Below are 284,822 nucleotides of genomic sequence, written 5' to 3'. Positions count from 1 at the left end.
GTTACACGAGAGGCTGGAGCAGGCCTGAGTCTGGGGAGAGGATCTGGAGGGGACGCAGGTGTGGACAGAGGCTTTTCCTCGGCTCCCCTTTTGTATCACGCGCAGGTACTGTCTATCCACAGATGACATGTTGTCATGAAAAATACAAGATCAGATGGGGAGCTGCTAAAAACGCAGGTGCCTGTCGCCCCCACCCAAGAGTATGACGTAGTAGATCTGGCCCGGGGCCCCAGGAATCTTTGCAATGAGTGCCGCAGGCATTTCTGCAGCCTGCCAGGCTCAGGAACTGTTCATTCAGCAGATGGTTAAGAACACAGCCGTGCCAGGCCCTGGGCTGAGGGCTGACACCGCAGCTGTGAACAAGCCCTCGTGGGGCCCACCGTCGTGCCTGTGCACCAGCTCAGCCCCTCTCATGGCGTCCCTTCAAGGTCACCGTAGGGAGGACTTGGATTACAGGCATACCTCGCTTTATTGCCCTTCACAGATACTGCATTTTTTACAAGACCCTCCGCTAGCAAAAAGATTGAGTCACTGAAGCCTCAGATGATGATTAGCAACAATGTATATTTTAATTAAAGTATGTACATTGTTTTTTAGACTTAATGCTATTGCACACTTAATAGACTACAGCATAGTGTAAATATACTTTTATACACACTGGGAAACCAAAACATCCGTGTGACTCGCTTTATTGAGATATTTGTCCTATTGTGGTGGTCTGGAACCGAACCTGCAATATCCTCGAGATATGCCTGTGTTAGCTCCGTTTTGAAAATGGAGAAGCACAGGCACAGAGAGGTTCTTTGACCAGCAGAAGTCACACAGCCTGGAAACAGTAGCTTCTCCTGGAATCCCACCCCGCCACCAAGCTACCACTGCCCTCTGGGCCTCAGTTTCTCTTATCAAACCAAGGGTTTGGGCACAACCCCCTGAGGGCACTTCCAACTCGACGCTGCAAGTCTGTGCAAGTCCCGGAATCTCTGCCACTTTTCTGAGAGTAACAGTTGCTGAGAAGAGACAAATCCCCATTTAATGATTGCTTGCTGTGTGTACTGTCATTTAATATCCTCGAGATCCCTATCAGATAGATACAGTTATCCCCGGTGTACAGCTGGGGAAACTTAGTCCCAGAGGTAATCTGCCCAGGGGCACCAGCTGGTGGGCTGGGAAGCTGGGACCTGTCCAGCTCCCACGCCCAGTCTCTTAACCGTGAAGCAGTCGCGGCTCCGCAGTTGTCCAGCAGGTCGTGGTGTGTTCCTGCCAAGCACCCAGCCCCTGCTGGGCCTGGGAGCGGGGGACCCAGGGGAGGCATCCGCCCATCCAGCCTTCTGGAGGCTTGCAGTCTGGTGGGGCAGAGGTCAGGCCAGGGACTTTGGTGGGTCCACCTCCAGGCCTGGCATCTCTGCCTTGTAGCTGGGGCCCGGCGCCTAAAGCAGCTGCTCAGCTTTGCCTTGGGAGGACTCTTGGGCAATGTGTTTCTCCACCTGCTGCCTGAGGCGTGGGCCTACACGTGCAGCGCCAGCCCTGGTGAGTGAGGCCGCAGGCTGGGGCGGGAGGGGGGTGGGGATGGTGCCCATGCCCCATGGCGGCCTAGGCCCAGCCGGCTCTGCCAGGATGATGGGAGAGGGGTTCTGGGCATCTGACAGGGGACTTGTCCTGGTCCCAGTGCCCTGGCCCCATGGGAGTCTCTGGGGCCCGGCTGTTTCACCAACCGGTTCGGGCCCTGTGCCCTTGACACTGCGGTGGACTAGGTCCCCCCTTCTCCTGGCCTGGCTTGGCCTGGCCTGTCAGTGCTGCCCCCTACAGGTGGTGAGGGGCAGAGCCTGCAGCAGCAACAGCAACTGGGGCTGTGGGTCATTGCCGGCTTCCTGACCTTCCTGGCGTTGGAGAAGATGTTCCTAGACAGCAAGGAGAAGGAGGGGACCAGCCAGGTGGGCCCAAACCCCAGGGCCTGGAGGCCCAGGTTCTGAGTTGAGCCCTGAAAAGAAGGTCTCTGGGCCCTTTCCTGGGAGCTCTGGGAGGCTGGGCCAACTCGTTTGGGAGGCTCTGGAGAGTGACAGCATCACCTCCTGCTGTGGCTTGTTCTCATAGACTGATAGTGACAGCCATGTGGGAGGCAGAGGGTCTGCTGAGTTTGGGGGCACTCGGCTGACTGAGCAGCAGAAGAGTCTAGCTAGATACAAGGGGTGTTCCCCATCTCATTTCTCCATCTCCCGCTCCCCTTCTGTGTCTACCCTGGCCAAGTCAGGAGCATCTAATGTCACCTCTCCTTCTCCTGGCCCTAGGCCCCCAGCAAAGACCCCGCTGCTGCCGCCACGCTCAATGGAGGCCGCTGTCTGGCCCAGCCGGCTGCAGAGCCTGGCCTGAGCGCCGTGGTCCGGAGCATCAGAGTGAGTGGCCCACTCAGGGTCCCCTCCTCCTGTAGCCACCCCACCCCGAGTGGCTAGCCCAGCTCAGGCCTGCCTGCCCGGCTCAGCCCGGCTTTCTCTCCCCTCACCCAGGTCAGTGGCTATCTCAATCTGCTGGCCAACACCATAGACAACTTCACTCACGGGCTGGCTGTGGCTGCCAGCTTCCTTGTGAGCAAGAAGGTGAGTGGGGGTTGGGGCGGGAGGGGCCCAGGCAGTTCTGATTGATGGTGCCCGTGTTGACCAGTGGCTCTACCTCCAAAATAGGTCCCCAGTCTATCTACTTCTCGCTCCCTCCATCACCAACACCCTCACCTCAGCCTCAAGCACTCCCTGTGGCTCTTCTGGAGGCAGCCTTCTTTTGCCCCAAGCCCCTGGTCTGTTCTCCTTGCTGCAAACACTCCTCGTTGGAACATGTGTACAGTTTGCCATCTGTACACATGCCTCTGCCAGGATGCCAGGCTTAGCCCCTGGCTGCTTCTGGATGCTTCTTCCCCACTTCCCCCGCTGTACTCTGGCCCCAGTGGTCTAGCTGAGCTCTTTCCCCCATCATGGCCTCCACCTCACACTATTCATCTGCCTGGAATGTTCTTCCTCCCACTCTTTGAACCACTGGCTCCTCATCCTTCAGGCCTCAGCTTAAATGCACTTCCTCAAAGAGGCCTTTGCTGATCCCTCATCTAAATTAGGCCCCCGTTACTCATGCCCCATGGCACCCAGTTCATCCTTTCCCCCACAGCAGCTGTCACAGTGTGTAGTCACACAGTTCTTTGTGTGTTTATTCAATCCTTGCCTCTTCCCTCCAGACTGTTAGCTTCATGAAGGCAGGTTCTCTGTCTGTTTTATCCGCTGCTGTATTTCTAGTAGCCAAATGGTGTCCAGCCAGAGCACTCAGAGTAAATATTGGTAGAATGAGTGGACAGTGGGTGCCCTGGCCCTCGGCACAGACCCCAGACTCCCCTCCCTGCAGATCGGGCTCCTGACCACCATGGCCATCCTCCTGCACGAGATCCCCCATGAGGTTAGTGCCAGAGGGTTTCCATGGTCAGCAATGTGGGCATGGCGCTTGTTGGGGGGCTTTGGGATGGGACTGCCCGCCAGTGGCAGGTTCGGGAGCTGCACTTCAGAGGCCTGAGCCCAGCACCAGGCTGTAGCCACCTTCTCAGCTGTGCTCCAGCTTCCTCGGGACTGGGGTCCCAGCGAAGGGGATGTGGGCTGGGGGGCCCAGCGGCAAGGCTGGTGCAGGGGGATTGGTGTCCACACCTGAGCCGCTCAGGGGGTCCAGCCCCACTGGGGCCCAGAGTGATCAACTGGACCTCCCCTCAGGTGGGCGACTTTGCCATCCTGCTCCGGGCCGGCTTTGACCGATGGAGCGCAGCCAAGCTGCAGCTCTCGACGGCACTGGGGGGCCTGCTGGGTGCCTGCTTCGCCATCTGTACGCAGTCCCCCAAGGGAGTAGGTACGGGCGTGGTGGGTGGTGGAGGCAGTGGCGGTCCGCAGAGGGGCCCACAGCCAAAGGGCACAGCTGCCCTGCCCTGGTGTCCAGGCCGGGTTCTGCCTTGTCTGCCCTGCGGGGGGTGGGGTGCAGTCCACACGGCTCCCCTGGGCCCCCAGCCAGTCAGGACTTCTCCCCGCTATAGAGGAGACCGTGGCCTGGATCCTGCCCTTCACCTCTGGCGGTTTCCTCTACATCGCCCTGGTGAATGTGCTGCCTGACCTCCTAGAGGAAGACGACCCGTGGTGAGTGACCCCCCCCCCCCCCGGGCCTGCCACACACAGAACCCTTAGGGGCTCAAGGGGGAGGAGCATCCGGCTTCTGCCTCCTCCCCTCAGCCAGTGCCACCCGCTGAGCCCTGGCCCTCTCTCCCCACAGGCACTCCCTGCAGCAGGTGCTTCTGCTCTGCACGGGCATTGTGGTGATGGTGCTGTTCTCAGTCTTCATTGAGTAACCGTTCCTGATGCCCCACCCCCCGCACAGCAATAAGAGACTCGGATTCACTCTGTGACCGTGTGTGAGGCAGAGAGGGCGAATGCCCGTGAGAGCGAGCCTCCGACCAGAGGATGATGTGCGTGTGTGTGTATGTATGTGCATGTGTGACCAGAGGTGTGTGCGAGACCGACACTGTGATCCCTCGTGCGCTGGGCCCAGGACCTAATGCCCGCGCCTCCCGCAGCCATGCTGTGGTCCTCTCCTTGCCACTCTGTCATCTTGCACTTCCCGGAGTGAGCAGTGAGGAACAGCAGCACCGGTCCCAAGCAGAGGCTCTCCCCACTGGGACCCCAAGAGGAGTGAGAGCAGCTGAAGGAGCTCAGGGCTGCAGGAAGCCCCGAAGCTGTCTCCTGCTGGGGCCTCATGGGTCCCTGGCCTGAGGGAGTTAACCCCTCTGCTCACGCGCCCAGCCCTGGGCAGCCAGGGGCAGAGGCTGGGGCGTCTTCTCTCTGCCACGTTCATTGTGCTGGCCCTTCCTTCACCAGCTCTAAGGCCAAAGAAAGGAGAGGCAGGTGCTCATAGCCCCCAGCCCCACTCAGCACTGACAGTCCTGTCCCTCCCAGCGTGGAGCTGGGAGATGCTTCCTAAGACCTTTTCCTCACGGCTGCCTGCCCTGGGCCAGCTCCCGTTCCCCCAGTGAATGCTCCCTGGCAGAGCCAGCAGCTCTCGCCACCTCCAGCTGCCAAACAGCAGCCTGCAGGGCAGCACGCAGCCCCGGGCCAGAGAGGCCTCCCAGTCCAGCTCAGGGATGCTCACGCCAGCACAGGGTCCGGGCAGATGCTCTGGGGGTGGGAAGAGAGTCAGCCATGGCTGCCTCCCCTCCCCTTTTCCTGTCCCACTGCGGGTGGGGGTGCAGTGGGGGTGGCGCGGGCTCCACGTTGTCAGCGCTCAGGAATGTGCTCTGGGAGAATGCTGAAGCCATAATCCCCAGCTATTTCCCTTGGCTGACGCCCAGGTACTCAGCTGGCCCACTGCATGGCCAGACTCCAGCCCTGCTGCTCGGCCCTGGGAAGTGGCCATCAAGGGGGTCTGAATGGTTTTACAGCAGTTTTGCTGTGGTTCCGTTTGTATCTGTAAATACCTGTTCTATAGATGAGATGCAAATAAATATTATACACAAACCGGCTGGCTCTGTTCGGCACACCAGAGGCCAGGGTCCAGCAGGGCTTTCCTGGGCCCCGTGCCCCAGCCAGGCTGGCTGCTGTGCAGGCCCAGCTCCCGCTGGCCGCCCTGCAGTCTCCACAGGCACCCCCACCCCACCTCTCCCCAGCCCTTCTGCTTCGTGCTCGTCTCTGAACCGTTACCCTTGTGGTGCGTCTCAGAACAGGGTGCCGCATTTCACGTTTCCCTGGCGTGTTTTGTTTTTAGCTTTCTACCCCCGTCAAGCAAGCCTGGCACTATGCTGCTGTAGCCCATGTCACACCAAGGGCTGGGTCCTCATCTTATAGACCCACGAGCTTTGTCCCAGCCTGCCCCTGAGTAGTTTAACCAAGGAAGGGAGCTCCATCCCCAAAGTCATCTCCCAGTTTGGCCTCAATGAAATTAGTTTTCATTAACAAGAAAGAAAAGAAATACAGGATCCTTATTCTACACCCCACAGCCTCACCTCCTCTGAATGTGCTGGATGTAAAGACAGCATCAGGCACCGGGGGGCACTACTTCCCCGCAGTGCTATTAAGAAAAAGTCCTAAGTGCTATTAGGGAAGTGGAGTCCTAGTCTCTCCTCTCCAAGCCAACCAGGACAACTTTCAGTAGCCTCTTGGCTGAGAGCAGCATGTCTGCGCCACGTCAGAGTCTGGTACACAGGCTGTGAAGCCCAAATGGGCTGCATCCTCAGCTGAGATGCTTGGCTCTCAGTATCTTATCAGCAAAAAGGGATCCGCTTCACCTGTTTGTGACATACCCAGGACCTGGTGGGTCCAGGCCTGAAAGAACTAAGGAGGGAACCCAGGGCTGTCTCGCCAGCCCCCACCCTGACCTCAGCAGGCACTGGGGCTCCTAGGTGTGCCAAACCCCTGCTGGGTGGCAGACACACATGCAATCGTGGCACTCAGCCCTCTGAGGGAGGCAGTGGGACCCCATTTAGGGATGAGGAGCCAAGGTGGGGGTGAAAGTAGTGCCTACAGGTTCACTTGCCACGGCCAGGTGAATGCCCCAACTGGTTAGAAGAGGGACTAGGGAATGCAGGAGTGGGGGCAGCTGAGCCCAGGGCAGGGGACAGAACCAGCACACTTCAGAGGCTGTGCTGGGGCTCCTCGGGTAGGGGGTGGGAAGTCAATAGGAACACCAAGGAGAGCGCAATGGGGGTGCACCTTGGAAGGCCAGCCCGGAGGTGATGGACTAGAGGGGAGAGACTCAGAGATGGGACAGAGCTGAGCCCTCCCAACAGGCCTCCTTGAGGGAGGGGACTAGGGAAAAACAGGGTATAGGGGCTTTGGGACTGAGGAAAAAGGATGTAGGGGCTTTTGCCAGAGGGCAAGTGAGAGCTGAAAGAGAGTTCTGAAGGGCTGTTTCCTTGAAAGGCCATTCAGGGGTACAGCAGCACAGGGGAAAGCAGACAGGCTTTCTTCTCAGCCCTGGGTTTGAATCCCAGCGATGCCACCTAAGACTGTGCAATCTTGGCCCAGCTATTTAAATGCATCTATAAAGTGAGGCTCCCCTACTGGTGGTTATTGAGATGACGAGATAAAACTAGGCACAAGGCGCATAGTGCACACGGCCCAGAGTAAGCCCTCGATGAATGGTAAACCACACTAAGTGAACCACAACCAGGAAGGCTGGGAGACAGAAGGACCAGCGAGATCCTCACAGAAACTGTGACAGGATCTAGGGCCCGACAGGGAGTGGGGCTGACGGCAGAATGGGGGGTGGGGGAGAACACAGCATAGCCAAAGGTTAGGCCTGGAAGGGCTCTCAGAGTGGATCTTGCTCAACGTTCATTTTTCAGCCAGAGAAAATGGGCCAAAAGAGCTCACGGGGACATGTGGAGAAACAGGAGGTCAGGGGGCCAGGAAACAAGGGAGGAGTCCTAAGGAGCAAAGACCCAGGGCCTGGCTTTACGAGGAGGCAAGGCCGAGGGCCAGAGCACCGACATGCAGAAAGGAGAGAAAGGCTGACCTGTCCAGGCCCTTCACGCTAGAGCCGCAGCGCCACAACCTCTAATGCTCAGAGGTGGGGCAGGGAGGGGAGAGGGGCTGGAGGGACACGTGAGGGAGGCCAGAGGACCCCAGGCGACAGCTGCAGCACGCGCCCACCCCTCCCCGAGGGCCTCACCCTGACAACTGGTTCGAGGCCCACGGCTGTCCTGGGTTTCCAGGCAGCCGCACCTGGGGAAGGGGCCTCCTGCATATGCCCCACTCTTCCACCCAGAGCCCAGGGGTGAGACAGACAGGTGGCAGGGACCCGAAACCATCTTTATTATGAAGTTTAACCAGCCAGAGTCCAGGGAGCAGGCGTGGCGGGCGACCCCCTAGGCGTAGTACTGCAGGTTGGCTTTCTTCTTGGCCTGCACCTCCAGGATGCCCTCCATGTAGTCCTCGTGGGTGAGCTCCGTGGCGCCCCTGCGCAGTGCGATCATGCCCTGCACCAGGACAGGCAGGCTCGAGGGTGCCTCTCTGCACCCTGGCCCGGCTCCTGAGGCCTCAGCCTTCTCAGCCTCTTCCCCCCAGCAGTCTATACCAGACAACCACCCCTGTCCTGTCCAGGGAAGGGAGGCAAGAAGACACGAAGCACCCACCCACCTCACCCTGCCACTCACCGCCTCCACACACACGGCCTTGCACTGGGCCCCATTGAAGTCATCCGTACAGCGGGCCAGCTCCTCATAGTTCACATCAGGACTAGGGGAGGACGGACATCACAGGGCTCAGCTACTTATGGGGAGGGGGTGGGAGGAGCAGGTGTCCTCCCACAGTCCCCCATCAAGCAGCGAGGGCAACTCACCCTGTGACCATAGGTAAGTCCCCTCCCCACTGTGCCTCGTTCTCTTCTCGGTACAAGATGGGGAGAGGAAAGGACATAGGGCAGAGCAGGTTAGACCAGGTTAGTTCTAGTGTCTCCTGAGCTCCAGCCTTCTAGAAAGCTGCACCTGAGACTCCAGGGACTGATTCAGCCTGACGCAGGGGAGCAGGAGGTCGTGGACATAAAGATGGCCCTCTCCCCTCTCCTGAGCAGCGCAAGCCGTCCATCAGCACAGCACTGCTGCTGCCACGTCCTGTCTCATTTGCAAGCACTGTGCCTGATGTTGCCACAACCCCATGAGGTCAGTGCCATCAGCCCCACGGCCCAGATAAGAAAATTCAGGCTTAGAGAGGTTGCGCCACCTGCTGAAGGTCACACAGATCCGACCCCAGGTCCATCTGGCCTCCAGCTGGATTTCCCTGGGTCATGTTGGACTGTGCTGATCTGCTGAAGTGGGGGAGGCCAGGAAACTGGGGGCCTCTGGGCTGTGTGCCTTCCAATCATGGGGGAGGAGTGGGGGTGGATTCCAAGGAGGAGAGCACCCAGAATTAGAGCCTGGGCCCCAGCAAGATTCTATCTCAGGCACCTGGGGAGAAATGGAGGCTGGCGTTTGGAATAGTGTGTGTGAACGGGAGGTGAAGAGAGGTGGGCGGAGACCTGGGGAAGCCCAGCACAGAGAGAAGAGACGGAGACCGCTCTGCTGCTGCCCCTTCGGGTCTCAGTGCCTTGCTGTGTCCTCGCTCACCTGACGTTCATCTTTCGGGAGTGGATCTGCATGATTCTGGCCCGGGCCTCCTCGTTAGGCATCGGGAACTCGATCTTGCGGTCCAGGCGGCCTGAGCGGAGCAGGGCGGGGTCCAGGATGTCCACCCTGTTAGTGGCTGCAATTACCTGAGCAAGGGGAGAGGCAGCACCTTGAACTGAGGAGGACGGGTGCACAGACAGGCCAGTCACGGCCAAGACAGGCAGGGAGGCAGCCCACAGTCCAGGTGAAACAGCAACGGATGTTCTAGACAGACCCCAATTCTAATTCTAGCTGCAGGAACTAGGTGACCGAGAAGGTCCTGACCTCTAAGCCCCATGTCCAGCATCTATAAAGCAACGACAACACCCACCTTGACTTGGGTGTTGGGCTGGAACCCATCCAGCTGGTTCAGGAGCTCCAGCATCGTCCTCTGCACCTCCCGGTCCCCGGCCTTCTCACTGTCAAAGCTGCGGCAGACAGGAGGCCAGGACACTGATAAAGCCATGGCTCGGGCAGAGCCCTCCCCTCCTCCAACCACTGGAAGCCCAACCCAACCCAACCCGACCAGGGTGGGAAAAGTCTTGCTCAACTTGTGGCCCCCGGCCCAGAGACAGGCACAGAAAAGGTGTCAGAGACCAGACAGGCTCGTGGGATCAGGTGCCGGGCTGAGGATAAAACAACAAAACCAGCCACTGCCTGGGCTATGCCCCGATGAACATGCCATTACAACCTGAGCTAAAGCTTAGAACACAGGGATCCGGCCCAGACTCAGTGCATAAGGGGGAGCCCAGGCAGGCCTCCCTGAGGAGGTGTCCCTCAGGCTGAGATCTGCAGGCTGAAAACACATCAGCTGGGCAACCAACCAATGGAGAACAGGAGAAAACAAATAGCACATTCCGGAGAGGGAACAGCAGGTGCAAAATCTCTGCCACCACAGAGCCAGAGTGGGCCTGCAAACCGAGGGGACACTGTGGAGGGAATCCAGAGGGAGGGGGAGGCAGGGGCAGGGACGGGATGAGGCTGGAGGGGAGCAGAGGCAGCCACACAGAGGGCCTTGCAGGCCATGGCAAGCCCAGCATTTATCCCAAGGAGCAACGGGAAGGCCCAGGAAGGGTCTTAAGTAGGATCGGTTTGTGTGAGGGACTGTAGGTGCATGTGAGCGAAGTGACCAGGTTTCTGTTTTGAAAGGAACGTGCTGGCACCTGTGAGGAGAATGGATGGTCACGGAAAAAGAAGAGAAGCAGGGAGGCTAGTTTGAAGAGAATTTAAGAAGTAGAACCACAAGAGTAGAGCTGCCACTGTCCGGGGGGAGGAGGGGACAGGGTGGGAGAGTTGGAATTGAGAACAATGCCCTTGGTGGTACCAAGCACCCCCTTACCGCTTGGTGCCAATGGCATCCAGCTCATCAATGAAGATGATGGACGGAGCTTTCTCCTTGGCCAGGGCAAAGGCGTCCCGGACCAGCTTGGCACCATCCCCAATGAACATCTGCACCAGCTGGGGGCCAGCCAGCTTCAGGAAGGTGGCCTGGGGTGGGGGAACGGTAACAGTCAGGCCAAAGGCACCACCAGAGGCCTCCAGAGACCCTTTGAGCCCGTAGAGCTCAGCTCCCACCCACTTCCTCCTCGTCCCTCCCACAGCACTCACCTTGGTCTGTGCAGCACAGGCCCGAGCCAGCAGGGTCTTCCCTGTCCCCGGGGGCCCATACATCAGCACCCCCTTTGGAGGCTGGATCCCCAAGTTCTCAAACTTCTCCTTGTGGTTCATTGGCAGGACAATGGCCTCCACCAGCTGCCAGGAAGAAATCCTGGGTGAGGAGAGTGAAGCCCTGAGGGTTCCTACAGCCCAACTTTTTTAAAAATAATTTTATTTGACTTTCTAAGGTCTTTCCATCTTGCTTTTTTTTTTTTGCTGAGGAAGATCTGCCCTGACCTAACATCTGTTACCAATCCTTCTCTTTTTGCTTGAGAAAGATTTGCCCTGAGCTAACATCTGTGCAATCTTTCTCTATTTTGTACGTGGGTCACCGCATACTGCATGGCCACCAACAAGTGGTGTAGGTCTGCACCTGGGAACCAAACCCAGGCTGCTGAAGCAGAGCACACTGAACTTAACCACTAGGCCATAAGCCAACTTTTAATGGCTTCAACCCCTATCTCCAACCTTCCTACTCTAATTCAGGGACAGTGCCCTCTCCTTCCCCCACATAAAGAGGACACAGAACGCTCTCTCCCACCAAGACTAGCTATACGGTCTCTCCAGGAACAGCAAGATATGCTAGAAAGACACTGGGCGAAGAACCAGGAGCCTGAGTTCCAGTCCTGGCTCTGGCCCTAACCTTCTGTGACTCTGGGCGAGTCACTCAATCTCTCTGGATCTCAGTCTCCTAAACTGTTTCATGGCACCCTCCTTGCCGCCCTAGGATGCTATGAGGATAAGAGGCACACTGGGAGAAGAGCTCTGGTCAGTGAAGGAGAGAAACACAAAAGGCTGCCGAGGCTGCTGGTGGCTGCCGTGCCTCCCTCACCTCCTGAATCTGTTTGTCCAGGCCCCCGATGTCACTGTATTGCTCTGTGGGCCTCTCGTCCACCTCCATGGCCTTCACCCGCGAGTCGTACTCTGTGGGCAGGGTCTCCAGGATCAGATAGGAGTCTTTGTTCACACCCTGGGGACACAGCACGAAGCCTTCAGATTTGTCCCAGCTCAAGGCCTACCTAACTGGCTGGGTGACGGGTGTCTGTACAGTGAAAGGACAAATATAGGACTGGGCAACGCAAGAATCAAAGAGCAGGTCGACAGGATCAGACTCTCCGGGCTGCTCTGCCGAGATTCAGGGCCAACAGTGACCTGGGTGTGGGGCAGGGGCTCAGCTAGTCAGTGGGAGAAACCTCACTGGCAAAGCCCTGCCTGGGCCCAGGGACACCACTCACCACCAAGTCTCCTGGCTTCAGCTTTTCAGCATCCACCAAGCCAATCACAGGCAGGAAGTATGTCTGTGGGAAAGATTCCAGGTGCAGCCTCAGTTACTGCCCCCAGGAAGGCTCGCCAGTCCTGTCCCCTATCTACCCCTCACCCTCTTCAGCTCTTCTATCACCTGAGCCGCCTCACCTGGCGTGTAGAGGTTTTGATCACTGCACACTTGCCCTTCCTCTGGGAGTCCAGGTCAATATTGGCACCATCCTCCTCTTGGTCGTTGGGATCAACATCCAGAAGCTGGGAAGGGAAAAAGCTCAGGTCGAGAAGCCCTGCTCAGCCCCCTGAACTCCCCAGAGCCCAGCGCTTCCTGGGCCAAGACAGTCCCAACACTCGCAGGGGCCCTAGGAGAAGGTGAGCCCTAGCCATTCCTGCCTCACTCCTCTGACTAGCCCTCAGCCCAGCAAAGGTGCGGTTGACAAGCCAGGAGACTGATAAAATCTGTTTAGGTGTTGCTTCTCTGCACAGAAATCATCCACTCCTGAGGAAGAACAACCACTAGAAAAGGAGGCATCTGAGGCTTCTGCGGCCTTTTTCAGGCCCTGCATATCCCCCTGGAAATGCACACTAGAGAGGGAGCCCTAGGAGGTGTAGCTCTCACACGCAACTTGGGCCTCAAAGCTTCCACCCACTCTTTCCCCAATGGCCCCAGCGGAGGCTGCCTCCAAGCCCTGCCGACCCCACTCTTCCCCTCCACGTACACACACACCTCGATGACGTTGGAGACAAGGTACGGCAGGGTCTTGTTCACTTTGATTTTCTCACTGTTCTCTTTGATCTTGTCCTTCATGGCCTGGAGCTCGTGGGTGACCCGCAGCACTTCACTCTTCATGATCTGGGGGGAGGGCGAGTGGAAGTAACTACTCAGCCTGGGCTCAGCTTCTCCTGGGGCCAGTCAGGTCCAGGCTGCCCCGGGGGACCCTCCTGCGTGGGTTCACTCAGCTCTATGGCTCTCTGAAGGCTGAGCCTGACTGTGACCACGTCCAGCAGAGGTCAAGACAGGAGGCCAGTCTGGGAACCTCCTGGTGAAGCAGTTGTAGCAGAGGAAAAAGAGCGGGATTTTGAGTGAAGCAAATGTACCTTTTAGGTTCTGCCTCTTAAGGGCTGGGTACTCCCCCACAGTAAAAAAAAAAAAAAAAAAAACTCTCTGAGCCTCAGTTTCCCCATCTGTAAGATGGGGATTTCCTAAAAGAAGGATTCTCAAAAGGAATAGTTAAACATGGCATTGATGATTCCCCCTCTCAGACCGGGTCTCCCACCACCCTGTCCCTTTTCTGGTCCTTTTTAAGGCTGAGTTTTCTTTTCTCTTTTCCTGGTTCGAGGAGGAAACTGCAGTCCCCATGCCTCCCCTGGGGAGGTCGAGAACGACGTGAGAGGCCGCGGGGATCGCCAGGGCCTGCCCTGAGGGGGCTCCACTGCCCACCTTGATCTCACTGTCCAGCAACCGTGTGCGCTGGATAATCTCTTCTGTGGACATCTTGAGCACCTCCTCCCCGATGCCATCTTGCTGTTTAAAAAAAAAAAAAAAACTCAGGGCAGGCATCTCGCGTTCTCCGAGCCCACTCACAGCCTCGGCTGCCCCGCCGATAAAGCCAGAATGAAGGAGTCGGGACCCTTACCCACATCCCAAGCAGCCCCGTCCCCAGGACCAGGCCAGACTTTGACCCCCAGCCCCCTCCTCCCCTCCCGCCAAGGGCGTCTCCCCGCTGGTCCCGACCCTAGGACCCCCTACTCTCCCAGCTCGGACCTCAGCCTCATCCCACACGGTCGCCATCTTCTCCTGCCAAGTCACTGGGCTCTAGAGTTTCGACAGCAGATTCATTTCCTGGAGGAGAAGACCGAAGATAGAACTGGGCAGAAGCCGTGATAGGAGATTAATACTGTCTTTCTTAATGCCTGTTCCTGACTAATGGCAGACCTCTTTCTCCAAACCCTGACTCCTGACCGAATTAACTCCTGCCGCCTTGTCACAGCGAATCTGCTTCTCCGATTTCAAAGACGAAGCTCGGGCCACAGGCCCCGCCCCCGCGGCTCCTGAAACGTTCCCGCCCTCGTCCTGGGTATGCCGGGCGCCAGAGGTGGATGCGTTACAGGCCGGCGCGCGCAGCGGGGCGGGGCCTGGATGTAAAACCGGAAGGGGTGGGAGAAACAACGGGAGCCGCGAGGGCCCGTGGGAAATGTAGTGTTAATCTCGCGGGTAACTGAAAGGGCGCTTTGGAAGCAATGATTCAACCTCCGAATGTGGCCCCCCGTTAGGAATCATGGGATTCGCACAATGGCTCAGCCTCCCGTAAACCGTAAACTACATACGCCAGTCGTGTGCAAAGGGCCAAAAAAAGGGCATGACACCTCAGACTGCATTTTTATAATTAATATTTATTATAAGTACAAGCTGGCCACCCAGGGTTCCTGGAGAGAATCGTTAACCAGTTTTAAAGATAGAAATCTCTGCTGCCACTAACTTCACAGCAGGCACCCCAGAACTGCCCACGTGGGAAGAACTCAAGTGACAATCAGCCGATACAATTGAAAATATTATGACTCACGTCTGTGATGGTTTCTTTTCATCTCATTGAGAAGGGCAGATCACTTTGGATCATGTGAGACTCGTACCTGTGTCCTCTGCCCTGGAGCATCTCTGCTTATCACTCTGAGGTGACGCCCAGGGCCCCCCTAAAATGAACTTCATGTAAGCCACGTAGCTTATATTTTAAGTCAAACCATCACAGATACCCGCTAAACTTGGTGAAAATCTGTCCGGTGTTTTTTGTGGAATGCGGTTGAAGGCATTTCATTTGCAGCTGCTCGCTTAGGCTGACAAAGCACCCCCGTGGGTAGCAGCATTTACTCCATCCCCTCAACAGCCCTGCCCTGTGGACAGATTGAATTATCAGTCTCAGTGTTAGATAAGGATGGGGGATCAGAGAGGTTAAGTGACTTGCCCAAGGTTGTCCAGTAAGTCAGTGTCAGCACTTGGGCTACTGACCCCAAATTCACACTTATCAGAGTTGCCTGATAGAAGTCAAGAAGCCCAGATGAGGAAGGAGCTGTCCTGTCTGTGCTGGTCCCACCACACCCGGGACAGGTGGGTCCTGTTCTGGGACCTACATTTGGAGATCCCAACAAATAGGAATATGTTATAGAAAGTCTCCAGCCTGGGCCGGTGATGGGTGGTGGCAATCTCTCCCTGACCAAACCTTAGACAGGCTCCTCTGAGCCCTCTTTTCCACTAGCCCTGGTCATTGGGCCCTGTCCTCAGCCTGCCTAGCCTAGTTTTAGCAAAAATCCTGTTAAGTCAGTTTATCGAGACCCCCTCTCCCTTGATATCCGATCAAGTTCCTCATCCCCCACCTTTGATATATAAATCCTTGGCCTGCCTTTAGCAAGAATACTGTTAGGCTAGTTTAACAAGAATCTCCCTCCTCTGATGTCTCCTCTTAGTAATTTTTCATCTATTGACCCCCTTACTCTGCTCGTTGGCGATAAATCCCCAGCTGTCTTTGCTGTATTCGGAATTGAGTTCTGTTCTATACTGAATTCTTGTTCCTTTATTGCAATAGTACTGAATAAAATCCGTTTTTACTGCCTTGAACTAGTGTATGGCTCTATTTCTTTTTAATAGTGTTATGGAACCTGAAGTGAGTTTGCTCACCCATCACGCAGCAAGCCAATCTCTTACACTGGGTGTAGTGGAAGAAAGTAGGAATCGTATTGCAAAGCACTGAGCAAGGAGAACGGATAGCTAACGCTGTAATCCGGAACTCCCCGCAAAGCCATAAGCAAGGGTTTTTATTTAGGGTTTTAGGTAGGGGAAGGAGAGCATGTGGCCTTGGAGGCTGAAATTCTAACAGTCTTCCGCGTAGGCGCAACTGTCCTACGTGTTGCATGCGGTGGATTTTTAGTCTGTGACTCTAAAGTTTACACTCGGTCATTTTAGCTTCTCAACGCTCCTGCGAGATGCTTAGTCAGGCTGGGGGGGTGGGGGGGCGCTGTCAGTAAGTTCCTCTCTTATCAGCCATCCTCCTGCTGTTCTGCAAGGCAAGCTCAGAAACTTTGGTTATTTTGTTTCCCATGTTAACCTTGTGGGTACATGGCACAGTTTCACCCTAATCCAGGGAAATTTTAACTCCTTCATCCTCAGTTTCAATAGCAGATACTGACAAGAGTAGTCTGGTGCTCAGACTCAGTGAGCAGACCAGATGGGGGCTTCCTTTATGTCCAAGAGATGGCTAAGGAAAAGAGCCGGACTCAGCCTCAGCGCGTCCAGAAGTGGAAAGAACTAGGACTCTACTAGCAGGAATTTCAGGGGGACTTATTTCGGTCAATTCTTAAGTCCAAATTCCTTCTGAAATGGAAGAAGCTGCCCCAGGAGGCAGTGAGCTCCCTATCATAGGAAAAGGGAAGGCAAATGTGGGACCACCACCTGGTGAACGCTTATAGAGGAGACTCCTGAAAGGGATGGAGAAGGAGGATTGGCCCATGAGGCATTTCAAGGACTTCTCTAGCCTTAGAAAACAAATGACAGGCCAGAATGACAGAGATTGATTATCTCGGGAGTCTACTCCTATAAGGAGCAGGGATGTCTTAGGGGAGATAGGAGAACAGTTAATGAAGGTTCAGGCTGCTCAAGAAATCAAAGTACCAGGAGGTCAGTCCCAGCAGGGAGCTCAGAGCCTGGGGCAGAGTGTGTCCTCAGGGATTGGGACCTCTGGTCCATCCGGGCCTCTAGAGAGGAGAAGAGATGTAAGCCAGGCCCATAGCAGGGTGGGGCAGGGGGTCCTGGGAGCCAGGACCTTCATGTGTCAGTTCCGAAGCCCTCCCCGCCCCAAAAAGACCAGGTCAAGTCCTCTTGCTCTTTCCCATGGCTCCCGTGCTTGCCTCTCGGGACACTGACTAGACACATCTGCTGTGATGATCTGGTGGTCTGTCTCGCCCTTCCCTGGATTATAAACTCCATGAGCACATGTATTTGATTTGTTCACCACGAGTCCCCAAGGGCCTAGGAAAGTGCCTGGCCCACAAAAAGTATTTTCAAATGAAAAATTAATTAAATCCCAAATCACAGCTGGACAATTTCCTTGCTGAAGCCCCACCCTCTCATCCCTGAGCATTCCCTTAAGCCAGGCCCAGCAAGTCTCAGCCCCTGGAGGGGAGAGAAACAAAACACCAAAGGCTTTACTCTGGGTCCTTCCAGTTGCTCAGGTCAAAACCTTGGAGTTGATGAAAATAGTAAGTTGTTACATATTGAGGTATAGAGGAAGCCATGCTGGTTTAAATCTGATTTGGCCTAAAACTTGTTTTTCCCAGAGCAGCCTGACTTATGGCCTGCCAAACACGCATTGTACATCTGCTTCAAAGATTTTCCCAAAGAAAAGAATGCACTCTTTAATTTTTTTTTTTGAGGAAGATTGGCCCTAAGCTAACATCCATTGCCAATCTTCCTCTTTTTGCTGAGGAAGATTAGCCCTGAGCTAACATCTGTGCCCATCTTCCTCTATTTTGTATACGGATGCCGCCACAGCATGGCTTGAGGAGCAGTGTGTAATGTCGACCAGGGATCCAAACCAGCAAACCCCGGGCCGCTGAAGTGGAGCGCGCGAACTTAACCACTACACCACTGGGCCAGCCCCAGAATGCACTCTTTAAAGATAGGGATGAATGTCTTCCTTTCTCTGATGCCAATACCAGCACTTCTTTGAAGATAAGCTTTTCGTCCCAGAGAACCAAGGTTAAGTTGCTATGTATGTGCTAAACTGCAGCAAAACATCTCCTTGTGACTTTCGGGGGAAAAATTGTATTCCTGTCATGCTTGATGTACTTTCTTTGTTCTGAAACGGTGTATAACCATGCTGTAAACCATGCTTTCTTCCCTGGTGGAGGTTGCACTTCCAGGCTAGTCCTCAGCTGGGGTCAATAAATATCACCTTATCTTTCTTATCTATAGATTGATTATCGATTATTTGTGTCAACAGAGTCATCCTTGACTTCTCTCTCCATACACCACATCCAATCCACCAGAAAATCCCATTGATTCTACCTTAAACAAATATCTGGAATTCTGAATGATAAAATCTGAATCAAAATAATCCAGCGGAGGTGTGGAGCTGGGGGAGGAGGGTATAAATGAAACAAGATTGTCTATGTGCTGAGTATGGATCCTGTTAAGGCTGAGATGGAAATTCATCATACTAGTCTATTTTTTTTTTTTTTGTGAGGAAGATCAGCCCTGAGCTAACATCCATGCCAATCCTCCTCTTTTTGCTGAGGAAGACCAGCCCTGGGCTAACATCTGTGCCCATCTTCCTCCGCTTTATATGGGATGCTGCCACAGCATGGGCTGACAAGCAGTGCATCGGTGTGCGCCCGGGATCTGAACCCGGGCCGCCAGCAGCGGAGCGTGCGCACTTAACTGCTACGCCACGGGGCTGGCCCCATCTCTATTTTGTATATATTTGAAATTTTCCAAAATAATATATTTTTTTAATATATAAAAGGTGTACATTATATATATATTTTTACATGTATATAAAATATGTATCTCCAGAATATGACACTTCTCACCATCCTCAGGGTCTATCACCCTGGTTCAAGCCAGCATCCCGTCTCACCTAGTTGACTGCAGGAACCTCTTCTACTCTAACTCTTTTGTCGTGGTTAATTTTATGAGTCAGTTTGACTGGGCCGTGGGGTACCCAGACATTTGGTCAAACATTTTTCTGGGTGTTTTTCTGTGAGGGTATTTCTAGATGAGATTAACATTTAAATCAGTAGACTGAGTAAAACAGATTGCCCTCTCTAATATGGGTGGGCTTCATGCAATCAGTTGAAGGCCTGAATAGAACAAGAAGGCTGACCCTTCCCCGAGATAGAGGGAACTCCTCCTGCCTGACTGCCTTGAGCTGGGACATAGGTCTTTTCCTGACTTTGGACTTGAATTGAAATATAGGCTCTTCTTGGGTCTTGAGCCTGCCAGCTTTCAGACTAGAATTTACACCATCAGTTCTCCTGGTTCTCAGGCCTTCTGACTCAGACTAGAATTAAACCATCAGTATTCCTGGGTTTTGAGCTTGCCGACTCACCCTGCAGATCTCGGAACTTGCCCACCTACATAATTGCATGAGCCAATTCCCTATAATAAATCTCTTTACATTTATTATATATATATTTGTATATATATAATCTCCTATTGACTTTGTTCCTCGGGAGAACCCTGACTGATATGCTTCCTAAAGTCTGTTATTTTGAAAAATGTTAAATATATTAAAAAGTTGAAACATAGACAATGAATACCTGTATACCTTTCACTAGGATTCACCAACTAATTACATTTTGCCACAACTGCTTCGTGCGTGTGTTTTTCCGAACCATTTCAAAGTAAGTTGGGGGGCCAGCCTGGCGGCGCAAGCAGTTAAGTGCGCGCGCTCCACCGCGTGGCCCAGGGTTCGCCAGTTCGGATCCCAGGCACGCACTGATGCACTGCTTGGCAAGCCATGCTGTGGCAGCATCCCATATAAAGTGGAGGAAGATGGGCACGGATGTTAGCCCAGGGCCAGTCTTCCTCAGCAAAAAAAGAAGAGGATTGGCAGATGTTAGCACAGGGCTGATCTCCTCACAAAATAACAAAAAAAAGTAAGTTGTAGACATCATGATGCTTCACCTGTAAAAATTTCAGCCGGTGTCTGCTAAGAATAAAGCCATTCTCCTATGCAACTACGGTACATTTTAGTACAATATATTTCGCACCTAAGGAATTTAATATTGATACGATAATATCTAATATATAGTCCATATCAAAATTTCTTCAGTTATCCCCAAAACATCTCTTATAGCCTTTAAAAAAAAAAATCCAGTATCAAGTCAAGGATCACACATCGTGTTCAGTTGTCACGTCTCTTAGCCTCCTTTAATCTAGAACAATCCCCCAATCTTTTTTTGGTCTTTCATGACACTGACATTTTTGAAGCATCCAGGCCAGTTGTCTTGTGTAGTCTGTTCTCAACGAGCAACCAAAGGAATTCTTTTAAAACCTAGTCAGCGCACGCCACTCCTCTGCTCAAAACCCCACAGCAGCTGCCCATCTCACTCAGAATACAGTCCTTGCAACGTCCCACAGGGCCCTGTGTGTTTTCAATCGCCCACGGTTTCCTCCAGGACCTCAACTCCCTCTCCCTTCCTCCTTGCTCAGGGTTCCAAGCCTCCTTGCTGCTCTGTGGCCAGACCAGTCTCGGACACTGTTCCCTTCTCCTGGAATGCTCTTTCTAGGATACTTTCTTGGTTCATTCCCTCACCTCCTTCCAGTCTTTGCTCAAATGCCTCCTTCTTATGCCGCCTTTTAATGCTGCAGCCTGCCCTCCCTGCCCCTCCCTACCCCGGCCCTGGCTTCCTTACCCCCTCTACTCTTTTTTTTTAATTATATATATATATATATTTTTAAAGATTTTATTTATTTATTTTTTCCCCCCAAAGCCCCAGTAGATAGTTGTATGTCATAGCTGCACATCCTTCTAGTTGCTGTATGTGGGACGCGGCCTCAGCATGGCCGGAGAAGCGGTGCGTCGGTGCGCCCCCGGGGTCCGAACTGGGGTCGCCAGCACTGGAGCGCGCTCACTTAACCGCTAAGCCACGGGGCCGGCCCTTAATTATATATTTTTATTTTGAAAACAATCTCAAACCCAGAGAAAAGTTGCAAATACAATACAAGTAACTTTTTTCCTTGCACCATTTGAGAGCAAATTGCTGACCGGATACCACATCACCTCGAATGCTCAGGTGGGAATTTCCTACAATCCGGGTCATTTTCCTGCTTAACCACAAGACAACCTTCACAGGAGGAAGTTAACGTTGATGTGTTTCTACCATCTAGTCCTCAGGCCCCATTCAAGTTTCACCAATTGTCCCAATAACGTCCTTTACAGCAAAGGGATCCAGTCCAGAATCAAGATCAGACTCAAGCGTTGTATTTAGTTGCAGGCTTTAGTCTCTTCCAATCTGGAAACGTTTCTCAGTCTTTCCTTGGCTTCATGACCTTGACACTTTCCAAGACTACAGTTACTTTGTAGAATATTTCTGAATTCGTGTTTATCTGATGTTCCCTCATAATTCATCTTTGGCAGGAATAGCACAGAGGAGACGGTGAGGCTGTCACTGCATTGGTTCAGGCAGCACCTGATTTCATTGTGTCCCATTACTGGAGACGTCAGCCTTTCCCACTTGGTTAATCTGGTGTCTGTCAACCTTCACCACTGTGAAGGTCCTCTCTCTTCCCCTTTAAATTAACAAGTATTTTGTGGGGAAGTTCTTTGGAACTATGTAAATATCCCATTCTTCATCAAATTTTTAATTTATTCATTTATTTATTTACATCAGTATGGATTGTTGTATTATCCAATAAAATCATTGCTATGGACTGAATGTTTGTGTCCCCCAAAAAGTCACATGTTGAAGCCTAACCCCCAAGGTGATGGTATTTGGAGATGGGACCTTTAGGAGGTAATCAGGGTTAGTTTAGGTCACAAGGGTGGGGCCCTCATAATGGGATTAGTGGCCTTATAAGAAGAGGAAGAGATATCTCTCTGTCTCTCTCTGTGTGTCTCTCTCTCTCCTCCCAACCGCAAGCACAGAGAAAAGGACACGTGAGAACACTGTGAGAAGGTGGCCGTCTGCAACCCAAGGAGAGAGTCCTCACCGGATGCCAACACTGCTGGGATCTTGATCTTGCACTTCCAGCCTCCAAAACTGTGAGAAAATAAATTTCAGTTGTTTAAGCCACCCAGTCTATGGTATTGTGTTATGGCAGCCTGAGCTGATGAGGACAATCATTCTTTTATTTATTTATTTATTTTTTTGGTGAGGAAGATTAGCCCTGAGCTAACCTCTGTTGTCAATCCTCCTCTTTTTCCTGAGGAAGATTGGTCCTGGGCTAACACCTGTGCCCAACTTCCTCTTACTTTATACATGGGACGCCTGCCACAGCATGGCTTGATAAGTGGTGCGTAGGTCTGTGTCCGGGATCCAAACCTGCGAACCCTGGACTGCTGAAGCAGAGCGCGCAAACTTAACCACCACGCCACTGGGCTGGCCCTGAGGACAATTATTATTAATCATTATTAATGGGCCAGTGGGAGCCCGTTCAAGCTGGTTCCTGGTCCTTTAGAGTTATTCTCACCATTCTTTCAGCTTCCTTTGGTTTCTGACACATGATATTCCAGGCTCATCTTATACTCTCCCTGGTCCAGGCCTAGCACCAGCCATTTCTCCAAAGAGACTTGGTTCCTTTTAGTGGAACGTGGTACTTAGAAGCCAAGATCTAGGGCCAGCCCCGTGGCTTAGCGGTTAACTGCGTGCGCTCCACTGCTGGCGGCCCGGATTCGGATCCCGGGCGCGCACCGATGCACCGCTTCTCCGGCCATGCTGAGGCCGCGTCGCACATACAGCAGCTAGAAGGATGTGCAACTATGACACACAACTATCTACTGGGGCTTTGGGGGGAAAAATAAATAAATAAAAAAAATCTTAAAAAAAAAAAAAAAAGAAGCCAAGATCTAGGTGCTGGACGTGCTCATTGCTACTGGCATGTCACTCCCAGGCCAGTGCGCACGTGCACGCATGCACACACACACACACACATACGTTTGTAACTATATTTATTTCTCTATTTAGCTATATATTTTGAAATCCAGGAGTTCATACTGATCCCTACAATTCCAGTTCAATACCACAGGGTCCCTTCTGGTTTTCTCCCTTTTCTTATTTGTAACTCTCTTCTTCAATAGTGACCCAGTTCCCATTACCCTTCACCTCTTTACTTATTTGATCAATATCCTCTGTGTAACCAAGTTCTCATTGCACTCCCTTCCATGCACAGATCCTTCTCCACTCCATCTTTGTTCGAACGCCCCACGTGCATGCCCTGTTCACTCTACTCAAGCTCTGACACCTCACACCTCACCTTACCCAACTTGGATGCCTCCTTATTCTGCTTAGGCGCCAAAGACCCATGCCAGGCTGCCCTCCTTACCCGGCTTGGTCTCTGACATTCTGCACTGGGCCGCACCACACCCACCACCACCATGTGGATGCCCACCTTACTTTGCTCAGGCTCCAGATCCTGGTGCTACGCCTTCCTCCTCCGGGATGTCCTCAGCACCCTGCTCTGACTCTGACACACCGCACCAGGCTGCCCTATGCATAGACACCCTCCTCGCCCTGTTCAGGCCCCAGCTCCCAGACCACACATCTGCATGGACGTCCTCCTCGCCTTGCTTGGCTCCAATACCCAGCCCCAGGCCTTGCCCTTGAGTGACCTCCTTTCTCATCCTACTTGTTCTCTGACACTTCAGGATGAGGCACCCATATGTGTGGACACCTTTCTCTCTCCACGCAGCCTCTATCTCCCCCCACTAGGGCTTCCCCTGTGTGGACACCACCTCACCCTGCTTGGGTTCCAACACCCCACACCAGGCCACCCCTCCACATGGATGTCTATCTTGGTCTGTCCCACCTAATGGTTTTAGGACTGAAGAGAAGGGAAGGGAATAAAGATGAGGAAGAGGAACGCGGCTCTATTCTTTATTGTTCCAAAGCACTTGTCTCTTTTGTATTTGTCTGCTAGTTTTGCCATAGAAAATACCACAGACTGAGCCGCTTAAACAATAGAAATTTATTTCCTCACAGTTCTGGGGGTTGGGAAGTCCAAGATTAAGGTGCTGGAAAATTCCATTTCTGGTGAGACCTCTCTTCCTGGCTTGCAGATGGCTGCCTTCTTACTGTGTCCTCACACAATCTTTTCTCTGTGCAGCACAGAGAGAGAAAGCTCTCTGGTGTCTCTTCTTCTTATAGGGACACTAGTCCTAACGGATGAGGGCCTCACACTTATGACCTCATTTAACCTTAACTACCTCCCTAAAGACCCTGTCTCCTAACTCAGTCACATTGAGGCTCAGGGCTTCAATATATGAATTTTAGGGGACACAATTCAGGCCATAACATTTCTCGAAAAGACTTTCTATGTTGCTTGTTCATTATGTTCACTGTTTATCGCATCCTCCTCCCGCCCCTGCATGTCAGCATCCCCTCACCGGCAGAGATCTTTGTCTCTGGCTCACTGTGGTACCCCAAGAACCTGGAAGGCCAGCTAGAAGCACTCATACATATGTGCAGAGGGATGCGTGTGTCTGAGGAAGCTCACATGGGGTGCCTCACTCCCACTCTCCCTGACCCCCTCAGACCACGGGACGGAAAGTCAGAATTGCTGGGACGAGTACAAACGATTTATTTTTCTATAAAGAGCAAAGTACAAAGAGGCGGGGGAGGGCAGCTGGGCCTCGAGGGGCACAGTGGGGAGGCCCTGGCGGCTGCCCCAGGAGTAAACAGGCATCTGAGCCATGGCAGGTCAGGGGTCTCCAGGGTGACGGTGGAGAAGAGGCGAGGTGGAAGCTTCGGGGCGGCAGCCCAAGCCTGCTGATGGAGTCACACGAAGCCAGGCTTCAGGGACGAGCGGCGGCAGTTGGGGCAGCTCCGCGTCCCGTTGTTCTGCAAGCACCTTGGGAAGCAAAGGGCTCTATCCGCTCACCCAGCCCGTCCTTCCACCCCGGGACCGGGCTCTCTCTCCTCTCCTCCCCTCTGCAGGGGCTGGGAAGGCATCAAGGGAAGCGGATGGGCCCCTGCTTGCCCCTCGCACTCTGCCTAGGGGTGGGGGGACTTCCAGGGCAGAGCCTGGGCCGGGAGTCAGGAGGTCGGGATGGAGGCCAGTCTGACCCCGGGTGTCTGAATCCCATGACCTTTGAGAGGCTTCTCCGAATTCTCTTTGAGGAGAATAAGAAGAAAGGCCTCCTCCGTAGGGCCGCTGGGAGGATTCCATGAGTTAACACATGGGAAGCTCTTAGGATGCGCTTGGGATGCGGAAAGGACCGTGTAAGCGTCTGCTGTTAGCATGACCAGTGTGATCGGGCCTAGGGTACCAGAGAGGCCCCGTGTGCCCCCCGCCCGCCGCTGGGAGCCCTCACCGGAGGTGGAAGATGTGGGAGCAGGGCAGGGCCTGCAGCCGGCTGTTCCTCTCGCCTATGGACTCGCCGCACAGGCCGCAGTAGAGCTCGGTCTCCTCCACGCACTCGTGGAAGCGCACGACGTGGGCGCGCAGCTCCCGCTGCAGCCCCTTGCTGCGGTAGATGCTCTCGCTCAGGCAGTGCAGCTTGAGCTGGCTCAGCTGGGCCGGCGGGGACAGACCAAGTCAGTGTCCTGAGCAGCTATGCCGCTTCCCTCCTTTCCCCGCGGGGCCACTGGGCAGTCAGCACTCACGGGGTCCAGTGCTGGCAGTGTCCCTGCCTTGCTGATGGACCTAGGAAAAACGTCCTGCCCTCTCTGGGCCGTGGTTTCCGCTCATGCAGAATGAGGTGGGGGGGAGGTAAATGGTCCTCACCCCTAGAACCGGCTGGGGACCCCATGCGTTTGAAGAATTTAATTGACCAAATCTGCTGCATTGATTCCATAATAATTAATTTGCTTTCCTGTTTTTGTTAATTAAATACACACAATAGCTCAGCATTTCTGATCAGCCTGAGATACTTGGATAAACCCGAGTGGCTATAATCCAGCCACAGGCATATCTATTTGGCATTTTAGTTGGACTGTGCGCCTGATCCCAGAGAAATGCACATCTTCTAGAAGGCTTTGAGAAACACTGAACCTATGTCAGCATTTAAAGGTTTGGATATGATTATTAAATTTGGAGAGGCATACATCTTTGGAGTTAAGACAGACCAGTTACCAGCTGTGGGTCCTTGGGCACCTCTCTGAGCCTCGATTTCCTCATCTGTAAAATGGGGCTCCCTGGACCCACCTTGCAGGGAGACAGTGAAGGAGGAAGCGATACCTAGGAGAGCCCTGTGGTGCCCAGCTCTCAGCAAGTGGAGGCCACTGTTGGGAGTGTTAATACTACTGAGAAGCCTCTGAGGAATTCTGATATCTTTTGCGCTATGGATTTCTTGCCCTGCACTCCCAAGCGCTCTCTGGGTGGGAGAGAAACAGCTGGGGTCTAGGGATGGCAGAGGTGGCTCCTAGAGATCAGGAAGGGCTCAGGGCCTGAGTGGGCCCAGGGGGCCCTCACCCCAACCGAAGATCCCACCCTGGGCTCTTGACTCCAGATCCAGAAGACAGAATGCGGTCTGACCTTGTTCCCCACCTCCTCGGCCAGGTCCTGGGCTCTCTCGATGGCATCCAGAGCCTGGAAGGCGAGCACAGGCCAGGGCTGCAGGCAGAGCTATCTGATGAAGCCTTGGCTCACAGGAAAGGAAGGGGGGCGGGGCAGGACTAGAGAGGGTGACAGGGCTGGGCAGCGAAAGTAGCAGGAAGATTCTGGGGCGCAGTTGCAAGAGCTGTGTGGGCAAGTTACCTCCTGCCTCAGTTTACTCAGATAAAGAATGGGAAGACTATTCCTGTCTGGTGGGGTGTTGTGAAAGCATGGGAAGCAGTTAGAACATCCTGAGTTCAAACCCCAGCTCTGGTCCATTACTAGCTGTGTGACTGGGCAAGTCATGGGCCTTCTCTGAGCCTGGAAAATGACTTGGAACGTCCTGGCCTCATGGGAGAGGGCTGAGGCTGATGTTAGACAAAAGTGGTTTAGATAGATTGTTTGCTGACATACTGACCCCAAAGGCGAGCACTGGGGAGAGCTGGGGCTGTAGGCAAGGGCCCCACCTCACCTTGTCCAGCGCCTTCCTGGCCATCCAACACTTGGCCACGCCCAGCAGCACCTGCACCTGCCCCAGGCGGTTTCCGATCTCGGTCATGATGCTCATGGCGGAGTCGTACCTGGGGAAGGCTGTCTGCACAGCCAGGTGGGGGGTGGAGTCAGGCTGGGCGGGGCCTGCACACAGCCCCACCCCACCTCCCAGTGACCTCACCTCCAGGTCCCCACGGCTCCGGTGGATGTCAGCAAAGCAGAGCAGGCAGAGCGCCTGGAGTGGCCGGTCCCCATGCTGCAGTGCAATCTTCATAGACTCCTGCGAGGGAAACCGGTCACTCAGGCCCGCTCATCTGCCCCCACTACTGGGGCGCTCTCACCCACTGGGCCCCTCTGACAGGCAGCCCAGGGATCACCAACAGCCTCAGAGCCCAATACACTTATCATGGTGCTTGGGCCCCACGCGCTGAATCACTGAGGCCTCGCAGCCCCAGTGAAGTGGAAACTGAGGCTCAGAGAGCAGAAGTGACTCGATCAAGGTCACCTGGCTCGTGAGTGGCAAAGCTGGGATTTGAACCCAGGTCAGCAGAACTCCAAAGAGTGGCTTTCTTCCTACGTAAAGTGCCCCACAGAGGGTGAGGTGGGGGGGCATGCAGAGGGAAGCCCCCTCCACTGAGAATGGACTGGAAGGGAGTGAAGTTTGGGGCAGGGGGGAGGGGAGAACAAACGCATCCTTCAGAGGCTCAACTACAGAGAGGCTGGGCCGGGGCAAGCCTGGGGGCCCTCAGTGGGCTGATTTGGAAGGAGGAGGCCCTGCTGCCCTCGGTCCCAGACCCTGGCCACACCACCACCCTCCACCAGCCCCCTTCCCTGTGCCCCACCTCACAGCACTCCATGGCACTGCCCAGGTGGCCCAGCAGGCGATAGGCCACAGCCACGTGGTACTGGCTCATGGCCCGGTACTTGAGGCTCCAGCCTTTGCCGTAGTCACTGACGAGCTCTGCAGCCTTGCAGGGGAAGAACAGGGCTTTCTCATAGTCCTGCAGGGACACAGGGAGGGGGCGGGATGAGCGGGGGCGCTCTGAGTGGCAGAAGCTGCCCCTAAGTCGAGCACTCCAGGGCCTGGCTTCTCTGGCAGCCACAGGCCCATAGACCCCCTGCGTGTTCATTCATTCATTCTAGTATCCAGGGAAAGAGTGATCCAGGCAGACAGAACAGCCAGTGCAAAGGTGTGGGCTCCGTGGACACAGGGATTTTCATCTGGTTTGCTGAGTATCCCAAGAGCCTAGTACAGTGCTTGGCACTTAGTAGATGCACAATAAATATTGAACGAATGAACGAGAAGGCAAGAAAAGATAGTTGGCTTCTCTTCTCACTCAGTCCCAGTGGGGCCCCTCAGCTTCAGAGACACTCAGAGGGGGGATGTCAGAGCCCCCCACTCCCACTAGAGTTTGCCTCCTGGCCCCCAGCAGCAGCTGCTCACTGAAGGCTCCGTAACATTGCCAGCGCGGTCGGCTCAGAACATCAGGACAGACTCACTGCGGCAATGAAATCATTCTCTCATCCTCTCTCTCTCCTCAAACCTCCCAACGCCTTTTCTACCTACCCATTTTGAACTGATGACCTCGCCTTATACGCCATTGTGAAAACAGGAGAAAATCAGAGAGGGGCTCCCTTATCCGTCTCACCAGATGTATATTCCCTGTCCCCACTCTGTGTCCCTCCTGCTACTGTGGAGGAGGGCTCCCTGCTCCTACCAAATGTGAGCCTCTCCACGGGGGCTCTGAACCAATCCCCCACACCCAATTCCCCATCTCTTTCTATTGAGTCTTTCCCATCAGCATTTATCACCTCATTTAAAAAATGAAAACAGAAATCAAAATCAAACAACCTTCTTTTGACCTCATGTCCCCTTCAGCTATAGTCCCATTTCTCTGTTCTTTCTCATAGAAAACCTATTCAATCTTCCACTTCATATCTAACAAGCACCCTTGAGCTAATATGAGCAAAAGAGAACTCTCAATAACCCCAATAAAAACCAGTTCCTAACATACTTTGTTATTTACTTTTTAATTTGAAGCCATGTAAATGTTTTACAGGTTTACAAAATTAAATTAAAATTTAAAAATCTTAAAAATAGAAAATGGAAATAAGTGACCCTAACTGCATATCATTATATTAATATTATATTATAATTAATAATAATAATTTTATAGATAATAAACAGTTATATTATAATATATTAATGTTATATGTAATAACATTATAATATAATGCAGTGAAGTATTATAACACAATATAATATTATTGCATACTGTAAAATAATATTACAATATATTATATTGCATTATATTATATTCATATAACCACACAGAAAAAAATAATTATTTCAAATGACCTTAGAGCATATACTTGGACAGTTTATCCATAGTGGAATATATTATAAAGACAAAGAATGGCAAAAAAAATCTTAAACTTCCTTCAGACGTCTTTTTGAGAAATATTGGTATTGTCTTTTGAAAGTATTTTATGTATTTTGTAGGATAAAGTAAATATTGAATTATGTTGTTAGAAACCAAGATCTTCAGTCTAGGAGAAAAGAGAATCAAATTTAAAATAAATTAAGGAAAATCCTGAAACATTAGATTTGAATTGGAAATAGCAATATAAACTTGAGTTGTCCTGGCAACTGAAAGATGGAGAAGCAATGACAACCCAGTAGCAATGAGCAGCGTGAGAGCCTGCGTTTGGTCTTTAAATACCATTCCCCGCTAAAAAGAACCCAGAGAAACGGCTGATTCCAGATCGGGGGCAGGGAATACACAAAATGAGCCTGGGAGAGTTTATTGTGCCAGAAAACAAGAAACCTTTCAAAGACTAAATGAAGTCTTCTCAAAAGGACACAGGAGCAATATTGAAGGGAATTCCATTGGCTAAAGTTAAGATAATACGAGCATCAAAAAGAACAACGATTGCAATTAACTGAAAAATACTAAATATAAAAAAATCCATGATTTCATAATGATACTCCAAAGAGAGACAGCAAAACAAATAAGTGTGGCCATTGAAGGCAGTTATTACATCAACTCCTTATTCTAAAAAGGGGTAATTAAAGGAAAGGGGAAACATACTTATTCTGCCTTTCTTTTAGGACCTGTATTTCAGAACAACCAACTAGCCCTAAATGATGAGGGAAAGTTCTTCCTTAGAGAAAAACCCCAGCTAATAATTGTAGAAGGAATGCTAGAACTTGGAAATCACCATTTCATTAGAATTGAAATGAAAGAATTGATTCAGGCAACAAACATCAATGGATGCTGAAATCATTACAGAAAATCTTGTTGCAGAACTGAATAGTCACAAGGTGCCAAAGTGTCACCCCACAAGTTAACCTGCTGGTCATGAAAGGAAAAACACAAACCCTAAAACAGAGGGATCAGGTTGTCACTCCCTCAACCATCCAATATGATGTAATATGAAGAACACAGCATCGCTTAGACAGTATTCTTACCAAAAATGTGTGACCTCAATCTTACCAAGTCATTATTTAAGTTCCAGTTCATAGGAAGTAAAAGAGATAAAGGAACAAGTTACATGGTTCCTTGAGGAAGCAGTGAGACAATAAGATGGAACATTCTATAAGGCAAATAACCTGGCTTCTTCAATAAACTATGAAAAATAAAGAGGAGGGTAGGAATTTTCTATTGAGAGAGACTTAAGAGACATAATAACCACTGCAGTGTGTGACTCTTGTTTGTGTTCCAATTCAAACAAGCCGAGGGTAAACGCATATTTTCAGGATAAGTAGAGGAATTGAAGAGATAATTGCTCATATTGTGATTATGTAAGAAAGTGTCCTTATATAAGAAAATGTTCTTTTTTTTTTTTTTTCCAGCGATACATAGTAAACTACTTTGGGGTAAAACATCATGATGTCTATAATTTTATATCACAACACTCCAGTTAAAAATAAAGAAATCAAATATAGCAAAATATTAATAATGGTTAAATCTAAGTGGTGGGTATACTGAGATTTATTATATTATTCTCTCTACCTTCCTGATGGTTAATTTTCTGCATAATAATAAAAAAGGTTTTAAAACACCCCGTATCCCTCTTCAATCCTACCGCATCTCACTGAATGGCTTCCCTATACGTCTAGCTGCTGAAAACAAAATCCTCGGCGTCGTCCTGAATGACTCTCATTGCCTTGCACCCCACCTCTGATCCACCAGCATCGACACACTCATCTACTCCAAGATTTATTAAGCACCTACTAGTGCCAGGCATCAACATCCCCTACGGGCCAAGTGCAGCCTGGATGCCTAGGCGGAAGGAGAAGGGATGCTCCTGACCAGAAGCCTATGGTCACTGGCCCCATCAGTTCATTCAGAATCTGACTTCTCCCCTCCCCATACCTCTCGGACCCACCACCTCCTACCTCCTTCTCATGCACCTGCTGCAGCCATGCTGGCCTTCATCCTTCCTGGAACATGCCAAGTGTGCTCCCCCAAGAGCAAAGCTTTGTTTTAGCTGTTCCTTCTTTTTTGCTCTTTTGCCAGATTTCTGTATGGCTCACCCTCTCATCTCCGTCAAGTCATCAAACATCCTCTCTATGAGGCCTCCCACCCACCCTGTTTGAAATTACAACACCTCATCCTCAGCACTTCCCACCCCCTTTAACTGCTTTCCTTTCTCCTAAGCACTTTCTAGCATGCTCTGTCATTGACTTACTGATTGTGTTTATTTGTCGTTCTCCCTCACTAGAACTCAAGCTTCCTGAGGCCAGGGACTTTGCTGTCATTTTCACTGCTGGCACCCCAGGCCAACAGCGCCTGGGATATAGTAGATGCTCAATAAATATTTGATGAGTGAATGGTGACAACCATGCTATAAGGTGGGTCCTATTCTCCCTCATTTTACAGATAGACCTACCAAGGTTCAGACAGGACAGGTGACATGTCCTCACACAGATCACACAGCAAACCTGTGGCAGTGCAGGTTCATGGCCTGTCCTCACGCAGGAGCCTCCCACTCCCCCAGGAAGTCAGACAGATCAAGGTTTGAATTCTGGCTCTACCCTTCCTGGCTAAGTCTTTACCTTCCTGCGTAAGTCTTTTCCCTCTCGGACTCGTGTCCACCTCGTCCCTGCCTAAATGCGAGGACCAGACGAGGCAATGCAACGGGGAGCGTGGCTCACGAGAGGCTCTCAGGGAGCCGAGCCCTCCATCGCCCTCCCCCTGGGGCCCGGGCCCACCTTGACCTGGGCGTAGAAGCTGCCCAGGCTACAGCAGACGCGGCACTCGAGCATGGCATCGTCGTTGTTGTGGGCATAGCGCAGGGCCTTCTCGAAGCTCTCCAGGGCCTTCTGGAAGAGGCTGAGGCCCAGGAAGGCATTGCCCATGCTCAGGCTGACCTGGCCTCCGAGCTGGGCGCCTGCCCTGGTGCCAGGCAGGCCGAGGCAGGTCTTGCAGTAGGAGATGGTCTTGTGAAACTCGCACAGCTTCTCGTTGCTGCGCGCCAGGTTCAGGTAGCTCTCTAGGAGGAAGTTGGCATCCTCCAGCTCCCGCGCGGTGTCGATCTGTACCACAGCAAACTGCTCACCAGGGTGGTGGGCAGGTGGCTGTCAGCCTGGGTTCTGAGCTGCGAATCCGAGCCTCCACCCCTCCAAGCCTCAGACCCTGAGCTTCCACCCCCAGCCCCAGATTCATTCTCTTCTCCCCATCCCTAGACTAGAAGCTTCACCTCCGGAGCCTCCACTTCCCAAGCTCAGATCCATCGCTTTCACCTGTCCACCCCCAGCCTAGATCTGCAGTCTCCACCACCCATCCCCAGCCTCAAACCTGGAGCCGGCCGCCCCAGGCTCAGACTCAGAACCCCCAAAAGGAAGGCTGGAACCTAGACTCCGAGAGCCGGTCTTGAAATTCCTGAACCCTGAGGCTGAGAACCTCAGTCTCAGAGCCTCAGACACTGAAGTTCAAGGCCACAGGCCTTGAACCAGAAGCCAAGACCCAGCATCTAGGACCCATGGCCTCAGATGTGGATTCAGAGTCTCAGGCCACGGCCACCAGCCTGTGAGACACAGGGAAGCCTCAGGAGGCGGGAGGGGGGCCGGGAAGCATGGGAGAAATCCAGCCCTGGCCCCCCCTCCCATGCCCGCCGCTGGGCGCCCCCACCTTCAGCATCTCCTTGTAGCGGCCCATCTCCGAGTGGGCCGTGACCAGGCAGCCCAGCACGCGAAAGCGCCCCACGAGGTCTGAGCTCTTCTCCAGCACCTTCATCCACACCTGCAGCGCCTTCTCTGTCTGGTTAGACTGGTACAGCTGGAGCCCCTTCTCGATCTGCTGCTTTGCCTGGTCCTGCCCCATCCTCCCAGAGCCCCGCACCCCACGCGGAGAGACCCCCAGTGGCTCCGTGCCTCTAGGCACTCATGGCGGGGAACCCACAGTGCCAGCTGCCCGCCGAGCCCCCCGAAGGAAAGCAGCGCCGGGCAGGAGCCGAGCAGGGCCTGGATGGAGAGCGGGCGCCACCCTGGGAACAAAGCTGGTTCGGCCCCTGTCTGCAGCTGTCCCTGCCAGTTGGGGCCACGTGGCCGCTGAGGAATGTCAGCCACAAGGTCACGCGGGCCTCTGCCGTACAAATCCCCAAGCTGGGAGGTGGCTTCCCAGGGATGCAGGCACCCTGGCCCCTGGGCACCTCCTGGGGCATCTCTTGGGCACCTCTGACCTTGACCCCCCTGACAGGGCAGGCCATCCCCGCAGCCTGGCCAAGGAGCCACCTCCTGGGACAGGCTGAGAGCTGGGAGGAAGCAGAGAAGCGGCTGGGCACACAGGCATCAGGGAGCCTGGGGCAGGTGCCCAGCCCTGAGCCCTGCCTCTCCCCCATCACAACCTTCCCCCCAGACCCACCCCTCCCCCCAGGTTTTGTTCCTGTGATTCACCCGGCACCAAGCTCACTTATCCGTGCACATGTCCACACCATTCCCAACATCTCGTCCTAACTCATAGTACGACCCAAGACAAGTCACTCACCTCTGGGCCCCAGTTTCCCCATCTGTAAAATGAGGATGATAATAGGCTAATAAACCCTAACTCACAGGGTTCTTTTGAAGCAGCAGAGTGGGTAACAGCGTGGACACTGGAGCCAGGCTGCCAGGGTTCAAATCCTGACTCCACCACTTATTAGCTGTGTGGACAGTGTGATTTTGGGCAAGAGAGTAACGGTACCCACCTTACTGGATTGTTAGGAGAACTAAATGACTAGCTGACAAGGATTTAGGACAGTGCCTGGCACCCAGGAAACCCTGTGTTGATTAGGAAGAGGTTAGCCCGAGCTGTGTCCATCTGTTCCTCGGTGAACTGCGCACCAGGGACAGAAGTTGACTCTTGAAGGTTTAAAAAGTGTCCCAATTCTAATCTTAATCCCAGTTTGAAAGAGTCCCTAATAATGAGCTTTAATGCCAGACATCGTGGACAGGGGCAAAGTCTTATGTAGGGAGCAGACACTTGAAGTAGTGGGGATCCTGGGGTTGAGAGAGAGGCCTTAGGTAACAGGGCCCCTGCCAACCCCACCAGCTGGTCTCACCCCATATTTCTCCTCCCTCTCTGCAAACCAGGTTCCTTCTTGTCCCAGGGCAAAGGTCATCCTTTCAGAGTGGACAGTGGTTTTTAGTACATTCACAAATTTGTGCATTGATGACCACTAATTCCAGAACATTTTCATCACCCCAAAAGGAAGCCCCATACTCATTAGCAGTCACTCCCCATTCCTCCTGTGTTATGGGCTGAATTGTGTCTCCCCCACCCCATTCATATGTTGAAGTTTTAATCCCCAGAACCTCAGAATGTGACTCATTTGGAGAGACTGTCTTTAAAGACGAAAAATAAGATCATTAGAGTGGGCCCTAATCCAATATGACTAGTGTCTTAAGAGGAGATGAGGACACAGACACACAGAGGGAAGGCCATGTGAAGACTCAGGAAGAAGATGGCCATCGACAAGCCAAGGAAAGAGGCCTCAGAATGAAACCACCCCTTCCAACACTTTGATCTCTGACTTCTGGCCTCCAGAACTGTGAAAAAATGAATTTCTAGGGGCCTGCCCTGTGGTGTAGTGGTTAAGTGCGTGCGCTTTGCTGCTGGCAGCCCAGGTTCAGATCCCGGGCGCGCACCGAGGCACCACTTGTCAGGCCATGCTGTGGCGGCGTCACATATAAAGTGGAGGAAGATAGGCACGGATGTTAGCCCAGGGCCAGTCTTCCTCAGCAAAAAAAGAGGAGGATTGGCATGGATGTTAGCTCAGGGCTGATCTTCCTCAAAAAAAAAAATTAAAATAAATAAATAAATAAATAAATAAATTTCTATTGCTTAAGCCACCCAGTCTGTGGTACTTCGTTATGACAGCCTAAGCAAATTAACACACCCAGTAACCACAATCTACTTTCTATGAATTTGTCTATTCTGGACATTTTATATAAATGGAATCATATAATATGTGGCTTTTTGTCCCTGGCTTCTTCCGCTTACCACAACCTTTTCAAGGTTCATCCATATTATAGCGTGATTCCATACTTCATTCCTTTTTATGGCTGAATAGTATTCATTGTATGGAAACACCATTTCACTTATCCATTCACTAGTCGATGGACATTTGGGTTGTTTCACTTTTTGGCTATTATGAATAACAAGGCTATAAACATTCATGTACAAATTTTCATGTGGACGTGTTTTCATTCATCTTGGGAATGTACCTAGGAGTGGAATTGCTGGGTCATCTGGTAACTCTGCGTTCAACTTTTGAGCAACTGCCAACCTGTTTGTCCCAGGGCCTTTGCATGTCTTGATCCGTTTCCTCCTCCCTACCCCGACAGTCTGCCTAGTTGAGCTCTAGTTAGGGTGAATCAGCTTATTATAGTCAAAGAGAATTCTATTCCATTCTGATACAAGATTTATCGCTATAATTTTATATTCATTAATGAGGTTATTTGCTTAACGTCTGCTTCCTCCACTCAAATGTGTGGGCAGGGACTTTGTCTCATTCATCACTGATGCATCCCCAGAGCAAGGCTTGGCACACAGTGGCCACTCAATAAATATGTTGAATGAATGGGAAAAAAGGGAGGAATGAAAGTTTCATTGTGAAATTTAAAGCTACTGCTGGAGGCTTAGCAGCCCATCTGCCATGTCCTGCCCCTTCCTGGGGAAACTGAGCACAGGCGGAGATGACCTCCTGTTTACTGTGAGAAAAACAGGTCCAGAGAGGGGCAATCTGGGAGTAGGGGGCACATAGCCAGCTCAGGAGCCATGCCCCAGGGTCACGGCTCAGCAGAGGCAGAGGGGGTGAAGAAGGAAGCTCGTGGGACTAGACAAGGCCACCAGGACTCCCCAGGGAAAGTGCCCTTGAACCAGGACCACAGTAAGCTGGGAAAGTGAGGAAAGAGGGGGATGTTCAGTGGCCAGTCGGGAGCCACTGGCACAGGAGAGTTGGCTGGGATCCTCCCCTCATCTGGGAAGGTGGGTCCTGGGTTGAAGTTAATTTTCAGAGGAGAAGGGAGGTGAGCCCACAGGGAAAGTGCTGAAGAGCCAGCACGTTCTTTCCCACTCAACAGTCCAGACACGAGTTTGCCTCAAATCTTCAGCAGGAAAGAAAGGAGATGGGCAGCCTGCACCTGTGACCACAGCCTTCTGGGTACCTGGGAACTCATATGATCTTGAAACTTGAAAACGACAGGAGAAAGGCTTCCTCTGCCCCAGAGTCAGCTCTTTGCTGACTACTGCACACAGTTAGGTCAAGGTCATGCTCCTTTAGGGTAAGGGCTATGGTCTTTGTACCACTACTATCTGCACAGCCCCTGGTAAGGTGAGAAGAGACCAACCGAAGAATGATAACTAACAGCTCCTGAGTGAAGCATTTCCTCCAGTTTACAGATAAGAACACTGAAGCACAGAAAGGTAAAGCGACCTGCTCAAGACCACACTGCCACCAAGCAGTGTGACTCTAGGGGTCCCACTTTTTTTTTTTTGGTGACGAAGATTGTCTTTGAGCTAACATCTGTGCCCATCTTCGTCTATTTTGTAGGTGGGATGCTGCCACAGCACAGCCTGATGGGGGGTGTGTAGGTCCACGCCTCAGATCTGAACCCACAATCCCTGGGCAGCCAAAGTGGAGTGTGCAAACTTAAAACTTAACCACTATGGCACCGGGCCGGCCCCTAGGGGTCCCACTCTTAACTGCGATACTGAGAGGAGGAGAGGGAGAAAAGGGAAGGGGAACCGGACACCGTTTCAGGAATCATAGTGACCTTTACCTGACACCCAACAAGCTCACCGGGCACGTTATCCAAGACTCTGGCCTGGGTGGGCAGCAGAAATGGATACAAAGATGGCTAAGGAGAGGGTGAATAGAGTCAAGTCTCGCTCACCAACGCCCAGCAATGAAGGCAGACAAAAGGCCCCCCAGAGGTCGGGAGGACGAGCCACAAAATGAAATGGTCTTTTCTGGGCCACTTAACCTGGGTGGTGGGACAGCGGGGGCCCGGGGGCTTTCCCCAAATGCCTGTCGTGTCAGGTACCAGCTACGAGCCTCTTGTTTTAGATCCTTGTTTTATTTTTTTTTTTTTGTGAGGAAGATCAGCCCTGAGCTAACATCCATGCTAATCCTCCTCTTTTTGCTGAGGAAGACCAGCTCTGAGCTAACATCCATTGCCAATCCTCCTCCTTTTTATCCCCAAGGCCCCAGTAGATAGTTGTACGTCATAGCTGCACATCCTTCTAGCTGCTGTACGTGGGACACGGCCTCAGCATGGCCGGAGAAGCGGTGCGTCGGTGCGCACCCGGGATCCGAACCCAGCAGCGGAGCGCGTGCACTTAACCGCTAAGCCACGGGGCCGGCCCTAGATCCTTGTTTTATAATCAAACATAGAAAATGGAGGGGCCTGCTCGGTGGCTTAAGCGGTTAAGTGCGCGCCCTCCGCTGCGGCGGCCCGAGGTTCGCCGGCCCGGATCCCGGGCGTGCACCGATGCACCGCTTGTCAAGCCGTGCTGTGGCGGCGTCCCACATAAAGTGGAGGAAGATGGACATGGATGTTAGCCCAGGGCCAGTCTTCCTCAGCAAAAAAAGAGGAGGATTGGCATGGATGTTAGCTCAGGGCTGATCTTCCTCACAAAAAAGACAATGAACTTTGGACTCGAAGCAGGGGTCACAAACTGGTAGGCAAGGGCTACAGATTTCTGAGTTGGTTGGCTGCATTTGTTTTCTGGGAGCTTTCATATAGAAATCTGCATTTCCTGCTTCTCTTGGAGACCCGAAACTCAAGCAACCCTGGGCCTGTGATTCTGCATGTCAACCAGTCAAGTGGTCAGAGTCTGGCCCCAAGAGACCAAGAATGTCTCTCTTTTGCCCACAGCCCCTACTGCTTCCTATTCTCACCTTGACACTGAAGCCAAGTGTCACTTGTCATCCTAGGTTGGCCTCCTTTCACACGCTTATGTCACCTGCCAGGCCCCTGCAGGCACCTGCATTTGCAGCCCCCGCTCCAGAAGCACGACAAATGTAACCAAAGGGACAGTCCCAGGCCCTCTCTGCCCCCATTAGCAGGATCCTCAGGAAGCCTGTCCCTCTTGACAAATTCATTTTCTTCGTTGTAAATGGGGTATCACCTCTCTATGAAAACCAAACGAGACGATAAAATAAGAACTTGCTTTGAAAACAAGAGATTGACGTAACACCTCTAATAGACCTCCCAAACCTTCCTTGAATTGGCGCTTACTGTTTATAATAGTGAAAAAATTAGAAATAACCTGTGTCCAACAGGTCGAGAAACCATGAAATGCTATGTAGCCTCTAAAAATGAAAGTTGTAGATACTGGTGTATATACTCAGAGGGAAGGGTGCCCGTGACATAGTAACTGAAAAAATGTAAGCTACGGAACGTTCTGTACATTATGGCATGCCTTCATTTTTATTAACAAAAATTATATATGTACATACTTTTGTATATATCAAGACAAATTCTGGAAGCATCCTTACCCCATCTGTTGAACAGTTATCAATGGGCCGTGGGATGGGGAAATGCTCACTTGTAACTTTTATGTACTTAGGGTTGTTAGCAACTTGAATAAGCACTTGCCAGGGACAGCACTGGGCCAAGCATTTGAGACGATCTCTCATCTTCTCGACTCTACTGGGCGGGTGTTTTCATTTCCATTCAGCAGATGAGGAATCTGAGGCTGAGACACTTGCCCAAGGTCACACAGCTGGTATTGTAACCAGATTAAGAGACTCCTAAACACAAGCTTTTCCCACCACACTCTAAGTCCTCTTCTATAACTATATGAATGTTTGGCATTAAAAAAAAAACACCTCAAACTCTAAAATGACTTTTAAAATAGGTCATTGTGGGGGCCGGCCCCGTGGCTTAGCAGCTAAGCGCGCGCGCTCCACTACTGGCGGCCCGGGGTTCGGATCCTGGGCGCGCACCGACGCACTGCTTGTCCGGCCCTGCTGAGGCCGCGTCCCACACACAGCAACTAGAAGGATGTGCAACTATGACATACAACTATCTACTGGGGCTTTGGGGAGAAAAAGGGGAAAAAAAAAAAAAAAAAGGTCATTGTGTCATGTAAGCCTCAGGCTCTGGGCACACTCCACTTTAGGGATGACCGGGTCGGTGGCACTCTCAGGGCTGGAGGGCCACCAGGGAGGTTCCCCTCCCACAGGCGCCTTCCTGACTGCCAAAGGGGCTCTCGGCAGCAGAGGGCCCTGCCAAGCTGGGACCAACTTCCTCATGGGGCAGGGCCCCTGGGGAGCTGCCTAGGAAGTTGCATTAGCAGGATTCCTGTAAAGTGGCTCTAAGGGACTTGCCTGTCATTTCTGTGTCATGCCCACTGAGGGCCTACGGAGAATTCGGGTACTGGCTGGTAGCTTTGTTGTTAGTGCCGTTGAGTGGATTCCAACTCCTAGTGACCCTGTGTACAGCAGAGTGGAACCCTGCCGGTCTTTTTGTGCCATCTTCTCACCTTCCAGTGCTGTATCAGGCAATGCGTCACTGCTGTTCACAGGGTTTTCATGGCCAATTTTTTCAGAAATGGGTGGCCAGGTCCTTCTTCCTAGTCTGTCCTTGTCTGGAAGCTCCGCTGAAACCTGTCCACCACGCGTGACTCTACTGGTATTTGAAATCCTGGTGGCAGAGCTTTCAGCATCACAGCAACACGCAGCCACCACAGTATGATAACCGACAGATGGGTGGTGTGGCGTCCTAAACAGAAGTGAACCTGGGCTGCAGCGGTGAGGGCACCGAATCTTAGCCGCTAGACCACCAGGGCTGGCTAGAGCTGGTAGCTAGCAATCTATAAACCAGATGCGAAAATAAGTTATTCCCTTTCTTCTTGAGTGGATGGAAATTTCTAAATAAAACTAATGTGGTTGGGGGGGGAGCACATCAGGAAACTCTTGGACAAAGGCAACCGTCATCCTTTGGTATTTGTTCATTTATTCACTCACTAAATGTTTCCTGAGTACTTATTATCTGCCAGCCCCTGGGGCTCCAGTGAGGAACAAGACATACGTGGTCCCTGCCCTTCAGGAAGCTCCATTCTAGAGGTGGAATTTAAACCAGGACACCCAGGGTCCACCATAGATACTCCCAGAGGCATATGCTTTACAGGGACATTGGAGTCAGGTTGACCTGGGTTAAAATCCAACTCTCCTACCTATAGCCTCGTGACCGAGAGGCATTGCAGCCCTTCTGTGCTGCAGTCTCTAACCTGCTATGCTGCCAGCTGTGGAGTGGACTAGGACAGCAGCTACGACTCATAAATGGTAGTTATTTTGTTTTCTTAAAAGCAAAGTAACTGTCTAGAACAGTCCTGACCCTCATAACTGACCGTGACGACGGAAATGTTCTATGTCTTGCGCTGTCCAATGCGGTAGCCACTAGTCACATGTGACTTCATACTGAAACTGAGGAATGAAATTTTTAATAGCTACAGTGGCTAGTCAGTCATCGTACTGGACAGTGCGGGCAGGGCTAGGAGACTGTCAGATCCAGGTGAGGCAGACGATGCAGCAGGTAAACAAGAGGAGCCGGGAAAGGGGAGCGACAGGACGCTGCAGAAGCGTGGCTGGATTGCGAGATGAGCTCCGAAGGGCTAGGAGTGGCAGGAGCAGGTGGTGCAAGGCTAGAGCTGTGCGTGGTTTTCAAGTAGGGGGAGGAAAGGAGAACCTGGCCCAGGAGGTAGGCTAAATGAAAGGCAGAGACAAGAGGCACGTATTGTTCGACTACATTTATATGACATGTCCGGAATAGGCAAATCTACAGAGCAGAAAGATGAGCAGTTGCCAGGGGCTGGTAAGAGGGGTGACGGGTGAAGGGTAGTGACTGCTAAGGAGTATGGGGTTTCTTGAGGGGTGATGAGAATGTTCTAAAATTAGGTTGTGGTGATGGTTGCACAACGCTAAGAACCAATGACTTGTCTGTTTTAAGTGGGTGAATCGTACAGTATGTGAATTACATCTCAATCAAGCGGTTTAAAAACACCAAAACCTCAGGAGGCCTCAGGTCAGTGGGACCCCCACAGGGAGGGTGGGGATAGAGGCCGGGCCGAAGTCCTGTAGACTTGGCTACAGGGGTGTCTGGATGACCCTTCCCAGTTGAGATGTGTTCATTTCCCCTTCTAAGACTCTCAGATTAAAAAAAAAAAAAGCCCTCCCTACAGCTGGAGCCTTTATCAGTAGAGAAAGTCAATGCACGCAAAAGAAATTAATACCAGATGGTGAGGGTTCGAAAGGACTCCTGAGAGAAGGAAGTGCTTGAAAAACGCAGAAGGTGCGGGCCAAAGCCATCTATGATCCCTCCTGGAAGGGCAATGTCATGAGACATTATTTTGACATTCTCAGAGGTAAAGAGACAAACCTGGTCTTCCATTTCCTTCCCAATATTGGGCTTTTCTTCATCAGGGACTGAGATGCTCAGGTGAGCACAGCATGTAAGGTACCCGGGAGAGTCAGGGAAGCTGTGTGCTGACCCAGAAAGTCGGTGCAGAGGCTGCCTCTGCAGTAAGCCGGGAACCAGGAGTGTGGCAAAAATTAGGTGCTGAAGAATCTATTCAAAAATAAAAGGTGACTGCATGTGGGTTTTTTAAAAGAACACAAACAGTTTAATTAAGATACAGCTATATGATTATAAAGAGGCACAAGCCTACATTTCTTTAAAAGGTCAAAAACAGTACTTTGGGAATATTCCCTTTTTTATAAATTTTAAAGAGAAACAATAGCCTTTAAGTATGACGTTACATTGGAAGATGTTCAAGTTGTACTTAACATTCTATTTTTATATCAAGTTCTATCTCTGGAACACAGAGGAGTCCTAAGGCAAAGACCTAAAGAGAAGATCTACCATCTTGACCTTGAGCCATAGGAAATATGTACAAGATGGGCGAGAACTTCAGGTTCAACTACCCTCTAATTACAGAAGAAACAGGTCTGGGAACGGAGTCCCTAGAGGAAGCTTGGATCTCCATCCTGGCCCAATTTTCCAAAGTGTGAAATGCAGATCTCTCTGAGAAGGCACCCAATGGATATTTTATATATATTGATGGTTATGTAACTTAATGTGTATTTTAAAACATATCATTAGGATATCAAACTTGTAATTTCACAAATATTAATGGTCAGAATGAGGTGAAGTTGAAAAAGGTGCATTTCAAGTTGATTTAAAACATTAGGTGGTGATGGTTGTACAACATTGTGAATGTAGTAATGCCACTGAACTGTCCATTTAAAAATGATTAAAACAGAAAATTTCATTACATGTATTTAACCACAATGAAAAGAACTGAAATAAACACCAGGTAAATAGTTTAGGTGGTACCAGATCCAGGAAAGCACTGAGTGGCAGGAGTGACGTTTAGGAAGCATTCCAGTCCTCACAGGAAGGGGCACCTCGCAGGAGCATGCTGGCCAATTCTTTGGGAGCGCTGATTTAAGAGCGAACCCCTTACACAGAGACAGCAGCTCTCAGGAGGGCAAAGCTGCAGTGATTCACCACTGGAGGGAGCCACAAGAGTTGCAGGGCCCCCAACTCCTCTTCACGAGAGCCTGGAGGACAGCGTGCAATCCTGTGTGATGGGACTGCACAGGTTAGCTAATGCACATTTATTTGCCTTTCCTGAGTTATTTCTCCTCAGTAATGGTTAAGAGAAAGGGCTCGGGAGTCAGGCAGACCTGGTTTGATTCTCAGTGCGCAGCACTTTCTAGTAGGCAACTCAATTTCTTTTAAACTCAGATTGCTCATTTGCAAAATGGGATGGGGACAGTAGCTCCCTCTCAGAGATGTTATGAAGACTGGAACATAGAATGTGTTATCAAGTGTTTCCCACAGCACTTGGATTGTAATAAACTATCAATGAACATTAGCTAGTATAATTACTACATATTAATAAAAAGTTCTGATTTTTAATGAATACAATTGAGGAAGCAATATTCCCAAATTTATTTGTCTTCAGAACCCCTACTTCACAGAACATTTCATGGGCTAGTACTCAGTCCAACCCCACTGGGAAACGCTACTCTAGACACCCCACGTAGGGGGACTCTGATGAGAAGGTTGAGGCCAGGCCCACCCACAGGCCTGTGCTGGCTGCACCCTCTAGACAAGCACCTGCTTCACAAGGGCTGGCCTCCTAGAGGTGAGGGGATGGCAGTGGCAGCAAAGGAGCAGACAAGCTTATACTTCAGCCAGAGGGCCTAAGACTCCCGGCCCAGTGGCTGAACCTGCAGTTCACAGAGGTCTGAGGAGGGCCAGGTGTATGGCCTCACTCACTTGGAGAGTGATCTAGAACTATTGACTAGTAAGCCCAAGGAATCTTAGAGACACCCCTCTGTGACCCTGTTCTGAGGTCAGAATGAGGAGGCAAGGAGCTGAACCACTCTGGGCTGGTGCGTTAAAAGCCAAGAGAGGACGAGGCCCACACTCTGAGGCTCCGTGCCGGTCAGCTGCCTCCCCGGGCACAGGACCTCTGCAGCCTAGGGAAGGGACTTGCACTCTCAGGTCTGAGCAGATGTGGCAGTCGCTACTGAGAACAGAAGCAGCATAAAAATTAAAGCTGCCAAAAAAGTCTTCAGGTGCTTCCACAGCGGCAGGGATGTTGCAGAGGAAGAGAGGATGATGGCAAAGGCAGTTTTCTGGGAAAGATTACGTTCTTTCAGGAGCCTCTAGTGCACACCAACAGGCACATCCCAATGAAACCTTACCAGGGCGCCCACCCCTTCTTCAGGAATGCCACCAACCCCACCAGCCCCCAGGACCCACCGCCCACCCCCACAATCAATAACTCTGAAGACAACATCAGTTCTTCTCAAACAGTTTAATAGCAAATAAACAAAGGAAGGTACCACACTTGGCAGATACAAAATGACTTTTTGTCCGTGTGTCTGTGCAATTAAAACAGATTTAGGTTCCCCATTGGGACAAAAGGAAAAACACACAAAAAAAGGAAGGAGATTCCTTTTAAACACATACTCCCTTGCTCCAAACTTGTAACAATTTTTTTTTCTTTTTTAATCCACTACACAAACTCTGTGATCAGGTCAGAAGAGCGACAAGGGCTCTTCTTGCCCCTTTTTTTTTTTTTTAAACCATTAAAGTAAAATCCATAATTTTCTACATAGTACAACACAAGTTCACACAAAAAGACATTTTCTTTTGCAAATCAAAACAGGAAAGAAAGAAAAGCTCAAACAAGGTAAAGGAAAAGCATTTCTACGGCTGAATCACGACTTTGAGTTGATTGAATCCCGTTGTTGCTGCAGAACAGACTGTGCGTTTGGTCATAGTGGCAATTTTTTTCTCTTCACATTGTGAAATCACTTTACATTGTTTTCTAGTAGAAAAGGCAAAAAACTGTACAAAACCCCTAGTGTTAAATACAACGTTTGTACCAATAAAAAACTCACACAGGTTTGTCTCCAAAATGTAAAGTTTCTTTTTTTTTTCTTTTTAAATTATTCACAAAAAGCAGCTGGAAATCAGAAAGGCAGCTGCCGCTCCAGGGTCTCAAATCCATTAAAACCACCACAGAACAATTAAAACAATCAGAGAGAGAAAATGAAACAACGTCCAACGTTTGGCATTTGGTTTTATCCACAGGTTTTCCCAGAGCTCCTCTTGGAATTGAAAGCAAAATGTATTGGCAAACACGGATTCTGAACACACAGGAAGGAAGCCTCAGCGCCTTCTGCCAAGAGAGGTGGCTCTGTGCAGTCAGACTGTGGGGTGCACGGCAGTCTCGCTCAGGCTGGGGTTCCTGGCCTCTTTCCATCCAATCACCCCTTCCAGGAAATTAAGCAGCCTACCATACACTGGGCCTTCATGTGGCGGCCTTTCCTCCTAGGAAGAGTGGCCTCAAGCATAATACTAGGCAACCCGCTGGGTCTCAGAGCAGAAGTTCTGCTGGGAGCCCTTCCTTCATCACCCCTGGCATGGATGATGCTAACAGTGCTTCTACCTTCCCCACCCCCTCCCCCCAGTCTCTCGGCTACCCTCTCCACCCTTCCCTGGACAATCCTACTTCCCAGCTCTCCCACCCACCAGCAGCTTAGGTGTGGGTGGGGACTACCACAAACTCCTCCTCTGCAACCTCTTACCTCCACAGATCCATCCTGTGACCTCTCATCTCCTCTGGCCTCTCCCTCCACCATTCACATTCTTACTCAAGTCCCTAAGACCCTGAGGCTGGATGGTGCCGCACGAGAGGAGAGCAAGTTCCCCTCAGGGAACCAAGGAACTGGCTTGCCTGGCACCCAGGGACAGTAGCTATTTGGCTCTTCACCCAATTTAAAAAAACAAATCCCGCCCTCACCCCCACCCCACTAGCTAAGCAAGAGCAGAGCTGCGGTGAAGAGCCAGTGTGGGGTGGGTGGTGCCCAGGGCTGTAAACAGTGTGAAGACTGTAGTATTGTGCTTGTCACCTAGGAAAAGCGCTGGCGGGTGTATTGCCGCTTAGTGCACAGATGGCCTCCTCCGAGTGGTTAAGAGCACCCTCCTTCTTCTGGGCCGAGGGATGCTCACTACCCCTAACTTGCTAAGCCTCTTGCCCACCCACAGCCACCTTCTGGGTTCTATCTCTGTTCCTCGTGCCTCTCAGGGCCGGCTTCCTACCCACCTCTGAGCAGAGCAGCCAGCCTCCCGGAGGCCCCACTGAGGCCTGGAGGCCACATGAGGTGACAGTCTAAGTGCACAGGCAAACGCTCTAAGGGCAATAGAGGAGAAAGTTGCCACTTCAAAATAAAACAATACAATCTTGAAAAAAATAATCAACCCCACAACAATTTAAAACAGCTTCTTTGAAACCCTTTTAAATCGGTCAGTTTTTGCACAAACTATAGAAAACAGAGAGGTGAAGGTGGTATATACGAAGGTGTGAAGAAACAGCAGGAAACATGCAAAACTTGTTTTTTCTGGGCATAATCTTAGTAGGAAAGGAAAAAATTCAAAACAAAAACACAAAAACAATACAAAAACAAAAAAATCAAAGCATCACATTTTGCTGTGGAGACTGTAGGAACAAGCATGGAGAGGGGCCGAGGGGAAGGGGCCAGAGGAATCTGAAGGCTCCCTGCAGGGTCGCTACAGGGAAGAACCACAAAAGAAAAAGGAAAAGGGCTGGCTGGGGCCCAAACTGCAGCTTGCGGTCAAAAAAGAAAGGGGGTTCAGGTGTTTTCTGCAGTTGAGAACTCAGAAAAACAAAAGAAAGAACACATGCGGCCTGGCCTCCTCAAGCCCCACAAACTATATCAGCAAAATGTGCTCAGGAGCCTCAAAGGTTTCAGTGACATCTTTTATTTCATTGTTTACTTCAAAGTTGTCTTTAAAACTAAGCACACAGAGAAACAAAGCCTAGAAACGGACTGGCTGTGTGTTCACAGAAATACAAACACCACGCGGTATGTGCTAGTAGGGCTGCTCTGAAGACAATTACAAAGAATTGGAATCACAAAATCAAGTGGTTATCTTATGAAGTTCTAGAAAAATAGATTTTTTTTATATTCAAATGCAAGTTTAAATATTTCCCCTTCAGCAGTCGTTCTAGCAAAACCAATTTGGCAGCACAAAAGAAAAAAAAAGGAAAGAAAAAAGAAAAAACAAAGAAAGAAACAAACATAATAAAAATACACGTCAGCATCAAAAGTCAACACAAGGTCAAAGGTGAGAGTTCAAGCATCAGAGAAGCTGAAGAGACAGGGATTTGGACGATGTACTTGACGCCACATCAACATGCTTTAGGCACAACGATGAACAAACGGCAGGAATCTAGAAAAAAAAACAAACCAGAAAGAGGGAGACCCACTGAGTTACACAGAGCAATACATCCAAACGAAGAGAGAGAGAACAGGAACACTCACTGTGTACAGCCCTGAAATGAGCAGGCGGCGGGGCAGGGCTGGGTAATGACAGGGAACTTTCGCACATGCTAACAATGGACACAGGGAGAAGTCAAAAAGGACATGGAGGACACCAAGAAAACATCCAACGGCCAGAGACAGAGGAACCTAAGGCTTGGATTTCCCCTGAGGGCCAAACACCTCTGAGAAGAAGGTCTCCGGTGGAGCAGAGCCTTGGCCTCTCTCCCCACTCCCTGGTCAAGACCCAGGGAGAAAATAAAAGATGCTGGGGGGGGCGGGGGGGTTCTTTAGGGGAGAGGGCCAGGATTTCTCCTCAATCCTATGGGGATGGTCCTTTGTTCCCAGAAATCCAAGCTCTTAGCTTCCACAAAGGCCCAGGCCACTCATGTGGGACCCAGGAGACAGCGTCTGGCTGCATTCAAGGCAAATCAATCGCATGATGAAACCCAAGTAAGAAACAAAACTACAGCAGGAAACACATTTATGTAAGTGAAACCCCCACACAACAGAAAAGGATTGCTTAAGACTTGACTGCGAGTCTCCACTCTCCGAGCTGAACCCTTTCACACCGTGAGACTTGTCGGGGAGCAGCTTCTTCACAACACCATCTTTGGCCTGGGGAGAGAACTGTGCTCAAGGGCAGTGCTGCTGTGCTCACTCACCGGGCAGGGAGTAGAGAACAGAAAGAAGCGCCTGGTCTCACCAGCTGGCCACTGCGGCAGCCCAGGGCCCTGCTGCGGCACACGCTCCTTTTAGAAAGAGAAGCCACGAGCAGGGGTGAAACCTCGGGGGCTGGTATCAAAGGTGGGTTGACTGCACCTCTGCCTTTCATGTCAATCGGAAAGGGGTTTCATAAGGTCCCAGTGCCCAGGACAAACCCGTGGACAAATGACAGCGAAATGAGGGAGGTGGGAGAGAAAGGGGAGAAAGGAGTTCTGGGCTTGGAAAACCCCACGATGGCCAAGGAGGAAGACAGAACAGAAGGTTAGCAATCCCCACACCGGCAGCACCCTGGGGAGCACAGCTCTCTCCTCTGCCAATTCACAGCATTAACTCCTTCCCCCTCTGGCAGATTAGCTGGGCTGCAAACGGGCCACAGAAAGTCAGTAGTTTCAATCATACACAGCACCCTGTGTGTACAACAATCACATTCTGGATTCTACAAAATCCTGGCCTTTTCCAGAGATATAATTTAGGTAATAAATATTCTCCACCCCGGAGCTGTATAAAACTTCTATAAAAATAGAAACGACATTCTTGGTTCCAGCCGGTTGGGATTCAGAACAGCGCCTCCCCAACCTAGCATTTTTTTCTTTTTTTGTTTTCTTTTTTCTTTTTTATTTTTATTTTTTGCATTTATTTAAAAAATCCCATCATGACCCTGGAAGCCTTTGGAACAGTTTTATCCTTGAAACACAGGACACATTTCTCCCAGTGCGCGGAATTCAAGTTTATGTGGTTCAGCTTAAGAAGTATGTTTCATGTTTCTTAGAGGACAACAGACCCAAGTTATCACTATGAGAAGGGAACAGCTGTCCCAGCTTCAGTGGGATAATCCAACACCACCAACTACCTATACAACAGCAAGACGGTCAATCCCTGTCTGTGACCTAAATGGACAGCATGACAGGGAGAGAGCCCCCATTCAACTTAATAGCGAACCAACCCCTTTAATCTCATCTCTGCTGCTAGGGGTCAGGACTGATGTTTGTGAGGTTTAAGATCCCAGGGACCCAGTCCCTGGCCTTGGCTAAGAGTCATATCCTAACAGGGCTACATCTGCCCAGGTGCACATTCCCAAGAGCATGTCCCTTCTGGCTCTCCACCCCCACTGCATTTCTTGAAGCAGAGGCAGAGCCCAGAGACTGTGTGGGTCACAGGCAAGAGCTGGAGTGGGACCTGTGCAAGGCAGCAGGGAGCTCACTGTAAGCACGAGGACAAAAATGAACACAGTAATACTGAGGTAAATGAACACTGAATCCATGTGGATGCTGTAAACGTCCTGCTGTCTCCCCCGTCCCCAAGAGCAGAAGACGGGCTGGAGTGGTTAGAAGAGTGGCCTGCCTTGGTGGGAACACTACATCTGGGACACCTCAACCAAGGAGGCAAGCGTGGATTTCTCAATCCTTCTAAGTACTAAGTGCCGGCCACTGGCAAATGCAGCACTCTGGCTCAAAGGGACCTTCTGACTCAGGTACACCAAGGAGCAGGCTCCTCCTCCCCCAACTCGATGGCTTTTGATCACTCTGCTCAGGAGAGATGCCTCCTTCAGCTAGACACTATAAGCCCTTCTGAGATCTACCCTCATGAGAAAACTGTGGCTAGGGATGGAAGTGACACTCCTTCCTGTGGGCAACTACAAGGAAGGAAACCAAACAGTGCCTTCCCTAGAGGCCTTCTTTAAAGGGACCTGTTAGAAATGGGCCAGGGTCTGATCATCTGGTGTTGAAATAAAAGCAACCTCTTTGACCAGCTGCTTCTTCCTGAAAGCCACCAGGCAGGCAGGGCCAATCCAACACCAATGGCTGGCTAGGAAAGCTGGTAATGGGTGATGTCTCCCTGCTTTTTGCAAATATCAGGCTAATTTAACAGGTGCTTTGTTTCCAGAGCATTGTTAGCCCCTTCTTGGGAAAGAGGGGCAGAAATCCTGGACAAGAATCTGAAAAACAGGTGGTAAGAACTCAGTATTCCAGAGAAAGCAGCTATGGAGGAGTTTCAGCCTCCAGTCCCCAGGGCTGTTGGGTGTCAAGTCACTCTCACTCTCCTCCAAAGCCACCCCCACCCGTTCCACCCCCACAGCTCTTGGACGTCAGTTCTCATCTCGCCCACTCTCACACTTGGGGAGATTCTGGGGGTCAGTTTTTGGTTTCACTCAGTCCTCTCTCTTGGGGTAGTTTGGGGCAAGTTCTGATCTTTTTAAATGTTTCTCCATTCCCCCTCCTCCCCCAGGGTGGTTTGATGTTGGTCCTTCTCAACACACACTGGTTACAAACACAGCAAACTTTAAATAAAGAAAAAAACTCAGGATATGGCACCTAAACTCCAAAGTAAAACACTGGAAACCAAAGCACAAACTCGTCCTCTGTACGAAGCGAAACTCCCACAGAAGGCAGTAGCCGAGTCTTCAGGGCAAGCTGTGCCTGCGAGAGTGGCAGGGATCAGGGTCCAGGGCTGTCAACACACAGCCTTAGGGCTTCGAAACATTAAGGGTGCTCCTCCCTCACTTACCAGAAGACCCTCTCACTCCAGTCTCAGAGGGGAGCACGCTCAGTAGGGCTTGCTGTCATTCTTCGAACGTTTGAGCTGCACTTTAAGCCGCTTCATGCCAATCTGAAAGCCGTTCATGGACTGGATGGCAGCTTGAGCCGAAACAGGATTGTCATAACTTACAAAACCTGTGTGTCCAAGAGGAAACCCAGCTGAGGGACGCAATGAGGCAAGGAGATTCTCAGTCCTCCTTACGCAACAGCTACCTGATGGGCTTAGTCTCAGATCCCAATTTTTCTCAGCAGGGACAATAATTCTGGAAATTATGTCACATGAAATAAATGAGGTTCCTAACAGTACCACTTGCCATCTGCATGGTACTTTAAAGTTTTTGGCCAAGCCATCTTCCATACATTATTTTTACCCCTGGAGCGACAGTGTAGGTAGAAATCATCATTCCTACTACAGAAATGAAAACACTGAGGCTCAAAAAGAGGTCATGTAATCTGCCCAAGACTGAGGTAAAAAATAACCCACACTCAACTCCAGCTCCTTCTGCTATCAGCCCCTTCTCTTTCATTCCCCTTGGTAAAAGTACTTAAATCCCGACACCAGAAGAGAAGCCAACATACCAAAACACTTGCTCAGGTTTGTCTGCTTGTCTATAAAAACCTTGGCAGACACGACATTCCCAAAGGGCATAAACATCTGCAGCAGGTCCTGATCTCCAAACTCCTGGGGCAGGTGGTAGATGAACAGGTTGGCTCCTTCTGGACCTTTAAAATACGCAGTGATTGAAAAGGTGTCAGTGACAAGCACACTCGACAGCCCCCGCAACTGTCTCCATTTCCACCTGTGGTAAAACTGTCAGCACTCCAACAAACAGCTTCTCCAAACACAAATACAAAGCAGGGACGTGAAGGGAAATCACTGAAAAAGACTCCTTCCTTTATGTTTAGCCATGCTCCGTCTCATTGAGGGAAGTTAGAATTTAACCTTGTGGGAGCAGGGTGTGCTGGGACAATAAAATAGGCAGACTTGTGTGTGGAGCAATAAAACCAGAGACTAGAGGCTTGTAAAGGAACACAAAAAAGGAGGTACAAAGAGATTATAAACAAAATCGGTTTCAAAATTGTGTCTTCAAACTATAGGGACAGCAAAGAGATTGGCAGTTGCCAGAGGGAGGAGGTGGGGTCTGGGAATGACCACAAAGGGACATGAGGGAATATCTGAAAGTGATGGAAATGCTCCATATCTATGGTGGTGGGTACATACCGTATGTGTTCATCAAAGCTCACAGAGCTATATTTCAAAAAGGGTGAATTTCACCATATGCAAATTGTGTTTCAGTAAAAAGAAATTACATTTAAAAGATGTGCCTATGATTAACTCTGAGCTCAAAAATAGAATATGCTTTCCTCTTCCAACCACTTACACTCAACGATTTTCTAACCAAAGAATAGTTTTCTTACAATCGCAATCCAGCCATTCTCCAGCTACCTTGGGCTCCCTGCTGCTGTCAAAGACATTAGGGAACACTGCTGCCTCAGGGCCTTTGTACCCTATGCTCCTCTGGCCCATTACTTTTCTTCCTCTAGATATATGCATGGCTGGCTTCCTTACTTCCTTCAGGTCTCTGCTTAAACATCAACTTAGACCTTCTCTGACCATTCCATATAAAATGTTGTATCTCCAGCACTCCCTATCCCTCTTTCCAGGATCATTCTTCAGAGCATCATTTAGAACACCTCATGCTTTTACTTGTTTATTGTCTTTCTCCACAGTTCCATCGGTTCCCCCAGTACCACCTCCCAGGGTACATAAGCGTCTGATTCAGTGGAGGTGAGGATGTACTAGACCAGGACTCCTCGCTGCTATGGCAAGAGAGCATACTTGTCTTCTTCCTGCATTAGTGCTTAAACCCTGCCAGCTCCTGGTTATAAAAACCAGTCAAATATGAATACAGGTGTCAGCAGGACTTTCTATTCATACAAACCACCTTTAGGCCTCTGTCTGCCTAGCAAGCCTCTCCTGAATTTAATACCATTTATGTCAAAGCACATACTTCCCAATCCTTCAACCCAGGGGCCATAACTCTTTCTGTCCCAACACTCTTCAGTATGTCCTCAATTAGGAAAAGCACAGATCAGAAAGTGAGGAAGATGCCAAATGATATAGCTAAAAGGGACACCTAGACAGAAGACATCCCTTGACAGATTTATAATCCACAGAGAAGACTTCCTAACAAAAACAGATTGCCAAATAGTGTCAGACACAATAAGGTCAGTATGTTTCATCTAAAAACTGCAGCCCCATCCCAGGAGGGCGTACAGAGGTTCTGACCTGGGCAACACCCAGAACACATTCCAACAGCAGATCACACCTGACAGTTTCTCAGTCTACCCGTGACACTGCCAAAGAAAAGCGTTGGCCTGACCACCGAGACGGTTCTCTTGGCCTTTGCCCTGCCTCTCAGCCGGTCCTGACTCCAATCTCCCTTTGCACTCACCTTCCTTCTGGCTTCCTGCAGCACCAATACTTTGCTGGGTCAACAGATTCTGGTTGTACAGAGTGGGGAGCGCAGCGGCAGCATATTGCTGGATCCCCGAGTAGGCCTGCGTGAGGGCCTCCATGGTGCTCCCAGTGCCGTTGGAAAGGCCGCTGCTGCCCAGGCCACCATTTAAGGCAGCCATCCCTTGGTTGGGTGGAAGAGCAGGGTTAACAGACTGGAAAGATTCGACTGATTCCAAAGACGAACTTGAAAATTCTCCCTCTCATCTCCCTCTTAGCTCCTCCCTGAGGAGGAGTACCCATCTGGCTGGTCAGATTTCAGGACACTCACCAGGCCTTGCTGCTAACGGGGACATTAAAAAAATGCCACACCAGGTATAGCTCTCCCCATTACCTTCTTCCAACCCGTGCAAGTGGTGATACCACTTACACATGACTTGCCTCATTTCCTCTGCCTTTTCTGCCCCTTTCTCACACAGAGCTGGAACGTGGACTCCTATCACCAAAACAGCAGCTAACATTTACTGAGCACATCCCATGTGCCAGACACCATACTAAGTAATGTGCTCAGCACTTGACCTATGTTCTCATTTCACTTCTCAACAACGCTCAAAGGATTCTATTCCCACTTTACAGATGAGAAAACGACCTTAGAAAGGTGGGTGAAAGTTACAGCTAGTTAAAGGGCAGAGGTGGGATGTAACCCAGGTCTGACTCGAAATCCCATGATTATTTCTCATTTCACTGGCCTACCCCAATCATTCTAACAGTGCCCCTACCAGGGTTGTTTAAAATGTGCTACCTGCACAAAGAAGGGCCTGATGACATCCAGGGGCTGCCCCTCACCTGCCAAAGAGCTGACGTTGAGGCCTGCCGTTGCTCCAGCTAATGTCTGCAGGGCTCCGAGGGAGGCGATGGGGTTGACAGAGCTGCTGCTGCTGGAGCTTGGTGAGGACCCTGCTACCAGAAATCCACGAGTTAAACTCAAGCCAACACTTGCCTTCTCATGTCCACAGGAACCAAAGCACAAGAGTGACGCTACTCAAGTATTCTCTTTGTAAAGAGGTTTTCAGTTATTGATTTTTGATAACTGTCCCTGCAGGACATAGAGTCAAATGATGGTTACAACAAACTAAAAATTATGAGATTTCTCTTAAGTCAGAAGATGGCATTTGAAAATTTATTGTTTACAATCTGATCTCTTTGGATCTCCAGAATGACATACCCCTCTCTTGGGATTCTGCCCAAGGCACAAGGGCACACTGGCCCTATTACACGCTTACCTGAACTGGTGAGTACGCTGAGGGGGCTGCTGGATGTAGTGAGAGCATTGGTACCACTGGGTGTGTTCTGAGCTGCGCTAGCTGCAGCAGCTAGTGCAGCCAAATTCTGTAACTGCATTGCATTTAACCCTGCAACATCCAAAGCAAGAGATCAGCCAGCAGATAAGGGTGTCTCATCTCCACTCCAGCAATGACAGCGCACGCGGCAGAAGGCTGGTCCCAAAGAGGAACTGTTATAGATAAGCCTTAAAAACATTCCTATAGGGCTCCAAAGAGATTCAGACATCACTCAACTCATTAAGAAACTGGATACCGCTTCCTCAGAGAAGACATCTAATCCAATAGCATGCCACCCCACGTGAGCACTGATAAAGGGATGGGCAATCAGGAAACCAGGAAAGAGGGGTAAGTCTGTGGTCTATCATGGGGCCAGCTGTCCAAGAGAACAACAATGCCAAAACCTGCGGCACAGAACAGGGACTGCAACCGAGCCCCTCACTCATACGTTACAGGGCATTTTCTCCTTGCAATGAAGTGAACGAGCAGAAAACATAACAGAAGTCCAGAAGGCCACGGGAGGAACAACAGGGGAGAATACGACTAAGAACAGCAATGGGAGAAAGAATAAAGAAAAAAACCACCACTTGAATAGCAAGCAGATTAATCATCAGACAGAGAAGAGAAAAAACAGAGGGAAAGATTTCCAAGCGGAATAGAACCTAGGCAACACAGCTAAAAGGAAAGCAAGAAATTTGAAGAGCGCTGACAATGTGTTGCAAACCATTTACTAGATGATGGAAAGGCAGGCGGGTGGGTAAGGGGTAGAGTTCAGGAGAATAAAAAACTACAACACAGGGCCGGCCCTGTGGCTTAGCGGTTAAGCGCGCGCACTCCACTACTGGCGGCCTGGGTTCAGATCCCGGGCGCGCACCGACGCACCGCTTCTCCGGCCATGCTGAGGCGGCGCCCCACATACAGCAACTAGAAGGATGTGCAACTATGACATACAACTATCTACTGGGGCTTTGGGGGAAAAAAAGGAAGAGGATTGGCAATAGATGTTAGCTCAGAGCCGGTCTTCCTCAGCAAAAAGAGGAGGAGTAGCATGGATGTTAGCTCAGGGCTGATCTTCCTCACAAAACAAAACAAAACAAAACAAAACAAAAAAACTACAACACAGATACATTTACAATCCAGCAACTTTCCAAAAACATAGCAAACTCTAAGTCCCTGGGACAAAGTGAACTAGTATCAAAAGTTTTCAAATGGCAAAATGCAGTTCACCTACGACTACCCGTTTCTCAGATGCACTTGCCTAGCCTCATCCCACTGCGGAAGGGGCAGGGGCAGAGGCAGGCAGCTCTGAACTGCCCACCTCCCTACCCTCATAACTTTTCTGATGGCCACTGCCTCAGGTTTGTCTGTGGAGCCCCATTTTGTTATAAACTCAGGTATCTGTCAATTAAGTTTCCCAGGCATATTAACAGCCATGAAAGGTAATCACCTAGGAAATAACATGCATAAGACACAGAGGTAAACTAACTGCCAGGGTTCTAGCAGCTTCAGCGTAAGCCATTTGCATGGAAGCCACCTTAAGCTTTTCTTCACAGAGTCACTGGAAAAGTCACTTTATTGTGGAAATAAAGAGTTCCTGCAATTTTCTCCTTATCAAAATGGCCTCAGATAGTCCTCAGGTGCTAACAGTTCTTTTCCATCTTCTTCCTCAATAGAGACATAAAGGGGTGGGGAGCGGCAGACAACCCCAGAGCAATCTGGCACCAACAACTAATAGGGCCACCTTCTAGAGACAAGGCAGTTGAGCCTGGGATGTTCATCTTATGCCAGGCTTATGTAACGAATGGAAAAAAATTTTTTTCCTGCACAAATGGTACAAAACTCTCAGACTGTTGTCAGCTGGGTCTGTTGGCTTGGTTGCTGCTGCTCCTCCGCAGCAGTGAAACACTTACCTCCCATTGGGTGGAGGCTGCTCAGGGTGTTGAGGTTCCCAGAGGAGGCAGTCTGCTGAAGGAGCTGCAAATAAAGCTAGACATTACACCAAAAAACAGAACAAGAGTGAGAGTGAGGGCTGGTTCTGCATCTGGGATAACTCTACAGCACAGCAAAGCAAAGAGTGCAGAGGCCCCCAGAGAGAAGAAAGTTGAAGACAAGAACTCAAGCCAACACAACAGAAACATGAAGCTTGTGACAGCACAGGACAATACAACACAGCTAAAGCCCTAGCCCAGACGGCAGTTATGTTCACTGAGTACTGAGCCACGCTCAAGGCTGGGCAACAGAATGCAGGACAGCAGAAAACAGAAATAGAGCAGGGAACTAAGCTCAACCCAAGCAGCTATGCAGTCCACTGTGATGAGTGTCTGCATATGAATGACTGCCATTTCTAGTTCCTCTCTCCCAAGATCTCCTTAGTCAGGTCCACACACCTTATTCTGCAGATTGTTTCCAGCTGGATACTCAACTTCTACTTCACACAACTATTTTAAATATCAAATGTGACGATTTCAGGGTACTTCTTGGAGTCATCCTTTACTGGTCACAACTGACCCATGACTAGATCAGTCTCTCCCATGCTACACATCCAGCCCCATTCATCCCCTCCCCTCCACACTGGTCTTCACTGTTGCAGATGACCAAATGATTGACGGATCAGTCCATAACAGTTCAGTGTACATTCTTTTTCAATGACTGTCCCATAACAAATAAAACAAGAAGACCTGTCTGTGAGCTTATGACCTCTATGACTTTACTCTGTACCTTAAAACTGCAACCTTCATCTAACCAACCTGCCGAAAACCTTTGCTCCACTCAAAAACCCAATCACTGTTCTTTATGGACAACTGGTATTCTTATCACTGGATCCTTTATTCAACCTGTTGCCCATCCCCATAAATATCTGACTTGGTTCCTCTGTCCTCATGAATCCCTTTAGCCCATAAGGATTTCAGGAAGTCCACAAATCTCCAGAGACAGAATGAAAAAATGCACATACACACAACTTTTACCAGCTTCTCAAAGACGTCGACAACCCCACAAAGATTAAGAACCACTGCTCTAGTCCAAGAGAGATCAGGTTCAAGTCCATATACTTCAGAAAGAACTTCATAATTAATGATGATATACTACCGCTTACACAGTCCATTAGCACCCACATGCCTTCATTTTTCTTCTTTTAAATCTCTGGGCAATGTGTTCACTCCCAACTAGTGGACTCTGCATACTGTACTTGGCACTTTCATTTCCTCCCTAAATGAAAACAGCTCTTAGGGTGGGGGTCACATCTCAGTGAAACAAAGAGACCATAGCTCTCCACATACACCATCATGTGCTTGCTGGATGTGACAATGACAACAAAAAGGGGAGTCTTCTCTAAAAAGGGCTCCAAAACTCTCTAAGAAAAGCGAATGAATATCACGGAGATTATTTTCAAAGTATTATCATTTTGGTAGAAGACTAAAATCTCCCTGAATTTTCTGAACTTATAAGCAATGTTCTAGCACTAAGAAACAATTTAATCTGTTGAAATGCAACAATCATCTACATTTTTTGACTTGAGAGAAATACTAGCTGGGAAACTGGGATTTCTTCTAAGATTTTAGAAATTTGGAGACCAGGGGACATTCAAAGTAGCTAAAACTCAGTACTAGCGGACAGAAATCATTGCCTTTCTTCTATTTCTACAAAGAATAATATTTTAAAGGATGAGAAGTGAAAGATTATAATCATTCCCATGTGTATAATTCTCGACTATCCATACAAATCTAGTGGTTTCATCATTTATTTTCCTTTACTGGTAGCTTCACAGATGACCTGTTCTTGCTGATTTGCATATGAGTCAGTTTGAAGTGTCTTGTGCTGTCTGCAATTCTTTTACAGGGTAAAGCAGTGATAATCCCCTGTAATATATATTGCAGACGTAGTAAATCTAAAGAATGAATTGGAGCCTGCCCCTCTTTTGGACTATGTGACTCGAATTCAACGAGAGAGATCAAATTAAAGGAAATCTATTCACGATGTAGTGAACTCAACATACACCTGTAATATTAATTAATAATGTCCATGTTAATCTCTTGATCTCTCAGTCAGTGAAAAGAAACATTTACCATACTCTTCAGGGAAGACTCAACGAGGATTTTAATGATGTCTTCCGTATCTAGTAGAAAGAAATATGGAGAAAGATATTTGGTAGTTCAGATTCCCTCAGGAATTTTTTTCTTGGGGGCAGGGACACATGAGATGTTTCTAAATCTTTATATCAGGAAATCAGGATTTCGCTTTAATTGTAGCAGAAACCTCAATATATACATAACCAAAGCTGTGTGATGAAAGAGAGAGAGAGACAGACAGAGAGAGACTAACATGACTTAAAGAATATCGCATTGCTTGAATTTTTACCTAAAATTTCAATATGCTAAAAGTTGTAAATGTCATTGTGTCTGCTAGCTAGGGACAGTGAAGAAGAAACAGCTGGGAGCTTGCACAGTCTGCAGAAAGCAAACCACAAAGACTCACTGCTAAATACTGGGGTCCAAGAGTATTTAGACCGGCAAGGTTTCCCCACACAGATGCTGCGCTGATTTGCTGCATCTGCTGCTGGAGCTGCTGGGCCATTCTCTTCTGTTCTTTGTCCTTCTGTGTATCAGCAAATTTTACCACCATGGGGGATGAGCAGCCCTATGAAAACACCAAAATCAAACGGTCAAATTCTTCCTTCTGGGTGAAGGAAAAATCCTCCTTCATAGTGACAGGTAGAATGCATTCTAATTTCATTCACTGCGAAATGATTCTCTTCCTGACAGACAAGTGGCAAAAGACAATTTAAAAGGGCCACTACTTCCAATATGTTAATTTTAAAGAAAACATCCACTTTTAACTTGAAGATGTTTGGCCTGCTTAACTTCTAGGGCAATCAGATACTGAATATGCTGCTGGGCTTCGAGGGCCAACTGTCCTAGCTAGCACTCTTAGGCTAAGGAAGTCCCCCCTTTCATTCATCTGCTCCCTACCTCCATGGTCTGTGCTTGGTGCATTGCCTTGATAGCCGTCTGTGCCATGGCTCTTGTTGTAAAAGTCACAAATGCACAACCTGGTAAGAGAAGGGTCAATAACTCATTCACTCATTTGCTTATTTATTCATCTGACAGACACTTCCTGAGCACCTACTACGTGCCAAGGACTATGCTAGTGATACAGACACGGTTCCTGCCTTCAGGGGTTCACGATATAGGGGAAGAGACAGGTATGTTACAACAGGGTGATAAGGGCTTTAATGGAAAACCAGGGAAGCACAGACAGGAAAGAAAGTGTTTGAGGGATAAAGGAGGAATCATATCCTCCAGTTTCTCTTGAGAAGGAAGTGTTTCCATTTTGGTATCAACAACCTCTCCAAGCACAGAAGGAGAGAATTTTAATATATGACACTTAAGTGCAGAATGTAGACTCCTTAGGGAGGCTGGGAGAATATTAAAGGGATTAATCGGTAGGAGCTGAAACAGGACCTAGATATACAACACCAAGCCCAACCTCTCCATCACGACAGGGCCATGTTAGATAGGGATCACTGGTTTCCACTGGTCCAATTAAAAGAGACTCCCAATTTAAGACAAGTCTTCAAAGGGTAAAAATGTACCCACCTCGGCTTAGGCCATCAGGTCCCCGCAATATCCTGCATTCTTCAATCTGTCCAAATGAAGAGAACATGACTCGGATGTCATTTTCAGTGCACTTCTTGGAAATCATACCAATAAACAGCTTCCTGTCTTCCACTGCTAAGAGAATAAAACAGAGAAGGTTTGAACATTATTACTACAAGGGTTAGTGTAGCACAGATTCTGGGTTTGAATATTGGCTCTTGGCCTTTATACCATATTTTGTGGATTCTAAGACACATTTTTTTCATAATCCCGCACCTCCTCTTACAATCAGTGGAATCTTAAAATTATAATTGGAAGCATTTAGATGAAATATAGTAGCTGTGTGATATTGTGAAAGTTACTTAACCATTCTATGCCTGTTTCTTCATCTGATTAATCGGGATACCCAGGTTTACCTCAAAGGTAGCTTTAGCTAAGGCAAAGTACTTAGCATCCTGCCTATCACTCAGTAATGTGTGCTTTTACTAGTAATATTACTATACTAAAGAAGGAAGAGTTTTCACACTAATGTGACAAGAGAAACAGAACACATCTTTCAGTGAGTGTAACCGTCCACCTTCCACTTCTCATTATTCTCTTAGGACTAAGTTCTCCTTCCTAACTTGTTCATCTCTCCCCTCACTGCTGTCCATAAGAAATTATACTGTTAAAAGATATTCCACTTCATTTTAAAATGTTCTTGTAATGTTTCCCTAGAAACTATTTAACTCATTTATTTACCATACTTATTTTAAAGAAAAAAACAATTTAGGTGACAGATTACTTAGAGCACTGGACCACTACTTTATACCATACACAAAAATTAACTCAAAATTGGGGCAAGCCCCATGGCTTAGCGGTTAAGTGCATGCACTCAGCTACTGGAGGCCTGGGTTCGGATCCCAGGCGCGCACCGATGCACCGCTTGTCCAGCCATGCTGAGGCAGCCTCCCACATACAGCAACTAGAAGGATGTGCAACTATGACATACAACTATCTACTGGGGCTTTGGGGAGAAAAAAGGAAAAAAAAGGAGGAGGATTGGCAATAGATGTTAGCTCAGCGCCGGTCTTCCTCAGCAAAAAGAGGAGGATTGGCATCGATGTTAGCTCAGGGCTGATCTTCCTCACAAAAAAAAAAAAAAAAAAAAAAACTCAAAATGCATTAAAGACTTGAATGTAAAATCTGAAACCATAAAACTCCTGGAAGAAAACACAGGCGGTAAGCTCCATGACGTGGGTCTTGGTGATGATTTTTTGGATTTGACACCAAAAGCAAAGGCAACAAAAGCAAAAATAAACAAGTGGGACTACATCAAACTAAAAAGCTTCTGCACAGCAAAGGAAACCATCAACAAAATGAAAAGGCAACCTACTGAATGGAAGAAAATATCTGCAAATATAATATACCTGATAAGAGGTTAATATCCAAAATATATAAAGAACTCATACAACTCAATAGCAAAAAAAAGACAATTTGATTTAAAAATGGGCAGATGATCTGAATAAACATTTTTCCAAAGAAGACATACAGATGGCCAACAGGTACATGAAAAGATGCTCAACATCAGTAATCAGGGAAATGCAAATCAAAACCACAATAAGATATCACCTCACACTTGTTAGAATGGCTATCATCAAAAAGACAAGAAATAACAGGAAACGTCGGTGAGGATGTGAAGAAAAAGGAATCCTTGTGCACTGCTGGTAGTAATGTATGGCGCAGCCACTGTGGAAAACAATATGAAGGGTCCTCAAAAAATTAAAAACAGAACTACCATATGATCTAGCAATTCCACTTCTAGGTATCTATCTGAAGAAGATGAAAACACTAACTCGAAAAGATACATGCACTCCCATGTTCACTGCAGCATTATTTACAATAGCCAAGACACGGAAACAGTATAAGTGCCCATCGATGGATGAACGGATAAAGAAAATGCAGTAAATATATACAATGGAATATTATTCAGCCATAAAAAGAATGAGATCTAGCCATTTGTGACAACATGGATGGACTCTGAGGGCATTATTCTAAGTGAAATAAGTCAGACAGAGAAAGACAAATAACATATGATCTCCCTTATATGTGGAATCTTAAAAAAAAAAAAAAGAATCTGAGCTCATAGATACAGAGAACACACTGGTGGCTGCCAGAGGCAGAAGTAAGGAGTGGGCAAAACAGGTGAAGGGGATGAAAAGGTACAAAATTCCAGTTATAAAATAAATAAGTCATGGGGATGTAAGGTACAGCATGGTGACTACAGTTAGTAAGACTGTATTGCATATTTGCAAGTTGCTAATAAGAAAGGAGATCTTAAAAGTTCTCATCACAAGAAAAAAAACTTTTTCTAACTATGTATGGTGATGGATATCTAGACTTCTTGTGGTGAGCATTTTGCAATATATACAAATAGTGAATCATTATGTTGTACCTCGGGAACTAATATAATGTTATATGTCAACTACACCTCAATAAAAAAAAAAAAAAAGATTACTTAGAGCACAATACGATCCAGATGCCATGAAAACAGCAAACTAGGAAGAAACCTTATACATGGAGAGTTTTATATGCTTGCTTACCATTGTTCTTCTCACTGTCAGCAGGTTTCATCTGTATAGGATGATGCATCTAAAAAGGAAAACATGAATATTATCACTATACACATTGAAGGCACTCAGAAATATAAACAAAGGCTCTAAAGGAAATACCAAAACTAGAGCCTCAAGAGTTCTTTCTGAACTCATGTCTGCCTCATGATCTTCCCCCACAAAAATATCAAAACAGAATGTGTGTCAAGAAGTTGCAATTCTCTTGGCTGAGACAGAACTACTTTCAGCCTATCTTTTTTAAAATGTTTCCTTTATGCCTTCCTTTAGATCAACTCCTGTGGCAGTCATCCTTTTCTCCAAAACAGTTTTCAGCGTGTGCCTGAAATGTGTAAGTATGTCCCTATGTGTCAAAACCACCACAGTTCCACTTACTAGTAGGAGCTTTCTTACCCCTGGGAGGACCTTCATGTTGTGAAGAGCATTCTGGGCTTCTAATGCAGCTTTGCGGGTGTAAAATGTAACAAAACAGCACCCTGCAATAAACAAGATTTCATTAAATCAAACCAGTCCTTTGAAAGCAGATAATTCCTAGAGCACTCCCTCCTCCACGGACATATTGGAACTTAAAAGAGACGGCTGGGTTTATTAAAATTAGCCAAAAAAAAAAAGGAGAGAGAGAGAATCTAGCAGAAAAAAAATCCCACATTATTTTCTATGCATTTTCTTTATTGTTATAGTGTCATAGTTCTATTAAGATTCTTTTTTAGCTGTTCCTTTAACTTTTCTGGGAAACATGACTTCCCTTACAAAGGTCATAGTACCATGCCATTCAACCCAGCCTACCTGGAGCACCAGGTAGTGTGCTGGGCAAGAAGTCACAGCCACAAACAAGACAGACAGGGTCTTGCACTCTTGCAGCTTATAGTCTACCAGGAACTCTTTCTTTCTCAGAATAAACCACACCTTACACTGTAGCCAATTTCTGCCATATGTCTCAAAAATAATTATCATTTATTAAATTATAAAATGAATTAAGAGCAAGAACCTCTTAATATCTTTTTTTGGCCTCTTGGTTCTCATCAAATATAATTAAGCTTCTAACAGCACATGACACTGACTGAGAAGATCTGTAGATTTTGTGCTTGTATCTTTGCTGGGGATAGGAAGGGGGACATGAGTCTTGTAAATCTTAGGCCTACAGTCCCAGGAGATACAATACAGATTTCTTTCAAAATCACTCTGCAATTAAGATTTTAAATTACTGCATGTGATATTGCCAATATCTTCAGAAACTACAATACTTTATGTTTTTGGTTAACTATGCCACAAAGATAAAAATAATTCCTCTGCTTCTAGATCTTCTATTAACGTAGTTTCAAATATGACAATCATGCTTGCTCACATCTGCACCACAGAACAGCTTTCACCAAAAAGTACTCTGAAATCGGTCCTCTGGAAAAATAACAGTACATCTATGCCTGTGTGTGTGTAGGGGCAACGCTGATGTCTTATCTACCATCAGTCCTATAAAACTTCCACTCTGCAGGGTACTTCTCGAAGCAGCTCACCCTTTTTTCTCTCATTCATTTGCAGGCTACAACGAACAGGTTACCTACAAACAAGTCCGCCCAGTTGCTAAGCCATCCTGCAAGGCCTCTGTAACACTGACAGAATCCATGGGGACGTGGACAATCTTTCTCTTTCAGCTTACCCTAGTCAAAATGCTACAGAAAACCGTATGTGGTTCGTTTACTTCAACTTTACTTTTGTCACGCTATTACAAAGATCAAATGAGACACTCACATGAATCTGTCTCTTGCATACAGAGCTCTCACAAAGGAATGCCCAAGATCCAATTTACGAGTTATCCTCATGATGTCACCTTAACTTTTTAAGTCATTAAATGTGTTTGGGGGCCAGCCCCGTGGCTTGGCGGTTAAGTGTGCGCGCTCTGCTACCGGTGGCCTGGGTTCGGATCCCGGGCACGCACCGACGCACCGCTTCTCTGGCCATGCTGAGGCCGCGTCCCACATACAGCAACTGGAAGGATGTGCAACTATGACATACAACTATCTACTGGGGCTTTGGGGGCGGGGGGGGGAATGTGTTTGGGCTGGAAGATACAGCTACTGAAAATGAACAGATATTTTCTCCGCCATATAACCAGAGGAGCATTCTGGCAATGACAGACAGCATACATGTGACAGAAATTACATGTAAAACCGAAAGCCCTTACCTTTGCTCTGAGGAGGGTTTTGGCTCCTATCCCTTAGAACGTTGATTTCATAGACAGCACCATACTGTTCAAAGAGTTCCCTCAAGTCCTTCTCAGACCAGGTCCTTGGAACCTGGCCCACAAACATCTTGATAGCATCAAGATCCGGTTGGTCTGGGTGGTCCAGGGTGCCGTTCATTTTCTTTGAGCTACGTGAAATAAAATAAAACTTCTATTATGTATTCATATTGCTTTCCAGAGGGAGTTTTCTTTTCTTTAAAGACCTCAACTACTTCCTGAAAAAGTAGGGGAAAAAATTCTACTTCCTTTCACTACCTCATTCAATTTACCAGAGTTCCCTGGTCCTCCCTCGCCATGGCCACCCCTTCCATTAGATCCCAGATTAAAGTCACCATTCAGGACACCCTGGGCTTTAACTAAGGAACTGAGTGTCACTCATTCCTTATCTAGCATAAGACTTCTCACAAGAACTTAAGAGGTAAAGTTCCTAAAGCAAGTTTTAATAATTTTTAAGCATAGTTACTATTTTAAATGTCCACAAAATCACAAAGGACTATTGATTATGTAATTAAGATTCAGGACTCTCAACGTATACAATGATAGGTGATAAGTTTTCTTTCAGTAGATGTTAGAACAGAAGCACTTGATCCAAGGTCTAAGCTTAAAAACTCATTAGAATGTTAGCCTTTGAATGTTGCTGTCTCATGTGTAATCCTGGTGCTCTTGAGTAAGGCCCCGAGACTACAACAAAGCTTTGTCTCTTAAACTTTCACAAATTTCTGTTATATAAATATAAACAATAACGCCATCATTCTAGGGTTTTTTGTTTCTAAATTATCCAATTTACTGCTATTTCTCCAAGACTTGATGAGCTAATTCCCTTAGGAATTGCAATCATATCGTCCATGAATTCTTCCACTCCTATCACACCAAACTTGTAATGCTCCTACATCTTCATTCCTACCCCAGCCACTGCCAAGAACCTAGGGGAAGACTCGCACCAGAGGGATAAATGTTTCTACTCAGAATGAATCAAAGTCCTTCTTCTCTACCACTGTTCCAAGATCTTACTCTCAGCATTTATCTAAACCAATAACAACTTAAATCCCAAATAGCTAGCATGATTAACTTTTTAGTTAGTGTTTGCTTAATCCAGAAATCACGCCATCATACTCAAACTAGCCATGCTCTAATAGTCAATCCTAAATAAAATGATAGTTTTGTTTAAAGGAAAAACAAGTTTTTTCTACTATCTTTTGAATAGTAGATAGCAGTACTATCTTTTGAACATACTTGAAGATCCTTGACAATGCTGAATCTACGAAAGTAGTTCAACGTGTCTTTTAATTCTTAAATCTCTTGCAATTAAACACCCACAGGGGCTATTCTCATATCACTTTTGCTGAAAGTAGCACTAACTAAATAGCAAAAGCTATAAGACAAATGGCATATAGATCAACTCTCATTGCTATGGCTGTGAAGGTTCCTAAGCTCCTCCAGGTTAATTAGGCAGTTTCATCAGGACTCAGTACTAAATTTCTACTTTCATTAAAGTATTTACCACCTTTTAGCACAATCTGGCTGTACCTACCTCTCTCAACTAGACTGCGAGTTCCCTGAAGGCAGAAACTGTTTTATCTCCTATTCATTCTTATAGCCACACCTGGCAGTGCTTGGTTCTAAGTAAGTACGAAACTGTTTTATCTCCTATTCATTCTTATAGCCACACCTGGCAGTGCTTGGTTCTAAGTAAGTACTCAGATGTGGGATGGGAGGAATTTCTTGTTCTCAGCAATTCCCCCTATTTAATCAACTAACCCTGATAAAAATGAATGCTGTGCACAAAGAGTGCTCACAAATTAAAGAGTAGCTATTATCTCCTATGATTATTTGATTGCCACAGGATCAACCTGACTTTTTTCCTTTAAGTGTTTTGGAATGCACTGTTTTATTGGTTTTCCTTTATTAATTTAAAACCATGTGTGAGAAGTCGTTGCAAAAATATACTGCAGCTACTTTTAGAAGCCTAATCAGAACATAATCAGAATGTTCTAACAGAAATCATGCTACCATGATATAAAAAAACCCCTCTGACTAGTGAAACAACGGGTGTCACTCCTCACAACCTGTCCGCAACTTTAATTACTAGCTTTAATATCATCTTATTAAAATGTTGTTAATCTTTAATCATATTTCTATTCTAAGGAGGGTTAACACAGAACCCAAATGGTGCTCAGAATATGTTTTAATGATAAGGAAGCTGACAGGTATTTCTGAAGAGGAAAGGGTTTACTGATTTGTATTACAATAGAGGCAACTGCTCTCACTTTGTCCCTTCCTTCTGTATTTGTGTACCATTTCTAAACTTTCTACATCGCTGTTTAGTGGAAAAGCATAAACATGGTTAATATATGTGGATTACAGTTTATCCAAAAGTTCAGTGGAGACTCAGCATTCCAGACAAATGCCCTTCCTTCCTCTTTCCAAATCCTGCATTTCTTCATGTCCACTTACTCCATGAACCACCCTTTCCCTCTGTGTATACTAATTCAGAAGCCAGAAGAATACCCTAGAGCAGTGCTATTCAAAGTGCCCAAGGGGGCCGGCCCCGTGGCTCAGCGGTTAAGTGTGTGCGCTCCGCTGCCAGCGGCCCGGGGGCCCGGGTTCGGATCCCGGGTGCGCACCGAGGCACCACTCCCCCAGCCATGCTGAGGCCGCGTCCCACATACAGCAACTAGAAGGATGTGCAGCTAAGACAGACAACTACGTACTGGGGCTTTGGGGGAAAAATAAATAAATAAAATCTTTAAAAAAAAAACAAAAAAACAAAGTGCCCAAGGACCAGCAGCAATCTCCAAACTTAACCCTTTAGAAACTTTTCAAGCAACTGGACTGAATAATTTTATATATGCTCAATCTAATAATAATAAAAATATACACAATATGCAAGCTTACATCTTATTTTTTTGTTTTTCTATTAAATTGTTTTTATTGTATTTTACAAGTTGGGTGGTGGCGGGATTCACCAGTTTGAGAAGCACTTCTCGAGCATAGTCAATTATCAGGCCAGGCTCAAGATGCTGCGGACACGATGCAACTGGAGTTATGCACTGACTTATTCCTTCCTCCCATAAATATTGGGCACTGACTTATACAGGCTAGGCACTGTGTTAGATGCGGTAAACATTGGTGAATAAGGAAAACATGGGGTATTTCTTTGGAGCGCATGAAGACAGAATTAGAAATAAAGTGGCAATATCAGCTAGAGACAAAAGAGAGAGCAGCAACCAGATGTATATCCACGTATACATAATAAGCAATCACAAACTTTCTCATCAACTGTTACTGCATCTGAAGAGAAGGGCAACCACCCTCTTCCTCCATCCTCAACCTTCCACACATACTTCCAGTATGCACCCAGTCATTAGCTAAAAGTAACCACTGCAGGGGCCGGCCCGGTGGTAGTGGTTAAGTTCGCAGGCTCCGCTTTGGCGGCCCGGGGTTCGCAGGTTTGGATCCCAGGCTCGGACCTACGCACTGCTTGTCAAGTCATGCTGTGTCAGGCATCCCATATAAAGTAGAGGAGGATGGGCACGGATATCAGTCCAGGGCCAATCTTCCTCAGCAAAAAGAGGATTGGCAACAGATGTTAGCTCACAGCTAATCTTCCTCACCAAAAAAAAAAAAACAAGTAACCACTGCATAAAAGTCACCTGGGGACAAGTCTCCCAGTGTGATATCCCAAAGATTCCAAATCATCTAGGTATGGCATTTACTGTAAATATCACTAAATACATTCTAAAATTTGTGCCTTACCTCCCCATTGACAGAGAGCTCCTCAGAGTCAGTGATCATGAAATATATTTATTACATCCACTCCAGAACCAAGGAATTCAGCAGCCCCCTGGAGAAGTATCTATCCTGTCCCTGTCATTCCTAAGAGGCAAGACTGTGGAAATTCTTATCTTCTGTGGAAGTACTGACCTGGGAGTAGGATGGAGAGAGAAGAGCAGGGCCTGCAGCAGTGAGGGAAGAAGGGAAATGAGAAGGCCCCGAGTGTTTTAGAAGAGAAGCACGGCACCAACCCACTTCTTTTTATGTTTCTGCTTCTGGCAGCAACTGGCATCATTAAGAATGAGAAACTACGAGAAATCGAGACCAGAGGCTGCCTTGTCTATCTTGATTCCCAATGGAACATGCCATAGGAAAATGAAACAGAACCAATTTGGAAGAGAGATGGGAGGAAAAAGAAAGACCTTTATTTTCAAAGCACACATTTGTTCAAAATTCTTAAACCCTCTCTTCTCTTTCCTCTAGCTTTCTCTCTCAAAACTTCACTGCCCACGGCCCAGCTGAGAAGGCAGAGTTGATGTTCTGTCCCATTTCTTTCCCATCCCCAGACCCCAGCTGACAAGAACAGGGGGTGGATCTGTAGATCTTAACCCTACAAGCTGATCCACTGGCTGACCTCTTAGAAACCTGAGACCGTGACCTATGCTCAAAACAGGAAGTCAGGCCTGGCCAATCAAGTTCCTCTATAGCTTCAGGGCGCAAGACAACAGCCACTACCCACATGCGGCTATTTAAATTTAATTTTAAAAACCCAGTTCCAGGGCGGCCCCGGAGGCACAGTGCTCCACTTCACCAGCCCGAGGGTTTGCAGGTTCGGATCCTGGGCGTGCACCGAGGCATCACTTGTCAAGCCATGCTGTGGCGGCATCCCATATAAAGTAGGGGAAGATGGGCACAGATGTTAGCCCAGGGCCAATCTTCCTCAGCAAAAAAAGAAAAAAAACAAAGAAAAAAAAGGAGGACTGGCATCAGATGTTAGCTCAGGGCTGAGCTTCCTCACACACAAAAAAAAAGGAAAGAAAAAAAAAAATTCAGTTCCCCGGTTGCACTAGCCATACGTGACTAGTGGCTGCTGCATGGCACAGCAGAGATATAAAACATCTTTATCACAGCACTGCTCCACAGAATCTGGAACTAGTTAACAGAAACCAGCAGTTAGTGGTGAAGTCAAAAGTAGAAAAGTTGCAACAAGAGATAGCGTGAGTTAAGCTGACATGATGAAAGGGCAGTGGCAAGAGATAACAGGGGTCATGCTAAGATACAGATGAAGATTGAAAACATTATGCTAAGTGAAAGAAGCCAATCACAAAGGGATACATATTGTGTGATTCCATTTATAGGAAATGTCTGGAGTAGGCAAATCTATAGAGACAGGAAGTAGGTTAGTGGTTGCCTAGGAACAGAGACTGGGTGGGGGGTGGGGTGGATATGACCACTAAAGGGTACAAGGTTTCTTTTTGGGGTGATGAAATGTTCTGGAATTAGACAGTGGTGATAGTTGCACAACTCTGTAGATATAGTAAAAATCACTGAATTGTGCACTTTAAAAGGGTAAATTTTATGTTAAGTGAATTATATTTCAATTTGAGAGAGGGAGTCAGAAGACAGGCTGGAAAGGCAGCAAGGCAAAGCCATGCTGCAACCCAAGTTACAAGGCAGATGCAGAGTAGAAGCAGCAGCAGCAGCACACGCAGGAGAGCAGAACATGTGTCCTGTATCAGAAAGAGGGAGTTTCCAGGTCTCCCAGCTGTGGAATCCCTGATTACATTACAGTCCAGTCTGCATGTGATCTTACCAGGAAACTCTTTCATATATGCTAGCTTGAGTGGCTATCTATTCCTCGCAGCCAAACAGGCTGGCAAATACTACCTTCACATCTGTTCAAAGATCATTTCCAAAACCTTTCATTACTCATTTTTTTACTCTCTCCTTCTAACTACCTGTTGACCTCCATTTGTTCATTATACAAACAGAAAAATCTCAGATCCTTATCAATCCCTCCACCTCCCCAGCAGGCATAAATATCTGTTGCATCCCAACCTCCAGCTACCACCCACCCCTATCAGGTCCCTCTGGCTCACACACTGTGCTGTGGAAAAACCGGCACAGAAGAACATCAGGATAAAAACGATCCGGAAACACTGGCCTGAGTTACTTAACAGCTGTTCTTTTTTTTGTGTGAGGAAGATCAGCTCTGCACTAACATCTGCCAATCCTCCTGTTTTTTTTTTTGCTGAGGAAGACTGGCCCTTGGCTAACATCCATGCCCATCTTCCTCCACTTTATATGGGACGCCACCACAGCATGGCTTGCCAAGTGGTGTGTCGGTGCGCGCCCGGGATCCAAACTGGGGAACCCCGGGCCACCGCAGCGGAGTGCGCGCACTTAACTGCTTGTGCCACTGGGCCAGCCCCCACTTAACAGCTGTTCTTTGGGGAGAACAAAACAGGATGAGTCTATATTGGAAGAAAGTAATTTTCATTTGGATAAAGGGAGATCTTCCTTTAGTTGGGGTGTTAGGTACTAGAAAAAGCTATCAATAAAAGTTTTTAAGTCACCATTCAAAAATAGAACAGCTAGCAATCTGTGTGTGAAGGTTTTCAGCCTTCTTCCCTAAGGTCTGGAGAGATCTCATCTCAGTAATCATCTCTAATTATAAAAAAAACCTCACAGGGTTTATCATTCATTCAACTGTATTGCCCAAGCTCCTACTATTTGCCAGATACTACACACTACAGGGGCTATAAAAGTGGACTGAACCACCTCTGTCCTGGAGGCAATGTCACTGAACAAGTGGAAGGACACAACTATAACACCCTACAAATGCTTTAACAGAGGTATACAAGTTCTGTGAAAACGGTGGCTAATATGGTTTTACCTTATTTGGGAGAGGAGGGAGGTGTGTGCAGGGATTTAAGTCGAATGGACTAGACAGCTGGGAAAAGTGCTATATATATAGCATGGAGGAATGAAAGCCTATGGGGCGATGAGGAAATGTAAGGACTCGTGAGAGGAGAGTGAGGTAACATTAGAAAGGTAGCAAAAGGACTTGAGCGAGTTAGGGGAGAGAATAACAACATTTTAAAAGATTAGGGAAAAAAAGAGAGAAAATTTTAGAAAATCAATGAGAAAAAAGAGATAACTTGGAGAGACTCAGTGAAGGGCTTTCCACGTTGTACCGGCAGGCTTGGACTTTATTCCAAGATTCTTCAACAAGGAAGTGATCAGATTTGTCTTTTTTTTTTTTTTTTTTTTTGGTGAGGAAGATTGTCCCTGAGCTAACATCTGTGCCAATCTTCCTCTATTTTGCATGTGGGACACCGCCACAGCATGGCTTGATGAGCAGTGTTCAGATCTGCACCTGGGATCCAAACTCGTGAACCCCAGGCTGCTGAAGCAGAGTGCGCGAACTTAACCACAATGCCACTGGGGTGGCCCCCAGATTTGTCTTTTAAAAGACATCTAGCAATAATCTAGAGGATGAAATAAAGTGGGGAAATATGGAGATGAGGAGGCTTTAGCACAAACTAGCTCCTGAGATTAGGTCCCAGTCTCAGGCAATGTTGAGAAATTTGGGAGGCAGGACCCACGAGGACTTGGAAATCACAAGATAAAGGAGATAAGGAAAAGGAAGAAGCTACTGATCACTCTTGTGTTCTACTTCAGACAACGTGTGGAGTTGTTTTTGCGTGGGGAAGCCTCCAAATGGAGGCATTCGATGGGAAGATTTTAGAACAAAGTCACAGAGTTCAGGGGACATTTAGGGGATAGATCTAGAGATGTGAGAATCAGAGAAGCACATCAGTGCCCCCTTAAGCAATGGGAAAGCTAAGAGAAAAAGGCCTGAGATACAACTTTTGGAGAACGCGCATGTCCTGGGGTGCAAGCAAAGTAAGAGGAACCAGTGGAAGCTGAAGAGTGGCCGAGCGGAATCAAGGACAATTGTCACAAGTGAGAACAGGAACCAGGGCTCAGGTTCCCCGGCCCTTCCACAGCTCCTCCACCAATTCTTCTCTGTTGTAAAGAAATCTGGAAATAAGGTACATTGCTAGATCACATTCCCAGGCAATATCAGCTCAGAGAGGAAACCACTGATATCAAGCCTCTTGCTAAAGTTCTTTGACTGAAAAGGGCTGAGAATCCAAAAAAGAGGTAGCAAGCACACACCATTCTCAGGAACTTTCTTCTTCCCAATGTGGTGTTTTGCTGTATGGTGCCCTGGGAGTGGGCCCAAGGACTTGCAATAACAAGAAAAGTTGATGGGTAACTGCTCAATGACACCTGAGGCAGCCTGGTCTAGTAGGCAAAAATAAGAAGAGAATGTCATTAAACTTGCATTTTAGGCCCAAAGTTGACACCAACTGTCCTCAGGCAAACCAGTTATAGCATCTGTAAAACAAGGCCAATAGCCCATGCCCAATTAACTTCACAAAGCTTTTGTGAAGATGGATAACTAAAACAAATTCAAATGTACTTGGGAAAAAAATTATATAATAGTCTACTCTCTGATTAGCTCTACTCAGAATGACCTGTATTCAGTCCATTAGTTCTCAAACTTTAGTGTGCATGAAAAAACCACATGCAACATTGTTAAAATACAGATTCTTGGGCCCTATTCTAGCATAAGAATATCTGGGCATGGGTCCAGGGAACATGCATTTTTATGTTCCTGGTGACTTTCTTGCAGTGGTCCATGGTCCAGACTCCATAGGAATTTGAATTACTCCAAACTCTTAAAAGATGAGAAAACAGGCTGAGTAAAAATGCTGCGTCGAAAGGCTGAACACTAGGCAGTGGCAAAGCATAGAGAGAAAGTGTTACAATGAAAGATAATTTGAACCACAAAGTCCTAATTCTGCTAACTACATACATGGTACTTGGGAATATTTTCATTATGTATTAAGTCTTTAAGATGGCATTCATTGTGATTTCATCTGTTATGTACTCATAAAAAGACACATCTAAACTACTATTATTTTGGAGACTACAGAAAACGCATAGGATCTATTTCAAATGAGCAAGCCAACTAACTTTGAGGACCCCCCCCCCAAACTATTCCACAAAGAACTATTCAGAATCTGCTATTACCCACACCTGTTACACCTAATCCTAGGGTAGACTGATTTGCACATGGAGGCCTCAACTCAAAGACCTGCCCTATCGCCTGTTATCTAGGGAATATTCTATCATTTAATATTCTTAGCTTTGAATAACCTAAGGCTCATTTACTTGAGGTTCCAAGATACTTTGAAGCCTGGTTAAAGTAACTGCAATCAGGAGTTAGAAGCGTGTTCTTCTGTACAAAGCCCAGAATTCAGGGTCCCTGTAGCTATAACTCAGGCTAGCATTTTAGCTGTGTACAATGGCAGTGTCACTTCTTGAATAGTACTGCAAACTGATGGGGTATCTCATTCCCGTGTTCAAAATTTATTTGGGTAAACTTTCAAGCAAGATTGATCCAGTTTTGCTTTTTGGGGGAGGCGGGCATCTGATGGCCCCCAAATCATATATTGTTGCATTTTCAATTAGACTGGGAAAAAATCAAGGTCCAGAATTATAGTTTACATGTCAATACAGCATTCTGTATACACTACTAAATACACGCTTGCTACCAGTCTCCTCTGTGATATGAGCTAAGAATTTGATCATTAAAGATAAATAAATAACTTCCCCAAAGATTATCTGAAGTTGCATACCCAACACAAAGCAATAAAGCTACAGTTAAAATAAAATACCTTGGAATCTACCATATGGGAAAACACTACAGCTTGAAAGAATTAGAGCCAGAACACTTGAGCTGATGTTGCTGGTCATGTATCAAATGTACCCTTATGTACAGAACTTAGTTATAGCCTCGAGGAAATCAGCAATAATAAGACAGAACCAGACTACAATAGAAAATAACAGTGGTGTGGACTTCGGCTTCCTCACCCAATTTTCTTCTTCCCTCTTTTGAGGAAAGGGATCAGTTTCATCAAATAACAAAGACAACAACCCAGTTCCTCTGCTTATGATAAAAATTAGACAAAAATACTTACACGGGACTGGAATTCAAAGAGCAATGATCCACCATCATTTCTGGAAGGAAATCCAACTTAAACGCAGCCATCACCTCACTCTCCCCTTCAGAAGCCAATGATATTAACTTGCTGCACTTGTCTGATCCACAAATACACACAGCTTTAGCTTCCTGGGCTCCACAAAAAACACAAAGTGGAAACAGGAGCTCAGGCAAACCAGCAATAAGTGCCACAGAAACAGGCAGGACTGGGGAAGGGGAAGGGAGTACTGGATTAAAAGGGGGATGTGACCATGTGAAGGGAGGCTCAGCCCGGCACACAATGAAAGTGCTGATGCGCCAGGCTTGTTTTGTGTGATTTTCCCTGGCGAAGCAGTACTAAGTGCACTGTCAGACAAATAGAGTGTCAGATCCATGAAGATAGCAATGGCTGACAGAGCAGAAGAAACACAAACTTGTTTCACATCTTCCAAACTCCTCCCTGCAAATCAGTTTTTAAGGGACCCCAAAGACTGAAACTACCTGAAGCAAAAAAAGGCTCACCTCACGTGGTCTGAAAATGTTTTTGGAAAGAACTGGGTTGCTAGCCTTGGTTTGAACTTAGTTCCATGTGCCAAAGACAGCAATGAGCACAGTGTTTGGGTCCAAACTAACCTCAGAACAGTCGCATAACGAGGAGCGGTTCAGGCCATCAGAAGCAGGCCAGAGGCCAGCTGGCTGAGGAACTGGCCACCAGAAATGAACCGCTCACATACTACTACCTGCACTTGACCTACCTTGCTTTCCTGATGGTGTTGACAGCAACGTGTGCTACCTAATGAAGGACTTCAAAAATTGCTGCTTCAGTGACATTCATTAGGTGGCACAAGGCAAAGCTTCTTTACTAACTCCAAATCTTTTCTCGCCAGAAAACAAAAAAAATAAAAATAAAAATGGAATAGTAATATTCTGCCTCTTCACAGAGTACCAAGAAATAATGTCTTTTCAGTGTTTGACCTTTCTAAAGAAACAAAAAACAAAAGCCACCACAGTGGTAATAATGAGAAAGAACTGGGGCCCACCAGGGACAAACACTCAAACATGTAAGGAAGGACACAGGAATGTAGACCAAGTCTCTTCATTCTCTGCCCTCCTTTAAACTGTTGCTAAAACCAACATTACTGAATGCACACATGAAAAGTCTATTATGGGTGAGCAGTAGAGACGGATATACTTAGCAGTCAAGGCAGATGTGGTGCTCCTGTTCTCAATTTAGCTCCACATCCCTCCAAACAACAAATGGTGGCATTTCAATATTTAGGCAGTGACTCTAAAACTGTATCTCTGAAGGCTCCCAAATTTCATAGGCCTTCTTTCCATTTTTATCATTAGGGTTGCCTTACCTCAAAGATTTTGCTTCAATCAAGCTCAGTTCACAACACAGGGAACTTTGAAAAAAAGAAGTTATGTTCAGCCTGTAAAGAGGTAAACGAATGAACTCCGAAACGTAGCGAGTTACTTTTAAAAAAATAATGAAAGGCAGCACGTCATGGTATAGGCCTAAACCTTCTAGCCCGTGTAACGATGGCTGGCACCTGTCTGCATTTGACCAAGGAAGGTAGAAACTGTGTCTTCTGTCCCATATCCAGACATAATCATCCAAAATTTAGAACTATAACAGCAGGTAACTGCTTTTCTATTTTGTCAGAGACCCTAGCTCATTTCATCCACTACTTTAGAGACAGAAGTGGCAGGAGCTCTTTTCCATCCTATTAAAGGAGAAAGCAAAAAGAGGCTGCAACCAACAGGAGACTGTGCAACTGGTACACAGTACGCAGTTCACCAAGCCCTGACTGCCCGACAGGCAGAAGATGGTAACCCAAGCCGTGACTGGGTAAGTTACTGGTTAGGTTTGTCCTAGTTTCTCCTATGTACACTGGATCTGATCACATGCCTCTTCCTATAGAAAGTTACCTGGACCAAGGAGTAAATTTGTGAGGTCCATTAACAACCAAATTAAATTTTTAGTTCAAGGATTCCTTTATAAAAGAATCAACAAATTTGAAGGAATTCCATTGGTTACTGTTTTGCTTTTACTAGTCACTAAAAATACATTACATCTCTATTTTAATCACAATCACAACTATAACGAGAGTACTTAAATGTGGGAGACATTACTGAGTAGCCAGGCACTGCTCAGTGTATGAAAGGATGCGCACTCCTCACAGCAATTTTAACCAAGCCAAAGGTTGGGAAGCACTGATTTAGAGTAACGGTTTAAAATCCACTTTACAATTTATAGAGCAACACTGCTTTAAAAATCTACAAGATGGAGGCCGGACCAGTGGCGCAAGCAGTTAAGTGCGCGCGTTCCGCTGCGGCGGCCTGGGGTTCGCCGGTTCGGATCCCGGGCGCACACCGACGCACCGCTTTGCCAAGCTATGCTGTGGCGGCGTCACATATAAAGTGGAGGAAGATGGGCATGGATGTTAGCCCAGGGCCAGTCTTCCTCAGCAAAAACAAGAGGAGGATTGGCAGATGTTAGCTCAGGGCCAATCTTTCTCACACACACAAAAAAATCTACAAGATGGAAATGTTATTACATGAAGGAGGGCACTTCTCTTTAGGCAACTCACAGAGTCATCTCAGCATAATTAAATTTAACATGCTTGTGGGAAAAGAAAGCACAGAAATTAATCACAAGTCACTCAATTTTAGAAAAAGGTTACAAAGTTAAGTGATGATAAAAACAATTATGGGAATACAAAAATGCAGATGTTAAGGGGAGATTAAAAAGTAGAATTAAAAGTTATTCACAGAAAACTGCCCACAAATTGCTTTTAAATTTCTTAATCAGAAACACATTCCAGGCTTTTCCCACCAAGGATGTATTAGAAATAAGGAAATGGCAGAAAGGGTTGTAACTATGGGTCCGCTACAAAAGAAGGCCTTAACTTTCCCTCAGTCTCTTTTTACCACCTGTCCTCTCACTATGAATTTACACTCATGGTTTCCTCCTCTTCCCCTGGTTATCTCTGTCTCAGTTTTCTCTGCCTTGAATATTCTCTACTTCTTTTCTAAGGGCAACAATTCAAAACCTGATTATGTGAGGGTAGGGGCAATCAGCCTGCTGTAACATTAAGAACCCATATCATTAAAAGTGATCAGTAAATAAGGGAAACCCTCAAAATAGCACACTCTGCATTTAGAATGTCAGAATGGAATAAACCGTTTAAAAACTGGATTAGAAGAGAGAAATGCTAGAAATCATAGCATTGTTTTGTCTAAAGAGTGAAAGAGCCAAGAAAAGCACAGTTGAGCAAGAAAGCCCAGGTGGCACATACAAATATCAGGCTGTCTTACCCTGACTAATGTAGCCAGGGAGTGCAACGACAGGCGAAGGGACTTTACACTTCCACCTCAATAATCTAAATGTGTTTTAAAGGGCAAAAGCGTGAAGTCTGGTTATATGAGCATAGAGGATGTTAGAGCCTACTACTAAATTATAAAAGAGAACCTACGTCATTAAAAATCACCACTGACTAGTCTATATAAGGAAAAGTGCAAAAAATCTAGGGAAAAGTCATAACCTCAGACAGTTAAGTGGACTGGATATTTTCCACCAGAGCTTCTGTTAGTTAGATGACATAAGGGATGTAGAAAAGAATATCACTTGATACCACTTGAAAATAACCAAAGAACAACTTAAAATTTTAGCTTAACACCATATGGACTTGAATTTCACTTCAAAAATTGAGTACTTCTAATATACTTAGTGGGTGTCCTAGAGATCCCAATCCAGTACCTTGCATATGCAAAAATCTAGAAACCTAAATAGTATCTCACTTTGTGGGAGCTATTTTGCAAAAATGTGACAGTTAAGTATAATTTAAAACAAACCAAAAAAGCTTTTTGAGTTTCCAATAAGAGTCTAGACAATGAAAAAATTCTGAACTTGAGGATGGGGGAGTTTTCAAGTAAAGAAGGAATAGAAATATTGTAAAAAAGCTTTCTATTTCAAATCTAAAATCACTGTAACACAAAAAGCACTAAGTAGTAGTGACTGTTGTATGCAAGTTGGTTTGCCTGTAAGATTAGCATATAAGGTTAGTGAGAGGATATGACAAGGGTGAAGGGAGGAAAACCACCACCGTTTTTGAAATCTAGAAAGTTTTCCATTTCTTCCTCCTGTCCTTAATCACTACTATCTCCTCCCCAAATCAGTGTCAAGGATAAGGACCAGCAGAAAGACCCTCTTCTGTGCTTAGCACTGTCAGCCAAAGTAAAAGCTCAGAGCCTCCCTTGGAGTTTCTGGGACGAACCCTAACCCGATAAATTGTCTTGTCAAATTGTGACCACTCTTCAAATCAGGTCATATTTTTAGATCCCAAACTAGTTCTGGAACTTAAGAGTAATTCTTTATTTAAGCTCCAGTGCAGATTAACAAATCACTATGTTGAAAAAATTCTGGTTCCAGGAGGGTAATATTATCTGTGAGGAATCCACTAAGTTCTGTCCTCATCCTTGTTCTAGTTTACTTGGAGTCTGAGGCTGGGTAGCAGCTGTGTGTAGAGTACTGCTCCCAATTCTCTCTCTTTCCTTCCCAACCCCCCACCCCACTCTGCCCCCAGCTGTTAGAACTGGGCAGCAGCTAGTTCAAGAGGGAGATAAACCTGCCTTGGGAAATAGCTAAGGAGAAAGAGTTGATTAAAAGCAAGAAAATATTTCCAGCTTCCCAGGAACAGGAAATTATATCCCATAATGTAGGAAAAAAGCCATCACCTTTCTGAAGGCAATTTTTTCATATTTGCACAACAGGCCTCATGCAAGAAGGTTAAGAAGATGGCCAAGGAGCACACCCATCCAGCAGTTAGCCCATACCTGTAGCTTTACACCTCCCTCTCTGGGCTATGTCTTCACTCTAAAAAACCAAGGAAAGAAAAATAAGTGGGCTATGTCTACACTTCTCGTAATTCCAGATCCGTAGCTTCTTTCCAAAGAAAAGCCCCCTTTGTCACCATGGCTGAAGATACTAAAAACAAAACAAAAACCTCCCTCTCCCATTTTTAAACTACACAATATCTTAAAGATAAATTGCATTTAACATATCAGAGCTAATTTAAAAACATCAACTTAAAAGATGGGGAACTAAAGTACTAAAAGGCTTAAAAGAGGCTTGCCCCCAAACGTCACAATAGCAAAACAATGACTAGGATTTGTGAGGTTGAATTTCAGTACATCTAGGTCACCAAAACAATCATTTTTAGAATCTGCTTTTGGATGGGAAACTACAACCAAGTTAAAGCCTGTATAATTCTTTTAACAATTAAGCATTATGTTATTAATGGGGAGAGTCCATGCTATTTCCCCAAAGCAACTTTCCTGAATAGGTAGGTGCCAGGCATAAAACTCTTCAAATGCAACCCAGTTCCTGCCTGTGTAAATGCATCTCGGCAGCCCCAGGGCAGTGGTGAACCACTGAAACCAAAAGAAATCAGAAGATGGAGGAGCTAATTGAAGGTCAAAGCAGACAGAGAGACCACAAAACCAATATGTTTTATTTTTAAACATTATTGAACAATCTTGCAAGTAAAGATTGATTCTATAAAGCTGCCCAAATTCCTCCAAACTTCATCTACAACTCCTGCCAGCTGTACTTGTGTCTGGTCTTGGCTCTAGAAAGAGAACTGCTAAAAGTCACTGAGGACGAGGTCTACATTGGAAAGCGTAAGAAGAATTCTCAAAGACAAAGCCAGACCCAGAACTAACTATGAGACACTACACTCTAACTACCCCTCTAAAGACAAGATGTTTCTTGACCAGCATAAAATAGGTGCTTAAGTACTTAATTTGACTTTTCATATGGATCTAACTGGTTTCCAATTTTGCTAATGAAGTAGTGATGCTTCCAAAGGCAAAGTCTATTCTAACAACAAAAAACTTCTAAAAGCATTTTCTTGGACCTGCCTACATCATCAAAAGTTATTAAGAGGAAAGGAACTTACATATACCAAGTTCACAATACCTCATTCAATCCTGTATTATTATCACCATTTAAGGTGGGGACTACTTTAAGGATTTATGTGCTAAAAAATTTTATATTAGGTTTTAAAATATATCTTGGAACTTATATATGATCTTGACACGTTAAATATAAATGCTAAAATAATCTGCAGGAGGGATTCTAACCCCAGAGCCCATGGCCTGTGTTGCTTGAGAAATGTGACCATAATCTAGGAGGTACAAACTTTTATTAAGACAGTGTGTCTTCAGAAGGCTCTGGAGTAGTTGTCACCTTGGAGACAGAGAGCAAGTTAAATTTCTACTTGTTAGTTTTATTCTGGAAGATGTAAAGGGGAAAAAAAGGCAAAGAGTCATGTTTCCTTCCCAAAACGTTGCATGGAACATGCATGGAACAGTTGAGAAACGCTGCTGCTGTGAGACTAGACTCAGACTGCACACTAGTCGGGGAATCGCCAGGATACAGAGAGCAAAGGGAGGCCTGGGGTTGTTAAGAAAGGCCAACGTACGAAAGGGTGAGGGACACAAATCTAGGTCCTAGAGAACACAGAAGCCCTACAGGGGCTGAGGAACACTCTAATTGCCCAACCAAGAGAAAGAGAATAATGAAGTCTTAAAAAGAAAGAGAGAAAAACACACATAAGTACGATATTAATCACCCTACTCCTAAGTCACTCAAAAGACTTTTTAAAGGAAAACTCAAACACACAAAAAAAGGATCAACACTTTCTTCCTCCAAACAGGCCCTTGTCACTTGAAGCAGAACACTGGGAAACCTAATACACAAGAAGGTATTTTCTTTAAAAGCTTTATCTTCCCAGTTTTGCTTTTTCTATATTCTCTTGCCTCGTCTGTAAGGAAACAGAAATGCTCTGGGGAGAGAGGAAAGCCGAATGGAAACTAAAAGCTTTAGGTCTGAGTTTTTTACATCTTTCATTTTTGTGGGGAACCAAACAAAACACACAAGCTCTGTGAGGAAGCCTGAACTACATTTGTCCTATTCTTCCTCGGAGCTCCATAGAAGTCTGTTTCTATTAACATTATCTTCATCTTTCTCAACCACCATGCGGGGAGGTAGAAAAGTGGTTCCAAAGAGGGGTGAAAAGAGTCAAGGGAGAGGGCCGGCCCGGTGGCGCAAGCGGTTAAGTGCGCGCGCTCCGCTGCGGCGGCCCGGGGTTCGCTGGTTCGGATCCCGGGCGCGCACCGACGCACTGCTTGGTAAGCCATGCTGTGGCGGCGTCCCATATAAAGTGGAGGAAGATAGGCACAGATGTTAGCCCAGGGCCGTCTTCCTCAGCAAAAAAAAAAAGAGGAGGATTGGCGGATGTTAGCTCAGGGCTGATCTCCTCACAAAAAAAAAAAAAAAAAAAAAGAGTCAAGGGAGAAAAGGAGCACCAAAAAGGTGAGTGGGGTGGGGTGGGGTGGGGTGGGGTGGGGTGGGGTGGGGTGGGGGGGCAAGACGACAGAGGAGAGAAGGATGAAGGGCAAGCTAGCTCTGAGGGAAACAAGCAGTACTGTCTGCTTGTGATATGTTAAGATGTTCAAAATATGACCTCCTACGAAGTTTCAAAATTGTACTTGGAAAGTCAATGGTACAGGGGACTCCAGAAGGCAAAATGCCTATCCCACAATTCCCCCAAGGGGAGATAAATAACCAGGAAAAATTTTTTATGTTAGGTTTTGGAATATATATTTGGAACTTATGACATGCTTCAAGAATGCAAGAGCAAATGAACAGCATCACCTCTCAGGACTGACACAAAAGCTCTCAGATCTCCTACACGTCTTCCTTAGTGTAAGGCAAGGTAATGAATCTTTTTTATTTCTCAGAGTCTTCTGCTGGCCTATAGAGCCTGTATGTAGGATAAATGACAAAATATTGTCCTTCCCAGAGAGATGGCCACGAACTCACTCACCATCAGCAGCTCTCACAGAGTACGCGCTGAATCACAAACTCCAGATACAGGAACTCCTTGCAGGCACAGTAATGCTCAATGACTTATATAAGGCCTGAACCCATGACCTTGGCCTCATTAGCAAGACTCACTCTTACTAACAATTGTTAGTAAGTGCCCTCAATACTCTGAAAAACTTTTTAGATATAAAGCAGGGTGCTAATGAAGAATTGAACTACTACCCCAGATTAGAGGTTTTCAAACTTTTTATTTATTTTTTTGTGAGGAAGATCAGCCCTGAGCTAACATCCATGCTAATCCTTCTCTTTTTGCTGAGGAAGACCGGCTCTGAGCTAAGATCTATTGCTAATCCTCCTTTTTTTCCCCCAAAGCCCCAGCAGATAGTTGTATGTCATAGTTGCACATCCTTCTAGTTGCTGTATGTGGGACGCAGCCTCAGCATGGCCGGAGAAGCGGTGCGTCGGTGCGCGCCCGGGATCCAAACCCGGGCCGCCAGTAGCGGAGCGCGCGCACTTAACCACTTAACCGCTAAGCCACGGGGCCGGCCCTCAAACGTTTTTAAAAGCAGAAGTGTTTTTACCCAAACATAATAGTGCAGCTGTTCGGGTTGAAGATAGAGGAAGGCAAGGCAGGCCCCACCGGTTTGTCTCTCCTGACTCTCAAGGTAACCCTAGGTCTCCTAGGAAATACGAAAACAGGCCTGGATAATTCAAAACAAAGGATAACACCGATTTTATAACGAGCTTTGAGATGAATAGTTTTTTTTAAACAGCAGATTTTTCTATCTTTAGAATCTAATACATTACCACAAATCAAGGAATTTAAGATGCCACCAATGATAATAAATGTGTGCATACTCGAATTGATGGAATATGTTATTTAAAATTTGTAAACCTTATCACCTGAAAGTAGGGAGAAATGTCCAGACATTTACAAAGTGCCAATAACAATAAGAGCTAACATTTTTTGAGCATTTACTATAGGCCATGCAGTGTTTGGGTACTTTATATTTAATTCTCATACCTATCCTACCTCCATTTACAGATGAGAAAAGACACCAAGAACCGAAGTAACTTTCAAGATCATGAATCCAGGCAATGAAGGAGTTGGAGTATAAAGCCAGGCAGTTCGACCTTTGGGTGAAAGGCTGACTCAGGTTATAAACTGTCTACAACAAAGATCATGCACACAAATCACAGAAAAGAATGTTTAAATGCTGAGGGCCATACAGTTGAGTCTGACCATTTTTCTAAGGCAAATCTTTTAAGTGGGTAAATGTCCAAAGTCTCAACCATCACAAGAGATATTGATTAAGGGTAATGAAAACCTACTGCTGTTACTCAGTAGATGTGTGACTTGTGAGCAAGTTAATTAACATCTCTAAGTGTTGGTTTCCTCACCAGTAAAAGAGAACTTAACTACAGATCTCAAAAGGAACCAAATGGATGCCCAGAATACAATCAAGCAACTGTACAAATTTCTAACTGGAAGAGGAAAGGGACATATAACAGAAATGACTTGGGAAAGTTGTGCTCTTTTAAAAAAAATATCTGTTACCTTTTACACTGCTTGCAACACCTTCACTTCTTTCTTTTTCCTCCTATTCTACGGCTGGCTCAGTAAGAAAGCTGGGCTTAGTGCTTTGGAAAACTGCATGTCCTCCCACCCCCAAAACCTAGAAAACCAAGTAACCAGACAAAAGGATCACCTGGGAAGATTTCCTGGCTAGTCCAGCTCATGTGGATGCAAAACTCCACCAGGGATCAGTGCTAAAATCCAGTCAAGTTTGCCTGGAGTAGCCAATCTACCCATTTTCCTTGGGAACCTGTAAGAGCGGAATAGCAGTTGCCACCAGATTCTAATTTAGGATCCTGGGCACACACATCGCAACTAACAGTGGGCAGAATCCACCTCAAAAGGCTAGTGTATTCAATGAAATAAAACGTGTAAAAGCGCTCAGCAACAAACAGGGGACCCATGACTGAACGATCGTAGAAACTAACCACTAACTGTTTTGCTCATCTGTAAAAGGGAGTGATTGGGTGGATTAAACAGATACACTGAAGCACACAGTAATTTCCCTTCTAGTCCCATCATTCCCAGAGCATCTCCGTCCACTGTAACAAGTTGCTCTATGTTGAACAGTCCAGGTCCTGTATGACACAAGGCTTAGTTCTGACTTGTCTTAGTCTGCAGGGATAAAACATCACTTTCTCTGTGGGGTGTACAAAAATCTTTTTTTTCCTCTGTGACATTTGCTGTGGCTACTATTTCCATGATACAGGCTTAGGTTTGGGGTTTCTGACTCCTTACTGACTGAGTCATCTATGTGTGTCCTCTCCCTGACCCTGGCAGAGACGTTTATAAACAGTTCTCAGTCTCATCTCCTCCACTGGCCAGTATGCTCATCCTTTCTTCAGTGGCAATAATTCTTTCACAGCTTTCTTAAAAAACTGTGGTAAAAACACATACATAAAATTTACCATTTTTAAGTGTACAGCTCAGTATGTTAACATTGTTGTGCAATATGGCAACATTTTTTAAAACTTTCCTTTTTCATTAGGATTCTGAATCTGGGACCCTCAGATCTCTTCAAAGGCCATCGATGGGCTTTGGGCAAAGGGGAGTAGGTCTATGAACCCTCTGATATTTTTTGCTCAACTGTGTCAAGATGGACCCGTGAAGTTTCCTGAAGAGAGACACTCCACAGATTTCACCAGATTCTCTAAGGGGCTCACAACCAGTCAGAATGGTCCCCTTTGACTCTCTCCGCTGCAAGGTAACAAAACAGTACATTAAACAAAGGCCAAATCTGATGCCATCTGTGTGATCTTGAGTGGGTCACTTTTTTCCAGGTCTGTTTCCTCATTTATAAAACTAGAAGATAGGACTAGATTAATCCAGACTATCACTAAACCATCTAAAAAAGCATCATTCTATTTTCTCCAAACTGATTTTAAACAGTTATCCAAAGTCTAGTTAGTTGCTACCACATATGAGACACACCTGGGAGAAACTATGTGTAAACCCCACTTCTAAATTTTTGTTAATGAAATATATTTCAAATGCCACCATTTTGTGAATAAGTAACGAGTCCCTCCTTCTCTTTTCTAATTATATCCCCAGGACACCTGGAATAAAGATAACACATATCAGACTGTCAAGTGACGCACTGAATTCCCTAGTTTACTCAAATTTATAAAATTTCCATTAACATTTTCTTAAACTGAGACATACCTACACATAAATATTTGCAATTTTTAGTAAAAAAATGTCTTTTTTTCCCTTTAAATGGTGGATATTTGGGTTAACGCAACATTGTGAGCAGCCTCTTCTTTTTTAACAGAAGTATATTTATTCATTTTTTTTTTAAGATTTTATTTATTTCCCCCCCAAAGCCCCAGTAGATAGTTCTATGTCATAGCCGCACATCCTCCTAGTTGCTGTATGTGGGACGCGGCCTCAGCATGGCCAGAGGAGCGGTGCATTGGTGCGTGCCCGGGATCCGAACCAGGGCCGCCAGCAGCGGAGCGCGCGCACCTAACCGCCAAGCCACGGGGCTGGTGCCAGAAGTAGTGTTTATTAAATATTTATTCCCCTTTAATTTTTCTACTTTCTCAATTAAAAAATTTTATTTATTCATTTTTACATAAAAACCACATTTTGGTTTTTTTTCTATGTATATTAAGATGCATTGGGACCGCCTGGTGGCACCAGTGGTTAAGTGCACGCGCTCCGCTTCGGTGGCCCAGGGTTCGCAGGTTCGGATCCCGGGCGCACACTGACGCACTGCTTGTCAAGCCATGCTATGGTGGCGTCTCATATAAAGTAGAGGAAGATGGACACGGATGTTAGCTCAGGGCTGATCTTCCTCACACACACACACACAAAAAAGATGCATACACACTCAAATACACAATTATAATTAAATATTGTACTCTATATACTATCACATAACCTATTTTTTCACTTAACAATTATAAACATTTTCTTGTGAGCAGCCCATGTTTAAGAATCAGAGTCAGAACTGGCCTAAAGTCCGACTTTGCCAATAGCATCCTTACCTATATGTCACAACCAATAAATATAACACCTATTTCACAAAGTCAATGTCATTACTAGATCCTCTGAAATTGCTACAAAAAAATGGTAAAGTTGACTGGGAGTGGGTGAGTTGGGCTCTTTGTTCTTCCTTTCTCTGATCCGCCATCTCATCTCCTATTTAGTTATATCGTCTTTCTACATGACTATATAGGCACCTAAACAAAAGGTCATCTCACCTGAGAGGCATCCATTTTGGAGGTACTCAGGTGAGGCAGATGGGGAATGCAAAATATCTTTTTAAAAATCTCTTTTCCTACTTCTTCCCAAAATGCCTATACTCTCAAAGCAATACTCAAATCCCCATTAAGTACTCCCTCTCCTCCCCATACAGCTCTATATTGACGGGGGGGGGGGTGGGGGGGGTGGGGGGGGGGTGGTGTGTGTGTGTGTGTGTGTGTGTGTGTGTGTAGGAATCTCATTCTGTCTTTAGCTCCTCCTGTTTCCTTGGCAGCACTGTCAGTACTGGGCAACAAATTGCTGGATACAGCAGTAGCAATTTACATATGGTAGCTAAGCTAATGTGCAGCTTTCTCTGGGCAGAAATGTTAACTCTTCTATTTATCTTTCTAGTTTGAACCCAATGTTCCAGGCATATCAGTGTTAAATATTTGCCTAGTGGCTTCCACCTTCAAAGACACAGGGAATCATGCACAGAAGTCAGAGGCAGCAAAGGTTCCCCATCGTGTGGAAGAAGTGGGGCCTCTAAAGACACAGAAGCGGCCTAGTTCCAGGGACTGAGACACCGGACAAAACACCTAAATCCAAACATGAGAGCTCAGTGATTCTCCTTTCTCATAATATGCATCTATCACTTGCTCAGATTTGGCATGTTCTAGGACCACCAGTTCCGCCTCGGCTTCACTGCCCTGCCATAAGGCCAAATCCGGCGCATCTAGTGAGTCACTCCTGCTCCTCTCTCCAACTGCATTTTGATTTCAGCCCACTTGTGCAGCTCATCAGGGCTGCACCATATGTTAGCACCATGTAGGCAGAATGTGACTAATTTTTTTCTGAAACACTGTCAGAGTTACTTTTAAAATTACCTTATAATCTTGATGTCTCTGAAGAGTCGTCATTTCCATAATACATAACCTTCTGGAAATGACTTTATACTTATTTTTCTGAGTGCTCAAAGGAGATTCTTCAGCATTTTCACTCCCATTTTTCAGATGACAGAACTAAAGTGAAGAGAATCAATTAGACGACCCAGGTTCCACAACCAGCCAGTGAGACTTGTACTTTCTGGAGTCACAGCACTTATCTGGTAAAATAAGTCAGTTTGTAAAAGGCCTTTCTGGGGAGAAAACTCAAAATATTACTTTGCTTTTCTTTTCTGAGGTGATTATTAAACTTTAGATATAACAACTATTTGTAATTTACAGGCTAATTCCGATACTAAATGGTCTCATGATATCCATCTGATAGCTTTAAGAGACAAGGACTGAAGGAGCCATGGACCACAAATGTTTTTCTAATTGGTAAAGATCATAAATGGGTGAAACTAACATTTTGAGAGTAAAAGAAAGATATATCTGACTTGCAGATTCAGCTACCATCACCAAATTCCCTAAAAAAAAAAAAAGAAAAAAAAGGAGGGGCTACTCCTGCCTACTCTAGACAACTTGCCTCTTCTCCAGTAATTATGGTTGCTAGGTTTGATAATTAAGCTTATCTCAAGACAGTTTCTTAAATCTTCCATTTCAGGTCATATGTTCACTCTAATAACTGTTTGGGGTGGTAGTCTAACTGCCATTGCATTACGATTTTTCTGTCCACTAATAATATTCTTCAGTGGATAATATCACTTGCAAAACATAAAAGGATCTTAAGTATCCTATCAATATTGAAAACCTCACATGCCCTTTGAATCCAGCAATTCCAGTTCTAGAAATACAGCCTTCAAACAAAGTATGCAAGAACATAAGAACATTGTTTATAATAGCAAAAACTGGAACACATATGCCCATCAGTTGGGTGCTGGTTAAATAAATTACAGTATAGCAATACAATAGAACCCTCTGTAGCTATTAAAGAGAGTAAGGCAGTTCCAATGCACTACTAAGGACTGGATCAGGAGGATATATTTATATAAGAAAGGAATTACACATGGTTGTATATAAACAGAATATCTCTGGTAGGATAAAGAAAAAACTGCTAACAAGGCTGCAGAGGTGGAATGCTGGCTGAATTGTTTATATATGGATATGTTACCTATTCTACAGAAATTTTTTTAAAGAAAACTCTTGAAACTATGAGGGACAAAATAAAGAAAAATCCCAACTTGTGCTCTGTTCCAAAAGAGGCACTTTGTTTTTGTATTTTTTCCTGCTTTGCCTGAAACTTCGGTATGGAAACAGCCATTGTCCAGGTGAACCACATGTGAGCTGGGTAATTCTATTACACTGTTAGAAATTATCAAAGCAACTCAACTGATGTTTTTCATGCACCCTGGACTGCAAACCTTATGGCTGGCCTATTTACAAAGTTCAGAGCTATTTTCAATCACTCAGCTGTATATCTGTGTGTACATTTTCTTCAATCAACCTTTCCTGCCAAGCAGAGTGCAACATTAGCTGGATTCCAGTAAGGAAGGCAAGGGACAGGGTGAGATAATATGTCAAAACAAGTTCTATAAATACAGCTTTTGGCCTAGTATCTCAAAAAGGAATCAAAACAGCTTCAAGCTTAAATAGAAAAATCCTACAGTCCTGCAATATCTTACTTGAAGGCTCTAGAGAACAGAAGAGGCCAGGGATCTGGAATCTTATTTCTCACACCACATCTTGTCTCCCTCTCCCTAATCTGAGGGGAGGTTAAGATAGAATTGCAGGTGTCATTCCAAGTCAGCATCTCCCTACTTCTTCCCTTATCTTACCCCACACTACCAACATATCAATATCCTTTCACCGAGCTCACTCCACCTCTTACACAGACATGCCCAGTACACACAACATACAATAGCCCTTCCACAGCACCTAGCATCTAACTTCTATCTCCAAAACCCTTGACCAAGCAGCCAAGAACCCTGCCTGTACCATCTGTCCCAACCTCACCCCAAACACATGGGCACTCAAGCAGGATGCTTCCATATGGTCTTGTCTCAGGAGGTTTATCCTGTTTTGTTGAAAAGCAGGAAACTTTATTCAATATCTCTCTGTTCTTAATGTCATCATCCTACAAAACTAGAAACATCTTTCTGTGGAGATGCTTCCTGAGATAGTTAGGTTATATGCCAGAAAGTACAAAAATTACACCTTTGCTCAGTCAATCAGGGAGTATGTTCGGCATAGCTTGATTCATCCCAAAGGATGCACAGTCCTAGGGCAAATTCTAAATATCTCTTTAATATTGTCACTTTTTTAAAAAGTGACTTCAATTATCATGCTTTCATCACTCTTGAATTGTGCTCCTAAAAGTGCTTCTCACATTTAAATGATCTCCGTCACCTCCTTCAAATCACTCCTAAAAAAAAAATCCCACTGTTTCACAAAATTAAACTTGTCAGGGCTTTGATTTCATTTTCACAAAAACAAGCTCTTTATAAAATGGCAGTTCTATCAATCAAAAATGCATGCAGAGAACATCTACTATGCACCTAGAACTAGAGAGGGTACAAAAAAGGCCCAATCCTTATCCTTAATGAGTTTATAGTCTTGTTCAGAAGACATGACTTATGCTAGAAACAAAAAACACAGGACTGTATATATCCAAAGGAAAGCATATATGGCCAGGGAAAATCTGCCATCAATTTGAGAGAGACTAAAACATCTCAGGAGAGCTGATTCTTATTTCCCTGTCTAAATCAAATTTTTGTGCTATTCAATCACATTTAGACTAAGACAGAATAACATTTTTGCTACCTTCCACTGAAATCACTCAGCCTACCAATAATTCTCCCATCACCATTTCTTTTGAGCAGATCTCCCTGTTATCCTGTTACACTCACAAAGATCAGAGTTAATGGAATAGGCGAAACTTGCTCATCTTCCCTTCCCATGCTCCCCCCGTGAAGGCATCTCCTGAAGATGTGTAGTACAGGGACCAAGAGGTAAAGAAGCCAAAATTAATTCTGCTTTCAATATATTCAGTAAACAGTCAGGCACCAGCAGAGATAAACTAGTAATGTGGGGGATGCTCCACGGACTTGCTATTGCCTTGCATCTCTTTATCATCAATAAATGAATTAGTTGACAGTGACCTGCAAAACCAGTCAAACAGTCATTTTCATAAGAAAATTCTAAATTGAAACTTGGTTAAATTCAGACTGATTCACGATTCAGTAATCCCAAATAATACTTCGCATGTGTTAATAAAATTAATAGACAAATACTTACTGTAAGCATACAATATACCCTGCACTCACTCTGGAGTCACATCACCTCCTAATCCCAGTTTTGCCTGCTTACTAGCCAGGTAACTTTGTGCAAATGGTTTAACTTCTTTATACCTGTTTCCTCATCTGGAAAATGGTTACAGTAACAAGTACCTACCTTACAGGATGTTTGTGAGAATTAAAGGATTTATATACATAAAGCATTTATAACAGTGCCTGGCACACAGAAAGTGCTCAATAAACATTTACTATCATTGTTATTCCAGGCACTAAGGCTGGTGCCTATGGTGGGAGAGGATGAGTCCCAAAAAGTTTTATTCTTTGAGAAGATGATTATCTCTCTTCAAAATGGAGTACCTAAGATTATTCAGAAATACCTCCTATTAGAAGGAGGGGAAGAGGAGTAGATAAGAAAGCAATGACTGGCTGACAGATCTTCAATCTCCAACTGTGCCTGTTAGTGTCCAGTGTAAGTGTAACCTTCATTATGAAATACTGAATCACTTGTTCTCAGAGCACTTATTTATTTATAAACATTTATTTATTACTCTCATCATACCAAAAAGGTTTTGGGGAAGCTTTCGAACCGCATACAATGAAAAAATATAAACTAATAAAGTGAGACCAAGGAAATTATAAATTTTTTAAAAAGATGAAGAACAAAGGGAAAGCTGGAACAGAGATGTGTTAGCCAGTGTCCTTTCCTGAGGTTGAGCTGTAAAATCAAAGAGCTGCCACCAATTTTAGTCTCCAATGACAGCCCCTACAGAGGATGTATAGTGATTCACAGTATAAATGGGAAAACACTAGTAGGATGGTAAAACGAGATGGGCACTAAGAGTTACCAAGAAGGAGAAGGTGAAGCCAATTTAATGCCACACTCAACAGAATTTCAGAAAGTCATTAAGTACGCAGGACCCATCCTAGGACTGAGCACCAGGTCCTAGGCCCTAAACAAACACATACACCGAAGCCAACAACGGACAAGTTGCAGAACAGATTTCTAAGTGATTCAGAGCCAGAATACATCGGCAAATGGTCACATGGAACTCTGCAACCATACCACACAGCCACGCAGGCATACCAGGCACCACACATACCAGGCAACAAGAAGTCGCCTCAGGGAAGATGTTTCTCCAGCATTTAAAGTCCTTTTCTCTCCTCATATCGGCCACAGTTACAAATGTGCAGAGAACTGTCTCATCCCTACTCAGCTGACAAGTTCTATTCCCAACTCTGCATGCTTATGACTCATGGGGGGGATGGGGGAGGGGGAGTAAAAGGAAAGTGTAAAACAAAGAAACAAACTTGAACTTAGACTTAAGTTCATCAAGAGTGAGGAATTCATTTCTAATTAGAACATCTTATAACAAACCAAGGAAGTATTCTTTAAAAATATAGTAACAAACCCAATACTCTTTGGAAATAACCTGAAATCTGTCTACATGTCATGTCCCCTACTATTCCTTAAATAGACATGACACCAAGAAACATTACAAGCCCTCTGTAATGCCAAACTCTACAAAGCACTCTGAATCAGCGCAAACAGAGCACAGGTGGCTGCCAAGTCCAAAGCAACAGGGCATTTCCCAGCCAAGGGCCAAGGCAAGAGGCTTAGCCCCTACTGCACTGTCTTCCAAAAAGATGTATACGAAATCATTCAAAGGGGAAGAGGCGCCTCAGGCTTTCTACTCAAATCTTTTATCAGGAAATTTGTGTGCCAGGAAAGGAATCCATTTCCACCCCTAAAGACTGATCTTTGTGACCAGTAAAAACTAAAGGGAAAAAAACACTACTACTTTAATGACGTAAGTTTCTAAAAGAACCTAAAAACCATTTCTGACACTACATTTGCCAGTGTGGCAACCTCTCCTTAAAACATATTTTGTTAAATAATACAAATATTGCCTCCTCACCCCATGTCCAAGATTCTGAAATATTCTCTACAATTTATAATTGACAAAACAAAACAAAAAAGACAAACAGGTCACCTCTTTAACTTGAAAACCTCAGTCCTCCACAGAAACGTATACAGACAGACAGATGGACGCACGTAAGAACACAAACGGTGGGCCCTGGCTGAGCCCGGAGCAGGCCTGAGCCAATCTGGGTGCACAGGGCAGCCACACGGCCTCACTAGTGGGCTGCTGCTGCTGCTCTACAAATATAGACAGCCGAAAAGTGGAACAGCAGCTTCAGCAGAACACATTCTGCTTCGTGCTCAGAGAGGGAGGAGCAGGGACCTAAACAGCTTTACCCATACATGGCTGCTGAAAGGGGGCCATTAGTGAAAGCCCAATTATCTCACACACATGCATCCTGTTCACAGGCTCCAGACAAAAAACAGAAACACATAGGCTGGTACTTGAAGAAAGGTTTGAGAGATTCTATTTCAGTCAAGGAACTTCCCAATAATTTCAGTCACTTACACCAAGAATCCCTCAGCCATGGGGAACAGAAAAGACACTGTGAAAACTTTACTAGGTCTGATTCTTACCAGATCAGCAGCAGCCGTGAGGCTTAATTTATCATTTAACCTCCAGAATTTAACACGCAAAAAAGATTATTCTCCATTTGTGTGAACAACCCTAACCTTCACTGCCCTTTGCTGTTTTCAGAATAAAGGTCTCATTCCAACTCTCAGACTATGTTTTGAGGTCTCTTTTTCCAGTTGGTACAAGTTAAAATAAATTGATATAATTTTTAAGATATATTTCCCATAGGGAAACTAAAGAAAAAATAAACAAGTGGGACTTTATCAGATTAAAGAGCTTTTATAAGACAAATGAAACCAGAATCAAGATGAACAGACAACCAACCAGCTGGGAGAGAATATTTGCAAAACATACATCTGACAAGGGATTGATCTCCATAATATATAAAGAACTCACACAATTGAACAACAAAAAAACAAACAACCCGATCAAAAAATGGGCAGAGGAAATGAACAGACACTTCTCCAAGGAAGATATACAGATGGCCAATAGGCACATGAAAAGATGCTCAACATCACTAATCATCAGGGAAATGCAAATCAAAACAACACTAAGATACCATCTCACGCCTGTTAGAATGGCTATAATCACCAAGACAAAAAACAACAAATGTTGGAGAGGATGTGGAGAAACAGGAACCCTCATACACAGCTGGTGGGAATGCAAATTGGTGCAGCCTCTATGGAAAACGGTATGGAGATTCCTCAAAGAATTAAAAATAGAGATGCCCTATGATCCAGCCATCCCACTACTGGGAATCTATCCAACGCACCTGAAATCAACAATCCAAAGAGGCTTATGCACCCCTATGTTCATTGCAGCATTATTCACCATAGCCAAGAAGTGGAAGCAACCTAAGTGTCCCTCGACAGACGATTGGATTAAGAAAATGTGGTGTATATATACAATGGAATACTACTCAGCCATAAAAAAAGACAAAATCGTCCCATTTGCAACAACATGGATGGGCCTGGAGCGTATTATGTTAAGTGAAATAAGCCAGAAAGAGAAAGACAAACACTGTATGATCTCACTCATATGTGGAATATAAACCAACACATGGACAGAGAAAACTGGACTGTGGTTACCAGGGGCAGTGGGGGTGGGGGGTGGGGGTGGGGGTGGGCTCAAGGGGTGAAGGGAGTCATATATATGGTGATGGACAAACAAAAATGTACAACCCAAAATTTCACAATGTTAGAAACCATTAAAACATCAATAAAAAAAAAAAAAAAAAGATATATTTCCCAGGATGCTTGCTGGCTTATATAAATATATCAGAAGCCAAATAATTGTGTTCCAAAAATTACTCTGCTTAGAACAATTCACTCAGATTCAGCTCAATGCGCAGAATATGAAAAGTTTAATTTCTGGCCAGGGTGAACTCTCCAAAGATAAGAAATGCACAGCTAATTGGCTCAAATGATTCTGTATTTTATTTATTTTTTGGTGAGGGAGATTGTCCCTGAGCTAACATCTGTGCCAATCTTTCTACATTTTGTATATGGGATGCTACCACAGCATGGCTTGATGAGCAGTGTATAGGTCCGTGGCCAGGATCCAAACCCACAAACCCGGGGTCACTGAAGCAAAGTGCATGAACTTAACCACTACGCCACTGGGCCAGCCCGATTCCGTACTTTAGCTTTTTTTGTGTGTGTGTGAGGGAGATCAGCCCTGAGCTAACATCCATGCTAATCCTCCTCTTTTTGCTGAGGAAGACCGACTCTGAGCCAACATCTATTGCCAATCCTCCTCCTTTTTTTCTTTCCCCAAAGCCCCAGTACATAGTTGTATGTCATAGTTGCACATCTTTCTAGTTGCTGTATGTGGGATGCGGCCTCAACATGGCCCGACAAGCGGTGCGTCACTGTGCGCCCGGGATCCGAACCCGGGCCGCCAGTAGCGGAGCGCGCACTTAACCGCTAAGCCACGGGGGCGGCCCTGTACTTTAGCTCTTAATGAATTCAACGAATACTTACTGTGCACTGTCAATATACTTATTCAGTACTGTAGGGACTGTAGCATAAACATAAGCCATACTATCACTGACCTCTAATACTTCCAGTCCAGTTCTCAGATCTAAGATTGACACATGAGATAATAAAGGCTGATAGTATATGACCAGTGCTGAAGTATGAGGCACAAACTACAAACGCTATGCAAAGTAAGAGAAAGAGACTGAGGACGGACAGACCTAGACCTTCCACGGGTCCCACCTACCAGCACTCTTACTAAGTGCACCTGCAATTTTCTTAAATGTGAGGATATAGGATCTGGACTAGATGATTTCTGAGGTCGCTCCACTTCTGAAATTTTTTTTTGAGTCCATAATTTAAAAATGTAAAGTAATTTAAACCTAAAATGTTTCACTGTAGTATGAGATTAATACCACACTGCTTATGGAAGCAAAGTTACAGGTTTTGCTCACTTTAGAGAAAATATATTCCAAAAAAAGATAAAAATTAATTCAGACCATAACTCAGCATCCACTCTAACATCTCTCACATAATACTTTCAGGAAAATATTGTTCCATCTCAGAAATCTCTGCCTAGCCTTTTGAGCAAATTTTACACCACCATGAAAACAAGAAAAAAAAAAAAAAAAACCCTGCTACAGGGAAACAAAATGGTGGGACTAGAAATGCTGATGCTGATGTACTGAGATCCTTGATTATAAAACATTGCTAAGTCATCCAGTCACGAAGAGGAACTCCAGAGAAAAGAGCATTGCCCAGCTCCATGCCATCACTGAACAGTCTGGTGTACATATGTACGCAACCCCAAACTTATGGGGCATAAATATACTAGATAGCCTCCCAGCAACACACTTTCCCTAAAACTTAAAATGCTTCAAATTCCTAAATATAATTGGTCTACCATAATTATGTACTTTAACATATTTTATCAGCAAATTAACCATTTGAAATTTTCTCTTTGCCTCTTACAGGCAATGCAGTAATGATGAGCAAAGGATGCTAAATGATAGCAAACTTGATCTCTCAATCCTACTACCTAGATCTCCTAGTGCAAGGGAGAGCCTTGTCCACACCGTATGATATAGAGTCATGTCACTTAACAACAGGGATGCATTCTGAGAAATGTGTCGTTAGGCGATTTTGTCATGAGAACACAGCACGTACCCACACAAACCTAGGTGGTATGGCCTACACCTAGGATATACGGTATATATATGTATATTGTGGGACCACTGAGGTACATGTGATCCATCACTGACTAAAACGTCATTATGCAGTGCATGACTATACTGAAAAAGAAAAGAACACAGCAGGATTCCAGCAGAAGAGGCACTTTCATGTCCCACAAAACAGACATGCAAGTGTTCAACATTTTATTAAAAATCTCTTAACTGTGTACAGTGTCTTATATATTTTCTGAGCAGCCTTGTTATAGAAACTTTGATTTCCCAAAGAGTAGCTTATTATGGATTAATATGCTACTTTTTGGGTAAGATCACAGATTTAATTACCTATTATGTACTTTATTAAGACTACTTATGTGAAGACAACTAAGTAAAAATAAAGAAGATAATGCAAAAGACCATAATTGTATACACCAAGGGTGATTACTTCAAGTATAACCTCAAAATCAAAATGGCTATAAACACCTATAGTATGGCCTTTGGAAAGTCATTTCTTTCCCATTTCCCATTCCCCCAAGAGAAAAATGGTACTGGACCAGATCAGGAGTCCATATGTAGGGTCCACAGACCTAGAGAATTCATGGATATTTCATGGATTCCCTAAACTCCCTTATGTTGTGTGCAAAATTTTACATATACATGTAAAATATATTTATGTAGTTATTTGTTTCTATTTATAGGGAAATGGGTCCATAGCTTTTTACCACATTTTCAAAGGGGAGTCCATGATCCAAAAAGGTTTAAGAGCTCAAGACTAAACAATATATAGTTTGATCCATCTCTAACATCCTGTCATCTCCTCTTGTACTTCCTGATCCAAAAAGAAGGCAACCTTCATGACTAAATCCAGTCAAGAATAAACAAGTCACCCTGGCCAAGAAATTATTCAAAATAATGTATTCCAATTCAAACTGAACCTGAATTGTTTTTAGATGACAGACTAACATCACAACACTTTTTTTAAAAAAAGTTTTCAAGCAAATTTTACTACAGCTCATCTCAGAGGGCTTCTATAAGAACAGAATTCCTTAGGTGTGCTTGGGGATATCCCACCGGACAGCTCCTCTCTTACCAGGTGCACTTTTTAAAAAAGGTAAAGCTCCCAGTGTCCTACTTCTAATTCTATCCTGTAGCAAAGAAAGTAATAGGAGACAAGTACAGAGGGGAAAAAAACCAGAGCACGGAAGACTGGAATGAAGGAGGCTGCTAATAGGCAAAGAAGTTACCCATCCTGTTAGCAAGAGGTGATATAGGAGAATGGCCACTGCCTAATATTTCAATTTGTAAAAAGTATATTAGATAAAAGAAAAAACTAGCCTACCTCTAAGACAATAAAAGAAAAAAAACGTGCCTGTTACTGAACCATTTAAGCCTAAAATTTTAGGTTCTCATGGCAACCTAAGTCATCACACTGCACATACTGTATATAAAGCGCATATTTAGAGGCTTAACTAGTAAACTGAAAATGTGACATATGTGCAAAGTGGGCGACAACATTATTCTGGGAGCTTTAACTTTAAAATCTTCCAACTTTGATTTTGCAGCCCCAAAGATGATATAATAGTCAACTTTGCAGAAGGTGCAAGCTCAAGGAAGAGGTACAAAGAACATAAATAGAAGCAAAGAGATGAAAGACAAGAAGATTCAGGCTATCAGAAGTTGTTTCTGAACATGGCTCTCCCCCACTGTGAATCAACCTGTAAAGGGAGGCTTAAAAAACAAGATTGCTAGTGAGGACATACATCAAGACAGCATTTGGGACACTCTTTAATGTGGGTCCAGTCAAAAGAGGACATGGTCATAGAGCAGACCATTTGGTAAACGTGACAGTGACCGCAAGGCAGCCAGGAGAGGTTGGTGTTCTCTCTCTCTCTTTTCTAGAATTTCACAGGATATGGCTGTTTAGAATTAAGAAGCAATATCAGAGCCAAAAGGATGGCTGTGGGGCATGCGAGTTGGGAGAGAGGGACCAGACTTCTGGGCGGGAGTGGGGAGCAGTCTTTTACGTCATGTTTCACTAGTGAACCAAATAAAGATGTAACATCCTGGGGGCCGGCCCTGCAGCCTAGTGGTTGGGTTCAGCATGCTCCACTTCAGTGGCCTGGGTTTGGCTCCCAGGCGCAGACATACGCCACTCGTCAGCGGCCATGCTGTGGTGGCGACCCACGTACAAAACAGAGGAAGACTGGTGCAGATGCTGGCTCAGGGTGAACCTTCCTCAAGCAAAAAGAGGAAGATCGGCAATAAATGTTAGCTCAGGGCTAATCTTCCTCAGCAAAAAAAAAAAAAAAAAAAGATGCAACATCCAGTTTTCCCATCAACTAAATGACCCGTGGGAGGGATACCTCCACCTGTCTGCCCATAGAAACTCCGTTATGATCCATGCATTTCTTCTGAAAGACTTGAAGATGCTATGAATGCCACCTACCTTAAAACCACATTTCCATGCCGCTTCTGTTAGGGTTAAATTACTCCTACTTTTCAATAAAAAAACTGGTAAACAGTTTAGGTAAGGTGCACAAGCAATATCAGGGCAGTTAAACAGATATGCCTACTTTCCTAATTCTCTCAAAGGTAAGAACTTCTAGAATAAGACACTGAATTTACGTTACCGATTAATAGTTAAAAATCATACTATCATATGAAAGGGAGACGTTACAAAAATAAATTACTTCATTATTGTTACAAGACTGGGCCTCAATAAGCAAGAAAAGTACAGGAAAAGAGCACAGCATTTGGAGTGTGGACTAGTAGCCCAGCCCTGTCCTACCACCTAAAAGCCAGATGCACCAAAGAAGTTACTTTCCTCAGTGAGCTTCCTAACCTCAAGTTTCCTTGTCTACAAAATGGTAAAGGAGCAACCATCTCTCTCTCCCTCCCCACCTCTGTCTGTCTCCGTCTGTCTGTCCCACTGTCAATGTGAAGTCTAATTTCTAGTTTCTTTCATTACCATATAATTTGGCATACTTTCTTATCAAGGAAAACTTTGTACAATGAACTTCCGTGAAAAAATTCACTGGTCAGGGGCCGGCCCAGTGGTGCAGTGGTTAAGTGAACGAGCTCTGCTCCGGCAGCCCAAGGGTTCGCAGGTTCAGATCCGGGCACGCACCAACGCACCGCTTGTCAAGCTATGCTATGGCGGGCCGGCCCCGTGGCTTGGCGGTTAAGTGTGCGCACTCCGCTACTGGCAGCCCGGGTTCGGATCCCAGGTGCGCACTGATGCACCGCTTCTCTGGCCATGCTGAGGCCGCGTCCCACATACAGCAACTAGAAGGATGTGCAGCTATGCCATACAACTATCTACTGGGGCTTTGGGTGGAAAAATAAATAAAAATGAAATTATAAAAAAAATAAATAAATAAAGTAAAAGCTTTAATTAAAAAAAAAAAAAAGCTATGTTATGGCAGCATCCCATATAAAGTAGAGGGAGAGGAGCACGGATGTTAGCCCAGGGCCAATCTTTCTCAGCAAAAAAGAGGAGGACTGGCATCGGATGTTAGCTCAGGGCTGATCTTCCTCACACAGAAAAAAAAAATTCAGGGGGCCAGCCCAGTGGCACAAGCAGTTAAGTGCATGTGCTCCCCTGTGGCGGCCCAGGATTCGCCGGTTAGCATCCCGGGCGTGCACCAATGCACCACCTGTCAAGCCATGCTGTGGCGGCATCCCATATAAAGTAGAGGAAGATGGGCATGGATGTTAGCCCAGGGCCAGTCTTCCTCAGCAAAAAGAGGAGGATTGGCAGATGTTAGCTCAGGGCCGATCTTCCTCACAAAAAAAAAAAATTCACTGGTCAAATTAAGAAACAGAATAATAACTAAATAACAAATACATTTTAGAGTAAATGAGGGAAAAGGGCACTGTGGATGAAACTAGCATTACAGATTTCCTTTAGAGCCAGGCTACACCTGCTAATGACTACAATATTTGATTACCTTAATTACCTTGGCTGCACAACAAGAAGTGCTGGTGATCATGAAATTCCAGAGTATTAAAAACTCAGCCACATTTTCATTATAGAATTCTCTACTGTGAAGTCAAGACAGCAAAAGACTGCCAACAGCATTTTCACTTTAATTTTCTGGTAAGACAAAAAGGAAAATTAATATTGGAGCCAAATTCTCCATTTTTAGGTCTGGTAAATTCTTCGAGGAAAAAATAACTGTGTTTATAAGAAACTGAAAACATTTCTATATATCTTATTAGAAAATACGCATTTGTGCTTTGCTTAAAAGGTATAAAAAAATTCCCAAACTAATAATCTTAAATATTTACTATCACTACCTTTCAAACAGTGTGGAAAGGGGAAAAGTGGAATAAAAGTGAAGGACTTACTGACAACGGCATTAAAGGACTGGCAGAGTGAGCAGCAGGACATCCCAACAATGGACCTAAAATCCTTTTTTTGGTATATGTAATTAATAATTACCAAAATAATGTTGGTTTTGAACCCAAAATCCACTTTTGTGTAAATGAACCTACTCTAAACATTCACACATGCACCATGAACAATACAAAACAACTTGCCTATTTGGCTTTTAAACTATTTTGAGGTCTCTTTTGATACTCTTCACCTCACAATCATCTCATCTATTAAGCACATTTTAAAGTACTTTATTCTGAATACAGCATTTATCCTTTCTTTCCTCCCACCTTTTAAAGGAGTAGCTTGTTCCAAATATGGCATTATCTTTTCAAAGTTCTAGGGTTTAGGTACGACATAATTCTTTTAACAAATTACTGTCTTGTCATGACTGACAAGCATGACTTAAATGGAGATAAACAGACTAATGAAAAACTGGGATCTGATTTTCCATTGCTCTTTTGTAAGGGGAGAAAAACAAAGCATATGGCTTTAAAATGGGAAATCCATGTAAAACTCTCCTCTCCTGGAACTCAGGCAGTAGGGCTTTTGCGAACTAGATAGGTAACCCCCACCTGAAGGAGGAAGGAAGAGGCAGAGGCCACCTGCCCACACTGCTGTAGAAGCGATTCCTTTGCTGGGTAGAAAGTTTCCCTGTATGACCTCTAAGGTCCTTTCCTACCCTTAGAAACTGAGACTTCATTTATGAAAAGCAGAGGTATGGTAAATGGAACGCATGAGTGGAGACAGCAGAAGAGTGTGCTGGAAAATCAGAAGCCTGGGCTGGAATCCTGCTTCTACTTCCATGTGAACTTAAGTAAGGCATTTCACTTTCCTCATTTGCAAAATCAAAGGATTAGAGAAGAAAAATCTCTGAGATTCTAACATTCTGAGCCTATGTCTTCCTCCTATGCCCGCCACGGCCACCCACCACCTTCCCACTGCTGCACCTTACCATAATTAGGCAGCTTTTTAAAGCATCTAATTAACGGAACACAGAAATTAAAACCTTTAACTTTCTATTTCTGGCTTTTTGCAAATGTGCAACAGTATTTTATCAAGGAGTAGTTAATGCCACACAGTTCTTGATATACTGGCTTTTCTTTGAACCCCAGTGACAGTTACACAGTGACAAGTTGTAAGCAAGGAGGTTGTTACCATAGGGACCCACTAGGATTTCTAGGGGTGGATCCACCAGCCCGTTTTTTTTTTGGTCAAAGCATTTTCTGGCTCTGGCAATTCAGAAAGCCTGATCTAATTTTTCTTCAGCAAACTGCCTTCAAGAAATATTACCATGTAGTATACAATTCCGAAGAAATATTAAAACTGTTTTAGTGACTCTCTCTTGCAAAAGAAGACTTAAACATATTCAAGTCTTAATCTTTTCCCTCCCTATTAATGAAAACAATTAAATAAATATAAACTCAATGAAGTTTCAATGACCTATGTATGCTGCCATTTCTTTCTGGATCACCATATTGCATAAATTATATTGTTTAGTATTTTTCCTATCAAGACTTCAAAGTTCTCCAAAGCAAGTTTTCTACTCAAGAAATTTCAGCTTCCCTACAAGGTTATGTTAGAAATATATCAGACACACAAAACAGAATTATAATAAATAAAATTTATTATAAAATAAATCAAACTGGACCAGAACGGAGAACTGGAAGTTTAAATCCCAAGTCTGCCTCCAAAATTACTGTGTGTGGAAAAGCGGATATAATTCAGGGAGATGACTGCCACTCCCAGCTAAATGTGTGCTGCCACTCAGCTCCCCTGGGACCCATTCTGTTAGAAGATACCTTAAGAAAACAGGTCATTTACAAGTCTGATCTGTGGATCTAGTGTTCAGAGAAGTGGAGCAGTCAGAATTCAAAAGAATACATTTTTTTAAGTCTTGTATGCTTCCTGGAACAGAGTGGAGTCTTTCTCTAGGTCTCAACACAGAGCAAAGTTAAACTAGATAGGGGCCAGCCCCGTGGCATAGTGGTTAAGTGCTCGAGCTCTGCTTGCTGGCGGCCCGGGTTCGGATCCGGGCGCGCACCCACGCACCACTTGTCAGGCCATGCTGTGGAGGCGTCCCATATAAAGTGGAGGAAGATGGGCACGGATGTTAGCTCAGGGCCAGTCTTCCTCAGCAAAAAGAGGAGGATTGGCATGGATGTTAACTCAGGGCTGATCTTCCTCACCAAAAAAAAAAAAAAAAAACCTAGATGAATGAACATTAATAAAAATAGCACTTGATTTCATAATAATAATCTAGAACTTCAGCTATCCTAGGCTTGATCCACAATAACTTGAGAGCTAGAAGGTACCTAGAACAAAGCTCAAGAAGTGACCCTCTGCTCATAAAAATCTTTCCTTGATTTCAAACTAATAATTAATTATTGAAAATACAAATACCACTAAGATAAAATGTGTTGAAACCAAATTCATAACCATATTATAAAAGTAAAACAGAGGCACCAGCCCTGTGGACTAGTGGTTAAGTTTGCAGCACTCCATTTTGGCAGCCTGGGTTCAGTTCCTGGGCACGGATCTACACTACTCAGTGGCGGCCATACTGTGGCAGTGACCCACATACAAAATAGAGCAAGACTGGCACAGATGTTACTTGAGGGCGAATCTTCCTCAAACAAAAAGAGGAAGATTGGCAAAAGACATTAGCTCAGGGCGAATCTTTCTCAGCAAAAAAAAAAAAAAAAGAAAAACAGAAATCGCAAATTTACAGGCCTAAAAAAAAAAAAAATGGATTTAAGGAGATAGAATATAATCAGCTAAAGGTAAGCAACAGGCATCAAGATATTCCATAGAAATACTGTATGTGGTTTTGATATATTGACTCACCTAAGCTTTTCTTTTTTTTGTGAGGAAGATCAGCCCTGTGCTAACATCTGCCAATCCTTTTTTTTTTTTTTTTTTGGCTAAGGAAGACTGGCCCTGGGCTAACATCTGTGCCCATCTTCCTCCACTTTATATGGGACACCACCACAGCATGGCCCGCCAAGCGGTGCATTGGTGCGCGCCCCGGATCCCAACCGGTGAACCCCAGGCCGCCACAGCGGAGCGCGCACACTTAACCGCCTGCGCCACCGGGCCAGGCCCCCACCTAAGCTTTTCTGTAGCAGGTCCAAAAGGGTTATTTTTAAATAGTTTCCCAATCCCATCGCCACAATCGATAACCCAAATTACTTCAGTAAAGAAGTTGGCAAGATTTTTTTTTTTTGCACTTGTAAATGTATCCAGAGGCTATTACACAGAAAAAGCATATGATAAAAACAATAAATATATAATAAACATGGTGTCTTTCCATGATTATTTCCCATAAACTCGAAAGCGGAAATGCGAAGGACAAGCCCAGAGCACAGTTCTGCCACATCAGTTTAATATCAGATGGTCTAAAGACAAAAAGCAGAGACGAAGGCCACAGGACACGAGAGGAGACAAACTCCTGTGTGCTTTATTCATTTTTACTACTGGTTTACAATTTCCTTATTTTATTTTTAAATGCATGTCTTAGCCCAGAAAAGCAAGAGAACACAGACTGCCAGCAGTATCAGATTCTCCTTTTCTTATTCTCTGGAGCTATGGAAAACAGAGCTAGAATCAGGATTGTCTAGGAGCCTTCTGATTTTGTCCAGGCAATATACATTATGAGGTTTCAACATCACAGAGCTACCCAAAAGCTTTTATAGTACAAATCTTAGTCAACTTAATGTCTTTTAATGGAAAGCTGCTTACATTTTTTTCAGAAAACTCCTTGGAGCTTTAAAGTACTGATTATCTTCAAAAGACAATGATTTGAACAAACAAGAAATTCACAGAATTTCTGTTCTAAAAGGTTTTTCTCCTATTACTAGTCCTTAGTACTGAACTGTCTCAAAACATAAAATTAAAGTGCCATTCGACCAGATATTGAGTATTCAACAAATATTTATCGAGTATCTACTTTGCGCAAGGCCCCATATGAGGAAGCACTACGGACTGCAAGACTTCGTCTACGCACAGCATTCAGTTCACGAAGGCGTGACACTGCTTACGTACATATTCGTAACAATTTGGCCTCCAATATCAAATAATGTCTTCCAGCTTTCTCTACCCTGCAATTCTATTCCTTTCTAGTTGTATACAAATCCACGTTTCAAAGCTGGCTCTTCTCTCTTTTTAATTCCTGCTCATTAATAATACAGGAAATTTTACATTTCTCTGGAATAAAGTCTTTCAACTTAACAGAAACCAAATGATCACAGGAAGAAAAAAATCAAATTAGAAGCATTAAACTGTCTTTCTCAGAGCTTCCCTCTCCCCCTCATTAACATTTCTCAGAGAGAAAAACACCACTGTGATGCTCCTATTACAGATCATTCATGGAATTACTAACTGAGCCGAGACCAGACAGACTTCATCAACTGGGCACACAGCCACTCACCATTACCCTTTGTTCAAAGTCTCAACTGCTGTTCAACCCACATTATTGTGCTCCACTCAAGTCCATCAACTTTTTTTTAAAACAATCAGTGTTACTTAACAAATGTGTTAAGAGGAAACAATCAGTGTGTTACTTAACAAATGGGTTACTTAACTAGAAATGACCTAATCCATATGCCTCACAAAAAATTCTTTAAAAATGATAGCTCACTTAAGTTTCCTATCTGAAATAGCAGTATTATTATCAGTCTTACATCTCTAAAAGAACTAGTTATAAGCAAATAATCATTAAAAACTTGTAAAAAACAAAACAAAACCTCAATCTTGATCTGGCAAAGCACGAGAGAAAAGCACTCTACACACCAACAGCAACAATATAGGTGAATGTCTACACTACAGACAAAGGAGCCAAGACCCCAGGCAGCCTAAGGGTCTGGAAGCTATTGAGGGAAAAAGGGCAATCTTTCACAGAGCCATGATCCTAGGCTGACTATTCTAAAATTCAAATGAATTTAAGCAATGTTAGGCAGAGCTCTGTACTAAGTGTCTTATTCAAAGCTCTTCTGGTTGTAATTAAGAGAAACTAGCTTAAGCAAAAACTGGAATTTATTGAAAGGATACTCGACTATCTCAAGGAACCCCAAGGCAGAAAGTACAACAGGGCCACACCTGGAAAGCCTTTATGCACCCAGGCTGCTATTCTGCATGTGGATGTCTGCCTCTCTCTCTAGAGCTGCATTTCTCATCTATGCTTCTTTCTGGATGAATCGACTTAATTCTCCCTCCCTGCAGACTGGCCTTCACTGCTTCCACATGTATGAGCCTGAACTTGGCTGCACCCCAGCACCTGAGTTTATATGTTTCAAGTTCTCTGAATTCAGATAATCTGTTTGTTCCCATGAATCTCAGTTCCAATGTCAAATTCCTCAGAGAAATTGATTTGCCCAGCTTGGGTTAGGTGTCCAATCCTGGTCGAATAAGCTGTTACAGGCAGGGCTAAATCACAGAATATAATTAGGGTAGGGACTGTGTCTTACTCCTCAAAAGATATGTACTACATTAAGCAATAAGGCAGTCTCCACCCTCAAAAAGCTTAAAATCTTGCTGAAATGAAAAAATATATATCATTAATAAAATACTAAATAATATCCTCTGATACATATTGAAATGGACAGGAAAAGCTTCACGATGAAGGTTAGCTGTGCACTACACGACAGACAAACAGAAACTGAACCATGAGCAGGGAAGGGCTGAAGAACACACAATGCGATGCCTACTCACCCTGCTCCAGCCATCTAAGAAATAGAGACCTAAGGAATAAATAGTCTTTTACCACATAGCTTCCAATGAAATATCCTTGTTGAAAGCCTGCTATAAGGTTTAAAATGACTATATGACCCCAAAGCAGTACTGCTTCAATGTACAGTAATAACCAGCTGGCTGATGAATGTCAGTTATACATTTTCAAGTCATTTGTCACCACCCTGACTTCCTTTCACTCCCTGGACCGCCTAAGACTCTTGCTCAGACAGCAGCATTCAGAATCAGGCAGGCACCCAACAGGATGGCACAGGTGTTTCTCACTGGTAATGTCCCACCCAACCTGGAAAGGTAAGTCAGCAGCAACATGCAGACAGAATTCATGCAGGAGGGAAAGAAACACTAGCCAAGTTATGTCATGGTAGTGTGGAGGGAGGGGATTGGAGCAGAAAAGAGAACTGTTTACAACACCCAAAAGCTACAGCACAAAGAAACTGGGAAGAGCCTACAGTAAATTATCTGTACAGAACAGAAACTAGCAAAAACTTAACAGATGTCCAAATAATACTGGGTTAAAAAAGACAGTCTACTCACAACAGACTATTAGTTACTCCACATTATCACCAAAATATCACACATTCCCACAATCTCTGCAAGATTTTGCTTCAGTCTCACAGGAAACAAAAAGGTAAAAGAACAATGAGAAAGTGGTGACAGATTCTAATTTAGCGATTCTTCTGCTGAAGAGTAGCAATGTTATGTAAATGAAAACTACTGACCTTTCAAAATTAAAAGTATAACACTATAAAATTAAACAGCTTTGGAACCAAAAGACTTCATTTTGCATAAACCCCAAACTAAAGAATTTCCCAACTCAAAAATAAGTTTCAATGGAGTTGCAACATGGGGAAAAAGTGATATTCAACTCCATCTTGTCCACGCCGAACACTGCTGTAAAAGAGCCGGCAGTCCCTGCAGGTCAGCAAGTCAGTGAACAGTTCTTTCTACAGCCACACTCCACACCTGCAAACACATCCCAAAAGACATATTAAAATCAACTGAGATCCGTCAGATCGCGCTGCAGCCTCTAACCTGGAACTCACCATTCCTCTGTATACTTGGTGCCAGTATACTCGCTGCCATATTTTCTAAGTGGAGGAAGAGAAAAATCAAAGTGTTAACAATCCAAAAGCTGTTCTGAAAGTGAGTCCATTTCTTGTAAAGCGAGGAAAAGGTCAGCTAATTGAGGGTCACATCAGAACTTCACAAAGCTCTAAGAGTTAAAAGGCTTTAAATCATTTAAGATGATGAAATATCTTATACTCATAGTCTCCTCTAACTAAGCTTTCTCATCCCTTGAGGAAAAAAGCCTAATTTTAATGTAACTTTCCATATTTATGAAATTCATGTTCTCTGTATAAAAATTTACAAACAATGGTAAGTATAAAAAAAAACACACACCCACGGGGGCTGGCCCCATGGCTTAGTGGTTAAGTGTGTGCGCTCCGCTAGTGGCAGCCCGGGTTCAGATCCCGGGTGCACACCAACGCACGGCTTGGCTGGCCATGCTGAGGTGGCATCCCACATACAGCAACTAGAAGGATGTGCAACTATGACATACAACTATCTACTGGGGCTTTGGGGAGAAAAAGGGGAAAAAAAAGGAGGAGGAGTGGCAATAGATGTTAGCTCAGGGCCGGTCTTCCCCAGCAAAAAGAGGAGGATTAGCATGGATGTTAGCTCAGGGCTGATCTTCCTCACACACACAAAAAAAAACCACCCATATCCCAATGCCCAGAGAAAATTCTAGTATTTATCCTTCTACCTGTGAGATAACGTTTTTAGGAGAATTAAAGATTTCCTTAGCAGAAAGAATATGTTAAGTCAATGTGGAGTTTATGATGGATGTAAAACATTCTTAAAAATTTTTACAGGTCTGGAACTCAAAGAAGTATAAAATAAACAAATATATGCCCATGGCCTCTATAGCATAGCAGAGATTAAAAAATAACTAAAGAACAGTTCTCATTAATCCTCTAAGGAAACCCCTACTTTAAGGAGATTCTGACAGTCAATTTCATGACAAAGGCAAAGTTACAATTACAAAGATCTCATCAAGAAAACTGTCTTTAGCAAATTACAAAGCTCAGATAAGGATTCTTGATACAAAATAGTTTATTAAGCAAATAGCTAAAACTAATTAACCCATTCATCTACATTACAACTCTAAATATTAGAGTCCTCCTTCCCTCCTAGTCTAAAACTAGTAACCTAATTAGGAAGAGACCCAGGTGTCCCTATTACAAATCCAATAATATACTAATCTGCATTTTTCAGTTTTCTATGAACACAGAAGACTCCCATCAACAGACTCTCATGTGACATATAGGCAGTGAAGATGAACCTAGGAAACCACATTATTCCACAGGGAACAATGAGCTCAAAGGTTCTATGGGGAAAGATGCCCTGCGTAGCAAAACATTTCAGATGCACAAATTGGACTTTAGGACACCATCTCATCCCTTATACTACAACAAAGGAAAATGCCAAACAAAATATACCCCAAAGGGGAAACGAAAGGAACACTGACTTAGTAGCTACTGCCTATGTATGGCACTGCTAGGCATTTCAACAGTGTCATTTTATCTGGTTGAAATGCATTACTAACCGACGAGGTAAGCAGTATGCCCATTTTTACAGATGGAAAAAGGAAACAGCATTATCAACACTGTACCAGGCACTGTTCAGTGCCTACCATAAGTTATCTCAATTAATTCTCAAATTACCATTCCAAGTTGGTACCTCCATTTTAAAGACCAGAAAACAAACCCAGAAATGTTTAGGTCACACAGGGATGGGACCAATTTTTAAGCGCATTAGCCAGAGCTGTCACACCTATTCCTCCCAGGCTACGCTTATAAACCCCATTCAAGTCACATCATTCTTTCAAACCACAAGTTTCCATTTTAAGGACTCAAAAATCAAGGAATCAACTCTCAATTATAGGAAGACTAATTCTCCAGGTTTTGTTAAAAAATTTCTTGTTTCTATTTTACTTGCCCTTTGACAATTTCATCATGCCATAGCACCTCTAGGAAGGAGTGTGCAGATAAATACAGGATTATATTAATAGCAACCAACTTTGGGATTTGTTAGAAGTTCCACTCAGAAAGGCTACATAGAAACATAGTTAATTCCCTGTTCAAATTATATTTCTGAAATACTTAAACTTCCATGATACATTCTAACTATTATAAAAAATAACCAAGAATCAAGGAATAGTTTTGAACAAAAGAATGGTTCATGTTATTTGAAAAAAAGGTATATATATCCTCCCTAACACTAAAATAAAGTCCCATGTGTTAAGTATTATGAGGGCTGTAATACCTCTTTGGGACAATAGGGTTGACTGAATAAAACTTCCAGTTCATCCCATGCCCCAAGGATTAATATCAAATGCCCTGTATTACTGGAGAACAGGAAAACGGAGTGGGAGACTAGGTCCAAAAAGCAAGAAGAGGAAAAGTAGACAATCAAGCAGATCAAAATCAATTATGAACCTCCAAAAAATAAGCAGAAGTCCATCTTAAGAAGAAAGCATTTCATGCATGAGTATATTCTGAAGCTTTGTTCATACTGAAACAAGCTGGGAGACCTATGATTACCTTCAAAATGCCCTTACTCTGCAAGTATTACTTATTCTAACTAGGCCATTAAATGCCAGGTTTATAAACTTATCTCTATACAATATGGAATACCTGGAGATCAGTCCACCCCTCTAACAAAAACCACTCATATATTATAGTTAGTTGTAATGCAAAGGCAGAAATTTGCCTGTTATTGTTCTCTTCATGTGACACTTTTTCTGCACACAACCCATGTTATGAAAATGCTGTACATTCAAAGATTGGAAATTATGATTAGATTAGAAATTAGAAATGATGCTGTTAACTGTGATTTGGGTTATTGTTATATACTTTTATGCACACTGATATGTTTGAATTTTCAAGAGATTGGAGCTTGTCAGTGGACATTCCTCTGTGACTGGCAATCCACACGAAGAGCATGAATTCTAATCAATTCAACAGCCTTTATGGAGCTCCAAAAGATGGCAAGATATCAAGATGAAAAACACATACCTGACCTCAAAAAGCAGAGGAATTCAGCCACAAAAAGGAATGAAATCCTGATATATAGCACAACGTGGATGAACCTTGAAACATCACGCTAAGGGCTGGCCCCGTGGCATAGCAGTTAAGTGCACACGCTCCGCTACTGGTGGCCCGGGTTCAGATCCCGGGTGGGCACCGGCGCACCGCTTGTCAGGCCATGCTGTGGCGGGTCCCATATAAAGTAAAGGAAGATGGGTACAGATGTTAGCCCAGGGCTAGTCTTCCTCAGCAAAAGAAAAGAAAAAAAAAAAAAAGAGGAGGATTGGCAAGATGTTAGCTCAGGGCTGATCTTCCTCACAAAAAAAAAAAAAAAAGAAAGAAACATCACACTAAGAGAAAGAAGCCAGACACAAAAGGACAAATACTGCATGATTCCAGTTACATGAAATATCTAGAATAGGCAAATTCACAGAGACAGAAAGTAGACTGGAGGTTACCAGTGGCAAGGAGGAGGGGGAATGGGGAGTTATTCCTTAATGGTTACAGAGTTTCTGTTTCCAGCAAAGAAAACATTATGGAAACAGATAGTGGTGATGATTGCAGGACACTGTGAATGTACTTAATGCCAATGAATTATACTCTTAAAAATGGTTAAAATGACCTAAACCTAAAACTATAAAACTCCTAGAAGAAAACACAGGGGAAAAGCTTCATGGCATTGGACTTGGCAGTGATTTCTTGGATAAGACACCAAAACCACAAGCAAGAAAAGCACCAACAGACAAATGGGACTACATCAAACTTAAAAACTTTTGTGCATCAAAGAACACAATCAACGGAGTGAAAAGGCATGGGAGAAAGTATCTGCAAATCATATATCTGACAAAGGGTTAATATTCAGAATATATAAAGAACTAAAACAACAAAAAAATCAAATAACCCGATTAAAAAATGGGCAAAGGACTCAAACAGACATTTCTGCAAAGATAATATACAAATGGCCAACAAGCATATGAAAAGATGTTCAACATCATTAATCAGAGAAATACATACCAAAACTACAATAAGGTATCACCTCACACCCATTAGGATGGCTACTATTTAAATGGAAAACAAAATAAAATAAAATAACAAATGTTGGTGAGGATGTGGATACTGGAGCTCGTGAGCACTGTTGGTGGGACTGTAAACTGGTGCAACCACTATGGAAAACAGTACGGAGGTTCCTCAAAAAATTAAAACTAGATGGGGGCTGGCCCAGTGGTGTAGCAGTTAAGTTCTCGCTCTGCTTCGGCAGCCCGAGGTTCATAAGTTTGGATCCTGGGGACGCACCACTTGTCAAGCCATGCTGTGGCAGGCATCCCATACAAAGTAGAGGAAGATGGGCACGGATGTTAGCCCAGGGCCAATCTTCCTCAGCAAAAAGAGGAGGATGGGCAACAGATGTTAGCTCAGGGCTAATCTTCCTTACACCAAAAAAAAAATTTAAAACTACAACTACTATATGATCCAGCAATCCCACTTCTGGATATTGTCCAAAAGAATTGAAAGAAGGTTCTCGAAGAGAGATCTGCACACCCATGTTCACAGCAGTACTAATCACAACGGCCAAAAGGTGGAAACAACTCATGTCCATCAAAAGATGAATGGATAAACAAAATGTGGTATCTACATACAACAGAATATTATTCAGCCTTTAAAAAGAAGGAAATTCTGTCACATGCTACAACATGGATGAACCTTAAAGATATTATGGTAAGTGAAATAAGCCAGTCACGAAAAGCCAAATACTGTATGACTCCACTCATATGAGCTATCTAAAAGTAGCCAAATTCATAGAAACAGAAAGCAGAATGGTAGTTACCAGAGGCTAGGATGGGGGAGATAAGGGGAGTTGTTTAATGTATAAAGTTTCAGATCTGCAAGATGAAAAAGTTCTGGAGATCTGTTTCCCAACAATGAGAATGTACTTAATGCCACAGAACTGCACATTCAAAACCAGTTAAGACAGTAAATTTTATGTTATGCGTTTTTTATCATATTAAAAAAAAAGGTGCAAACATAAAAAATTGGTTAAAATGGCAAATTTTGTTATATATATTTTACAATTTTTTTAAATTAATAATGTAACATACCAAAAACCACTGAATAGTATAGTATGTGAATTACATCACAATGAAGCTGTTAAAGGAAAAAAAGCAGAGGAAACAGCTTAACCAAATCCTATCCTTCACTGGTTTAAAGAAAACAGAGCAATCTGTTGGAAGTACCCAAAGCCTTGAGCAGACAGGAGACTCTGCCTCTATTTCCTCCAACTTCTTCACCCTGGCTTTCAGGTGACAGCTCTTCCTCTCTCCCTTTCCAAGGCACACCACCTTCTAACCTCCCACTTCCTCATTAGGTCCAGCCTCACAGGAAAATTCAGTTAAAGGAGCTGCAGTGGCAGTCACAGGAAGGGGCATGGAATTCAGGACTCACGCTCTCCATTTAGCAGCAGAGTCCAAATCTTTATTAAAAAAAAAAACACACACAGTAGATATACAATAAATGTTAGGTCTCTGCCCTTCCTTTCCTCCTCTTCTTCCAGCCCCACATATGTTTAACAGAGCGACTTCTCTGCTCCTTTGGGGGGATATCCACTGGTCTACCTCACATGAGCTGGAGTTATTAAATACACAGCACCATTTAAAACGTGGTTGTTAAACCGTGCCTACCACGTATTATTAAATCTTAAAAACACACCACAAAACTGTGACTAAGATAAGCCTATTTTGGCAAAATAAACATTTCTATAGCATATAAAAAGGATGCTAAAATAAAGACCAAAGATTAACTGATCACCTCTGAGTGGTGGGACTAAGGGCAAGTTTCTTCCCTTCTGGCTTATCTGTATGCTTTACACTGAATCTGTAACTGTAATAAGAAAAGTAAGTGGAAATCTTTAGAAAAATAAACATCCTTCTGGCTCAAAATTTCACTGCCTCTTATACCACAGGCACTTTCACAAGTTACTGCACTGAAGCTGAATTAGCACCATGTGAGACAGACACTATTTCCTCCATTTTGCAGGTAAGAATAAACCGAGGTTCAGAACAGTTGAGTGACTTGGCTACAGTTGCACAGCTAGTAACTGACAGAGCAAGGATTACAATCCAGGACTTCTAACTTCAAGCCCAGGGCCCTTTCCATTCCCTCACATCTTAAATGGCAATTTGCATTATAACTTATGATATTGTTTAAAAAAAAATGTCTGTTTTGATACTGTTTTAAGAGCACTTGCTACCTAACCTTGGGCAAGTAAGTCACTTAACCTCTGGGGGCCTCAGTTTTCTCATCTGAAAAGGGGTTGGAAAAGACATTCTATCTCTAACAGCCCCTCCTGCTAATGGGTGTTAAGTCTAGATACTATCTTAGGAGAAGCAAGCCCTATGGGCAAGAACGACCGCTTGGAGAGAAGTTGAGACCTATGCTCCAGCCCAAGAGCCATTCTTAATGGAAACAGGTGGTGGATAGTCAAGAGGAAAGAACCACTGGGGGAACCATAAACTTCCTGGTTAAAGCAACAGCTGAAAGCTCCAGCTTTGCTTTACTAACAGCAATGCTTCAGTCTTGGCTAACCATAATCAGAAACCACATAGTGTAAGTAAAGCTAGGAGAATACAAAAACCGGCAGGGGGAGGGGCGAACTGTAGCAAGAGTTCATGCATGCCCTGGTAACTCCATGATTTTCCAAGTGGACACATTAATGTTAAACAGCAAGAACCCTAGGTCACTCTAAGGGGAGACGCCTTGTTCCTCACAATACTCAAGGAGAAACAAACTTGTATAGCACGCTGCGAGATTCACACTTGCGGAAAAGAGCCAACCCAATACTTGAGGAAAACGGGAAAGAATGCAATGAAAGCCTCTCCAATCCACAGAGAATCAGAGACAGCGAAAAAGACCTTCAAAAGGTGAAGTTCCTGTAAAGGATTCATTGGGTATCTGTAACCTCTTTATGCTGCAGACATTATAAGGCACTCCCGCTAGTTAAAACGGTTAGACAGCCTTTCTTCTCGAGGGTAATAAAAAAGTACAGCATTAACTCCGCTGATGAGAAAAAGATTCCATTTTGCTGAAACAGGCTCCGACCAAAATCTCGCCACCTTCCCCTCAACTACGGGGATGAGCCTAAAACCAACGAGAAGCTCCTTAAAGCCATGCAATAATCTTGGAGAATTAAAACAACACCCTGTCCCAAGGACCACGACCAAGAAACCATCGGCTTTAAATCCGAAGCCAGGTCCCCGGCGAAGAAAGCTCTTCAATGTGCTCTCCGCGCTCTCGGTGCGAGTTTGCAGCCCAGCCACTAGGCCACGACTGGGTGAGCACCTGATGTGGGGGGAGGGCGAGCCAAGGCCCGAGCGGATCTGGGGCGAGGGACGGGGGGCTCCCGAGGCTCTTGCCGGGAAGCGCTGCCCTCCAGAGGCTGGGCTCCCGGGGCCCCCCAGGAGTAGGCACTGAGAACACGTGGGGCGACAGGAGGTGGGAAGGGGTGTCCAGGACAGGCAGCCTGGGTCTGGCACGGAGGCCGGAAAAAAGAGAACGGAGCTACCCCAGCGCAGGGCACGAAGCCCTCCGGGCCCGCGGGGCGAAGGCAAAGAGCGCGGGGCGAGGGGACAAGGCCACGAGGAGGGCGGGTCTCCCCGGGCGCGGGGGCACGCGGGGGGCGAGCGCGGCGGGACCCGGAGAGAGCGGAGGACCTCGACACGCGGGAGAAGACCGCAGACCTACCCCGGGGCGCGGGGAACGGGGAGCGTCCGCGCCCGGGGGACCCTGTGACCCGCGGCGGCCCGGACCGGACCCGCCCCGCGGCGCCTCCCTCCTGCCTCCTTTCCCTCCCTCGCTCCCTCCCGCCCTCCCACCCGCGGCCCGTTATCCCGCGGCCGCCGCACTCACCAGCGGCTGCACCTGAGCCCGCCGCTGCCTCAGCTGCTGCCTGCGCCTCCGCAGCCGCCGCCGCCGCCTCGCTGCTGAGGCCGAGTCCCGGGGGAGCCTCCGCGTCCCGCCGCCGCTGCCGCTGCCGCTGCCGCCAGAGCAGAACACCCCAAAATGGCGGCACTTCCGGCACCTACCACCGGCGGGGAGGGCCGAGGAGGAGGGGGAGGTGGCGAGGGGGAACGTACCACCGCGGAGCCGCCCGCAGCGCCGATCCGAGCGGAGCGCGGCGCAGGGGCGGGCCGAGCGCCCGGCGCTGCAGCGCCCCCTCGGGCTGGGGAGTGGAGAAGCAGCCGCGCCGAAGCCCCCGGGGCCGCGGGCGGAACCCTCCGCCCATGGAGCGGCGGGGGCGCATCTCTTTGTCTCGGAGCTCCACTGGAGGGAAGGGTGGGAAGACCCAGTCTGAGAATCTGAAGTTCTTGGCTCTGCGAACCGCACCCACGGGAGTTCTGGATGACCTCGTGGGCAAGGACCTCGGCTTGGCACTGAATATGCGCATAATAAAATATTTGATGAATGAATGAATGAATGGAATGGTGCTTGGCTTGCACTGGGCACATGACACACCCTCCTTTCTGCCCCAGCAGACAAGCAACAGGATCCAGGCCTTCTTCCTTCTTTTCCGAGAGGCGGAATGTGAGAGTATTGCAAGCTTTCAGAGTTAGGGGAGTGCTTTCTAGTAGGATGAGCCGCTTTGTGAACGCACAATTTGCAAAAATCTCTGCAGTGCTTGGAAGCTCATAAGGGTTCTATTAAGAACTGCTTGCCCAGTCCTGCTTCTCCCAGAAAAAAATTTTTAAACAACCCAGGTTACGTCCTGGAGACCTCCTTCAGAGTGACTGAAGAATCCCGGGATCTAGGTGGAATGCACAGTACAATAGTTTGTTTGTTTTTTAAATAGGCCAACGTCGTTTATTCTGCAGGTTCTACACCTTGTGGGACAGTAAAATGCAGATAGAGAAAGAAAACTTAGTTCTGGTACCTTTTGGCCCCAGCAACATGCAAATAACTCATGGGTTTGCAAATGATTTCCCTGTAACATCATCTGGCTTCCCAGAGCAAATAATTCTTATACCCACAAATACTGATTATACCCTACCTTACCACAAAAAAATAAGTGGACTCCCAAGCAGAAGCCTCAAGGGTTTTCCCCTGTGTTGGAAGCACTTCTTTCCCCCTTGGGGGAAAAAAGAAAACTAACCACAGACTTTCTGGTACCATATAGACTGGAACAATCAGCCCCTAAATTGTACACTATCGTATTCCATAATTGTACTGTGTAGTTTATCATTTTATACACATTTATAATGTTGATATGTGATCTTGTTCTTGTTAATAGTTCTATGTGTAATTTACTGAAAACATCCTATTTTAACAGACCATTATAGCTTATAGAATGTTGTCACGTACATTACCATAATTTTGTATTTGTCTCCCAGCTGCCATAGATTGTGGAAACCTTTTAAGCAGAGAATCTGTCTGGTTCTTTTGTGTGCCATGGAATCATCCAGATATCCATGTGGCTGGCTTCTTCATCTCCTTCAGGTCTTGACCCAAATGTCAGCTTCTCTGTTGGGTCTTTCCTGACCACCCAATTTAGAATTACACACACATACACCCATGCTTCCAATCCCCCTTTCCTGCTTTGTTTTTATCCAAAGCACCTATCACCATCTAACATAGTATGTTTTCTATTTCATATTTTACTTATTTTATTTATAGTCTTCTCCACCAGAAGGTAAACTCTATGGGGATAGGGATTTTGTCCGTTTTATATCCTCAGGGCCTAGAATAATGCCTGACCCATAGGAGGTGCTCAATAAATATAGTGTTTTTAATTTGACTTCCATGTATTGTGAAATGATTATCACAATAAGTTTGATTAACATCATCTTATATAGATAGAAGAAAAAAAAAAAAGAAAGAAAAAAGTGTTTTTTTCTTGTGATGAGACCTCTTAGGATCTACTTTCTTACCAACTTTCAAGTATACCACACAGCAGTCATCATGTTGTACATTATGTCCTAGTACTTATTTATTTTATAACTGGAATTTTGTACCTTTTCACCACCTTCATCCAATTCCCCCTCCCCCATCAATAAATATTGTTGAATTAATGATTAGGCATATCTAGGTGCTGGGAATGAAAAAGAGAATGAATTGTTTGGCCTTCAGAAGCTTCCTGGTCCTTTAGCTTCCTGAATGTGAGCAGGGACCATGCCTGTCTGGTTATTCTCTTGTCTCTCCAGTGCTTTTCATAGTGTCTGGTGCAACAGATATTTCTTGAAGGGCAACCAGAAACTTTCCCCTATTTTATCTGCCCCTTGAGTTAGGGCTCCCATTGGCAGTGAGGAACTGCCACTCCTTGCAGGGTACTATTATCCCTTGCTCCTAGTGATTGAGGAAGACCACAGCCCAATAGCCCAAAGTGGAAGGAAGAACAATTACATAAGAGCAGGAATGAGCTCCTATGACTTCAAAGGGCTTCACTGCATACACAAAATACTAAACAGTCCAAATACGAAAAAGCCTGATGTGAGATGTAAACAAACACGAGAAGCTTCCTGTTTCAATTTTTGCCTTCCAAATTGATGAAGATTTGTTTTTAAAAAGAGCCAATGTTCAATAGATGTTAGCTCAGAGCCGGTCTTCCTCAGCAAAAAGAGGAGGATTAGCACAGATGTTAGCTCAGGGCTGATCTCCCTCACAAAACAAAAAAACAAACAAACAACAAAAAAAGAGCCAATGTTAGCAAGGATGCAGGGAAACCAGCCTTCAAGTGCTGGTGGGATAGTCTGTCTGGAGGAATTTGAAATTTAACATACCTTTCTAGGAACTTATCCTAAGGAAATAATCATGTATAAGTGCAGAGATGTACTGATGTATATGGATCATAACATTGTTGAAATAGCATAAAATTTGATACAAAAGGAGACAGATAAAAGAAAAGTGTGGTAGAGCCAGCCCTGATGGTATAGCGGTTAAAGTTTGGCAATCTCACTGCTTCGGCTGCCCAGGTTCGGTTCCGGGGCACAGAAGCACACCACCATCTGTCAGTTGCCATGCTGTGGCAGCAGCTCACATAGAAGAACTAGAAGGACTTACAACTAGGATACACAACCATGCAGTGGGGCTTTGGGGAGGGAAAAAAAACAGGAAGATTGGCAACAGATGTTAGCTTAGTGCTACTCTTTCCCTGAAAAAAAAAATATGGTATACCCATAGCCTAGAATATTATATATAATTTCAAATAATGATATAGAATAATATTTATTTGTGGGAAAATGTTCATGATACATGCTTAGTGAATAAAGCAGATAGCAAATTAATAGACACAATATGATCCCACCTTTGTTAGACAGTGTGTTTGTTGAGAGAGAAAAAAACAGAAATGTTTATTAAAATATTGACAATGCTCTGTATCCTCACCACCACTTGGTATTATCAGTCCTTTTAATTGTATTCATTCTGGTAGGAGTGTAGTGGTATTTTATTTTGGTTTAACTTTTTGTTTCCCTAATAGCTAATGAAGTTGAGAAACTTGATATCTATAATGCTTATTGACCATTTGGATATTTTATAAGTTGCCTGCTCAAGCCTTTCTTTCTCTCTTTTTTTTTTCTTTTTTTTTTTTTGGTTTGTAGGAGTTTTTTTAATATATTTTTGAAGACAGGTTCCTTGTCAGATATATATATTATATATACATCTTCTCCCAGTCTGTGGCTTGCCTTTTACCTTCTTAATAGTTTCTTTTGATGAACAAAAGTTTTTAATTTTAACAAGGTCTGATTTATTGGTCCTCATTTTATGGTTGGTGATTTTTGAGGTCTATGTAAGAAATATTTGTTTACCCAGGTCATGAAAATTTTCTCCTTTATTGTTTTAATCTTTCACGTTTAGATCTATGATCCATCTCCAATTTTGTGTATGGTGTGAGAGAGGGGTCAAGTTTTTTTCCTCTTTCTTTTTTTTTTTTTTTTTTTTTTTTTTTTTTGTGAGGAGATCAGCCCTGAGCTAACATCTGCCAATCCTCCTCTTTTTTTGCTGAGGAAGATGGCCCTGGGCTAACATCTGTGCCCATCTTCCTCCACTCCACATGGGACGCCGCCACAGCATGGCCTACCAAGCAGTGCGTCGGTGCGCGCCCGGGATCCGAACCAGCGAACCCCGGGCCGCCGCAGCGGAGCGCGCGCACTTAACCGCTTGCGCCACCGGGCCGGCCCCTCCTCTTTCTTTAATGTGGACATCCAGTTGATCCATCACCATTTAAAAAGACCGTCTTTTCTTTTTTTTTTTTTTTTTTTAATTTTATTTATTTATTTTTTTCCCCAAAGTCCCAGTAGATAGTTGTATATCATAGCTGCACATCCTTCTAGTTGCTGTATGTGGGACGCGGCCTCAGCATGGCCGGAGAAGCGGTGCGTCGGTGCGTGCCCAGGATCTGAACCCGGGCCACCAGTAGCGGAGCACGCGCACTTAACGCTAAGCCACAGGGACAGCCCAAGACCGTCTTTTCTATACTGAGATTTGCAGTGAAGGCTTTCTTTTTCTGAACTCTCATATATTGTTGGTAGGTATGAAAATTGATACAACCACTTAGGAAGACTTTGTATCCACTAAAGCCAAACAGCTAAATGGACTTATCCCCTATGATGCCACAATTCTATTCCAGATAGAAATGAGTAACTTATTTCCACCAAAAGAATGGTTTGTACCGCCTTTATTAATAATAGCCTAGGGCCAGCCCGGTGGCTTAGCGGTTAAGTGCGTGCGCTCCACTGCTGGCGGCCCGGGGTTCAGATCCCCGGGCGCGCACCGACACACCGCTTCTCCGGCCATGCTGAGGCCGCGTCCCACATACAGCAACTAGAAGGATGTGCAGCTATGACATACAACTATCTACTGGGGCTTTGGGGGGAAAAAATAGCCTAAACTGGAAATGGTAGATAAATTATGGGATATACTTATAATGGACTATTTATATAGCAATGAAAGGGAACAAATTGCTACCACATATAACATGGATGAATTGCACAGACACAATATTGAGCTAGAAAAAAAATCATATATTGTATGGGCCTATTTAATCGAAGTTTAATAATGGGCAAAAATAATAACAAAAGTGAGAATCAAGGTTACTTTTGTGAGGGAGAGGGAACTGACTATTGACCAGGGGAAGAATGAGGGAGCTTTTGGGAGTATTAGAATGTTTTATATCTTAGTATGGGTGCTAGTCACAGGAGTGTATACATATGTAAAATTTATCAAGCCATACACTTAGAATTTGTGCACTTTCTACGGCCAGGAAGAATAACAACAAACAACCCATTAGACAAATGAGCAAAGGAAATGAATATGAAATTCATGAAGAATATGAATGTCCAATAAACATAAGATGTTCAATCTCAACTCACAAATAATTAAAGATATTCAAATTAAAACACAGTGGGTGATTTTTTTACTGTCAGGTTGGGAAATAAATTAGTTAAATATTAAAAGTTGATAAAGTTGTGAGAAACAGGCACTCTCAATGAATACAGATATAGCCATATGGGAGGGAAATTCAACAATAGTCATTAAAATTAAAAATATTGGGCTGGCCTCGTGGCTTAGAGGTTAAGTGCGTGCGCTCCACTGCTGGCGGCCTGGGTTCGGATCCCAGGCGCGCACAGATGCACCGCTTCTCCGGCCATGCTGAGACCGCGTCCCACATACAGCAACTAGAAGGATGTGCAGCTATGACATACAACTGTCTACTAGGGCTTTGGGGGAAAAAAGTAAATAAATAAATTATAAATAAATAAATAAAAATATTCACATCTTTTATATAAAAATCTAGAAAATGATAATTAATCTATAGTGAATTGGTGGTTGCCAGGGGTGGTGGGGTGTGGGCAGGAGAGTTACAAAGGGGCAGGAGAAAACTTTTGGGGGTGATGGATAAGTTCCATTATCTTCATTGTGGTGATGCTTTCACAAGTATATACATATGTCAAAATGTATTAAAGTGTGTACTTTAAATATGCGTGTTTAGTGTATGTCAATTATACTCAACAAAGCTATAAAAAAAATCTCCATGACCCTCTTAAAAAGATGCTCATATCCTTTAACATAGCCATTGTATTTCTAGAAATGTTTCCTTCAGAAACACAAGTGGGTGAAGCACGTACAAGGGCATTTTCTGCAGCATTCTTTGATTCAGCAACTAGTCTTTATGGAATGCCAACTATTTCAGACACTGGGCTAGACAATGGGGTTACAGGCATGAACAAGATAGACAGGGTCTCTGCCCTTATGAAATGGACTATATTTGTTATTGGTAAAAAAAAAAAGAAAAAAAAATAGAAGCTACCCCGTTGGGTTCCCTATCCATCAATAGGGACATGGTTAAAGAAATGATGGTACAATTAATTGTTGGCATATCAAAAGCTATTAGAAAAAAATATACATAGGGGCCGGCCCAATGGCATAGGGGTTAAGTTCGAGTGCTCTGCTTCGGCAGCCCAGGGTTGGCAGGTTCAGATCCCGGGCGCGGATCCAAGCACTGCTCATCAAGCCATGCTGTGGTGGCATCCCATATGCAAAATAGAGGAAGATGGGCACAGATGTTAGCTCAGGGCTAATCTCCCTCAACAAAAAGAGGAAGATTGGCAACAGGTGTTAGCTCAGGGCCGACCTTCCTCTCACACACACACAAAAAAGAAAAAAATATACATATATATATATACTGACTGACAAGAAAAAATGTTCAAAATCCATGGTTAAGTGTCAAAAAGCAAGTTACAAAATTCTCACTGTTGTTTTTAAGAAAAAGACAAATATATACATACATACATATACATATATATATATAATGTTAATTCTTCCTTGTTAACTAAGAAAAGAGATGTAGCCCTTGTAGGAGGGAAATACGGGGAGATTTGGGCCTGGGAAGGGATGACGAATGATAAAAAAGTTCTGGCGGTATTTGAGTCCCCAGTTCCCCTGGTGTCTGTTGCCATTTGCCCACTCGCCATTTCTGAGGTTTGGTATATAAGTCAATAGATCATCCCTTTGCCCAGGCTAATTAAGAGTTGGGCTTCACAACCTAAGTGTTCATCAGTGGATGAATGGGTAAACAAAATGTGGTATATACATACAATGGAATATTATTCAGCCTTAAAAAGGAAGTAAGTTCTGGGCCCTGCCTCGCGGCCTGGTGGTTAAGTTCGGTGTAAGACCCAGGTTTGGTTTCTGGGTGTGGACCTACACCGCTCATCAGCGGCCATGCTGTGGTGGTGACCCACATACAAAAATAGAGGAAGATTGACACAGATGTTAGCTCAGGACGAATCTTTCTCAAGCAAAAAGAGGAAGATTGGCAACAGGTGTTAGCTCAGGGAGACCCTTCTTCAGCAAAAAAAAAAAAAAAAGGAAGGAAGTTCTGACCCCTGCTACAACATCAATGAAACTTGAGGACTTTATGCTAAATGAAGTAGGTCACAAAAAGACAAACGCTGCCACTTATATGAGGTATCTAGAGTAGTCAAGGTCATAGAGATGGAAAGTGGAATGGTGGTTGTGAGCCTCTTCAGGGAGGGGAGGATGGGAAGTTGTCATTTAATGGGTACAGAGTTTCAGTTTAAAAAATGAAGAAAGTTCTGGGGACGGATGATGATGATGGTTTAACAATTATGTGAATGTACTTAATGCCAATGAACTAACTGTACATTTAAAAATGGTTAAAGTGGCATATTTTATAGTATGTATATTTTACTATACTAAAAAAAAGTTGGGCTTCAGGTTGCAACTGACTAATGCACACATATTAGTTAGGATAGGTTAAAACTACTGTAACAATTAGACCTAAAATAATTAGCTGAAATAAAATGGAAGTTGATTCCTCTCTGCCTTAACAGACTAGAGTAGATGTTGCTATGAAGAGAGGTAGCTTCTACTCTAAGTAATTGTTTAGTGACCCAGATTAATGCGGACTCTGCCATCTATAGCCGATTCCTGCTCAGATGATTCCAGCTATCGCCATCACCATTCCAGCCCACAGAAGAGAAAAAGAGGATGGAGGAGATTCATGGAGGATTTATGAACCGGGCCCTCTGGTCCTCTGATGCTTTCACACATCACTTCTGCTCACATTCCAATGGAGATAACTGAGTCATATGTCACCTCTAACTACAAGGAACACTGAGCATATGGCTGCTCAGATAGTATAGAAGAAGTGGATAAAGAATTTTGATGGACGGTTAACAGTCTCTAAAAAGAAAAAAAATCCCTGGGAGAATATGCACCTAACACTAACAGTGATTATCTCCTGAGGTAAGATTACAGGAGACCTTCACTTTTTACACTATATAATTTTGAAGTGCTTGCATTTTTTATAACAAGCATATGTTACTATTATAATTAGAAACTACAAAGCAAAACCAGAGGCAGGGGGAATAACAATAAAAGATTTGACTGCATAGAAGGTGAAACCACTTACTGATACATTCTTAATTGATAAAAACAGAAACCAACTGAAATTTTCATCACAGGCGAACAGGTAAATAAATGAGGATATAATCATATAATGGATTATTACACAGCAGCAAAAATTAATGAACAATATCTACACACAACAGTGTAGTTGAATCTTTAATGAAAAAGTCATAAAAGACTATTTTCTGTATTTACCATTTTTATTAAGTATACATTTATGTGGGAGAAACCATATTGTTTTTTAATTTTTATTATGAAAATATTTTTTAAAAAGTAGGCAGATGGGAATAATGAATCCCCATAGAACATCACTCAGATTCAGCAATGATTAACATTTTACCGTATTTGTCTAATTTGTCTTTTTTTCTTGGTACAGTATTTTGATGCAAATTCCACACGTCATTTATGTCTGCATACTTTAATAAGCATAAGTAAATTTATGGACATTTTCCTACCTAGCAACAAAGCAGTGACCACACTAACAAAATTAACAATTCAGTATTATTTCAGTCCATAATCAAATGTCTCCAATTGTTTCAAAAAATGACTTTTAATAGCTGATTCAGGGCCGGCCCCATGGCTTAGCGGTTAAGTGCGCGTGCTCCACTACTGGTGGCCCGGGTTCAGATCCCGGGCATGCACCAAGGCACCGCTTGTCCGGCCGTGCTGAGGCCGCATCCCACATACAGCAACTAGAAGGATGTGCAGCTATGACATACAACTATCTACTGGGGCTTTGGGGGAAAAATAAATAATAAATAAAATTATAAAAAAAAAATAGCTGATTCATTTGAATCAGGATCCAAACGGTTCACATGTTACTTCGGGTTGTTATGCCTCTAGGATTCCTAATCTGAGGCAGCTCCTCTCCCATTCTATTTTTGTACATGCTTTTGACTTATTGCATAAACTGAGTCAGTTGTTTCTGTAGAATGTCCCATATTCTGGATTTGTCTGTTGCTCTCCCGTGATGACATTTAACTTACCCCTCTATTGCCTATGTTTCCTGGAAATGAAAGTTGGCTCTTGAGGCCTGGTTAAATTCAGGTTTGATTTTCTTGAGGTTGGTGCTATGAGCATCACGCTGCAGCACAGCTGGAGGCCTATAATGTCAGGTTGTCCTGCTTTTAGTGATTCAGAGATTAATCAGCGTTTCTGGTGGCCTCAGCCTGATCTTCCCTTGGTAAAGTTTCCTATCAGTGTTTCATTGAATGCTTTTATCCATTAATGACCATTGACTGGATCAATTATTTCACTAAGGATTGCAAAATGCTGAGTTTCTAATTCTATCATTTGTTCCACATTTATTAGCTGGAATGCAAAATACTGAGTTTCTAATTTTATTATTCCTTCCACACTTATTAATAGGAAGGCTGCTGTAAAGAAGAACTTTCCCTCACCAACTGGGGATATTTGGTTACCCCAAAATACAGTTCACATAGAAAAGGCAAGAGAGGGTGGGAATCTTCATTGATACTGTGCACTGATGTGTCCAAGTGCTGGAATATTATCTGGAATATACAGCCCACCCAATAAATATTTTTGAATTGAATTGATATCCATATATTGGAATACAATGTAACTCTTTGAAAAGGATAAAGTAAATGTACACCTATCTATATTGACATGGCATAATACTTATATTGTTGAGAGAACAAAGCAAATTGCAGAACAGTAAATATAGAATAAGTGCATTTTTATAAAATATATATATTTTAAATGTATCAAAAATAGGATGGATTAATGGGTGACTATGTGATAAGACAAAAAATAAAATGTTAATTATAGAATTTAGATGGTGGCTATATGGGTTTTTCCTGTTCAATTTATTCAGTTTTTTATTATGAAAATGTTCATCACGAAATGTTGGGAAAATATGTGTGTAAAAATCTGTATTTCTAGGGGCTGGCCCCATGGCGTAGTGGTTAAAGTTCAGCACACTCTGCTTCGGTGGCCCAGGTTCATGGCTTCGGACCCCGAACCCTACACCTACTCATCAGCCACGCTGTGGCGGTGACCCACATACTAAATAGGGGAAGATTGGTACAGATGTTAGCTCAGGGTGAATCTTCCTCAGCAAAAAAAAAGAAAAAAGAAAAAATCTATTTCTGAAGAGTGGGTTTGAGGGTAAGGATGGAACTTTTCAGGTTATATACTTTATATAAAGCAAAAATTGTAAATGATCCTTTGACATAGTAATTTCATTTTTAGGAACCTATCCTAATACAGTAATTCTAAACATAGAAAATAGAATTTTTTTTTTTTTTTTTTGGTGAGGAAGATCAGCCCTGAGCTAACATCTGTGCTAATCCTCCTCTTTTTGCTGAGGAAGACTGGTTCTGAGCTAACATCTATTGCCAATCCTCCTCCTTTTTTTTTTCCCCAAAGCCCCAGTAGATAGTTGTATGTCATAGTTGCACAACCTTCTAGTTGCTGTATGTGGGACACGGCCTCAGCATGGCCAGAGAAGCAGTGAGTCGGTGCGTGCTCGGGATCCGAACCCGGGCCGCCAGTAGCGGAGCACACGCACTTAACCGCTAAGGCACGGGGCCGGCCCAGAACACAGAATTAAATATAGAAAAAACTTTTCATGCTGGAAATATTTTATAATAACAAAAATTTGAAAATATCTTGAATTTTCCTGTCTAATAACAGGAAAATGATCACATTATAGTGTAGTAAATAGGTTCATTATAAATGATAAAGACAATGTAAAAATACGGAAAGTGCTTATAGCACAACATTTAGGAAAAAAAATCGTGATACAAAATTTTATTGACATAATTACAATGGTTTTTTAAAATGGTACACACAGACCACATAGTGTTACCATATGACGCAACAATTCCACTCTTCGGCAGACAGCCAAGAGAAATGAAAACTTGTGTCCACACAAAAACTTGTATATGAATGTTCACAGCAGCATTATTCAAAATAACCAAAAAGTGGAAACAACTCAGATGTCTATCAATTGATAAATGGAGAAACAAAATGTGGTATATCCCTACAATGGAATATTATTTGGCAATAAAAAGAAATACGGTACTGATACCATGCTACATGGATGAATCTTGAAAACATTATGCTAAGCAAAAGAAGCCAGTCACAAAGGACCACATATTGTATGACTCCATTTATCTGAAATGTCCAGAATAGGCAAATCTATAGAGATGGAAAGTAAATTAGTGGTTGTCAAGGGCTGGGGGTTGGAGGGAAATAGCGCGTGATTACTAATGAATATGGGTTTTTTTTAGGGGGGAATGATGAAAATGTTCTAAAATTGTTTGTAGTGATGGTTGCACAACTCTGAATACACTAAAAACCATTGAGCTATACACTTTAAATGGGTGAATTCTAGGGTAGGTGAATTATATCTCAATAAAGCTGTTATAAAAAATTTTTAAATGGTACACATAGAAAATTGGAGGAAAAAATAAATATGTTTGAGGTGGTAGGGTTATGGGTGATTAAAGTAAATTCTACTTTCCTGTATTTTCCAGTCGTTATGAGTATGTATTACTTTTACAAGGAGAAAATAAACCTTTTTTAAAAGCACCAGATGCATGTTTCAGAGAACTATTTAAATGTAAATAACCAGCATTACATCCATTCCTCTTACCTCTTTGTAGGTTGTGGGTTTTATATCTAAGCTTATCATATTTTTAATGATTTATTAATATATTTTCATAATATATTATAGATATATTTATTTGTCATAATAAGTATATATACTGCGGTTCGGTCAGGAGGAGGGAGCCATGAATTCAGGCGGATGGGGGTGTAGGAAGGGCCATATCAACCCAGGTCCCCTGTTTGCCCAGGATCAGGCCCAGGATCAGAGGGGCAAGGTGGCCCCTCTGCTTAAAAGCCCAAAGCCCCTTCCACTCTCCCCTCAGGCCCCTACCAGAGTCTCTTCCTGGTCTCGTCTCCCCTTCGATGGGGTCACATCCTCACCTGGGGTCACAGCCACCTCCCTCTGGTCGGGGGTTGGGGGAAGTGTCACAGGCCCACTGGCCATGGGCCAGGGCCCCGCCTCCCTCGGCCGGGGTCACAGTTCCACACGCAGGGGTCAGAGCCCCCCCTCACCTGGGGTCACTGGCCACAGGCAGGGGTCACAGTTTCACATGCGGCAGAGTCACAGGCCTCTGGCCCAAGACGCGCCCTCCCTCGGCGGGGACTCCGTTTCCCGCGCAGGAATCCCTGGTCCCTCCCCCGCGGTCGGCGGCCCCTCCTCCTGAGCCATGGTCCCCGCCCCGGGGGCCCCAGGCTGTCCCGCGGAGTCCCGGGCGGCCGGGCCCCAGGTCCCGGCGTCTACGCGGGAGGCCGCGGACGACTCGCCGCCTCTCTGGGTCTCCTCGCGGCCGGGGACCGCGAGCCCCGGGGCGGGCGGGTCGGCGCTGCGCTACGTCGAGCGGGGCAGGATGGCGGCGTTCCTGGAGGCCGGCCTGGCGCGGGTGCTCTTCTACCCGACGCTGCTGTACACCGTGTTCCGCGGGAAGGCGCCGGGCCGCGCGCACCGCGACTGGTACCACCGCATCGACCCCACCGTGCTGCTGGGCGCGCTGCCGCTGCGGAGCATGACGCGCCGGGTGAGCCGCGCCGGGAGGCCGGCCTGGGAGCGGGCGAGCGCCGCCCCGGCCCCGCGGCCCTGTCTGAGCCCCCTCTTTGCCTCGGCAGCTGGTGCAGGACGAGAACGTGCGCGGGGTGATCACCATGAACGAGGAGTACGAGACGAGGTTCCTGTGCAACTCCGCCAAGGTGAGAGGCCGGGGTCGGGGCGGGGGGGCAGCTGGGGAGGGAGCGCAGCAGGTGACCGTGACCCAGAGACAGGTGTACCAGGCTTTTCTGCCTCCTCAAAAGGAGGGTCTGGTCCTCTAAGCTTAAATGGCTGCGGCTGGAGGTAGAAACTAATTGTGAAATAGAAACTGATGTGAGAGGCATTTACAAGTAGAGTTGACAAAGTCTGACTACTCCTTTGTGCACAAATGTACTCTTAATTTCGGTAACTCAAATCAGTAACCAAAATTGAAAGGCAGCTTTTCTATGGCTTGCTGATTTCATTCATTCAGCACTTACTGAGCACTAAGTGTGGATCAGGCCCTGCCACAGGCATTCAAGATGAAGGCCTACAAACTGTGAGAAGAAAAGATAACCCCCCATCCCCCCCACCAGATTAAATTTATCATAAAACAACCCGTTGAAAAACTGCATAGGGTTCATTTGGCTCTGATTTGAGGGAATTATTATTCATATGTTAGAGATATAGTGGAACTCTAAAGCACTGTCATCCAAAGTTCAGGCCTAAAACATAATTTTCATTAAATGTGAATGCTTGTTTGTGGAACTCACCACAATGGTTATTAGACATTGCCAGATCTTTATAGTGTCTGACATCTGTTAGCACTACACAATTATCTTTCTTGTTTACTGTATTGATATAGCCTGATGAAGATGCTGTTGTTTCATCCAGTAGATTTTTGGAAATCTTAAAAATATTTGTGACTCACATTTAAAATATATTGAGGGCCAGCCCCGTGGCTTAGCGGTTAAGTGCACGCGCTCCGCTGCTGGCGGCCCGGGTTCGGATCCTGGGCGAGCACCGACGCACCGCTTCTCCGGCCATGCTGGGGCTGCGTCCCACATACAGCAACTAGAAGGATGTGCAGCTATGACATACAACTATCTACTGGAGCTTTGGGGGGGAAAATAAATAAATTAAAAATTAAAAATAAAATAAAATAGAATAAAATATATTGATTAGGGGGGCTGGCCCCGCGGCTTAGCGGTTAAGTGCGCATGCTCTGCTACTGGTGGCCCGGTTCGGATCCCAGGCGTGCACCGAGGCACCGCTTCTCCCGCCATGCTGAGGCCGCGTCCCACATACAGCAACTAGAAGGATGTGCAACTATGACATACAACTATCTCCTGGGGCTTTGGGGAGAAGAAGGGGAAAAAAGGAGGAGGGTTGGCAACAGATGTTAGCTCAGGGCCCATCTTCCTCAGCAAAAAGAGGAGGATTGGCACGGATGTTAGCTCAGGGCTGATCTTCCTCACACACACACACACACAAATATATATATATATAGATTAGTGATGGCATACATTTTTAAGGAATGGATAATAGTTCCTTGGATTTCCCAAAGTACTTTGCCACAAGGCAAAGTTATTAGCCAGGAGTTATTAGAGTTATTAGCCAAAATGGTAAATGTTCCTTAGTGTGGTCCGTTCTGCGGAGCAAGAGGAGTCACAAAAAGTGCTTGGTCTCTGAATGTGAGGCTTTGACATTTGTACCATGTGACTATATTATCCCACTAGCGGAGAGAAAAGAAGTCTCCAAGGCAGTGGTTCTCACATTTTAATATGCCTACGAATGATCTGGCAGTCTTGTTCAAATAGCAGATTCCTAGGTACAACCCCCAGCGATTCTGAGTCAGAAACTTTAGGGTGGGCCTAGGAATCTGAATATTGATCAGGCTCCCCTGGTGTTTCTCGTGTAATTGATGCATAAGCCACATGTTGCAAAACTGCTGTTTTTTGTTAATTTCATGAGGAGTATAAAATATTGACCTTCATTCAGAGTCATAAAATCTCTGGTTCCAGCTAAAGAGATTAATAAGAGTAGCTGGAACCCATATGATGTCTTAAAGCAAAAAAAAAAATTGCCCATTTACCAGAGGCCTTATTTCTCTTATTTCTTCTTCTTCTTAAGTGATAGTATTGCACTAACAAAGGTAGGTGTGTTGTTTTAATTTTAAAAATAACTCTATTTTCTACCACATGTCCTCTCAAAAAAAAGTGGTAAAAAAGAGGAGACCTGTGGACAGAGAAATAGAAAGCTCTTGCAAAATACCGTAGCCCAATCCTGCAGCTGAATCACTGCACAGGTGCCAAGATTATGCAAAAACAGTTACACAACCTTTGTAGATGAATTTTATACAGGTAATATTTTGCAGCTAAAGATTCAAGTACCCAAAGGGTACTTTAAGAACACTTTAAATCTTGGACATAATTCTAACTCAGCAGCACAACTGTTTGGTGAAAGACCAACCATGTAGGTCAGCCATTTTAAAGACATTTCTGTAAGAAGTTTCTTGTTTAGAAAACAGTAAACTGTATATTCACATTGTAGTAAACCCTGAAGCTTCCTTGTTGCTTTGCTTCGTCTTGGGAGCCCATCTTCATACCACTCACATTAGGCTTTTTTCATTCTCTTTGTTTTGCTGGTGGACCTGGTTCCAGGAGTGGAAGAAAGTAGGAGTCGAGCAGCTGCGGCTCAGCACAGTAGACATGACTGGAATCCCAACCTTGGCTAACCTCCAGAAAGGAGTCCAGTTTGCTCTCAAGTACCAGTCGCTGGGCCAGTGTGTCTACGTGCATTGTAAGGCTGGCCGCTCCAGAAGTGCCACTATGGTGGCAGCGTATCTGATTCAGGTAGGAAAGGTCTTTCCGGTCCCATTTATAGCAGATTTCCAGAACTTCAGTAGCATGGTCTACTGGCCAGCCTTGCTGGAAGGAGCCATGTCCCCAATTTCAGGCTGTTGGGAGGTGGAAAGCACCTGAGCTTTGCAGATAAGCTGACCCCTGGCTTTGCCACCTACCAGTTGTGTGACCTCAGGCAAAAGTGGCTTCCCCTCTCTGATGTTCAGTTTCCTCAAGCTAAATGTGTTATGAAGCTTGAATAAGAAAGTCTGGCAAGCACTGACCTACAGCAGGCACTCACAAAAATGGAGTTGCAAAGGATGTTAACACCAGGAAAAGGCTAGAAACACTTGTTATAAATAGCATGTCAGGAAATCTAGTATTGTAAATAGTGCTGATCACTTACAGCCCTCGAGTACTCAGATTTCTTCACGTATTTCAGAGTAAAGTTCTGGACACTGGCTTCTAGAAACCGAAGATCCAATGGAATTTTGCTTGTTAATTTGTTATGATTGGCAGATGGGATGCTTTTAGAAATCTTTAGAAGCAAACACTGTCTAGTTGGTCGTTCTGTTATATGCTGCAGCTTGACTCATTTTTGTTACCTGTCTGGCCCCTTCAGAGCATTTACTAAGTCATGTGGATAGTTTAAGGAAAAAGGAAATGTCAAGATAGCCAGCCTGGCCTTGTTTGTGTTACTGTGGACTGCTGGGCATATGATTTAACAATACTAAAGCTTTGGTCATTAGGACTCTGTTTGCTGGAAACAGGGTCTCAGGAGGATATTTTGGGCCAAGTGAGAATTGAACCAGCAGGCTAGAAATCTATATTTTCCTGGCTCTCTTGAGTTCTAAACCAATAACTATCCTTAGGACACAAAGATAACCCTCCTAGTTAAATTTAAAAAGTGCTCTGTTTTTCTAGCCATGGTAGCAAGTTGCATAAAAACATCTACTGTACAACTAACTCTTTCCAGGAAACTTGTACCCAATGGTTCCTCTCAGAGAGGACATCTAGTAGGCCTAGGCAGGCTTGAATCTAGGATCTCAGCCTCACATGTTCAACTTGCTTTTTTCACGATTTGGCAAAGCAAGAATTAGGTAGAAAGACTGCCTTGTGCCCCAGTCTGTTGCATGATCCTGTGCAACTGGTTGACTGAGGGGTTCAAGTGCTCTCCCATTTATAATATATGAGGCAAGGCTTTTAACTCCCCAAAATGTAGGTTTTTAAAAAATGAAATTGTGGGAGCCCTTTAGCACTTGTCATTAGGTCAAGAACCCCTTAACACCCGCCCCTTTCTTTCTCTGCTTTCCCACCCCTGTTCTTCAGGTGCACAACTGGAGCCCAGAGGAGGCTGTAGGGGCCATCGCCAAGATCCGGTCACACATCTACATCAGACCTGGCCAATTTGAGGTTCTCAAAGAGTTCCACAAGGAGATTACTGCAGGGGCAGCCAAGGATGAGACTTGTCACACATCCGAGACATGAAGTACGTGGATACGTGGATTAGAAAGAACTCAGGACAACCCTGCTTGCTACAGAATGAAAAAGTTTAACAGGACCAAAGGGACTTGAGCCCAGACTTGACATAACAGAAATGTGTTAAGTAATGGATAATTTTACTTCCTTTGTCTTGTTTCACTTGCCTGAAATAACACTGTTGTATGGCTAGAAAGATTCAGTGTGGCTTCTATTCACGGAGTATGGGGATATGGGAGAGGGATGAGGGTATTTTCTTGAATAGGGTCAAAGAAATTATTGTGCATCTAACGTTGTGCCTGGTGATATTTAGCACCATAACTCAGAGACATTTAACACGAGGCAAAGAGGGGAGAAATACTCAGCTCGGGCTCTTCGCCACTGTTAGAATCCCAATTCACTGGCCCTGTCGGGCTCTCCTCACTTTTGGAGCAGTGATCCTGTACGTAGAAAAGGAAGTATGGGATTCAATCAAGATTGTGACTGATGTAGAAACGTGTGGGTATGTAATTAGTTTCCCTTAGGAAGTCACCCCTTCAGAATTCAAAACAGACACACACATCCTTTCAAAAACTTTTATTTGTATGAACAGTTCCTAGCTCTTGACTTAGCTTAGAGCTTTTACAAGAGTAGAGAGCTTATATATTTGAGTTTGAAAAAAGTTTCTGCTATTAATCAGAAATAATCCTCTCTGCTTCTTTCTGGCTTACTCCTTGGAATAAGCCAAAAATAAAACCAAAGTATGCATTTCCTGACAGGTAGATGAGAAAACAATAGACGGAACGTCCTGAATTCTAGAGTTGACTTGCTGGTGAAGGACACCTTCAGCTTAGTCCATTCTCCCAACCACTCTAACACCTAGTTCTTTGTGGAAAAATTACCAACTAGCTACTTTGCAGGCTACAGAAAAACAGGAAGACGGGGCATCTTTCCTTCTGTCCTGGGATCAAGGTGCTTCTATTTAACAGTGATCAGGTAAGGAGGGGAGGCTGTGCCTAAGATCTGAGAGGAGGCTTGCTCTAAGCAATCTGTAGTGAGGCACAGGATTACCAGGGGAGAGCAGGGAACAGGCTGGCCTACTCTGAGTTCAAGCAGCCAGCTGAGTCTAGAAAGCCCCAAACGGAACACCCTATGGGTTCAGGGAAGGGCTAAGGTGCTGCCTTGCTAACATGTGCCAAGAAATAACATAGTACTGAGTTAGGACCTTGGGGACTTCCAGTTTGGATGGGTAAGGTGCTGGAAAAGGGGAGGACAAAAGTCAGCTGCTCTTCCCCCCTAGAGCCTTAGGCCAACACAAACTGCAAATTGGTAAGCAGCACTTTAATGCCTCTGGTGACAGTTACAGCTGAAGTGGCAGGGTCAAGCTTGTAGGTGTTGGCATCCCCCTTTTTATATCGGTCCCGAAAAACATAGATGCTCCCGTTACAGCTGGCGATCTTCCAGAGGGATGGGGCAGAGCTCCAAGCCTCAGGAAGGCAAAGCCGGGTAAAGCTGTCTAGCAGGGGATTGTAGCACACCAGGGAGTCCCCTTCAGCCACGATGAACACCAGATCCTTGTGCACAGCTGCGTGCATGCAGCCTGCGAAGGGCAGCACATAGGGCTTCACGTGGCACTTGTCCGTCTCTGTGTCAAAGCACTGGATGAGTCGGGAAGGTTTGGTAAAGAAGTCCAGGTCATTCTCCTCCCCCCCTAGTAAATAGATGATCCCGTTGAGGTTGGCACCAGCGGCCCCTGACACAGCCACCTCTAGCTGGGTTGTCTCTGTCCAAACGTTATCACCTACCCGGTAATAGATAACTGCATTGGAGAGGGTATCCTGCAGTGTCTTGCCACCCAGTGAATAGATGGCATCTTTCCCGGGCACAGACACCAGGGTGTGCTGCAGCCGGTCCCGGGGCAAAGGCGCACACCACTCCCAGTCCACGGTGGCATTGTTGCACTTCCACATGCGCCGTGCGATGGACCCTCCCACCACATACAAGTCTCCACCATGCTTGCAGGCTGCAGTGATCTGGTGGCACAAACTGTTTTGGCCACTTACACTGATGGAGTCATCTTCCGCACAGTGCAAGGACACAGCCAACGAGTGGGTACGAGATGACCCTTTCCCGATCAGGTAAATGTGCACATTCTCCCCAATTTCCTATTGGCAAAATTAAAATTATAAATGATATCTAGCAGTTCTAAGCTAAGGCTCAGCTGAGACACATATCCTTAAGGTCCTGGACCATACATTTGTATCCTGTGCTAACTTACTCCCCTTAGTTACTACATGTCATCCTGCCTCTCCTCCAACCACTTTCTTTCAGGCATTTTGTGCTGGGGCAGAGAATCTGTTGCACTCATCCTTCTAGCTTTGTTAAAACTGTCATGAGCTGGTGCTTCAGACAGAGGGTGTTGAGGATCGTTAATGCAACGATGAAAGCAGTTCTGTCAAGGAGCTTTGGAGCTCAGAGGCTGGCGGCTTCTGGGCTCACGCACACATTCTCCTCCCCAGCTCTTATCAACTTCAAGCCAGAGACGAATTACTTACCGGCCATCAAAGAGGCCAGGCCAATTGACGGCTGGAATGCATGGATATTATCATGTCCCAACCATAAAGAAATCTGCCTTACCTTCAAGCTAGTCCTGAGTGACTCTGCAAAAGCCTCTCTTTCCTCTTTATTAAAATTGATCCAGGCTTCTATTGCCTCTGTTGGGTTCTGGGAACATGGAACTCCATCTGTGAGAGCCAGAGGAAAGGCACGGTCAATGGTAATCCGACAATCCGAAAGAGAAATTTACAGCCAAGGGCTTTAAAGCCATGAACCACTTTGTTCGACTACCACCATGTATGTATATGTATGTGTATGAGAAATTAACCTAAAATTGCCGTGTTTCTTTTAGTCAAAATGGATGCCTTATTATGCTCCCATTTGCCATGGGAGCAATCTACTAGGCTACAGAGCTCACACCTACAGTATGATTATACCTCCCTTGCAGGGTCAGGATTTTACCTAAAGTTGGCCCATCACTTAACAAGTTTTTTAGATATCCTGACTCATCATCAATTGACTTAGCTAACTAGTCCCACAGGTACATGCAAATTGCAGGACTGAGAACACTTATGCATATAAATACAAATAGCTCCTCACTGCCTCTTGTGGGTTAAGTGCTGTTGCTTTTATTTTCCTGGCTTCTTCCTCTGCGAGGCACTGTGTCTCTGAGAGCAGCTACACTAAATGTCAACTCAATCTCTCTCAGAAAGTTTCTAAATTCCTACCAGGAATAATGGAAACTTACACCAGGAAGCCTGAAGGTTCCTTTCTCCTGAACTAGAACATCCACTGAACATCACACCCCTCCCTCAACTTACCTGAGATGATATCAGTGAGGAGATGGTGGGGCAAGTGGAGAAATTCCTCTGTGCTCTGCAGCTGGGCCAGGTGGGCCTTGGCACAGTGCTTGGCAGCAGTGTAGAGCTCAGGATCACTGTGCCGATCTGCCAGCCACATCACCTGAAGACAGTTCCCCACCTGCACTGTGCGCGCCAAAAACCGAGAACATTCCTCAAAGAGAGATGTCAGCTGATACATGTCTGACACCTCATAAATTTCCTGCAGCTCATCAGCTCGGAGTTTCACAGTCCCGTGGTAGATATAATCAACCAGGAGCTGGAAAACAGACTCGCTGACATCCTGCAGCACAATCATCCGGTTGTGGGCCTCCTTCAGGTTGGAACTGAACATGGACCGGAAGAAGCAGCTCTGAGCTGAGAGGACCAGCCGGTGGAGCTGAAACTCCCGGCCTTCCACTGAAATGGTGACATCAGCAAAGAGCTCTTCCTCCAGACACAGTTTCATGATGCCCTGAGCCACACGGCCTGAGTGTGACCGATCTTTGAAAGTGTAGTTCACAAAGTAGTTCTCATCCATAGACGCTCCAGGCTCCTCTGGTGACTCCATGGTGGCCAGCTTCTCTCTCTGCCAGCTGTCTGCAAAGCAACACCACCCTGCGTAACTTGGGGAATCCACAGCCACAGCTGATGAAGCCAACTGTCCAATTCAGGGAGGGAGAAGGGAAGAGAGCAAAGTGCGTCCAGACTGGCCTTAGTCCTGGCTCTGCCAAGAACATCTCTGATGCTCTCCTTCAACCAAAGCTGTGTTCATTCTCCTGCAGTGGCACCCCATCCCTAATGAAATCAACAAAATGTCCTACTCTGGACGTTTCCCTGAGAAAACACGGAATGTTCCTCTCCATGACGTAACAAAAGATTGGTATTTAGGTCAACACATGAAAGCAAGGGGCTGGAAGCAGCCTGTTATCTTAAAAGGCTGGCAAAAAGCCTTACTAAGCAAACAACTACTGGGCATAAAACTAGTGAGGCTCGGGGCAGTAGAACCAGACCAAAAAGACCCCTATGTCCTTGTGTCCAGCCCCTCCCGCCCCCCACGCAGTACGGACTTTCCAGTGGGATGATTGGCCTGGGACATGGGTCAGCCCACACGCTCGTTTCTGAGCTTCTCCCCCACTCGCCCTCATCACTCCCCAAGGCTCCGTCCCAGAACTCGAGACAGGCCGCCGCCCCCAGCCCGGGGGCCGAGGAGGGCTATCGCCCAGAGCAGAGTCCCCGCTCCACCAGGAGTCGCCTGGGAAACGGTCGCCAGGGAAACCGTTCTCCTCCACTCCCCCAACCCGCCCTGCCCGGCGGCCCTCGTCAAAGCTTAGCTCAGGGAGAGGGGGAGGGGTGTGGAATGTGTAACCCAGAACCCTCGCCCCTTCCCCTCTTCTCACCCGTCCGCTTCTTTAGGATCCTCGCCTTCTCTCCAGGCTCTGTCACACCAAGCTAGGGCCACGCTCACCTCACGGTTTCCCCACCTGCCCGCTTCGCTTTCTCACCTGCGTTCCCTCCTTTCATTCCGAAGCCCGGAATCCGGAACCTTTGCTTCCGACCCCACGTCCGCCCGGAAGAGGATCGGATGCACACTTCCGCTTCCGGTCCGTGCCCTTGGGGCTCCGTGTCCTGTGACTCTTGCCGCGGGTTCCTGGTCTGCGTCTGGAGAACATGGCGGCGGCGGCGGTGGCTAGGGGCTGGTGGCGGGGGCTCGTCGGGGCCGTGGCGCTGGCCAGGGGTGAGCAGGGGGCAGTCGACTGAGGCCTGGGGCAGGAGCAGCGGCGCGCCCAGCGCAGGGAGACCCTCAGGCCTCACCCTCGCTCTTGTGCCTTTTCTCTCCCGGTGCAGCGGCCAGGCGACCCTCGGTGCTGTTGCTGCCAGTGAGGACGGACAGCGCTGCGGCCGACACGCGCCGTGAGTATGTGCGGGCCGGGCCCCTCTCGGGACTACAGACGGGGGCCCCTTTGTTCCCTCCGTCCGATGTTTGTCCTTGCTCTGGGATGCCCTTCCCTGCATCCTCCTGGCAAATCTCCGCTTGCCCTTGGAGACCTGACTGCAGTGATTCTCCCTCTGCAGGCGGAATCGGGCCTTCCCTGGGCCCTTACGCCCTTTCGCTTTTCTGTTATGACCCAGATTGCCCCTGGTCCATTTCCATGATTCCCTTTTCTTTTGATTCAACTGTCAGCTCTTTGAGAGCAGGAAACATAACCTTTGGGCTTCAGAGCACTGTTACAATAGTAGCTCAGGTTAATTGAGTGCTTATTGTGTGCCAGGCAACTTGCTGAGCGTTTTAGTGAATGATCTTATTTAGTCCTCACAACAGTCTTATGAGGTAGATAGTGTTATGCTTTTTGTGGTTCTTAAAAATAAAACAGCCAGTTATTTTACCAGCAAAATGGGTTTATTTGGGAATGGCAGAGGAATTTCAGTTCGGAATGTGCAGTCCATGGCTGAACCATAGGCAAGTCACGTTGGGCAACAAAGGAGAGAAACTTTATAGGGAAAAAGGAGGGAATTGGGAGGGGCTGCTTTAAAGCAAAGTCCATTGGAGGAAAGCTGACAGTTCAGGGTGGTGATGGTTTCTCATTGGCTGAGCTTGTTGCTGGGCAAGGAGAAAGTCTTCCTTCTGCTGGAGTAGTAAAGTAAGCTTCCTGTCAGAGATGCAAAGAGCCTCTCTTCCGGTTGGGGTCTGCAGACAGCAGAGAGTGGTAGCTCATGAGAGCTTCCCCTACGGGGCTTGCTGACTCCATTTTAAATGAGGTTTCTTTCATTAATTTTCACATCTTCATACTATATGTCAGGAAACAGTCCAGAGAAGTAACTTAGTCACATTATTAGTAAGTGACAGATCAGGCCTGCCTGCTGTCAAAAGCGGAGAACACTTAACCATTACTCTGCAGTCTATGATGTGTGGGTGCCCAGTGATTTAGGGTCACATGAATGAGTGTATGGAGATATGTTACGGTTAACATGAGTTGACTGGGAATCAGGAGACCTGGCATTTCTCCCCTTTCTGGGCCTCAGTTCCCTCATCTATGCGAAAAAAAAAAAAATGTTTCAACTACATAATGTTTGGGGGCTCTTCAACCCTGAAGTTCTTAGCTTGAGAACTTGCTATGAGCTAGATGGTAAGGAGATACAGAGAAGCAAAAGTTCTGGTTCCCCGCTTACAGAGCTCCTAGTCTGGTAAGAGAGCTGAGACGTATGCTGTGTTAGCAGAAACACAGGCATTGTGAAGGAAGAACCATGGGGTAGTTTTGAGAAGAGGCAAACACCCCAGCTGCAGTAATAAGAAGAGTCTTTTTGTATTGTGTAGGTGGCATTTTCCCTAAGTTTTCATCACTTCCTATTCCCTGAAAGAGGAATCCTCTGGCCTCACCTTTCTCAAGGTTCTCAGGGAGCCCTGCTGGGAGACAACACCCCTTATAAGCTGAAGAGACTGGCTGCAGGGCTGGGTGCTGTCTTCTCTGTTCTTTTGTTAAATGTGCCTTCTCCTTCCAGCCACTGTCAGACCACGGAATGATGTGGCCCACAAGCAGCTCTCAGCTTTTGGAGAGTATGTGGCTGAAATCCTGCCCAAATATGTCCAACAAGTTCAGGTAATATTCACTACTGTTGTTTGGTCCGGGAAAGAACCATGTTCTCAGGGCTTGGGGAGTGGGCAGCCTGGTAGCAAAGAAACCACAGACTCCTCCATCCCAACTTGGGCTTCTTTCTCTGCCTGAAACCAGGAGAATCCAGCTGAACGTAGCTGCTCCCTCGGGAGCTTTCTGCTCTCTTTTCTCTCCCATTCCCTGTCTGCAGGTGTCCTGCTTCAATGAGTTAGAGATCTGTATCCATCCTGAGGGGGTCATCCCAGTGCTCACTTTCCTCAGGGATCACACCAACGCACAATTCAAATCCTTGGCTGACTTGACGGCAGTGGACATCCCCACCCGGCAGAACCGTTTTGAGGTCAGTCACAAGATTTGAGAAGGTTTGGAGAGTAAAGGAGAGGGGACAGAACAGTTTTAGGGTGACAGCTACCAGTGGGAACCATAGCCTCCTTAGTTTCAGTTAGTTTCAGTTAGGGTCAAATAATACAACACAGCAGTTAAACCAGGGCCTCAGAATCAGGCAGACCTTGAGTTAGAACCCTGGCTCTGCCACTAACAGGCTGTGTGACTTCAAACATTTTGTTTAATTTTTCTGAGTTTTAGTTTTCTTTTTTTATAATTTTATTTATTTATTTTTCCCCCAAAGCCCCAGTAGACAGTTGTATGTCATAGTTGCACATCCTTCTAGTTGCTCTATGTGGGACGCGGCCTCAGCATGGCCGGAGAAATGGTGCGTCGGTGTGCGCCCGGGATCCGAACCTGGGCCGCCACCAGTGGAGCACACGCACTTAACCGTTAAGCCATGGGGCCAGCTGTGAGTTTTAGTTTTCTTATGTGCAAAGTAAGTATGCAGTTGTCCGTACCTCATAGGGTGGTTGTGGAGGAGTAAATGAGGTAGTACAGGTAGATTGCTAGCACACAATACATTTAGCTATTGATATTTACTGATCATCTATTGTTGGCCAGATCCTGGCATCAAGAGAGAAGTAACACCCAATACCTGCCCTCCCGGAGTCTCCCACACTCTAGTAAGAGAGAAGGACATGTGAACAGCTTATTGTAATAAAACATAACACAGGGGATGATAGAGAGATGCTGTCAGAGCACAGGAGGGGCACTTAGCCCCGTCTGGGATGCTCCTTTGAAGGGAGAAAAAACATTTGTGCTGAATCTTAATGAAAACCAGGAGACCAGGAATTAGCCCAGTTAGGATCAGGGCAAGGGGAGGGGAGGGTCAGGAGACATCCCAGACAAAGGGAGTAGCATGAACAAAGACGAGCATGTGACATGCTGGGCTACCATGTGGCTTAGGCCTTTGGAAGTAGTTGTTAAGTGTAGGAGGATCTTAAGGTTTTGAGCTTCAGGATAGAAGGCAGGTTCACAGGGTGGAACCCTAACCTACCCTATATCCTCATCATTGATGCTCACCCTCAGGGACTCCCACCCCAGACCCCTCAGCCTGTGGCCATCCTGGTCCTCCAGCTCCCTGTGTTCTCCCTAGATTGTTTACAACCTGCTCTCCCTGCGCTTCAACTCCCGGATCCGTGTGAAGACCTACACAGATGAGCTGACGCCCGTCGAGTCCGTTGTCTCTGTGCACAAGGCAGCCAACTGGTATGAGAGGGAGGTGAGTTACTGGACATGGTGGGCCAGAGTTGGGGAACTGTTTGAAACTACTGGATGCAGTGCAGCCCCTCAACCTAGTGTTGGCTGTGATGGACTGGTTGCCTGAGGGCCTCCTTTTTCTAGATCTGGGACATGTTTGGAGTCTTCTTTGCTAATCACCCTGACCTAAGAAGGATCCTGACAGACTATGGCTTCGAGGGACACCCTTTCCGGAAAGACTTCCCCCTGTCTGGCTATGTGGAGGTAGGAGCCTTGGAACTGGGGCAGCAGCCACAGGGAGGGACTGGCAGGGAACCTAGGGGATCCTGGGTGTGGCAGGAAATATGGTCTGTGGATGGTGGTGGTTTAGGAGCGTTCGCTCTGATTCAAATCTTAGCTCCACTTGTGTAATCTAGGGCAAGTTACTTGGTTTCTCTCTGACACAGTTTTCTCATCTGCAAAGTGGGAACAATAATAGTACTTAGCTTATAGATTTGTGGTGAGCTAAATGATGTGAGTGTAAAGCCTGGTGTATTGTAAATGTTCAGTTGATGTTAACCATTATTGTAATGGTCATTTTAATGACCAAGGTAGCCTTGAGGACACACTTAGTCTGTCCCCAAGGTCTGAAAGTGGAGTGTCATTTTATCCTGCCCTAGATCTTGGAGAAGGCAGCTGACAGGGAAGACACTAAATGTTGAGCCCTTGAAAATGGCCAGAGGCAGAAGCGGTAACATGACTAGAAGGGCCTTATAAAAATTTCAGTGCTTTCCTTTACCACCCGTGTGCTGCAGGTTATTAGCCGGAAGATGGTCTATCGTATACATACACACCTGATTTTGTAGCAAAGTAACTTTTTGGAAATGTTGAGATAGTGGCAATCCAGCGCTTCTCTTCAGTGCCCAAGAGCTCCTGTTTTCTTAGTGTTGAGCATGGTCCCATTGCCAGCACCTGTTTATCTTCACCTTATCCAGCTGATCCTCCAATAACAAGAAAAGCCATGCTAAAGCCCCTGCCTTGCATCTCAATGGTGATAATGCCAAGGCCACAGGACCTGAACTTGAGTGCTTGCCAGTTTAGATTTACTCTTTTCAGCCACTGACTTGCTCCCTAATCCTGGCAGATGCTTACCATTACCTTATAAGAGCGTGTGGATGAGTGAGCAAAGTCAGTTCTGCTAGAAAAGGGGCTCAGAGCTCATGACGTGGGGATGGTGGGCAGGGGAGCTTAACTAGTAGTGGCAGGGCATGAGGTGGAGGCCATTTTGGACTGTGGTTGGGATGTGACCTGATGGGTAACACAGATGTGGATAGAGACTTACTGACAGTGGCTGGGACAGGAGTCAAGGTCAGAGAAGTAAAGGGGAAGTTACCCAGGGCTTTGGGAAAGTGGGCTCCTCAGTGGCCGTAACAAGGCCTTGCTCAGTGCTCAAGCCTGCCTTTTCTTCTGCAGCTACGCTATGATGATGAGGTGAAGCGTGTGGTGGCCGAGCCGGTGGAGCTGGCCCAAGAGTTCCGCAAGTTTGACCTCAACAGCCCATGGGAAGCTTTCCCTGCCTATCGCCAGCCCCCTGAGAGTCTCAAGCTTGAAGCCGGAGACAAGAAACCTGAAACCAAGTAGCTCCAGGGAAGGCATGTGGATCCTAGACAGCGCCTTATCTATAATTGATTGTCCATGTAAATAAAATCCTACTTAGACTCACCACTTCCTGTGTGCTTATCACGGGGAGAAGTGAAGCTGACTCAGGAGAGAGATGCAGGCAGGGGTTTTTCCCCCCGCTCCCTTAGACTTTGCCAAACGGGGAGTCTTATTTTAATGGGACTAAACGGTGCAGTTGCAGACATGGTGACCTGCAGGCCTGGATGTACTTCTGAAAGAGGGATTCTGGAGCTGAAATTCAAAGTTCTTATGGTCCACAGGGCTCAGGATGGGTGTGGCATGGTCTCTCCTGAGAACTGGAGGGGTCTCAACTGCTGGAGAAAGCCCTTCCTCACAGCAGACTGTCTGGTGGCAACTGATGGAACCAGGGAAACCCCCACCCACCCTCATCGCATCCAAACATCCACAGGGTTCCATGAGGCAACAGGAAGGGCCACAGCTCATTTCTGAGTCTTGACCCCTGCATCCTGCTCCCTGCGACCTGACAGCCCATCATGCTTGGGCTAAGGGAATCTTCCTGGACTCTGACCTGAGCTGAGAATGTTGTCAGCAAGCAAAGGTCCCAGGGCAGGGGCAAAAGACACTCAGGAGCTGCAGACCTGTCTGTTTTCCAGGGGACAGGACTCCTTACCCCTGCCTGTCTGGGGTCTGTTCAGCTGCTGGTCGAGTGCCTGAGGTGGAAGTGCTCGCCTCTGCCTGTCTGTTGGGCCGCCCAGCCAGCCCGCCCACCATTTGGAGGGCTGGCTGATGCTCTTGGCTGCTGAGGGGCTCCCTGGAGGCTGGGCTGGGCTGGGTGTCAGGGGCTGGGCTCAGCTGCAGGATGTTTTAGGGGTGAGGACAGATAGTAAGGTAGCATTACTGCCTGGGCTCTTTCCTACCTCTTGGGAGGGCCAAGCTACAGCTATTTGCTACCGAACACCTTTTTTTAATTAACTAAACATCCCTCCCATCTGGGCAGGAACAGGCTGATGGCCTGACAAGCAGGGAGCCAGACTCCTACTGCCAACAACCAAAGATTCCACATTTCTATGGGATGGAAAGAGCCCCTGGAAGCCAGAGCGAGCCCCTCCCTGTTTAGCAGTGAAGACTGACACCAAAAGCAGGGAACGCCGGAGAGCAGCCTGCAGTGGAAAGTTGGAGCTGTGGTGTGTGGCAGGCGGATACGGCAGCAGAGAGAGAGTAAGCCTCTTACTCTCCCTCTGAGCAGCTAGGGAGACTAAGACTCAGGACGTGGTGCGGCATGGCTGGGACAATGCAGCTCCTGGCTTGGCTAATGGTAGCCATTTGCCTCCTCCCAGGGGTGACTACAACCCGGCACTATGCAGGTACTGGGGCTTCAGGGTGGGGTGGATGGGAGCCAAGGAAAGCTCCCAGTTGATAGCAACTATAGTTGGTTCTATCTGAGCCTAGCAGGGCCTAGGTAGGAACTGTGGGTATGGTAGGTACCAGGCTCACCTGTGCCACGGGGGTGGGGGTGGGGGGGTGGAGTGTAATAGTGGGGGTCCCACCTCCACAACCAGACAGGTCCAAGTGAAGCAAAGGGAGACGGCCCTAGGTGCCCTCAACGCTGGCCCTAGACAGAGCTGGGCCCTGGGCTTATTTCAGATGATGTGCAAAGCAGGACCTCTTGACCTGTCCCGGGCTTGGGACAGTCATTCCAAGGGCTGTGCAGCACCCCAGGCTGTGGGATGAAGGAGCTGCAGCAGACATCCTGCCTTGCCTGGCCTCCCTGCCTTGCACATGATCACTACTGAGAAGCAAGGAAGGAGTAGGTTCCTCCCAAAGGGTCCTCAACCTTTTGAGAAGGGTCACTGGCACTGTTTTAGGTCACACTGTCCCCAGATATAGGGAGGGGAAGTGGGAAGTGAAGTGTCTTGTGACCCGTTGGCCTGGAGCTCTTCGCCAAGGGAACTGTAGAAGTTCAAGGAGGAGTCCTGGACATTTGCCGAGGTGGCATCTTGGGTTTGGGATGATGATTTTGGGATCACAAGACCTATGCCTGGTCGGGTGAATGTCAATGTGCATGTGTGTGTAGGGGGAGGGGGCATGGGATGGCATTCCTGCTCTTTTTGTAGATAGAAGATCTCTAGGCACCCCTACCAGGCAGTTGAGGGACACTTCTGGGAGGCTGGGGTGTTCAGGGTGGAGCTTGGCAGGGGCCTGACTCCTCTCTGCTGCCCCAGGGCAGCCCATGAACAGCGCCAGCGTGGGAGGTGGCCTGCAGGAGCCAGAGGTCCCGGAAGTGATGTTTGAGGTCTTTCCTCCAGCCTGGGACATGGGGGTGGGAGTGTCCAGAGGTCCGTAAGCTCAGGGTTGGGAAGGGGGACGTCTCAAGCTGGGCCTGCTGGGGGAGGGGGGCAACCCAGCATGGGTCCTACTGCCTGCTTACGCCCCCTGGCCCACTCTTGCTCCCTGCCCGGCCCCTTAGGCCCCAGCCCACCCCTTACATGGCTCCCCTTGCAGCTGCTCTGGGCTGGGCTGGAGCTGGATGTCATGGGGCAGCTGTACATCCAGGACGAGGAACTGGCATCCACACGTCCAGGCCGCCGGCTCAGGCTCCTCCTTCAGCGCCACGTGCCCAGTGACTTGGAGGGTGCCAAGCAGCAGCTGCAGCAGTTCCAGAACCTGCGGAAGGGGCCTCCTCTTAGCCCTTGGGACTTTGAACATCTGCTCCTCACAGGCCTTTCCTGTGTCTACCGGCTCCACAAGGCTAGCGAGGCTGAGGAGAGGGGTCGCTGGGCTGAGGTTTTCGCCCTCCTGGCACAGGAAACACTCTGGGACCTGTGCAAGGGCTTCTGCCCCCAGGGCCAGCCCCCTTCTCTGGGGCCCTGGGCCTCGATCCTTGCTTGACTCCTTCCCCTGACCCTCCCCTTTCACATCCCACCCCAAGCCAGACCCATCCTGGGCAGAGGCTTCCAGCTGGCCCCTGGTTCATCCCACTGTGCTCAGGTCTCTGGGCTTGGCTTGTACCCTGGACCCCAGCTTACCCCTCCCCCATCTTCTTCCCTGGGCCCTGACAGGCTAAGAGGACAGGCTCTGGGTCCCAGGCAGCAGTGTGAGCGCGCGTGCGCGCAGGCTGTGTGTGTGTGTGTGTGGGTGGGTGTGTTGCGGTCAGGGTTGAGATTCGGAGATGCTGAAAGGGAAGCTGCCGTGTGTATGCTGGGGTCGGGGTTGAGAAGTGTGTTTAAGAGATGCCGAAAGGGAAGCTTCCCCCAAGTAAAGCCAGGTCAGACCCTCAAACTACCCCCCTGGCAGTCCATGAGTGATCCTGTGGCATCTACAGGACCTTGTAAATGCAGAGCACCCAGTCCTAATTTAGATACCCCTTTTAAGCCCAACCACTGCTCTGCGGTCCCTGAGCCTCCAAGTTCCCCATATGGACTAGGAAAATAGACTGGACGTCAGTTCAGTCTGTTGGAGGAGTGGAAGGAAGAAGATGGAGGAGATGTTTTTTGGTCCATCTCCACAGGCTCAGAGGAACATCTCAGAGGAGGGAGTGAGGCTGGGAGGGGACTGAGAGAGACAAGCTGAGGCTGGCTGGTGCAGCCCTGCTCCTGTGTAGCTGTCCCATAAAATGTTCTCTTCTGGCCTCCTGGAGCCTGTGTCCTTCTATGTCAGAGTAAGTTGTCTAACACCTGCCGTGAGCAAATCACCCTCCCTAACCTGGGAGGGCGGAAGTCCGACAACCAGGTATCAACAGCTCATCCCACTGGCATTTCCTGCTGGAAGAGGAATGTGCTGTTTCCTTGAACCCCAGGCCCCCAGAGAGGTAGGAGGGTGTTGCCCCTTGTCAGGAAAAGGAATCAGCTGGGCCCTAAGAGTGACGTCATAGGCCAATGAGGAGGAGTTAGAAGGGACTGACTAGAAAAGGACACGAAGGGGAGGCCCACAACGGGTTAGGTGAGTAGGGTACAAATTCCCACCTCCTGGCCCTCCCAGGGCCTGATGGAACCTGCCCTCTGCCCCCCGACCCCCACCCCCCGCCCCCAGACAAAAGTGTCGCAGACAAGACAGAGCGCAGGCCCACTTTATTGGCAGAGTCCAGTCGCGCTGGGCGGGCCGTCATGGCCATGCTCGCGCCGGCCAGACGTTCGGGCGGCGGCCCTGGCTGGACAGGCACGCCCCGGGCTCCTCCCCGGCCGGGGCTCAGAGCTCCGGGGGCCCGAGGCCCGGCGCGCCGGCGGGGGCGAGGTCGGGGTAGACCAGGAAGCCGGAGAAGGTGATGTACTTGCCGTGGTTGCTGTAGGCGCCGTAGCCGTCGTGGTCCTGGCTGAGCAGCCAGACGGCGTCGCCGCGCTGCAGCGCCAGCATCACGCTCTGGCTCTGCATCTCGCGGCGCCGCGACGCGCCGTCGTCGTAAATCATGGCCTGCACCTCGTCGCGGTTCTTCATCAGCTTCACCGACAGCGTCTTGCGCGGCAGCTTGCCCAGCGTGAAGGAGAAGAAGTAAGCGCCCGGCAGGCGGCAGCGGAACACGCCGGCCGCCGCGTCGAAGTCGCCGCCGATGTTGACGAGCTCCGTGTCGAAGGCCAGCGGCCGGTGCCGCGGCCCGGAGCCCGCGTCCGAGCCCACCAGGCTGCGCGTGCGCGCCGCCGAGAAGGCCGAGCGCGGCTCGCGGGGCGCGGGCGGCCCTCGCGCAGGCGCGTCGGCGTCGGCGTACACCAGGTAGCCGCTGAAGGTGGCGCCGGGTGCGCCGAGCGCGTACTGCGGGGCGCCGTGCAGCCGCAGCCACACCGTGTCGCCGTAGTCGAGCTGCAGCATGGCGCTCTGGCTGGCGGCGCGCCGCGCGCCGGGCCGCCGCTGCTCGTCGAAGGCCAGCGCCTGCACCTCGTCGCGGTTGCGCACAAGCATCACCGACAGGCTCTTGTGCGGGGCCTTGCCCGCCGTGAAGGAGAAGAAGTAGGCGCCGGGCACGCGGCAGCGGAACTGGCCGGTGGCCGCGTCGAAGTCGCCCCCGATGTTCACGTACACCTTGTCGAAGGTCACCGCCATCTCCGACGCGCCCTCCAGGGGGGTGGTGCGTGCGGCCGAGAAGGCTGAGCGCAGCTCCGCTGAGCCGGGGGCCGGGCCCAGCGCCCAGCAGGCGGCCGGGCCCAGCAGCCCCAGCAGCCCCAGCAGGAGCGGCAACATGGCGCCTGGGAGGGGAGGCAGAAGGGGAAGGAGAGGAGGGTTGGGCAGGGGCCGCCCGCAGATGCCCGGAGCCCCTGGACTGGGAGACGGGTCCTCTTCACAGCCCTGCCCTTGAGCCACAACTAGGACTTCGTTTCCTACACACTTGGACCAGCTCGGTGGTTCTCAACCTTCAGCGGGCCACAGTGTCACCTGGAGGGCTTGTTAAAACACGCCTTGTTGGGTCCCACCCCCAGAGTTTCCATTCACTAGGTCTAGGATGAGGCCTGAGAATTTGGATTTCTAACAAATTCCCGGGTAATGCAGATGCTGCTGGTCCAGGGACACATTTTGGGAACCCTGGCCCATGGGCCCATGACTCTCCTTTTTTTTTGTAAGCACCGCACTCCTTTCTTAAGGGAAAGCTCGCACACATAGGCCACAGACACAAGCAGAAATGTTCCGGTTGAAGGGGCCTGTGGCCCTGTCTGCTGGGTTTACCCATCCCCTCCCCCTTGGCACTCAGGGGCCCTGGGAACACAGCGGGTGGTCAGGGGGGTCTCTGAGTTTCCTTCAGCCTCCCGTTTGCTGCATTTTCCTGTGGCTCTTCTATGGTCCTTGGCCTGCCCCTCACTCAGGCACTGGGTCTCTGTACTGATGGCCTCCATCATGGCCACTGTTTCAGCCTTCATCTGGGCAGGAAAGGAAATAGCTGCTCCCTGACCCCTTTCCTGGCCTCTGACCCCCTCAAGGGTCAACTCCCACCCTGAACCTCTGGACTCCCCAGGGGCCCTTCTTGCACTAAAGAGGCCAGAACAGTTGGGCTTGGAGGTAGCTCCCCCTCAGAAATCAGAGGAAGAGATAGTGACTCCCTCCCCTGGGCTTGGGGGCTGGTCATTGAGGGGGAAGAGAGAACCAGGGGCTGCTGGGGATAGAGAGAGGGAGCAGCAATTCCAGCAGGGACCATGAGGTCAGCAGCTTTGTTCCTCAGTAGCGGTGAAGTGGAGAGGACAGACAGCTCCACCTGACTCTACCACTTACATGCTCTGAAACCTTAGACAAGTTCCTAACTTCTCTGGGCGTGGCTTCCTCTGTGTAAATGGGGAGCAGACCTGCCTCACAACTTACTGTGAGGATGCTCTGAGATAGCAGGTGTGAACACGGTTTATGAATGGCAGTGCTGCCCAGGAGTGCAGATGCTTCTGCTCTTGGCCTTGAGAAAAACGATCTGATCAGGTCCTTAACTTAAGGGATTAGGGACTCAGTAACTCCTACCCTGGGAGCTTGGCTGCGTAACTCAAAGGAGTCACTCTACGATGGTGGGATTCCATCCTGCTTCCTAGTAGGGCATAGGCTTTAGGGCTTGAATACCCAAAGGCTCTGAAGTGGAGACAAAGCAGAAAAGAAAATGAGCTGGCAACAGCCTAGGATGTGTGCTTCTACAGGAAATATCCCGGGAGGGTGTGTAGCTTTGTGTCTTAGAGACACTGGGGTCTGCTGGGAAGGGTTGCCAGGTGCAGCTGTGCACATGTGCCCCCCCACAACAAGGACATTCACCTGGGGGAGGTGGGTGCTGGAATCTAGCCCAATTTCTACTTGCCCAGCTGTGTGGAGCTGCTGCACCTGGGGAAAAGTGTGGCTTTTTCTAATTCTCTTCCTCAAGACCCTAAGTCCCTAGCCCAGCTGAACACTCTCTCCTTCCAGAGCAGGTGACTTGTCTAATTCTTACAAAGGTGTCGCATGGGCTAGCTGACATCCTGGTGAGGGCAGAGAGGAGGAAGGGGGCTTGTCTGCAGTGGAGCAGATTATACCTCGTGAGTATTCAGTGCATTCCTTTTATAGAACTCTTTGTTCACATCTGGTCTCACAGCAAACCTGAGAGACAGGTGGGCCCTCTCCCATTTTATAGATGAGAAAGCCAAGGCCCAACAAGGGGAAGCATTTGGGTCCGAGGTCACCCATGGAGCACTGAGGCAAGCCTTGAACTGAGGTCTTTTGGCTCCAAATTCAGTGTGCCTTCCTCACCACCACCTTTTCCTCCTAGTCACAGATATTTCCAGCCAACCTGTCCCCTGCCTCAGTTTCCCTTTTTGCAAAAATAGGAGGAGAGACAAGTGGAATGAGTCTTAGGATCCTGGGTGAAGGAGAAAGAAGGCAAAGCCAAACAAAAACTCGAGCGTTTTGCCTTCTGAGAGTATGGGAACGTCTCACTCACTCTCACCAGGCTGCCTTCCTAGCAGGTCCTGCCCCCTGCAATCTCCCTGCCCTGCTGGTGCACCCTGCCAGTGCCAGAGGGTCCTCCTGTGTGTCCAGTACCCAGCCTCCGTTTCACCCACCCCTGCCCATTTCCCAGATCCCCCTAAACCCCCTTCCCTGAGCAGGGCAGAGGTGGGAGGGTGTCAGGTGGGCATCAGAGTTCCAGGGAAGGAAATGGCTGTTCATAGCTCTGTCCAGGTGGGGCTCAAAATAGTCATCTTCAAAGAGAAAAAACTGGGACAGAGATTGCTGGGCAGACCCAGAGCCCCGGAACCAACGGGGACGGTGCAGCGACGTCAGGCTACGGGCATCTCAGAGACCCCGTCCCCGCCAAACCCCCTCCCCAGTTACCCCCTCCCTCAAGCCCTGCCAGAACCCCCCCTCCCCACCTACCTTGAAAGGCCCTCATGCTCCCAAGAAGATAAGTCCCCCTTTCACAGAAGAAGCCAATTAACCCTTTCTCATGAAAAACAGAATCCGTTAAAAAGGGGTACCCCAGACCCTCTCTCCCCAGACCTTCGTTCATCCATCCCCCCTTCGGAGTAAAAGCCCTTGAGCCTCTTTCATGAAAAAATGCTCCCAGGTCCTCCTTTCAGAAAAAAAGGAGCCGAAGCCCCCGCGCCATCCCCGGCCCCCGCTTCCAACAAAGGAGAAGCCTTGGCTCCCCGCGTCCCCGAGCTGCCCTCACCTGGCTGCGGGCGGCGGTCGGTCGGGTTCGCTCCGAGCCCGCGCTCCGGCTCCGCGCTCGGGCTCCGGGGGGTGCCGGGCTGCGCACTGACCGCCCGCGCTGCGGCGGCCGGGCCTGGCGGGGGCGGCGGGGGCTCGGGCCGCTCCTCCGGGACCGAGGCGGCGGCGCGGCGCTGGGACCCCGGGGTGGGCGCGGGGCAGGGAGGCGCGAGGCAAGAGGACAGCTCGAGAGCGAGCGAGCTGACCGGCAGGAGGAGAGGCGGGGGAGAGGCGGCGAGGGGGAGAGGAGGAGGAGAGGGAGAGCGCGCCGAGGAGGGGGAGCCGAGCCGCAGGGCCTCGGGGCACCGCACCGAGGAGGCCCCTGCGCAGGCTGCGCCCAGCACTGCGCCCTTCCTCATCCGTGACCTCCCTAGAGCTTCGTCCCCAGGGTCTAGAGAGCAGGCATCATTAATCCAAGTTAGCAGATGGGGAAACTGAGGCCTGAGGCAGAGGCCAAGCTGGGGGTGGCCCAGGGCACTCTACAGACCAGCCTCCTCCCTGGTGTGAGGAGAGGGGACTGGAGCAGGACACAGAGGCTGGACTAGCCTCTGGGCTGCAAGGACAGTGGAAGGTGAGATTGGGGCTGGGACAGATGTCCAGGCTGAGTGGCATTGGGGGAGGGGGCTGAGGAAAGAGAAGGATAAATGGGTCAATGTTGCCAGTAAAGAAAGGGCTTAAAGTGGTCTAATTTTGCTTCCTCATCTCCAGATCTGAACATGCCTATAGTTGGTTAGGAAGGAAGCAGGAAGCCAAAGGCCCCAGACATGAGAGGGTCAGCCTGGGCCCCCTGGGGCGGGGGTGAGGAAGGAGGGGAGTCCTCGGGGCAGAATGGAGTTTGGGCTAGACAGGCTGCTTCTGCAGTGCCTGTAAGAAGGGAGAGGGTTGAGAAGGGCAATGGGAGGGCTGGAAGGGCCTGTTTGCAGAGGGACACCGACACGGGGCAGCAGGATCCAGGAGGACATCAGGGCTGGGAACTGCTGTCTTCCCGCCTCAGTACTCACCAGAGGCCCTTCCCATGGCCTCCACTCTGGGCTTTGACCCACCGAAGGGAGCTCGGACTCCTTTCTTCAGGGCTGCTGTTCTCATGACAGCTGTGGAGGTGGCAACCTGCCTCGCATTCAGGAGATGAGCGGATGGCTTTTGAAGAGCCCCACTCTCAGCTGCCAGGACTGGTGCCCTCCGCCTGCCCCTGGTTGACTCTGGAGGCCTGGCCTCTTGTCCTGCTTCTGCCACAGACCCTCCGTGTGGTCCCTGAGAAGCCTGGTGCCCTGTGAATCCCCTTGCCCTCTGGAGCTTTCCTTCTGGAACTCTCAAAATTTACGTGACCCTAGTTAATCTTTTTTTTTTTTGGTGAGGAAGATCAGCCCTGAGCTAACATCTGCCAATCCTCCTCTTTTTTTTGCTGAGGAAGACTGGCCCTGGGCTAACATCCGTGCCCATCTTCCTCCACTTTATATGGGACGCCGCCACAGCATGGCTTGACAAGCGGTGCGACGGTGTGCGCCCGGGATGGGGCCGGCGAACCCCGGGCCACCGCAGCGGAACGCGCACACTTAACCGCTTGTGCCACGAGGCCGGCCCAACCCCTAGTTAATCTAATACGAGTTAGTCTTCCTGAAGGTGTGCGTAATGACGAAGGGCTCATTAAGTTTTCTTCAGGGTGTCAGGTGAGTGAAGACACGAATGAATGAATATGTGCCTTAATGGAAAGGAATGAATGGAGGCATTGCAGGCTGGGCACGTGGTGTTTGCAGGCATAGGGTGGAGTGCCTGTCCTAGCCCTGTCAGATCACGACAGTCTCCTTCACCAGCCTGAAAAGGCCTATGGGGAGGACATGGGGCAGGGTGAGGGTGGGATGAGACACACAGGGATGTGGCAGGAAGGCTGGGGAAGGCAGGAAGCTGACCTGTGGCAGCCACAATCCTTCTTAGGGCAGTGGTCCTATTCTGGACCAGGAGGGCAGGGCTGCCATCTTGACGGTGCCTTCTGAAGGTGTGATTCCCATGGTGGGAGCGGAGGGAAGAAAGCAGGCCTCTCCAGGCAGGACAATTAAATCCCAGTGGGGGCCTGGCTCAGGCTAAAGGCCATTTGACACTTTCTCTCGGTCCACCAAAGGTTTCACCAGAGAAGTCAGAGTCTGGGGTGGAGACAGGCGGCTGAGGCAGATGACAGTAGGCTTTGCTTCAGGGGATCGGGACAGGGTGGAGGCCACTGGGAAAGGGATATGGAGAGAGAGGATGCCACGAGCTGGTGGGTGTCTAGGGCAGGCTGGGGTGGGAGTGAAGGGTGGGCCAGAATGGAAGTTAGGAGGGGATGGCACGGGGTTCAGAGGAAAGAGCCCTAGGCTAGGGTGTCCTTCTTGCCTGCTCCTACCTTGTGCAGCTACCACAACACAACAATAATTGTAACAGCAAGTTACTGAGTGCGGTAGATGCTCTCGAAGCCCCACCCACACCCCCAGGCCTGCCTACAGCCGGTTCCTGCACTTGCTTCCTGTGTCTCCCCCGAGACATTCTCAGCTGTGGAAGGGAGTGTGGGCAGGCTGGAAGTGCTAGGGAGGTAACACCCCCAGAGCAACCCTCAACCAAGGAGGGTCCAGAGTGTGTGGATAAATACTCTAGGTTTTGGTCCCGGGACAATTCCCAATTCCCAGGCATGTTCCAGTCTCAGAGAGACTCCGGCAGAATGAAACCTAAGCTGTCCAAGGGGAAAAGCTGCTCAGCTCTGGATGCTTTATTTGCTTTCCTCCCTCCTTGTCTCACTTCCTCACCCCCTCCCTCTGCTTCTTGGGATCACCTCCTAAATAAACTACTTGCACCCAAATCTTTGACCCAAACTAAGACAATGAACAATAACTGTGTCTCAAACTGTGTTAAGTGCTTTTTCACATCCATTACCTTATTTCATTTTCTTAACATCTCCTGAAGTAGGTATCATTAACCTCCGCCCCTCTTTTGTTTGAGGAAGATTGGCCCTGAGCTAACATCTGTGCAATCTTCCTCTATTTTATGCGTGGGTCGCTGCCACAGCATGGCCACCAGTGAGTGGTGTAGGCCCGCGCCCAGGAACCAAACCTGGGCCGCTGAAGCGGTGTGCATCGAACTTAACCACTAGGCCACGGGGCTGGTCCCTCATTAACCCAATTTCACAAATGAGGAAGAAAGAGTTAATGCGGGGGCAGGACTCAAACCCAGTCTCTCTAGCTCCAAAACCTGGTCCTTAGCCACTATGCTCTGCAGCCCCCCTAATTCTCGGATCCTCTCTAGGCCATTCTTTCATCTGTAAAATGAGGGATGAGCTCTTGAGTTTGAAGGGAGGCAATGTACCCAGTTTCTCCTGCAGCTAGGCACTGTTAATGAGATGCAAGCAGAAATTATTGGGAGAGAAAGTGCTTTAAAGGGACTGATGCATCAGAGAGACCCATTCTTTTTGCCCTCCCTCTTCTCTTCCCTCTTCCTGGAATGTATACATGAAGGCTGGAGCCCCAGTTGCCACTTTGGTCCAGGAGACAATGAAGTGTTCTAAGACATAGTGTTAGGTAGGTGCTCAGGAGGAAGATGAGATGAATAAGACCTAGAGACCTGCCCTAAAGGAGCTAATAATTTAGTGAGAGTGGCTGGGTGTGGACATAAAGAACCACATTAAGTGGAAAGAGATCAACACCAGGAGAGAGCTGCAAAGTGCTATGAGAGCTCAGAGAGGGAGAAATTCCACCTGCGGGGGATCAGGGAAGGTGTCACAGAGGAGGCTACTTCTAAATAATGGTGAGGATTTGACATAGTGAGATGGAGGAGTGCGGGGGTGGGATCCAGTTAAAGGTAAGACTATGAACAAAGGTGTGGAAGTGGCATAGACGGGGTTTGGGGAAGGAAATGCACATGGCTCGGTTCATGAGGGAAGGGCTTGTGAAAGGAAGTTATGGCGGGTAAAGTGTGTGAGGCTTAGGCTGAGCTATGGAGCTCGGTTTATCCTGCGGCAGAGGGGAGAGTGCTCAGAGCTGTATTTTAAGAAGATTACTTTGGCTGCAGAGTGAAAGATGGGAGACAGAAGAGTGGAGAGGCAGGGAGATCTGTGAGAAAATACTCCGTGTCCAGATGAGTCTGAACTACTACGCAGGGCTAGTAAGAAAGGAAAAGAAAGGGAAGAGACAGACAGGAGAGAGACCGAGAAGAGACAGAGATTGACAGAGAGTGTGCGCACAAACTCACAATTTAATTAGCTTCCTGGTTCGCCGGTGGATTACAGGGGAATTAGCAGAGCTCAGAGTCTGGGGACCTTGCTGGGAGTTGAGGGGAAGTTAATGAGAAAGACAACAACAGGCCCCAGGGAGAAATGAAAGAGGAGGAATCATTAGCCAAGTGGAGATGCCTGCAGGAGAAACAGATGTCAGGGCGCTGAGTCTCTGCCTTCCTCGGAGAGTTCAGCTCTCCAGGGGAGGAGACGTTGAGAGCTCCTGGGCTGCGCTCCTGGCACCATCACCCCAGGTTACAATTCCTCTGAGCACTCACTAAATGACCCAGGAGGGGAGACCTGGGGGTGGCTGTGAGGACCAGTTCCTAACTCTCCCTTGGCCCTTTTCCCAGAGGGGACCTGAACCCCCATACCCCTTCTGCAAATGGAGAGGTTGAGGCCAGGGATGGGGAGATGACCTGCTGATGATCAGATGTGGCAAACTACATTTTCCAAAGACAGCTGTGACAGGATCTCCCATCCCACATGCTCTTCCTACACTGGGATCTTGCCACTCCCCTCTAAGAGGAGGACTTAGGTTGGGTCATAAAAGATGATACTGCTTATGCCTTCCTCTAGCTCTTGAAACTCACACTTGGCACACAGCCATCATGATGGGAGAAAGCTCAGGCCACATGGAAAGGCCACGTGTAGATGTGGTGGCCAACAGCCCCAGTCAGGACCAGCCACCTAATTTGCAAGGTCCAGTGCAAAATGAAAAATGTGGAATTAAGAATTTAAATGGTGACGGGGCCAGCCCCATGGCTTAGTTCTTGGGTGCGTGCGCTCTGCTACTGGCAGCCCGGGTTCGGATTCCGGGCGCGCACCGACGCACCGCTTCTCCGGCCATGCTGAGGCGGCGTCCCACATACAGCAACTAGAAGGATGTGCAACTATGACATACAACTATCTACTGGGGCTTTGGGGAGAAAAAGGGAAAAAAAAGGAGGAGGATTGGCAATAGGTGTTAGCTCAGGGCTGTTCTTCCTCAGCAAAAAGAGGAGGATTGGCATGGATGTTAGCTCAGGGCTGATCCTCCTCACCAAAAAAAAAAAAAAGAATTTAAATGGTGACAACAGAGCATTAAACCAAGCATGGGGCCCTTTTAAGTGTGGGGCTTTGTGCGGCTGCTCAGGTTGCATGCCCATGAAGCTGGCCCTGACCCCAGCTGAGGTTCTAGCATTAACTGCTCGCAGTATGAGTGAGGAGGCTGTCACAATGACTCTGGGCCCAGCCACTGTCTGACTGCAACTGTACGAGGTCCCCTGAACGAGGACCACCTAGCTGAACCCAGCGCACCTTCAGACCCACAAGGGATAGAAATGATTGCTGTTTCAAACCAGTAACTTTTGGGTTACTGCTGCAATAGATAGTGGGAACACTGGGGGAACCAGAGCTGGTCAAAAGTGGAGTGAAGATACAGGACAGTCGCCAAGTTTCTCCCCAAACCCAGGCTCATTCCCGGAGCTATTGGTGCAAGTTCTCCTTGGTCACGTTGGCAGAGGAAATTAGAGGCAAAACAACGCCACACTGTCAGGAGAACCAAATCCTATGTCTGACCACAGAATGCTGTATGTCAACACCATGATTGCCACATCCTTGGGCGCAAACATCAGCTTTTCAATTGGAGGAGGCTGGGAAAAGACCCACTCTTCCGTGAGCTGAAACAGTGGTGGCAGCGGCCCTGGCAGGAGACAGTGGTGAGGTCTCCGTGGCCTGCAGGAGTCTCAGGGAGTGACAGTCCCTGGAAAAGAGGAAGAGAGAGAAGAAAGGAGGGATGTGTCCTGCCTACGTGGGTAAGGGAGAGAATCTTGTGGCCCCTCTGGCATTTTGATCCTTGATTCTGACAATGAAGAGTGTCCTTTGATGACTGGCATTGCATTCTGATTCTGAACGGTATGTGTGTGTGGGGAGTTGAATCACTTGGCTTGTGTTTCCCCCAGTGCAGTGCCAGCCAGCCGGCAGGTCAGGAGAGTCCTGAGTGACTGGGGGAGAGAGCGTGGGATGTAAACGTAATCCACAACCCAGCTGAGTGACTGCTGGAGGATGAGGGACGGGGACAGGGCATGAACGGCATTTAGCAATTTACCAGTGCCACCTCAGTTTTCTAAAGAGGAGCCATAATAAAAATGGTAAAGTGCAAAGGGAACACTGGGAAAAGAAATTAATTCTAAGTGGAAGGATCCAGCAAAGATTAATGAACGAAATGACACCTAAACGAAGTTGTAAAGGCTGCACTAGACTTTGACAGGTAACAGTAGATGGGAAGAACATTCTGGGAGAAAGAAGCAGGGAGCAGGGCATGGAGGTACCCCTCTAGGAGGCAATACAGAGTCACAGTGAAGAGCAGTGATGGACATCAGACTGCTGTGGTTTGAATCCCAGCTCCATCGCTAATGGTGTGACCTTGGTTTCCCCATCTGTAAAATGGGAATAATGAAAGTATCTATGCCTCATTGGCTTGTCACAAACACTGAAAGACATACGCGATGTAAAGTACGCAGCACAGAGCCTGGCATGTGGTAACCACTCAGTGTGTGCTGGCTACTGCTATTGCTTGGGGAGTTTGGAAAATGAATAATCATCTTGGTATGGCTGAAGTATGAAATCCAGGGATGTTTCCAGGAGACAGGTCCAGAAATCATGAAGGATTTCAAGTGCCAAGCTAAGCTGTCTAGACTTTATTCTGGAAGCCGATGGATCTCAATCCTGTCTCACCTAACTTCTTTCATAACAAGTATTTTGTACTGCCTCCTTTCCTATACTGAAATGAAATTCATAGAGAATGGAATTTACTGACACATAATTTCAAAAAATCAATATAATGCTCCAAGTCTGATATAAGAAATAAAAGGCAAATAATTTTAATAAAATAATCTGCTTTTCAATATGTAAATACTTGGGCATTGCTACGCTAGAAGAAATAACCAAATAGAGAAGTTGGATGTTTATACTTCTATGCAGAATCACCACAAATACAACAGCCGATACGAGGGCACGCTACTCGGAGCCCCAATACCACTAGGAGCATCGACGTTTAAAATAGTGAATGACTCTTGGTGAAGTTCCAAACACAACAAACACAATCTTTCGTCAATTTACAGGGAAGTTACATTCCTGGAAAGTTCAGTGTACATTAAAACCATGCAAAAAATAGTTTGCTTTGTATGTAAAAACAGAGCTGAGTTCTGATTTTTTCACCTACACAAATGTGAGGAGTGGGAGCTAATGTTTCACTTAATCGACTGTCCTAAAGATTACAGGGTATCTAGCATCTCTGGCCCCTGTCCCCTAAATGCCAGTCGTGTCCCTCAATCATTGTGACAACCAAAACCACTCTCCTATATTTCCCAACCACCCCCACCTCCTGTTTGGGGCAATATGGAATTAGGAAGAGACACACTCTCTTCTGGCTTTCACGTAATATTATGAGAGATGATACATGGAGCTACTGCCACCATCTTGCAACCATGTGGGGGAAAAGTGTGAGGACAAAATCCACTACACTGGGGATGGCAGAATGGACAGATGGCAAGGATCAGGGTCCTTGATGTTACTACTGAGCCACTGGATTAACCCACCCTGGGTTTACCCTACCTATGGACCTCTTGTTATGGGTGATAATAAATCCACTTGTTGGTTGAGCCATTTTGAGTTGAGTCCTTTGTTTCTTGCAGTTAAAACCACTAATTTTTATAAGTTATTTCCCCGTTTGGGTCTTGGTTTCTTCATCTGTATCTTGAGAGGATTTCACGGTCTAGGGCCTGTGAGTCTATGGAGGGAAAATATGGAGGACCTGGGGACTAGAACGAGAGCAGGGAGTGGAGGAGCTGGAGGAGGCAAAAGGTGACTCCCCCTCTTGCACTGGGCATCTGGGGGGATGGGGAAGGAGGAGTGGCTTCGGTCTGGGTAAGATGATGACTAGGTCCACGGCGGGCATCTAGATCACATTAGATTTTGGGAATGGAAAATTTGACTTACATAGTATCATCTCCATTGGGTAAAAAATATAATTACATAGGAAAAGATTGGATAAACACCAAAATATTTAGTTATTTATAGTCAGTTCATTGATGATATTTATTTTCTCTGTATAATTTTTTCTGCTTCCCAAACTTTCTACAACAAATATTTATTGCCTTCCTTTGAAAACAATTTAAAATACCAATGAAAACTATAATTTTTTTCAAATGTATCAAAAGAAGTAGATCAATGGAACAGAATATAAAATCCAGTATTAGAACCAAATACATACTGGAATTAGAACATTATAGAAGTGGGATTTTAATTGAGAGGAGAAAAGATACATGATTTAATAAATTGTATGGGAACAAGTAGGTAGCCATCTGGAAAATAATTAAGTTGGATCCATATGTCATGCCTTATACCAAAACAAATTCCAAATGGATCACATATTTAAATGTAAAAATGAAACCAAAAAAGTACTGAAAGAAATCACGTGATAATTTTAAAAAAATTTCAGAGTGAGGAAGCACTTCAAAGTATGACATAAAATCCGGAAATCATACAAAAACTGATGAATACATTTTACTACAGCTTAAAAGGAAAACATATTTACATGGCAAAATTGTCAGAAACAAAATCAAAAGACAAACTACAAACTGGAAAACATATTTGTAACTCATATCACAAAGAGCATATTTCTTTAATATATAAAGAGCTCTAAGAAAAAGACAACTCAGTAGAAAAATGGGTAAAGGATATAAACAGTTAATAAAAAAGAAAATACAAATAACTATTAGAATAAGAAAATTACAGTAAGATGCCATTATTTTTTTACCCCTCAGGTTGTCAAAGATCAATAGATTTAGAATACACTCTATTGGTGAGGAGGTGGAAAAACAGACACCCATACATTGTTAGCGGGAGGGTCAATTAGCACGGTTGGGCAATTGGACAACATCTTCCAAACTAAAAAACATGTGAGCCCTTTAACTCAGTGATTCCACTTCTTGCAAAGCTGTTCTTCACTACATGCCCACGTTTGAAATGACATATTATTCACTGCAGCATTGTTTGTAATAGCAAAATGACAAGTTATCCATTGCAGCATTGTTTTTAATAGCAGAATATTGGAAACAATCTACACGTCCAGCAACAGAGGACCCATTAAATACATTCTGATACATATATACAACAGAATACTATGCACCCTTTACAGTAAAAGAATGAGGAATCATTTCATAGACTGATTTAAAATAATCTCTAGGATACTATGCACCCTTTACAAAAGAATGAGGAATCATTTCATATGCTGACTTAAAATAATCTCTAAGATTTACTGTTAAGTGAAAAAAACAAGGTGTACAGTAAGCTACCATTTATGTAAAAAAACAACAAAGTATGCATTTGCTTTTATGCGCCTAGAATACCTCTGAGAGGATCTACTAGAAACCGTTAACAGGAGGCGGTTTCCTCCTGGGAAGAGGAATTGTTATGGGAAAGAGACATACTTTCCACTGGTTCACCCTTTTGTATGTAAAATAAAAAGGGGCGGGGAGAACCGCTATCTTTCTCAGCAGCTGCTCCATCCCTACTGGCTTCTATTCAAGCTGAGGTCTGCTGAAGGCCCTCAGCCTCTTTCACGCACACACCACTGTCAAGCCAAACTTCTTTCGTCCTGTGCTTGTGCAGCTGATTAAAAAAAAAAAAAATCTAAATGCGGGTCCTTCCACGTCTTTTAAATTCATCCTGTTGCTTTCAGCCCACTGTTTCAAGGTGGTTTAGAATTTTGATTCTGACATCCAAAATTAGCTTTTCCTCCCAACAGTGGTACCATCAGCAAACATGGTGAGTGTGGCGAGCCCTGATAACTAATGAGCTGCCCACATGCAGTCTAGAAGCATGGAACTCAAGATGACTCCCCAGATTTGCACCAATTGAATAACCAACTGGGGGCAAGCGGTACAGTGGTTAAATGGGCTATAAATCCACCCACCTGGGCAATTTCTGGGATCACAGTTTTCCTAGTTGTCTCCTCAATCAGGAGACATTGGATGTCTAACTGGAAACAAGGTACACTATGCCAAGGAATTTTCCTAGAGGCCTTCCAAATAAATAAATTAGATTATTGTTAGTAGTATTATTATTTACCGCTTCTTGTTCTTAGTGAAGTACCAATTCTTTTTCTAGGTGTTCTCAAACCCACAGTTTAATATATATTCTAGAATAAATTTGGGGGCCATTCACTTCAAATGTACCCACCTAGAGTTTCCAGAATCTACCCTTTCCTCTTTTCTGCATGGCAGAACACCTGCAGCCATTGGCATTGTGGTGCCTTCCCTTTTCTCCACGGCTTTCTCATCTACACTGGCAAGGGTTCCAGGATCTTATCCGCAAAGGTTTTGCAACTCATTTTATTTATTTATTTATTTATTTTAATTTTATTTTTTTTCCCCCAAAGCCCCAGTAGATAGTTGTATGTCATAGCTGCACATCCTTCTAGTTGCTGTATGTGGGACGCAGCCTCAGCATGGCCGGAGAAGCAGTGCCTTGGTGCGCGCCTGGGATCCGAACCTGGGCCGCCAGCAGCGGAGCGCGCACTTAACCGCTAAGCCACAGGGCCGGCCCTTGCAACTCATTTTAAATGGCTAGGTGCTCAGGTCTTCTCTTACCATCATCTCTTCTATCTGGGGTTTCAATTTCCTCTAAACCATGTTTTGCTTTACTCATCTCAGTTTAGAAATGCTTTTCCTCCGGGGAGAATAAAAACAATCGGGGTTGAGTATTCCACTTTCTGACAGCTGCTAACCTGACACCTTAATCTCCAAGGGGAACCCTATCCTCTCTATTCCTCCTGCTCTGAACGTAACCAGTGATGTCTTTTCTCATCTGCACCTTTCCCAAGTCTTAATTTATTAAGGACTTCACCCTTCCTTCCATCTCTTATACCTGCCTTTTAATCTGCGAGCCTATCAAAGAGCTCTCTCTAGAGCCACACTGGTTTCTTCAGCTGTCTGCCTTTTTTCTGCACAGGGATTTGCTGAAGATGGACTGTCCTAATTTTCTATTTTAGAGCTTCCTATTCCTCCTGTGCCACATTCCCATTAAAGTCTCTAAACGTGAGATCAGAACCATTCTCTAATTTTTTCAGATTATTTTTCTAGGACTATTTATTTATTCATTCACCCATTCATTCCAGGCCCAACATACCCTTCCTTCTTGATTCCCCTTTCTCCTGTGGTTCCTGTGACACTGACAGCACCAGACAATGCTTTCCTATGGTTGGAATTAAGTTTGGGGGAGCAGCTCCCTGTAGCTTTTTCATCCCACCGAGAGAGCAAACTGTCGCTGAACTGATGCAGGTGAAGAATTTCTCAGCTGCTCAGCTGGTACCTGTGCAGGACTCTGGTTGCCAGAGCAGGAGCCGTCTCCCAGCCCGGTGCCCTCCTGCCCTCAGAGCACAGCTGGGCAGCAGGAAGTGTACTTCCACAGGGACATGGCTTCCAAGCGCTCATTTATCAGTCTCACCCAAAGCCTCCTCGTGTCTGGCTCCTCCCAGATCGGCAGTGCGCTGCGGTGTAAGGCATGCAGGATGTGGAATCACACACGTGCAGGTCTCAATTCTAGCACCGCCTCTTACTAGCAAGTTGTTTAAATCTCTCAGCTTCAATTTTTCTCACTTGAAAAATGGGGATATTATCTGGTTGATGGGGTGGCTGAGATAATATATGTACATACCTGTGCAGAGGTTTCAATACACATCAACCCCCATCTCATCTCAGGGTCATGGATTTTCAGAGGCTGTATGTTCTTAGTGAACTGTGTTGCTTTCTTCCTCTTTCTATTCAAGCTGTTTCTTTTGGACAAGTTGCAGTAAATGTCTTTGTCCGGGAAACCTTTCTTTGATGAGCCACGCCCCTCCAGCCCAATGTATATGGTTCCAGTGGGGCTGACCCCACATCCCGACCCTTCAGGCTGGGCCTGTGACTCAGGCCTGGCCAGCAGAGTGTAGAGTACTCCAGACACACGGAATGGCTTACAGATGGATGTCTGCTTCAAGCCAGAGTCATCCAGGGGATTTTTGCTGGAGCTTCCCTAAGAGATATTGGCTCATTCTCAGGATTTTACAAGCTCTAAGAAGCCTAAGTGAGTGGAGCTGCCATTTGGCATCTTGTTGCCACATGGAGTGAGCGTGACTGAGAGGGAAACCAGGCAGACGCTGGCGGACCCAAGGGATGAGGAGAACGGGAGTCCTGATGCCTTTGTCTGAATCACTGATTAACCACTGGCCATTGCTGTTACTTGAACCCAAATTCCGTTTCTTAACTAAGCCAGTTTGTTGGGCTTCTGATTATGCAACCATAATATAAAATGTTGACCCTTTCATTGTTATCAAATTATGCATTCTCTCTCATCAAGTTGCATGTTTAATTCCTAGTTTAAATCTGTTCCTCTATTTTTTTTTTTTCTGGTGAGGAAAATTAGCCCTGAGCTAACGTCTGTTGCCATTCTTCCTCTTTTTGCTTGAGGAAGATCGGCCCTGGCCTAACATCCGTGCCCATCTTCCTCTATTTTGTATGTTGGACGCCTGCCACAGCATGGCTTGATAAGTGGTGCGTAGGTCCATGCCTGGGATCCGAACCTGCAAACCCCAGGCCACCGAAGTGGAGTGTGCAAACTTAACCATTACGCCACCAGGCCAGACCCATGTCCCCCAATTTTTATGCAGAAAAATAGTAGGACTCAATACATGTGCATGACATATTATTACAAATGCCCCAGACTTGTAGACCCAGGTCTGAATCCTGGCTTTGTAATTTACCAGTCTTGGGCAAATCAGTTAACCCTTCTGAGCTTCGCTTTTCTATCGGTAAAATGGGGGTAATATTTTGCTTATACAGCTATTTTATAGGTTGGAGCTAATGGATAATATGGGCAGGACATGTGGTAGGCCACCAATAAATACCTTATTAAGAGGCAGTAAGTACATTCACGTTATCTCAGTAGGTTTTACTCTGTACCACTGTCTATAGATGCTGAATCCATTTATATTTCCCATACTTCTTTCCAGATCACATCTCTTAGCCACCACGGTTTCCAGGTTTATTGTGGCCTCTCCTTGGAGAGGGCAGAACTCACAGGCTTTGGGAAAAGATGGAAGATGAGGAGGTAGACAGGAATTTCAAAGCTCAAATGGAGGAGAGATGGAGTTAGCCTTGTTTAAAGCATTTGCGACTGCAGAACTTTACACCCACTTTCTATTTATCAATATCCTTGTCTCTCAGCTTGGCTCCTCCTGTACAAGGCTTCGGTGGAAGATAACAGACACAGAGCAGCTGCTAGCGAGGTACAAATGTGCAGAGCAGAGGAGGCTGGAGGAGGAGAATTGGAACTGTATGACTTGGGCTCAGGGTGTAAGGATTTAAGGATGCTAAGACAAGAAATCTTCAACTTGGGTCAGAAAGAAGTATTTTATCCTTTGCTGGAAGCCTGTGTAAGCACAAAAAAGCTGTAGCCATCCTCCACAGCCTGGTCATATCATAGAGCTCCAGGTTTATCGGCTGCCTACTGTCCTGAGCTGGTGGCAGTAGACAAGATAGAAGGCTGCAGTGATAGCTGAGCAGAGATGATGCACCAAGGAGGTGGGGATGGGGGGTGGTGGTGGTGACAAATCCAAGAGGCATTTCTGAGAATCTAGCAATGACTTCTTGGAAGTAGAGGGAGGGGTAGAGAGGACTCAAAGTCATCTCCCGGCTTTTTAGCTTGGGAAACAGGGTGATAATGAAGTGTTTAATAAAGCTGGGAACACAAGTACCACCGCGGGCTTCGGGAGAGGGGCTGAGATGTAATTCAATTTGAGGATCCTGAAGGACATCCACTCATTCCACAAACATTTATTCAGTACTGTGTGTTAGTACTGTTCTGGGTGCTCATTATAAGGCAAAAATATAGCTTTGAAGAAAGGTTAGGACCGTCAGAGATGCAATTCCACTCGCCCACAGCTCTTCAGTCTTTACTAACTTCATGACTTTGCCCATTTTATCTCTACTTGTAAAGAATCCCCTCCTCTTCTAATTCTTAAATGATAACAGCTACCACACACCAAATATTTACTGTGTCAGATACTGTACTAAACTGAATACTCTAAAGAGAGGAGTATTAGTCCCATTTTAGAGAGGAGGAGCCTGAGGCTTAATACAACCAAATAACTTGTCCAAGGTCATGTAGCTGCTAAGTGAGAGAGCTGGAAATTGCTCTCATTCTGCCATCCTGCCTCCCAGAATCCTCACTATCCTTAAAAAACCAACTCAGGGGGGCCAGCCTGGTGGCGTAGTGGGTAAGTTTACGCGCTCCACTTCAGCGGCCTGGGATTCACGGGGTCAGATCCCAGATGCGGACCTATGCAGCACTCATCGAGCCATGCTGTGGCAGGCGTCCCACATATAAAGTGGAGGAAGATGGGCATGGATGTTAGCCCAGGGCCAGTCTCCCTCAGCAAAAAAAGAGGCTTGGCAACAGACGTTAGCTCAGGGCTAATCTTCCTCACCAAAACCAAAACCAAACCAAAAAACAACCCAACTGAAATGCCACTCCTTCATTAAGTCTTCCCCTAGATCCCCCAACTGGATGTGAGCTTTCCCTCTTGTGGATCCCATGGTGCTTAGTTTCAACTCCTCCAGGCATCTACTGCCAGTCCTCACAGCGAGGGCTTTGGAGATTCAGTGAGCACCCTCTTTCCGTGGACCAGGCTTTGCTGTTTTACATGGGGCTCCATCTGATCCTCCCAACACTCCTAGTCTTTATGTTCTTGTCATATGGCTTCCCTCCTTCAGAGCACCATAAACGTCACGAAGGACAGGGAGAGATTGATCACAGGCCTTTGCGTCCTCTGCTGGCCCAGCACAGGACTAGCACGGGCTGTATTTATAAACTCCAGATGAGGGCCCCTCATGGGAAGAAAGGCATGAGATGCTGAATTCCAGGGGGAAGTGAGCAGCCTGAAGTGGGGTGCAGCTCTGCTGGTTCTGTTTTCACCCTCCTTTTTCGCTTCCAGCCAGGACATCCCCAGCAGTTTTTCTGCCGCCAGGAGGGCAGGGCCCCAGACAGGACAGAAAGCAAGTAGGCACAATTCTGCTTCTTGTCCTGATCTAGCCTCTGGCTCCTCACGCTACTCCACGTGGAAACAAACTGCAATACCTAACAGGTTTTCCATGGAAATGCGGCATCACCAGAGAACAGTCCGTTCTTCTGGCTGCCTTAGTGAGGCAGAGGTGGGTGCTAGAACACTTCCTCTCTCTCACTGCGTCATCTTGGAGACTTTGGGAGGGGGCAAGGTTTGTCTCATTCCTTGCTCTCCCTCTCAGGAACCTGGTGAGTCCTGAGGAGCAGCCCAGGTCACATCTCTGCTTCTCTCCCTTTCCCTCATCACTCTCTATCCAAAGTACTGTTCTCCAACCATATTTTGGTGTGTGGTACTGATCTGAAACTACTTGAAAACATTCTTTTTCAGGATTGCAGTAAGTTAGTTCAAAAACAATTGTGGTTTTAACACAAAATCTGTCTAATTGATCCCAGACAGGAGATTTGGGGCCTGGATTACAGAGAAATCCATTTATGAGACCAACGCAAAGTGGGTTTTTTGAGATTTCGTCTCATGGCCAGGGAATGATGGCAAACTAGTACAGTGTGTGTGGGAAACTTAACTCTGCACTGCTAGGGGGCCTCCCCCAGACATGTCTTTAGGCAGCAGACGAGGAAGCAGATTCACATGGACAAAGTTGGTTGGAAGGAAAACACTCTCAGTTGCTTTAGAAAGTCAATCCCTGTAACCATCAAAGATATTCTCCTGAAAAGAAGCTATCTTGTGGGTTGGCTGGAAAAGAACCTTTCATTTGCAACTTTTCCTCTAAGACAAAGATCAGAGCGCAAGGATCTGACTCTCTGAAGTCTGAAGAGACAGTAAGATGAGGGATCAATAGAGGGGGAAAAAATAAAATGAGACCTCACACATGACACCCTTAAGAAGCCTAAAAATCTCTGCAATGGAGATAAAATATGTATCTTTGCCTATATTTAAAAAACAAAAAACCCAAAAGATATAAATTAGTATAGCACTTAGGCAGGCAGCCTGAATGAAGCCATCCAATATGCAAGGATGCTCTAGAAGAATCCATCACAGGAGGTGACACATAAATCACTTTCAAGAAATGATGTCCTTCAAATGTAGTACGAGTCCAAATAGACTGGACTGATGGTACTCTCAGGAATAAATCCTTATCGTACAATAACTTAGCTTTCCATCTGCATAAACCATCATAATAGTCTAGAAAAGTAACAGGGATCGCTTCTGTTTTCAGTTGCTTCACCTATTTATCATTCTGCAGAGGCAAGAACTATGTCTTTCCTGATTTAAGACCATTTGACTCGACTCTGTGGGAGGCCTGTTCTTTGGTTCACTGCTTTGATTAAAATGCAGGGCCTTTTTCCTCAGATGGATGAATTACTTATCATTTGGTTCACTGGCTACTTTTTTCTCAGCATTTCACTGCCTCCATGAAGCAGTAAACATGCCTGGGAATTCGAAACACAGGTTTGAATCCAGCTCTGAAACTTACTAGCTATATAATTATGAATGAGTTGCTTAATCTGAGTCTCAATTTCTTTATTTCTAGAGCGGGATACCTACTCTACCAAAGATTATGAGAATTACAACTTACACAACGGGCTTGGCAGTCATTACTCCCGTCTGTTCCCTCTTCTTGCTCCCTGACCTGCCTCAGTCCTTGAAACCAACCAACTTCGTGTATGGCTCCTTGACCAGCTGGTTTTTCTATAAAGCCCAGTGAGGCTGATGCTTTAGTGGATGTATTTCATAATTTTATTTATTTACTTTTTCCCCCTCAAAGCCCCAGTAGATAGTTGCATGTCGTAGTTGCACATCCTTCTAGTTGCTGTATGCGGGACGCGGCCTCAGCATGGCCGGAGAAGCAGTGCATCGGTGTGCGCCCGGGATCCGAACCTGGGCCGCCAGCAGTGGAGCGCGCGCACTTAACCGCTAAACCATGGGGCCAGCCCTAGTGGATGTATTTTAAAGGGATAAATATAATTTTTTTCATAGATTTTCAAATCAGAGAGAAGTAATGCCACTGCTGTGTAAACCTTGAACTTGGTGCTGGATGTAGGTTAGTTTGTATTATAGTTACGAGCTTTTGGGGAGGGGGAGTTTGAAGGCAAAGACCTCATCCAGTTGGAAGGACTATGAGTGACTTCCTATATGGTAAGAACTGACTCTTACCATACAGAAAAATTTCAATGGGGAGAGGACAAGGACATTTCTAGAGTAGGAAATTACAGCAAAGCCATGGTGTATTTAGGTAACAGTAAGAAGACGGGATATAGACGGCTTACATTTCAAGTTTCTTTCATCCTAAGGTTGCTTTTATACCCTGGTATTTTTACAACCACCCCAAAAGCTCCAGGAAACCCCAAATTCTTTTCTTCAATCAAGGCTTCAATGACCATCACACTCCCTCGCGGGCATATCTCCTGGCATCTTAGCACAGCACTGTCAAGGCAAAGCGCTTGCCCATTTTCACAGGTGCAGCTTACTAGATAACCCTTATCTAAGTTTATATTATTTACACATATAATGAGTCAGTTTCATTATTTCCTACATGTGTATCTTAAGAGTACCCACCTGCATTGACTAGCCCCTGAATAAACTACAGACTTTTGATTATGGCAGTAGTTTATAAAATTTTATGGAGGACCACAGGTATAGAACATTACTGGACCTGTCGTTCGGATGCACTTTGACTGACTGACTGGACTAGTACTTTGAACAATCCCTGGCTTTGGTGACATTTTTCAGCAGCCCAACTTGCATAGGCAAAACTGAAGCTTTGGCACCCTCTGGTGGTAGACTGGTTCTCACAGTCAGCCAAGCTTCTCCAGTAGGAATAAGCAGGCATGTTTGAGCACAGAAGCCACAGGATAATAAACATGGCACATTTTCCTAGATCATCTTTACTTGAAGATCTTTTTTGGTGGGGGAAGGCGGATAATGCAAAACATTTTCATATTAAAACAAATGCAGATAATATTTAATAGGATATAAAATTTACATTACTTTTTGAGACAAAGAGACATCAAAGACATTTCCAGGTAAGCTACTCAGGAGCTTCAGGCTGTATTCCTAAACCCTGGGGAGGGGCGGAGACCCCTGCAGCGCACTCTCATATTATAGGTGCTGCTGCTTTGATGGCGAAGTCTGAGAAGCAGCAAATTAAGTGCTTACTGATTTGGCAACATCCCAGTGGATAATTTAAATAAGTGAAACCATACACTTTCTCACTTTAGAGCATTTTAACCTGCTTTTAAAAGCCCTGAGTAAATAGGAGCTTTCTGCTTGAGCTGAATTTTATTTCCTCCTAAAGTAAATGTTGTTAACATGCCTAACAGAGTATGACATGCGAGGTGGTCGATATCCTAAGAATGCTGTGCACTTATGTCCACATCACTGGCTATAAAGTTACAAATACACTTCCCAAGGGTATCATTAGGAAGGAAAAACAAACTACTCACCTTCTGCAACAACAAAAACGAAACGAAACAAAAAAACTGAAGAACAAAAGATTATATACAATTGGAATTGCATAATGATGTAATTTAGGGACTGGCAAGGACCTAGCTCTCAGAGAAGGGGGCTACTGCTGCACTATTTGCTTTTCATATTTTATAACAAGACTTTCTTATTAAAAAAAAAGCCATTATACTTTCTTTCCAAATCTTGCTTATTCTCTACAGTTCTCTTTATTTTTGTTGTTGGCGACAATTTATTAATTTGCAGTAATAGACTGAAGGTGTGGATGCCTTCTGTAGAGATTTTCTAGGGTAATTTAGCAATGTATTGCTCTTTTTTGAAGTATGAGAAACAAGGTCAATCAAAGGTGCTTAGAAGCATACAATGTGAGGCAGATTCCAGTGGATGCTGCTGAGATTTTAGCGTCTACTAAAGAAAAGGTAATTCATAACCTCCTATATAGTTTGCCTTATTAATTTTCTTAAGTTTTATAGAATTATTTCTCTTTCTTCTTGGGACTGTACCCTTCATTTTACAAAGACTTAAACTGAGACTCAAATCACGTGACAACCTGCCTGTACCTTTAGGAACATGCAACTTTTTTTTTTCCGTTTAAGAAAAATAAAGAGTCCAGAGCAAACATGTCCCGTTTTAGAATAACCAAAGGGGAACATCAGTGGTAAATTATGTTGTGATGGGAAAAAAGAACAAATAAGGCAGACACCAAACACTTCCATTTTCCCAAGATTAAATGATTATTAAAAAAGCGCACCACACTGTATAGAAATCAACATTCTCTCCCATAATTCTGTGCATCTGGGACTACAGAAATGTCACTGTCCCTGCCCCACATCTTCAAATTAACATTCTCAGGTCACAACAATAAGTCTTCCCAAAGGGGACCTTCCGGAAAAACAAGCTATTTCCTCGGCTCATATTTCCCTGGAAAAAAATAAAATAAATACAAATAAAGTCTAGCGTGAAGACAAGGTCGGCCAGTCCAAATCAGCAGAGAGATCCAAGTGGGCATGTTTCAAGGAGACAAGACTAAAATGACCAGGACAAAACTGGGACCATCACTACAGAGTGTTGATCTGTACTCTCTACCTCAGGCTAAGCTCTTACAGACCTGACTACAATTTTGCCCATGGATAAGGCAAGAATTTCTTCTTTAGACAGAACGCCCAGTTTGGATTCTGGCTCTGCCACTTGCTAGCTGGGTTATCAAATGAGTCAATATACATAAAGTGCTGAGAACAGTCCTAACATTCCATAAGTGCTACCTTTTATATTCATTTTTTAGTGGAATGGTCAGGTCTCTAGGGAGTACTTACAAAAATCTTAACAATTAAAGTAATAATCTTGGGAGCCTAACTGAGTAGACTCTGAAGTTAGAAGCCGGCACACAAATCCCGCTCTCCCAGTACATGCTGTGTGACCCTGGGTTCCGTAGTTGGCGTTATTTAATTGTTCCAAGTCCCAGGGTCTTCATGTGAAGTGGGACAATGAAGAATGGTACCTATCTTCATCTGGTTATTTGGAGGATTACATGAGCCGATACATGGAAAGCTCTTAGCAAGATCCCTGATATACAGTAAGTGCCCAATCAAGATTTGCTATTGTCTAAGCACTTATAGGACCACCTGGTCCCTAGCTAAGGTGTCTGATACCCTAATGCATTTTCTATCTGCTTTCTTCCTATAGAAGGGGGTTAGTCAGAAAGTAGGGAAAGAAGGGCCATCTTTCCTTTTAAATGAGGACCACAATGGGAGATGTCCAATAGCGTGTAAAACTCAGAATGAAACCCAGGATGTTGTTAAGTCTGTACCAAAATCATTTAAGTGTTCTAGCCTGGATCTGCAGAGGGGCTTGCTGGGCAAAAGCAACCAGAGCACTCAGGCCTTTTCATTTGGAGTAGAGGCTGCGGAAGCCTGAGCTCTGTGCACAAAGGCCTTTCTCATATAGATCACTAGGGCCATAATACAACGCAACAAAGAGCTTCTTCATACACTTTCTTCTACAACCCTTTAAAAAGTGCTTCCCACTCAAAAACAGCTTTACACTGATGGCCATTTTAAGTGATCTTGTGTCAAATTCAGCACACAGCCCATCCATTATTTTGGTTCCTAGTAAAGCTTTGCCTATATCGATCAAGAATTTTTGGTTGCAGATGATATACCTCAGAGCAATAACAAACAATAAATTGGAGTCTGGACAAAATCATCCACTAAACAAGACTCTAGTAGTAAGAGACCAGCTCTATCAACATCATTGTGACAAATAACGTCATCAATAAACAACTTCTTTCTTAGTTTTCTCTATACTATACTGTAGGAAAACACCTGAATACATAAGGAGATTCTGAGGAGTTATTGAAAAAAAAAATCTGAAATCAAGGCCATCATTTTAACAACAAGGATAACTGTGCATCTGGATCCTACATGTAATGTGAATGTGATCACTCACATGGCTTCTAGATCACATCTCAGGATTCTTCTTCATTACCCCTCTTGATGGTTTCTAAGCAGCACACTTCACTACTATGGCAGAGTGACATATGGAACATTGTAAAGGATACATTGATTAGTAGCTAAAGAGTAAGCTACAAGAGTTAACCTGGGATTCCAGAGACATTATTTAAGAAAACAAAGAAAAACAAAACAAAATAAAATATGGGGGTGGGGGGAGACAGAGAGGGAGGGAGAGAAAGAAAGAGGGGGAGAGTGAGACAGAGAGGAAGACAGAATGAGAGAAAAGTACCTCTTTTTGTAGCATGCACCAGCAATCTATCCAAGAAGTATATATTGGGGAGTAAGGAGGGGATCCACCAGCAAGCCTGAAACAGGAAACAAGGTTACCTAATTCAAGTTACTATTTACCAAACATTCCCTCAGCAGTTCAGTACATCTTTGTCAAATAGTCTCCTAACTAGAAGGTTCCCTGAGAGGCAATTTTAGTTCTAATAAAACAAATTATATTGGAGCAGGGAAAGATCAAACATCCAAAAAAGGATTTCCCTCCCTTATATTTAGGTTTTGAGCCAAAAACAAACAGAAACTTCAATCAGTTACGTATTTTCTAAAACATCTAGGTTTTTAATTTGTGGACAAATAAAATTCTAGAACATAGCAATTATATGATTAAAGAGCAGGGAAAGGGGATTTAAAAACTAAGTGGTGTTCAAAAGAACCTAATTATAACAACGGATATCAACAGTAACGACTATATGCCCTTACTCAGATATAACCCATAATCACTTCCTCTCTAAAAAGCTGTAAGGAGTAATAATAACACATTTAACTCATCCTTCAGGTATGCTGTAGGCTAAACCGTGGCAGCTGCACTACAAAACACAAAACGAACAGAATGTAACATGATATGGAATATGATAACCGATTAAAACTCCACACAGCTATCTACTCAGTATCTTGTTTGAAAACAATTACATGCCTAATGGCACATTGTGTCAGGTACTGTATTGGAACAGAACTTTGAATTAAATTAACAGGCAAAACTTCCGTCCAACTTGGTAAGGTCACTTGGCATCTACAAGTTGGAAATGGATGGTATCCACCATACCACCCACCATTCCCAACCAATACAGTGAAAGGTTAAGAAATTTTCCATGGACCAAATTTCCTACATCTCTTTCTTTAAAACTCATTTTCTCCAAGAAGCCCCCAGGAAAAACAGGCATAGGTTGTCAGTCAATACCTGACAAACCTCTTATAACTTCCATAAAAAAAGGATAAAGATTTAAAATAGAATAATTTCATAAATATCCTGCCCTTTTGAGGATAGGATCTATACTAGTGGCAAGTGCACATTATTTATAAGTACTTCAGAACTATTAATTATACCCTTCTCTATTTCAAAAACGAATATTAGGTACATAAATTGATGCTGCTGGTGCATTAGGGCATATAGAGAAAAAAATTAGGAAATCTAGTAATAATATCAACTGTATTTTAATTCTTCAAATTTCAGGACTGCTCTGCTTGTCAGGCATACAGGCAGCCAACTATGAGGATAAGAAATGCAAGGCACTTACCCACAGTTGTTGACAGCCATAAGATTAGAGACAAGCACAAAGGGATAGGTCAACATACTGGCAAAAAACTGTAAAATGGTAAAAAGACAGCTAAGTTATTAGGTCATTTCTAGTCTTCTTTATTCTCTTCTTTACTCTCTCTCAAAGGCCTACTACCATTGTGGTCAAATATTCCAACATTGGTTTTGCTTTCTCAGTATCCCAGGAAAGACTCAATTTCTTTTCTTCTTTTTTTTTTTTTTTCCTGGTGAGGAAGATCAGCCCTGAGCTAACATCCGATGCCAATCCTCCTCCTTTTTGCTGAAGAAGATCGGCCCTGGGCTAACATCCGTGCCCATTTTCCTCTACTTTATATGGGACACCGCCACAGCACGGCTTGACAAGCAGTGCGTCAGTGTGCGCCTGGGATCTGAACCTGCGAACCCTGGGCAACCACAGCAGAGCGCACCCACTTAACCACTGTGCCACTGGGCAGGCCCCTAAATCTCATATTTTTGAGCCTGGAGGTGCTTCCTCTTCTGAACATACCACTACGTCTAACATTTTAACAAAACGCCAGAAGACTTCTTTTATTCCATGATTGAGTCCTCATTGAAATAAAACTGAACTGCCTTATTTAAGAGAAAAAGTAAATACAACTAAATGCAATGAAGCATTTCAAAACACTCCTGAAGAAAATAAGAAAACACGAGCATCCTTCCAAAGACAATGGAAACTACTTTAGAAGTCAACTACTGGAAGACTCCATAATGACAAAGAGGTGAAGTTCTCCAGCACAGGATCAGCAGGATGCAGCCAGAAGCAAGCCTGAGAATCAAGGCAGAGCTGTGAGGAGAAATGCCACATGCTCCCCTCTGAAAGCTGAACCGCACCAAACCATGTGGGCCTGTTATGACTGTTACTGTGGTGCAGGAACTCCGGGTTATTCTGACCTCCGACAAACATTAACAAATTGGAGACACCTTCCTGCGACACATCTGGTTGCTTTAAAGCAATGATGACACAGGCCAAATTTAAAACAAAACACCATTATTCCTACAAGGTTAAGAGGATTTTAAAAAACTCATTCCTGGGCCAGCCCCGTGGCTTAGCGGTTAAGTGCGAGCACTCCACTGCTGGCGGCCCGGGTGCGCACCGATGCACTGCTTCTCCGGCCATGCTGAGGCCGCGTCCCACATACAGCAACTAGAAGGATGTGCAACTGTGACATACAACTATCTACTGGGGCTTTGGGGAAAAAAAGGAGGAGGATTGGCAATAGGTGTTAGCTCAGAGCCGGTCTTCCTCAGCAAAAATAGGAGGATTAGCATGGATGTTAGCTCAGGGCTGATCTTCCTCACAAAAATAAATAAATAAATAAATAAATAAAAATTAAAAACTCACTCCTGTGACCGCTTGGGAATAACTCTTCATTTCACTCATGGTGGAAACCTAAAACAGGAAGAAAACCTTTATTAGAATGAGTAAGAAAATTAAGCTAATATTAACAGCTAACTGTCCCCAAGCATATCAATATATTCTATCTCTAAATTATTAGTTTCTTTGACAGCCTGAAAATTAATTTTGAGGATGAAAACATAAAATACTGATTACAAGCACAAAAAGGCAGTGGTCAAAACGATCAGCTTGATTCAACATTAACAGACAAATTCATATTAGACGAAGATGACTTAGGAATAAATGTAATAGCCTCAAGATTTCAAAAACAAAAGAAAATGAGATTGGTATCCTTTACCCACGTCCTAGAAATACAGTCCCTGGAAATCACACATACCATATATCTGAGGGACAAGTCACTACCTCTATATACACTAGATGTGCCAGATGCTTTGGAGAAGATCAGCCTCTATACTCAAGAAGCTTACAACAGGGATTCAGTCCTGCCCCCTGGTGTGTTCTGTTCTCCACCATGCTATGGAGCTGCCCATGTACAAAGAGGCCCACGACTGCTGAGGCAGGGAAAACATTACTTCTAGGAAAGGCTGATTCTCAAAACCTCCCAGGCTGAGGTTTCTAGAAAGCCCAATACAGGAGTCCCCTTAACACTTCGGACAGACGAAACCCCCTGAATGTACCATAAAACCGTCCTGCATCATGGTGTCCTCTCAAGTTGGGTGTCAACAGAGAAGAGATCTCCCGGCAGCACAGAGACAGGGCTAGACCTCTTGGGCTTGCTCTGCCATAGCCTAGGGACTTTAAAGGTGCATCTCTCTACGGTACACAGTATAGGTCACCCCATCAGCCTTTGAAAACGTGACTAGTTAATGTTTAACTATATAACGACGAGTCTGGCACATAACAAAGTGCCATCTTCCTTTAAAGCTGACCTAGCTGCTGGGTGAATACAATAAAGTCAGCGCCAGCACATCCCATCAAGGTCACAACCTACCCCACTGTCCAGTGCATAGGTATTGACGAGGTAGGCCAGTGAGTTACACAGCCACAAAGAAATGATGTCCCCTAGGAGGCGAGGAATAAGACCCCTGCATGAAGAAACAATAAAAATAAGAAGAACCAAGAAATGTGATCAGTAAAAAGATAATCCACTCAATACAAACACTTCTCAAAGAATTAGAGATTTCAACACATTCCAGAGAACTGAAAAGATATGGAATACCAGAATCTAGCCCTTGTAACTAGTTCATTCTAGTTAATATAACTGTACTTGAAACTACTCTCTAATGACTTTCATTTGCATTTTTGAAATGCAGGTCAGCTATACCCCTCCAAGCTACAACCAATGGCTCACCTTAATATTAAGAACTATAAGCAGGGAGGCCAAAACTTTGCCTATTTCAGAGAAGACACTTAAATGTGGTTTTTGCTTAACTATTTGATATTCAAATTTGGGAGGGCAAAAGATGAGAAAAATTACAAAATGAGAATGGCCCAAACATAGATATAGGTGAGAGACATCAAAAACATGTTTGCAGGGCCTGGGTGACGTAGGTGAGGCAGCATGGACTAGGGGACCAACATTACCCCACCAACTGAAGACCAAGGTTCAAATGCCACTTCCATCACATATCACCTACATGGCTGGCAGCAAATGAACTTCCCGGAGCATCAATTTTTTAAAAATCTCTAAAATGAGAATAATAATAGCTATCCTGCTTATCTCCCAGAGTATTTATGGTACTCAAATAAAATCAATTACGTGGAAACACTCTGAAATTAATAAGGAGCATTTAGTTAATAATGCAGTTTTTGTTGTTAATAGAAGAATGAGGGTAGTAATCTAAGTTCTTCCCAAGTAAATTTAAGGGAACGAATACAGCCTTGCAAAAACGTATTCTCTCAGGGGCCGGCACTGGGGCTTAGTGGTTGAGTGCATGAGCTCCGCTGCTGGCGGCCCGGGTTCGGATCCCGGGCGCGCACCGACGCACCGCTTCTCCGGCCATGTTGAGGTCGCGTCCCACATACAGCAACTAGAAGGATGTGCAGCTGTGACATACAACTATCTACTGGGGCTTTGGGGGAAAATAAAATAAATAAATAAAATTATAAAAAAAAAAAAAAAAACGTATTCTCTCAGGATAAGGAAGATATATGTTGGGTGATTTTTCCACTTTCAAAAATTAATTTTCCTCATTTTATCAACTGTATATAATTGGGAACTTACTATAAGGATAGAAACTTAGAATGAATTTATTTGTTAAAAAACAAACAAAACCCTCATTTCAAACGTTTTAGATGTCTAGAAGCAAAAGCGTGACTCTTTACAAGAGAATTTAAGTCAGAGGGGCCTACAGAGAGCTTAACAAGAAGTAAACACAGCGAATCATTTTCCCCAGGGATTAAAGAAAGAGTCACGCCCTTCTTTTCATTAAAGCTTTCCACTCACACAAAAATCACACACACAAATCAACAATTTACTTACGCAAAAAATCCTAGGATGCCCTCTTCCCGGTAGATGGTTACTATGGAGTCATAAAGTCCACTAGGTACAGAAGCAAGAAAGGTAAAATATATTAAGATTATTCTGGAGCTACTAAAAAAATGTTTAATTATCACTTGACAAGGTCAAATTTACACCCTCCCCACCCCTTTTCTACCACCCTCATTCTGCAAAGACAGTTGAATCTGGAGATAGAAGTGGAGATATCACTATCTAAGGGTGTGGTCACATGGAGGCAGGGTGAATTTGGGCTTCAGTGTCCCTGCAACTTACTCTGAGATCCTGGCTAAGCTCCTAAACCTGCCCGGGCCATTTGCTTCTATTTCACTGGTTTTTGTACAGATCAAATGATGTGAGATATATGAATTTGTTCTGTAAATTCTAAGGCATCATTAAAATGTCAAGAACTAATTTCCTAATACTTTGGCTTCAACAGATATCCCTGAATATTTGAAAACAAGAAGACTTACCAATACTTGGATTCTCTGCCAATGAATTGTACCATCGACCTCAGAGTGATTACTGCAGAACACAGAGAAAAGATTTTTAAAACTATGTCGAGATAAATTTTGATAGCCCTGAAAAAAAAAGTTTTTCCACCTAAAGACACTTTGCTATCTGGATAAACTGGATAAAAGCCAAAACAAGCAAGCAAACAAAAACATGCACCAAGGCACTTTAGTGAACTCCCATGTCAACCTATCTAAGCCGTCAGGAGAGATCATGTTATAAAAGAGAGATAAGAAATCAGACTTCAGTTATCAACTGCAAACGTACCATGGAAGGGATGTGTGATGAGGGTAGCAGCAGACCGAGCCATCATCTCTCGAGTTGTCTAGAAACAATCAACACACACTTCTGAAATCTAAATAAACGACACTCAAATATCCTGGCTGGATATTGTAGATTAAGAAAGTGATTGACACAGCTCTCCTCTCCTGGAGTCGGGAAGAGTAGCTTGAATACACTGTCATTCCATCATACCTTTCACTTAAGGATTTCAAGGCTCTGTTATAGTTACTTCTCAGAATCTCTCTGCAAAGCAGACTTCTGTTATCTTCTCAATTTTACAGATAAGAAAAACAAAAGCAAAGAAACAAGGAGGGTCACCAGCAAACAGTAACCAAGCGGGAATAAAACTTTGAGGCCTTGTATTTAGATTATTAAGTTGCTCTCTCATTGTGTGTGATTTCAGAGTCTCTGATATCTATGCTAGACAAATGTCAGGCTCTATTTAATCTGTGCCTACATCTCAGGGAGAACAGAACATCTCTGATTTGTTTTTCAACCACAACTCTATAATTCTACAGTATCTTACAGCTGCTATATTTATCCTAGTTTATCTTTCTTGTCCAGGACTCTGTAAGAGTTAGTAAAAAGGGGCCAGCACGGTGTTGTAGTGGTTAAGTATCCATGCTTTGCTTCAGTGGCCTGTGGTTTGCAGGTTCAGATATTGGGCGCGGACCTACACACCACTCATCAAGCCATGCTGTGGCAGTCTCCCATATATAAAATAGAGGAAGACAGACACAGATATTAGCTCAGGGCCAATCTTCCTCAGCAAAAAGAGGAAGATTGGCAATGGACATTAGCTCATGGCCAATCTCCCTCATCAAAAAAAAAAGAGGTAGTAAAGAAAATTAAATTACAATACTTGGAGGGAGATTGTAAATGTAGCAGGTCTGTCATTCATTTTTGCATTTGAACATTATCTTCAGTCACTTAGTTAAGACATCCCTCACCCCTACTCCAATGGTAGTTCTGAGAAGATCTTGTGGGACAGGATGGCTAGGTAAGGTTAAGAAAACACAAATGCATATTAATACATGTATATTTACTTTTTTTTTTTTTTAAGATTTTATTTATTTATTTTTTCCCCCCAAAGCCCCAGTAGATAGTTGTATGTCATAGCTGCACATCCTTCTAGTTGCTGTATGTGGGACTCGGCCTCAGGATGGACGGAGAAGTGGTGCCTCGGTGCGCGCCCGGGATCCGAACCCGGGCCACCAGCATCGGAGCGCGCGCACTTAACCACCAAGCCACGGGGCCGGCCCTATTTACTTTTAAATAAACTCACTTCATGAAAATTTAAAAAAGCAAAGTTGATTCATCTGACATCCACATCTACAGTAAGGTTTGTTTTGGAATATATATGTTAGAAGGCAACATGCACTGGAAAACTGTGATCTCACCAAAGACAATTAGACAATGTACAGACTAAGAAATAAAAGAGGAGTTCTGAAAGCCATAAATATTAAGTCAGGCAAGAAATAAACTCCAATGGCAGAAGATAGGAGGGGGAAGTGGGTGATCAGGAACATTCCAAAGTCACAATAATGTTGTGAAAGCATTTCTGGATATTTAATAGCCAACACACAAAGGGCCTGGCCACTGTTCTAACACTTTTGCGCTAGAGGTTTTCAACTCTATTAGAAGACTTTCAGTAGAAACCACTTCAATTTTAAAGATGAAATGAGTCGGCAAAATTAGTTTCCTTGAAATGCACCTATTCCAAACAGCAAGCAATGCTTTTTTCCTCCCTTTTTTGTATTATACATGTAATAAAGCCCAAATTAAATTGAAGGTTTAATTTCATTTGGAACAGACACTGAACATACAGGCCTGATTCCCCAACTGCATACACTCTGATTTAGGGAAATAGCGTAGGACATAATTCATCTCTTACCTCCTTGATAACTCGGTCAAAGGAAGATGATGCTTCTTTCTGTACATTTCCAGGTCCTGACTCCTGGAAATCAAAGCGAAAGAAGACAGGTATCTTGATGGTTTTAAACAGAACTGTTCAAACTGGTTGCCACCCTGTATGCAACACACACTGAGATGAAAGGGAAACAGACTGCTTGTCCCTGCTCCTCAAGAGGACCGAAGAGCAATAACAACTCGCAAGGGAAAGGGCCCGTGCATACAAATCGGCTCCAACATACCTCAACTTTGTCACACTCCTGGTAATGCTAAAAAGGAAGAGAAAAGAAAAGAAAGGATGATTAGGGCTATCATAGTGTCATTGAGAGAGGACGTAAAATGAAAACACTACTGGTAGAAAGTAAAATAGTTGCTTTTTTTTTTTTTTTTGCTGCAAATCTTCAAGTAACTTCTATGTCTAATTAACTGGAAATACGTCTCTAAGATGATCTTGTTGCTGAGTTTAACATATTGCTCAGCTGGAGGAACAAGCAAATGCACATGAAAACTCTTATCTGAAAGAAGAAAAAGGAAAACAAAACAAAAATCCAAGAACATTATTTGCTGAACATATACATTTAACAGAAAATAAGTTGGTAAAAATATAGCCAAGGACTAAGGCTATGGCAAAAGCCGGACCAATACCAAATTAGGGCAAGACTCTGTCTTCACTGTACAAAAGAACAGAGAATTGGTGCTGAGTCTGAATAGCTGAAATCGCCTCACTTTTCCTTTTGTATCTGACTGTTTCTAAAACAAGCAAGAGAGAGGATTTTTTTCTCTTCTAGAGAAGAGAACATGAATGCCGCCAGAGCTCAGAAGAGGAAATATATTTGTGGGATATTTCAGAAACAGAAGATGGGCTGGGTGAAATAAAAGAAACAGACAACTGAGCTCCTAGTCACACCAGATTAAAAAAACAGATAATATTTTCTTTTGTAAAAGAATTATGTTTCAAAAAAATTCAAAAAATCAGAGGCAAGAGAACAAACATCAAGATTAAGCAAAATGATGTTTTTTGGTCAAATTCCAGGTCTCTGGCTAGAATTAATTCTAACAGTTTCAGGCATCTTTAAAAATTCTCAGTCATTTCTAGACTTTGCTTTTTATTCCATTGGTAAAATTTTCTACCTGCCTCTTCTAAATTATTCTGAACAGATTTCCATTTAATTCTTGTTCAGATATATAGAACTCTTTCTTATAAAGGTTAACAGTTTCATCCACCCTGAATTTGTCTTTCTTGACTGTATAAGCTGATTTTGATACTAAGTATAGTACCAATCCTCTGTTATAGTTCATTGGCTACATGTGAAACACACAGTTAGGGTGTCTGGTTACCTCAAACTTGTCTTACTTTTTCTTTACATAAAGGGACTTGGTCTTAAGCGGTAATTTCACTTTTGCTCTAAGTCTAAACATAAAGCTGTTTGACTAGATGACAAGTGCCTTCATATATGTAAATCTCACTTAGGAAACAGCAACACTTTCTCTGAGCCCAGAGTAGCGTGTGGCTGGAAACGAAAGAGTAGAATCAATCCACCAAAAACATCAGCCCATTAAGCCTCCATCACTGACCACGGACCACGCAAAGCGGTGCTTCTAAATTCAGTCCCCAGGCGTGACAACAAGAGTAAGTGTAACGGCCCAGGTTCGGATCCTGGGCACGCACCGACGCACCGCTTCTCTGGCCATGTTGAGGCCGCGTCCCACATACAGCAACTAGAAGGATGTGCAGCTATGACATACAACTATCCACTGGGGCTTTGGGGGAAAAAATAAATAAATAAATAAATAAAAAAGAGTAAGTGTAAAGAACAACAAAATGACCGAAGGGTGAAACAGCTTCCAGGCGACAAACTGTCTGGAAAACCTCTCCAGTTCAAATCAACGAAGGCTGAAGAGAATTTAAAACCAATTAGATCATGAAATTGTTTAACAAAATCATGATTTGCTCATCAGATGATAAAACTTTAGAATTAGGGGCAACGTTGAAGGCTAAAAAAGTACATGGAGGGTTGTTCCAAATACTATTTAAATAAGCACACCTGATATATTACACAGGTTGAAAATATTATATGGATTTGGTTAGCATACCCTGGTACATTTTTTGAGTTACAGCACTAACATACCCTTGATGCCAGTAGGAGACAGAATAATGAACTAGAAAACCCGTGAGTTTCATATTCTCAACCATACTCATGCTGAACAACCTTCTCATGGACTGTTCCAAATGGTACAGAATTTGCATTCATAACACCTTTATAAGTATAGCAAAGGGCAATGCTGTGTGACCTACATTGTAATTGGTGCAACAGAGAAATAAGTACAATCAAAATTATAAGCTTTACTATATGAAGTTCAAAGAAGCTGGCAAAACAAAAAGATCACTAAGAACGAAATGTAATGATGTTTGGTTTTTTTTTTTTTAGAGTGAAATAAATGCTTAGAAACTTTATTTTTACTACTGAACTACAGACCACATTAAGACCAGCTCTTTCTTATTTATTTATTTTTTTTTTGTGAAGAAGATCAGCCCTGAGCTAACATCCATGCTAATCCTCCTCTTTTTGCTGAGGAAGACAGGCTCTAAGCTAACATCTATTGCCAATCCTCCTCCCTTTTTTTTTTTCCCCCCAAAGCCCCAGTAGATAGTTGTATGTCATAGTTGCACGTCCTTCTAGTTGCTGTATGTGGGACACGGCCTCAGCATGGCCGGAGAAGCGGTGCGTCGGTGCGCGCCCGGGATCCAAACCCAGGCTGCCAGTAGCAGAGCGCGTGCACTTAACCGCCAAGCCACGGGGCCGGCCCCTGTAACGATGTTTTTAAAAACATTTTACGAAACATCTCAAACGCACAGAAAAATTAAGAAAATAATTCACCTATGTATCTAACAACAAGGTTAAATAAATGTTAACACTTTGCCCTTTTGCTTAAGATCTCTTGCCTTCTTAGAATAAAATTCCACACATACAGCTAAAGTTCCACCCCTCATCTCTTCCCCTCTTCCCAAAAGTAACCATTACCCTGCAGGTCATGTATACTCTGGTGAGGTTTTTTTAAAAAAACACTTTTAAATTTATACAATATAACACATGTACAGAACCAGTACACAAAATACAAATGTACAATGTAATAAATGATTAAAAGGCAAACAGCCATGATCCAGGTCAAAGAAAATCATTTCCATTACCCCAGAACCCCACGCATGGTCCCCTTTTCTCTCCCCACAAATAACCACTGTCCCGACTTTTATGTTTATCTTGTTAAGTTTTTTAAAAAAATAAGTTTGTAACAGAAAAGATTTTACTAGAAATAACACTAGAAACAAGAGGAAAATAACTAAAGAAATATGTATGTTTTAACTAGCTTCCTTCCTCCTTCAAAGAAATGAAATGAGCAACAGGAGATCAAATAAGTGTATTTAACTTCTGCTCAGAACAACTGGCTCAGAGGAAGAAGGTTGTGTAGATCAAAATCGATTACTTCATTTTATACAAATTCCCCTTGCTTCCCAGGAAAGCATTAAGAATGGGTATTTCAAGTTAATGTTTTTCAAGAGGAAGAAAGGCCATGGTTATAAATATATCTTCGAAATTGCTCTTCATCAGTAGAACAAACTGCGCGTAAAAGGTAATCTAAATCTATGGGAAGATTGATTGATTTTCTTCTCACCTGTAAAACTTTACCATGGACCACAGTTCCAAGGACTCCGGAACACAGTCTCGGAGTTAAGCCTGTGAACAACCCACGCTTCCCATCGATGCTCGCGATGTGCTGGGCTACGAACACAAGTCAGAGATTTAAATTCCAGTTGAAAGAAATGGTTACACAGAATTTCAAGGAAACACGCTTTCTACATAACTTCTTTCGGTAACTCCTGCCTATCACAGTCTTCAATGTCGTCTACTTCCAAATAAATCAAAGACAACTTACCATAACTAAAGAGACCAGGAAGCTGACATACTTGCCGCCCAAAAATATTTCGTCCTATTGTTGGAGGAAGAGGCTCATATCCCACCTTTAAAAACAAGAGAATATATCAATACTAAGCAATATTCCCATGATTGCCTTGGTTGCAAGGTCTTGAATAAAGAACAAATTAGGGTTATAATTTTTAACACAAGTTAAAATGTGGTGTTTGGGGCCGGCCCTGTGGCTTAGCAGTTAAGTGCGTGCGCTCTGCTACCAGAGGCCCGGGTTCGGATCCCAGGCGCACACCGACGCACTGCTTCTCCAGCCATGCTGAGGCCGCGTCCCACATGCAGCAACTAGAAGGATGTGCAACTATGACATACAACTATCCACTGGGGCTTTGGGGGGAGAAAAAAAAGGAGGAGGAGGATTGGCAATAGATATTAGCTCAGGGCCAGTCTTCCTCAGCAGAAAGAGGAGGATTGGCATGGATGTTAGCTCAGGGCTGATCTTCCTCACAAAAAAAATAAAATAAAATAAAAATAAAAATATAAAATGTGGTGTTTGTTTTCCAAGGCAACGACGAAGTATCATCCTTGTCAGTTTTTTATTCTGTCAATTGATAAGACTGGTTTCAATAAACTCCAAGTTTCCGTTTGGTTTGAATTCTACAAAGTATACCACATAGTTGAGATAGACTAATAGCTAACTGAAAATAAAATAAGGGAACTTTTGTGTTAGGAAAGCTACCATTTACTGAGGAGGTTCAAAAATATTTTCTAAAGAAAATCTAGTGCATTTTTTATATTTGGACAAAATGTGAAGACTCAGCCAGCACCAACTTCATGTTTGGTTAGCAAGACAAAACACTCAAAGGGACAAATGCAGATACAGCTGGATAATTCACTTGAGAAATAATTACAAGTGAAGTCCATGTTAAATGAGAAGACAGTCATTAACAATCTAATGAAGGCCATTTTACAGTTAACGATCATCATTTTATTTCTACAATATATTTAGGATTTTTAGTGCTAAAGGGATACTTGAGAGAATGAATGCTGTAAGACGTGGTTTTGACTCTCTCTTGCTCTGATTATTAACCTGCTCAATGAAATAACTCCTGACTGAGCTCCGTGCATGTGAAGTGTTAGCATGCAAATATTTTTAAAACTGAGTATTTGGGAATTTCACCAAAACCCCTGAGACACTTGGCAACATAAGATGTTGTATAATCAGGATTAAGGATATCCAAGTTTTTGAGGCAAGAGCTCTGAATGACACTAGGAGAGCCTGCCTCCTGGAGAAGTACTGAGTAATGGGCTCATTTACTGCAAAATGCTGCCATCTCGGACACTATCTAGCTACTCATGTGCCAGTTCTGTTTTAGACATCATAGTACGTTTCAATCAAAGTCTGTGTTCTTGGTTCAAATAACTCATTTTATAAGAAGGCTTTTACACGTAGAATCTGAATCTACACCAGTCAACTCAGCAACACATAATTTGGATTAGCATCAACTCAAGAATAAGACACGGGGCCCTCCCTAGTGTCTTGCATATGTTTGACAGAAAGTTAGATGGTGAGGACAGGGATTCTAAAAACTGCTCCCTTCCTTGGCCACAAGGCATGATGCAATTATGTCAACTCTCAACAAAGGTTTAAAAAATGAATGACCTGTCCATCACGGGGAAATTTAGCAAGGCAACAGAAAATACTATCTAATAGTCTATCATCTGCTAAAACCCGGCCTACTCGCCTGTGAATATAAAATACCACTTAAGAATTATGTCACAGTAGAAGAGAAACTAACATATATGCTTCCACTCGCTAAAACTCTTTCAGCTGAACTGGTTCCCAGCTCAGACAGATGTGATTTTCACTGTCAGGAGCTGCTGCTGGAGAGCGCTCAGTGGATCCCCAGAAATCTGACTCAGCGACCACTTCATTATCACTTCTGAATGAGCTCCTTGTGTTTATCTGGGTATCTAGCGCTAAAATCTCGGAACAGAACAGCAGCTGTAACAGTAGCAAAAAAGAGAAGAAAAAAAAAAGCTAATAAAATGTTGGCTCCCCTCTAATTTCAAATTTGTCTTCACCAGATTTCATGTCTTGCGTTTGCGGCGGGGGAAGAGAGATGAACGCTAATTTCAGGGGCGGGTGGGGAAGCCCTCGGTGGCGACCGGCCAGGATCTACCTCAGGGAAGAAAAAACAAAGTTCAGAGGAGCCACCGGGCAGGGCAGGGCAGGGCGGCAGCTGGCTAGGGAAAGGAGCGGGCCTCGCCGCCCGGAGAGGAGGCGAGAGCTCGGGAAGGGCCGGGGGCGGTGGAAGCCGTCCCTGCGGGGGAGGACGGGGCAGCAGAGGAGCAGCATCTCGGGAGACCGAAGGCCCGGGAAGGCTGGAGCCGATCCCCAGGCGCCCCGGGCAGCGGCGAGCGAACAGGGCGCCGGGCGGGGAAGCGAACGGCGACGACTCATACCTGGATGAGCACCTTCACGTACATGAGCGGCTGGGACAGGATGGTGAGACCGGAGCCCAGGAGCACCTGACTGGCCGCGTCCGCCATGATGGCACCCGCGGACGGACAGACAGATGGAAGCACCAAGCCACAGAGCCGGTCCGGGATCACGTGCCAAGGCCGCCGGCTCACTGGCCCGCCCGCGGCGCGCGCGCACGCACGCACCGGCGCGCGCCTCCCCGCCCCGTCCCCGCCCACCGCCCCGCCCCGAGAAACGGCAGGCGCTCGCGAGCCGGCGCAGGGGGCGGGGCGGGGCTTACGGGCCAGGGGCGCATGCGCTTTGTAGGGATCGCGCCCTGCCTCAGGCACGGCGGTTTCTCCTGCGCTTGCGCAGCTCGGAAGCGCCCGGAAGGAGAATGGGCGTGACAATGGGGGGTGTGACCGTGACCGCAAAGGCAAGGTCAGAGGAAGAAAAAGAATTGAAAAAGGTTCTTCGTTACGCTTTGCCTCTGCACTTGCCCTTTGGGCATCAGCAATAAAGGTGCAAAGGGTATTCAGCGTCAGAACCATAAGCAATCTAATGGCTAATAAAAACTAGGGAAGTCTGATATCAAATAGTGCATCAGCGGGTTACTATTCATGCATTCATTCATTTAATTAATGTTAGCTTCTCAGAAATGCCTTCTCTGACCTCTGTCTAAATTTACCTCCCCCTATTTCCTACCACATCGTCCTGTAACACTTAGTGTTGTCTGAAATTTATTTATCTTTTTATCTCCTCCGCTAGAATGTGATCCCCGTGAGTTCAGGAACCAGGACAGCCTTCGTTCGCTGTGTATTCAGTGCCTGGCACATACTAGATGCTCAATAATATTTATTGCGTGAATGAACAATTACAGCAGTGCCCACCAGGCTGCAGGCTATTAGAGGCAAAAAGACAAAGGCATCGTCCTTGCCCCTCAGCCCCCAGCTTACGTGTTCTATATCAAACAACACTTAGTGTGGCAGGACGTGGCGCAGAGACTGAAGTACAGAGAGAAGACTTGCATTTGGATCGTGGCTCTCCAAATGATTCAGAAGTCATTTTATTTTCTATTTTCAGCTTTTGTGTCTAAATCTAAGTGTAACACTACTACCTACCTCTCAGGGTTATTATTGTGCATAGAATAAGATTTTTTTTAACTGTGTATTGAAATACAAATGTTCATTTTAATTAATATTGTCCTGCACTCAGTGCTAGGTGATATCGGGAGGTAGTTTACAGAGCTGGAAGGAGTGTGGACTTTGAAGTCCAGTGGACCTGGTCCAAATTCCAGCTCTATCAGTTATTAACTGGGTGACTTTGGGCTGATCCCAGGACTGCTTTGAACCTTAGACAAATGAGTATAGTCGTGTCTACTTCACACGGTGGTTGTGAAGATTGAATGAAATAATATGCCTACCCAGCTTGGCACACAAAAATATAATATCGAATTGTAGCTTTTAGAGTTGTAAGAAACTTACAAGTTGATTCTGTTTTTTTTGGTGAGGAGGATCGGCCCTGAGCTAACATCTGCCAATCCTCCTCTTTTTGCTGAGGAAGACCGGCCCTGGGCTAACATCCATGCCCATCTTCCTCCACTTTATATGGGACGCCGCCACAGCATGGCTTGCCAAGCAGTGCGTCGGTGCGCGCCTGGGATCCGAACCAGCGAACCCTGGGCTGCTGCAGCGGAGCGCACGCACTTAAAGGCTTGTGCCACCAGGCCAGCCCCTACAAGTTGATTCTAACTAAAGCCAGAAATATTTTAGACAGCAATACAATTGAAGTCTAACAGCAGTGTCTAACCAGACAATGTCTGGTGTCTAACCATAGAGACCATTTAGCAAGGGGACTCTTTACTCATGGATTTGTGCATTGGTGGTGCCAACAATGTCCACTGCCTCTGCCCCACTGATGCCTATGGGCGCTGAGAGGTACAGAGCCTCTTGCAGGGGTGGGTGGTTGGGGGATGAGGGTTGCTCCACTGTATCCTCCAATGGTGCAGGGTAAAAGCTGCTCATGAAGTTTTGGAGAATAATCCGCAGAGAGGGAACTGAAGTCAGTAGCAGAGATAAGAGAAGTGCAAAAGGTCTAGGGCTGCTATATACAGCTGCCCAAGGTGTATACTGCACAACTCCAAAGGGTGCCGTTTACAAAGACTATGATCTGAATGAATGGTGTTCCCTGATATACTTTAATGTGGTGACCATAAGATGGGTTGTATTTGGTGACCCATATTCAAGTGGTGAGAGGAATAAGAAAAATCAAAAGGGGCAGAACTAATTGGGAAGGGAAACAACTAGAACAGCATAGTGTCGCTGAAGTCAAGAGAAAGGTTTGGAAAAGGAAGGATAGTAATGTCAAAAGCTGCCAAGAGGCCAATAATAATAATGAAGCCCAGAGGAAGATGAGTGGATTTGCCAGTTACAAGACTCCTGGGCTGGGAGGCAGTCTGACCCGTGAGAGAGATCAAAGGTCCTGTAACTTTTTTCCCATTTTCCAATTCTAATTCTACCACTTGCTAGTTGACAATGACCTTGGGCAAATCGTTCAACCTCTTTGTGCTGAAGTTGGGGTGAATAAACCTTCCTTCACTGGCTCATTGTGAGAAATCTCAAAAGCCACGTGGCATTCCCTCTCCCCCCTCCTCACTTTGTTTTTCTCCCTAGCCTTTATCGCCTTCCAAAGTATCATACAATTAATTTTTTTAAATTTCTCTCCACTCCCCCAACATACTAGAATGTGAGGTCCAAGACAACAGAGACTTTGTCTCTTTTTGTTCACTGCTGTGTTCTCAGTGCCTAGAACGGTGCCAGGCACATAGTAGGTACTCAATAAGTATTTTTTGAAATAATGATTCCAGTGGAAACCTGGAATTTACTAGGGAGTGGATGAGTGTCACTTTTCCTTCCAGGTCTAGGCTGCTCATTGTTCCTCTGAGTTCCTTCATATTCCTCAGTTAACTATAGATGAGATTATATCTCTCACAGTACTCCCTCATATATATTCTTTTTTAAACTGCCTTGGTCTCAACTGAAATACTCATCTGTTGTCTTAATTAGGACTTTCTGTGTGCAAGTGACATAAAATCCCACCCAAACTGGTTTGGGGTGGGGGTTAGGGGAGGAAGGGAATTTATTGACTCATGTAATTGGATAGGCTTCAGGCATGGCTGCATCCAGGATTTTAAAGGACATTACTTAGACTGGGCCTCTCTTTGTCTCTCAGTTCTGCTTTCTTCTTTATTGATTTTATTCTCAGATACGATCACCCCTCAGGGACGTCTCCTGCACCTCCCACCTTATATTGTCACAGTCCCAAGACCAGACAAAGGAGCTACTCTCAACCCAAAAGGCCCAACAAACATCCTGGGGTCTGGATTGGTTTGCATACATGCTCCTGAACTACTCACTGTGATTAGAGGGATGGGATATGCAGCTTGGCTGAGGCAGAGGCCACATGCCCTCCCTTGGAGCTCGATGGAGCTTGCATTCTAGTGGGGGGCCCACCAAAGTACATGATTGAAAGTGGCACAATTTCCCCCAAAGGAAAGTTGGGGTGCTGATATCAAAAGAAAGGCAAATGACCACTGGGCAGGCAAAAATAGTATTGTATTTCTTACTACGATGGTGCTATGAGAGTTAACTTAGGCCTGGACATTGGTAGGTTTTCAACAAGTGTTGCTCTTTGCTCCTGTAATCAGTCAACACAGTTATTGAACCTACTTTAATACCACCACGTCATATCTTTAGAACAGGTTATGAGCCAACCCTGATGGCCTATGAGTTAAAGTTCTGTGCGCTCTGCTTCAGTGGCCTGGGTTCAGTTCCTGGTCGCGGAACCACACCATCTGTCTGTCAGTAGCCATGCCGTGGTAGTGGCTCACACTGAAGAACTAGAAGGACTTACAACTAGGATATACAACCATGTACTGGGGCTTTGGGGAGAAAAAAGAAAAAGAAAAAGAGGAAGATTGGCAACAGATGTTAGCTCAGGGCGAATCCTTCCCTGCAAAAAAAAAAACAAAGAACAAGTTACAATTTCCAGTGCTGCTTCACATACGTGATTATCTCATTTGATTGTCTTCACAACCTTTTGAAGAGAGATGGCAAGGGATCGACTCTGTTTTCAAAGATGGGAAGACAACTTCAGAGAGGTTAGCCACTCTACCAAGTCACACGGCTAGTAGGTTGTGGTCTTACAACTAGAAATACAACTCCCAACACAGTGTTGGGAACTGAATTTCATATCACATGAGTCCTGAAGAAGGTACAATCCAGTTAGAGACAGAAAGCTAAGATCGATGAAACTGTTGAGGACTGACTTTATCATAAATGCATAAGGAAAGCAAAGAATGGAGAAATCTGTGAGAGCAGATTTAGATCTGAGCAGGCTTCTTAAAGGAAATAGAAACTGAACTAAGGTTTGAAGCAGAGCAAATTCATTCATTCATTCCTTCACTCTCTCATTAAACGAATAGTTTTTGAGAGCCTTCATCTGTTGCTGAATCCTGGCTGGGGAAAACCGGAGGGGCAGTGCTCGAGGAGGCCAGGAGCATGATTTCTGTGTAGGAAATCATGGAAATCTGTGTAGCAGGGAGGGTTGGAATCGAGGTAGGATAGGTGAGGGAGGAAGGTCCTGGAAGTTTTGATTGTGAGGCCATAGGAAGCCCTATAGCTTTTTATTTTTTTTATTTTTATTATTTTTTGTGTGTGTGAGGAAGATCGGCCCTGAGCTAACATCTGCCAATCCTCCTCTTTTTGCTGAGGAAGACCGGCCCTGGGCTAACATCTATGCCCATCCTCCTCCACTTTATAGGGGATGCCGCCACTGCATGGTTTGACAAGCAGTGCGTCGGTGCACGCCCGGGATCCGAACCAGCGAACCCGGGGCCGCCACAGCGGAACGCGCGCACTTGACCGCTTGCACCACCGGGCCGGCCCCCCTATAGCTTTTTAAACAGGGAACAGACAGTAGAAATGGGAAGGCCACTTGGCTGTGAGTCAGAAACCCAGAAGTGCTGCTCTTATTTGCTTTATGACCTTGGGTTCATGACCCTCTCCAGGTTTGAGTTTCCCCATCTGATAGACGAGAGAGGCTAAGGAGCTCAAGTGTGCCATGCAGGTGAAGATCCCTGTGTCTCCGTGGCTTCAGCAGAAGACAAGTCCTGGGCTTGTGACAGGGATGAACTGGACAGCCAAGATGCCATCTTGCTTCCTTCCTGCCACCACCCTCATCTACGTGCCTGCTTTCCAGCCCTCCTCCTCCCTCCCCAGACAGGAGCCATCCTCTCCCTCAGCTTTGATCTTGCACTCTCTCCTTCTCTCTGTCCCTTACTCTCTTTTCTTTGGGCTTCAGGACTCTCCAGGCCTTGACATTGTACTTTCTGCCTCAGGTAACACAAATCCTGATTCGGACTGGCCTAAGTAATACAGCACATCTTTATTTTGCATTACAGGAAGACCTGAGTTCATACAGTCTTCTGAATTGGATGAATCTGTAACTCAAGGGTGTTATCAAAGACTTGGATTTTCCCATCTCTCTGCCCTTCATCTTTAGGCTGGTAACAAGATGGCTGTTGCAGCTCTGGGCTTCACATCCACCAATAACACAGTCAGAGAAAGAAGAGAGAGGGGCTCTTTTTCTATCGCTCTCTTTTTGGAGAAAGAAAACTTTTCCCAGATGCCTCCCCCAGCAGACTTCTCATGAATCATTGGATGGAAGTGGGCCACCTGCCACCCCTTGACCCAATGGTTGGCCTAGACCTGTGGTTCTCAACAGGGGATGATTTTGCCCCCCGGGGGACATTTGGCATAGCAGGGAGACATTTGGCCCCCTGGAGGCATTCATAGTACAGCTGATGAGAAATCCTGGCCTAGTCTAAGGTGTGTTATTCCTTTAAATTCTCTTAGATTTGATTTGATAATATTTTATTTGGGATTTTTGAATTGATACTCGCAAGTGAAACTGGTCTATAATTTTCTTTTCACGTGCTGGCCCTGTCATTTGGTATGAATGTTGTACAATATTGATTTTTTTTAAAAAAAGAAGCTATTATTCCTTTTTTAATCCTCTAGAACAACTTGAATAGCATTGCAATGATCTCTCAAAGTTTTGGTAGAATAACTGTGAAACTGTCTGGGTTTGGTGCTCTTTTGGCTTTTTTGACACTAGTCCCTATTTCTTTTAAAGCAATTTGTTTCAATTGTCCATCTCTTTTGATAACTTATGTTGTCTAGAAAATTATTTATTTCATCCAGATTTTCAAATTCAATTACACAGAGCTAAGCAAACTAGCCTCTTATGATTCTTTTTTATATATGCTGAATCTGTGGTTATTTCCCATTAATCATAGCTTATTTCGTGCATTTATTTCTTCTTTTTTTCCCTTGATTAGATCAGCCACCATTTTAATTCTTCCATTGCTTTTTTTCCCCCAAATGATCAGTATACTGTTGGACAATTTCAGTGAGAGCAAATGAAAGCTCTTGAAGCTGGCAGATAACAAAAGTTTTAATGTGGAAGATAGAAAAACTAGAAAGAAGAGAGTTAGGCAGATCAACCTGACAAGATGGGAGCCCATACTCCCAGCTCAGAAAGACAGAGACCACATAGCAGCAGAGAGTAAGTGGCACTTAGAAATCCTCTCGCAGCAAAGAGAGAAAATGCTTCTGCAGCCCATCTACTACTTGGGCTTATTATACTTGAGAGATTACAAAGGTGGCCAAGCTTGCCTGTTATATAAAAGATTTTCTTGTTTTTTTTTTTTTTTTTTGTGAGGAAGACCCGCTCTGAGCTAACATCTATTGCCAATCCTCCTCCTTTTTTTCCCCCCCAAAACCCCAGTAGATAGTTGTATGTCATAGTTGCACATCCTTCTAGTTGCTGTATGTAGGACGCGGCCTCAGCATGGCCAGAGAAGTGGTGCGTTGGTGCGTGCCCGGGATCCGAACCCGGGCTGCCAGTAGCGGAGTGTGCGCACTTAACCGCTAAGCCACGGGGCTGGCCCCAGATTTTCTTGTTTAAGAATAGGCATTTTGTAGAGGAAGATGGAACACTTCCTAAATCATTCTACGAGGCCAACATCACTCTGATACCAAAGCCAGACAAAGACAATACAAAGAAAGAAAATGACAGGCCAATGTCGCTGATGAACATAGATGCAAAAATCCTCAACAAAATATTGGCAAACCGAATACAGCAATACATTAAAAAGATCATACACCATGATCAAGTGGGATTTATACCAGGGACGCAGGGATGGTTCAACATCCGCAAATCAATCAACGTGATACATCACATCAACAAAACAAAGAATAAAAACCACATGGTCATCTCAATAGACACAGAGAAGGCATTTGACAAGATACAACATCCATTTATGATAAAAATTCTCAACAAAATGGGAATAGAAGGAAAGTACCTCAACATAATAAACGCTATTTATGACAAACTCACAGCCAACATCATACTCAACGCAGAAAGACTGAAAGCCATTCCTCTGAGAAAAGAAATGAGACAGGGCTGCCCACTCTCACCACTCCTGTTCAACATAGTACTGGAGGTTTTGGCCAGAGCAATTAGGCAAGAAAAAGGAATAAAAGAAATCCAAATAGGTAACGAAGAAGTGAAACTCTCACTATTTGCAGATGACATGATTTTATATATAGAAAACCCTAAAGAATCTGTTGGAAAACTATTAGAAATAATCAACAACTACAGCAAAGTTGCAGGGTATAAAATCAATCTACAAAAATCAGTTGCATTTCTCTATGCTAATAATGAACTAACAGAAAGAGAGCTCAAAAAGATAATACTATTTACAATTGCATCAAGAAGAATAAAATACCTAGGAATAAATCTTACCAAGGAGGTGAATGACCTATACAATGAGAACTACAAGACATTATTGAAAGAAATCGATGATGACATAAAGAAATGGAAAGATATCCCATGCACGTGGATTGGAAGAATAAACAGAGGTAAAATGTCTATATTACCTAAAGCAATCTACAGATTCAATGCAATCCCAATCAGAATCCCAATGACATTCTTCACAGAAATAGAAAAAAGAATACTGGGGCCGGCCCTGTGGCTTAGCGGTTAAGTGTGCGAGCTCCGCTACTGGCGGCCCAGGTTTGGATCCCGGGCGTGCACTGACGCACCACTTCTCCGGCCATGCTGAGGCCATGTCCCACGTGCAGCAACTAGAAGGATGTGCAGCTATGACATACAACTATCTACTGGGGCTTTGGGGGAAAATAAATAAATAAATAAATCTTTAAAAAAAAAAAAAGAAAAAAGAATACTAAAATTCACAAGGGGAAACAAAAACCCCGAATAGCTAAAGCAATCCTAAGAAAAAAGAACAAAGCAGGAGGCATCACAATCCCTGACTTCAAAACATACTACAAAGCAATAGTAATCACAACAGCATGGTATTGGTATAAAAACAGACACACAGATCTATGGAACAGAATTGAAAACCCAGAAATAAAACTACACGTATACGGACAGCTAATTTTTGACAAAGGTACTAAGAACATACAATGGAGAAAGGAAAGTCTCTTCAATAAATGGTGTTGGGAAAACTGGACAGCCACATGCAAAAGAATGAAAGTGGACCATCTGCTATCGCCATTCACAAAAATTAACTCAAAATGGATCAAAGACCTAAAGGTGAGACCTGAAACTATAAAACTCATAGAAGAAAATATAGGCAACACACTATTTGACGTTGGTCATAAAGGAATCTTTTCAGATGACATGCCTACCCAGACTAGGGAAACTAAAGAAAAAATAAACAAGTGGGACTTTATCAGATTAAAGAGCTTCTACAAGACAAACGAAACCAGAATCAAGATGAACAGACAACCCACCAGCTGGGAGAGAATATTTGCAAAACATACATCTGACAAGGGATTGATCTCCATAATATATAAAGAACTCACACAACTGAACAACAAAAAAACAAACAACCCGATCAAAAAATGGGCAGAGGAAATGAACAGACACTTCTCCAAGGAAGATATACAGATGGCCAATAGGCACATGAAAAGATGTTCAACATCACTAATCATCAGGGAAATGCAAATCAAAACAACACTAAGATATCACCTCACACCAGTTAGAATGGCTATAATCACCAAGACAAAAAACAACAAGTGTTGGAGAGGATGTGGAGAAACAGGAACCCTCATACATAGCTGGTGGAAATGCAAACTGGTGCAGCCTCTATGGAAAACCATATGGAGATTCCTCAAAGAATTAAAAATAGAGATGCCCTACGATCCAGCTATCCCACTACTGGGAATCTATCCAACGAACCTGAAATCAACAATCCAAAGAGGCTGGGGCCAGCCCTGTGGCTTAGAGGTTAAGTGTGCGCTCTCCGATGCTGGCGGCCTGGGTTCAGATCCCGGGCGCGCACCAACACACCGCTTCTCCAGCCATGCTGAGGCCGCGTCCCACATACAGCAACTAGAAGGATGTGCAGCTATGACATACAACTATCCACTGGAGCTTTGGGGGGAAAATGAATAAATAAATAAAATCTTTAAAAAAAAAAAAAAAACAATCCAAAGAGGCTTATGCACCCCTATGTTCATTGCAACATTATTCACCATAGCCAAGAAGTGGAAGCAACCTAAGTGTCCCTCGACTGACGATTGGATTAAGAAAATGTGGTATATATATACAATGGAATACTACTCGCCATAAAAAAAGACAAAATTGTCCCATTTGCAACAACATGGATGGGCCTGGAGGGTATTATGTTAAGTAAAATAAGCCAGAAAGAGAAAGACAAACACTGTATGATCTCACTCATATGTGGAATATAAACCAACACATGGACGGAGAAAACTGTATTGTGGTTACCAGGGGCAATGGGGGTGGGGGGGTGGGCACAAGGGGTGAAGGGAGTCATATATATGGTGATGGACAAACAAAAATGTACAACCCAAAATTTCACAATGTTAAAAACTATTAAAACATCAATAAAAAAAAAAAAGAATATACATCTTGGGGCCAGCCTGGTGGCATATCGGTTAAGTGCGCATGCTCTGCTGCGGCGGCCCGGGGTTTGCAGGTTCAGATCCTGGGTGTGCACTGAGGCACCAGTTGTCAAGCCATGCTGTGGTGGCGTCCCATATAAAGTAGAGGAAGATGGGCACGATGTTAGCCCAGGGCCAATCTTCCTCAGCAAAAAGAGGAGGATTGGTGACAGATGTTACCTCAGGACTAATCTTCCTCACACACACACAAATATATGCGTTTTGTCCTTTACTCCCTTGCCCATCCTTGGCCACTGGCCCAGTAGAGGCTCATGAAATTGAAGAAATGCCTTGGACTCCCTGCCAGGTTACGAAGAACTCATTACAGTTCAACTAGCTCTCAGATGTATTGACTCCTTTCTGTTTGTCTCCTACTTAATCATTTTCTATTTCCATCTCTATTTCTAACTCCGTCTGCTTTCCTTGACCTTATTTGGTTGTGTTGTTTCTAACTTCTTAAGTTAGATGCTATATTCATTTTCTGTTGCTGCCACAACAAATTGCCATGAACCTGGTGGCTTCAAACAACACAAACTTATTATCTCACAGTTCTGCGGGTCAGAAGTCCAATAGGCTTGGGGCCGGCCCGGTGGCACAAGTGGTTAAGTGCGCGCGCTCCACGGCGGCGGCCCGGGGTTCGCAGGTCCCGATCCCGGGCGCACACCGACGCACTGCTTGTCGAGCCATGCTGTGGCGGAGTCCCATATAAAGTGGAGGAAGATGGGCACGGATGTTAGCCCAGGGCCGGTCTTCCTCAGCAAAAAGAGGAGGATTGGCATCAGATGTTAGCTCAGGGCTGATCTTCCTCACAAAAAAAAAAAAATGTCCAGTAGGCTTGGCTGATTTCTCAGCTCTGGGTTCCACAAGGCTGACATCAAGGTGTTGGCCCACTGGGGTTCTTATCTGGAGGCTCTGGGGGAGAGTCTGCTTCCAGCCTCATTGAGGTTGTTGGCGGAATTCAGGTTCAGCCCCGTGTGGTTATAGGACTGAGGTTCCTGTTTCCTTGCTGGCAGTTGGCCAGGATTCTCAGCTTCTAGAGGCTGCTAACATTCCCTGACTCAGGGCCCCTTCCTCCATCTTCAAAGCCAGCAATGATGGGTCAAGTCTTTCTCATGCTTCAAATATCTCTTCCTCCTCTTCTCCTAATCTCTTTTGCTTCTTCTTCCACCTCATCTCTCTGATGAACTCACCTTCCTCTTCTGCTTTTAAGATTTTATGTGATGACACGGGGCCTACCTGGATAATCCAGAATAATCTGCCTATTTTAAAGTCAGCTGATTAGTAACCTTAATTCCATCTGCAAAATCCTCTCATAGCAGTACCTCGATTAGTGTTTGATTGAATAACTAGAAGACGGGAATTTTGGGGAGACCTTTAGAATTCTGCCTACTACAGATGCTTACTTCATCCATTGTTACCCGTTCTTGTTCATTACTCTAAGTATTTAAGTAGGAATTTCCATCTGAGCACTGCTTTAACTCATAGATTCTCATGTGTTCTTCAATAGTTAGCAATTTGTGTTTTGATTTCCTCTTTGACCAAAGATATGTTTGAGAGAGTTTTTTGATTTCTCAGTGGCAGTTTTCGTTTTTACTTCCCAGATAATATTATTCCTTACTAGTTTTGTGTTCAGAGAAGGTTGTCTTTTCTCTTTTGACTTTTTTGGAATTTTACTTATAAATTTATTTACTTGCTTTGTGGCTTAATATATGAGTGATTTTTGTGAGTGTTCCATGATCATTTGCAAAGGACGTGCATTTTCTATTTCAGGTTTTAGTGGTGTGTGTGTGTGTGTGTGTGTGTGTGTGTTTTAACTTAGCTTTTATTCACTTGATCAAAGAAAGGTGAAATAAAATCGTCAATGTTAGTGTATATCTCTCTAATTCTCCTTGCAGTTCTAGTAATTTCCTCTTTATGACTGTAGATACAATGTTACTTGGTTTACAGACTTTGTAACTATTAGAGCTTCATTGTATATTACACCCTTTCAGATAGTTTGTCTTGTTAAATGCTTTTGGCTTGAATTCTGTCTTATCTGATACTTAGATTATGGCCCCTTATTTCTCTCTGTTTGCATTTGCTTGGTGCTCCTCTGCCCTTTCTTTCATTTTAAGTCTTTCTTAGTTACTTTGTTTTAGATGTGTCTCTTGTTTATGCCATATAAGCGATATGTTTTGTTTTGTGATTCAATCTGAAACTCTATTTTCTTTTAATAGATGAGTTTAGCCAATTTATATTTCTTTCTTTCTTTCTTTTTTTTTCTGTGAGGAAGATCAGCCCTGAGCTAAAATCCATGCCAATCCTCCTCTTTTTGCTGAGGAAGACCAGCCCTGAGCTAACATCTATTGCCAATCCTCCTCCTTTTTTTCCCCCCTTTTTCTCCCCAAAGTCCCAGTAGATAGTTGTATGTCATAGTTGCATATCCTTCTAGTTGCTGTATGTGGGATGCCACCTCAGCACAGCCCGACAAGGGGTGTGTCGGTGCACTCCAGGGATCCGAACCCGGGCCACCAGTAGCGGAGCACGGGCACTTAACCGCTAAGCCATGGGGCCGGCCCCTTATATTTCTTGATATGAAAAATATGTTTGGTCATGGTTCTGTTACTATACTTTACAAAATTTTTTAATAATATTTTTAAGTGCTTAAAATTTTTAAAATAACTTTTTGTTGATAGCTTAAAAATAAAATTTTACTATATGATCTATTTGCTTTGTGAGTGTGCGTGGGTGTATTTGAAAGGTTTCTATTTTATTTTATTTATTTTTATAATTTTATTTATTTATTTATTTATTTTTTATCCCCCAAAGCCCCAGTAGATAGTTGTATGTCATAGCTGCACATCCTTCTAGTTGCTGTATGTGGGACGTGGCCTCAGCACGGCCGGAGAAGCAGTGCCTCCGTGCACGCCCGGATCCGAATCCGGGCCGCCAGCAGCGGAGCGCACGCACTTAACCACTAAGCCACGGGCTGGCCAGAAAGGTTTCTATTTTAGATACAGTGGCTCTTTTTGTAAACACAACTTTATATACTATACCTTCTTCTGTCTTTATTAGACATTATCTATTGATTCTCTACTCTGAGCAGTGTTGAAATAAATTTACATTCACTTCTTTCCCGCTCCCATCTCCATTATCTTCCCACCTTCCAGGTTCGACATAACTGTATTATTGTATTCCATAGTGTTTACACGTAGTGTCCGTAGTGTTGTATTCCATAGTTTTACATTTATATCTTTAAATATACTTATACTTCTATTACTTGATTTATCAGCTTTTCATTTATTTTTATGAAATCAACATGGTCATACTGCTTTTCACTTTTACGCCTTCTCTCTCAACTATTATAAGTATAATTTATGTGTTGCTAGGTTTATAATATTTTCCTTCCACTATACAATAAGAAGTAAAATAAAATAATAAACTTTAAAAAGTCCCAGGCCTCGAATAAAATAAAATGGCTTTAATATTCTCTATGAGTCCTTTCAGTGTGGTTGTCTCTATTCATCTCTTCGTTGACTAAAGCTCATCTTCTAGTAGCTTTTTCAAAAAGGATCATGGAAAATATATTCCTTCAATATATGCATATTAAAATTTTTTATATTTTTCCTGGAAGACTTAATTTAGCCTTGAATTTCAATAACTTTACTAAGGCATGACTTAGTGCAGTTTTAGTTTTGTTTTTGTTGTTAACTTTTCTAAGACAAGTGTGATCTTTCAATATGCAGATGTAAGATTCTTTTTCTTTTTTTTTTTAAGATTTTATTTATTTATTTTCCCACCAAAGCCCCAGTAGATAGTTGTATGTCATAGCTGCACATCCTTCTAGTTGCTGTAGGTGGGACGTGGCCTCAGCACGGCCGGAGAAGCGGTGCCTCAGTGCACGTCCGGGATCCGAACCCGGGCTGCCAGCAGCAGAGCGCACTCACTTAACCACTAAGCCACAGGGCCAGCCCAAGATTATTTTTCTTACGTCGGGAAGATTGATTGAGTTATAGCTTCTCTTTAAAATTTAATATTACATTTTTAATAGATATTATATTTACATAATTCAAAAATAAAAACAAACACGAAAGATGAAGACTGAAAGATGAAGAAAGCAGGTTATAAAACAGTATATACATTATGATCTCATTTTAGCAAAAAAAATATTTTTTTGAAGAGAAAAAGATCTGGAAAGATTAAAAACTGAAATGTTAACTATGATCATCTCTGCGTGATGCGAATATTGTGTTTTTATTTCTTTATTTTTGCTTAACCAGTTCTCTAATTGTCTGTAATAGACCTATATTGTTTTTACAATAATAAAAGCTAAAAAAAATCAAACCATTTTACTAGTTTCTTATTTATTCTCTCAGTGTTTCTTTGTGTAAACACAAGCAAATGCAAACATATTCATATTCCATTCTTTCTTACACAAAATGTAGCATTTTATCATATGCACTGTTTTTCATCTTACTTTTTTAGTTGAAAACATATTCTGTAGAATATGCTAGACCATAAAATGAGTCTCAATAAATTTAAAAGGATTGAAATCATACAATGTGTAGTTTCCAAAATGGAATTAAATTAAAAATAAGAAACAAGAAGATATTTAGAAAATACCCAAATATTTGGAAATTAAATAATACACTTTTAAATAACCCATGGATCAAAGAAGAAATGACAAAGGAAATTAGAAAATACCTTCAGCTGAATGAAAACAAAAACACAATATATCAAAATTTATGGGATGCAGCTAATGCAGTATGTAAAGGGAAATTTATAGCTTCAAATATTTATATTAGAGAGGAAGAAAGAATTAAAATCAATAAGCTTTCACCTCAGGAATCTAGAAAAAGAAGAGTAAATCAAATCCAAAGAAAGTAGGAGGAAGGAAATAAAGATCAGAGTGAAAACTGATCAAACAGTAAACAGAAACAAGAGAGAAAAATCAGTGGAAACAAAAGTTGGTTCTTTGAAAAAGACCAACACAAATCTTTAGCTATCCAGACCATCAAAAAAAGAAAGAAGGGACAAATTACCAAAATTAGGAACGTAATAGGAGACATTAGCACAGACCCTGCAGAAATAAAAAAAGGTTATGAGGGAATATTATGAACAATTTTATGCCAACAAGTTAGATAATTTAGATGAAATGGACAGATTCCTATAAAGACACACATTATCAAAACTGATTCCAGTAGAAATAGAAAAACTGATTAGATGATAACAAGTAAGTAAACTGAATTAGTAATTAAAAATCTTTCCACAAAGAAAAACCCTGGCCCAAATAGTTTTACTTACAAGTTCTATCAAATATTTAGGGAAAAAATAATACCAATCCTTCAAAATTCTTTCCGAAATTCATGGAAAGGAATACTTCTCAACTCATTCTATGAAGCTTATATTACCTTGATATCAAAGCCAATGGATTCTGGCCAATGAGGCATGAGGGGAACTCCTCTCCAGGGCATGTGGGAAGGCTTTCCTGGCGTTGAAACAGACACGGAATCACCAGTGACGTCATGTGGACAGCAAGCACTCCTGGTATAATGTGATGAGAAGGGCACTTCACCTCTATGTATTCTTTCCAAACACCTATAACCCCAGTCAAACCATGAGGAAAAACATCAGACAAACTCAATTTGAGGAACTACCTAATCGGTACTCCTCAAAACCGTCAAGGTCATGAAAAATAAGGAAAGACTGAGAAACGGTCACAGACGAGAGGAAACTAAAGGGACATGACAAGGAAACGCACATTCTGGATTGGATCCTGGGAGAGAAAAAGGACATTAAAGGAAAAACTGCTGAAATCCAAATGAAGTCTGGAGTTGAGTTCATAGCAATGTAGCAATATATTCTTAGTTTTGATGAACGTACCACATATCATGTAAGCTGATAACGTTACGGGGAAACGGAAACTTGAGTGAGGGATATGAGGGAACTCTATCTTTGCAACTTTTCTGTAAATCAAAAATTATTCAAAATATTTAAAATATACTATTCAAAACCAAAATTAAAACATTATTTAAAAAAAGAGAGAGAGAGACACACAGGGACAGCTGTTCTCTTTCACTGGGCATTGTCAGATCTGGTGGTTTGCCTGGATTGGCTACAGCCATGCAGCCAAGTTGGACCAAGTTGGCACCGAAGGTGGCAGAGCCAGAGGACAGTGAGGCCTGGATCTCGGATGCTGCCAATGAGCTGCTGAATAAATCAACCAGACCTGGAGCTGTTCTTCCTCTGGACTTCCTGTTTATGTCAAGCAATAATTGCATTTTGTTTGAGTTTCTTTTTTTCCTCCTGTAGATTGTAGTTGAAATCATTCTAGTTAGGAAAGGCAGACAAATAAAGGGATTAGGGCACTCAAGTGTGTCAAATGCTGAGTTGGAAAGCTGTAGGAGGTGAAGGAAGGATGGGGGAGTTCTGCCTGGGAAACAGCATCAAGACCAGTTTGCCTAATAGGCTACTATTTGAGCTGAGTCTTTTTTTTTAATTGAGATATAATTGACCCATAACTGAGCTGAGTCTTGAAAGATGGCAGGTGTTTGCAAAGCAATGGGAGGGGCACGGAGGGAGCAGGGAGAGGCAGTTAATGTTCCAGATTCATAGGGAACAGGGGGAATTCAGAGTTGGAGGCTCAGGAGGCAGCAGGGCCATATCAGAGATGGGCTGTCCTGCAGAAGAGAGGCGCCCTGCAAGAGGACCAGCATCAGCAGATTTGCCTTGTAATGAGCTCAGCTCGGCCGCTCTATCAAAGAAAGATCAGGATCCACAAGACTGGAGGCTGGGAGACCAGATTTAGCAGTTTAGGAGAACAACAATAACCTGAATTAAGGGGGTGGAGAGAAGTTTGTGGATTTACTTAAGAGGCAAAGTCAATAGGATGTGGGCTCTGGATGTGGAGGTGCAGGGCAGGGGGACTCTAGTGATGCTGGGGTTATAAGCATGGTAGTGATGATGGAGGTACTGTTTATTGAGAGAGAGACTACAGAGAGAGGCTTTGGTTTAAGGAAAAGATAACAGAATAATTCCATTTGGGCATGTTGCCTTTGAGGAACAGAAGGGAACTGAGTGGAGATGGAGGGGAGACAGCTGGATCCATAGTCTGGGATGTAGGAGAGGCCTGACCCAGTGTCATCATGGTGTACAGGCGCCAAGGGTGGGCACAGCTCATGCAGGTAGGGTGCGTAGCGGGAGAAGCTCCAGATCCCGGGGACACATTCAGGGAGCTAAGTGGTGTCTCAGAAGACGAGAGGCCACATTGCATTGTGAGATGAATATCCTAGAACAGTGCTGTCCAATAGAAATATAATGCCAGGGCCGGCCCCGTGGCTTAGTGGTTAAGTGCGCGCGCTCTGCTACTGGCGGCCTGGGTTCGGATCCCGGGCGCGCACTGACGCACCGCTTGTCCAGCCACGCTGAGGCCGCGTCCCACATACAGCAACTAGAAAGATGTGCAGCTATGACATACAACTATCTACTGGGGCTTTGGGAGGGAAGAAAAAAAAGAAATATAATGCCAGCCACGTATATAATTTCAAAATTTTTAGTAGCTATATTAAAAGGTAAAAAGAAACAGGCAAAATTAATAAAATATTTTATTTCACCTGAAACATCCAAAATACTATTTCAACATATAATCAATGTAAAAATATTAATGAGATCTTTTACAGTCTTTTTTTGTACTGTCTTTGAAATCTGGCATGTATCTACACCTACAGCACATCTCAATTTGGACCAACTCCATTTCAAGTGCTCCATGGGCACCTGTGGTTTGTGGCTGCTGAATTGGAATGTCCTAGATTGAGGCAGACCGAGGTTCAAATCCTCTCAGAGCCCAAGTTTTCTCATCTGTGAAATAGGGGCATAATAGCTATCTCCCATGTAAGGTAAAGCTCTTGACACATAGTGGGGCTACAGTAAATGGTGGCTATTATTAAGGGAGGGGAGAACTTATAGAAGGTAGCAAATGGAGACAGTAAAGAATGGAAACTTTACGGGGACATGGATGAAGGTTCTGTGTTTTCTTCAAAGATGGGAGAGGCTTGGCCTGTTTTTAAGCTACAGAGAAGTTGCTGGTAGAGAGGGAGAATTACAGAAGAGGGAATAAAACAACACAGAAAGTTTGAGAAGAAGTGGGGAGATGGAATTGAAGCATAGGTGAAGAGATCAGCCTTAAACTCAAAGCTGGGCATTTTTTTCTCTAAGAACGAAGGAAAGGAAGTCAGAGTGGGCAAGAGTCACGCCCACTGACCATTCCTGAGTGCTTTCTGTGTGTAGGCCACTCGACCAGGTGCCTTATGTGCGTTCTCTCATCCAATCCTCCCAACAACCCTGAAAGGTGGGTCCTGCTAGTGTTCCCATTTTACAGATGAGGAAACTAAGTCTTTGGGAGGGTAACTTGCCTAAGTTCACAAAACTAGTAGAACCAGCATTCAAACCCATTCTGTTGCCAGAGTTCTGTTCTTCTTTTCGGTAGAATGTTCCTTATTTGGGCTTTGTCTGATTTTTCTTCATAATTAGATTCAGGGTATGCATTTCCAACCAGAATCCCACATAAGCGGTGTGTCCTCAGGCAGCACAGCAGAAGGCACATGATGTCTTTCTGCCCCTAGTGGTCACTCAGTCAAGGTGTTGCCCAATTTCTCCATCATCTAGTTTCTATTTTTTCCCTTTCAACTAATAAGCAATCTGAGTGGACACACTTTAAAACCATGCAAATATCCTGCTCCTCATCGTATTTCCTCCTAAATTTAGCCTCATTGTTGATTCTTGCCTGATCCATTTTACTACGACGGTCACAAAATAATGACCCCCTCTCCAGCGCTCCCTCCACATTCACCATCTGATTCTCGTTCTACTTCAGCAAAAGCCCTCCTTTCTCTCCTCTCTTTCTCATCAAAACAAACTCACTGATTCCTAACTTTTCAATGGGTTATAATTTATTAATGTCCTGAATCATTTTGGTGCCTAATATCCCAGATTTGGCTGGTGGCAGCCCCTTCAAGCTGGCTCCTTTGTCCTGTGACATGCCTCCTACTTTTGTGTGTGTGTGTGTGAGGAAGACCATCCCTGAGCTAACATCTGTTGCCAATCCTCCTCTTTTTTGCTGAGGGAGACTGGCCCTGAGCTAACATCCGTGCCCATCTTCCTCCACTTTATATGGGACGCCGTCACAGCATGGCTTGACTAGTCGTATTTCAGTGAGTGCCCGGGATCTGAACCTGTGAACCCAGGGCCGCCGCAGCAGAGCGCGAGCACTTAACCGCTGTGCCACCGGGCCGGCCCCACCCTGATTACATTTGATGGAGAATAGTATTAGAAAACAAGATCTCAGTGTAAAATATGCTTATTGCTAATGGCGTGTATTTGATTTTAGGCCCTTTTAGTAGATAGAGCTGAATATACATACATATTTTTATATACACATATGAATATACACATTTACACATATTTTAGAAGTCATGAGTTCATACTAATATTTCTAATTCCAATCCATTTCCATAGGGTTTTTCCCTGTTTCTCTCCATTAAATATTTGTATGCTTCTTCTTCCAGAGTGAGAACCCTGGCTCTTAACATCAACACATTTATTCATTTGCCCGATCATATAATACATTTCAAATAGTTTCAGAATCACTTTGCCAATATTGGTACATAAACAAACCTACCAAAGAGAGCCCAGAACTCGTCTGCAGTTTCCTCCCTACTCCCACCCCACCAGAGCCTCCTTCTTAACCATGACCTCCTACCAAAGTTGTTTGCTGGGAGGAAGATGATAGCAGGGAGGGAGCAGGGGACTTGAGGAAATGGAGAAGGTGTGAATAGCCACAGAGGAGGAAAGGTGAGGGAATTCGGTTTCAGAAGCAGAGGATAAGTGTCCCAGACTGGAGGAGATACATGAGCAGCGGCCCCAGTCCACTAAATGGCATGTTTTCCTGTAGCCATCTTGGTAGCGTGGGTGTAGGAGGAGAGAAGACAGATGGTTAGGGTGGCTGGACGGATCCAAAGTTGGGGAACTACCAGGTGGATGTGGCAGAAGGACAGAGGGTGAGGACTCTGGGGCGTTGGCAAGAAAGCGGTTGACGTAATGCACCCTGGAGTCTGGACTGAATGGAGGAGGAAGTGAAGGCAAGAAGGAGAAAGGGGAGTGTGATTGGAGCTTTGAGCTGGGCTGAGAAAGGGTTGTGAAGTGATTTCTGGTCACTGAATCCAACAGTCTAGGACCAGCCAGTTCGGGGGGTAGGGGGAGAGATGGCTTGCACCAAATTGGGTTGGGGGAAAGACGGGAGGGGCTGTACTTTGAGCAATCAGAATCTTTGTTTCCCTTAGGACCAGAGACAGAGCGAGAGAAGACCTAGCTGGCCTAGGCTGAAGAGGGAAGCTACTTCAGACACATTATTGCAACGTATGATCAATAGCTGCGAAAGTGTTCAGATAAATGTAATTTCGTAAAAATCAAGTGACCTTAGAAATCACTTCACCTGGACAGGCACTTCACTTCTACGATCAGGAAATGAAGGTCCAGAGCCGTTAAGCAATTGTACCCCTGGCCCCCCGCCCGCGTGGGATTCAAAGGCGCTTTTTGTTTTGTGAGGAAGATCAGCCCTGAGCTAACATCCATGCCAATCCTCCTCCTTTTCCTGAGGAATACTGGCCTTGAGCTAAAATCCATGCTCATCTTCCTCCACTTTATGTGGGACGCCTGCCACAGCACGGCCTGACAAGCGGTGCGTCAGTGCACGCCCGAGATCCGAACCCGGGCTGCCAGCAGCAGAGTGCGCGCACTTAACCGCTATGCCACGGGGCCGGTCCCCAAAGGCATTTTAAATTTAAGTTGGTGGCTCTCTTTAACCTCCTAGAACGTTCTAAAGCTAGCGGAATGTCTTACTGACTGGTTTGTTTGGGTGCACTAGGCTTGGTTCTCCGCCTGGGTTTTAAGCACAGAGGTGGGAATGGAATCTCACATCATTGCGTTCTCCATAGTTCCCCAGTCAGTCACTGCTGAAGGATGAATTTGTGGGAATAGCCAGATCTTAGGGTAGGAGTGTCAGCAGGGAGTCAGAATTTTCGAGAAGCATTACTTCTTTCTATATTCTTAGGGCTCTTCCTTTCTTTTGACCCTTATTAAGCAAGCATTGCTCTGGACATTTGGCGAATACTTCGTCACTAGAGCTTTGTCTGTAAACATACTAATTAAAACAATTCCTTGGGGCCAGCCCAGTGGCGTAGTGGTTAAGTTCACACGCTCCACGTTGGTGGTCTGGGGTTTGTGGGTTCGGATCCTGGGCACCGACCTACACACCACTCATCAAGCCATGTTGTGGCGGCATCCCACATACAAAATAGAGGAAGACTGGCACAGATGTTAGCTCAGGGCCAATCTTCCTCAAGAAAAACAAAACAAAAATGCACCTTTCTGAACCAAATTTCAGCTTGTTTCTCATAGACCACATGACTCAGTCGCACAGAGTCAAGGTGGAACCCACTTAAAGGAGAAAATAAATTCCGAGCTTCTTTTTAGTTGATCAGGCAGCATCAAGGTGAGGCAAAGGGGATAAAGATGTTGGACCTCAGCAAGCATGAACAGAGATGAGACTATCCTCCCCAGGAATATTCCACTAAGAAATGGACAGAAATGTCCCTGGTGGAATGTAGTTCAACGAAACCTAGCCATGCCGTACTGTGGTCTCTGTAGTTTAAAGGACAGAGGAGGCTTTGTAGCTTCAAAGGCATCCTGTGCAGAAGATGCCAGGTCTCTGTGCTCTGGACACATCTCTGCTATTCTAGGTAATTAAACCAGAACTAGTCGGAGAACAGCCTGGAAAATCAGAAGTTAGCAGTTCTATTTCTGCAGAGCGGAGCCTTTTGTGTGGCATTTTTGCCAATAGCTGGGATCAAATTAGGTGACAACGTAACTAAACCAGTGATCAATGGTAGTTTCAGAGTGGCCAGGTACCAACAGACCTCCAAAATTCTTGCACTATTTTAATGACAAATGGAAAAAACACTTAGAATTTCTGTTTTCAAGGAGCCTCTATGTCTATAGTATAGAGTTCCTATATTTAATGTTCCATCAAAAACTTCTGAGTAATGCGTGCTGTCATCACCTTACCTGTTTAGACTAGTTTCTACCACTTTCAAGAGGTGTTGTCACCTCTCCAAAAACAGAAAGGGGTATGCTGCCACCAGAGGGTAATAGGACCTTAGTTATGACCATGTGGTCCAAAAAGTAAGGCTTCTTAAGAAAACGTGTTCACCTCAAATCCATTTTGAATCTCAAAAACTTACTTCTATTAGTGACTATAAATTAAGTTTATAAAGAAAACAAAGTATAATGTACATTCATTATTTTTTCCCCTATATCTTAACCCTTGTTGACAACGGTTGAATATAAAGTTGATCTTGTCCTCTGACCCAATTAAAATGCTATTTCTTTCTGTTTTTTTTTCTTGTGAGGAAGATCAGCCCTGAGCTAACATCCACGCCAATCCTCCTCTTTTTACTGAGGAAGACCGGCCCTGAACTAACATCTATTGCCAATCCTCCTCCTTTTTCTCCCCAAAGCCCCAGTAGATAGTTGTATGTCATAGTTGCACATCCTTCTAGTTGCTGTATGTGGGACGAGGTCTCAGCATGGCCGGACAAGCAGTGAGTCGGTGCACGCCCGGGATCCGAACCCAGGCCGCCAGCAGCGGAGCCCGCGCACTTAACCACTAAGCCACGGGGCTGGCCCCTAAAATGCTATTTCTTGACTTTTCCTTGATTCCATTCTCACAGTTCACTCTTAGTGATCAAGATGCTTCGGGCTGTTTCTCCTGCGGCGTGAGATTTACCATGTTCATACAGTCAGAATTAATCACCTTAGCTTGTCATTTGAAAGTTTCTAGCCAGAGTCACCACTCAGCCTCCTTCCAAAAGCAGAATGAGAAATGACAGGCACATTGGCTTCTAGATGCTGCAGCATTGAATTCCCTGTGGGGCCTTCTTCCTAATCCGAGCAGGAAAACTTGCCTCTCTTTTCTAAAGACAACAAATAGCTACTCCTTTACAGGACTGACTCTGAGCTGGGCAGGGCTCGGCACTCATTGGTCACGGCCTCTTGGAGGCTGTGCCTCGATCGCATGGGATTCTCTCCTTTTTGCCCCTTTAGTGTCTTAGCATCCAAACCACATCTCTCAGGAAGCTTTCTGCTCTCAAAAAGCACTTTAAAAAAATCTGATCATGGGGGCCAGCCCGGTGGCGTAGTGGTTAAGCACACATGCTCTGCTTCGGCGGCCCAGGGTTCGCAGGTTCAGATCCCGGGAGCGCACCGATGCACCGTTTATCAAGCCATGCTGTGGCGGTGTCCCATATAAAGTAGAGGAAGATGGTCACGGATGTTAGCCCAGGGCCAGTCTTCCTCAGCAAAAAGAGGAGGATTGGCAACAGATGTTAGCTCAGGGCCGATCTTCCTCACACACACACACACACACGCACACACACACACAAAATCTCATCATGTATTCTGATTTTTGATCTCCAAAATATCATCATACTGGGGTGCTTTTTATAAATTTCTTGAAAGTTATCTGGAGCAAAAACAAGTTATTTCTGAACAAACTTTCAAACAAGGTTTGCCCTCAGCAGTCTGTAACTGTTTTGGACTTGTCCTTTAAAGAGATCCTTTTAGGGACAAAAAGTGGGTTTGGGCTAGGTACTTTCTAGATACTTAAAAGGCTGACTAATAGTTTTAGGGTGTGAGTAGGGTGTGGAGTAGGAGAAGGCCATTTGCAAACTCCTAGGTAAAGAGCACGGGCAGATATTGTTCCTTTTATTTTTTTATTTTATTTATTTTTTTGTGAGGAAGATCAGCCCTGAACTAACATGTTGCCAATCTTCCTCTTTTTGCTGAGGAAGATTGGCCCTGGGCTAACATCCGTGCCCATCTTCCTCTACTTTATATGTGGGATGCCGCCACAGCATGGCTTGATGAGCAGTACATAGGTCTGTGCCTGGGATCCGAACCTGCGAACCCTGGGCCGCCAAAGCGGAGAGCGTGAACTTAACCACTGTGCCACGGGGCTGGCCCCAACATCATTCCTTTTAAAAAGACTCACCCACTGTGTGTGTGGGGGAGAGCAGTATACGGGAACTTTGTACTATCTCCTCAATTTCTCTGTAAATCTAAAACTGTTCTCAAAATAATGTCTGTTAATTAAAAAAACCACAGACACTGGGATTGTAATAAAATTTGTGTTGTCATGTGGTTCTCATCACTAGACACTCAGGTAGTGGTAGTAGCTGAAAGAGTTTAAAAGTGATAATGAAAACATACTAGGAAACTTTCAACCCAGTGTGACAAGAAGAGGGTAAAGTCAAAACAGGAGGCCTGGCATGAACTGGAGTCACCCTTCTTTAACATGACTCTAGCATGTCGACACGACAGGCGGTAGCTGGCAGATCATGCTTGGGGCTTGTGAGGGATATAAAATATAAAACGTGTTCACATAAGATTATGCAGTTAGCCAATCAGAGAAAACAACTGGTTAGAGAGGAAAAATTTTAATCAATGGGTTAAAAACCTTACATAACTGTGTTGAACATATGCCCCATTAAATGCCGAGTAATACATGAATTGTTTCTCTATGTGGGAACACCTCTCTCTGAGCTAACCTGACAGATCACAGTCTGACTGACCGCTCATCGCTACAAAGCTTTGACACAAGACTTTCTTTTTTTTTTTTTTTTTTTTTTACATTTTTATTGATATTTTAATGGTTTCTAACATTGTGAGATTTTGGGTTGTACATTTTTGTTTGTCCTTCACCCCATATATGACTCCCTTCACCCCTTGTGCCCACCCCCCACCCCCACTTCCCGGGTAACCACAGTCCAGTTTTCTCTGACACAAGACTTTCTTAACGGAGCACACTCCCAGAATGTTTTAAAACAGAGTTTGATCTCTTAAAATTGATTTGCATATAATTTTAGAGAGAATATCTATTGGTTAAAATGAGGTATATCTGTGCTGTAGTTTCACGAGCACATCAATTTCTGATAAAGGAAGTTTTTCTCTACATCATAATAAAATTTTATTCTATGAAAAAATAATTGAATTCATGAGGTACGCCTCTAGAGGGCATGCACACGGTGTAAGCACACAGTGTCAGGACACAACAGAGTATACCACAAAGGAACACAGTTCCCAATCACACAACTCCCCTCGGTACAAACATGTCAAAACACACCAGGAAGCGCCTGTGTGGCGCGGCCCATGCGCCTTAGGGGTATGTGTACACGTGCAAAGACGGGTATGCCGCCATGGTGGCGCGGCCTCTCTTTGCAGCAGGATATCTGTTCCTGGACCAGGTGGGCTTCATATCCAGAGCTGGCTCTTGGCTGGGGTCTGTGCTTCTCTTCGGAGAGCACGATACTGTAAATCCGGGCTTCTCTCTCTGGGCAAACAAGACAGAAAAACTGAATCACTTTACGCTGCAATTTCTCAAGTTATAGTTAGGGTTGGGGCTGGTTTTACAAGGAGCTAATGAGAAGTAGTTGCGTTTCCCCCCAGACGTGAAGTAGCTGACGTTGTTAGAGGCGGGTATGAATCACGCATTAGCCCTGGTCCCTCAGATAGTTGAAGAAAGTTCCAGGGGCAATTTTTTTTCTCTTTTTATTGATGTCATAATAGTTTATAACATTGTGAACTTTTGGTTGTACATTATGGTTTGACAGTCACCATATAAATGCGTCTCTTCACCCCTTGTGCCCACCCACGGGAAATATTTTAATCGCCCTGAGAAGTTCAGGGACTACATTTTACAAGCTGTCTAGAAACATTACACAACGGAAGAGAAGACCATCATCTATCAAGGTGGGAGACTGCCCTATGTCTTTCAGCTCTACTTATCTGACATGTCATGGAAATTAAATACCTACATCTCTGTTGGAGAACTAGTACACCAGAAATTTTAAGAACATTAAGTAAAGGAAACGGTGTGGATGGCATTCGCCCACTGTGTTGGGTTTACCTGACTCCCTGGTTACATGTTACAGCCTAACTAGCCTGCTTCAGCTGTGGGATGTGGTTTTAGCCACCCACCGCCTTGCAATGAATGCTGAAGGAGGAAAGAGGACAGCTGGCCACTTAGTCTGTCAGGACAGAGTCCTTTTTGATCCGGCTTGTTTCACTCCTCTCTCCGTCGCTCTTCCGTTTCTGCTACAGCACAGCGGCTGGACTACGTGTCTTGTCACCCCTCCTCGAGGATCATCGCCTTACGGGACGGACCATGTTTGACAGTCCTCAAAGGGCCTGCACACACTAGGTTCTCCCTAAGCCACTGACGGATAAATGTGAGCATCAACCAGAGAATTCCCAAGAAGCAGACTTAGGAAGACACACGGGCTTCACCTTGGGAGAACTCTCCACTCTACCTAAATTAACCCAGCGGTTCTCAATCTTTGTTCCACCCGGACACACATGAGCAGCACACTCTCACAGATACAGCCAGGGCTTTTGAAATGACAGCTTACGAGCTATTTCTCCACTTCTTTGTCCCCCTCTCAGGAAAGATTATGCAAGTGCAAATGAGCAAGAGAGATGTTATTACAGAGATAAATATGAAGGCATACTAACTTATTCTTTTAAAAAAGCAAATCATTCCCAGAGCTCGGTATTGAGCCTGGACGTGAAGCACGCCCCACGACTGATGGCGGCACCCCCGTTTGTTCACATCCCCCGGGGTGGAGACTCGATACATCATTCACGGTCACTGTCCTACCTGAAATGGTGCCACAGAGTTACAAAATAATAGCTGCCTAACAAGTGTTGGTTGAAATAAAACTAAATTCTCCATGGCAAGCTTCTGGCTCTGGGTGGGTTTCCTCGGGTCCTGTGGTACCCGGCAGGCTGAGCCCCACGTGGTCAGGTGGCTTGTAGCCTGAGGGTGCAAACTACCCGAGATGTTCACCGGAGCAGAACAAATCCGAGGTGACACTGGGGACTGGGGATCGCCACCCCTCCAGATCACATAACACATTTGAAAATCAAATAAAATTAACTGCTGGCATATGTGTATAAAGTCGGTGAAATACCTGTGTTCTCTCTTTATTTGTAGTCAGAATCAAGGCAGTCATTTTTGATGGGTCCAGGGAGGTGCCTTTGTTTCTTCCACTTAACTGTGACTAAAATAAATGAACACATTCTCACTAAATTTCCACTTGGTCAAGTGTGATTATATAGAATACACATTATTTGAGTGATTTTATTCATGCATGTTGATTCATTATGATACTCTAACACGAAAGGAGAGGCAGGACACAAATGAATAAGAATTCGAAGAAAAGAAGGAAACTAACATTTACTGAGTGCCTACCATACGCTGGGCACTTTACACAGTTTCTCATCTAATTCCCACAACACCCTTATGATGTAGATTTTATTACCCCACATTTCAGATGCAGAAACTGAGTCCCAGGGTGGTTAAGTAACTCACGGGACATTACATAGTGGCGCTGGAATCTGAACTCAAGACAGACTTGAAAACTTGTGCCCTTGTTACTGTTACACCAGACACCAAACAGCCCTCGATGCCGAACAGGGCTGGCTGTGCTCTGTGGGGGCTCCTCAGTGTAATGCAGTGGGGCCTCATCATACCACTGTTCACCACAGGGTAGCATTTTACACGAGGAGAGCCCATTTTGCACCCTATCCACTAAGAATCAGCTACTAATGTACCAAAATCTATTTTTATACATAAAAGAATCAAGGATTTTACAGCCACAAAATTCCAGAGCACCAAAAGTTGGTTGGGTGCCTCTCCTCTGTGTTCTCACTGCATCCTACTCTGTGATGTAATTTCCTCCTTACTTGTTAAAATCCCCACCATACTTTAAGGTCCCTGGGCAGGGATAGTGTTTTGTTCAATGCTGCCTCCCCAGCATCCAACAGAGGGCCTGGCATGTAGTAGTTACATACATAACGCATTGTGTTGGATGGATGGATGGATGGATGGATGGATGGATGGATGGATGGATGGATAGATGGATAAAGCAGCTGGTTCTTATGTTCTGGATATAAAACCACAAATCACCAATATTTGACATCAGACTTCAGTGGTGTTTAATCCAAAGCAGTGTCAGCGTCCCTACCAATTTTAACGTTCCCCTGCTCCCACTGGCACTGACAGGTAAAGGTGACATAGATGACTACTGCTCTCATCACCCTGTGGGAGAGATGTGCTGTTTGGAAAAATCAGAGAATCCGTGTGATAAAGAGAGAAGCATGGAACAGAATACAGAGCCCAGAAATAAACCCATGTATATATGGTCAATTAATTTTCAACAAAGGAGCCAAAAATATACAATGGGGAAAAGACAGTCTCTTCAATAAATGGTGTTGGGGGCCGGCCCCGTGGCTTAGTAGTTAAGTGCGTGCGCTCCGATGCAGGCGGCCCGGGTTCAGATCCCGGGCGCACACAGGCGCACTGCTTCTCCGGCCATGCTGAGGCCACGTCCCACATACAGCAACTAGAAGAATGTGCAACTATCTACTGGGGCTTTGGGGGAAAGATAAATAAATAAATAAAATTATAAAAAAATAAAAAAATAAATGGTGTTGGGAAAACTGGATATCCACATGCAAAAGAATGAAACTGGATCCCTATCTTAGACCACTCACAAAAATTAACTCAAAATAGATTAAAGACTTAAATGTAAGACCTGAAACCATAAAATTCCTAGAAGAAAACACAGAGGGTAAGCAACCTGACATCAGTCTTGGCAATGATTTTTTGGATTTGACACCAAAAGTAATGACAACAAAAGCAAAAATAAACCAGTGAGACTACACCAAAGTAAAAAGCTTCTGTACAGCAAAGAAACCATCAACAAAATGAACAGGCAACCTATGGAATGGGAGAAAATATTTGCAAACCACATATCTGATAAGGGGTTAATATCCAGATTATACAAGGAACTCAGACAAGTCAATAGCAACAAACCCCCAAATAACCCAACTAATAAATGGACAGAGGACCTGAATAGACATTTTTCCAAAGACAACATACAAATGGCCAACAAGTACATGAAAAGCTTCTCAACATCACTAATCATCAGGGAAATGCAAATCAAACCACAATAAGATGTCACCTCACACCTGTTAGGATGTCTGTTATTAAAAAGACAAGAGGTAACAAATGCTGGCAAGGATGTGGAGAAAAGGGAACCCTTGTGCACTGTTGGTAGGAATGTAAACTGGTACAGCCACTATGGGAAACTGTATGGAGAATCCTCAAAAAATACAAAATAGAACTACCATGTGATCCAGCAATCTCACTTCTGGGTACATATCCAAAGGAAACAAAATCACTATCTTGAAGAGCTACCTGTAATATGTTCACTGCAGCCTTACTCACAATAGCAGAGGTATGGACACACGATATCCTAAGTGTCTGTCGATGGATGAATGGATAAAGAAGATGTAATGTATATACAATGGAATATCATTCAGCCTTAAAATAGAAGGAAATCCTGCCACTTGTGACAACATGGATGAAGCCGGAGGGCATCATGCTAAGTGAAATAAGCCAGACAGAGAAAGACAAACACTGCATGGTATCACCTACATGTGGAATCTAGGGGAAAAAAAAAGGTCAAACTCATAGAAACAGAGAGTCGAGGGGCCAGCCCCGTGGCTTAGCGGTTAAGTGCGTGCGCTCCGCTACTGGAGGCCCAGGTTCGGATCCTGGGCGCGCACCGACACACCACTTCTGCTAAGGACTGAGGCTGCGTCCCACATACAGCAACTAGAAGGATGTGCAACTATGACATACAACTATCTACTGGGGCTTTCGGGGGGAAAAAAAAGGAGAAGGATTAGCAATAGATGTTAGCTTAGAGCCAGTCTTCCTCAGCAAAAAGAGGAGGATTAGCATGGATGTTAGCTCAGGGCTGATCTCCCTCACACACACACACAAAAAAAAAGCAACAGAGTAGAAAAGTGGCTGTCAGGGCCTGGAGGGTGGGGGACCAGGTAAAGGATGGTAAAGGGTACAAACTTTCAGCTATAAGATGAATAAGGTCTGAGGATCTAATGTAAAACATGATGACTATAGTTGAACCATGCTGTATAATTGAAATTTGCCAAGACAGTAGAACTTAAATGTTCTCACCAAAAAAAAAAGTAAATATGTGAAGTGATGGATGTGTTAATTAACTCAATGGTGGGAATCCTTTCACTATATATATATACAAAAATATATACATCAAATCATCACATTGTACACTTTACATATATTACAAAAAACAATTTTAATCAATTTTCCATGAGTTAAAAAAAAAAAAAAGTCAAGCAAAATAACTACCTCATTCAACCTTGGTTTTTCATTTTTCATTGTTGAAGAACTGGTATTCTCTGAATTTTTGAAAAAGGTAGGCTGTTTTGGCAGAGTAGAAGCAAACCCTGCCCTTTCCTAAAAGGATTTAATGCAAAGAGAATATTTTTCAATTGCTCCATTGCAACTGATCCACCCATAATTGACCCAATTTGCCCAGCAGTAAAACTCCCATCTTGGAAAGCATTTTCATCTTTAGAAAGCAGGGGCTGTACTGTGGGTGTGGCAGCCAGGAGAAAGACGGGGAAGGCACTATCCAGGTGCCCCTAGCCCAGACCACACCTGATTCCTCAGCCACCACTTTTCCAGAACCACCTCTTTCCCCTGGAAATCCAGACTCGGTCAAGACCCAGACTGCTAGGCCAGACCATAGCACAGGATCGTGGGCCAACGCTGAAATCTGCTGAGATGTCCAGAGGACCCATGGAAGGCTCTGAATTCAAAACAGAGAGCTTCCCCCGTCCCATTCCCCGCTCCCTTTCTGGTTTAGGGGAAACCTTAACCCCCGTCCTGCGCCCTCCATGGAACACTCTCTAACCAGACAGTAGAAGTAGGAGCAGAGCTTTCTTACTGGAGCATCTTCTGTTAACTTCAACTCCCGCATCAAATTATTTTTCTGATACTGCTCATTTCGCTGTTTCCTAGTCTGAAGTGGCTTCTTTTTTTTCTTCTTATGCATCTTCTTCTGATTCAACTATTCCAGAAAGTACAGAGAAACTGGTCATTGAAGATTCCAGAGCTACATCACCCATACGTGGCACTCTTTTCACACAACACTCAAGACACCATGGCTAGCCCAGTATGCACCCTTCACGGTGTTGAATTGTTGTTGGTTTAGAGAAGGAACAAACAGTTCAGTTACCTCCTTACCAGAGGCCTGCTCCCCATTTAACACGCCAAATCCCACTATCATAGATACACAGCCAGAGGGGCGCTTATACCAATTACCAAATATCTATGATTTACAATATGAAACAGATTACTATGGCAATAATGTCAGGTACAGATAATGCTGATTATTAGATGTGTGGTTAAAAGATTTAGTTTGGTTGTTACCACAAGGTGGCTTTAATAATTAAGTGAATGAAGCTCAGGACTAATTTTCCAGGTACCCATGAAGTGGTGAAACTTATACTGATGTTGCTGTAAATCCAGCTGAAGAAATTGTAGGGTCCAGTCTGATCCGCCTGGCTCTGCCTAACACAGCCTTAATCTCGCCCTCTGATGGAGATATTTCTTAACACAACTAGGAAATCATGTGCATAATGAACCACAAGAAATATTTTGTTGTTTCTAAAGCTCTTAAGGCATCTATGCAAGAAAAAGTCTGAGAACAGATGAGGTAAAAAAATTACTTAATACATGGGTCATTTTTAACAACCTCTCTCTTTTAACATAGTTTTCACTTTTGGTTAAACTTTTTTTTCACTTTTAGTTAACTTTGGAATAAATATGGAGTCCTCAGATTTTTTCCCCTAGATTTTAAAAAGTTATAAAGGACAAAATGAAAGCCCCCCAGGGCAGGGGAACCAGTTAGGACGCTACTGTTATATTTTCTGCAGATCACAGGACAGTTGGAAAATTCCACCAAATTATGCAGGAGTGCTTCTTTCAAAGCTGCTACTTCCTGGGTAAGAGTCTACATATATTCTCACCTCATGTGCTATGTTCAGCAGGTGAGCAGGGAGACCCTCTGAGAGGGAGCTGTCAGAACCACTGGTGCTGTTTCCAAAAGGAAAGAAGAAAGGGAAAGACCTATTGTTAACCTCTAGGAAGGATAACATTTACCAGACCGGCCGCCCGGGAGCAGGATATCCAGTCCACTGTTTGCCTCCATTGTGTATATTTCAGTTACTAAGAATTCCTGACAGGCATATTCATTCATTCATTCTGAACATCCACTGCATGCCAGACAGTGCATCAGGCACAGGAGACAGAGAGATGACTGTGGCAGAGCTCCGGCCCCAAGGAGTTCACAATCCATGTGGCAAAGGAAATACTCGCCAGATGGGCAAAGCTGCCCTCGGCAGCGACTGTGAGAGGCTGCAGATTCTTAATGTGCAGCCCTAGAGGACACCAGGGCACTGTGATCTGCTTGAGAGCAGGGGCTTTGTCTCATTCATTGCTGTTTGGCCAGTACCAGTTCAGAGAGCCAGGATCCTACCAGGTACTCTGTAAAAAAGGTGTTAAATATATAAATAAATAAGTTTAAGAAGAAGCTGTAGGTCAGAGACCAGGAGCGTGACTCCTATCACCCAGCTGTCCCTGCACAAGTTCTGGAAGCCCATCTAGAATGGTCTGAAGTCTCCCCCCGCAAACCGTCCCCTCCCCTTTCTTCAAGGGCTGGGATGAACGAGACTCACATAATCAATCCCGTCTTCCTTTATCATGTCCTCTGCTGAAATGCCACGTTATATTCTCCCCTTTCCTGGGCTCTCAGTGGCTAGAACTGAGAGCCGTGCTCTATGACAAGGCCTCCATATATAAAAATGTCTTAGGCACAAAGCTCAAACCTCCTGGGAAAAGACAGCATTTCAAAGCATTCTTTTGCCCAGCCCTTCCATTCTGCTCATGTCCCCTCCCTCCCTCAGTGACAACAAGGAGCCCCACAGCAAGACAGCGGGAAGAAAGGCCTCTCTTCTCTCATCTAATTCCCAACTCCCTGTTCTCACAAGGCTCTTCCTGTCTGAGAAGTAGCCTTTGAGGCCACTTGATAACAGTCTCTGAAGCTCCTTTCAGAGACAACAGAAATCTTTAACAAATGAGATAAAAGCATTAGATGCAGCATGCCCCAGAAAATGTCGAAAATCACATGTGCACACAGGCTGAGCAAACTGGAACTGGGCTTGCCCACTCACAGTCTGCTTTTCTGGGTAACGGCGAAAACAGACAGGTGGAGCCCCACGGAGGCTGTGATGGCCACTTCCTGATGAAGAGGCTGGAAAACTGGTTTCAATAATTCTTTTTTTCTTTTATTTTTGAGGCAGATTGGCCCTGCGCTAACATTTGTTGCCAATCTTCCTCTTTTTTCTTTTTTCTCCCCAAAGCTCCAGTACATAGTTGTGTATCATAGTTGTAGAGTTGTAGCTCTTCTACGCGGGACACCACCTCAACATGGCTTGATGAGCGGTGAGTAGGTCCGCGCCCAGGATCTGAACCGGCGAACCCCGGGCCACTGAAGCGGAATGCGCAAACTTAACTGCTATGCCACCGGGCTGGCCCCTCAGTGATTCTTAACTACATGTATCCAGGTGTCCCTGCTGAGCCAACTAGAATGCAGTCTGAGTTGATTCTCCCTGGCTCTATATGTATGAGTTGATATGTGGGGGGCATTTTGTTTTTGAGGCTGAAAGGAGAGGGGTTGGTGCAGCGGTCCTGGAGAATTAGGCAAAGGATTCTGGGAGAGTGGAAAGGGCGACATGGTGAAGGGGGCACCCTACCTGGCCTGAAGGTCTGGTTTAAGGTTCTCAAAGAATCATTTGGGAGACTCAGCCAGTAGAACTTCTTTAGGGCCCAGGTGTCAAATGTGCCACACAGTGCTTAGGAGAGCCATCCCCTTCCCTCTGTCCAGCACAGCCCACAGTGCAGCCTCTGGCAGAAGACCCACACCCAGCCCAGAAACCTTCCAACTGAGAGCAACTGGGGCAGGCTTGTGGCACTTTGGCCAGTAAGCTGGAGTAGGTGTTTTCGCATACTCTTGCGATACTCACCCAGCTGTGGAGACTATGAGGGTAGGACTGAGATCCTACACGCTAAATTAATTCGACAAATATTTACTGAGCTCTCCCTATGTGCGAGGTACTGTTCCAGGTGCATGAGATACAGAGGTGAACAAAATAAAGATCTCTGACCTTGTGGCACCTACATCCTAGCAGGGGGAGACAGACAATATACAACAGACACAATAAAGATGTAAATGATATAGAAGGTAATAAAATAGTATAGAAAAAAGCAGAGTGCCTAAGGGGGATAGGTTACAGCAGGAGGGGGAAGGCGGGGGAGCCAGCTGCAGAATTAGAGAAATGAGAGTAGACCACATTGAAAAAGGTGACATTTCAGCACAGACTTGAAGGAGGTGAAGGAATTAGCCCTGTGAACGTCTGGGGGGAGAGCATTTCAGGGAGCTGGAATTGCTAGCGAAAGGCCCTGAGGCAGGAGAGGGCCTGGCAAATCTGAGGCAGAGTGAGGAGGCCAGTGGAGCCGCAGCAGTGTATGAGAGGGTGAGGGTGGAGGTCACAGAGGCATCAGGCAGCTAGATCCTCTAGCTCTGTAGGTCATTGTAGGGTCCTTGACCCCATATCTGAGGGAAGCGGGGGTGCCACTGAAGTGTTTTGAACAGAGGAATGACACGATCTAATTTGCGTTTTGAAAGGAATCACTCTCCTGGTTTTCTTTTGGCCTCGCTGGTCCCTTCTTAGTCTCATTTGCTGGTTCCTCCTTATCTCTTTGACGGCTTAAAGCTGTAGCACCCAGCTCAGACTTGGACGCCTTCTTTACTCTATCTGCACCTACTCCCTTGGGATCTCATCCAGTCTTAAGGTTTAAATATCATCTCTCCAATGATGGCTCTCTCTGAGACTTCTCCACTGAAGTCCAGACTCAGATATCCAACTGCCTATCCAATCTCTCCACTTAGTTGTCTAACAGACATCTCAAACTGGATACGCCCAACCCTAGAGTCCTGATCTTCACCCTACCACCTTCTCCACCCCCTTGATCTTCCCCATCTCAGTTAATGGCAACTCCATCCAACCAATTATGCAGTCATTCTCTCTTTCTCTCATGCCCGGTATCCAATCCATAAGCAAATGCTAATGTTTGTAACTTCAAAATATACCTAGAATCCAACTGATTTAGACACCCCCAACCACTGCTACTAGTCTGGTCTAAGCCACCATTACCTTTCACCTGTATTATGGTAAGAGCCTTTTAATGAGTCTCCCTGCTTAGACTTTTACCTTCTATTTTCCACATAGCAGCCAGAGTGTTCCTATTAAAACTAAAACCTAAGTCAGATCATGACACTTCTCTACTTAAAACCTTCCAAAGGCTTTCCATCATCCTTCGTGTACAAGACAAAGGCTTTACAATTGCCTAAAGGCCCTACACGAACTGCCCGCCCAACTCCCTAACTCCCTCTAGTGCCTGGAAAAGAGGCTGTCAAGGAACAGGCACTCAGTACACAGTTGCTGAAGGAATGAAGTGTATTTAAGTGTGCCATGATTTACTCAATGTTTGCACCTGAGGTTCAAAACCAACCAAACAAAACCAAAGCCAAAAAAATCAAAACAGAGTGAACAAAATAACAAATAACAAAAAAAAAAAGAACTTCTCTGATTTTTCTTTGAAATGAAGTTTGTTACCTGGATTCAATGTCAGACAAGGAGATGTCACTCCAATTTCCTTCTAAATCCATATCTTGTCCAAGTTCATTGAATTTCTTATGGATTTCCTGTTGTAAGAGCTCTTTAAGCTCTGCCAGACACTGTGTGAACTGCGGAAGTGAAAAAAACAACTATTTTTGATAATTCATTTATTTATTCATCAAGTATTTACTAAGTATATGCTGAAAGGCATTTTATTGCTGGGGACATAAGCTGTAACCTCTGCTATAAGGATATGTTGACAGATAAATTACATGAGCTTTAGGAACAGACAGAAGTGTTTTTTAGGGCAGAACGTCAATGAACACTAGTTTAGCCACTTTTGCCTGGCTATAGCCAATAATAAACTTCTTAAACAAGGCAGTGATCTGATTTATTTTATTTTTTTGAGTATCAAGAAAGGAAAAGTTAGAATGAGGTTACTCAGATTTTGGCCGATGGCAAGTATGATTTAAGAGGCCGTGTTGTGGTCAAATTCTCCTTTAGATATTTTTTATTAAACAGTTGCATCTAGAGTGGCGCGTATCACATGTTCCCAGGGCCCACATTTCCAAGGCGGTATGAGAAAGGTGTTAGAGACCATGAGCACAGACTCCTTTTTAAGAAATGGAGTGATAAAAGGAAATAGACATAAACTGCTGGAGAAACAAGACCAAAGGAAACCTCTGTCTGTGATTCAGCACAGGGGCAACTTGAGAACATCTGCGCTTGAGGGGAAGAAGTAAGAAGAGGGAAAAACTGAGGCCACAGAAAAGAGAGGAGGTAATAAATGAGCAAAGACTTCAGGGAGGCCATGGGGAAGCTGGCAAGTGCACGAAGGGAGGATCAGTTTTGGAGAAGAGAAAGGACACCTGATTTTCTGAAATAGGAGAACGGAAGGTAAGGACTGGTGCTGCCATGGGTAAGCCTAGAAGGGAGGGGCAGCGCTGAAGGAAAGCCAGCATGATGGCCTCCATCTTCTTGGTGAATTACAAGGTTTTCCTATTTGCTGGGAGTGTGCAGGCTGGGGATTTTCTTTGATTATAAAAACTTCAGAAAAATATTAAAAGAAAAATAAAGATTATGCATAATACCACTGGGCTGACTTTGGACCCATGTGAAACTGATCACAGTGGCATGACCACATTTCTTTTTTGTTTATTTTGTATTTCATTTTTTTGAGGAAGATTGGCCCTGAGCTAACATCTATTGCCAATCTTCCTCCTTTTTTCCTTTTTCCTCCCCAAAACCCCAGTAGATAGTTGTATGTTATAGCTGTACATCCTTCTAGTTGCTCTATGTGGGACGCCGCCTCAGCATGGCTTGATGAGTGGCGCATAGGTCCGTGCCCAGGATCTAAACCTCAAACCCCATGCCGCTGAAGCAGAGCATGCGAACTTAACTGCTATGCCAGCGGGCTGGCCCCCATGACCACATTTCTTGAGACCCCGTTTTTACCTTGGCTCGGTCAGGATCACAGAAGTCCAGAAGGGTGTCACAGACATGATAACCTAGAGATTTTAGGTCCTCAGTGGTAAAGTGAGTGTCTCTTTTAGTGCCTGGAAAAAAATCCATAAACATTTCTTATTAAATCTTAATGAGCAAATGCAAATATAACTTATGACTATCTCATTAAAAACACTACCTCTGATTCTAGAATATCATGCCCCTGGACAGGGTTTCTCTCCTTCTAGTGCTAGTTTGGTTCAGAAGAATCCTTGACAAGGAACAAGCTGACAGTCACGATGGCTATAATTACTGAGGTCTTCTTTGTGGTAGGCACTTGCCAAGTGATTTACATGCATTATCTCATTAAGTAGTACCTATCAAGCAGGTACTATTATTACTGCCAGCTAAAGGAAAATGAGGTTCAAAGAGGTTAAGAAACCTCCCCAGGATCATACAACTTTTAAATGGAGTTGAAATTCAAACCCAGATCTGCCTGGTTCCAGATCCTGAGCTACCACCAGGCTATGCTGCCCCATCAAGCACTACACTTCACACTCCTATTTTGGGTATTCAATTTCAGCATGAGGCACAGACAAGAAAACCCTCTAGGTCAATTACCTCCCCAACATTCAAAGAGATTTCATCTCCCCAATGCTTTGCTTGGCTTCCCCTGCCATGCTGCCTACAATATATGAAAGAGCGCTTACCCAGGGTGGAGCCGCCAAAGGTCGACTCCATGGTGTAGCTGTTGAGGATTCCCATCCGCCACATCACCACTCGTCCTGTTCCTTCTTTGCACTTTTGGACCTTAAAATTACAACTATGGAAAGAGAACTAAAGGAAATCCAAATCCTCTGTTAATCGTAAAGTGGCAAGTGTCAGATGTCTGAGATTCATTAATATGATGCAAGAATGGTCCCTTTGGGGTCTATATATCATTTCCTAAAGTATGTTCCATAACATACTAATTCTGAGGGATGTAAAGAGGAAAAAAGGAGTTATGTGGGCGTGTTAGTCAGGGAGATGAAAGGTTAACAAAACTAAACAAGCTTCCTCTGCAGGACTTCTCAGAGCATTTAATATGTTACTGTAGACAGTGATCTTCCAAAGGTGAGGGAGCATATTCTGTTTTTCAAACCTATTTGCCCATGAACCCTTCCTTCCCGCACTCCCACCACCCCCCACCTCGTTCCCCGAGGGACATTTTGCAGGTCTAGTGTTCCCAGAACACTTGTTTAGAAATGCTGGCTTAACTTTGGCATTCAAGGCATTAGCCAACCTTTCTAAGACTCGTTTTCTACCTCTCCTGAACGTGAACCCTTGGATCTAGCGGGGTTTATCCTCTATATATGATTTGTGTGCCTCACCCCTATAATCTCTGCCAGAATTCTCTCGATCCCGTACCCTAATCTTCGCTGCTTAGAGTTCAATATCCTCCATTGTCTTTCAGGAGCACCTGAACCCTCTTTCCTCACTTGGAGTTTGTGACACACTTGGCACCTATCCCAACTATCCCATCTTGATGGAAATGTCTTACAGCTGGAAGGTATCTCACTATCTAGTGATTACTAAACTGTGCTCTGCGGAACCCAGGGCTTCTGCTGAGGAGCCTCAGGGTATTCCTGCCCAGGACCAGAGGAGGAGGCAGAACGGGCAGGGGTCCACGCCCTCCACCCCTCTTCAATCAGGGTAGCTCTGCTTTTTTTTTTTTCTTTTGTGAGGAAGATCAGCCCTGAGCTAACATCTGTGCTAATCCTCCTCTTTTTGCTGAGGAAGACCGGCTCTGAGCTAACATCTATTGCCAATCCTCCTCCTTTTTTTTTTTCCCCAAAGCCCCAGTAGATAGTTGTCTGTCATAGTTGCACATCCTTCTAGTTGCTGTGTGTGGGACGCGGCCTCAGCATGGCCGGAGAAGCGGTGCGTCGGTGCATACCCGGGATCCGAACCCGGGCCGCCAGTAGCGGAGCGCCCGCACTTAACCGCTAAGCCACAGGGCTGGCCCCAGGGTAGCTCTGCTTTTAATTCATTCAGATACTGGGTTCTAGATGGGATTCCATTTGAAGAAAGAGATCCCTCCCGCTTTTCCTGCACCATCATTTAAATACTTCTCTAATCCAACCTCATTTCTTCTATCTAAGGACAGTTACATTTTGTGGATCTATTTACGATGACGAAAACCAGCTTCTAATCCAACGTAGACACTTTGTATGTGCCCGACTGTCACAGAGCTGTTATTCAGCTATTCAAGACTTCTCGGTGGTTTTCATTAGCCCTTTAATATCTCATGGTTATCACTGACCTTGTATGACACAAAGCTTTCTGGGAAGCTCATAGAACATTAGCATTTTGTTTGTCCTTCAATCCCTTCTTCCACTGCCAACCACAAGATTTAAAGATGATAGAAAACTCTACCTACCAAGAGTCTGAACTTGTGCCCAGACCAAGCAGCCAGAGCAATTTTTAAAAATCATCTTTATTGAGATATAATTCATATACCATAAAATTCATCCATTTCAAGTACACAATTCAATGGTTTTATATTCACTACCACCTAAGTTTAGAACACTTTCATCACCCCAAAAAGAAACCCAGTATCCATTAGGGGTCACTCCCCACTCTATCCTCCCCCCTACCAGCCGTAGGCAATGAAGAAACTACTTTCCGTCTCTATAGATTTGCTGCTTCTGAACATTTCACATAATGGAATCCTACAATATGTGGCCTTTTGTGTCTGGCTTCTTTCACTCAGCATAATATTTTCTTTATTTTTTTTTTGTGAGGAAGATCCGCCCTGAGCTAACATCCGATGTCAATCCTCCTCCTTTTTTGCTGAGGAAGACTGGCCCCGAGCTAACATTGGTGCCCATCTTCCTCTACTTTATATGGCACGCCGCCACAGCACGGCTTGACAAGCGGTGCGTCAGTGTGCGCCCGGGATCCAAACCCGCGAACCCCGGGTCGCTGAAGCGGAGCGCAGGCACTTAACCACTTGCGCCACTGGGCCGGCCGCTAGCATAATATTTTCATAGTTCATCCATGTCGTAGTGTTTCAGTAGTTAATTCTTTTTATTGCCAAATAACATTCCATTGTGTGGATATACCACATTTTATTTGCTTTCATCAGTCAATGGACACAGAGTAATTCTTAATCACATCTTTCTAAATTCTTGAAGTCCAGGTTGCTGGGATTTACCCAAGATAATGAAAAGAGCTACAAAGTGGCAAATCAAACACTACATACAGGAAGCAGTGAATTCCCTCCTCCCTTAGTCAATGGACAGAGAATTACCTTGCGTGCTTACCTTATCTGGTGCATTTTTGCTTAACATTAAAGGAAAGACTCGCTCATGAAGCCAGTACTTGCGATTGTTGTTATTACAGCCATACAGGAAGATGTTATTCTTCCGGCTGTGGCCATGGAAATCACAATACAAGAGAACCTCCCTTTCTTCAAGAAGTCTAGTGAGGAGGGCAAACAAAGGGCTCAGTGTACATCCAAATGCATGCCAATAATCAAGGATCTTTTGGAGTCCCTTCCTTACGCATATCCACTGATACTTTCTCTCCTAAGAAAAATTTAACCTCTAACGGCATTCAAAGGACTCTATCCCCATCCTCAGCCACTGCTGTAAACATGTGACACTCCTTGCCCCTGCCAGTCAGAGGGACTTGAAATGGAAAAGTCCTGATGTGGAAAGGGGTGGTGGGTAGGCCTTGAGAAAGTTCACAAGGAAGTGGAGAAAATCTATGGAAAGAAAGCCAACCCTGATGCAGACCTGTGGAAAGAGGGGGAGAGGCAGAGAGGCTGTAATTGCAGGGATGAAAAAGACAGAACCAAAGAAAGGCTAGCTCCTGTATGGCTCAGCTCTTCTTTGTCTCCTGATCACCCAGGGCACCTATTCAACCTTCCAAACACGCTCACCTTCTCCATGGTGATGAGGATAGGATGAAGAGGATAATAACGATAACGCACACATTTACAACGTGCTGGGTACTATGCTAAATAGATTACATGGATTATCTCATTTAACCCTCATAGTAACCACTCAAGGCAGATATTATTATCCCCGTTCTGCAGATGAGAAGGCTGAAGTGCAGAGAGGTCGAATCACTTCCAAGGTCACAGAACCAGCCACTAGTCAAAGCAGGTCTCAAACCCAGGCCGGTCTGACTCCCTAACATATGCTCTTAGCCACTTTGCCTACCAGCCCAACACTACCCCCACCCTTTCACACAGATACGTTAGAAAGTGTGCATTCACATCTTCTTACATGCGGTAGTTTCATTTCCAATGAAATGGAAGCTCCTTTAAGGTGGATGCTGTTACATCATAGCCTTCAACTGCTTTTACACAGGCTTGGAAAATGCTAACTGATTTATTACTCCTTTTTCACGAGAGGCAATGTATGACAGTAATTAGGAACTCAGACTCCGGAACCAGAGGGCCTGTGTTCAAATATCTACTCTGTCACCTTCTAGGCTGTATGACCTTGGGCAAGTTACTTAACCTTTCTGGGCCTTAATTTCCTCATCATCTACAAAATGGGGACACTGATTGATTACTGAAGGGTTAATGTGAAGATTAAATGGGTCCTAGGTGTAAAACCCTGAGAATACTGGCTGTCACCTCATATATAAGCACTGACTAATTGTTAGATGCTATTATTATTATTATTACACAAGTCTGATCAGGAAGACCTATGATCTCCTCTGACTTCCGACCTTTTCCATTCAATCATTTCACTTATAAGTGACATGCCTCTAGCTGAAATGTTGCATGTTCAGTTCCAACCCAAAGATAAGTCATGATTTAAAAGTTTGAAAATGGGGGCTGGCCCAGTGGCGTAGTGGTTAAGTTCACATGCTCCACTTTGGCGACCCAGGGTTCGTGGGTTTGGATCCCAGGCATGGACCTACAGATTGCTCATCAAGCCATGCTGTGGCAGCGTCCTACATACAAAACAGAGGAAGACTGGCATAGATGTTAGCTCAGGGCCAATCTTCCTCAAGCAAAAAGAGGAAGATTGGTGACAAGTGTTAGCTTAGGGCCAATCTTCCTCACCAAAAAAAAAAAAAAAGTTTGAAAATGAACAAACCCACGTGACTGCAAAGAGAATGGTAAAGACTGTCTCCAAAGCCATACCCAATTCCTACAACATCAGAAGAGTCCTCACACCCCATCAGATAGTGCTCACAGCATTCAGAGAAAGACCAACAGATAAAGGATCTCACCTCTTGATCATGTTTCTGGTGTACCAGATGCAAGGGAAAGACTCCTTAAGAATGGTTTTATAATGCCTGTTCAAGTCCCTTCCAGCCAACGAACACCGATAATTCCCCACAATTACTCCGTCTGGATTTAACATGGGAACCACTTTGAAGACAAAGATATCTCTGAGGAGCTGGGCATCTGGGGAGTCGCTAAGGATGAAGTCCAAGAAGCCTTTCATGATCCAGGAGCCGTTACTTTCCCCGGGGTGGACTCGGGCGCTCAAGACCACGGCTTTCTTTGCAGCTGCCTCTTGGGGGGTCCGGGATGGGTTGGTGATGGTGAGCAGGTAGACGGTGTTTCCTGCCAGGCTCCTGCATAAAGTTCGGAGCTTGCAGAACTGAGACTGGACAGGGTTGTTTGCCACGGACAGGAGGTAGCACTGCAAATCCGTGTACGTGTATGGGTAGAAGTGTGCAAAGAAACAGGTGTCCTGGTCGTACGGAAACCGAGTGGTCCACGTGAGACAGTAAAAGGCCTGCTGCCCATCATCCGTGTTGTTCCTGTAGTACTTGATTTCATTTCCTTCTCTCCTCCAGCCAACGTTGCGGGTGTTGGCATCCAGTTGGGAGTACATGAGGGGCTTCATCCCTAGAGTATAAAGGCTCTTGGGTTTTAGCAAGTTGACGATGGTGAAGCGATAGGTGGCATCTTTTCTGGTGTTCTGAACTCGAAAATAAAACCACTGAGTGTGTTTGTTCGTGTAGAGGTCAGTTCGCAAGGTGAGTTCATACTCATAGGTGTCTCTGTATCGGAGAAAACAGAAGAATATCTCTGTAACCCCTCACCCCCCTCAAAAAACAAATCTGGGAAAATATTGTTTTTCCCTGGTAAAAACAGATCTTATTACAACAGAGAAGCCTGATACATCAAACATGTATTTCCTAATCTACCTAGTTCTCCAACTCACATATTCGGCTAACAGGAACTTGGGGAAACACATTTCTCTGAAACACACTGAACAGTAGTGAAGCCAGAGCCCTCTGTTGGCAGCTCGCTACATCTGGACATCACCAGTGGGAGGAGACCCTTAAGCCTCCTGTGCTATTTTATCTCTGATCATCAATTATTCGAAGATGAAGGGGCATCTCTGGAATGCATCCACCTTGTAGAACAGAAGCAGAACTAACTTGCAGAAGAGGAACTACAAATGCGGAAACATGAAAAGATATTCACCTACATACATAATTAAAGAAATATAAATTATAATAGGATGTGATTTTTCCCTCCATCTCATCAACATTCTAATGTTGGGAAACAGTTACTCTCACACGCTGTTGACGGGAACTGAAATCACGCTGGAGGGCAATTTGGCAAAAACTAGCAGTACTTTATTCAAATCTTTTGACCCAACAATCTTATTTCTAGAATTTATCCCATAAAACACAAACAGTTAAAAATATAAACGCATAGTTAATTCTGTTAACTTGTTAAACAAAAAATTATAAACATCTTAATTTCCCATCAGTTGAGGATGGGGTAAATAAGGTATGTAATATCCATACAATAGAATAACATGAACTATTAAAAATAAGGAGACATATGTGTGATACTGCCATAGAAAAACAGCTAAAATGTATTAAGTGGAAAATAGCAATTTGCAAAACGGTATGTATACCATTATCCTATTTTCAAAAAGATATAATTTGTGTATATTACACATACACAGAGAGAGGGAGAAAAAAATTAATGCATATACACCAAACTCTTAACAGGTGCTGCATCTGGGAGGTACGATTACAGGACAACTTTTTACGTTATGTATTTTTATTAAGACAAATTTTAAATGAGCACTAATTTCTTTTATAAGCAGAAAAAACAATTTAGATAAATTTTCATTCTGGGGAAAAATATGAGTCATAAATGTTCCATTCTTTATCATCCTCATAACCATTTCCCATCACCTCTCTTTTTTTCGAAAACTCCTGATGCCTGAAGACACTTCTCAGTCACTTCAATCACCTTCCCTCTGAGAAATTCCTCTGTTACTCACACTCTGACAGCTTTTTGCAGATTGCCACTCTCAAACCTTGATTCAAACAGTAGAGTATTATCTTCTGGTCCTTGCAACATGACGGCGAGTTCCTTGATAATTCCTCGTTTGCCTCCCACTCTGGAACTGGTGAAGTAGGAGCCTTCAGCGGGCACTGCAGATGAGACAGACACATTTAGGTCAGGTTCCACTCAGAATCTATCCACCACCAAATATTATTATTATTGAGCCCCTTTATGGGTTCAGCACTATTCTAGGTTAACAACAATGAATATTCAAATTTGCAATTGTCCTTGAGAATTTTAATTTTAAACAATGTACTTCTTTGAAGACCTTTAAGTGGTTTGGAGCACCTCCTTTTGCTGCATAGCTACCCTTGGCATCTGAAATACTGCTTGTACCCACTAAAACCCTAATTTAAAAGGATGTTGGCAAAAAATGATATCCTAAACAGAGGATCTGAAAACATTTGCACTTTTATTCTACTAAAAAAAATGCAAATAGCACCTATTTATTAATTTGAAAAAGATAAAGGGGAAAACAAAAAAGAGAAAATAAACTCCATATGATTTTTTGTTATATCCTTCTAGATTTAAATATAACAAAAATAGAAGTTTGAGAAGAATTGGCATGGGTGAATCTGCCTAAGAGGGGAATCAAAATATCATAGTCATTAGTGAAAAGAAAAGGTTATGATTGAAATTTTATCTTTAAAATGAAGCTAAAACAAAAAATTATGAAAATTATTTTATCTTATTTAACAAAATTTAGATTATAATCACAATCTCTTTCTAATCCTTGGAGTAATAAAAAATCAATTGTTGATTTTGTTTTGGTGTGGCTGCAATTTTTCAGACAAATGCAGTGAGAGGGCCATATGACATCGCTGATTTTTGCAGTTACTTTTGCAAAACAATTTTAGGGCTTCATAGTTTTCCCAAGGACTTCTCTTTGTACCACAAAATTCTTATCATTATGTCCAGAAGAATCTATTTTGTCATCTTTTGTTGATTTTCTCTTTAATGTTAACTGATAAAAAATTTCTAGATTTTCATTTGTCAATGGCTTTGCAAGTGATTCAAGCGATTCTTTAACATTCGTCAACTTCATAAAATCCTGCATCTCTTGTAAGGATCATCATTTCACTTTGCAATTAAGTTTTACTTTATTTGCATTATATTGTCAGATGTTAACAATATCCACCAATCAGCAAGTGACTGATATCAACAAAGATGCTGACCCTGGGACAGGATAGATGCTAGCATTAAACAGACAGTAAGGGCCGGCCCCGTGGCTTAGTGGTTAAGTGCGTGCACTCTGCTACTGGCGGTCCGGGTTCGGATCCCGGGCGCGCACCGATGCACGGCTTCTCCGGCCATGCTGAGGCTGCGTCCCACATACAGCAATTAGAAGGATGTGCAACTATGACGTACAACTATCTACTGGGGCTTTGGGGGGAAAAAAAATTTAATAAACACACAGTAATGTTTCTGCAGGGCCTGATTACAAAAGTAGTCAGTTCATAAGTAAACGTATTCATATTACGATGACTTTTGCTTCTATACACAACCTTGTCACTGTGGAGACTTAGACAATAAACATTTGGATAATAAATGAGAGCAAAGGAGAAAGCATGCATGCAGAGGTGAGTGAAAGAAGAAAACAAGCACAGAGGAGGAAGGAGCAGAAGCAGCCCCAAGAGTACACGTAATTCAATTAAAAGCTGGGGCCCCAAGTGGTTCAATCTCTTCATGGACCCGCAATCAAAGCACAGACCAGCAGCCAGATGTATAGGAACTGCATAGTTTGAGTCTCTCAGGTAACATTAAAGACAATCCAGTTCACAGCCCACGGTTATATTTCTCAAAAAACAAAACCTCTTTCCTTTTTCCCCAATCTTCTCATAGCATGTATTTGCTCTGGGGCCCCTAAACTGACAAACTCCCAAATTCTCTCTGGAGTCCCATCTTCTCAGATTTCTGTGTCGTCATCCCTCCAATAGGGTGGGCTCAATTCTCCTTGATGTACCCAAATGACAAGAAGATCAGGGCAGCTGCCACAACTGTGTGTTGACAGGACAATCACGACAATCACAAAAGCTGCCAAGGAAACTGGGCTCTCGGCCCCAGGGTTTCCTTCTGTGCAGAAACATCTCTGAATAGAACAGATGAAGCAACGTGGATTCATGGTCATGTGGTTTATTGAAAATGACTACAGGGCCGGCCCCGTGGCTTAGCGGTTAAGTGCGCGCGCTCCGCTACTGGCAGCCCGGGTTCGGATCCCGGGCGCGCACCGATGCACCGCTTCTCCGGCCATGCTGAGGCCGCATCCCACGTACAGCAACTAGAAGGATGTGCAACTATGACATACAACTATCTACTGGGGCTTTGGGGGGGGGGAAAGGATTGGCAATAGATGTTGGCTCAGAGCCGGTCTGCCTCAGCAAAAAGAGGAGGATTAGCACGGATGTTAGCTCAGGGCTGATCTCCCTCACAAAAAAAAAAAGAAAATGACTACGGCCAAGTAGGTAAGAGGTAAAACAGGTTTATAATCCCAAGAATTTCTTGAGGTTGTAGGAGCAGTACATTCCCTATTATTCATAACCCGTTTACCCACTTATGATCTCATACTTGAATGTCTCCCAAACTCCTCAGACATCCCATAAGGTGGAAGTAGGTAGATTGTGAGTTGCTTCACTTTATTTACTTCACTGCATATAGCTTTTTCCACCATAATATTATTAACATGAGGAGAGCTCATAATCAAGGCAACTGGGAGTAGAGCAGGTACAATAACATCTCAGCTGGGCCCTCTGGTAAAACTGGCTCATTTTATTCTTCTAGTTGTAGGAATTTAAACACACTGCAGTCCATCCCTCCGATTCCAGCTGTTTCTCCAAAAACTTCCCTTGATTTCACTGACTCAACACATTCTATTTTTACTAACTAAACTTGGTACATATCCCTCCTCCAATAAAATAGATTTCCTTTCTGATAATTACTATCTAGCAGTGATTGATTTTCAAACTATGAGAATATTTTTCTTGCTCTCTATTTCTTGAATACAGCATTTCCCAACTGCAGAGAACTCTTTTTTTGTTTTTCTTTTTTGTGAAGGAGATCAGCCCCGAGCTAACATCCATGCTAATCCTCCTCTTTTTGCTGAGGAAGACCGGCTCTGAGCTAACATCTATTGCCAATCCTCCTTTTTTTTCCCCCAAAGGCCCAGTAGATAGTTGTATGTCATAGTTGCACGTCCCTCTAGTTGCTGTATGTGGGACGCGGCCTCAGCATGGCCGGAGAAGTGGTGCCTCGGTGCGCCCCCAGGATCCAAACCCGGGCCGCCAGTAGCAGAGCTCACGCACTTAACAGCTAAGCCATGGGGCTGGCCCCTAGAGAACTCTTTTTAAAAAGTTCTGATTAGCTCTGGTACCTGTGTGTGCAATGAGCATCAGATGATTTTTGGTGATGATAAAGGATGCCCTTGTTGGCAGCTTCTCTACCTCCCCATGTCTCTCCTTTATTAACTCAAAATTTACTTCCCTTTCCTTGGGAAGGTTCATATTACATTTCTTGGCTCATTGCTCTTTAACGTTACCTTTCCTTTCTATCTTAAATGTTAGTATTACCACCTGCTCCACATGCTCCCCAGCACTTGTTATTGTCTGTATTTTTATTATAGCTATTTTAGTGGATGTAAAGTTGATCCATCTTTTCCATAAATACCCTTTATCAAGCTAAGGAAATTCTCTTCTACTGCTAGTTTTCTGAATGTTCTTATGAAACGCTGGATTTTTCAAATGCTTTTTCTGCATTGAGGTGATTGGATGATTGTATGTTTTTGCCCCTTTCTTCCATTAACATGGGGTGTTGCATTGGTTTTCCTATGTTGAACCACCCTTGCACCCCTGGGACAAATTCCTCTTGGTCAGGGTGTATAATCCTTTCACTATGCTGTTGGATATGGTTTGCTGGTATTTTGTAGAGGATTTTTGCATTTATATTCATAAGGAATATTGATCTATACTTTTTTTGGGGTCTTTGTCTGGCTTTGGTATCAGGGCAACACTGGCTTCATAAAAAGAGTTGGGAAAGGTTTCCTCCTCCTCTGTTTTTGGAGTTTATGAAGAATTAGTACTATTTCATGTTTAAATGTTTGATATCATTCAAAAAAACCCTGTCAAGCTATCTGGGCCAGGGATTTCTTTGCAGGAAGATTTTAAATTACTAATTCAATTTCTTTATTATAATCTATTCAGACTTTTTATTTCTTCCTGAGTCAGTTTTGGTAATTTGTGTCTTTCTACCTGTTCATCTATATTGTCTAATTTGTTGGCATAAAGTTGTTAATAGCACTACCTTATAATTCTTTTGATTTCCATAGAGTTGATGTTGATGTCTCCTTTCATTCCTGATTTTGCTAATTTGTGTCTCCTCTCCTCTTTTCTTGGTTGGTCTAGCTAAAGTTTTGTCAACTATGTTGATGTTTCCAAAGAACCAACTTTTAGTTTGATTTTCTCTATTAATTTTTCTGATTTCTATTCTTTGTTATTTCCTTACTTCTGCTTCCATTGGATTTAGTTTGCTCTTACTTTTCTAATTTATTAAGGTAGAAACTTAGGTAATTGATTTGAGATCTTTCTTCCTTTCAAATATAGGCCTTTAATGCCACAAATTTACCTTGCCGTGCTTTAGCTGCATTCCGTAAATTTTGATATGTTGTTTTATTTTCACTAAGTTCAAAATATTTTTGAACTCTCCTCACGATTTCTTTAACTCAGGGTTACTTAGAAATGTGTTATTCAGGGGCCGGCCCCGTGGCTTAGCCGTTAAGTGCGCGCGCTCCACTGCTGGCGGCCTGGGTTCAGATCCCGGGCGTGCACTGACGCGCCGCTTCTCCGGCCATGCTGGGGCCGCGTCTCACATACAGCAACTAGAAGGCTGTGCAGCTATGACATACAACTACCTACTGGGGCTTTGGGGGAAAAAAAGTAAATTAAAAAAAAAATTAAAAAAAAAAAAAAAGAAATGTGTTATTCAATTTCCAAATATTTGTAGATTTCCCAGATTTCATTCTGCTGTTGATTTCTAATTTATTTTGTTGTGGCCAGAGAATATATTTTGTATGATTTCAACCCTTTTAAACGTATTAAGACTTGCTTTACACCCTAGTATACCGCGTATCCACGTGCCCTTGAAAAAGAATGTGTATTTTGTTGTTGTTGGGTACGGTGTTTTGCACATTTTTAGAAAAGACATGGCTTCTACCCCTAGGAAGCCTGCAACTTAATGCAGGAAACCACACAGTAAATGACAGTCAAGTGCACATGCCACAAAGTAGTCACTGAAGTCCATTCAGGAGGTGGAGAAAAGAAGAGCAAGTTCCCCAAAGAGCCAACATCTGATTTTCAGGAAGGGGAATAACAAGGGAGATGCTATAAAATGGACTTAAAACTATTAAGAAAAAGGTACTGTCGTTTTAAAAAACAACTGAAATTTCAAAGCTGATTGGTCATGAATATCAGGGCTCCCATTCAGGTTGTTCTGGAAAAGATAGTTTATTTATCACTAAACTATGGATTTTTTTAAAAATCACATTTATTATAGAAAATGTGCTTATTACAACTTTGTCATGATTAATTACCCTCTGTCCAGCGTAATGACAATACCTGAATCTAATTGATAGACAACTGTGCCTTTTTCCTCTCCTACAATTTCTGGTAGCTTTTCATTTCCTGTAGGTTGATAGAAATATTCCGGTTGAGGTGGAACCCACTCTGAAAGAACACATTATAGAAGTACAAAATAAGAAATAATAGAAAAGGTGCTTTATCAGAACTGATATAAAATAATAATTGTTATTCAAATGGCCAGTTGGTTGAATCAAATCAAATTCCCACCATAAGTTTCCAGTGTGTTATAAATTAATTATGTCTTGCTTCTTTCTATAAAGGCTATGAGGAGACTATTTTTTTTTTTTTGCTGAGGAAGATTGTTGCTGAGCTAACATCTGTGCCGATCCTCCTCTACTTTACAGGAGACGCCACCAAGCAGGGCTTGACAAGCAGTGCGTAGGTCCGTGCCCGGGATCCGAACCCATGAACCCCAGGCCACCAAAGCAGAGAGCACACACTTAATCACTATGCCACTGGGCCGGCCCTATGGGGAGACTTTTTTTTTTTCATTGATGTCTTAATAGTTGATAACATTGTGAAACTTTGGTTGTACATTTTTGTTTGTCCATCACCATATACATGTCTCCCTTCACCCCTTGTGCCCGCCCCCCACCCCCACTGCCCCTGGTAACCACAATACACTTTTCTCTGTCCATGTGTTGGTTTATATTCCACCCTATGAGGAGACTTTTAAAAAAAAGGATTTACAACAAAAGTATAAACTTTAAATAGAAGACTTTAAGCCAGAAATGTCAATATAGTTGCTGCAACAACTCTTTAAAATTTGACCCTGAGCTTCCTTTTAAAGTCAGGAAAATACGATCAGCTACAGACTGTTTATTACTATAGAAAAACAAGTATATCAATTGTTTCAGAGGAAACAAGGCTTTTTCATTAACACTCAATTCTAAAAGATTTCTCACATGGGACTTGGGCAACTTCTCAATATCAGTTTAAGTACAGGAGCCACTGATGAAAGCCAAGGGCACATAAAGACACAACACAGTGAAAGACAATGCTACCGTCTGTTCTTTTCTTTAAGGCGATGGGGAGTCATGAGGCTTTGACAATTCGGTTTAAATAATAAGGTGCTTGGTGTTAAATTTCTTTGAAATTTTTAAAAAATTGCTTTTTTAAAGACCTAGTGGTTTAGGAGATCACCACTGCAATAACTTGGAAATTAACTTCCAGTTTCCCATTTTTTCCCCCCCTCTTGGAAGTGAGTCTGAAATCCTCACAGGAATTCTCTTCGTCTATTTTATACAGGGAATAGCAAAATCCTATCGTCTGGCCAGATCAACTTGGACTTTTATCTAAAAATTACACAGTGTAGGGATAACTGACCTCAGGACTTCTCAGCTATTGTGCCAACTCAAAATGCACCCCTCCCACCCATTTCCCAACACCCTAAGAGCAGTCCCGCCCCCAGTTAAGAACACTAACCCCATCCTTATAGCTCCAGCTTCACCTCTGGTCTTTCACACTCAATGCTCCATGGCTGCCCTAACACGCCAGGCTCTTTTTCTGCTTCCTCTAACTGGAATACTTTTCTTTGACCCTCTCAACTGGCTCCTTTTTTTTTTTTTTTTTGTGAGGAAGATCAGCCCTGAGCTAACATTCATGCCAATCCTCCTCCTTTTTTGTCCCCAAGGCCCCAGCAGATAGTTGTATGTCACAGTTGCACATCCTTCTAGTTGCTGTATGTGGGACGCGGCCTCAGCATGGCCCGAGAAGCGGTGCATCAGTGCGCGCCCTGGATCCGAACCCCGGGCCGCCAGTAGCAGAGCTCGGGCACTTAACCGCTAAGCCACGGGGCCGGCCCTCAACTGGCTCACTTCTAACCCATCCTCCAGATTTCACCTTACATGTCAACTCCTCCTGGAAATCCTCACTGATCTTCCAAGCTGGTGAGGTTAAGCGTTCCCAGAGGAATCAAGTTCTACGCAACTGCCTGGTTATATCTTTAACTTCCCCACTAGTGTGTGAGCTCTGTCTCCATCTTACTCCACTGTATTTCTAACACAAAGCACTGTACTTAGCATACGGTAGATACTTAATAAATATTTACTGAATGAACATTATACGAGGGAAGTGAGAAGGTAAGAAACATCTAGTTGTTTACCTAGCAGTCTAAGGCAGAGACACGTTTGGTAGACATTAAGTGTTCCAGCAATTAGAAAAGTCCCCACTTTTCAGTGCAACCCACTTCTGAAGACGCTTCATAAAATGAATGCTAAAGATTGCACTTGCACTTCGGCCTGGCCCGGTGACATAGCGGTTAAGTGCGCGTGCTCTGCTATGGTGGCCCGGGGTTCAGATCCCGGGTGCACACTCACGCACCGCTTGTCAAGCCATGCTGTGGCGGCGTCCCATATAAAGTAGAGGAAGATGGGCATGGACATTAGCCCAGGGCCAGTGTTCCTCAGCAAAAAGAAGAGGATTGGCGACAGATGTTAGCTCAGAGCTGATCTTCCTCACTAAAAAAATAAATAAATAAAAAGAAAGGTCATCTTTAAAAAAAAAAAAAAAGATTGTACTTGCACTAACAGCTCAAAGATATGACCAGCAATGTCATAAAAAAAACCTCAACTTGGCCGGCCCCGTGGCTTAGCGGTTAAGCGCGTGCGCTCCACTGCTGGCGGCCCGGGTTCGGATCCCGGGTGCGCACCGACGCACGGCTTCTCCGGCCACGCTGAGGCCGCGTCTCACATACAGCAACTAGAAGGATGTGCAGCTATGACATACAACTATCTACTGGGGCTTTGGGGGTAACAATAATAATAAAAAAAAAAAACCCTCCACTATTCCCATAAAAAACTCCAATAAACTCAAAATATAATTAAAAACAGTAAAAACTATGTTCTGACATATATGGTGGTCACCAATTATACCAAGGCTGGTAAAAACTTTTATAAAACTCAACCAAGCATATTAATACCGAGATGGGAATAATCTAGAAAAGAGATTTAAGTATTAATATATTTTGGCCTCTAGAAAGGTATCCTCCCATCCCAATAAACTCAGAAGCCTTCTGGTTTCCACATTAGTGTAACTTTTGACTTTGGTGAGTGTCTATCAGATTCCCAGAGCTTAATCATTTCAGGGTAAGCTAACAGATTTTGAATCTGTACGGCCTTGTACTTCAACATGCAGGACTTGAAACTGTAAGGTCTTGTAACAAAGTCTGTCAGGAGAGTAAGACCAGGATACGTAAGTCACATTACCAATATGATGAATGTTTTCCTTGATGACCTCACATTCCACTGGCCATCTTGGAGCCTGCAGTGCCCCGCTGCTAGACAAAAAGGCAAAGAGATCTCGGGGCTCTCGACGTTGTGGGTTTACTTTGCCAAACTCATCATGAAGAAGCCGTCTGCTCTGGAGAAGTGGTGACTTCAGCATAAGGGAATCTGTCAAAAGGAAAGGGAGTAAGTGAATAGCATCCTTCTCCTCCTGGGGAACTTTACTGCTCAGCATAACAACCAAGTAACTTTTTTTTTTTTTAATAATTGTTTATTTATTTATTTATTTATTCATTCATTCATTCCCCCCAAAGCCCCAGTAGATAGTTGTATGTCACAGCTGCACATCCCTCTAGTTGCTGTATGCGGGACGCCGCCTCAGCATGGCCAGAGAAGCAGTGCGTCGGTGCACGCCCAGGATCCGAACCCGGGCCGCCAGCAGTGGAGCGCGCGCACTTAACCGCTAAGCCACGGGGCCTGCCCACAACCAAGTAACTTTAAGCATTGTATTAAAATATGAGCACAGATGTGCAATCCTATGACATGTTTCTCCTTCAAGAAGATTTAGTCCAGGATGACGGCATCGAAATTATAAAATGTTAAGGTAAAATTCTGCATAGTCTACTAAATATTTAAATGTAAAGCTTTAGAGTAAGTTAGAAGAAACTTTATTTTTTAAATCAAGTGTCTTAGTGGGTCTAAGACATTTCAGTAGGTTACAAATGAATAAAAAGTTACTTAATGTATTTTATTATTTTTGATTAGAGAGGCAACAGAAGGAACTTTCAATTCACCCATTAGCATTTTAGAAAAAAGCACGTAAAACTTTATTAACTACAGTGAAACAATCTACAAATCACATTTCAAGTTCAGAATATAACCATTCAAAGGGCAGAGAGACTAATAAGACAGAGGATGGAAAGGGGAGGGGCAGAGAAGGAGGGACAAGGGGCAGAAGAGAGAGGAGCTCTTGGGAAATAGAGAGTGAGAAAAAAGGGAGGAAAAGAAAGGCTCTGGGGAGCAAGATAAAGAAAGGAAATGAGAGGAAGAACATTAAGAAAGGAAGTGAGTGGGGAGGAAAGGCTGCAGGCTGCTGTGGTAATTGCCGGCTCTGGTGGGGAGAGGAGGTGAAGACACTTCCACAAAGGAGTTGTTTTCTGGTCCGGAAGGACATGAGATACCTCTGCTCACAGCTTCTATCTGTCTGTGCACAGTTGAAGATAGACAGGTGGGCCCTAGAGAGAGGAAGAAGGCATGGTTTGTCCTGAGGATCTTTGTCTGTCTTCTTCCTGCCCTCTTCCCCCATCCCTTTCCATCCCCACCCCAGCAATGCACCCCTGCTTTTCTATCTCTAAATCTTTCCCCTAATATTTTTTTTTCATAAATTTACCATTTTAACCATTTTATTTTATTTTTTTTTATAATTTTATTTATTTATTTATTTTCCCCCAAAGCCCCAGTATATAGTTGTATGTCGTAGCTGCACATCCTTCTAGTTGCTGCATGTGGGACGTGGCCTCAGCATGGCCGGAGAAGCGGCACATCAGTGCGCGCCCGGGATCTGAACCCGGGCCGCCAGTAGCGGAGCGCGCGCACTTAACCGCTAAGCCACGGGGCCGGCCCCTCCCCTAATATTTAAGGGGGAAAAAAAGCAATAAACATTTGATAAGATGGTAAAGCTGCTCAATCTCACTCACAATTAAAGAAATGTGAGGGCCGGCCCCGTGGCTTAGCGGTTAGGTGCTCGCGCTCCGCTGCTGGTGGCCCGGGTTCGGATCCCGGGCGCGCACCGACGCGCCACTTCTCCGGCCATGCTGAGGCCGCGTCCCACATACAGCAACTAGAAGGATGTGCAGCTATGACATACAACTATCTACTGGGGCTTTGGGGGGAAAAAATAAATAAATAAATAAAAAATAAAGAAATGTGAATCAAAATGATAAGGAGATACCAGTTTTTCACCAATTAGACAGGAAAAACATTTCCATTTTTTCACACTCATCCTGGTAAAGATGTAAGTAAACAGCTTCTCTCAGAACCTGCTGGCAAGAAGGCAAATTGGTGCAACCTTTCCGGAAAGCAGTTTGGCAGTAGCTCGTAGATTTATAATACATATACCCTTGATGCAGTAATCCCACTGCTAAGAGTTTATTCTTATAGATTTTCTCACAAAAGTTCATCAAGATACATATACAAAGCTGCTCACTGCAGCAATGTTCAAATAACAAAAATGTGGAAACAACCAAAGCGTCCATCGAAAGGGAAGTTGAAATAATTATGACATATTAATGAGATGGAATACTATAGGTGCCCTTAAAAAGAATAAAGTAGATTTTCTTTTGTGCTCATATGAAAAAGCTCTCTAAGATATATTCTTAAACAAAAAAAGTAAAGATTGTGTATAGGATCCCCTGTGAGCAATTAAAAGAAAAAATATAGACACACGAGGATATACCTTGTTTTCCTAAAAAGAATGATAACAATAGTGGCTGTATCAGGGGTGTGGCAGGGAGGGCTTTTAGTTTTTCTTTTGTGCTTTTTTCTAACGTGAATTTTCTAACATTATACGTATATTCCGTCTTTCTTTTTTTAAAACAAGCAGATTGTAACTCACTCTTTTCTACCTTTGTACTTTTCTGATCAAAAAAAAAAACTCAACAGTTCACAGGTTTGGATCCCGGGCGCAGACTGATGCACCACTCATCAAGCCATGCTGTGGCGGCATCCCATATAAAGTAGAGGAAGATGGGCACAGATGTTAGCCCAGGGCCAATCTTCCTCACACACAAAAAAATACCAACATAACAAATGCTTTGCTACAAAGACAAAGAAAAAATATGTTTCTCATGCCAATGATCAAAACAGGAGGGGCCGGCCCCATGGCTTAGCGGTTAAGTGCGCGCGCTCCGCTGCTGGCGGCCGGGGTTCGGATCCCAAGCACGCACCAAGGCACCACTTCTCTGGCCATGCTGAGGCCGCATCCCACATACAGCAACTAGAAGGATGTACAGCTATGACATACAACTATCTACTGGGGCTTTGGGGGGAAATAAAATAAATAAATAAAATCTTAAAAAAAAAAAAAGAAAGAACACTGTTGTGTGAAAAATGCAGGAGAAGAGGGCATCATGGAACAAGAGAAGAAGCCAGGAGACCAATCACTAGGCTATTTCAATAGTGAGAAATGGTGGTAGCCTGGACTGGGGCGGGAAGGATGTGGAGTAAAGAGAAGTGGATTGATGTTTGGTTGGATATGTATTGAAGGAGAAATTCAACTGCATTCCGCCCTTGGATTCCAGAAGAAACCTGTGGAATTCCCATGAAAAATTATTTTTGCTTAAGCTAGCTGGAATTGGTGTCCACTACTCTTATGCAAAGAGCCTAAAAAAATATATCCATCAAAATCGCGTGAAAAATCAATGTTAGCCTTGACCAGAGAGTCTTACCAAATTTTCCAGCAATTTGGAGGAAGATAATCCAGAATGCACAGTATCTGAATTTAAACCTACAATCCAAAGGAGATCTAGAAAGAACATTTTTGAGAGATGTCAGAAACAGTGGCCAAGGCTGCTCCCCTGGCTTCTCCCACGTTAGGCCGTGTTCTCCTGAATACCTGGAGCAGTTGCTCAAGGCAGTGAGGGTTCCGGGGGGTCATACACACTGATTATTACTTACATAGAAGCTTCTCCTTTTGCAGAGGGTCTGGTATCAAATCATCTCTTTCTCTAAAAGAGCCACTCAACAGGTATCGAGGATTATTCTTCCAAACACGCTGGGGCGTCGCAGAGCTTGGCAAACTGCCTCTCTGAGCTAAGAATAGGCAGTTTAATTAAAGGTGCTGGAAGGCTAGTTCATCACCTCTAGCATGTAGGTCAATACCAAAACCACACCACCAAACTGCCACGACTTCTGTCACCGCCCACCACCACAGGCCTTTCCAATGAATATATTCCATTTTCCAAAGAGCCTTCACATTTCAATTTACATGCGCTGAGCATCATTTTCTCCATTTTAGAGTGAGAAGACTGGAGAACTAGTACGGTACAGCGGAAAGAGAAACGGCTTAGGAGGCAGAAAGACCCAGTAGCTACAGCAGCAGCCAAGAGAGCCACAGCCAAGCGGAGGCAGGTACTCAGAGTGGGAGGGGAGCCCTGACGCCCCAGGCTGCTTTGTCCTGAGGGCTCTGCTGAATCTGGCAAACCAGAAATTCAGTTTTCAACAAATTAGTAATCACTTAATAAGTGAAATGTTAAGAGAGTTTAACAAGGTTGGTAGAAATAAAGTCAATATGAAAACTTAATTTTATCTCTATCAGGAACAAAGCTAGAAAATCAAAATTTAAAAAGCTACCATTTATAGTAGCATAAAAATATTAAGTTCTATGAAAAAGTCACAAATCTTTATTGGGAGACATTAAGGAAGACCTAAGTAAATGGAAAACTGGACTACGCTCATAGATTGGAGTATTTAGTATTAGAAAGTTCTCATTTGTTGTGAAATTCAATCTATAGATTCAACGCAATCTCAATAATTTTTTTTTTCTTTTTTGTGAGGAAGAGTGTCCCTGAGCTAACATCCGTGCCATTCTTCCTCTATTTTGTGTATGGGACGCCGCCACAGCATGGCTTGACAAGTGGTGTATAGGTCCATGCCTAGGATCCAAACCCGTGAACCCTAGGCTGCCAAAGCGGAGCACGTGAACTTAACCACTATACCACCAGGCCAGCCCCTGCAAATAATTTTTTTAAACATCACAAGCCAATTCTAAAATTACATAAAAAGACAAGAATAGCCAAGACACTTTTGAAGAACAAGATGGGAGGATATATCTTTCCAGATATCAAGACTATTTTAATGTCATGTAGTATAACCAAGAAAGGGTAGTACTGCTGCAAGGATGGACAAACAGATCCTTGTATCCATGGACACTCAACAGAGGTGACACAGCAGATCAATGGGGAAAGGATGTACTTTTCACTAACAATGCTGGAAAAATTCGTCATTAGTTTATCCAAGCGCAACTTTCCCAGTTAATCAAACGATTTATTTCATGAACCCAGGAAAGGTGATGCTAGATAAGAACAAGGCATTACCTTTAAAGTAGCCATAGTACCGGAGGTGACGGTACATAAAGTCTTCATAGGGATCAGGAAGAGTCTGTAAAAGAAAAGGTTATCACAATGAGGAAAGTCCTTTCAAATAATACTCAACTCTTACCAAATCGTACAGAAGCATTGTTGCAGAGGACAATATACCTGAGGGTTTCTGTAAACAAACCAAGTGAAGGGCAGTCACGCAAATCATTCTACCTTGGAGATCAAGATCTCCAGCAAGAGAAAAGTGCCAGCAGCATACAGCTTCTGATCTAGTGTTGGATTTCTGGGCAGATCCTGGAGAGGGGTGTGTACGGACCTGCTTTAGCTCCTTTTCCAATGCTGGGAACATGTTACTTCTGCATGATACGCTGAAGACCCGTCAGTGACACTGGCATCCAGCCACGATACCCGCGCAATTTCCAAAAGGGCAACTGGTTACACAGGAGGAGCTAAAAGGCCAGAACAGTACACTTGAAAACACTGCCGATATTTACCAACACCCCCCCCCCCCACACACACACACACGCGATTTTAGGAAAACCTGCCGCATCGCTCCCCTTCCTGCCAACCCAGCCTCTCAGACAAACAAGGACCGGCCTGGTGGTTCCCACTAGGAGGCACCTGAGGAATTAGGGAGGCAGCCATGTCTTCCGGCCTCCTCCTCCTGAGGCTCCAGGACCCTTGCTGGCCCCATGCTTCCCTCTGCCCGAGGAGGGAGATGCCCACCACCAGGACGCCGCAGGAAGGTGAGAGAAATGGGGACGGAGGGATCAAGCGGAATTGTCTCGGGGTAGATGAAAAAGAAAGGTCAGGGGCCCGGAGAGTGGGCTCTGAAAACGGAATTCAGGGGTTCAGAGCTTCCTGGTCTGGGGCAAGGCGGTGAGGGGCGGTTTCCCGAAGGGTCGGGGCAAGGGGCGTAGAGATTTCCTAGGAGGGCAGAGGGAAGGGCGCGGCCGCCCCGCGCCCCGGCTCGTCGCGGGCAGCAGGCGTGGGCGCGGCCTCCGTGGCGGCAGAGGAGCCGCCGGCGCGGCAGGTACAGAGGCCCGGACCCGCACGGAGCAAAGGACGCGCTCGCCACGCTCACCCGCCACCGCCTTCTGCAAGGACCTCGGTAGCCTAGCAACCGCGAGGCGGAAGCGGGAGGGCGTGGCGGCCAGGCGCTTCCGGGGAGCGAGGCCCCGCCCCCAAAGAGGGAGTGGGTAACCTGGGAAGGGCCTAGGAGCCGCGTTGATGCGGCAGTTTCCTGCTTGCATCCAGCAAGCAGTACAGCCCCGCATTGGGGGACTCGAAATCGGATTGATGAATACAATGCCAGTAGTCCTTAACATATTCAGAACTTCTTTGCTGTTCCTTGGCTTCAGGTAACTGCTAAGTATTGCTCAAAGGGAGCTGCTTCCCCTCTCCTTTCACCTTCTCTCCGCCCCATAACTAGAATTGAAAAATTACCTTCTACGTTGAAAAAACACAAGAAACAAAAGTTAGTAAATTGAAACCACATTTTGACTATCAAATTGTCAGGTTTTTAAAAACGCTCCATTCGGGTAGGATAGTGACAAGGGCACTGGTGCTCTGCAGCAGTTCCTACAAGTCTGGAAGACTTAAAAAGCAAAAGCTTTAATGGCTAGTTGATAGCCTTTATTTCCAGAGATTTGCTCTATGCAAAATGGTCACCCCAATATTTGTATAATGGTAAATAAAATCCAAGGCACTAGCATATACTCATTAGGTAAAAATTTTAAATTATATGCATATATGGGCCTCCCCAGTGGTGTAGCAGTTAAGTTCGCCCTGCTCCGCTTTTGTGGTCCAGGGTTTGAGGGCCCACATGGCGAGCATGGACCTATGCACTGCTCATTAAGCCATGCTGAGGTGGTGTCCCACATAGAGCAACTAGGAGGATGTACAACTATGACATACAACTAGCTGTACAACTAGAAGGATGTACAACTATGACATATTTACTGGGGCTTTGGGGAGAGAAAAGGAAAAAAGGAGGAAGATTGACAAGAGATGTTAGCTCAGGGCCAATCTTCCTCAAAAAAAATAATTATATGCATATAAACATACTGGAATAAAATTCACACTATTAATTGTCGGGTTAACTTTAGATGAATATAAACATAAGTATATATTACTTTCATAATCAGAGGGAAAAAAGCTATAAAACACTTTTTTTCAAAATATTAGCCACATTACAGAATTACCAGGATTTAAGTAGGTCAAACAGTAGCTAATATTATAGAGTGCAAAATGTAAGGCTCCAAAATGTAAGTCTCACAACATCCTCTGGTCCTGGAAGCCCGTCTAGCCGTACCCCACCTACCCTCCACCCCTCCCCGCACCCACCTCAAGATCTGGCTGCTCGTTTTCCTGAGAGCTGTTCGTCAGTGTTGGCACATGCCTTATACCATATGTGAAACAATGAAGAACTGACTTAAGGTAAGTGTTGGTTACAGAATCATGGAGGAACAGGCTTAGAAGAGCAAAAGGATAACCAATCAGAAGTATAAAAAAAGCTTTATTAGTGCATATATACAAATTTACAAGGTCAGAAACTGGAGAAATACAAACAGAGCTTTAAAACACAATTTGTCTTTTCTTCAGTTTAAAGTGACTTTTACCTGATTGTGATACAACAGAAGTACAGAACAGTAAACTGCTTTTTAAATACTGGAATTTTATGGAGAATACATTCACATACAAGGGAGGTGAACTTTCGAACAAGGTAAGACAACGGAGACGTATCAATACATACAGTGGCTCTTGTGACATTTACTGCCACATATGTGAGGGGAAGTTCTCAAAGTCAAAGACATGAACACCTTCTGCTGCCTGTACTGAAATTTAAATACGCCACGCCACCTAGCGTGTGAAATGACGGAGCTACCAGTTCTACAATTTGTGAGGAAGAAGACTCTTAGTGTGTGGCCATCTGTCAGCACAAGGTAAACAACTTGATATTCCTCAGCACTTCCGGGGTGGCAGACTAGAGGAAGAGGTCAGAGATTCCGAGATCGCGGTTAAGCCAGGTAGAACACAGAGCTGCCTTCTTAATTGCACTTGTTCTGGAGGAGTTAATGACAGAGCCACACTAGGAACTAAATGAGCCTCTATTAGGCAGGAAAATCCGTCACTTGTCAGTGAGTCCTCTACAGAGGTGTCATACTTAGGAGCCGCATGTTCCAGACTGATAAGGTTAATGTACCTAACAGGGTGAGTTTGCCAGTGTGAGCAAGAATAAAGGCAGCCAGGTCAAAGCATTCAGTCACCTCACCCTTCAGCAAAACAGAAAAATTACATTTCACAAATGTGAAAACTTTGTACGTGGATGCTCTTGCCCAGAAAATTCATATGCTCTCCCTCATAGCACTTACAGTTTATTGACAATAGTAAAACAAGTTAAGACTCTGAACTAAATACAAAAAAAAAAAAAACAGAAATTTAAAACAATTATTTTTTTAAAAAACTATGTGTTTGGAGCCATTTTCCTTCTTTTCAGTCTTGCTCGCCAATCCTCAGGAAGGGCTTCAAAATTTGCATTCCTCTCTGCCATGCCACTGTGAAAACAACACACAGATTACTTCACCGGAAAGAAAAAAAGAGGGCAACTGTTCATTTCCTAGCAAATAAAAACCTCTAACTGAAAGTCTTTTTTTTTTTTGTGAGGATGATCGGCCCTGAGCTAACATCTGCCAATCCTCCTCTTTTTGCTGAGGAAGACTGGCCTTGAGCTAACATCCGTGCCCATCTTCCTCCACTTTATATGGGATGCTGCCACAGCATGGCCTGACAAGCGGTGCGTCGGTGCGCACCTGGGATCCGAACCGGCGAACCCCGGGCCGCCGCAGCAGAGCACGTGCACTTAACCGCTTGTGCCACCGGACCGGCCCCTAACTGAGTCTTATCTCCATCACATCTATGTTCATGAAAATGCTTCAAGTTTCTCAGCTATCAGCATATTCTTCAAATTTCTTAATTATGGGTCAACCAGACATACACTCTTCTCTATAGCTTTATATATACATTTAAGTACTTATTTATTTTTATATATCTCCAGTAACCATTCATTAAAGCCACATCGAAGGACCAAAACACATTCTTGTAGAACTTTTTCTTGGTCCCTACGAGTTATGATTCTTTAAGGAAGATATATTTAACCTTCAATATACTATCAGGAACCTCTGGACCTAATGTTTTTGAGATTCTCTTTTGATCAACTCTAACTATTTGTAAGGACTGATATCTCATGGCTTATTCAATCATTTTAAAAAGACTGATTAAAACTCAGATTCTATCTTGCAATTACCAGAATGGGTGCACTGATTCCTTTTATAAATCTGAAATCATCTAAGATAAATTACATGATCTTCGTGATTCCCCCCCATTATCCTGAAATAGTTTGCTCTTTCATCATTGTAGGAATTAATCATTACTCAATTCTCAGCAAAACTAAATAAGACTAAAATAATAAGAAAACTGAAAAATAATGGAATCACCTACAAGGATGATGCAAAAGTGAAAAAATGGGTCACTAATACCATCCCTCAGTTTATTATTTTGCCCTAAACAGTGCACTACCTTTCAAGGAAATAAAAAAGTAGTCTGGGGACACCCTCACAGTCTCTTTTCCCCCACAAATATTAAAGAAACCAGAAGATCAACACAAAGAGACAGATAGCAACACTATAGACTCTAATGATGATGGTAAAATTGACTGGATTAAAATCTCAGACTATGAATGTTAAGAGGACCAGAACCTAGATGAATTTTGCTTAAATTCAAGATTGACAAGTGAACAATATGTTTCTAAGGACAAAAAGGAAATAAAGTATTCTCATCCAAAAGGAACAACTTCATCACTCAATATTTTCTAACAAGAACCTGGACCATCTCATTTTTCTGAAAAGACGTGTGAGAGGAATCTTTCAGGTTTTATGATGCTTTCTGCTAAAATTTATTTGATCAAGTTCATAAGTGGACAAATGTTGAAAGCAGGTATATACTAACTGGAGACAAATAGATATTTTTAGGAACAAAAAAATTCACTGGAATGATATTCTATCTAAAAATGAAAATGTTTTGAATTATGAAGCAAATATGGATATCCTCCCAAATGTTTTCATAAATACTGCATTTATGGAGTTGCAAGTGCAAGAACTGGAAGTAATGATAAGCTGGAACCCATCAGAGATGAATTTGAAATCTGGCATCACTATATATGAGAGGAGTATATTCCAGGTTATACATGACAACTGAACAATTAGCTGCATTCAAAGAATGCTGCTCATTTCAGTATGTATATATTCAAAACCAGCAAAATAAAGAATAAAAATTTGGGTTAGCTATGTTTAAATTCTTGTTAAAATTCTAATGAAGCTTTCTCCCCTTCCCTTTATCTTTACTACTGTAAATTATTTGTAAAATAAGTTAAAAAAAAATATATAAAAGGGTCTATTGGATCTAGATGGTAAATGGAGATGACTATTTCCTGGTATGCTGAGGGTTAAGATACTCCTTTGCCTAAGATGAACACTCAGTGGGAGAAGGTATTATAGCTCTGATATTTCTGATTTTGAAAAAGGCTCGACTTGGGCCAGGCCCGTGGCGAAGTGGTTAAGTGCGCGCTCTGCTGCTGGCAGCTTGGGTTCGGATCCTGGGTGCGCACCGAAGCACCACTTGTCAGGCCATGCTGTGGCGGTGTCCCACATAAAGTGGAGGAAGATGGGCACGGATGTTAGCTCAGGGCCGGTCTTCCTCAGCAAAAAGAGGAGGATTGGCATGGATGTTAGCTCAGCGCTGATCTTCCTCACAAAAAAAAAGAAAGAAAAAAGGCTAGAGGGCCGGCCCCGTGGCTTAGCGGTTGGGTGCGTGCGCTCTGCTGCTGGCAGCCCGGGTTCGGATCCCCGGCGCGCACCGACGCACCGCTTCTCCGGCCATGCTGAGGCCGCATCCCACATACAGCAGCTAGAGGGATGTGCAGCTATGACATGCAACTATCTCCTGGGGCTTTGGGGGGAAAAAATAAATAAATAAAATCTTTAAAAAAAAAAAAAAAAAGAAAAAAGGCTAGACCATAATTTTTATAGGGAAATATATAGGAATATAGGGAAATAATTCTATGAATTAAAAACGGTTTTAGGTAAGTTTATAAAGAATACCAAAAATTAAGGGCTGTGTTTTGAAGAATAGGACTGTTCTAAAAACAACAACTACAACCACCACAACCCCCCCTCCTATCTGGTGTCTCTTTTCTTTACCTGACCAGCTGCTGCTGTTTCCACTCTTCAATTCGCTTCTGTGCAGTTGATTCCCGGTCCTCTTCACTGGAACTAGAGTTCTCCTCTTCATCTAACTCACGCTGGATACTCTGCCACTTCTTTACCAGGGATGGCATTTTGGTTTTACTCTTCTTTGCCTATAACAAAGGTTAAAGGTCAGAAGGAACATAATACATAAAATAAGGAAATGAGTCCCTCCACATGAGATCAAGATCTTTCCCTAGTTTTAAGGAATAAGCAGACTTTAAAATCAAAAGAAGTGAAATACAGAAAATAAATACCATTCTAAGTTCTTGCCAGAAATTTCTGCCAACTATAAACCTAACTCTTGGTTAAAAATCTAAAAACTGTAAATATGGTTATGTTATGAAATCAGGTCAGAAAAATTTCCTTTAGCCTCTTTATTCTACGGAATTCAAAACTGTTGCAGTTATCTCATCTCCTCAGAATTACAGTGTTCCCATTACAAATTTTAAATAGATGCAGTGTTCAAATCAAGTGAAAAAACAGAGCTGAGAACCAAATGACCAGCTTTTCTGGAGAAAGCCAGAAAGTGAATGGCAACTATTGAATATGAAACAGGCAAGGAGATGCAGCAAAATATTAATGATGAGATTAGTTCTAAGACGACATATAAAAAATTTTATTTTTCTTCTTTTAGCTTACCTTCATTTTCTAAATTGTCTAAAAACATGTACTTTTGTAATAAATACTTGTGGTGCTTGCAAAAGTAGCACTATATACCCAACTTGGCTTGCTCTATCACTGTTTTCAGGTTTCTTTTTTTTTTGAAGGAGATTGGCCCTGTGCTAACATCTGTTGTCAATCCTCCTCTTTCTTCTCCCCAAAGCCCCAGTACATAGATGTGTGTCACAGTTGTAGAGTTATAGCTCTTTTATATGGGACACCGCCTCGGCATGGCTTGATGAGCGATAAGCAGGTCCGCGCCCAGGATCTGAACCAGCGAACCCCGGGCCGCCGAAGCGGAACACGTGAACTTAACCATTATGCACCGGGCTGGCCCCTATTTTCACGTTTCTGATCAATGGCACTCTAGCAAAGAGCACGACCTCCCAAAGACCACTTTCTGTCCTCTTACACTGCTTATTTTTTTTCACTGCATTTTAAAACACTGAATATATATTTATTTGCTTATTTTTTTCACTGCATTTTAAAACACGGAACATATATTTATTTGCTTATCTGTGCCCCCAACCCTGTCCCCCTCTCCCAGAGCCCGCCAGAAGGGAAGCTCTACAAAAGCAGAGATTTTGTTTGTTTGATTTACTCCTAAATCCCAACCTCCTAGGGATAATGCCTGACAAACAGTAGGCGTTCAAAATACGCCTGCTGACATCTGTGCTTAGTTATGTGAAATCAGAGAGCTGCTGTATTAGACGCTGATAAAATCAATTTTTATCCCTATGTTTTTGAAGAGGAGCAGAGCTGTGAGCTCAAAGACGTGACCAGGTTTCACTGTAAGCACGACAAGCAGGCAGGCACTCCAGTGGCTGCTGTGACTGAGTGCTGTGCTTGAGGGAGAACTGCGTGTGGGGCCCACGCTCTTTCTCCTGCCAGCACTTCAGACAAACACGTTTCTTGATTAAGTTCCCAAAGACATGAGAAAATCAGCTTAATATTTCCAGTCTTTTTTTTATTACTTGGCTTCCTGCTTGATAACCTATTTTGACTGTCATTGACAGTCCTTAACTTTCCAAGGAAGTCAACGCCCATCTACTGTGCTTAGACCTTCAGCTCCACACACTTCCCACATCCCCTTCTGTCATTTTACCTGCAGTACAACCTGACCCACTGCATACACACCCTTCCAACAAGCTCGAGCATAGCCCATTTTGGGTTAGCATGGAACCAACTGAGTAACAACACGGATTAATAATGATCTCGTGTGCATAGAGGGCTCACTGGGGTATAACCTCTCCCTGAACATCCATGAACATGATTAAAAACCACAAGATTGGGCCGGCCCCATGGCTTAGTGGTTAAGTGCGTGCGCTCCGCTACTGGCGGCCCGGGGTTCAGATCCCGGGCGTGCACCGACGCACCGCTTCTCTGGCCATGCTGAGGTCGTATCCCACATACAGCAACTAGAAGGATGTGCAGCTATGACATACAACTATCTACTGGGGCTTTGGGGGAAAAAATAAATAAATAAAAAACCACAAGATCTAGGTAGCATCACTACTGTTTCACTTTAACTTCTATAGGGTTTCGTGAATTTTTAGCATATTTGATTCCTATTTGTCATGGGAAAATAAGCTATGTTTTAGAAGTTATATATTGTCTATCACATTGGAAACCATGGATATAGAGTTGCACTGGACATTTCAGCACATTTTAGGGGAACAAAGGAATAATGATTAAATGGCTAAAACACCTTTTTTCTAGTTTATTTTCTAGTAAGCTGCACACAAAACTTTCAGCACAAAGATTGAAAATATATATTGGTCTCCAAAATATTCTTGAACATTAGAGGCATTAAGTATGTATTTTATAAACATGGCCTAGGGCCAGCCCTGTGGCTTAGCGGTTAAGTGCGCACGCACTTAACCTGGTGGCCCAGGTTCAGATCCCGGGCACGCACTGACGCACGGCTTCTCCGGCCATGCTGAGGCCGCGTCCCACATACAGCAACTAGAAGGATGTGCAACTATGACACAGAACTATCTAGTGGGGCTTTGGGGGAAAAAAAAAAGGAGGAGGAATAAATAAAACTGTAAAAAAAAAAAAAAAAAAAAAAGGCCTGTAACAACAAAGAGATCGGTCACTGTCTGTTTTCAGATATCAGTTATATAAAAATGATTATTAACTTAGAATTCTTCATTTTTAAAACTATTACTTCTAAGACCTTAAAAGCATGATTGGCTAAAAAGTTACTTGTTGAATGAACAGAGGAGCAAGTAATTACCTCTCTTGGAGGACTGGAGGAAGAGTGCCAAGGATGTCTTTATAAAAGAAATGATTCCTGAGCATTGGCTGTTCTAACGTTTGTAAAGAATGAACAGTAGTGGGACTGGTGGATAAAGTAAAGACATGGAGGTTGTAAAGAGGAGGCTGGCTCAGGAGAACTGTACATGCTATGGTAAGTAGACTCACAACAGTCCATTCAAAACATTGTCCTAATTGTCATTCTTGATTTTTATAACATTTACTTCTTTTTCAGATAATTTCTGGAACCATGGTACCAACTTGGACAAGTGGTCTAATCCAGAAATATCTTGTCTCTTTTGTGTGAAGTCAAAACTCATTCAGAAAGGTTCCTTGGACCATTCTAAGGCAAATGAACTTGCCCTGCTGACCTCTGGGGCCAAAGATTCTAGTTAAGGTAGAATGCCAACACTGGGAGGAAAAGCTGATGAAAAAGTTTCTTTGGGTAATTAGGGTATTCAAAAGTGCCCATGAGGGTAATGTCAGAAAGATGGCGGACTGTGAAGCTCCAAGCCCTTGTTCCTCCAAGGAAACGTCGTGTAAACAAACACAAACTGACTAAAATGGCTTTGCAGGAACTCTGGAAGCCAGTCAAAGATCTGCAGTGTGGGGGATCAGAATTGGCCATCCCAAAATGTGTCTCTTTGGCTTGATTATTTTTAAGAACAAAAGACTCTGAAAGAAACTTTGACCTCCCCCGCAACTGCCTAAAAGAATTTAAAATAGAAGGGCTTATTCTAGGAAACAGCTAATAACATAATGTAATGTAATGTAAAACATGTCTCTCACATCACATTGTCTGTAGCTGGCCTATTTACATTTCCATCTCCATGTAAACTGCTTTCCTTTTTTCTCCCCCTTGAAGTTGGAAACCACTACCCCCCAACATCCTCCTTTGTCTTTGGCTGAAGATGATATTTAAGCTGGCAGCTTGACCATTTTGGTGAGTTACTCAGCTTTCCTGGGTTTCTCCCATGTATACATGTTATAAAGCTATGTTTGATTTTCTCCTGTAGATATTCTGTCTCGTGTCAATTTAATTCATAGCCCAGCCAGAAGGACCTAGAGTGGGGAGAGGAATTCTCTTCCTCCCTTACAGCAACTACCCAGAGAACTCCCAATCGAGAAAAAGCCACACTCAAAACAGCAAGAAATTTCGCGGCTGTCTGCTTGCTCTTGTACGACCCCCCTCCCCGGTGTGGTTGGGATGAAGTGGCCCAATTCTCAGTCCCCTCCCTCAGAATAGAAGGAAAAGAGTGGAATGTACAAAATGTTCTAGCCTGTCTGTGGCTGCCTGAGGGACTGGTTTCTGTATTGCTTGACTTTGAGCTCAGGTGGGAATAGCAACGTATTTTGGATCTCAGGTTGGAAGCCATGAAAGGCAGTGGCAGGTGTGGACGCATGTGACAAGCACAGGGGGACTGCAGTCATGTGGACACGGCGGGGGGGGGGGGGGGGGCGGCGGCAGAGGAATACAAAAGAACATCTAAGGCTCCTAGAAGAAGCAGGTGTGAGACTCTTAGGGAAATTAAAATTAAATGTATATAGGAGAATGGGAAAAAATAACAAGCACAAGTACAGGGAACACAAATGCCCAGAAAAAGCCTGAAAAGATCTTGAGCCTTCATGCTGGGCTTATTAGTGAAGATCTTCCTCCATAGAGAGCCAATGTGCAAAGACTGGAAGAGGTGGCTGTTTTTCAGGCATTTTGAAATGCCTGAATTTCAACGAAAGATCACAAAACATACAAAGAAACTGGGAAATATGCCCATTCAAAGGATCAAAATAAATCTTCAGAAACCAACCATAAAGACACACGTTTCAGACTTACTAGACAAAGACTTTAAAACAATTGCCTTAAATGTGCTCAAAGAGCTAAAGGAAAACACAAGTAAAGAACTAAATAAGGAGGGGCCGGCTCCGTGGCTTAGCGGTTAAGTGCGCGCGCTCTGATGCTGGCGGCCCGGGTTCGGATCCTGGGCACGCCCCAAGGCACCACTTCTCCGACCAACCTGAGGCCGAGTCCCACGTACAGCAACTAGAAGGATGTGAACCTATGACATACAACTATCTACTGGGGCTTTGGGGGGAAAAAAATGAATAAATAAAATCTTTAAAAAAAAAAAAAAGAACTAAATAAGGAAAATGACATATAAACAAAATGAGACTATCAACAGAGATAGATATTATAAAAAAGAACCAAATAGAAATTCTGGAGCTGAGCGGCCGGCCCCGTGGCTTAGCGGTTAAGTGCGTGTGCTCCGCTACTGGCGGCCCAGGTTCGGATCCCAGGAGCACACCGAAGCACTGCTTCTCCAGCCATGCTGACGCTGCGTCCCACATGCAGCAACTAGAAGGATGTGCAACCATGACATACAACTATCTACTGGGGCTTTGGGGAAAAAAAGGAGGAGGATTGGCAATAGGTGTTAGCTCAGGGCTGGTCTTCCTCAGCAAAAAGAGGAGGATTAGCACGGATGTTAGCTCAGGGCTGATCTTCCTCACAAAAAAAAAATTAAATAAAGATCCATATCTATAAACCATTACACCTTCATTAAAAAAAAAAAGAAATTCTGGAGCTGAAAGACACATCAACTGAATTGAAAAATTCATTAGTTCAACAGCAGACTCCAATAGGCAGAAGAAAGGATCAGCAAATTGATGATAGGTCATTTGAAATTATTGAGTCTGAGGAGCAAAAAGAAAAAGCAGCAAAGTAAACCGAGTCTAAGTGACTTATAGGACACAATCAAGTGGACCCATATATGTTTTACGGGAATCCCAGGAGGAGAGACAGAAAGGAGCAGAGACCTTATTTGAAGAAATAAATGCCAAAAACTTCCCAAATTTTAGGAAAGACATGGATATACATATTCAAGGAGCCTAATAAACTCCAAGCAGGATAAAACCAAATAAGACCACACTAAGACACACAATCAAACAGTCAAAAACCAAAGAGAGATTCTTGAAACCAGGAAAAGAAAAGTGACTTGTCATATACAAGGGATCCTCAATAAGATTATCAGGATTTCTGGCAGAAACCTTGCAGGCCATAAGGCAGTGGGATGATATTTAAAGTGGTCAAAGAAAGGGGCCGGCCCTGTGGCATGGTAGGTAAGTGTGTGCGCTCCGCTGCTGGCGGCCTGGGTGTGGATCCCGGGCGCGCACCAACGCACTGCTTGTTGGGCCGTGCTGTGGTGGCATCCCATGTGAAGTAGAGGAAGATAAGCACAGATGTTGGCCCAGGGCCAGTCTTCCTCAGCAAAAAGAGGAGGATTGGCAGATGTTAGCTCAGGGCAAATCTTCCTCATACATACATACATACATAAATAAATAAATAAAATGGTTCAGCCGCTATGGAAAGTCTGGCAGTTCCTCAAAAAGTTAAACAAAGAATTAACCTATGACCCAGCAATTCCACTCCTAAATATATACCCAAGAGAAATGAAAACAAGTACTCAATACGCATATGAGCAGTTGTGCTATTCATAATAGCCAAAAAGTATAAAAGGATCCAAATGTCCATCAATGGATGAACAGATAAACAAACTGTTGCAGTATATACACACAATCGAATATTATTCAGCAATAAAAAGGAATGAAGTACTGATACATGCTACAACATGGATGAACCTCAAAATCATTGTGCTAAGTGAAGGAAGCCAGACACCAAAGTTCATGTACACATGATTCCAGAATAGGTAAAGCAGATGGGTGGTTCTCCGAGGTTAGGGGAAGAGGGTGATGGGGAGTGACTGCCCAATGAGTACAGGGTTTTCTTTTGGGGTCATGAAAATGTTATATAACTAGAGAGAGGTGGTGGTTGCACAACACTGTGAATGTACTGAATGCTAATGAATTGTATACTTTAAAATGATTTTATATGAATATCACCTTGATGATAAAAATTTTTTTCAATAAAAATTTAAAGAGAGAGATTTACTGTACCTTATCTTTCTTTCCTTTTTTCGACTTCTCAGGGGGTGGCACTTTGGGAGCTGGTGGTGGTGGAGGTGGAGGAGGAGGAGGAGGTGGTGGTGGTGGTTCTATAATGGCACTGGTAGGCACAGCACCTCGGGCCTGGACCGGCTGCAGTGTAGGAGCAGTCACTGCCATTGGGACAGAACATTCAGTATAACTCATAATTGCAGGAGCTGAAGCCAGTCCGAGGTAATTTGACTGTAGGTTCATTCCTCTGGCCTGATGACCCATTCCTGTTGCTGGATGGCTAACTGATATTGCCTGGTGTCCAATCCCTGCAGACTGATGTCCAATCCCTGTCGCCTGGTGACCTAACACAGAAGACACAAAATGAAACTATAAAAAGGACATTGTGACAAAGCCAAAAACAAGGAAAAGGAAACTGAGACTCAGATCACCTACAAAATGATTCCAATACACCTTTTCCTAAAAAGAATACAGCCACATTTTCTGTTAGCAAAATATTAATTTCTGAATACTTTAGCATTAAGGTACTCAAATATCAAAATCACTGATGTTATATAAATGCACAGAAAACAACCTGGAAGGACACATGCTGAACTGTTAACAGTGGTTTTTAGTGACTGAAAGAAACGCAAATAAATACTCTTTGCAATGAAAAGTCTTAACATTTCTTCAATTTATGACACCTAATTCTGGAAACAAAGATATAATACCTTGAGGAAAACACATTTTAATCACAATGCTTACCTGCAGCTACAGCTGACTGGCTGTAGAGGACTGGAGAACTACCAATGGTAGCTGATCTCTGAACTACTGCAGTACTAATTTCTGTAGCTTTTCTCTTTATCGCTTTAGTGGAAGGAGAAGTAGAGACAGGAGCATCACCTGAACTCTGAAACACAGAGATTCTAGTCAGTGGCTAAAGGCCCTGGTTAAACATCCTCTTCTACAATAAAACAGGGTGTCAATCACACCCCAGTCCCCAAAACTCTTCAGAATGCCAAATGGCATTTCTCACCTGGCTAGTTACAACCGTGGCTTGTGTGGAAGGTTTCAATGGAGTATCCTCCTCTGTTCCTGGGGCAGGTGGCTCCTCACTTCCCTCATCCTCCATCTCTACCTCCTGAATCTCACCATCTTCTACAGGAGGAGGGGGAGGGGGAGGAGGAGGAGGCGATTCTGGGGGTGGAGGTGGGGGGGGTGGCATTTCCAAAGGTAATGGAGGTTGAAGCACAGGCACATTTGACTGAAGGAGGGTCCAGAATGGAGTAAGTGGCATGAGTGATGAAGAAGAAACTTGGCCAGAAAAGGACTCTTTACAAAGAGAACCTACGAAAACAAATAGGAGTCAGGGAAAAAGCAAGACAAAAACTCCATGGCGTATATTCACAGAAACGTTCAATTGATAGATGAGACAAAATCTGACCCACAGGCATCGATTCACACTGATGTCACTAAAATAGGAAGCTCAGTTCAAAAATGACGTCCATGGAGAGACACGTTTATGAACCTCACAGCCAGCACTGGCCCCAGCCATGCTACACTAGTCTTGTTCTTTGGGTCCAGATTGACGGCTGAGTAAATGAAGCACATCACATCAACTCAATAAAACATTTGGTCATCTGAAGCTGAAGTTTTTTATTTCAAACATTCACGGTTTCAACATACACAACTAGAAGGCAATACCCTGGGGTCTTTTTTATTTCAAAAGTGAAGAGGTGAGTGAATAATGTGCACTTGTGATACTGATTCCATGTATTTTATTTTTTAGTGAGGTAGGTAAATAACTGAGGATGACCAGAGAAGCACCCACTGAAAACACTCACACAAATCCTGTTTTAATTAATTTGGGTTACTAAGTTTAAATAATCCATTTGCAAGGTGCTTTGTGAACCCTGTCATTCCTTCACACCTTTGTGTGAATTATATTCATTTGCTAAATCACAGCAACATAAATCAGGGAGAGTAATTTATTATTTCTGTGATGAAAAAATGGAAATTTAGGAGAATAAATCTTCAACGTAAATGATAACTCAGGTACATATAAAAGAGATGTTTGAAAATACAGAGGATTTGAAATTGCGGTTGAAGTCTGAGCTAAGAAACTATAGCTGAAAAGCTGCAGGATCAGCCTTCCTCAAATTTAAGCCACAGTTAATTAGCATCCTTTCTCTCCTGAGAAAAGCTTTAAAGATTAGATAAAATAGGAGAATATACTTACTTGTAGCCTTCCCCATCCCTCTTTATCGTCAATAGGGAAGTTTCACAATATATGGGACTATTAGATATATATCCCAGGAATGTTGAAGGGGATTTTCTCCCTAAAAATCATAGAATTTAGGAGTAGAAGAGACATGAGAAATCATCTAGTTCAACCCTCTCATCTTAAAGGTAATGAAACCCAGGAGGGAAATGACTTGCCCAAGATCATACAGCACTTAGTGGCCAGGTCTGACTCCTATCTAGTGCTATTTTACCAAGATGTCCAGTGAAATATCAGGAGTTCAAGAGCTTTAGAAATCTCAGTCAAATAAATCTCACTTCTCATGGAGTAGAGATCCAGATGCAGTCACCTGTTAAAATTCATGGTCCAAAGCAGTGGATTAAATAAGGGCTCTATTACAAAAGGCTCTAGAACAAGGATGAGGCCTTTCTTTGCATTTACTTTGCTCAAATTACACCACACCGGCACTCAAAAAGGTAGAACCAAAGCGACCATGAACCATCTGGCTTTTAGAATAGCTTTAATTTTTTATGGAATAAATAAACAATACATTATGTAAAAGATGTGAAGAACATGATTCACCTGGCTACTGTAATTATTCTGAGAAGGGCACTGAGAAAAACTTCCCCAGAAAACAGGAAGTCAGTTTTCCAGCCAAAAGACTTCAAATATCTAATAACTTTTGTATTTGGTCACATCTAATATGAATTTTTTTTTAATAATTTTATTTATTTATTTTATTTTATTTTATTTTTTCCCCCAAAGCCCCAGTAGATAGTTGTATGGCATAGCTGCACATCTTTCTACTTGCTGTACGTGGGACGCGGCCTCAGCACGGCCAGAGAAGCGGTGCGTTGGTGCGCGCCTGGGATCCGAACCCGGGCCGCCAGCAGCGGAGCACACGCACTTAACCGCTAAGCCACAGGGCCAGCCCTAATATGAACTTATACATTAACTTTCAGACAAAGTCTTGGTATGGCCAGGCAGTCTGTTACATTACATAATATTACATTCAAGATGACTTCAGGACTAAGGCAATAAACAACGAAGATGAATAACTTACTGAACTTCCTTCTACTAAACCAACCACAACATATGGTAGGTAAATAAATATGTCAGATTTTGTATTTTGGTAGATTTCTCCCCTAGTAGCATAACGCAATACCGATACATTATGACGGTTTTACACAGCTATGTGGAGCAACTCAAGGAAACACAGCAGGTTCAAGGTTAATAACGTGGTTTATAACACCTCCAGCAAAGCTAATCAGAATTAAACTTTGTGTAATAGAAGATAAACTAGACTCGATAAATTTAGCAACTAACAAGGAGCACTTTTAGAGTTAACATTTGAATCCATAACTAAGCTTACTCAAAACACGAAAGCCATGTCTCAAGATTGATAATTATCTCCTTTGGCTTAAATACAAAGAATTTCAAGAAATTCTAGTTTGAATATCCATGGATGTCATATCACATGACGCTTCTCTTTGTTTCCAAATTTAACCCAGTTGGTATATTTTGCCATTTAAGAGAATATTTGTCTGAAGTCCAAGGAGAGATTAAAATGGTATACGTAGCTTTTTTTTATGAGCTAATAGATTAAAAAACCACAAGCTTAAAGACAGAATAGTGTGGAGATAAAAATTTTGAATTCTTGAAGAACGTATTTTTTTTTTCTATGAATCTTTATTTCAACTTATAGGCAGGCTTCCTTTTTTTGTTTTCCTATATTCCCCCAAGAGAAAAGTTTTGTTTAGTATTTTAAGCCAAGTGGCCAGTTTAGCAATTTAAAGCAAGAAGTTATTATATAAATAATAGTTCCATAGAGACTTTATTGAAAAGCAGCCAAATTGAACCTAAGTGAGAAAAGCCCAGAAAGACAGACATATTGGATATATCCTGAAACATCACTTGTCTTTAGAGACATGACGTTAAATTCAAACAATGAACAAGGATTAAAAATGAACAGAACTTTGAAACTTCCTTGCTCCTTACAGTACAGTAGTTTTTCTTCTTTAAAAAATGCTTTTGGGCCAGCCCCGTGGCTTAGCGGTTAAGTGCACGCGCTCTGCTGCTGGCGGCCCAGGTTCGGATCCTGGGCATGCACCGACGCACCGCTTCTCCGGCCATGCTGAGGCCGCGTACCACATACAGCAACTAGAAGGATGTGCAGCTATGACATACAACTATCTACAGGGGCTTTGGGGGGAAAAAAATAAATAAATAAAATCTTTAAAAAAAAAAAATGCTTTTGGGACCGGCCCGGTGGCATAGTAGTTAAGTGTTAAGTGTGCGTGCTCCGCTGCTGGCGGCCCGGGGTTCACATGCCAGACGTGCACTGACGCACAGCTTGTGAAGCCACGCTGTGGCAGCATTCCCCTACAGCATCTCCCTATAAAGTGGAGGAAGATGGGCACGGATGTTAGCCCAGGGCCAGTCTTCCTCAGCAAAAACAGGAGGATTGGCATGGATGTTAGCTCAGGGCTGATCTTCCTCACACAAAATTAACCACTGCTGGGCTGATGAAGAGCATATATTATATAAACTTTATAGGCTTCAAATAGTGATCAGTATTGCTCTTGAATCCCAAAGACCTTAGTATAAGATTTGGATTTTATTTAGATCAAGTTTATTGTGTGGTTTTAATGGCTCTTGATAAAGAGGCTTAAGACTATATGCTGATTTATCAGTGGCTTTTTCCTACAGCATAACTAGTTTTATTTAAGCAGACAGGAATGTCTCCAGGTCTTCCCTTTACCTGACAGTACCAACTGTGTGTGTACTCAACAAAGAGGGAAAATAACTTAATACTTAACTCTAAGGTGTTCACAGAACACTCAGAGTTGGCAATTCTAGAATATTCAGCTTTGGAATATACAAGAAAGGGACATTAGACAGAGGTCAGGAGTGGAATCACCTACCCAGAACCATCAAGCCTCTTCAGTTCACTAACTACTAAAAAGCAAACAAACAATAAAACCAACTTATTACACATCTCCATCATTGCTACCAATAGAAGGGGGAAAGGAATCAAAAGAGAATCTCTTCATGAAAATGTTAAGTATCCTATAACTTGAGAAAATATATCTCTGAAGTATGAAGTAGAATTAAACCACCCTTTTGCTAGTTCTAAAACTATCACTGTAGTCACCATGTGGCTTTTTATTTAGAGTGATCTGACAGTGATTCCTAGGCTGCTTAAGAAGTTAACAAAATCACTTGGTACATGACCAGTTTCATTTGGTACCTTATCAGAACTTTTCTACTGGGATCAGGGAACCAGGAGAATACAAAGCATCATTTTTCATAAGCAGAGGACAAAAGGGTTCAGCTCTTCACTCCCTATCTTACCAAGAAATTCTATGTCTTGGCTTCATATGCCATCATTTTAACAAACAGCCACCAATTCTTTAGATCAAAAGGTTGTTAAATCATAGTCTTGAGTATGCTTCAATATTTACTTATTTTTGTCAATCCAAGAAAGATGGACTTAGAGGGAAAAATATGTATCTTCTTCCATAATGTGGAAATCAAGCCATGGCTCTTCGGAAGAGCTATCAGATTCTCAAGAGTAACTGAAAAGCTATGAAAACCTTTTTTGTAAATTTATATAACTAAAGACCTCTAAGAGTACCTTAAATGGGTTGAGCCATCTTCTTTGTTTTATACTAGAATATTGTTGGCAATTTGCAATGATCAAACTCTGAAACAAGTATGGTCCTAGTTTCATAGTATTTGTTCAAATCATTTTGATTTGTAACAACCATACTTCTTATAAGACTAGTGGAGTTGAAAAATGAGGTTGCAATGTCAAAGATTAAGTGTTCTACAGAAAGGTGGAACAAATCTCACATTATCATTCCACACAGATATTGACAATTCAACTATCTAGCTCCTTAGCACTAATTAGCATTCCTGTTACATACGGAAATTCACAGCTTTGTCTATGGTAGGACAGAGTAGTTATAGGACAATCTTTTTAAACAAAATATATTGGCTCATCATTTCATTTTTTAGCAGAGTCTGATATCAATAGTATGCTGATTTCTAACCAGTCACTGCCTTAGTTTTCTTCAGTATTAACCCCTGCATTCTTTTTTTTTTAGGTCAAGCCACTATTTTTTAATTAGAAATTTGTTATTATGATTTAGATTATTTTCTTATTTTATGAAATCAATCAATACAAGTCTTTTTCCTCTAAAATCATTTCTCTCCAACTGGTACAGAGTAAACTGTCCCACCTGTGGAATTCTCGGAGGACTCTGTAGAATTTGAATCAGTGCCAGCTTTGTCTTTCAAGGTCTGTTTAGGAAGAGTCTCATCTCTATTTTCTTGTGCTTGGCTTTCTTCCTCCTCCTCTTCACCATCTGGGAACTCCCATTGAGACTCGCCCGACTGTTCGTTTACATAGAAATATCGTCTATGATCCCTAAATTACAAGAAAGAAAACACAGGTTTTAAGACCCATTCTCCTACAAAGACACTTCCATTTGGTCCTGTCCCAGGACAGCAGTCTGCTCTCACAGGGACGAACCTCTTCTTAATGGACTGCTATTCACAAAGGCAACAAAGAGCTTTGACAATTGAGAATAGAGAACCAAGGATAATTCAAAGCTATTTGCACTGCCAGCAGCTCTGTGAATACAGCCCTGAGCCCTCTCACTTCAACAGATGACTTAGAAAACACCTCTCACATCTTTTTTTTTTTTTTTTGCCAATGCTTAACAGGTTTTCAAGTTTCATTAATGGAGGGACTCAATCTCCTAGAACACTAATTTCCCTTCCAAAGAAGAGAACAACGAAGTTTGCGAAAGGTGACTCTTCCCCTCTTGGACCGTGGAATTCACATTTCATACTCTTGATATCAAACACAGTGAAAGCTAAAGAGAGGGAGAGGATCTGGGAGCTGAAAAATAAAAGAGCAAAGATTTCAAATAACGAAAAAAAAAAAAATCAAGAAAAGCCAAATATAAAAAGAAATGTTTTCATCTGACCTGCTGGCAGAAGATAGTAATCTTGTTCTTCATTCACATCTTCAGCCACGAAGCTTTCCTTAACTTCACCGAGGTTAATCAGGAGTAGTTGCTTCCAGAGGTCCTGTAAAGCGCACAGAGCTCTCGCATGCGCTTAACCCCCAAGCCCGCCCTACTCCGTGCAACACTCTGGAGAGTAAAAACCAGCTTTGTCCAATCTTGGGAAAAAATCCGTTACATGGAAAACTTTAAACATTGCTTTTTGTTTCTCCAACGTGTGGCTGGCCCAAGCTCTGTAAGTGCGTGCGGTGCCTGGCCTGCCCAGCACCGCTAACTGCAGCTGCTCTCAGTCTCCAGACAGGCTGTCATGTCGTCAGGTGGTGGCGATCACAAATCATGTCTGAGATGTCAAAGGTGAAAGGTGAAAAGGGGAGAAGAGTGCGTACCTGTCCCAGTGGCAGGACCAGCCTTTAGGAGTGGCGTTTATTTCATACTGTTTTAGTTGTTCTGCTGCATCCTGAAGTTTACGTTTAAGGTAGTTTCCATTAAGAGCCCCTTCCCGCCAGTCTGCAATCCGAGTCTAGAATCAACAAACAGCAATAAGTTAAAGACCTATTTTTTATGTCAGAAGGCAGTGGTAAAAGGGACATAAGTCTTCTGGTCCATGACTATATTGCTATACTCTGGCAGGAGAGTAGACCAAAGAGGAAAAGAAATCCCATCTTAATTTCACAAAAAACCTTGTCTGATCTGCAGAGTTCTGAAAAGTGACACTAGACCCCGTATATTTTTCCACTGCCAACTCTGCAATATCTGTGAGAATGAGTAGAAGTAGTTTTGTTTTCCCCTTTGGCCTATATTAAGATTGGTTCCCCAGTAATTTTAGTTTTTTTGGGTAGACAGTTTATTCAGTTCAGTAATGTTACTAATCAAAATTAAAGATTCAGTTCTTAGGGAAATCAGTCAAGTTCCTAGGAGTTCCCTCCCTAATCCTACCCTGCCATTTTGTAAAGTATGCAGGTTACAAACAGGACTCTGAACTTTCCTTTTTAGACAGATTATAATGCTTTAATACTTATAAAGTACTTTCAATATTATATGGCCTCATCTGATTCTGAATAGAATTTTAATTTGTTGCAAAAAATTTATATTAAAATATATCCCTATTGAAGATGGTATCATCATTATACACACTTTTTTTTTTTTTTATTCATTTATTTTTCCCCCAAAGCCCCAGTAGATAGTTGTATGTCATAGCTGCAGATCCTTCTAGTTGCTGTATGTGGGACGCGGCCTCAGCATGGCTGGAGAAGCGGTGTGTCGGTGCACACCCGGGATCCGAACCCGGGCCGCCAGCAGTGGAGCTCGCGCACTTAACCGCTAAGCCACGGGGCCGGCCCTCACTATTTATCTTCATGATTATATTTTGCTTTGGCTAATACAGTTTTCTTTCCTGGGTTGGTGGTTCAAATATGCATCAAAGTTAAAAATTTAAACTTAGGATTAAAACATAAACAACACAGATTCCTCACACACATAGCATGTCATTCAAACATTGTTTATACCAAAAACGGCTAAATTACCTCAGTCTGTAAGAGCAGCACATGAAAGTTGGAGATGGACTGTCTATTAATGCCTAGGAATTCAAATTTACTTGTCAGGGTATTTGCCAGTTCTCCAATCTGGAACTGTAATGCAGGAAAGAAAAAAAGGAAAAATAAAAACAGAATCAGCAATATTTTCTGTATTATGTGAAATCTTTCATTTATTGTTATAGATACTAGGAAAATAGGTCTGCCTATAAACAGCCTTTCTCAAACCGCCGCATCTAGCTATAGAGAAGATAAAATGCTAATTTATAGTGAAATAATTCATATAAGAGAGTGACAAATAATGACAGATGGTCTAGAGAAATTAAACGCAGCTGTACTCTAACACAACACGTAATTCAACAGCTGAAAACAGATCCTAAACGATGAAACTCCTAATATTGTCCAAACTATCACTCATCCATTCTCCTGGTCCCTTCCACATGGTTGTACACCAGCTAGTGATTGGATAACCTAGTCAAAAGAATATGCTAAGTGGTTTTTCCAACAGAGTGCCCTTAAATAGCCACATACTTATATGGTCTGATTCTCCTCACGCTATTAGGTTAGAAACGAAATTGGAACCAAATTTGCCTTTGTGTAAGGACAAGTAGTTCATGCCGGAATTAAATTTGTAACTTTTAGTCTCTTTAATACTTCTAGAGAAGCTTGTATTTGACAAGCTACTGCTTCCCAATAGAGGTTCACTTGTAAGAAAGTAAGCATTTAGAATTTATTTTTAGATAATTTCTCTACATCAAGTCAGACTTATAATTCCTTACTTCAGCCTTAAATATGACCTTTTCACCTAACCAAGTAAATGATTTAAATTTGGAGACAGTTAAGAGTACTTTTACTACTTGCTAGTAGAAAAAGTAGTTTACTGGTTGGCCAATTTAAAAATACTTGTCAAGTTGCATTACGTAATATACACACTTTCAAATCCTGTTCCTCTTCCACTTTAGGTGCTGTTTGTACTTTTATCTTCTCTGGGGATTCTTCCACTTCCATCTCTTTGTCTGAACTCTCATCTATTTTTTCTGAATTTTCAGCACCAATTGCTGCAAAAGAAAAGAGGTGAAATTAAATCAAAAGGACCAACACTGATAGAGCCCCATATACACCTTCCTATCCGTGCAGTACAGATATCTGACAAAGGTTATTAGTTCTGTTTCCTTTGCCTGTGTTTTCCTTACTTGTTAAAGAAGCCCTAATGACTTATCAACCTGTCTTTATGAAGCCAAAAAACTTTATCCTTTCTGATCACCTGTCTATAAATGTCTATAAATAAAATTTCTTTTACCACATTACCCTGTAGTTTCTGCTTTCCCTTTCTCCTTTATCTGCTAATCTTTCCTAATCTTTTCTTCCAGAATAACTTTGTTTCAATTACTTACAAACGCTAGATATCAAACTTGGGATATATAGTGTTCTTGTATCAAGTGGATTTTGAAAAAAAGGCTTTCAAAATCAGAGCAGCATTAATTTTTTTTTTTTAAAGAAGTCTTTTTTTTTTTTTTTATAATTTTATTTATTTATTTATTTATTTATTTTCCCCCCAAGGCCCCAGTAGATAGTTGTACGTCATAGTTGCACATCCTTCTAGTTGCTGTATGTGGGACGCGGCCTCAGCATGGCCGGAGAAGCGGTGCGTCGGTGCGCGCCCGGGATCCGAACCTGGGCCGCCAGCAGCGGAGCGTGCGCACTTAACCGCTAAGCCACGGGGCCGGCCCCTGAGCAGCATTAATTTTAATCTACCTGATTACTTCCGTGCTGAACTGGTGAAGACCTGTAGACAATCTATACTGGACCCACCTACTCTTCTGGTTGGTGCCGATGTCTGTTGGTAAGGGACTCTCCAAAAGAGAATAGGTTTACCACCAACTTCAATGGAGTAAAAGATAAGAACTGTTATGTTTGCTTCTTACCCTACTTACCCAACTAATCCACATACACAATGTAAATCATCTGTCAGGAGGAAATCAGATTCAAAAAACAAAACAAAAGGAATTCAAGTACCTTTTCTTAACTCTGGTTAATCCCTGATCTAAAGCAGAAATGGGACTTTAACATCACTTTCAATAGAGCCGGCCCCGTGGCTTAGCGGTTAAGTGTGTGCGCTCCGCTACTGGCAGCCCCAGTTCAGATCCCGGGCGCGCACTGTCGCACCACTTGTCCGGCCATGCTGAGGCCGTGTCCCACATACAGCAACTAGAAGGATGTGCAACTATGACGTACAACTATCTACTGGGGCTTTGGGGAGAAAAAGGAGGAGTACTGGCAATAGATGTTAGCTCAGGGCCGGTCTTCCTCAGCAAAAAGAGGAGGATGGGCATGGATAGCTCAGGAAGATAGCTCAGGGCTGATCTTCCTCACAAAAAAGAAAAAATCACTTTCAACAGCTTTTATCAGCCTTAAACTTTGTATCAAGTACTTAACTTTACCATATAATGCCTTGCTCTCTTTTTACTTGATCACTAATATTCCTTCTGCATTTTCAAATTTTCTGAAACCAAATCTTTCTACTATCTCACTTATTAGTTTATAATTCATTGGTATATTAGACATCTTACATTTGGTGGCAGGTACAACAACTTAACAATTTTAAGCACCTCTAGAGCTCTAGGACTTGAATATTTTGGAGGGCAATTAAATTAAAATGCACATACCCCTTAATCTAGCAATATACTACTAGGAATCTATTCTATAGTGACACTAAAACCTGCATAAAGATATATGTACTAGAATATTTATTACAGTATTGTTTTTATTGTCAAGTATCATAACAAATGTGTATAATAAGTATAGTTTAAAAAATAAAATGGGCACTCAAGCAACTACAACCCAGCTTAAAAGAAGACTATTACTGGCACCTCTGAAGCTCCCTGTGCCTCTGCCATCACGCCCACACCAGACATAACCTTTACCCTGATGGTGTTAGTAACTACCTTCCTTTAGTTTCATCATGGAAAGATCTTTAAGCACAGTATTCTTGCCTATTTTACAACTTATATACATAGAATATTAACATACACATTCTTCTGTGGCTTTTTAAATTCAAAGTTATTGTTTCTGAGATTAATCCATGTTGATGCATATAACTATGGATCACTCATTTTTCACTGTTATTTAGTATCTGACTGTAAGAATATACCACAATTTATCCATTCTACCTTTGACAGACATTTGAATGGCTTGCAGGTTTCTTTTGATAATACAAATGCAGTATTTTTTTTTTCCTGAGGAAGATTTGCACTGAGCTAACATCTGTTGCCAATCTTCCTTTTTTTTCTTTGTGAGCCACCAGCCACAGCATGGCCACTGACAGACGAGTGGTGTGGTTCCATGCGTGGGAACCGAACTCAGGCTGCCGAAGCTGAGTGCACCGAACTCTAACCACTAGGCCATGGAGGCTGGCCTAAATGTAGTATTATTTTTAAGAGTGAAATTTGGACACAACTTAAATGTCTATCGATGTAGGAAGAGTTAAATGAAGTCATCTATACCACTCAGTGGTTGAAAGCAATAATTTTCAAAACATGTTATTAAGTGAAAAGTGTTAAGTGAAAACTGGCCTAACAACCCATACCGTTAATCTCATCTATGGTAAAATTTACATATGCACATGTACACACACCACACACAACTACAAATGTATACAAAGATAGAGGAAAAGGTCTAGAAGGATATAAGTAGATAAAGGATACAGAAAATGCATCTCAGGGGTAGGGAATGAGAATAGGGAAAAGATGAAGAGGGACTTTTAGAATTTTACTTCATATTCTTTTATATTATTGATTGAAAAGAAAAAATTCCAACAAAGATGTTCGCATTTACTTATTACCTAGTTTTTGTTTATTTGTTGTTTTTTAACCATAACCTATAAGGTGTCCACTGCTAGGTTTACTCAACTAAGGTTTGGTGTTCAAATTTTACTGCTAACTTTCCACTACAGAATTAGGGCCAAAGAGAGATTCGAATATTATTTCTGATAACAGATTGGAAAAATGCAGCAGGGTCTCCTCTACATTACTCTGAATGGGGATAACTTGGGTCCTCATGACAGGACCAAACTATCTACACACTCAACCAGAGGCTGGGCAACTTGTACACACTCAACCAGAGGCTGGGCAACTTGTACACAGAAGGAACAGAGATGAGGCTGGGCTTGCCAGAGGTGGTCCTTGCCTGCCTTGCTTACCGTCTGGAAACAGTAAGCTAAGGAGAGCCCATGGTCTTTATACAGATCAAGACAATTATAGTGGCAAGTGATAAAAAATAAGAGTCAATCTTGTTCTGCTATTAAGGGAGAAGTAATCCCTAATCAGTAGCAAATACACAACCCAATGGATGCCAGCCTCTCAGACTCTTACTCCTCCACTGGAGGTAGAGAGAAGTGAAGGCAAGCTTCCCTCCCAGGACTTCCTTAAAAGGGTAAAAGTGCTCTCTCGCTCTCTCGCTCTCGCTCTCTCTCTCGCTCTCTCGCTCGCGCTCGCTCTCTCTCTCTCTCTGTCTCTCGCTCTCGCGCTCGCTCGCGCGCGCGCGCGCGCTCTCTCTCTCGCTCTCTCTCTCTCTCTCTCTCTCTCTCTCTCTCTCTCTCGGCTGAAGTGGGAACAAAAAACAGGGAAAGATGGATTTCCCCTCTACATTTTTCAACTCTAAAGTTTAATGTAAAGCATGAATTACCAGTTTCTCCATTTTCTGGAGTCTCTCGTCCAGTTTTGCTAGAACTGCGGCTGGTAGATTCTGGACTGGTAGCTCGAACAAACATCTTCCATTTCCCTCTTTTAGACATAAGTCTACGCATTCCATCTTGAGATGCTGGCTGGCTGATATCAGAACATGGACTAGACCCTGACACACTACCATCTCCTTCCTCCAAGGCTCGCAACTCTGCCTACAATGAACATGACAATAAAGTTAAGAGTGTCATTAAGTATCAACATTTGAGCATTTGTGAGTAGCAAGAATGATACCCATGTGTTCCTCGAATTTAAATTCTTTGAGGACAGAAGTATTTCTTAACACATTTTTTTCCATCAGAGCTGAGCATTATGCTCCATATTCTAGTGTTACTCAATGTTTATTCATGATTATAGTTAACAAATATTGATTTGAAGGAGATAGATTCTAGAGATCTAATACACAAATTTTCCAATACATGTACACAACACATAAAGCTTAACTTAGCTAGCCCCTCTCCATAGTTTCAAATTTTTCAAAAGTGGGAAAGATTCAAGGAGATATTACTATTATAACACCTATTAAGATTTTGCTTCATACTGAAGGTAACAATAGACAAAAAACTGTTCCAAGAAAAATCAGTGCAGAAATCACCTTCTCAATCAGGAAAGTTTCCTGTGGACCACCTTTTTAAAAAGGAAGGCACGTGAAATTATGGGTTCCTCTTAATTCTTATCTTACAAGGCCCATTTAACTATCCAAACAATGCCATAGCTGATCACTGGAAGTCAACTTGTACTTTAATTGTTGGGTTGAAAACTAAGTTATCACATGAATTTGCAATGCTCATTTGTTAAGAAGCTAACTCAAAGATACATTACTCATTGTAGCTCTCTTTAAATGAGAACCATGTCAGTCTTTACTGGTTGTCAACTACCAAAAGCATCATCAGGGACCAAAAGAACTACAACTCTATAGTTCAAGACTTTACTGCATAAACTTAAACACTCCAAGTGAAAGGATAAGAAAAACAAAATCCCAATAATGGCTGTACACTGAGCACAATGATCCCAGGGTATGACAGTACTGAGGGAAGAAAATGTACTTTAACTAACACTTCAAAAACTTACTTTTTTCCTTTCCAAAACTAGCTCCAGCTCAAGGGTATCTTGTTCCTCTTCTTCTTCACTTTCTCCAGATTGAACAACACTGCACAGATCCTCCTGGGAAGGGTCTTCCATACTGTCCAATATAATTTCCTGTGGCTTTACTACTGTTGCTGCTGCTTCTGCTGTCGTACTTGTTTCTTTCACTTCTGAAACTGGCTCTACTTCTTTACAAATTACTTTTCTTCTCCATCTTTCTTCTTCCTCTTTTACTCCCTCAGGCAGTAAAGGAGCAAGCAATGATGCTGCCACCCCTTTCTTCTCCTCCTCACTATTTGAGAGAGCCTGAATTCCTTCATTTAGTTCCTATAAAGAATAAAATCATCTCACTTAATTTTCAAAGAAATCTTACCTGAATATATATTGAATTGTTCATGTTAAAAATGACTATTTTTCAGTCACTGGACATTCTTAAAAACCACCAGTTCCCAACAGATTAGTACGTGTAATTATTAAGACACACGAAATAACAAATTACATGTGTATTATAATGGAAACACTGTTACTTTAGGAAGGCAGGGTTTGAACTAGAACCTAGTTCTGGGTGGAACTCACACTATATATCCTCCCCACTCTTCTCCATATATGAATAGGCAGACTAGTAAGAAGTAGAGGCAGATTTAAGTAAGATTTAAATAAGAGTTTTGTCAGCTAAACACATGACTGGATAAATCTTCACCTTCCTCTTCTGTATGCGATACTTCACAGGTATGCTGTGAAGGTGATTTAGAAGAAAATGAAATGTTTCTAAAACGAAATGTATGATTATACTTATCTATAAGTGTCTATTTCCTCCGTTGGGATAATATTTATTCTACATCCCTCCTGGAGTTGTAAAGAGTAAATTATTCTAAAAGTACTTTCTGATATTAAAAAACTCCCCATTTGGGGCTGGTACGGTGGCACAGTGGTTTAGTTTGTTTTGGCGACCTGGGGTTCACTGGCTCAAAGCCCAGGCGTGGACCTACACACCGCTCATCAAGCCATGCTGTGGGGGCATCCCACATACAAAAAATAGAGGAAGACTGGCACGGATGTTAGCTGAGGGACAATGTTCGTCAAGCAAAAAGAGGAAGATTGGCAACAGATGTTAGCTCAGGGTCAACCTCCCTCACCAAAAAAAAACCCAAAAAACAAAAAAAAAGCCTCCTCGTTTGAACCCATCATTTAAAAATTCAACACACTCTCCCTCTGTAGACTACAACTTACTTTTCTTACTGATGAGGCTACAGAAATGTTCGTTTCACTAGTAGTTTTTAACTTTTAAGATAGCTGACCTTTTTATTAAAAAAATTATGTGGCATCCCAAAATACAACTATTCCGAAGTAGAGAAGGGGACCTGAAGCCCTGCTTGCTTGGCTGCTCCCATGTCCTTCCCAACGACCCAAGAAGCCTCTGTGGCACCCTAAAACTCCAAAAGAACCACTGAACTGGATAACTGCTATAAAGGCAACATAATATATAGGAACAGATTAAGTAAAATTTTAAGAAACAGAATTTATCCTATTTCACACCTGGTTGTAAAATATTAACAGAAAGCTTCTATACTTGAGTCAGAGTAACATTCGAGTTCTTTAGATTTGAAAATAAGCAAATGAGGTACTTGTAACACTGACCTTTTTAACTTCTCGCTTGGCTATGACTGGTCCACTTTTACCACCAGAAACAGAAATATTTTTCTCCTTAGTATAAATGTCTGTATTTACCACGAAACTAGTTTCAGCACCTGTTACAGAACTAAAAAAATATATACTTAGCAAGAGAAGCAGAAGGCAAATATTATCAGCAAAGGTTAAGACTCCAATCTCCTTCTAGGTAATTTCTTTTTCAAGTCTATTGTTACCTGGCTTGGTAATGTTGTAATCCCTGTACCTGGGTGGCAAGATACTGGGGCAACTCCCAAGTCACTTCATTTGTTTGTGTGTTCCAATAATAATAGCATCCTGTGTTCTCATCCCAGACTTCTTGCCAATCTCCCATCTCAATTCCAACTAGAAGAAAATAAAACAAATTTTAACAGGCACAAATTCCTCCACAATTCTGACCTTGTATCTCAAGTCAGCTCTAAAGCCATTAACAGCCCAACACAAGGTTTCTCAACATCAGCAGTGCTAACATCTGGGCAGGATAGTTCTTGGCTGGGGGGAGACAGTCCTACGTAGTGTTTAGCAGCATCCTGGCCTTTACCCACCAGATGCAGTAACACTCGCCTGTCCCCTGTTGTGACAACCAAAAAAGGTCTCCAGACATTGTCAAACATCCCCTCCGGGGCAAGTCCTCTCTCCCAAATCATCTTTGCACATATGGTTACAAAAAGCAGTTTGACAGTCCAAAAATGTATTTTAAACCTCAAAAGGCTTTTTAAAATAACAGCTTTTATTATTTACCTGGCATAACCTGCTACTGGTTAAAAAGGCAAGCAATTACCTTTCAAAAGATAAAACTATATCCACTAACTCTCAGAGAAACCTATCCTACTTATCACCTTCCAAATACTGTATTTAAAATAGGCCAGAATCCTAAAGTCTGGGGCTTAAAGCAGATGAGTTTTCATCTTTGGGAATCTCAATGCCTAAAACACCTTTAAAGACTGTACTCTAGGCCGGCCCCGTGGCTTAGCGGTTAAGTGCGCACGCTCCGCTACTGGCAGCCCAGGTTCGGATCCCGGGTGTGCACCGACGCACTGCTTGTCTGGCCATGCTGAGGCCGTGTCCCACATACAGCAACTAGAAGGATGTGCAACTATGACATACAACTATCTACTGCGGCTTTGGGGAGAAAAGGGGGAAAAAAAGGAGGAGGATTGGCAACAGATGTTAGCTCAGGGCTGGTCTTCCTCAGCAAGAAGAGGAGGATTGGCATGGATGTTAGCTCAGGGCTGATCTTCCTCACACACACACAAAAAAGATTGTACCCTAGATTTCTTTAAAAATCAAAGAATCAAGATTACCTCCAGCCAGTGAACACTGAGTATCGTACTGCCACCCTGATGCTTGGGTTGAGTCTGTTCCATTTGAAGTAGTGGAAGAAAGGGCAGATGTCACTGATTCCTTTGGCTCTGGTCGGGGTGGAGTTGGAGGTGGAGCAGAAGCTCCTACAGGAGCTGCAGGCTGAGGAGCTGTTATAGCATCAATCTCCTTTAGAATGAAAATAGTAACAAATGCATTAATCATACCAAAACCAGAAAAGCGAAGAAATGAAAATCACTTAAAAAAAAATCCTACACACTCAGTTCTCAGCTTCTCAAATCAAAACCTTCATCTTCCAATTACACAAGATCCCCAAACCCTTCTATTTTCCGTTTTTCTCCTTACAACCTTTACAAAAAGAGAAGAGGGAGAGCGATGGGGAATGACCAAGGGGCAGAAGAACAGAGGGAGGAAGACACTGAGATTGACAAGTAGGCTAACCACTTGAGATCGAGGTCCCAAAGTGTCTTCAATAACTAAAAACCCAAATGAAAGCAACACTAACCGCCAGGAAGTTGGCCAATGTACTATCAATATCAGTTGACTGGTTTCCATTCGCCTCTTTAGATTGTGCTGGTCTTTCTGAAACATCACTCTCGTCATCATCACTGTCAGCATACGCTCCAAGTAAGCACAGACCTCCTAGAAACAAAAAGGTAAACATCAGTACAATGCCAATATGACCAAGAAAAAATATAACGTGACTCTTCAGCCAGGGTTTACATTTAGTTTACAGATTAGAACATAACCTCAGAGGCTGGCCCAGTGGCGCAAGCAGTTAAGTGCGCACACTCTGCTGCAGCAGCCTGGAGTTCTCGGGTTCGGATCCCGGGCGCGCACCGACGCACTGCTTGGCAAGCCATGCTGTGGCGGTATCCCATATAAAGCAGAGAAGATGGGCAAGGATGTTAGTTAGCCCAGGGCCAGTCTTCCTCAGCAAAAAAAAAGAGGAGGTTTGGCAGATGTTAGCATAGGGCTGATCTCCTCACAAAAAAAAAAAAAGAACATAACCTCAAAATAAATCATCACTGAAGCACCACAGAGATATAAATTACATTACGCACTTAGAGTTAACAAAATCAATCTGCATAGCTACTTGACATCCTTCTCAAAATACACGCTCAATTATTCAACCTCATACTCACTCGGGCAAAATAACACATGCTATACCCTGATTTTAGAATTCGAAAATTTATGCATCCATCTCAAACAAGTAAAAGCCAATTCCGGGTTAGTAGATGAAACAAAGAGATTCTCAAAGTTAAAAGCAAAGCTTTTTTCCAATGATTTTTCACCAAATGAGAAGTGATGAATAAAAATGGAACTCAAAATGCCAGAACAAAAACAAGAAACAAACACCAACAAAACACCTAGAACCAATTATCAATGTCTTCCTCAAACTCAAGTATCAGGTATGACCTCTGTATGCTGCTATGCTATTTCCTTTTGTATCACCTGTGGCTACTCTAATGTTACAATTAATTATTATCTTTGCATATAATTTTATTATAATAGGTACATGAAATGTTCACGTCTAGCTAGACTTTTCAGCTATGAATAAGACTAAATTTCCCAGTGCCTGGCACATTCTATGTTCTCAATAAATATTTGATAAATGAACAGATTTATCAGGAAGTAAAATCTAGGTTTCTTTGCCATAATTCCATAAATGAATTTATGGGTTCATCTAAAAAGTAAACATTAGGGCCGGCTCCGTGGCTTAGCAGTTAAGTGCTCGCGCTCCGCTGCTGGCAGCCCCGGTTCGGATCCCGGGCACGTACCGACGCACCGCTTCTCCGGCCATGCTGAGGCCGCGTCCCACATACAGCAACTAGAAGGCTGTGCAACTATGACATACAACTATCTACTGGGGCTTTGGGGGAAAAATAAATAAATAAATCTTAAAAAAAAAAAATAAAAAGTAAACATTAGCAGCTTCATTTATCCTACAAGACTTCACATTCAATGCTTTAGCCATATAAATCTTGCCTTAGTTATTTTTTAGTATATAGGTAAGTTCTTACACTAAATATCAATTTCCAAAATATTATTTTAAACTGATTAGATTTCAAGTGGACATTTGACAGTGTTTCCATTTTCCAGTTACCAAATATTTTCTCTCATTGTCTTGGGGCATGTCAATTTTCCTGATTTTCTGAACAAGAAGTAATAGCCTTCTAAGTGTGGAGTAGGACTACAAAAGGACACATTTCCATATGGAAAAATCTGCACTTCAGTATTCAGCGCTGACGGTTTTTTGAGGGAGGAGGAAGAATGGGGAATTTATATTTTTACATAAAAACTCTTCTTAGTTTAGAGATAATCATAGATATAATCACCCACGTCATCAGCCTTAATTCTGTAACCTTTGGTAAAAGGTTCCAATCAGGTGAGCTGCATGGAATGTTGACAAAATTCCCCAAGCAGGGGTAATTCCCCAGGCTCAGAGTGCGTCTCACAGGCACCAGGTTTATTTAGCCAAAGCTCCACCTGTTTCCTTTTTTCTTCCCCTCAGAGCTTTTCAAATTACACACATCAAACTTCTTCCAAGCTCCTAATAACATAATGACTATTAAATAGCAAAGTAAATGAAAATGATTAAATATTTGGGGGAAACAGTCATACTTAATATTGTTAGAGACACTACAGATTCAGTATTTCTTAACAAAACTCTTCAAGTTTCTCTTAGCTAGGTAATCCCATCTTTAGGAATATAACCCCAAGAATAATTCAAAAAAATTTGTTTTGCACAAAACTTCTAGTAGCCTTATTTAAATAACTGAAAGCTGTAAACAACTCAAATGCTCTCAAATAACGGACAAAGCAAATTACAGCACAGTACGTGATGCAGTATTATTTTATGATTAGTCAGACCATTATAGGATTATAGGAAATAAGCTAAGGAGACAAAAAAGTAATCTTAAAGATTAAAAGCAAGTCATGAAACGCATATAAATTCTAATTACACCTCTGAAAATTTAGTCCATACATTGATAAGGGACAGGCATGAATTCAGAATAACACTGAAAATAAATGTTCACAATATTACGTAAAATTGCTTAATCTTAGAAAAATAAACAAAAGCTTCACAGGACCATACCCTAGACTACTACTGAGATGATGCTGCTTCTTGAAACCAGAGGAAGCAAGACCACTCTTCAGAGCCACAGTCCTTAGCAGTCTTTTTTTGAGGGGTGCCAACTCCTCAAACCTCAGTTTGCTTACCTTAAAAGATGGTGCCATACAATTTGCAAATCAACTAATTATATTAGGCAGTAAATTATTTCTTAGGTATGTACCTTACTTTCCTAATCAGCTTCCAACAGTAACAGTAACTGTCTTATACTTCTAGTAACTCTATCATTTCCTCATAACATTGTTTGAATAGTGGTTTTTAATCTTTTCGGTTACTTGATCATAGAAACAATTAACATTCAATAAGATAAAAGCTATGGACCCTCTCCCAGGAAAACATACTTTAGTGTGCCATTGCAGGAGATTCAGAGACCTCTGACACCCATCTGTGGAAAGCTAAGTACCCTTTTCTAGAAGATGCTTAAATACTGTTGACTATCATAGTCGTCTATTGACCTAATTTAATAGCTTACTCTGAATTTTTCCTGAAATAATTTCACATGCATACACCATAATATTTTTCACCATAATAATATGCTTGCTCTACCATATTTATAAAAGCATACTTTAACAACTTAAGACTTTTATTTCATTTTTGTGGAAAGAAATCTGGCATGTTTCTAGTGATGAAGATAAAATCCTTTAACTAAAATCATCTTAAAAAAATAAGGGCCAGCCTAGTGGTGTAATGGTTAAGTTCACGCCCTCTGCTTTGGCGGCCCAGGGTTTGCGGGTTCAGATCCCAGGTGTGGATCTATGCCCCGCTCGTCAAGCCATGTTGTGGCGGCATCTCACATACAAAAAATAGAAGAAGACTGGCACAAATGTTAGCTCAGGGACAATCTTTCTCAAGCAAAAAGAGGAAGACTGGCAACAGATGTTAACTCAGGGCCAATCTTCCTCACCAAAAAAGAAAGAAGAAAAGAAAAAAACAGTCAATTCTAGAGTATCTACTCTAACAGTTACCCAAATATGCAAATAATGGAAAATTGTTTCCCTTTGATTTTTATTTGACACGTTTTCTTATCTATTATACCAAGTGGCAGGTAAGAACTGAATAAAGCCAATACATTGTTCTGTTGCAGGATGAAGTTAAACAGAATAAAAACATTCTGTTCACAAGGCACATAAAGGCCTGAAGCACTCAACGACATGGCAATCATGGAAATTTCTCCAAGGAACATTTAAATTCTACCCATCTTACAGGATTCTTAGAAGAGTTTAATGAAATAATATATGTCGTTTACAAATAGAAAACGGTATTTTCTCATTCTGAAATTTCTCTCACAACCAAGTTTTAGCTTTTCTAACCCACACTGGTGTTTTTGTTCTGGTTTTTTTTTTTTTTTTTTTTTTTTGTGAGGAGATCAGCCCTGAGCTAACATCCGCCAATCCTCCTCTTTTTTTGCTGAGGAAGACGGCCCTGGGCTAACATCTGTGCCTATCTTCCTCCACTTTATATGGGACGCCGCCACAGCATGGCTTACCAAGCAGTGCGTCGGTGCGCGCCCGGGATCCGAACCAGCGAACCCCGGGCCGCCGCAGCGGAGCGCGCGCGCTTAACCGCTTGCGCCACCGGTCCGGCCCCTCTGTTTTGTTTTTTTAAGCAGCAAATTGAAGGAGGGGAGAACAAGCATTTACTATTTCAGGTGTCATGTAGTATAAAAGTACTCCAAACTAAATAGAATAAAATCACTACCAATTACAGAATATTTGTATCAAAACATATTTTAATCTTTCAAAATCTTTAAAGAGTAGAGAAAACTAACATTCTTGGACTCGCTGTGTCAGAACGTTGCATACACTATTCAATTTAATCTTCAAAATAACGTAGGGCTGTAAAACCCATTTTACAGATGAATGAAGTCCCGAGGTCTTAAGAGTGAATGCTAGAGTGGTGATTTGAAGCCAGCTTTGTCTATAACACCACTACTGACAATATTCCTCCATGCTTAAAAAAATATTTAATAAGAGCAATATTCTGCTCCACAAACATTTGCCAAGTAATAATCAAAGCAGTGTGTTAGAAAAGAAATGGAATAAGAAGACATCGCTCGTGTCCCTAAAGAAAGCAAGCTAGCTGAGGAGCCAGAAAACTAGTTATAAAATAGCATTACAAGAAAAGACAGTACAAAGTGCACTGGGTACAGAGAAAAAGCAACCACAAATTTTACACTGGTCAAAGTGTGTGTACTAACAAGCCCTCACAAACAGAAAGATTTTAAATCTCCATTTAAAATATAACAAATGGGCCGGCCCCGTGGCTTAGCGGTTAAGTGTGCGCGCTCCGCTGCTGGCGGCCTGGGGTTCGGATCCCGGGCGCGCACCGACGCACCGCTTCTCCAGCCATGCTGAGGCCGCGTCCCACATGCAGCAACTAGAAGGATGTGCAGCTATGACACACAACTATCTACTGGGGCTTTGGGGGGAAAAATAAATAAATAAAATTATTAAAAAATAAATAAATAAAATATAACGAAATTTATTTATATTCCAAATATGAATCAGCAACACTGAAGCATTCGACAAAAGCACTCTATATACAAACCTAAATATTGGAGAAAAGATGCAAAAAACAAAACAAGCTATACCTGTTGCTTTGACGGCTGTGGGTCTGGTGGTCATGACTGGTTTTGGAGGATTCTGAACAACTCTGGGAATCTCCACCACCACCTCCTGTTCATCTGGATTTAACGAACAGAAAAAAACTACCGTCAGACGATGGACCCGAGACAACACTACAGGTGACAAAACAATCCTTGATTTGACCTTTCAAGTTTAGATGCCATCGATTGAAAAACAGGGTGTATAATCCATCAGTGACCCAAATAATTGGGAAATGATAAACAAGTAGCTGGAATCTTCCATTTCGTTAGGGACTTTAAGAACCTGAACAGCGCATATAAAAATTCCATCTGAAATAATTCAAAAAAAAAAAAAAATACACACACGAAAGCTCCAGGCTGCCATCGGGCCTTGACAACAGGCAGGGCTGGAGCATTTTTCCCCGCAACAGCTACCCAACGTGGTTTGTTTTTTTTATCAGAAATGGTCGCAGCGATGAATAGTTACTCTTAACGCAAGGACCATTCCGCGGAGAAACACACAAGGACTCGGGACCCCACGAGCTCCACTTCTCCAGGAATCTCGGGGACACCTGCCCATTTGGGGCTCCTTATGCTCTGGCTGGCATAATCAAGAGTCCACTCATTTCTAAAGGGTCTCTTTCAGTTTCGACAAAAACGAAAGGAAGAGCAGGTGACGTGTAGAAAGGGCCAGGGTCCTCTGTCACCAAGCCTCGGACGCGGAAGCTCAGCCCGTCACACGCACCCCTAAGTTACCCCAAGGCGCGCGCGGACGCAAAGGAGACCAGGAGACTCGGGCAACTCCTGCAGCAGAGATGGCGGCACCTCAGGGTCGCTCGCGGCGGCGCACACGGCTCCGCGGCCCCTTCCGCCGCCCTGGGGCCCACAGCCGTCGTCCCGCAGGCCCCGCGCAGCAGGCCACGGGCGCGGACGCCGCCCCGCCCGGGCTTCTCTTCCTCCCAGGGCCGGCCCGCGAGGCCTAGGCCGCAAGCCCCGAGTTCGAGTTTCGGCCGCCCCACTAGCGGCCGGGGCCTCTGGCACACCCTCACCTTCTGAAGGCGAGTCGTCTGGGGCCGCGGCGGCAGTCACCGCGGTCGTCGTGGTCGCCGGCGCCGCCGGGGCTGGCTGGCTGGACGCCGCCGCCGTCGAGTCCGGCTCGGTGTCGGGTTCCGGCTCCGGGTCCCGGCCCGGCGTGCTGCTCCGGGGACCCGGCGGAGAGAGCTGCAGGATGGGCCTGCGGCCGGGTACCGCCCGGGACTTCTTCCCCATCGCGAGCCCGAGCGCGAGCCGCGAGCGTCGGGCAGCCGAGAGGGGCGGGCGCTCGGCACGGCGCTGCGTAATCAATATTCATGCGCCGCAACACCGCCTCCAGCGACCATCCGCTTTTGACCGGCCGAGCGCGCGTCCGCGCAAGCGCCTTGAGCCCCCTACGCTCTTCTGGCTCCTCCCCCCGAAGGAGAAGGGCGGGCTTTACCTACGGCGCTAGGCGATTGGCTATTTTGACCCATGGAAGGAGCCAGTAGCCAATGGAATAGGAAAAAGAATGAGACGCAAGCCAGTAGTGCGGAAGGGCCTCAGTATAGAATGGCCCCTCGTTACCTCGGGCTCCACCCATGCGTTTTTTGCGGAGTCTTCTCTTTATCTCCTTGTCGTCCATCTTGTGTCTGTTCTCGGCTAACTCTTCATTGTTGTTTGGCTTCTTGGTTGCTGCGCTGCTTTCCCGGCTCTTCCGCAAGCTTCGCCCTGGTTATTGTGCCTTACTTTGGGTATAACACTGTATATTAAATAGAATAGTGGGTCTTTTATGCGTTTGCAGATTTTTTCTTAGAGCACAAAGATGATGTCTCGTATTATGCTGCTTATCAGCTGGAAAAAAATCACTAGACATTATACTGCATATGAGGAAAAAGCCTAAGTTGTTGCGAGGGGATACAAGAGCCTTCCCGATCTGGCCCTCTGGTATCCCCAGCCTGCTTTATTAGATTTATCTTCTTTTAGCAGTCTCCCCTGCCCTGCTCCCCTCATCTCACCTCTGGAGCCGGCCACGTGGAGCATCATCTCCCGTCTTCAGTCCTTCACATTAGCTGAAATAACTACTGCATCACGTGGCGAAATAATTCTCATTCCTCAAGACCCGGTGCAGTCATTACTTTCTGAACCTAATATCTCAATGCCAAGCCCCACCCCAGCCCTTGAGCTTAAGAAAAAATCCAGTGGGAGTCAACAATATTGTAATAACTTGTTGTGATGACGGATGGTTATTAGTCTTATCAGGGTGATCATTTTATAATGTAAATAAATGTGAAATCACTATATTGTACACTTGAAACTAATATGATGCTGTATGTCAACTATACTTGAAAAAAAAAAAGGAAGAGGAAGAAATTCAGTGTATTTATATCCCCAGTGTCTAATTCAGTTCTTACTAGAGCATACTAATAATGTCTAACATTTATTGAGCACTTACTGTGTGTCAGGCACTGTCTTAACGCTTTACATGTAAAATTGCATTTGATTCTTACAACAACCTTGTAAGATAGATATTATCCCTAATTTATAGATGAGCCCTCAAATTGGTTGTTGGATACAAAAGCCGTGAAAGCAGAGACTTGTCTGCTTTGTTCCCTGTATATCAAATGCATTTTCTGAAACATAAGCACTTGAAGCTGGGTACCTGAGGGTCACTGTAGATAC

General features: G+C 44.5%; 12 protein-coding genes across 36 annotated transcripts in view; 4 read left to right on the top strand and 8 right to left on the bottom strand.

Moving 5' to 3' along the window:
• SLC39A13 (solute carrier family 39 member 13) overlaps positions 1-5,556 on the top strand; it is an 8,086-nt gene extending 2,530 nt beyond the window's left edge. Inside the window, 8 exon segments of the mRNA XM_058526976.1 lie at positions 1,414-1,527; positions 1,807-1,931; positions 2,286-2,390; positions 2,502-2,591; positions 3,379-3,429; positions 3,735-3,884; positions 3,886-4,148; positions 4,282-5,556. Of these exon segments, the coding sequence (XP_058382959.1) occupies positions 1,414-1,527; positions 1,807-1,931; positions 2,286-2,390; positions 2,502-2,591; positions 3,379-3,429; positions 3,735-3,884; positions 3,886-4,148; positions 4,282-4,357 (974 nt within the window). The 3' untranslated portion in view covers positions 4,358-5,556.
• A 2,236-nt stretch (positions 5,557-7,792) lies between these two features.
• On the bottom strand, positions 7,793-14,038 carry PSMC3 (proteasome 26S subunit, ATPase 3). Its single transcript, XM_058526975.1, has 12 exons — positions 13,824-14,038; positions 13,500-13,583; positions 12,786-12,911; positions 12,212-12,316; positions 12,034-12,096; positions 11,631-11,768; positions 10,751-10,894; positions 10,482-10,630; positions 9,474-9,570; positions 9,104-9,249; positions 8,156-8,237; positions 7,793-7,978 (listed from the first exon to the last, which is right to left on the bottom strand). Exons 1-12 carry the CDS (start codon positions 13,848-13,850, stop codon positions 7,868-7,870), a joined length of 1,272 nt encoding a protein of 423 aa, XP_058382958.1. The 5' UTR covers positions 13,851-14,038; the 3' UTR covers positions 7,793-7,867.
• Positions 14,039-24,333: 10,295 nt separating this feature from the next.
• RAPSN (receptor associated protein of the synapse) lies at positions 24,334-33,188 on the bottom strand. Its single transcript, XM_058527654.1, has 8 exons — positions 32,933-33,188; positions 32,014-32,352; positions 27,638-27,796; positions 26,977-27,075; positions 26,776-26,898; positions 26,244-26,297; positions 25,081-25,280; positions 24,334-24,617 (listed from the first exon to the last, which is right to left on the bottom strand). Exons 1-8 carry the CDS (start codon positions 33,122-33,124, stop codon positions 24,545-24,547), a joined length of 1,239 nt encoding a protein of 412 aa, XP_058383637.1. The 5' UTR covers positions 33,125-33,188; the 3' UTR covers positions 24,334-24,544.
• Positions 33,189-44,104: 10,916 nt separating this feature from the next.
• Positions 44,105-115,690, bottom strand: CELF1 (CUGBP Elav-like family member 1). Of its 13 annotated transcripts, none has more exons than XM_058526964.1 (16): positions 115,577-115,615; positions 79,328-79,367; positions 74,487-74,638; positions 64,597-64,784; positions 62,811-62,893; positions 62,391-62,439; positions 59,809-59,940; positions 59,182-59,261; positions 58,688-58,849; positions 56,125-56,200; positions 54,158-54,286; positions 53,721-53,834; positions 52,873-53,058; positions 50,996-51,139; positions 50,385-50,551; positions 44,105-50,296 (listed from the first exon to the last, which is right to left on the bottom strand). In XM_058526964.1, exons 3-15 carry the CDS (start codon positions 74,555-74,557, stop codon positions 50,424-50,426), a joined length of 1,542 nt encoding a protein of 513 aa, XP_058382947.1. In that variant the 5' UTR covers positions 74,558-74,638; positions 79,328-79,367; positions 115,577-115,615; the 3' UTR covers positions 44,105-50,296; positions 50,385-50,423. The 13 variants fall into 13 exon arrangements, with proteins under 13 accessions (XP_058382947.1, XP_058382943.1, XP_058382944.1 ...); XM_058526960.1 differs by having other exon boundaries at positions 59,809-59,943; positions 115,577-115,614; XM_058526961.1 differs by having other exon boundaries at positions 44,105-47,064; positions 59,809-59,943; positions 115,577-115,614.
• Positions 115,691-128,263: 12,573 nt separating this feature from the next.
• Positions 128,264-133,184, top strand: PTPMT1 (protein tyrosine phosphatase mitochondrial 1). 2 transcript variants are annotated; one of them, XM_058526957.1, is made up of 4 exons: positions 128,373-128,679; positions 128,768-128,848; positions 131,330-131,521; positions 132,839-133,184. In XM_058526957.1, exons 1-4 carry the CDS (start codon positions 128,512-128,514, stop codon positions 132,995-132,997), a joined length of 600 nt encoding a protein of 199 aa, XP_058382940.1. In that variant the 5' UTR covers positions 128,373-128,511; the 3' UTR covers positions 132,998-133,184. The 2 variants fall into 2 exon arrangements, with proteins under 2 accessions (XP_058382941.1, XP_058382940.1); XM_058526958.1 differs by lacking the exon at positions 131,330-131,521 and having other exon boundaries at positions 128,264-128,848.
• KBTBD4 (kelch repeat and BTB domain containing 4) lies at positions 133,172-138,149 on the bottom strand. 3 transcript variants are annotated; one of them, XM_058526951.1, is made up of 4 exons: positions 137,868-138,149; positions 136,345-136,962; positions 135,605-135,711; positions 133,172-135,132 (listed from the first exon to the last, which is right to left on the bottom strand). In XM_058526951.1, exons 1-4 carry the CDS (start codon positions 137,884-137,886, stop codon positions 134,272-134,274), a joined length of 1,605 nt encoding a protein of 534 aa, XP_058382934.1. In that variant the 5' UTR covers positions 137,887-138,149; the 3' UTR covers positions 133,172-134,271. The 3 variants fall into 3 exon arrangements, with proteins under 3 accessions (XP_058382934.1, XP_058382936.1, XP_058382935.1); XM_058526953.1 differs by having other exon boundaries at positions 136,345-137,023; positions 137,763-137,897; XM_058526952.1 differs by having other exon boundaries at positions 137,763-137,897.
• NDUFS3 (NADH:ubiquinone oxidoreductase core subunit S3) lies at positions 138,000-143,267 on the top strand. The gene is made up of 7 exons (XM_058526956.1): positions 138,000-138,100; positions 138,211-138,276; positions 139,864-139,961; positions 140,167-140,316; positions 141,460-141,585; positions 141,708-141,827; positions 143,016-143,267. The coding sequence occupies exons 1-7, from the start codon at positions 138,034-138,036 to the stop codon at positions 143,181-143,183; spliced, it is 795 nt and encodes a 264-aa protein (XP_058382939.1). The 5' UTR covers positions 138,000-138,033; the 3' UTR covers positions 143,184-143,267.
• Positions 143,268-143,333: 66 nt separating this feature from the next.
• Positions 143,334-147,241, top strand: FAM180B (family with sequence similarity 180 member B). The gene is made up of 2 exons (XM_058526959.1): positions 143,334-144,547; positions 145,651-147,241. The coding sequence occupies exons 1-2, from the start codon at positions 144,463-144,465 to the stop codon at positions 146,070-146,072; spliced, it is 507 nt and encodes a 168-aa protein (XP_058382942.1). The 5' UTR covers positions 143,334-144,462; the 3' UTR covers positions 146,073-147,241.
• A 2-nt stretch (positions 147,242-147,243) lies between these two features.
• Positions 147,244-151,455, bottom strand: C1QTNF4 (C1q and TNF related 4). The gene is made up of 2 exons (XM_058526955.1): positions 151,276-151,455; positions 147,244-148,357 (listed from the first exon to the last, which is right to left on the bottom strand). Exon 2 carries the CDS (start codon positions 148,350-148,352, stop codon positions 147,369-147,371), a length of 984 nt encoding a protein of 327 aa, XP_058382938.1. The 5' UTR covers positions 148,353-148,357; positions 151,276-151,455; the 3' UTR covers positions 147,244-147,368.
• A 19,365-nt stretch (positions 151,456-170,820) lies between these two features.
• On the bottom strand, positions 170,821-187,270 carry MTCH2 (mitochondrial carrier 2). Its single transcript, XM_058526950.1, has 13 exons — positions 187,131-187,270; positions 184,675-184,759; positions 184,414-184,520; positions 180,984-181,010; positions 180,725-180,787; positions 178,816-178,873; positions 178,509-178,560; positions 178,021-178,080; positions 176,530-176,623; positions 175,524-175,571; positions 174,141-174,208; positions 172,850-172,925; positions 170,821-171,031 (listed from the first exon to the last, which is right to left on the bottom strand). Exons 1-13 carry the CDS (start codon positions 187,215-187,217, stop codon positions 170,945-170,947), a joined length of 912 nt encoding a protein of 303 aa, XP_058382933.1. The 5' UTR covers positions 187,218-187,270; the 3' UTR covers positions 170,821-170,944.
• Positions 187,271-212,058: 24,788 nt separating this feature from the next.
• On the bottom strand, positions 212,059-246,709 carry AGBL2 (AGBL carboxypeptidase 2). 10 transcript variants are annotated; one of them, XM_058526939.1, is made up of 18 exons: positions 246,253-246,708; positions 245,948-246,080; positions 245,629-245,692; positions 244,211-244,345; positions 241,717-241,770; positions 240,518-240,703; positions 237,288-237,395; positions 231,620-231,773; positions 229,590-230,372; positions 227,660-227,816; positions 225,065-225,191; positions 224,367-224,467; positions 222,909-223,039; positions 219,201-219,267; positions 218,117-218,239; positions 217,516-217,623; positions 214,247-214,336; positions 212,059-212,607 (listed from the first exon to the last, which is right to left on the bottom strand). In XM_058526939.1, exons 2-18 carry the CDS (start codon positions 245,978-245,980, stop codon positions 212,434-212,436), a joined length of 2,595 nt encoding a protein of 864 aa, XP_058382922.1. In that variant the 5' UTR covers positions 245,981-246,080; positions 246,253-246,708; the 3' UTR covers positions 212,059-212,433. The 10 variants fall into 10 exon arrangements, with proteins under 10 accessions (XP_058382922.1, XP_058382924.1, XP_058382926.1 ...); XM_058526941.1 differs by lacking the exon at positions 214,247-214,336 and having other exon boundaries at positions 246,253-246,709; XM_058526943.1 differs by lacking the exon at positions 237,288-237,395 and having other exon boundaries at positions 246,253-246,709.
• Positions 246,710-249,074: 2,365 nt separating this feature from the next.
• On the bottom strand, positions 249,075-283,431 carry FNBP4 (formin binding protein 4). The gene is made up of 17 exons (XM_058526938.1): positions 283,178-283,431; positions 282,135-282,227; positions 276,914-277,050; positions 276,390-276,576; positions 275,283-275,430; positions 275,056-275,176; positions 273,403-273,744; positions 272,276-272,486; positions 268,526-268,650; positions 267,584-267,688; positions 266,447-266,580; positions 265,269-265,456; positions 259,819-260,129; positions 259,548-259,692; positions 258,804-259,147; positions 251,889-252,046; positions 249,075-249,188 (listed from the first exon to the last, which is right to left on the bottom strand). The coding sequence occupies exons 1-17, from the start codon at positions 283,395-283,397 to the stop codon at positions 249,098-249,100; spliced, it is 3,060 nt and encodes a 1,019-aa protein (XP_058382921.1). The 5' UTR covers positions 283,398-283,431; the 3' UTR covers positions 249,075-249,097.
• Positions 283,432-284,822: the final 1,391 nt, after the last annotated feature.

The sequence above is a fragment of the Diceros bicornis genome, chromosome 31 (genome assembly GCF_020826845.1).
Source record: "Diceros bicornis minor isolate mBicDic1 chromosome 31, mDicBic1.mat.cur, whole genome shotgun sequence".
Taxonomy (NCBI): Eukaryota; Metazoa; Chordata; class Mammalia; order Perissodactyla; family Rhinocerotidae; genus Diceros; species Diceros bicornis.
This window is presented reverse-complemented; position numbering and strand designations above follow the sequence as displayed.

What these genes read in the sequence shown, in the direction of transcription:
- PSMC3 (XM_058526975.1), bottom strand. Translation starts at nt 13,850, where the DNA reads ATGGCGACCGTGTGGGATGAGGCTGAG. An exon ending in TTGTCTCCAACGTCATCGAG is followed by an intron (nt 12,317 to 12,785) that starts GTGTGTGTGTAC and finishes TTCCCTTCCCAG; the next exon opens with CTTCTGGATGTTGATCCCAA. An exon ending in TCAAAACCTCTACACGCCAG is followed by an intron (nt 12,097 to 12,211) that starts GTGAGGCGGCTC and finishes TCTTTCCCACAG; the next exon opens with ACATACTTCCTGCCTGTGAT.
- RAPSN (XM_058527654.1), bottom strand. Translation starts at nt 33,124, where the DNA reads ATGGGGCAGGACCAGGCAAAGCAGCAGATCGAGAAGGGGCTCCAGCTG. An exon ending in GTGCCATGGAGTGCTGTGAG is followed by an intron (nt 27,076 to 27,637) that starts GTGGGGCACAGG and finishes TTTCCCTCGCAG; the next exon opens with GAGTCTATGAAGATTGCACT. An exon ending in CCAGGAAGGCGCTGGACAAG is followed by an intron (nt 26,298 to 26,775) that starts GTGAGGTGGGGC and finishes CTCGCCTTCCAG; the next exon opens with GCTCTGGATGCCATCGAGAG.
- CELF1 (XM_058526974.1), bottom strand. Translation starts at nt 74,557, where the DNA reads ATGGCTGCGTTTAAGTTGGATTTCCTTCCAGAAATGATGGTGGATCAT. An exon ending in ACATGAAGGTCCTCCCAGGG is followed by an intron (nt 62,440 to 62,810) that starts GTAAGAAAGCTC and finishes TTTCCTTTTTAG; the next exon opens with ATGCATCATCCTATACAGAT. An exon ending in CAGCCTCCACCCAATGGGAG is followed by an intron (nt 54,287 to 56,124) that starts GTAAGTGTTTCA and finishes TGGATGTTGCAG; the next exon opens with GGTTAAATGCAATGCAGTTA.
- PTPMT1 (XM_058526958.1), top strand. Translation starts at nt 128,332, where the DNA reads ATGGTCCCCGCCCCGGGGGCCCCAGGCTGTCCCGCGGAGTCCCGGGCG. An exon ending in TCCTGTGCAACTCCGCCAAG is followed by an intron (nt 128,849 to 132,838) that starts GTGAGAGGCCGG and finishes CCTGTTCTTCAG; the next exon opens with GTGCACAACTGGAGCCCAGA.
- KBTBD4 (XM_058526951.1), bottom strand. An exon ending in CCTCACTGATATCATCTCAG is followed by an intron (nt 135,712 to 136,344) that starts GTAAGTTGAGGG and finishes TGGCTCTCACAG; the next exon opens with ATGGAGTTCCATGTTCCCAG. An exon ending in CACTCAGGACTAGCTTGAAG is followed by an intron (nt 135,133 to 135,604) that starts GTAAGGCAGATT and finishes TTTTGCCAATAG; the next exon opens with GAAATTGGGGAGAATGTGCA.
- NDUFS3 (XM_058526956.1), top strand. Translation starts at nt 138,034, where the DNA reads ATGGCGGCGGCGGCGGTGGCTAGGGGCTGGTGGCGGGGGCTCGTCGGG. An exon ending in CCAACTGGTATGAGAGGGAG is followed by an intron (nt 141,586 to 141,707) that starts GTGAGTTACTGG and finishes TCCTTTTTCTAG; the next exon opens with ATCTGGGACATGTTTGGAGT. An exon ending in CCCTGTCTGGCTATGTGGAG is followed by an intron (nt 141,828 to 143,015) that starts GTAGGAGCCTTG and finishes TTTCTTCTGCAG; the next exon opens with CTACGCTATGATGATGAGGT.
- FAM180B (XM_058526959.1), top strand. Translation starts at nt 144,463, where the DNA reads ATGGCTGGGACAATGCAGCTCCTGGCTTGGCTAATGGTAGCCATTTGC. An exon ending in TACAACCCGGCACTATGCAG is followed by an intron (nt 144,548 to 145,650) that starts GTACTGGGGCTT and finishes CCGGCCCCTTAG; the next exon opens with GCCCCAGCCCACCCCTTACA.
- C1QTNF4 (XM_058526955.1), bottom strand. Translation starts at nt 148,352, where the DNA reads ATGTTGCCGCTCCTGCTGGGGCTGCTGGGGCTGCTGGGCCCGGCCGCC.
- MTCH2 (XM_058526950.1), bottom strand. Translation starts at nt 187,217, where the DNA reads ATGGCGGACGCGGCCAGTCAGGTGCTCCTGGGCTCCGGTCTCACCATC. An exon ending in TCCTGGTCTCTTTAGTTATG is followed by an intron (nt 184,521 to 184,674) that starts GTAAGTTGTCTT and finishes TTGTGTTCGTAG; the next exon opens with CCCAGCACATCGCGAGCATC. An exon ending in TCCATGGTAAAGTTTTACAG is followed by an intron (nt 181,011 to 184,413) that starts GTGAGAAGAAAA and finishes CTTCCTTTTTAG; the next exon opens with CATTACCAGGAGTGTGACAA.
- AGBL2 (XM_058526939.1), bottom strand. Translation starts at nt 245,980, where the DNA reads ATGTTCCCAGCATTGGAAAAGGAGCTAAAGCAG. An exon ending in TGGAAAAGGAGCTAAAGCAG is followed by an intron (nt 245,693 to 245,947) that starts GTCCGTACACAC and finishes TTTCTTTTACAG; the next exon opens with ACTCTTCCTGATCCCTATGA. An exon ending in AGTTAACAGAAGATGCTCCA is followed by an intron (nt 217,624 to 218,116) that starts GTAAGAAAGCTC and finishes AAATCCTTTTAG; the next exon opens with GAAAGGGCAGGGTTTGCTTC.
- FNBP4 (XM_058526938.1), bottom strand. Translation starts at nt 283,397, where the DNA reads ATGGGGAAGAAGTCCCGGGCGGTACCCGGCCGCAGGCCCATCCTGCAG. An exon ending in TGCTGCTCTTACAGACTGAG is followed by an intron (nt 266,581 to 267,583) that starts GTAATTTAGCCG and finishes TGTTGATTCTAG; the next exon opens with ACTCGGATTGCAGACTGGCG. An exon ending in GTCCTCCGAGAATTCCACAG is followed by an intron (nt 260,130 to 265,268) that starts GTGGGACAGTTT and finishes TTGTTTTCGTAG; the next exon opens with GTTCTCTTTGTAAAGAGTCC.